Genomic DNA, 263,261 nt, shown 5'->3' with positions numbered 1-263,261 from the left:
ATGCCTATGTAGAAATGAATTATTTAACCCACTGGTTACACATACACAATTAGTGGTGCTCCCAGACATTTTGTAGACATGAACTACATAGATTAGCTGAGACAGAAAGACAAAAAAACTCTTTCTGGGATAGTCTTTGACAATAATATCAATAAACAATAAATACAAATTAACATTTAATATTATACCCATAAACATTACAATCCTAAGGGTATTGGTAGAAAGTATAAAAGAAAGAAACACATTGTCCCAAATAAGTACCTTTGTTAATATCATGTGCAAAAAATGCACTCAACTAGGTGAAAATATATCACTTAGTGTTAGTTGGTTTACCTTATTTCATATTAGTTTGCATATGTGGGTTCTAAATACGCACTAACATTCAGAATAAAATATGCACTATCACAGAGAGCTGTAGTGCCTTACTTTTTGTATAATCATGTACTCCTGATAGTCTGGTTCAGATGGCCATTCTGATCCCATATGTATTCTATTCTTGCCTACCTTTTACTATCTCTTCCCGGGAGAAGCCCGGGTAAGAGAAGCAGGAGGGTGGCAACGGGGGCGGGGCCTGACAATTCGCATCATTAAGCCCCGCCTCCTCACGGTAAAATTGCATGTAGAATCACGTCTTAAGCCCCACCCCCTACACAGAGACCCTCGATCGCCGCGGGAATTCTCATTCTGCTCACTTCACTAGGAAGTGGGCAGAATGTGGGAGAAATGCCTACCCTTCCGGGAGTGCGGGGGGTTACCCGAAAAATCAGGAGCCTCCCACAAAAACCGGGAGGGTAGGCATGTATGATGTATTCAGATACAATAGGTCAATATACTGTAGATAATCATCAAGTGCCAAGGGCATGAATATGGGGTTAGTAAATACACTCACCCTGCCAGGTCTCCTTAATCCACACACACACACACTCCCCCTACCAGCACTCATACATACACACACACACACACACACATACTCACTGTCACTAACCTATTAGCCACTAATATATACATACATACACACACTAACCCTGTTAGCACACACACACACACACTAACCCTTTTAACACACACAGACATACACACACTCCCCCTGCCAGCACTCATACACACACACTCACTGTCACTAACCTGTCAGCCACTCATACACACACACACTCCCACTGCCAGCACTCATACATACACACACACACACTCACTGTCACTAACCTGTCAGCCACTCATACATACATATATACATACATACATACACACACACACACACACACACACTCACACACACACACAATAATCCTGTTAGCACACACACACCATACTTGCCTTATTTTTTTTTCTCCCGGGGAGGAGAGGCAGGTGAGTTGCAACGTGGGCGGGACCTAATGGCTTGCGTCTTTAAGCACGCCCCTTTTGCAGTAAATTGTCATGATTGGCGCAAATTTAAATAGGGGCGGGGTGAAATTACGTGATTCATAAAGAAGCGCGTCATTAAGCCCCATCCCCTACACAAGGACCCACGATCGCAGCAGAAATTCTCCCCATTCTGCCCACTTTACTAGGAAGTGGGCAGAAAGCGGGAGAAATGCCTACTCTACCGCAGGAGCAGGGGGGTACCCGAAATATCGAGACTCTCCCGTGACTTTCAGGAGAGTAGGCGTGTATGACACACACACACATATATATTGACAGACACACACACACTAAACCTGTTAGCACTCATATACACATACACACTATGTAATCGTACAGTCGTTCCCCATCCCCTGTAGTGCCTACACTGAATGATTTGTCTTTAAGTGCAGGCACCCTCCCTCATTCCTGAACATGGCCAATCTGTAGTTATCGGCAGATTGACCGGCATGTTCAGGCAATGATTGATGTTGGAAACGACCAGTGGGAGCGCGCAGTGTATGAGTGTTGTCACTAACCTGTCAGCACTCATACACACACACTGTCACTAACCTCATACTTGCCAACTCTCCCTGATTGTCAGGGAGACTCCCTGAAATAGTAGCAATCTCCCTGACTCCCTGAAGAGTCTAGCAATCTCCCTCATTACCCCCATTATGAAGCTGTTATATAAAAACCCCCAATGGGATCATTAGTATTATTACCCTCCATAGGTTATAAGGCACAATGATCCCTATGGCTACATGCATTTTCTGAAAAGTATCAATGTGTTTTCATCAATAAGTAGATCTTACCAACTACTTTGGGGCTTATTTACATTTGGATGTAAGTCAGTATTATGACACGCAGTACACGCCTACTTTACCGCCGTGCTCATAGGTGTTGCTTACAATCTCCCTGAAATGCTTTTTCAACAGTAGGCAAGTCTGTCCCATAGACATTAACTAACACTACTCAAAGGTGCAGCAATCCATAACACGCAAAGATTTTATCTGTTTCATGCAGGTTAGACAAAATGAACAGTGATTGGTGTAGCAATAACAGCAGATAAATCTTATGAACAGCTCAAAACACCACTATGTACAAATACTAATACTGGATACACTTAATACCACTACTGAAGATATTAATCATTTTAATATAACAGTAATCCAGTTCAGAACTGATAAAATACAAATATTCAAAAGTACATATTTCACAATTACCCATTTAGTACAAAATATAATACTATAATGAAATGTCTGCACAGTGGGCCTGATTCACTACCGTATGCAACTGTGTTATTAATGAAGAAGTCTTAATAGGACGAAATGCATTGGGGTCTGTGGATACTTTGCTTACTTAGAATCTATCACATTTAGGGTTTTAAAATGCGAGTCAGGACCCTTAGACTGGGCTGATGAGCCATAGAGGAATAGTTGTGGTTGAATCAGGAGTGACCCATGTGGTAAATGCCTGGTGCCTTCAGAGAGATCAGTGACACTTGGAAGGCTCCCAGTTCAAGGTGACAGAGCAGCAAGTAATACAGGTAATCAGTAGCCTGTCTGGAAACTGCTAGCAGATGCTGCAAACCATTTACCAGTGCTGGGTGACTGGAGCCTACACCCTCAAAAAGGAATCGGAGTGAAAGCTGAAGCAGAGACTCAGCACGAACCCTAACACTTATGGATACCTAATTAAAACCTCTATGCAATCCTGTCTATACCTTCTAAAATCCTGCCTATACCTTCTAAAATTGTCGCTATTTAGCGTAATGAGTCGCATAGTAAATAAATACTTTCAGACTTTGAATGTGGTTCCAAAGCACAAAAAGTTATTATTCAATATAAAAACAGATGGTTACACACTGTGATCTAAAGACAATTAGGGCAAATAAATCATACAGACCCAACGTACAGTTGTTATATACGCATGCGCATTGGGGCCAGATACCGGCATCAGCATTAGAAACCTCCGTCAACAGCACAGCAAGAAGACTCAAGACTGGGGTCAGAGAGCGCACATATATACTCTTACAAGGATAGGCAATACAATAGACAAGTTTGACATGATTCCATTGGTTCTTCTTCCTGGTTCTTCTGTTACAGGATAGTTCATAGGTCAATTCGAATGGACACAAACAGCCTCTAACAACCCTTTGTGTCCTTTTTCCCACTGCATGCTAATCTAAGCTGCTAACATTACAGAGTACATTTTAATGTTTTAACTCTCTATAGTCCATAGTTTGCAGACGCATATTGCGATCTTCTCACCGATGATACCGGAAATCTGTGAAGACACAGTGGATCAGTACAACACCAAACACGGTCTGCTTACCATGTACTAAACCTTAGATATCAAATAACCTTTATTACACAACATTAATAATTACTGCATTAACCTTGGATATTACTCTTTAATGCTAGGGAACCTTTTATGTAAGTGTGCAGTGTGTAAGTATTGGGGAATTGGGAAAAGACGCTAGTTAGCATTGTGTGACTATGTGTTTTGTGGAGTACACCATGGTACGTGTTTTGCAGGGGTAATCATTTTATATGTTTTAATGACTGTCTGTATTTACATGGTGAGGACTTTTAACTTCTTTCTATTGCGTGGGAATTGCACGATGCTAAATAATAGCATCGCCGTATGTACTTATAATGGTGAGTTTCACTAAAATGGCGCTGGGCGGCCAGTCGCAAAATGGCGTCTCATTGCCATTCGCAAAATGGTGTCGCCCCAATCTAATTTTTAAACCGATCCTGTCTCAGCCAATTATCCGGCTTCGACATACTCAAAGGGATCAATTCATCATCATTTATTTTTCACAAAAACGTGAAAATTAACATTTTCACAGACTTTTGTAAAAAATAAGTGTCATTGCCATTCATCAAGTTCCGGAAAAGCATTTTTTTCAGAATTTGATGGTGGTACTGAACACCATCCTGAGATGGCGTTCAGCCCCCATGGCAGACTGTGAAGAGTACCTGTCAGCCACAGCAGAGGGATTTATTAAGATCCCTCTCTGCTGTGTCTGCACTGCAGAGCCCTGGAGCTGAGAGCCCCGGTGCACCGCAGCTGTGTTCAGCCCAGACTGCCTCCTGCTCCTACTCACCAGCAGAAGGCTCTGGTCAACGGCAGGGAAGGGTGCAGGGGGAAGAGAATGCTCCCATGCACACCTCCCTCGGTGGCAGGTGGAAGAGAGCGGCAGGGAGATTGTTACCATGCAGGCTCCTGGCGGCATCGGCAAGAGGGAACGGGGGGAGAGAAAGTACCTGTGCAGTGCAGGCTGCCACCAGTGGAAGCAGTGGGTAAGAGGGAGTGTGGTGAGAGAAAGCTCCCATGCAGGCTCCCGGAGGCAGCAGGAGAGAGGGAGTGGATCTCCCTTTGGCTCCCGGAGGTGGCATATTAGAGAGAGGGAGGGGGTAGGGAGAGGTGGCGTGGAGGGGGGGGACAACAGCTGGGATAGGATAGGGGATACTCAGGGAGACACATCAGCGTGGTTGGGGAATGGCGGGGGGCTCTGGCTGCAGGGAAATTTGGAGCAAATTCAAGCAGATTCACATTTTTTAGATAAAGTTCTTACATGTGATGGAGATGAAACATGGATATTCCAGTACAATCCTGAGACAAAATGCCAGTCCATACACTGGAAAACACCATCATCACCAGGAATGAACAAAGCATGTCAAAGCAACTCCAAATTCAAAGCCATGCTAACTGTTTTCTTTGACATCAAGGGTGTTATTTGGAAGACTGGGTACCAGGAGGCACAACAGTGAATCAATATTACTACAAAAATGTTCTAGCAACTTTTTGGGAAAGAATCAGAAGAAAGAGGCCAGAGTTGTGTAAAAATGATTTCATCCTCCATCAGGGCAAGGTACATGCCAAAAGTCGCTCACAGCGAGTACTTATTTGCAGTGTGATTGTCAGTCAGGGAGTGTTCAGGGGTGGTTATGGGGAGTGGCGGCTAAAAACACAGGCATGTCATGACCATTTCGGGGAGGTCACATACTGTGTCTGTAATTCCATACGCAAGAAATATGGTGTCCCAGTGTCTCAATTCATGCTGTGCGACCATAGGCTCACTCAGGACTGCTAACATCTAATGATTTGTGACCGATGCTGTGTCTTTGTATGCAGATGCATGGTTTGCAAAGATACTGGTGGGCATCTCAATACATATCCCGGCGGCTGCGACAATTGCATATTTTCACACAGGAGTTGCACAGGGGATTGCAGCTGCGGTGGCATTAGCGTACAACTCTGAATCAGGCCCTTAGTTCACAACCACCCCGGTGACACTCCCATGACATGCCCATAAAACGGACCATCTCCTTGCGTCTGCATAGCTACCTCCCTGTCACCTCCTAGTCATCGCTAAGGAATGCCCAATACATTATAGCATTGCAGTGTTTGGAGTACTGTTATAATAAGGCAAAATGACTAAAATTTTTATTTCCACCATTAAATTGTGTTTTCATGTCATTGATAAATGATAAATAGTCCCTAAAGTTACCAAAAATGTCAGAATAATTGAAATTCTCACATGCATAATGCAACCTCAGAGACAACTACATTGCTTTTAAGATTTATTTTATTGCATCGTTGTCTCTTTAACAATCCATGAATATTTCAAACTTAAATTAATTTAGTAATTATTGGTTGTTATTAGGTTAAATAAATGGAATGCATTGTGCAGAGCGTTTATTGTAATCTGCTAGTCTGAGCTGATCTGAGAGGCTAAATAATCTTTACAATACAAAGAGAAGATATTGTTAAGTAGCTATAAATTAGTTTAGCTAAATCGGCATGATTCATAGTTCTGCTTTCAGCATGATGATAATGCCCACATTGATTCAAGGCTACAAGATAATGGGATTTTTAGACTTTGCTTTAATGTGTGACATTGAAATTTTTTGGCATTTGTGAAGCCAAATGTTTTCATGTCTTTTGTTGCCACAATAGATAATACAGATGCAGAATCCCAGCCCCTTGAGAGCAGAATGCTGGCCATACACTAGCGTGATTTTGTGCCGATTGCACGATTTTAGACTAGAGGTGAGCGGGTTCGGATCTAAGAGATCCGAACCCACCCGAACTAAGGGGATCCGAGTCAGATCCGAGTCGACTTGGGTTTTCCCGCCTGACTCGGATCTGAAAACGATGCAAAACGTCATCATCCCGCTGTCGGATTCTCGCGGGTTTTGGATTCTATAAAGGTCCCGGATCGCCACCATTTTTCATTCTGGCTGTGGAGAGTGAAGAGAGAGGGAGCTTGGAGCTGTGCTGGGCTGTGCTGCTGTGCATAGGGCTGGCTACAGTGTTGCTTAATGTCCATAGGGACTGGCTGTTGTCCATATAGGGACTGGCTGGCTGTTGTTGTGACTGAGGTTGTCATGTCCATCCATAGGGGCTGGCTGTCTGTTGTCCATATATAGAGGCTGGCTGGCTGTTGTCCTGTCCAAAGGGGCTGACTCGCTGTAGTCCATAGGGGTTTGCTGGCTGTTGTCCATAGAGGCTAGCTGTTCTGCTGTGTTGTCCATGGGGTGCTCTGTCCATAAGGGGTGCTCTTCACCCACCCCCAGTGTGAAAATTGTATTTATTTTTTTTGTGTGTGTGTTAGCCACACCTGTCATCAACGTAGGCGCGCAGGGGTGCTGTGCTGTCTGTCAAGGGGCTGCTGCTGCCTTTTTCAGGGGTGCTCTTCACCCACCCCCAGTGTTAAAAAAAATAATAATAATTTTTTTGTGTGCGTGTTAGCCACACCTGTCATCAATGTAGGTGCGCAGGGGTGCTGTGCTGCTGTCTGTCAAGGGGCTGCTGCCTCTTTCAGGGGTGCTCTTCACCCCCAATGTGCAAAAAAAACCAAAAAATATTTTTTCTGTGCATGTTAGCCACATCTGTCATCAACATAGGTGCGCAGGGGTGATGTGCTGTCTGTCAAGGGGCTGCTGCTGCCTCTTTCAGGGGTGCTCTTCACCACCCCCAGTGTGAATAAAAACAAAAAAAACCCATTTTTTTTCTGTGCGTGTTAGCCACACTTGTCAGCAATGTAGGTGCGCAGGGGTGCTGTGCTGCTGTCTATCAAGGGGCTGCTGCCTCTTTCAGTGGTGCTCTTCACCCCCAGTGTGAAAAAAAAAACATTTTTTTCTGTGTGTGGTTGTGTGTGTTAGTCCCAACTTAGCTGCACTATAATTGCTTGTTGACACTGCTTTAAAACCACAGTGAGTATGGAAGACAGTCACATGCCCGGAGAGAAGGATCCACATACCAGTCTTGTTATTGCCGGCAGCAGTCATGATGACGATGCAAGGCCGTCAACATCATCTATGAAGGCCAATGTACCAGGTCTTAAGTCAGGCCAAAAAGTCAGGCTAAATCAACTTTTACCCTGTTAAAGCAAAGAAAATCTAAAGCAAAGTCAGCTTTAAATAAACAAAAAATTGGCAATATGACATTCACTACACGAAGTGGCAAAGTGGCAAGGAAGGATAAGGCCTTGGCCTAGTTTACTTATGACTGGTGGTTCAAGTTGTGATGATTTAAGCCCTTCTGCTTGTAGAAGAGGTACAAAAAAAAATTCAATTGTCTCCAAAAAATCACAGATCCCCGAGGAGAGTCCAAGTGTGTCTGCAGTTGCCATGTGTGAGCCTGACCTTTCTAATACTGTACTTGAAGAGGATCATACTTCCACCATTTGTGCGCCCTCTGCAAATGTGGGGATGAGCAGTACAAGTCAACATGCTGACGTAGAAATCGAGGATGCTTCTGTGGAATTGTACGAGGAGGTTAAGGAGGATATTTATGTAGTTGGTGATAACAACAAGGATGATGAGGAAGTTGATGATGATGAAGACGTTGATGCCGAGTATGTTTGTGCAAAAACTGTAAATCACAATCAGGCAACAGTTGTTGTCCATGGTGGGAAAAATCCCATTGTTGGCATACCTGGGCAAAGGACCAAAAAATCCACATCTCATGTGTGGAATAATTTCCACCCAAATCCAGACAACCTTTGCCAAGCCATTTGTAATCGTTGTCATGTAACAGTGAGTAGAGGTAAGGACCTTAACCATCTTGGAACCTCTTCCCTTTTACATTACTTGCAGCGCATTCATCATCAAACTGGAAAGGGTATTGAAACTTTGGGGACAAAAAAACAAACAACAATCAGTCCAGTGTCACCAAGCTGCTCCCTTCTATCTGGATCCAAGCGCCTGCAATATCCACCACCAACACCTGCATCATCATCAACATCCTCATTCGTGGTCGGAAGTAGTCCTGCATCCAATATCATAAGGACTGACTCCTCTCCTATCCGTTGTTCCTCAGAAGGATCCTTGAGTGTTACGCCTGCTGCTGCTGTTGCTATGAGTGGATCTTCATCCCATAAGGGGACCAGGAAGAAGCTACTTTTAGTAGTTCAACCAAACAATTGACTATCACACAATCCTTTGATTTGGCAAAAAAGTATGATGGCAAACACCCAGTTGCACAGCGGATTACTGACGCCATAACAGCTATGCTGATATTAGATGTGGGTCCAGTATCCACCATTAATGCAGTGGGTTTTACACAGTTAATGGAGGTTGTGTGTCCCCGCTACCATGTCCCTCCTAGATTCCACTTTTCTAGAATAGCAATTCCCAATCTGTACAAAGACATTAAAAAAAATCTTATTGATGTCCTCCAAAATGCCGTTGTGCCCACTGTCCACTTAACCACAGATATGTGGACAAATGGGACAGGGCAAACTAAAGATTTACATGAATGTGACAGCCCACTGGGTAGGTGTATTGCCTCCAACAGTGAAAACAGCAGCAGCAGCAGCTAACAAATGCCAGCTCATTCAGAGGCAGTCTACTCTGTGTATCACCGGTTTCAGTAAGATGCATACCGCTGAGAACCTCTTAGAGAAACTCAGGGAAATCATTGCAAAATGGCTTACCCCATTTGGACTCTTCTCGGGATTTGTGATTCCTGACAATGCCAGCAATATTGTGCGAGCATTATACAGTCAGGTGCATAAATATTGGGACATTGGCAGAATTTTCATATTTTGGCCTCTATTCACCAGCACATTGGCTTGGAAATGAAACAAACAAGATGTGCTTTAACAGCAGACTTTCAGATTTAATTTGAGGGTAATTACATCCAAATCAGGTGAACGGTGTTGGAATTACAATGGTTTCTATATGTGCCTCCCATTTTTAAGGGGCCAAAAGTAATGGGACTATCAACTCAAAAGCTATTTCATGGACAGGTGTGGGCTATTCCCTCATTATTTCATTATCAATTAAGCAGGTAAAAGGTCTGGAGTTGTTTCTAATTGTGAAATTTGCATTTGGAATCAGTTGCTGTCGACTTTCAATATGAGATCCAAAGAGCTGTCACTATCAGTGAAGCAAGCCATCATTAGGCTGAAAAATCAAAACAAACCCATCAGAGAGATAGCAAAAACATTAGGTGCGGCCAAATCAACTGTTTGGAACATTCTTAAAAAGAAAGAACGCACCAAAGAGCTCAGCAACACTAAAAGACCCGGAAGACCACGGAAAACAACTGTGGTGGATGACAGAAGAATTATTTCCCTGGTGAAGAAAAACCCCTTCACAACAGTTGGCCAAATCAAGAACACTCTCCAGGAGGTAGGTGTATATGTGTCAAAGTCAACAATCAAGAGAAGACTTCACAAGAGTTAATATAGAGGGTTCACCACAAGATGTAAACCATTGGTGAGCCACAGAAACAGGAAGACCAGATTAGAGTTTGCCAAACAACATCTAAAAAAGCCATTACAGTTCTGGAACAACATCCTATGGACAGATGAGACAAAGATCAACTTGTACCAGAGTGATGGGAAGAGAAGATTATGGAGAAGGAAAGGAACTGCTCATGATCCAAAACATACCACCTCATCAGTGAAGCATGGTGGTGGTAGTGTCATGGCGTGGCCATGTAAGGCTGCCAATGGAATTGGTTCCCTTGTATTTATTGATGATGTGACTGCTGACAAAAGCAGCAGAATGAATTCTGAAGTGTTTTGGGAAATATTATATGCTCATATTCAGTCAAATGCTTCAGAACTCATTGGACGGCGCTTCACAGTGCAGATGGACAATGACCCAAAGCATACTGCAAAAACAACCAAAGACTTTTTTAAGGCTAAAAAGTGGAATGTTATGCAATGGCCAGGTCAATCCCCTGACCTGAATCCGATTGAGCATGCATTTCGCTCTATGAAGACAAAACTGAAGGGAAAATGCCCCAAGAACAAGCAGGAACTGAAGACATTTGCAGCAGAGCCCTGGCAGAGCATCACCAGGGATGAAACCCAGCGTCTGGTGATGTCTATGCAGGCTGTAATTGCCTGCAAAGGATTTGCAACAAAGTATTAAAAAGTGAAAGTTAGATTTAGGATTGTTTAGTTTGTCCCATTACTTTTGGTCCCTTAAAAAGTGGGAGGCACATATAAAAACCATTGTAATTCCTACACCGTTCACCTGATTTGGATGTAATTACCCTCAAATTAAATCTGAAAGTCTGCAGTTAAAGCACATCTTGTTTGTTTCATTTCAAAGCCATTGTGGTGGTGAATAGAGGCCAAAATATGAAAATTCTGTCAATGTCCCAATATTTATGCACCTGACTGTATGTGGGGGAATTCGAACACATCCCATGTTTTGCTCACACAATAAATTTGGTGGTGCAACATTTTTTTTTAAAATGACAGGGGCGTGCAGGCAATGCTCTCGGTGGCCTGAAAGATTTCTGGACATTTTCGACATTCAGCAACTGCATGTCAAAGATTGCAGCGCCAGCAAGAACTGTTGACTTTGCCCTGCCATCAGCTGAAGCAAGAGGTAGTAACTAGGTGGAATTCTATCCCCTATATGCTTCAGTGGATGGAGGCGCAGAAAAAGGCCATCCAAGGCTACATTACGGCATATGACATAGGGAAAGGAGCAGGAATGCACCTTAGTCAAGCGAAATGGAGAATATTTTCCGTGTTGTGCAAGGTTCGCAAACCCTTTGAACTTGCCACACGTGAAGTTAGTTCAGACACTGCCAGCTTGAGTCAGGTCATTCCCCTAATCAGACTTTTGCAAAAGCAGCTGGAGAAGCTGAAGGAGGAGCTGAAACAGAGTGATTCCGCTAAGTATGTCGGACTTGTAGATCAAGCCCTTCATTCTCTTCGACAGGATCCAAGGGTCATCAATCTTGAAATCAGATCACTATATTTTGGCAATCATTCTTGATCCTAAGTTTAAGTCATACCTTGTGTCTTTCTTTCTGATGGACATAAATCTGAAAAGATGCAAAGAGCTGGTGGTGAAAATATTGTCAGCTCAAGCAGAACGTGACATGGCAACATCTCCTCCTTCAGTTTCTACAGCTGCCAGGAAAAAAAAAATTCCTAAGAGACCCCCTGCCTTGGTGATGCAGATCTGTCAGCAAAATGTAATGACATCTGATTGGGTCTGAAAGAACTACCTACAATGAGTGACATGTCTACCGTGACTTTGTCTGATACGGTCACCATTCATAGAATGGTGGATGACTATTTTAGGGATAGCATCCAAATAGGCTTGTCAGACAGTCTTTCACTACTGGCAGGAAAAAGAGGCAATTTGGAGTCCCCTAACACAAACTGGCTTTGCTGTACTTAAGTTGCCCACCCTCCAGTGTGTACTCTGAAAGAGTTTTCAGTGCAACCGGGAACCTTGTCAGTGATTGTCGTAGGTTACTTCCCCAAAATGTGGAAAAGATGATGTTCATCAAAATGAATTACAAATTCCACGACGAAGACCTTTACCAGCACTTAACTCCAAAAAATACAGAAGCATCTGTAATGGTGTATTCCGGTGGGGACAAATTCATATTGTGTGAAGAAGAGGGGGATGCACACACTAATGGGGATGATGATGATGACAACATCTAATAATCTAATGTATTGTAAAGCCAGTTTGTGTATGGGATCATTGCCACCAATGTCCACTGCGCATTGGCAGTTTGTATTGTGGGGGGGTTCAAACAAACCAATCATTTCAGGCACAAGTGGCAGTCCCTGTCACTGAAGTGATTGGTCTGTTAAACTGTGAATGTCCTGTTTCATATATACAACATAAGGGTGGGTTGGAGGGCCCAAGGACAATTCCATCTTGCACCTTTTTTCTTTCCATTATGTGCTGGTTGGGGCATTGCTGTCTGACATTTTAATGTTATGGTTTATGAATGTCCAGAAATTGTAATGGCCACAGACAGCATCTCCTGCATGCCCCTTTCATTTTTTTTAAAGAAAATTCTGAACCAATTGCTGCTTGTTGTGTCAACCCGACGGCACAAGTCGAACAACATGACATTCAGTCAAGGGTTCTCAGCCCTTAAGGCTGCTACATAGCCCAAAGGCCACCTGTCGTCACTCCTCACCAGCCCTCAAGGCTGTAATGGCCGCAACTTGCCAACAGTTCTATGTCTCAAGGCTGTTGCAGGACTAATCATAGCTCTGTATTCCACTACTACTCAGCCCAGAGGCTACATCAACAATTAACTATCAACTATCAATTCTTCAGCCAGGGGCTGCACCAATTATCAATTCTTCAGCCAGGGGCTGCACCAATTATCAATTCTTCATCCAGGGGCTGCACCAATTATCAATTCCTCAGCCAGGGGCTGCACCAATTATCAAGTATCAACTCTTCTTACTTCAGCCAGGAGCTGCGCCAACTATCAACTATCAATTCTTCAATCCACAAGGGGTAACCCAACCATCATCTTTGCACAGTCCTCAACTCTATTTATCACTCAGTTTTGAGCCAGTTAGCTGGATGCAACCTTTTGACCATTAACTAGATGAAAAAAATCAATATTGTGAGCTGTGAGGTAGTCAAAATTGACTGGAAACTAGTGGAAATAAATGTTATTGAGGTTAATAATACTGTAGGAACAAAAGACCCATGTTATGTGATTTTAGCTGTTTTATGATTTTTTAAGAAAAAATCCAGATCCAAAACCAAAACTGAAAAACAAAACACGGAGGTGAGGTTTTGGAAAACCAATCCAGATCCAAAACCAGAGGAGATCCAGATCCAAAACCAAAACACGGGGGTCAGCGCACATCTCTATTTTAGATGCCTTTTACGATGCATTGTGTGCAAATTGTGCAGTATTTAGGTATGAATACGATCCGATGCGCACTCCCGTGGCTCTTATATTGTATCTTAATATAAGACGTGCAGCCCATATTATCCATCGTAATCGTATGCAGATTGTGCCGTGTATTTGCGCATGCGATGCCTCGTGCATCCGACTGTCCGAGCAGCGTCATTTCAGTGACATTTTCCTGTACATGCCCAGGCTCCATTTACAGCGGCATCGTGAGCGGTGAGGAGCAGCAGACAGAGCTGTAGCTAGACTTTTTGGTGCCCTGTGCCAGAGAGAGCATTGGTGCCCCCCCATTTTTTAAATAAGTACGTAAGATAGTGGACCTGAAAAAGGGCCATGGCCTCATGGGGAAGGGCCAGGGAAGAGATAGGGGTACCCAGGAGATGCTGAGGATAAAAGAAGAGGAAGCTACAAGTGAGAATGATAATAAACAGGAAAATGTACAGGCCCAAACAGCACCCCCTGCCTTGCGGTGCTCTGTGCCATGGCGATTGGACAGCATTTTGGTATGTATATTTGCTGCCCACCAATGCCCACTGGCCACCAATGTTTGCCCAGCAATGTCCACTGGATAAAGCACTTTGTAAAGCCAGGCAATACAAAGCAATGTACAGTAGCTAGCAATGTGAAGTGTTCAGCAGGGTAAAAACCAAGCCTCATTAGTCACACAGCAAACATAAGTGCGCAGAGCTAAAATGGCTGCCATTTTTTATACCCCCTAGTGAAGCACAGCCCTCTATTTAAATTACGGCCAAATCACGACCTGTCGAATAGGGGCGAATGATTGTAAGTGAGATCGCATGTACATCGTGTGTCAAAAAGCACCAAATCATGCAGCTCGACCTGCCAGGGAGCTGCCAGGGCGTTCAAGGGAAATCGTATGCTGAATCGCATCTTATCCTGGTCGTACTACTGTAATACAGTGTGTTAGGGGGCCTATCCATTAACAGACATAGAAACGACAGCATGATTACGACATTGTAATCATGCTGTCGTTTCTATGTCTGTGATGTGCCTACACTGAACGTTCAGTCGTTCAGTCTAGGCACATCCATCATCCCCGTACACGCTGAACCTGACATGATCGTTATGATCATCAGGTTGACCAGCATGTACGGGCGATGATAGATGTCGGAAACGACCAGCGGGTATGTGCATCGCTGGTCGTTTCTGACCTAAATGTGCCCCATACATGCGCGATTTGCAAGCGATTGCATGATAACGACATCGCCTGCAAATATCGCTAAATGGATACTCCCCTTTACAGATGTACAGAGGTAAACATTTTAAGTAAATGCAACTATGTATTTGTAGAGCACAAATATAGTTTTATTTGCAATTAACTTGTTGCTTAATTATCATTTCATTAAAATAATTACACAATTTTTGGTGCAGGGTCTTTGAAATGTAGTTACTATAAAGGCATTTTTCTCATTTAGATTTTCATAGAACACAACTATCATCAGTGCAATGGTTTGCACTGTATAGGTTTTAATAACATCATCAAAAAATATAGAGTCCAATAATAAAGTTTCAGGAATCATGTGACTCAAATAGATCAGTATTCAATTCTAGAAATGCTATTTAGGATTATCATAAATACAATTCTAAAATAATAATAATAATAATAATAATAATAATAATAATGATAATAGTTATTACAGTGGTTCTCCAGGGAAACTCAAACTGTAAGTGCACTAACTGTAGCTAAAGTAATTGGGCATGTGTACCTGTTCTTTATACAGTAGTAATGGTCTGTTTCAGACTCACACTGTGAGATGGATAAGATGGATAAGTAACATCTTTCCTAATTTAAATCAAGAACTGTGAATGAGTAAGGGATCCCATGATAGCTAGTTTATTTTTCTGTAGATCACTTTTTGCAATCCAGTGCACACCACAGACATGTGCCAAATTATTTCGTAGCTGTTGGCAAATACACTGTTATTGAAATAGCATGAAAGGACATGGCTGTCTTTTTATTTTTTTCTGTTCACATTATCAAATAACTACTAGCCTTATAACACCCAAGTTTTTGGATTTCACTCAGTAACTCAAGTTTGGGCTATTGTGACTATTTTGAGGTCATTAAATGTATTTACCACTTAAGGGGGTTATCATTACCTGAGTCCTGCTTATTTTCATTGCATTGACTCTTCAACTCAAGTTGCGTACTACAGTCCATCCACTCTAAAGGTGCATACACACGTAAAGATTTTCTGTCCAACCATCCAAATAGTTGATTGGTTGGAAGGAAAATCTGGTAAGGTATGAAAGCAAATGACAATCAGCAATTTGCTGCCAAATGCCGGAAAATGGACAAAAACTGTTGTTTCAACAAATTGTTTGGATCAAACATTTAACAAACTTGTCTGACGACCATTTTCATCTGTTATGATCATCAGGTTGACCAGCATGCACGGGCGATGATAGATGTCGGAAACGACCAGCGGGTATGTGCATCGCTGGTCGTTTCTGACCTAAATGTGCCCCATACATGCGCGATTTGCAAGCGATTGCACGATAACGACATCGCCTGCAAATATCGCTAAATGGATACTCCCCTTTACAGATGTACAGAGGTAAACATTTTAAGTAAATGCAACTATGTATTTGTAGAGCACAAATATAGTTTTATTTGCAATTAACTTGTTGCTTAATTATCATTTCATTAAAATAATTACACAATTTTTGGTGCAGGGTCTTTGAAATGTAGTTACTATAAAGGCATTTTTCTCATTTAGATTTTCATAGAGCACAACTATCATCAGTGCAATGGTTTGCATTGTATAGGTTTTAATAACATCATCAAAAAATATAGAGTCCAATAATAAAGTTTCAGGAATCATGTGACTCAAATAGATCAGTATTCAATTCTAGAAATGCTATTTAGGATTATCATAAATACAATTCTAAAATAATAATAATAATAATAATAATAATAATAATAATAATAATAATAATGATGATAATAGTTATTACAGTGGTTCTCCAGGGAAACTCAAACTGTAAGTGCACTAACTGTAGCTAAAGTAATTGGGCATGTGTACCTGTTCTTTATACAGTAGTAATGGTCTGTTTCAGACTCACACTGTGAGATGGATAAGATGGATAAGTAACATCTTTCCTAATTTAAATCAAGAACTGTGAATGAGTAAGGGATCCCATGATAGCTAGTTTATTTTTCTGTAGATCACTTTTTGCAATCCAGTGCACACCACAGACATGTGCCAAATTATTTCGTAGCTGTTGGCAAATACACTGTTATTGAAATAGCATGAAAGGACATGGCTGTCTTTTTATTTTTTTCTGTTCACATTATCAAATAACTACTAGCCTTATAACACCCAAGTTTTTGGATTTCACTCAGTAACTCAAGTTTGGGCTATTGTGACTATTTTGAGGTCATTAAATGTATTTACCACTTAAGGGGGTTATCATTACCTGAGTCCTGCTTATTTTCATTGCATTGACTCTTCAACTCAAGTTGCGTACTACAGTCCATCCACTCTAAAGGTGCATACACACGTAAAGATTTTCTGTCCAACCATCCAAATAGTTGATTGGTTGGAAGGAAAATCTGGTAAGGTATTAAAGCAAATGACAATCAGCAATTTGCTGCCAAATGCCGGAAAATGGACAAAAACTGTTGTTTCAACAAATTGTTTGGATCAAACATTTAACAAACTTGTCTGACGACCATTTTCATCTGTTTTCTGGCATTTAGGAGCAAATTGCTGATCATCAGTTACTCCCATACGTTACCAGATTTTCATTCCAACCAATCAACTAGTTGGATGGTTGGACAGAAAATCTTTACGTGTGTATGCACCTTAAGCTCTATTGAAGATATTGGATGAATTGCGTATTCCTGTGTTATGAATTAATGGTGAGATGCAGGCAGCCCAAAGTGGGACAGGTTATATTAAAGGGATGTTGTCTCAAAGAGTAGAACCATAGTGATGAATGTGTCTATTAATCTTTTCTAAAGCTCTGTGTTAATCCTACTTGATTTTTCAGCAATTCTCAAAGGGATTGCTTCATTTAGTTAAAGCTGACAGCACACATGGATGGCCAGATTGGATCGAATGACTAGATTTTACACACTTAGTGGACACTCTATTAGATACACCTGTTCACCAACTCATTAATGCAAAACTCTATTCAGTCAATAATGCAGCAGTAACTCAATGCATAAAACCTTGCAGACATGGTCAAGAGGTTCAGTTGTTCTGACTCAATACCATAACAGGGAAGAAATGGGAAATAATGGCTAGTGCTTGTTGTGTTAGTTTGAGTATCTCAGACACTACTGATATCATGGAACAATCTCTAGAGTTTTGAGAATGATGCACAAAAACATCCAAACAAAAACAGTTCTGTGTGGAAACTCCATGTTAATTAGATAAATTAGAGGAGAATGTCTAGACTGGTTCAAGATGATAGGAAGGTGGCACTACCTCAAATAACCATACACATGGGCTACACCAAAGCTGGACAGATGCATATTGGAAATGTTGCCTGGTCTGACGAATCTCGATTTCTTCTACTTGCAGATATTAGGAATAAGTCTAGGTCCATGAACATGACAATGAATTCAATGTACTCCAATGGCTTCCACAGTCATCAGATCTCAATCCAATTTGTGATGTGGTGAAATGGGACAATCACAGCATGAGTGTGCAGCTGACTAATCTTCATCAACTGCATTATACTATATTGCCAATATGGATCAGAATCGCTAAGGGATGTTTCCAGCTGCATGTTGAATCCATGGCACAAATTCATGCTGTTCTATGGGCAAAGGGGGGTCCTACTCAAAATTAGAAAGTTACCTACCTAATAAAGTGTCTGCTGAGTATGTATAACTATATATACAGATTTTACTCATCTCTCATCCTCTCTGTGCTATATGTCGCAAGATAAATGGTGGCACTTAGACACTTTGCCACGGCTAGCGATTCACAACTTTTTTAATCTATTTATTTCTTCATTTTACATCTGTGTTGCATCATGGCGGAATCCAAGGTTGCCTGTAGTCTAATGGGCACTTATGATTAGTATTTTTGTCACAATGGAGTTGGAATACAGTTGCAGATTAAGGACAACACTGCATGGGGGGATGCATGGCAATGGCTCACCCGTATCAGTCCTGTTTTTTACCCTTTCCCTAGGTTAGCGTCCGAGTCGCAATCTGCTGCTGAATGCAATGCCAGCGGCAGTGTCCAGAGTACTTGTGCAAGCAGGGCCGGACTAGGACTAAAAACAGGCCCTGGCATTTAAATCACACAGGCCCACCTCAGCGTCAGCATCTGGCCCCAAGCGTAGAAACCTCCCCTTACTATTCCTGAATACTCTTACTTCTTAGTCTATGCTCTTACAAATATAATTAATAACACCATTAACAATTAACAACAAACAAGTGTACATTATTCTCCGTTAAAATACACACAACAGAGCTCATTATGCAGGGGATTCAAACATGTGCCACAGACAGATATTTGGTATTTGGTTGGTTCTATTAGGTAAAGCTGGCACTTCATTGTGTACAGTAGGTCACACACAAATAAAAGGGGAGGCATTTTCCCTCTTGACCAAGCCCTAGCTTAGCAGTTGTAGAGCATTAGATAGAATTCACTGTAGGAATTTTTTAGGACAGGGGCACTGAACACAGAGGAGGACACATCTGTGCCACCAAATCAGAGCCTTAACAACTATTTTGGTCCCCTGTGTTCCTCTACACATCGTAAAGTAGAGAGATCACGTGCCAAAGACACAGTCTTATTGGGAAGGGGCGTGACCACACAATAGTACAGCCAATTCAACCTTAGTCACATTTTACACCGCAAAATAGTGCCCCTTGTTCATGTTACACCACACAGTAGTAGTGCCTTATAACACATTATACTAGTGTTCACTCTAGGTCCGGTGTGAGGGGTAGCGAAAACTCGTTAGGCAACACTCACCACTTTCCCACGGCAGGGTCCTAGAGCCTTCGTTCCCATATTACCAGCTGGTCTACGATCTGGATCCTCTTCACCGATTAAGTATCAGGTTCAAACTAGGGGTGAGCGGGTTCGGATTTCTGAAATCCGAACCCGCCCGAGCCCCCCCGAACCGAGGCCGATCCGAGTCAGGCTCGACTTTTCCCGCCTGACTCGGATCTGAAATCGAGGCAAAACGTCATCATCCCGCCTTCCGGGTCTCGCGGGTTTTGGATCCTATATAAGGTACCCGCGTCTGCGCCATTTTCTCACTCGGCTGTGGAGAGTGAAGAGGGAGGGTGGGAGTTAGGGCTGGCTGGGCTGTGTAGTGTAGTGTAGTGCAGTGTAGTGTTGTGCTGTGCTGCTGTTGTCCATAGGGGCTGTGTCCACTCCTCCAAAGTCCATAGGGGCTGGCTGTGTTGTGCTGTGCTGCTGTTGTCCATAGGGGCTGTGCCCACTCCTCCAAAGTCCATAGGGGCTGGCTGGACTGTGTTGTGCAGTCAGTTGTCCATAGGGGCTGTGTCCACTCCAAAGTCCTGTGCAGAGTCCCAGTCCTAAAGGGGTGCTGTTGTGTTGTCCAGGGGTGCTCTGTCCATCAGGGGTGCTCCCCCCAAGTGCAAAAAAAAAAAAAATATTTTCTGTGTTTGTGAATTGTGTGCGCAGTAGCCGCACGTGCATCAACAAAGTAGTGCCAAGTGTGCGCCTGTGTCATAAGTAAAAGGCGGGCTGGCTTGACCGTTAAAGGGTGCTGTAACCCCCAAAGTACACTCCAAACAAAATAAAAAAATATTTTCTGTGTTTGTGAATTGTGTGCGCAGTAGCCGCACGTGCATCAACAAAGTAGTGCCAAGCGTGCGCCTGTGTCATAAGTAAAAGGCGGGCTGGCTTGACCGTTAAAGGGTGCTGTAACCCCCAAAGTACACTCCAAACAAAATCAAAAAATATTTTCTGTGTTTGTGAATTGTGTGCGCAGTAGCCGCACGTGCATCAACAAAGTAGTGCCAAGCGTGCGCCTGTGTCATAAGTAAAGGGCGGGCTGGCTTGACCATTAAAGGGTGCTGTAACCCCCAAAGTACACTCCAAACAAAATCAAAAAATATTTTCTGTGTTTGTGAATTGTGTGCGCAGTAGCCGCACGTGCATCAACAAAGTAGTGCCAAGCGTGCGCCTGTGTCGTAAGTAAAGGGCCGGCTGGCTTGACTGTTAAAGGGTGCTGTAACCCCCAAAGTACACTCCAAACAAAATAAAAAAATATTTTCTGTGTTTGTGAATTGTGTGCGCAGTAGCCGCACGTGCATCAACAAAGTAGTGCCAAGCGTGCGCCTGTGTCATAAGTAAAGGGCCAGCTGGCTTGATCGTTAAAGGGTGCTGTAACCCCCAAAGTACACTCCAAACAAAATAAAAAAATATTTTCTGTGTTTGTGAATTTTGTGCGCAGTAGCCGCACGTGCATCAACAAAGTAGTGACAAGCATGCGCCTGTGTCATAAGTAAAGGGCCGGCTGGCTTGACCGTTAAAGGGTGCTGTAACCCCCAAAGTACACTCCAAACAAAATAAAAAAATATTTTCTGTGTTTGTGAATTGTGTGCACTGTGGCTGCACGTGTATCAACAAAGGAGCAGCGCCAAGCGTGCGCCTGTGTCCCATAAGTAAAGAGCCGGCTGGCTCATTTCTTAAAGGGTGGTGTAACCCTCAAAGTGCACTACTCTCCAGCAAAAATAAAAAAATATTTTCTGTGTTTGTGTGCGCCTTAGCCGCACGTATATATCAAATCGATATAACATAAATGGAGGACTAAACTTTCTCCGATAAAAATAAAATAGGGAAAGATCAAGAACCACTTCCTCCTAGTGCTGAAGCTGCTGCCACTAGTCATGACATAGATGATAACATGCCATCAACGTCGTCTGCCAAGGCCGATGCCCAATGTCATAGTAGAGGCCACATACAATCCCAAATGACAAAGTTCAGGAAAATGACCTTAAAAAAAACATTTAAATCATCTGAAGAGAAACGTAAACTTGCCAATATGCCATTTATGACACGGAGTGGCAAGGAACGGCTAAGGTCTTTCCCTATGACTAGTGTGTGTCATACTAGTATGACTAGTATGTTCATGACTAGTGGTTCAGCTTCACATGATGATGGAAGCCCTCCTCCCGCTAAAAAAAATCAAACGAGTTAAGCTGGCAAAAGCACAGCAAAGAACTGTGCGTTCTAAGAAGATATCACAATCCCCAAGGAGAGTCCAAGTGTGGTGGCGGTTGCGATGCCTGACCTTCCCAGCACTGGACGGGAAGAGGTGGCTCTTTCCACCATTTGCAAGCCCCCTGCAAGTGCTGAAAGGAGCACCCACAGTCCACTTGCTGATATGCAAATTGAAGATGTCACTGTTGAAGTACAACAGGATGAGGATACTGGTGTAGCTGGCGCTGAGGAGGAAGTTGGCGAGGAGGATTCTGATGGTGATGTGGTTTGTTTAAATCAGGCTCCGGGGGAGACAGTTGTTGTCCGTGGGATGAAAAAGCCCATCACGGTCATGCCTGGGCAGAAGACCAAACATTCCACCTCTTTGGTCTGGCAATATTTCTATCCAAATCCGGACAACAACTGTCTTGCCATATGTACCATATGTAAAGGTGAAATAAGTAGGGGTAGGGACGTTAACCACCTAGGAACATCCTCCCTTATACGGCACCTGCAGCGCATTCATAAAAAGTTACTGTCAAGTTCAGAAACTTTGGCTAAGACCGTAAGCAGTCCAGGGACACCTAAATCCCGTTGTCCTGTTGTATCCAAGCGCCTGCAAACCACACCATCAACTCCCTCCTCGTCAATTTCCTCCTTAGTCAGGATCGGAAGTAGTCCTGCAGGCCATGTCACTGGCATGACTGACTCTCCTATCCGGGATTCCTCCGGAGGATCCTGCATTGCTACGCCTCCTGCTGCCGCTGCTGCTGTTGCTGCTGCTGGGAGTCGTTCATCATCCCAGAGAGGAAGTAGGAACACCACTACTTTTACTAAACAATTGACCCTCCAACAGTCCTTAGCGAGGAGGATGAAGTACGACAGCAGTCATCCTGAAGCAAAACGTATAACTGAGGCCTTGACTGCTATGTTGGTGTTAGACGTGCGTCCGGTATCCGCCATTAGTGCAGTGGGATTTAGACAATTGATGGAGGTAGTGTGTCCCCGGTTCCAAATCCCGTCTAGGTTCCACTTCACTAGGCAGGCGATACCGAGACTGTACAGAAACGTCAGAAAAAGTGTCCTCAGTATCCTGAAAAATGCCGTTGTACCCAATGTCCACAGACATGTGGACAAGTGGAATAGGGCAGACTAAGGACTATATGACTGTGACAGCCCACTGGGCAGATGTATCATCTTACGCAGCAACAGCAGCAGCGTCACCAGTAGCAGCATCTCAGAAACGCCAGCTCGTTCCAAGGCAGGCTACGCTGTGTATCACCGGTTTCAGTAAGAGGCACACCGCCGACAACCTCTTAGAGAAACTGAGGGAAATCATCACCCAGTGGCTTACCCCACTTAGACTCTCCTGGGGATTTGTGATATCTGACAACGCCACCAATATTGTGCGGGCATTACATCTGGGCAAATTCCAGCACGTCCCATGTTTTGCTCACACAATAAACTTGGTGTTGCAGAATTTTCTGAAAAGCGACAGGGGCGTGCAGGAGACGCTTTGGGTGGCCCGAAAAATTTCTGGCCACTTTCACCATTCAGCGACTGCGTGCCGAAGACTGGAGCGCCAGCAAACACTCTTGAACCTGCCCCGCCATCACCTGAAGCAAGAGGTTGTGACGCAGTGGAACTCAACCCTCTGCTTCAGAGGATGGAGGACCAGCAAAAGGCAATTCAAGCCTATGCATCCACCTATGACATAGGCAAAGGAGGGGGTATGCACCTGATTCAAGCGCAGTGGAGAATGATTTCCGTGTTGTGCAAGGTTCTCCAGCCCTTCGAACTTGCCACACGTGAAGTCAGTTCAGACACTGCCAGCTTGAGTCAGGTCATTCCCCTCATCAGGCTTTTGCAGAAGCAGCTGGAGAAAGTGAAGGAGGAGCTAAGACGGAGCGATTCCACTCGGCATGTGGATGAAGCCTTCATTCGCTTTGCCAGGATTCCAGGGTGGTCAATCTGTTGAAATCAGACCACTACATTTTGGCCACCATGCTCGATCCTAGGTTTAAAGCCTATGTGGTGTCTCTCTTTACGGCCGACACAAGCCTGCAGAGGTGCAAAGACCTGCTGGTGAAAACACTGTCAGCTGAAGCGGAACGTGACACGTCAACAGCTCCTTCTTCATTTTCTCCCGCAACTGGGGCTGCCAGGAAAAAACGTAGGTATCCTAAGCAACCCGCTGGAGGTGATGCAGGGCAGGCAGGACCAAGTTTGGACATCTGGTCCGGACTGAAGGACCTGGCAACAATTTCTGACATGTCTACTGTCACTACATTTGATACTGTCACCATTGACAGAATGGTGGAGGATTACATCGGTGCCAGCATCCAAGTAGGCATGTCAGACAGTCTATACCTGTACTGGCAGGAAAAAGAGGCAATTTGGAGGCCCCTGTACAAACTGGCTCTATTTTACCTGAGTTGCCCCCCCTCCAGTGTGTACTCCGAAAGAGTGTTTAGTGCAGCCGGGAACCTTGTCAGCGAAAGGCGTAGGAGGTTGCTTCCACAAAATGTGGAGAAGATGATGTTCATAAAAATGAATTATCAACTCTTCCAGGGAGACCAGCCTCCAGAACGTACAGAGGGACCTGTGGTGGTGGATTCCAGTGGGGACGAGTTAATACTCTGTGAGGATGAGGATGTACACAACACTGAAGAGGGTGAGGAATCGGTGGATTAGGAGGATGAGGACGACATCTTGCCTCCGTAGAGCCAGTTTGTGCAGGGACAGATTAATTGCCAGCTTGTTTTGTGGGGGCCCAAACGAACCAATCATTTCAGCCACAGTTGTGTGGCAGACCCTGGCGCTGAAATGATTGGTTTGTTAAAGTGTGCATGTCCTGTTTATACAACATACGGGAGGGTGGGAGGGCCCAAGGACAATTCCATCTTGCACCTCTTTTTTTTCTTTGCATTATGTACAGTTTGGGGTCTAGTTTTTCAAACTGTCATCCTGTCTGCCACTGCAGTATCACTCCTAGATGGGTCACGTGTTTGTGCCGCCCACTCGTGTCGCTTAGCATAGTCATCCAGCTACCTCGGTGCAACCTTTTGGACATAAAAACACTATTGTGAGGTGTGAGGTGTTCAGAATAGACTGGAAATGAGTGGAAATTAAGGTTATTGAGGTTAATAATAGCATAGGAGCAGAAAAACCAACACATTCTGTGATTTTAGCTGTTTTTATGCTTTTTTTAAAAAAAATACAGATCCAAAACACAAAACCCAGAACCCAAAACACGGAAGGGTGGTTTTGGCAAAACCAATCCAGATCCAAAACACAAAGAAAGATCCAGATCCAAAACCAAAACACGAAAAGTGGCCGGTGCACACCCCTAGTTCAAACCAGCCTGAAGCTGTAAGAAAATGGGGTATTCAATAACAATCCTCCTATGCTTGATGACACTATAACCGCTAGGGATGATCGCGACCTTCACTGGTTGGGTGAATGGTCATCATCGGCACGGGGCCTCAGCTACCCAGTTTTCACCTATACAGTGCTCACACACTCAGGTATAATTTGGATCTCCCACCATTGTGTGAGATCCCCTAACCGTTGCTCAAGGGAAGAACAGACAGAGGAAGAGAAAGTTTAGAATGTTTGGATCTCTCACCGCTGTAAGAGATCCCCTATCTGACGCTCAAGTGAAAGGCAGGCAGACACTGATACTCACACTAGACCTCTTGTCACCTTGACGAGTCGTCCGCCGCCCCTGAAAATCAAACAAAACAATCCCCCTTCCTTCATGGACAAATCATGCATACAATGCTATACCAACTGGGTTACCTGATCGTATGCCCGGAAGCATGAACCACTTCCAGAAACTTCCTCCACAAACTCTCCGCTATAATAACAAGAAGATTCAAGGCAACCAACAAATAAATATTTTCTTACACACTATATGAACTAGGCTTGGGAACAATACACATCTAGCGAAAACACTCTCGTTACAGCTGTCCCTCTCTTTCTTTTCCCAGCTGGCCGGCCCTGTCTGTGCCCTTCTAAGAAAACACCGCTGCCTTGATCCACTAGGCTGAATCTTCAGAGTTCCCACTACAGGGGTTCAGCACCGGGGCTGCACAACCCCTTGCACTGACTCCCAAGGGGGACTTACTCAATATCCTATGCCCAGTACTCAATCCCACCAAGCTGGGGCCAAGGCAGGTGATCCGAGTCTAATACTCGGATTACTTTATTCCACAAACCACCTACCAGCACTCGGTACCCAGTGGTCCAGACCTCAAGCGCCGGTCACTCTGCTGCGCTGGCCCACTGACTTGTGGATGATCGCTTCTGTTCTGGCCGGTTGCCAGAACACCTTTCAATTCAGGCCCACCTTCCTGCGGCCAATCCCTAGGGATCTAAGCCTAACGCCCAGACCGCTTTGATGCTGGGCCGCCTCTGGTGAGTCTAGTGGTCTAGGCCTAATGCCCAAACCACTTTATACAAAGGGCTGCCTCTGGGGGTCTTTTAGTGATCTGGGCCTAATGCCCAGACCACTTTATATGCAGGGCTGCCTCTGAAGGTCGTTTAGTGATCTGGGCCTAATGCCCAGACCACTTTATATGCAGGGCTGCCTCTGAGGGTCGTTTAGTGATCTGCGCCTAATGCCCAGACCACTTTATATGCAGGGCTGCCTCTGGAGGTCGTTTAGTGAACTGGGCCTAATGCCCAGATCACTTTATATGCAGGGCCACCTTTTTTGTTTACATGCCTTAGGCCTGGCTGGTGGCACGAGCCTGGTGCCCGCCTACTTGAGCCCAAACAACCTGGTGCCCAGGTCGCTGACAATGGAGGGCGAAGAATTCCCTATAGGGCCTAATGCCCCCTGCTATCCCCGGGGCCTTGTGCCCCTCCTATATGGCCACAGGCCTAGTGCCTGATTATATCCACGGGCCTTAAGCCCGACAACAGATGACCTGGGTTGATTTTAAATATAAGTAAAGGTGGCCCACGGCCGCCTACCCTGTCCGTTGGGAAAGCCTGCAGTGGGGAACTTCGATAAGCTCTTTAACTTCCCTCCACTGCAGAGCTCTCCGGTCCTCAGCTTCGGCTCTGCTGCTCGCCGCCCGCCGCCGTCTTCCTGCTCCAGCAACAGCGTTTCTGTCTTCTGGGGTTGAGCGCGGCGTCTTCCGGCACCTCTGGAACTCTTCCTCTCCACAGACATTCTTCCTGGCTTGCTCTCCGCCGACTGACTGACTCGCCCCGCTTAGCAGCACCTAATATATGGAGCCGTGAGGGGGGCTCGCCGTGTCAGAACTAGATTGGCTGTTCGCCCGCGATCCATTACTGGCCCGCAAGCGGCGCCAAATTCAAAATCCACGTCAGTGGTTGGACGAGCTTGAATCTTTTCAGATGCAAGCCTGTCCAGCCCTGTCTCCTGCCGCCGCACCGCGATGCCCGATCCGCCGACGCCCGCCGGTCCAGTGTACACTGGATTTCGGGCCAGAGCGGGCCCTGCACTGATGCCCCCGCTCACACCGACAGCAGGCAGGGTGCCGGACCTAGATATAGGGCACTTCCGCACCCGAAAAGGGGTTGTGACCAAAGAAAAGGCGGTGTGTCTTTATGACACGTCTCCTTTTCGTCACTCCTGGGGGCGTGCCTGGCACTTACGGACATGCCGGGCAGTCCCCAAGCGTTGTGGTCACGGTGACCGCTGCGCTGCCATTTTGATCACCCACGGGAAACAGAGAAGAGCGTTAATGCGATTGCAGCTGCGATTTCGCATGGAATACAGTTGCAAAAATATGCAGATAGTTCCAAAGCTTACATAAGCATAAAGACGCCCACCACTGCCTTCTCATCCGCTTACAATGCCGCTTACCTGTGTAAATATCACTAACATCGACGCACATCGAGCAGCCATCTTGCCCCTACAGCAGGTCTGACCAGCCGCAAACACTGCAGCTCCCCTGACATGCAGAGGGCTCTCATGCTGTGTATGTAATCGCAAGGGCTAATTTATGCATGCCCATGTAATGGCGTTTTAAACAGTAAGATGCGCCTGCGTTTTTCTGACCTCCCCCAAACGCTGACTACCTCTCACTCACTTTGCGAATCGGTTTTCTGTGCATGTAGAATCGCAAGACAATCATAGCGCATACGCAGTGTGGGTTATACGCATGCGCAATGGCAAACAATCGCTCAATCTGCGTAAAAAGCGCAGCTGCGTCTATCTCTGCATCAGGCCCATAGTATGTGTATGTGATGCATAATCTATATCAAATATATAGCAAGTCAGCTATACTTTTATCAGTTTGTACTTCTTGCATCTAAGGGTGCCTACAGACTTGGCGATGTGCTCACGATCCGACTTGGTTTCCAATTTCCCCTTGAACTCTCCCCAGCAGCTCCCCGGCAGTCGTGGTCACGATTTGGTGTTAAAAACTGTCCAATGTGACAAACGATCTATCGTGCGTCCTAACAATTCCACTGCATCGTGTCTGAGATTGCCAGATCTGCCCTACAGGAGACAGAACCTGCAGGCTGTCTCAGCGGGTGCCGCGCTGGAGGGCAGGGTGCTTTCTGACCCTCAGAAATAGGGCAGGGTGCGGCGCCCTGTTGAAACAGCCTAGCGGGAACGCTATTATACCACGCAGTAGTAGTGCCTTATAACACATTATGCTATACAGTACTAGTGACCTATAACACATTATACCATACAGCAGAAGTCCCCTTATAACACACTATGCCACTGCATCTCCAGATGCAGCAACAGATGACAGAAGCTGGCAGGATGCGGCTATTTACATGTACAAAGGCGCAACGGCTTTGCTACTGCGTACAACTCTAAATTAGACCCTGAGTATATGTTATACAGATTCATATACATTTCACATGCATTACCATTTGCGACTGGGATGTAACGGGACTCTCTGATGTAAGCAAAGTTCTGGGAGTCTATTGCAGTGTGCAGGAGGACATTTTTTTTTTTTTTTCTAGTCCAGACTAAAACCCCTTCATTTCATGCACCTGTGAAAGACTATTAAACTGATCTGAGCAACCACTATTTTATATAAAAGTTCTGGGACTTGGCACAGCTCCAGGCTATACAAATGCGTAAATATTCCTATTTGAAAGTGATCATTTGCACCAATTATAGGCTTTCACTATGGCTAATCCATACAATAAGACTACCTCAGACTAGCACCCATACCTAGGCACCCTATACATGGAAACACAAACTCATACAGGTAAATATCTGACTTTATATTAGTTTATTAGGAAGCATCGCATAGCCAAGGTTATAAGAATTTTTGAAAATGGTTCACACACTACAGGTAAAAGGTATATATATATTTTTTTTTTAATGAAGTGTTTTTTACTGATTTTCAGAAAAGAGAACAACAACAATTAAACAATCAAACATAAAACAAACATAAAACAAAAAAAAGGATGTACAAATAGCATATAGTTAATGTCACATTACAATAGACAAACAGACTGGCACATAACAGTTATATATAACAATTGTCTAGCATATATATATAGATTTTTCCCCGTTTTTTTTTTCCCCTTCCTTTCCCCGCACACACTAATAAGTGATTGTGTAGCATTATTTCCCCCATTGGTACTATTACATAATAGGCCTAGATGTAGAATTGGTGAAAGAGAGCCGGCGATGTGAGGTCTGAGTGTAATTAAGCCATTTGGCCCATATGTGGTCAAATTTAGATTCAGCGTTTCTAGCCAAATAGGTATATATTTCATGTGCAATTGTGGTAGAGACTAAGGATAACCAATCATAATACTCTGGCCCTGTGGAAGTCATCCAAGAGCGGGCAATGCAAACTTTGGGCAGCATACAAACATTCAGTACATACTGACGAGTGTGTCTATCGAGCAAATGTTCATCTATAATTCCAAGCGTACATACAATAGGAGTAAGAACAGCCCGCGGAACTCCTGTATAGGAGATTACCCTGAGTATTTTTTCCCAGAATTACATAATCTGAGGACAATCCAAGAGCAAAAGTTGGCCGACAGATTGAACAGATGATCAGGGGTTAAATAAACTCGGTGCAATAGGAATAGCTGGATTAGTTGGAAACGAATTGAGGTGGTAGCTAATCGTGGACATCCCAATGCATCCTGCCATGAATCGTCCTGTATTACACCCAGATTAACTTCCCATTTAGCTCTGAGAGCTGGCAGATCGTCAGGGTGGTGAGCCTGCATTACAAAGGAGTAGGCATGAGAGACAAAATGACGAGGTCCGCCTAGAGACAAGAATTTTTTGACAGGGGAATCTTGAATGTTTGGGGGAGCACCAGGGAATTAGGTCGCTAGCGCATGTCTAAGTTGCAGGTATCTGAAGAAATGTGACTGTGGGAGGCCAAATTCAAGTTGTAACTGACTAAAAGATTTAAGCACATCTGCAGTATACAGCTGCCCCAAGGAGACCACTCCCCACCTGCCCCAAATCCCCGTCTGCAATGCTAAAAGTTCAGGCAAGGCTCGAGGACACCATAAGGGAGTAGCCAGATCCAGGCCCTGAAGTTTTGAGACAGAGGGCCTGATTCAGAGCCGGACGCTATTTGCGGTCGCTCGTTCAGAAAAAGGGGCCGGCTATTTAAATTGAGCTCTCGCTCTTTGTGGTCTGTTGACGCCTCTATGTCTGAGCGAGCGAACGAAACATGCGCTCGCTATTTTGTAAAGACGCTCCCTGGCCGCTCGCATCCTACGTCATCTCCGCTATTTATTAGATTAATCGAGTACATCGAAAGGCGTCTGAACTGCTCGCAGTGCTTGTGGTTGGATTTTCCTACCGAAATCATGCGAACAGTTCAGGCTAAGAAACAACCAAGTGACGTGGTCGATGACGCTGCATTGTTAATTATGCACAACCTTAAAACACCCGTTTTGACCGTTTGGCACGCCTGCGTTCTGATCACCACTCCCAGTTTTCAAGCACCTTCCCCTGTTACCACCCACAAACACCTCATCCTGTCACTCAATTTAGCAGGCACTCACTATTTTGCGAACACACGATTTCCGACCGCACTGACTGGTTGGCACATGCGCATTACGAACCATACGCATGCGCAGATGTGCGAACATCGCTTGGAGCGAACGAGCGGCCGCTTACGAGCGGCTCTGAATCAGGCCCAGAGTCCCATATTCTGACAGCTTGCTCTGCTGTTTTGTCGGGCTGCCGCAGCCGGGAATCAAACTGCCGGTCATGCGGCAGCCAGCTATTCATACCGAATGCGTGTTAGATGTATTACCACTAAGTAGTGCCTGCAGAGGAGTATGGCCTGGAGTAACTTGGGAGATCATAACAGCATGTAAGGCCTGAGGGTCGGTGTCATTTATCCAATGCCACAAATGTGCCAGTTGGGATGCAAAATAATACTTGCGAAAGTGGGGAAGTGCCAGACCCCCTTGTGTACGAGGCTTAGTAAGCACATTCAATTTTATGCGAGCTCAGCGATCCGCCCAGACCAGAGAGGAGATGAAACTATTTATTTGATGGAAAGATTTTTGGGGAAGGAAAGCCAGAGAGTTATGGAATACATATACCAGTTTAGGTTGTAGCACCATTTTAATTAGGTTGACACGCCCAGTGAGTGAGAGCGGAAGTTTACTCCATGTCTTTGCCCGAGCCCGTAAATAGTCCACCTGTGGCACCATATTTAATGTCACAAAATCTCGGGGAGCATTGGATATCCAAATACCAAGATATTTAATGGTATTGACCTAATTCAGCGGGAGTGAAACACTCGGACTCACAGGGCATGGTCCTCTAAGGGGGAGAATACAAGATTTATCCCAATTTATTGTGTCCTGAGAAACTACCAAACCGAGTAATGTGGTCAAGAACATGAGGCATGAAGCTGGAATAGTCAGAAACAAAGAGCAACATATCATCAGCGTACAACGCCACTTTGTCTGTTCTGGCCCCCAGCTCCAGTCCCCTGATACCCCTATGTGTCTGAATGAGAGAAGCCAAAGGCTTAATTGCTATAGCAAAAAGGGCAGGAGACAAAGGGCATCCCTGTCTTGTTCCACGCGATAAAGGAAATGAAGAGGAGACAAAGCCATTAATTGACACCCTAGCTGTTGGGGCTGAATATAGGAGCTGAACCCATTTTATAAACCCAGGACCAATCCCAAAACAATGCATGGTCTCCCATAGGAAGGGCCACTCCACAGAATCGAAAGCTTTTGCTGCATCCAGCGAGACAACTGAGGAAGACTCCTACTCATGAGAGACCTGCAAATGAGTGAAAAGACGACGTAAAGTAAGGGCATAAACCTTGTCTGGTCTGTGTGGATAATAGATAAAATCACCCTACCTAATCGAATGGCCAATATTTTAGCTAAAATTTTAAAATCTGTAGGGAGAAGGGATATGGGTCGATAAGAATCTGAAAGCCTCTGATCCTTCCCCGGCTTAGGCAAGACTACAATAAGAGCCACTGACATAGATTGTGGGAGAGCAGTACCCTCATATAGCTGATTAAACAAGTCAAGGAGGCGTGGGACATAAAATTGATTGTGTTTCTTGTACAGCTCAATCGGAACTCCATCTAGCCCGGGTGCCTTACCACCAGGGAATGAACACACAGCCTCGTCTACCTCCTCCCAAGTCAGGAGAGAGTCCAAGTAATCCCTGTCCTCCGCCGTCAAAGTGGGCAATAATATACCAGCGAGATAGGATTGTACAACCTCTAATATGCAGATCAGTCTAAAAGTATACAAAGCCTTATAAAATTGTACAAAGACTGCAGCAATATCTGGGGTCTGTATCTGGGCCACCCCAGCAGAATCAAGAACTTCAACTACAGGGGACCTCTCTGCACGTGCCAGATTAGCAAGGTAACTTCCCGGCCTGTCAGCCAAGGCATAGTGGGAATGTGCTGCAAACAACAGCCTGTACTGAGTCTTAGCCAATAGTAGGTCACTCCATTCTTTCTGCGTGGCAAGCCAAGCAAGTCTGGATGAGTCCTGCCCATCAGACAGTTACACTGCTTCCAAAGCCCTGCAGGAGGATTCCAACACTTCCTCCTGGTGCTTGTAGGAAGATTTTAATTCAGACACACATCTAATCAGGGTACCCCTTAAGAAGGATTTAAAGAAATCTATTTTTCTGCCATTATGGGGGAACCCATATTTTCCACCTAGCCAGAACTCATCTATATTTAAAACATGGCACGCTGCGGGATTGTGTATTATTTATCAATTTTTGAATATTGAAGACTTAACTCCAATTACTAGATCGCAATTACAGGACAAATTTCCTTCCCTTTCTATTCCATTATTTCCATATTTACAGGCTGTCAGCTATGCGCAATCTTCCTTAAAGAGTCATAATTTTAAGTTAGATCAGCTATGCTCTCTCGATAGGATACTGTATTATAAGCCTAAAGACCCCCTCACTACTTCCACCATATATACATATTCCTGCCCTGAACTTGATTTGGAAACCAGTCGGTAAGTTTGTTGAAGTGGAAGGAGGTATTCCCTGATCTTACCATGGCAAACATGCTGATAGCATATGTGAGACTCAATAAACTTTTAGTTTCAACATCATATATGGAAATGCATATAAAAATACTGCACGGGGCATACTTCACACCAAAACTAAAATTTGTTATAGGGGAAGCGCAGGATACAAACTGCTACAAATGTAAAACCCCTGATGCAGATATTATGCATTGTTTGTGGTCTTGCTCTCAAGTCCAATCATTTTGGAAATCTCTCCAAACTTATATTAATACTATATTGAAAATAGAGTTTACGATAACTAAAGAATGCTTTTTTGGGGGTATATATCCAACATATATGGAGTGTAGATTAACAAAAGGTAATCGCATTATACTGATTACATTGGCAGCTGCCGCAAAAAAAAACATCCTGTCACACTGGATCTCGTCGGAACCTATCCCCATACATTAATTTCACACCAAATTTTCCTTTATATTTTTTATGGACTGGACCAAAACTTCTTTACAAAAAGAGAAAATGACAGAAAGGTTTTTTGATGTTTGGCTCCCATATGTCCTCACACTTTCTGATGTTATAAGGGATGCATTAAGCAAATGTTTCGGTTTAACAACCTGGTACAATCGGTAAGTATTGTCCACAGGTGTGCCATTCTAATAGATTTAAATGGGTATTATATGTTTTGTTCTGTATCTGATAGGATACAAGTATAGATATCTTTTTGTTAGTGTCTCACTGTTCTAAAATTTATGTTTTTTGCTATATTTAACATGTCTAGTTTACCTGACATTGTACTATTTGTGTAATATTTATATATTATATTATTTTGTCAATCTGTCAATAAAAATTTGTTAAAAAAAAAGAAGGATTTAAAGGCATCCCAAACTACCATAGTGGAAGCCGAGCCATGGTTATTAAAGAAGAATTCACCCCAGGTAGCCTCTAGTTCTGACCCCGCTCCCATACGAGTTAACCAAAAGGGGTTGAGCTTCCAGATGGAAAACCCGCGTTGACCAATCAGGTCCAACCCAAGTACTAATGGAGAGTGGTCTGGAATCACTCTTGCTTCGTATAAAACTAACTGAAGTTTAGGCAACAGATTGGGGGAGATCAGGGCAAGGTCAATCCTGGAGAACAAATGATAGCAACGTGAAAAACAGGAATATTGTTTCTCCGTAGGATGTCTCGTCCTCCAAGCATCCACCAAGCCCAGCTCTGCCACAAGGGCCCTGAAGCGGCCACTACTGGAGTAAGAGGAACCAGAGGCATCAATAACAGGATCCATTACGTTGTTAAAGTCCCCCACACAGATTACAGGTGTATCTGAAAATCTAGCCATAAATTCAGCTGCTTTTTTATAACCTCAGATGAGTACGGGGGTGGGATATATATAGCCAGTAGAAGAATGGGGGCAGCGTTTATTCGACATTGTAAAAAAACATACCGTCCCCAAGGGTCACTTTGCAGGGAAACTAACTCAAAACCAAGTGATCTGCGTATAAGGATTGAAACACCCCTAGATGATGAAGTGTGCGAGGTATGATAAGCCCAGCCAACCCACGGCTTTTTGAGTGACATTAACCTACCCCCCAGCAAATGTGTTTCAGTGAGGCACGCAATGTCAGAACAATATTGTCGGAGCTGCAGGAGAACTAAGGATCTTTTAATTTTATCGTTAAGCCCCCGGACATTTCATGAAACAATTCTCAGTGGAGTAGCCATCATCCCAGATTAACAACAGATAATAGCAACAATAGACAACGGATAACCCGCAAAATAGCATTAGAATATGCGAGACTGTCAAATAGATAAATTAAATATACAATGGTATATGCATAAAAAAAAAAAATTTTAAAAAAATTGTGATACAAAAAAAATTAACATGACATCACTATAGAAACATCCATTGAAAAACACAAAAAAACAAAAGAAAAACCCCAACCCTTATTACCTCCCCGTATACCTTACCCCAACTTTGACATACCTAAATCCCGAACTATAATTCCTAACAACTATCCCGATACAGCAACCCCCCTACAGAGTACAGAGCAAATAATTTCAATGACACCTAGACATGAAGGAGCTCTCCAGCCAATAATGCCCTCGGTGCCCCTGCAAGAAAAAAAAACATGCAACAGCAGGGGAAGGTGCACAAACCCAAACATAATACATACAGTAGAAAGGTGACATAAGCTTGTATAGCGCAATCAGAGTATAATGCAATAAACCGACAAATAAACAATAGTCGTTATTTGCAATCAGTAACAAATATGAATATAGTGATCGCGTAATGCTATCAGACTTATTTTCAACAAATAATTAATAACTTGGAGATCACAGCAAGCCATAAGCGCCCAGCCTATAAGAGAACAACAGTCAGTAACCAGAATTAAAGCATAGTTACGTGAGTTCAAGGTAAATTATGATCCAACTGAATTAATCTTCAGCCACCTGTCTGCGACCGGGCCTGGTGCGATCTAGCCATAGAGCAGCCTCTTTCGGAGACATAAAGAACTTTGTTTCCCCTTCAGCAATGACTCTTAGCTTGGATGGGAACAACATTGCATATGGGAGATTCAATTCACACAGGGGTCTCTTAATTGGCATAAATTGAGCTCTCTCCTTTTGCACATCAATAGAAAAATCAGGAAATACTGAGACCCGACAGCCATTCCTTTCCATAGGACCTTTGACACGAACTAGTCTGAGGACTGCGTCACGATCTTGATAATGTAAGAATTTGGCTATAAACGTGCAGGCAGGTGCTCTGGGTGGCGGTGCCCTAGTAGGAACGCGATGAGCCCTTTCCACCGCAAAGTGAGAAGTAAAAGCATCGCGACCAAAAACTTCCAGAAGCCATTTTTCTAGAAATTCTTCAGGATTATTCCCCTCCTCCTGTTTCGGCAATCCTACAAAGCGAACATTGTTGCGACGTAATCGCCCCTCCATATCTGACAACTTGCGTTGCACGGCCGACATTTGAGAATCCAATGTATTAACTCGTACTTTAAGTGGGGAGAACGAGTCTTCCAAGGTGGAAATGCGTGTCTCAGCCTCTCCAACCTTCTTGCGAACACGCTGTAAATCTTGATGAATAACAGTCAGATCAGACTGTATAGAGCCAATCTGGTCAGCTAAGCGCTTCTCACTGGTAGTTACAGCATCCAACACCTGCTGTAAGGTGATCTCCGGGGCCTGCGTAGCAGGAGGAGGTATAGTTAAAGGAGGTGATTGATCGGGCATTTCCACAGGATCTACGTTCTGTGGAGTATTAGACACAGAGTTACGAGAGAAGCGCTCCAGTTTAGCAGCTGCTGATGTATGGTTTGTTTTCCCCATAGCTGAAGGACAGCACAGACTAGTGATATAGAGAGCTACTGCAGATAGTCAATGGGTTAACTGAGAAGGGAAAATGGCCACTGCCAGGCACTCAGGATACAGCTTCACAGCCCCAGAGAACAGCACTGAGCAGCACAGAGCTTCACAGTCCCAGAGAACCAATAAGACCAGCGATGTGCAGCAAGGGGAAGGGTAGATCAGCACCGCTGCTCAGGAGATCCGAGGATGATGAGAGGGGTGTCAGGCACTCACTTGTAGCTGTTCCACAACCAGCCCCGGCAGGTTGCAGGATTCCCCTGTGGCAGATGCGGCCAGCAACAGTCTGAGGAAGCACCCGGTAATAGAAGGGCAGGAGGAGGGAGCACGTGTCCCACAGATAGCTCCGGCGGCTGCAGGGATCCCCAGCAGCAGACGCTGCAAGTATTAATGCCAGGGAGCTCAGCGGCAGGTAGGAAGCCGCAGCAGGAGACGGAGCCACGTGTAAGGGCAGGAGGACTCAGACTACAGAGCCGCGTGGATGGAGGAGGCGGGAGACAGCTCAAATTGTTCCTGTAGAGGCAGCACACCTTCCCCTACAAGCCAGGTATAGTGGGCACCGCTGGGCAGAGGTCAGGATGTTAGCAGCGGATATCGCGGCTGGAGAGCTCAGCAAAGTGCTAGCTACTCCATGTCCGTCTTGGCCACGCCCCCCCAAAAGGAGGATATTTTACACAGTGAAAATACACAAATATACCGTACAACAGTACTGATTACTTTTTAGCAAAACCTGGGATGTCTGTTGCAGCTTTGTATCCTTCTTGTAGATGCTTCTTTCCACAGGACTTGCAGCAGTGAAGGGCACATACTAGCTGGCTTTTACTGATAATCTTCACACAGTCTAGTGGAAGCAAAAAGCCGATTCCAGCTCTGACAATACATCTTCCAAGACCGAAAGTGCTATCTCAAGCTGAGTCTCTTAAACTGCCCTGTCTTCCAGTTTCCAAGGTGGCTTCCCCTTCCTGCCTTCCCCAATTAGCCCATCTCAATTTGCTAGATGTCATCCACTTTGTTACCCAGAGATCAGACTGGCAATTCTTATCTCCAGGGGATGGACCACTCCTCAGACATTGCTCCCTCTTCTTTTCTGGTCATGGTAATGTCTGGGCTGCCCAAGCTCATACAATAGACATTCTTGAATAAAATTGATGGCACGGTCAGATTGCCCCACAGGTGTACAGGGGAAGTTCTCAGTGGGCACCACTGCCTGAGGGCCCCACCCCATTCTCTAGGGGTCAGTAACTTAATGGAGCATGATCATGGATGAACTTGGGTGCTTGGTTTCTATGGAAACTACACCAAGATTAGTCGTACTTCTAATCAAAGTTGTGGTCCTGACAATATCCGGATGGTAGATAGACAGACAATAGATAGTCACCAGAAGGTAGACAGTAAATGGGTCGACAGGGTTAAAAAGTAGACAGGGAAATGGTCGACAGTGCATAAGGTCAATAGGGTTAAAAGGATGACATGGTGAAAAGGTTATCATGCAAATGATCTATGCAAAAAAAGGTTGACACATGGTTTTTCATGATTTTTAATGATTTTTTAGAGTTAGGTTGAGGGTTTGGGTTAGGCTGCAGAAGGGGACGGTTAAGATTAAGCACTAGCGGGAGGGCTAGAGTTAGGCACTAGAAGGGAGGGTAAGGGTTAGGATTAGGGTTAAAATAACAAAAAACATGTATAGACCTTTTCTGTGTCCACCATTTGCATATCGACCTTTTTACCCTGTCGACAATTTACCAGTCAACCTTTTAACCCTTTTTCCATATTAACCTATTGCCTGTCTACTTTCTGGTGTCTATCTATTGACTGCCTATCTGGATACTTTCTATCTATCAATCCGCACCCGGTCCTGACCACAACCCTGTCCCCTTCTTTATAAAAGGGCCCTGTTCTTTGCATGTCCTCTAATGGTTGGCCAAGCCCTCTGGTGGCTTGACACACCTCTTAAGCTTAGACCCCTACCACTGCATTCCCTGGTGAGCTCTTCATGCCCCAGTCCGAAACTGTCCCTTGGAGTGCTGGAGCTGCAGAGCATCATTCTTTGGATCGCTTGACAGGACCCATGCTGCTCTGGTGCTCTGCACCTGTTGGAAACAGACTGTGCCCGGCCAGGTATTGGAACTTGTAGTTTGCAGGCCCAGTATCAGTAACAATATAAGCATGGTTATTTTACACAGAAATCATACAAACTATCATAACATTTGTAGGGTGCATCATATACTTTCCTTAGGGGAACATACAAGAGGGGGACAGCCTGAGAAGAGTGAGACCCAGTGGGATAACCTTTAAGGATGGTGCTCGTGCTTGCCTCTACTGTTCCCTGGAGAGGAGATCTAAGTGGAACCAGGGACTAAAAAGTAGAATGAGACTATACTCTAGCCTAAGCAAAATAAGATGCAGTAATGAAGATGGTTGGGTAGCCCTTGCTACAGGTTCTATGGCATGTTATATAATGTGGTGAAAGAACTGTAGTAGGCCAGGCTTATAAAGAAACTAGCTGCAGTACCCGGCTCCGCTCGGGTGAAAGTCAGTGATCTGTTTCTCCCCAGGCAAAATGGCTCTATGCAATATTAAAAAAGAGCTAGCTACACATGCACTTTCTGCACATTTTAAGGAGGTACACCAATGTGATAGCACACATATTAGTAATTTTTATGCTCTTAAAAAAGTCACCTCTGGCGTGAGGGCGGATGATATTTCACAGAGACTAGCCCGCCAGGAGATGAGTTTTATTTTTAAAAACCTTATCCCATCTGGTCTTAATAAAGACTTCGAGGTCAAATGGTCAAATGTTTTTTATAAATTCTTCTCTGTTCCATTTTTTGGTGTTAATTGTATATTTTGTATTTTAAATATACACTTTGCCACTTTTTGTATCTCCAATTGGAGATCATATTTGTGATCCACAACAAAATGGCCACCATACAATCTCTATGGGGACCTCAACAAAATGGACGCTTCTGAAGTCCATCCTGGCTATTGCCAAGTGGAAATGTGAGGACTGGAACCTGGCGTATATGTAATGGCTGGTTTGATGACGGGACTTCAGAGCGGGAACGGAGGACCATGAGAATGAACGGAGGGACACCAAATGGACTGGAACATGGATGTTATGCTGTTAGGTTGTTAGTGGATAGATGGTCTATGTCTGGTATTAGGTATGATTTTAGGATTTGTAAAGCGGGTATATAACCCTGTCTATGGAGGTTTCTCAATTATGCCTTGAGAAAGATACATATTGGCAAGTATCAAAACGCATTGGCCATGTTTGGAGAAACCTTATTGGGGAATTAGTGTGGACCTCACGGACGGATGGATAGGTATACCTGGGACGCCTGGAATATTGTACTTATCCTGATTTCTGCTTGTTTATCTACTTAAGTCATCTGGTAGACCATACCATCTGGTGAGAGGCCATTTCCCCATATTTTTATTTTTTATTTTTGTTATATATTGTTTGTGGATGTCTAATAAATGCAGTATTAAGCTATGGGATCCCCCTCTGTTTGAATTTTTTCTATATACATTGGATGCAAGAAAGGGAGGAGCAGTAGAAGGCGATATAAACATCGGTGAATGAGATTACCATCTTCTCCCATACATGCCTCATTGTCTACTTATTTATGTAGACCACATCCTCTGGTAGTTAGAACTATAGAGAGTGTACGAATATTATACCATTTGTCATACTGGGTTACACTATTGTATCATTTTTTCTGAGCCCATGTTTAGATTTCCTATTGATGGAGTTGGGGATCACTGAAAAAGAACAATAAGACTTTGTGAAATTATTTCAGCACCGCAGGATCCAATTGGTGATATTACTTTGTTTGCACTCTGGTGATCTCTGCCACTTGGACACCAGCTCCCTTGTACTGAGCCGCTCCTCCTGCATAGGAACCACCTCTAGGGACTTGTACTGAGCCGGCCCCTCTGTTCTCTTTAGTGACTGCCCTCCGGTATTCTCCTCACTGAGGACAGAACTGCTGCCTCCCCAGATAACAGGGAGCTTCACCGATCACCACACATAATGGTTCCCTGAACAGCAGGTACACCAGCACTTTTGTGAATGGTCTCCTCAGGTGGCAGCTGCCCTCTTTACTGCAGGCTCCTCTCACTGCTTACAGCAAAAGCTCCTCTTCAGAGTATAGGGCTGAAAATAAATTAGATTTGCCAAAAGCAGTGCAGGGGACCCATCCCCACGAAGCCCCTCCCACGGCCGAACGTGATGATCCCAAAACCTGCCTGGAAAATTACCTACACAATGGTGAAAACGGCATAACAATTGGTTCAGTGGTTGCGGAGTTTATCGTAATCAAACAAATAAACATTCTCATTTATAAGATATATAGATAGAAGAAGACATAAGGGTCTCATTCAGACCCGGTCACAAGCACCAATGTGCTTGCAACTGGGTCGATAGTTAGCCCTGTGCATGCGCAGCGGCCGCACTGCGCGTGCGCAAGCCCCGGAGCGAGATAAACTCTCTCGCTCTGGAGCTCTCTACAAAAGGGGCAGCTGTCGATGTTGATCAACAGCTCGCCTCGTTTTGTAGGTGGGCCGGGGGGTGGTTTCCAAAATGGAGGCGTTCCTTAAGGAACACCTACCGTTTTGTGGGCGGCCGCACTAACATCATCAGCGATGTCAGTGGGGAGTTTCCTGCTCTTTCAGAGCAGGAAGCTCCCTGGGGCTTGCGGCTGCCGAGACCCAACCTTAGCGTCTCATCGCAAGCCCCGATGGTCGCGATGGTGTTCGCCATCGCGACCATCAACCTGGTCGGTCATTAAGCTGTGGGTGGTAACCCACAGCTTACCTAACAAACAGGAGGCCGCACTTCAAAAATGAAGCGGCCGCCCTCATTCAGAACGAGCGCTCGCTTCTTGTGAGCGCCTCTGAATGAGGGCCATAGATAGAAGTGTGATAAGCATGTGGGTAATTAACAATACTAGAGACAATGGGCCTGATTCAGATACAATACAGATGCGGGCCAATGGTACGCAGTGGCTGTTATAAAATCTGTGAAAGTTGCCGGAGGCATCGTTAGTAAAATAAAGCCCACTGCTAGCTTCTCTGATCCAATGCTGCATCTGAAGATGCAGCCATCAGAACAACTGCATGACCATTGGATATATGAGTAAACCTCAGGTTACTTAGGATGTCTGGGAAAATCATGCTGCTGGGGAGAGTGAAGCAACCACTGGCTTCCACCACGTCCAAAAAATTAGGTCAACATGCCCACGTTTTCTGGAATGCTCTGTGTCGCCACCACACCCAAACACCAGCAGCATGTCAATCATTCTGCGACTTTGAGGCTCTGCGACCAATTTCTCAGAAACGTCTGCACACGCAGTTTTACAAACATCAGAGATGTACGGAAATATTGAATTTACATACATCTCTGAATTAGGCCCAAAGTATGGGAATTGTGTATATATAAATATTTATTTAATATGCCATATCTTCTGTTAACAGTGGCCAGCTCTAAGTAATACTTAGGACAAAATAGAAACATAAGCATTTGGTAGCAAATTACCATAGTCATAGTCTAGAGGGAGACTATCAATGAAATAAGGGGTACATGTTATAATTATTATAAACTGTTTAACATTTATTTGTTTTAAAAACAGCTTACCATTTGTGTACATGGTTTCATAAATAGACATTGTGGACTTTTAATGTAAATCATAAAATGTTAGGGTTGTTAATTTATGATTTAGCAACAGACAGCCCAGATTTGAGTCCTGTCTATTTTACTGGAGTCTTAAGGCAAATTAAAAAAGTTGCCTCTTGACTCAGCTTTCCCCGCACTTATGAATATGGGTCTGGATCAGTGATAGATTTTACCAGTAAAATACGCCACCCCCAGTGAGCCAGTTGGAGATGGTGCACTGGCTTCACTGGCAGTGGCTTCCCATTGAAAGCACTAGATGCTGATCACTCAGGACAGGCAGTCCCAGTGGGAAATGTTTTCTGCCAGGCCATACTGCGATTAGCATAGAGAGCTTCCAACGTAAAGCCACTCCCCGTGCTTACCGTCAGCCCTACCCAGCTTATAGGACCTCATTCAGAGTCGGTCGAAGCGGCCGCACGGTCGTACACCACCGATGTTCGCCATACTGCGCATGCGTAAAGTTCGCAATGCGCGTACGCAAACTAGCCGCTACGATCAGAAATTTCTCTCTCCTTGAACACAGCCAGGTCGGTAGTCTGAGTGACAGATTGAGGCGTTTGTGGGTGGTAACAGGGGAAGGTGCTTGAAAACGGGGGAGTGGAGATCCGAACGCAGGCGTGCCTAATTATGCGAACAGCGTTTTATGGGAGTGCATACGGTTTATGGGAGTGCATAATTAACAAAGTAGCGTCATGGCACATGTGACATGGGAGGTTTTTACACTGACATGATCTTAGAGCTTAAGAGAGGGTATGGTCAACCTTAAGCTCTACGACCAGTTCCGATGGTTCCCGATGGTCTCGATTAATCCTTATATGCCCGGAGATGACGTGCAATGCGTACGAGGAGGGGGCATATTCTTTTGTATTCCGGCCGCTTCCTCCCCTTGGTCGGCAAGCTACCGATCTGAACTTAGGGACGCAACTTGCGAGGGAATCATTTGCATATCCGACCCCTTTTCCCGTACGACCGTGCGGCCGCTTCGACCGACTCTGAATGAGCTCCATAGTGCCTGCAGTCCTGCTTGCGGGTGCTTACATTCTAAAGGGGAGATGCCCACAGACAGGGGTGACACATATGGGGAGAGACAGTGAGGAAGAAGCATGGAGCAGCGGGTTAGGATGAGTGCTGGATGGCTTTGATGAAGTAGTGGGTCTTGAGAGCCTGTTTAAAGATTTGTTGAGAGGTGGAGAGTCTGATAAGGAGAGGGAGAGAGTTCCAGAAGTAGGGAGCAGCATGAGCAAAATCTTGGAGCCAGAAGTAGGAGTAAGTAATCAGTTGGCAGGAAAGGTGACGTGCATTTGTTGAGCAAAGTGGTCAGGCAGGCGTGTGAAGGGAGATGAGATGTGAAATGTAAATGGGAGAGGATTGGGTGAGGGCTTTGTGAGTATTCTGTAGCGGAGCAGGTGTAGGGCTTATAAGATCAGACAAGCAACAGCATTGAGGACAGATTGGAGAGGTGAGAGTCAGGCAGGCCAGAAATGAAGAGGTTACAGTGTCCAATCTGGAGATGACCAATGAGGGTCTTAGTAGCATCCAGGGTGAAAAAGGGTCTGATCCTGGAAATATTTTGAGATGGAAATGGCAGGACTGTGAGATGTACTGAATGTGTGGTTTGTGGTTTTTTTATTCTGGGTAACTCTCACTCACACATTTTCCTTACCTGCAACACACATTTCATACCTATAGGCTTGGAATACACCATCCCTCTTTTATATATTTTCACATTTATTTAATTTCTTGGAATGTATTTCTTGTTATCTGGCATCTCTAAGTGGCAGACAATTTGTAGTATTGTACCCTCAATCATATTTAGCAACCAACTACATTACTAAAGTTAATTGTGACGTGTGTGTGTGTCTCATTGGATTTTTGTGGTTGTAAGTGTATTGATTAAAAAATATATTATAAGATATATAAAATCATTTTGCCAGCTGTGAAATATTTGTGCACCCGTGCAATCTGGGTAATGTACTGTCTCTTTTGCTTTTCGGTTACTTTTTCTATAAGGCATGGACGAAACCTGAAGAGAACGTTCAGGGTGACAGTATATTGTAGAATCTTTATCCTCTGCCCAAAGGGGATATGAATGAATGGGAAAGTTTAACTAAAGTAAATGTCTCTACAGCACGATTGTCCAAGGCCACTAGCATTCCGATCCCAAATGCCATAGAGTTCATCAAACAATAAATGGTAACAATGCGGAAACGCTAACGGTAACAATATCGTTCAGTGACGTCACCCTCCCTCATCCCCGAACCTGCATAACCTGACGATATCTTCAGGTTGGACTGCAGGTCGTTGACGGCATACACACTGGCCGATATTGTGAATGATAACGATATCGTTATCGTTCAGTCGCTCATAATATCGGCTAGTGTGTACGCAGCTTTTATCTGCAACTGGTGCTACATGCACACGAAATAACAGCATCTATTAGATGGGTGACAGCTATAAGTATTGGTTTGTTGTAATATTACCATAAAACGGAGGACTTTTAACTCCAATCCTCAAATACCACCAACAGGTCATGTTTTGTGGATTTCTTTAATCATGCACAGGTGGGTTAATCTATTTTGCTAGGTAATTATCCAAATTGCTTCCAGAGACAGAAATCCTCAGAAAATGACCTGTTATGCTGGGCATACACTATACAATTATCTGTCAGATAACTGTTCAATCTGGCTGGTTGAAATGAAAACCTGGTAATGTATGGGAGCAAATGACAATCAACCATTTGCTCACAAACATTGGAAAACAGACAAAAATGGTATCTCAGACAAATTGGTTAAAACACATGAATTTAACCAATTTGAAAAATTGTTTTTTTGTCCGTTTTCCAGTATTTAAAACCATATGATTGACTGTCATTTGCTCCCATACATTACCCAGGTATTCATTCCAACCAGCCAGATTGGACAGATATCTGACAGATAATTGTATAGTGTATGCCCAGCATTAGTTCTACTTGAGGGTGGGGAATGCCCTATATCAGAGGTTCCCAAACTCAGGGCTCCCTAACAGTCCAGGTTTTAAGGTTATCTATGATTGACCACAGATGACTTAATTAGTACCTCAGTCAATTTGATTCAACCATCTGTGCTCAAACATGGATATCTCTAAAACCTGAACTGTTGGGGTTCCTTGTGGACCATATTTGGGAACCTCTGCCCTATATGGTATTATGTTATTTTCAGGCTTAGTTCCGAAACCAGAAGCGTGATATGTTCCACTATGGTACGCACGCAGTCACTGATTACTTGACTAAAATGTATTGTGTTCTTATTAGATTCTATTCTAAAGCCTTTATTTTTATTTTATATGTATATTTGTGGCACTTCAAATATGATTGTTATGAGTGTGGTTTGAATGGCGTATATTGTAAATGTAGCTGTAATATTTACTTGTTACAGCTGGACTTAATGATGCTATCATCAGATGGCCTTAAATAGTATTTGGTGGTAGAGATATTTATGCTATTGCTGCTACAAGAATGAAATCTTGATAAAGGTGATTACATTTTATCTCCTTTAGTCTGGTGAATGACTTAAATTTAGTTGTTTAATATCTGAAGAACACTTCAGCAAATGCTGATTATGTGTGTGCACTGCAATTTCATCTTGCCAAACCCCCTGCATCTCACAACAACCTACGCCATGTCACCACAGCCCCCTGCATCTCACCACAACCCCCTGCTTCTCACTCCTGCCCCCTGCATCTCACAAGTGTCACCACAACCCCCACTGCTGCTGCCCTGCAGCTGGCTGGGGCTCAGTCACTGGGATGTGCTGGGAAGGGCAGGAGGATCATGTCACTCCCCTGTTCTCGACTCCCCTTCTCCGTGGTTGCGCTGGGCAGGCACACTCTCCCGGTCGGCTCCATCTCTCTCTCCTCACTGACTGATGCTGGGAGGAGGCCACGCCTCTACCCAGTATCAGTCAATGAGGAGAGCCAGAGGCGAAGCCGACTGGGATGACGCGACCATGGAGGGGGGCCCGTGACCACGGAGCAGGCTACAGGTAAATCGAGGAGAGGGCAGTGAGGAGGGTGCAGGGGGGGTAGCGCGGGGCCGAAGACCGAGGCCTGGCACCATAGGTGCAGGGGGAGGGCCGGGCCCCATAGCAGTCGCACCCCCTGCACCTACGGTAGTTACGCCTATGACCGTAAGCATTATTAACAGCATGTCCCCAGTGCTAGGGCACCTGTGCATATTTCCGCAGCCTCCATTTGCAACCCCTCCCCAGCTGCGATGAGCTATATCCTCTTTGGACAAATAACCCTGTATTTCCTGGGCTTCCTTGCTGTGGTGCCACTGTCCAAGAACAGCACTGACTTCCATTGGAGGTGCCTCTTGTTCACTGAGGACGTGTGGCTGAGCGGGAACATCACTCTGGAGACAGAGCACTTCCCAGTGGAGGAGTGGTGACCAAAGTCCTCCTGCAGATCCAGAGTAGAGATGGACATCGGAATCTGATGGTTACTAACCATCAATGTTTTTTTGTTCCGATGGGAATGTTTTACCATTTGATGGTGGTGGTCGATGTTTGTTACCATCAAATGGAAATCATTTGATGGTGTTCTGATTACTTTTTAAAAAAAATTCCTGATAGCTATGCCTCCCCTGGATCCTTCCTGGCTACTGTGTCTGAATCAGGGGATCTTCATGGGTTTGTTGGAGGCTGTCTCTCACTCTCTGTCTCAGACATGACCCTGCTCAGTCCCTGACTTCCTCTCCTTTCTAGGCTGTTTCTAAGCAACAGGGCACATTGGTATCTCTGATTGGCTCCCACGGTCTCTTGCTGTTTCAGCACCTTGGCCAGCTCCTATACAGCAACTTGATGCAATATTTTTTTTCTGTGACTTTGCTTCACTAAAATCGTGACTGCTCGGCTCCCTTTTCTTACAGATGAATGGCTCATACACCAAAACCTTCCTCAATCAATGCTGTAGAGTAGTGAAAATGACATCAAACTCCGTCCAGTGGTTTAAGAGATTAGACCGAACAAACAGGCAGACCCTTAAACCGGGGACTTCATTTTATATATAGATGAGGTGTTGGTAATATTGTGTACCTTAAAGTGGTGCATGCCCATATAATAGGGATGAGAAGCACTAATAAGAGATAATGAAAAAAATAAAAAATACGATTCCAGACAAGGAGCCTTTATTGAAAACCCACACAATATTCAGGTTCATTATTAGGAAGCTGATTACTGTCACCTTTACCACCCAATTCTGTCAGCACAGCATCCCCAGCCTCTGTATAGTATATACAGTAATAGCGCCCAGAGGGAGGCGTGAAACGCAATGCGTTCCAGCGCTGCCGGAAACAGGAGCCGGAAGCAGCAAAGACACATAAACAAAGTCCTTTAGGAGCAGGTTACTCTGTAGTCATCGGTTCGTTCTAATCACAACATGGGGAACACCAGCAGCGAGCGGCCCGGTCCCCTGAAGGGGCGAAGGGACAGCAGCGGGGGCGCCACGAAAGGAGATGACAGGGCTAAGATACTGATGGACAGTCCGGAGGACGCGGATATGTACCCGGCCGAGGAGAACAAGGTGAGGCGGCTGTTTTTATGCCCAGCTGGGGCCGTGTCATGCTAGTGCTGCCAGGCCGCGGAGTGCACACACATTGCTGACAGCGCTGAGTCCTGGCTGCAGTGAGTGACTGGCACAGACACCTGAGCAGTGTGTTACTGCAAGAGTGCAAGGTCCTCTGCCTGAGCCCAGGAATCGTGTGTGCAGTCCTTTCTACACAGGGTTCTTTCGTGATATATTTAGCGCAGCGTGAGATATTGTTACAGCCAACATTACAGTTCAAGAAGGACCGTGATTGGGTTAAACATGTGTTTAGTATATTTGAAGCTTAATAGGAGTCAACTTTCTGTGTATAAAGCATGCTTTGTGGAGACAGTGATTGTTTTTTTTTTTCCAGACTTGTTTGTTTAATCAATCAGTATGCAGAAAATCCATTCATTATGTCAAAAGTGGAAAGGCAATGCCTGCCTACATACAGATGTGCCCTCATACGCTCGTCCTTATTGCGCCATATAGTGAGTCACCTGGTGCGGCTTAGAAGCTCTTCCAATGGGTAGCAATTGCTTACTTTCATACTTTTTCCAGAATGTTACATTGTAGCTGCATACATATTCTATTTAGGATTATTTTTTTTTGTTGCAAAGTAATAGATATAAAGTCACAGATTAAGCATAACTGTGTTTGGCAAGGGTCATTGGACCTGTCTTTTGCCTCTTTACTCAGATTAGCAAATGAGTTGTACACATTACACGCAATGTCAGTATTCAGGGTACCCCCGCATTGTACTTTTGTGGCTTCAGTGATGCAAAGAAGACCCATATTTTGTGAAAGTCTCTGGAAGGAGGTTTGCCTCGGCTAAGTCACAAAGCCTGTGGTGTGCCAAATGGGGCTATTTGAAACAATTGTAGGATAGGTGTATGTGGACTCATCTATAGAAATTTGCACACGTACTATTGCAGCCAATACCAGGCAGTTTGGCTGGGTCAGGGGCATTTAGAGAGAGGAGGGGGCCAGTGTGCAGTCTCCGACACGAACCCCCTCCTCTCCGCCCAGCAGCGCACTGAGCTGTGTGCGGCCAGCGTCGGTGTTATAGACTCAAGGCACTAGAGTGTGCCCAGAATCTATAGTGTATGCACAGGTCACTGGGAAAATGGCCACGGCGGCCATTTTCCCTGTACTGTGCATGCGCAAACAACGGGAAAATGGCCACCGCGGCCATTTTTCAGTCGTTTTACAGCACTGGACCCCCACGCTGACGTGGGACTTCGGAGAGGTAAGTAATATTATGGGTGCAGGGTGTGCGGTGCGGGGTCCCAGCACCCATTATAGATACATCCCTGGGCTGGGTACACATTAGGCGATATATCTTTACAATATGCCATTTTGAGGCATATTGGAATATTTTGTCCACATCGCATAGTGTGTAGCGTTCCCGCTATGCTGTTTTAGCGGGGCGCGGCGCCCTGCCCTCCTTCTGGAGGGCAAAAAGCACCCTGCCCTCCTTCTGGAGGGCAAAAAGCGCCCTGCCCTCACAGCCTGCGGGAGCCGTTCTCACCCGCGGGACGCAGTGTCCCGCGGGTGGAGAAACATGCGGTGACCCGGTCACCGCCGGAGAATAGACGCCGGGCGCATGCGCCCGGCATCTATTCTTCCTGTTTGCAGGTCTTGGGGGCTGCCCGGCGTGTCCGTAAGGGCCGGGCACGCCCCTAAGAGTGACAAAAAGGGGACGCGTCTTATAGACACGCCCCCTTTTCCGATGACCACGCCCCCTTCTCGGTCGCGCACGGGCATGCCCTCTCTAGCTTCGGCGCCCTGCCTCCCGCCGGAGCTAGAGGGAACACTAAGTGTGTATGCTCAATCGTGCGTTGTTTCATCTCCTGTTTACATCATGATATGTTGCACGTCAGATGGGAAGATGTCATGAACAATGTGGTGCACATTGTGTAGTGTGTATGCTCAACCGCATGACCACCAGTTATTTTGGTCCAATCTTTCCTCTGAAAACATCACCTGAGCTGCCAGTGATCTACATGATGATTGCATAGTGTGTACAGGAGAAGAGATTAATTGGATATAATGCTCCAACACGATATATTGTGTCGTCGTCCATAAGATTGCATAGTGTGTATGTTCTATATAAATACTGATTATCTTGAAGTTCCAAAAATGGAAACCTAGGAAATGCCATGATTTGTGGCAGCACAAAACTCCACTATATAACACTCATCTCTTAACCATACTGTACATTGGCAGACTCATGACCAGTGATCTTATGTATAAGGCTTAACTACTAATCGATTTGTGCTTTGCACTTTGATTCAAAGCCAGTTGTTTTTTTTTAAAGCTGTATTACCACCAAATGTAATATTTTCTAAGATTCTGCTTTCCCTAGCTTGAGTCCCAGTATAATTGAGTGAACGGATTACAAACCTCACTGTTCCTTCTCTGGTTTTGGACAGGGGCGGTAAGAAGAATGAAGCACTGGAAAAACTGGGATTAGGGGCAGGAGCACTTTAGTAAAACATTTTCAATAGATGGCAGTGCAGCTTTGAGTTGCATTTCATTACAGTTGGAGCACATTTTTCCCCCTCTCCTTACCTACTGTGGACATTTGAATGAAGGCTATAGACTGGACACTAGATAGTGGAAGGAGTTAGGACTTCCTAGCGCAGAGTAATGATGTAAGGCCTGTCAAAGTGTTAGACCCTTATAGAAAACAATCTTCCTCTATCTGACATTTCAACGTTAATACTGTGTCCTCGACATAGCCATTCATTGTTGGGGGAAAGCCTAGAAGTGGTGGGTGCTTGGATCAAGAGCATGTCAGATTTGGTGGTGGGGCAAAGGAAATAAAATAGAACTAAGTTATACCAAGCATGTTCAGAGACTAAACCATTGCTAAGTAAATGGTGGACTGAATTGGCCAGTTAGGAAACAGAATATTGATGTTAGATAATGACTAACTGTTGACTAGAGCCACCTATAGAATGGGATTTGTGAAAACCTTTGTAACTGATGTGATCGAAATATAGAATTGAACAAGACATGTTTGCTACATGTAGCACTAATGGATTAATATGACCACCACATAGGCAGTCAGGTGTTTTATGTTTTGAAGACCTCGCTTTCCATCAGACAGTAAAATCTGCCTATGGTCGCTCTTGCCTACCAAGAACAACTTGTAGAGAGAAGCTAGACATTGCTGCAGACACCAAATTGGTCATAGCATGGATTAGTTATTCTAAGTCATACATGCCAAATTCTTTTAATATTGTATACAGTGAAGTCTGCCTTTAACGCTCATTTGGATATTTGTCAGATATACTCTTCTTTATGAATTATTACCCATGTCTTTCTTGCAGGCTCCCATGGAGAAAGATGAATTTCTAGCATGGCAACATGATTTAGAAGTAAATGATAAAGCACCAACTCAAGCGCGACCAACTGTCTTTCGCTGGACTGGAGGCGGGAAAGAGATTTACTTATCTGGGTCATTTAATAATTGGGGGAAAATACCTCTTATTAGAAGGTACATTGCTAAACCTTTACTTTTCTGGAGATACATAATAAAACCATTCCCCTTTCATCCATTTCTAAAATCAGTATTCACACACCAAATCATGGACTTTGAAATATATACATTAGTATGTCATATATTATACATGAGTACATAAGTCTAGAATAGTTAGTTTAGTATTAGACAAAAGAATGACACTTAGTACGCTTATTTAAGTGCCGTTTCTATAGACAATGAGATGGTTTGGTGGATGAAGAAACCATCATAACCCTTATTAATCATTGGGACATTTACTAACAGCCTAAAAGCATGGCAGCTGTGCTCTTTCACAGTGAGGCCAGTCCAGTCATTGTGCCCTGTCTCTACTACTACAGAGTTAAAAATGTAATGTTATATTAAATACTGTACACTGTTACTAAATAGTGCACAGCTCTTCCAAATTATAGAGGGAAGTCCAGTGACGTTACTAGGATATCACCTCAATGGCAGGCAGGCTAACAAAAAAATATTGGGAGACTCGCATATATCTCTGCATTAGATATTCGCAAGCTGTTACATTCAGTCCATGATGTCTGAATCTGGCTTTTTTTGGCAACCCTCATTAATATATCCAGACATCCTGACTCTAATACCTTGCTTGCCATTTATTGTGACATCCAGTTTACATTAGATTTTTAAGTGCTTGTTATAGGGGGAGCCAACTGGTAAATAAAAATGAAAGGAAAAAAAAGAGCCATCCTTTTACTTGCATGTATCATTGTACTAAAAAATATACGTACTTTGTAAATCAATACATGTGTCCTTGTACAGCTATCCTTTTTGCACCATATGGCATGACTTACAAGCCTACCCACGGAAGGAGATTCCCACGCTTGAGTGCTTATTCCCAAATTTTGCATACGTAATCTGGGAAAAGACAGAAGTCCTGTACTGTAGGTCCTCTGTCTTTTTTGCCTTTTTCACTCTGATGTACTTTTTTTTTTTAATGTTGTGTTGTAAGTGGCTATTATTATACTAAGTACTTAGGATTGGTATAGCACACATATTTTAAGAAAAACACATTGCGCGGCTAAGTCGCAAAGTCTCTGGCCATTTGGCGTGATTTGAGGATAAGGTGTATGCAGTGCCAGATTACCAAATAGACAGTGTAGGCACCAGCCTATGGGCCCCGCGACAACTGATCAAAATAATATTGATTTGGTTTTGAAAGAAATTACAATCAAGCTTTCTTAATTTGTTTCCAAAAGATAGAAAAAAATTAATCAAGTCAAAGAAACGAAAACTTGACATTAAAGACTCTATAGAGAAAATACTGTATTAATGTAATGTACCCATTAACAACTTAAAGTACATAAATCATAGAGATCAGATTCGCAGTACAGTTTTTCTTAAAAGCTCATCTTCTGTCAGTTTGATTTTGGTGCAACCTACGTACGGTTTCTTAAAATTGTTGGTTGGTAAAATTAAAGACTTATTAGAAGATAATTTGCGAGGGAAGCCCGAGATTTCGTCTGCCTAGGGGCCTCCACAGGGATGAATCCGGCACTGTGTGTATGTGGATACATCTATACTTGTGGAAATTAGCTACTAAGTTTGGGGAAAGTGAATGGGTATGGCCCTTGTGTGAATGTAACCTTTTGAACCTTTCCAAAAAAATAAAATAAATAATAATTAAAATATATACAAAGCACAGCCATGGCCAAAAGTTTTGAGAATGACACAAGTATTGGTTTTCACAAACTTTGCTGCTTCAGTGTTTTTAGACCTTTTTGTCAGATGTTACTATGGTATACTGAAGTAAAATTACAAGCATTTCATAAGTGTCAAAGGCTTTTATTGACAATTACATTATGTTAATGCAAAGAGTCAATATTTGCAGTGTTCACCCTTTTTCAAGACCTCTGCAATTCGTCCTGGCATGCTGTCAATCAACTTCTGGGCCACACACTGACTGATGGCCGCCCATTCTTGCCTAATCAATGCTTGGAATTTGTCAGAATTCTGGGTTTTTGTTTGTCCACCCGCCTATTGAAGATTGACCACAAGTTCTCAATGGGATTAAGGTCTGGTGAGTGTCCTGGCCATGGACCAAAAATTTCGATGTTTTGTTCCCTGAGCCACTTAAGTTACTTATGGCAAGGTGCTCCATCATGCTGCAAAAGGCATTGTTAGTCACCAAACTGTTCTTGGATGGTTTGGAGAAGTTGCTCTTGGAGCATGTTTTGGTACCATTCTTTATTCATGGCTGTGTTCTTAGGCAAAATTGTGAGTGATCCCACTCCCTTGGCTGAGAAGCAACCCCACACATGAATGGTCTCAGGATGCTTTACTGTGATGGTATCGCTCACCTTTCCTTCTCCGGACAAGCGTTTTTCCAGATGCCCCAAACAATCTGGGAGCACTTATGAAATGCTTGTAATTTTACTTCAGTATACCATAGTAACATCTGACAAAAAGGTCTAAAAACACTGAAGCCGCAAACTTTGTGAAAACCAATACTTGTCATTCTCAAATCTTTTGGCCATGGCTGTACAATTTGTATGAGTAAAGAAGAAAAATTAAGTTATTCCCAGTATACCCAACACATCTTTGGACTGTATATGATATGTAATATTTGTTTATTCTTCTAGTCTCCTAAAACACATCTATTATATTACAGCCACAACAACTTTGTTGCAATATTAGATCTTCCAGAAGGTGAACATCAGTACAAATTTTTTGTAGATGGCCAGTGGACTCATGATTCTTCTGAGGTATTTTCAGTTTCCGTTCTGTTCTTGTTAATGGGTTGGTAAATTTGAAGTGTTACAGTATGAATTGTCAGTTATATGTATGGAGCATAAAGAATAGCTCTCCCCAAAAGTTAAACTGTAAAACAAATGAAACTTATATTGCAAACTCTATTTGTTGGTCCCACACCAAGCACTTACCACTGATTCTGTTTCACACAGGCTGAACAGGTGCCAGTGTTCCCTATGAACTTTCAATTCCGATATAGAGAGGAATTAAATTAGCCCCAATATTTTTTCAGGTGTGAAAAATGGGAGTTTTTTTGCATTTTTTTTTAAGTGCTATTCAGTTAGCCCCGTTTTATGAGCCCAAAAAGTATACATTTTCGGGCGAAAACATATAGAATCCATGATCACGGATCTATGTGTTTTCGCAGCCGTGAATCACAAAAATGGGGCTTATTAACAGGGATTTTTTTGCAACCCGTCTCTTGAAGATTGACTTCCGGCTTCGGGGCCCATTGATTTGCTCCTGGGGGATCAATTGACTGCGGCTAATTGAATCCCCCCCCCCCCCCCCATTAGGTGGAATATAGACCTCATCTGAGGTTCAAATTTATAAGCCTAAATCTATAACACTTATAAAATGTTTCCTTTGTGTACAGATGTTCATAATGACTACAACCTACAATTCTAACATTCTACTTCTTTCCTTGTCTAGCCAGTAGTAACCAGCCAGCTTGGCACTATAAACAATGTCATTAATGTGAAGAAAACAGATTTTGAAGTATTTGATGCCTTAATGGTTGATTCTCAGAAAGGCTCTGATGTGTCAGGTATGAATTATCCATCCATATATGATTTATATGTACTATACATAGACTTCTCTAATTGAGCTGCAAATGGATCCATATGCCCAGTTGCTCGCTATGATAGTAATGACAGTGCCCATTGTAGAGTGGATTGTCCTGCAAGCAATCTGTCAATCAGCCACATACCAGTCGCCTTGTAGTGCCTGTGTGCAAATTAATTGCATGTGAAATATTTACTACATTTCAAAAGAATAGACAGCCCATTTATTATTGTGTTTTCTATAGAGCAGGGTGTCTATTTTGCCTGCAATACTGAATATTTTCTGTAACCTGCACTATACATCTGTCCCCCACCTGCTCATCTGCCTCAGGCACAGGGTTTACAATTCATAGAGTAAGTGGACAGACCGTGCCTGTGGATGAAACCAGGGGCTTACAAAGTTAACACAAAAGCCTACATTGATTTATTAGTAGAGGTACAGTTAAGGTTTATTGACAACAAAATGACCCCATTTCCTTCATTTTTATCCAGTATATCACTTATACTGTCTAAGATTTGTACACACTGGTGTTCCCAAAGTCTCTTTAATGTGCTATGAAACGAATAGTCCAAAACGTAATGTGAGTACGTCTCTCACTCACATCCAAAAAGTGGTAGCACTTCTTTATGGGAGTTTTCATTAAGTCCTAATGGGGGAAGATTTAAGACCTAATTCTGTTTAAAAGCAAAGAGAAAGTACAGGATGTATTGTAAATTGGTAACCAGCACTATTTATTAGGGACTATGGAGTATATACAGTATGTATGAGGCTGTGGACTGCAGCCATTGGCGAGGCTGCCAGATGTTGTAAAGTAGCAGTCATTTAAAAGGCAAAATCAGGTTTATTTTGTCTTTTTAAATGACTGCTACTTAAAATCATCAGACAGCCTCGCACAGGACTCGCCAATGGCTGCAGTCCACAGCCTAATACATATACCCCTATGTGTATAACCATTACTGATGTGATTAAATCCAAGTAGCAGAGATCACTATAAAGTGTCATGTGCATTTTACTTTCTTGTATGAACAGAGTTGTCCAGCTCACCGCCTGGTCCATACCAACAAGAACCGTATAACTGTAAGCTAGAAGAACGTTTCAAATCTCCTCCTATCCTCCCACCACATCTACTTCAAGTAATCCTAAATAAAGACACTGGTATTTCAGTAAGTATATAGGCTAGTGACTTCATGTGTAATAAATGGGGATGGGATTTTCTTTTTGCGATGACTGGTTTGTAATTGTTACAAAATGAATTGCTTTAACCACTGGTGCGCTCAGCAGGGCCTTTCTCATAGGAGAGGGTATTTTGTTGCCTGGAAACAACCTACAATTTGGAGAGCATAGAAAAAAACTGTCCATAGTGCAGGTGATGGGTCATATTTCAGGACAATTAATATGACTATCTAGATATACAGCAGAGATATAGAGTATAATAAGCCAGGAAGAGAAGTGATAAAAATAGCAGGATAGCATGAACATATACGGAATTTAAAGACAGTCTATCATGAGTTACATTTTTTTTTTTATTAACTTAATTTCTGGCATGTACACTTTTTAATATACTGGAATGCAGTGTTATCTTATTTCATTGTTATCTGAGGTTGCCTATATACTTAGGGGTCTATTTACTAAGCAGTGTTAGTGTCAGCCAATCAGCTCCCAACTGTCATTTTTCAAACACAGCCTGTGAGATGACAGTTGGGAGCTGATTGGCTGACACACTGCTTAGTAAATAGATCCCTAAGTCATTATACAGCAACCCCTTCACAATACAGACAATACCAGCAAGACCTTTACTATCTATCTGCTTTGGCAAAGTTGCACTCATTTCTGGTAGACCCATGCGAGAGTGATGCTCCCAGTACTGAGCAGCATCTACAAATGTATACAATGCTCCCTTTTCAGAAACACCGGGACAATCTCAATACAAAATGTATTCATTTAATTGTACACTAGCTTCACTAACTTGTTTGGTATATGTTTTTCACAAATTAAGATTCACCAAAATGATAGGAAATATTTATTTTAGTCCTCTAAAGGTGTAAATAAGTTTTTAAGGCCTACATGAAAATTAGGTACAGTATATATTCAACAAGCATAAAAACTTGTTTTGTCTTGCAGTGTGATCCAGCTTTGCTCCCAGAACCAAATCATGTTATGTTAAATCACCTGTACGCCCTTTCCATTAAGGTAAATACATATTCGTGATTGAATTAATTTATCTTGTAAAAAAATAAAATTATTATATTGTATTTTTACTTCTTTTAGGATGGAGTGATGGTGTTAAGTGCTACTCATCGTTACAAGAAGAAATATGTAACCACATTGCTGTATAAACCAATATGAGCTGCATCCATAGACTGTACTCACTGATATTTACGCCTTTTCCACTTTTTTACGTATTAAATGCATTAAATATTTGCGAAATAAGCTATAGCTGTCAGTAGTGTATTGAGCATTATAACGGTTCACTATCTAAAAATCTACTATTGGCAGTGCAGCAGTTGCTGTAGTTTTTTATTGCACATTTACGTGGTGAAAGTAGGAATACAGATGCTTGGGTATTGTTTATGCACTTCCCAGCCTTCTACGTGCCCTGCTGCATTGGGCTTGGGACTGCAGTTCAGTAAAAGTTTAGCTTCCTGCAGCCTCTATTGTCTTACATAACTTAGTGGATCAGGGCTACATGAAGGTTCATAATGGACAAAAAAAAATAGACCTCTGCAGTGAGTACACTATTTATAGAGGACTGGTGCTACAAGTGGTACACTATTGAAGATTGATATGTATGGTTTATGGCTCATGCCAACCTACAAGTTTTTAATCATCTGATTATTTATTTTGTTTTCTGGTCATGTATCTTCTCATAAGAAAATTAATAATAAGTTCTGTAAGATGCATTTCAGAAAGGATGAACTTCCCATCTTTTCTGACCGAGTAACAGATATTCACCTATTACACAAAAGAACTCTATTACATAGGATAAATTGAATTATGCCTTAGATATGTGTAAGATCATGCATGAGTGCCCAGAGAGACTTCAAACGAACAGAAGGATGTGATTTTAATATTTCCTTTTCACTTGCCAACATCATAAACCTCATACAGTATCTTCCATACATGTGTTTTAATGTACAGTGTATTTATCTATACATACTTTTTTTTTTTTTTAAACAAAATGTGTATAAACATATAAAAAAAACAAAAACCATACTTAGATGTTTGCATTTTAATGTGTGGTATGTAATCTATGTGTGCACACAAATCAGCTACTCCATTCACTTACAAAGTACTATTTTTTGCCCTTGTCTGTTATATGTATACTTCACTGTGCTTCTACTATGTGCAACACCGGCTAAGCACCTTTTAGTAGCTGTAGACCAAATAATTGAGTAAAAATACAATGATCCACTGAAGGCACTGCCAATGTGGGTGTCAGCCTCCAAGCCCAGGCTTATAATAAATGAAACTGTGCTAAATGATAAAGAATTACTAAATAGTGCAGTTTGAGATTAAAAAAAGAGTAAATATGTTATCATAAGTTTTTAAATATAAAGCCATAATTCATCAGTTAAAATATGAAGATCACCATTCATAACCATAATAAGTAACAAATATTGGATGTTTTTTTTTTTAATGAACAACCGTATAGGTAAATACAATTGGACAATATCGAATAACCAAATGTAAACCACTGAAATGATAGGTGATAATCTTTTTTCCTTCAAAGCACAGTCATATTATAACTGATGAATTATTATATTTGAAAAGTTATGATATATTTACCCTGTTTTTACTTTTAAGCAGCACTATGTAGCATTTCTTTATTCATTTAGCGCTGTTTATGGGTTTTTGTTTTGCCTAAAGCTGCATACAGACTAAACTATATCCTCACTGAACTATATAGTTTAGTGTTTTCCTGACATTGAGCGCACACACACTGAACGATATCAGTCAGTGCTGGCACCTTCCCTTATCCCTGAACCTGCACCACCTGACTATCTCGTCAGGTTGGGCTGCAGGTTTAGGCGATGAACAGCGGGAGCGTGCGTTGACGGCATACACAGCGGGCAATATTGTGAATGATAACGTTCAATCGCTCATAATATCGGCTAGTGTGTACACGGCTTAAGTGTTAACACTGGCAGTAGAGGTCAAAAGCTTGGTTCTTACTACACATCGCTACAGGGATCCGTTGAAAATATGCTTTAAAAGTGGGAACAAAGCACAAGGTTGTTTTTCAATGCCTATATGTATAAGGCCTTATAGTTAATATCAAAGCTCATTGCTATCAAAGTATTACTATTACAAATGATTACTAGGAAAACTAGAATGATGGGTTTTTGTGTCTTTATATTGCCACAAAACTTCTTGTGACTTCTGATGGCAATATTAGCCCATGTTATATTAGGGTAACAAAGGTAACTATCTCTATGGTCTCCATTCTTAGGACATACCTCATGCATGGCAGAAATGAAAGATGCCAGTATATTTCAGTGTTGCTTATCTACTTACATTGACCTTTAGTTATAGCAGCCGGCACTTACACTGTCCAAAGTCCACCCTTCAACTAGCCTGAGCCCTGCACTACTTGTAGCTGAAAGATTACTTACAGTACATCCAGAAAGTATTCACAACGCTTCACGCTTTCCACATTTTATGTTACAGCCTTATTCCAATATGGAATAAATTCATTTTTTTCCTCAAAATTCTACACACAATACCCCATAATGACATCGTGTAAAGTTTTTTTTTAGATTTTTGCAAATTTAATAATAAAAAAAAAACCTAAGAAATCACATGTACATAAGTATTCACAGCCTTTGCTCAATACTTTGTTGATGCACCTTTGGCAGCACTTACAGCCTCAAGTCTTTTAATATGATGCCACAAGCTTGGCACACCTATCTTTGGGCAGTTTTGCCCCTTCCTCTTTGCAGCACCTCTCAAGCTCCATCAGGTTGGATGGGAAGTGTTGATGCACAGCCATTTTCAGATCTCTCCAGAGATGTTCAATTGGATTCAAGTCTGGGCTCTGGCTGGGCCACTCAAGGACATTCAGAGTTGTCCTGAAGCCACTCCTTTGATATCTCGGCTGTGTGCTTAGGGTCGTTGTCCTGCTGAAAGATGAACCGTCACCCCAGTCTGAGGTCAAGAGCGCTCTGGAGCAGGTTTTCATCCAGGATGTCTCTGTACATTGCTGCATTCATCTTTCCCTCTATCCTGACTAGTCTCCCAGTTTCTGCCGCATAAAAACATCCCCACAGCATGATACTGCCACCACCATGCTTCACTGTAGGGATGGTATTGGCCTGGTGATGAGCGGTGCCTGGTTTCCTCCAAACATTCACAGCAAAGAGTTTTTTTTTTTTTGTTTCTCATGGTCTGAGAGTCCTTCAGGTGCATTTTGGCAAACACAGAAAAAAAGAGATTTGCCCCCCAGCACACTGCAGCAAAAACAATACTTAAATCCTACATGATAATAGAGATTTAGAGGTATTAGTTATACACATTTGCAAATATATGAATAAGCGCCAGGCCAATCGTCAAGGCTCCTCTATACTGGCATCCCTAACATTAAGGGGGCTCACGTCCGAGAAGCAAGGCACCCCAAAAAAAATTCCACCCAAGAGCCAGCCCCAGGGCATCACACGAAAAAGGTGATAGTGAAGTATAAAGAAAAGATGTGTAAAGATAAATTAATAAGTGTCAATTAGAGTTTGGGAGTGGGGCCCCCGGGGGAGTTCTGACTGGGCCTTTCTCATGGCATCACCACTTAATTCACATAGAATACTTTTATCACTTCTCTATTTGTACATTATTTATGTCATTTTAATTCTTTATCATTTCATTAACACTTATTGATTTATCTTTACACATATTGTCTTTATACTTCACTATCACCTTTTTCATGTGATGCCCTGGGGATGGCCCTTGGCTGGAATTTTTTTTGGGGTGCCTTGCTTCTCAGACGTGAGCCCCCTTAATGTTAGGGACGCCAGTATAGAGGAGCCTTGATGATTGGCCTGGCGCTTATTCATATATTTGCAAATGTGTGTAACTAATACCTCTAAATCTCTATTATCATGTAGGATTTAAGTATTGTTATTGCTGCAGTGTGCTGGAGGGCAAATCTCTTTCTGTGTTCAGTGTAAACCCCGCCCTTTACAAGTACCTGTGTTATGCAATTAAGCTGATCTGAGCAACTACCATTTTTTTTTGCATTTTGGCAAATTCCAGGCGGGCTGCCATGTGCTTTTTTTTTTTTTTTTTTTTTTAACTAAGGAATGGCTTCCTTCTGGCCACTCTACCATACAGGCCTGATTGGTGGATTGCTGCAGAGATGGTTGTCCTTCTGGAAGGTTCTCCTCTCTTCACAGAGGAATGCTGCAGCTCTGACAGAGTGACCATGTGGTTCTTGGTCACCTCCCTGACTAGGGCCCTCCTCCCTCGATCGCTCAGTTTAGACGGCCAGCCAACTCTAGGAAGAGTCCTGGTGGTTCCGAACTTCTTCCATTTACAGAAGATGGAGGCCACTGTGCTCATTGGGACCTTCAAAACAGCAGATATTTTTCTGTGCCCTTCCCCAGATTTGTGCGTCGAGACAATCCAGTCTCGGAGGTCTACAGACAATTCCTTGGACTTCATGCTTGGTTTGTGCTCTGACATGCACTGTCAAAGTGTGGGACCTTATATAGACAGGTGTATGCCTTTCAAAATCATGTCCAATCAACTGAATTTACCACAGGTGGACTCCAATTAAGCTGCAGGAACATCTCAAGGATGATCAGTGGAAACGGGATGCACCTGAGATCAATTTTGAGCTTCATGCCAAAGGCTGTGAATACTTATGTACATGTGATTTCTTAGTGTTTTTTTTGTTTTTGTTTTTTTTTTTATTAAATTTGCAAAAATCTCAAAAAAACTTTTTACACATTCTCATTATGGGGTATTGTGTGCAGAATTTTGAGGACAAAAATTAATTTATTCCATTTTGGAATAAGGCTGTAACATAACAAAATGTGGAAAAAGTGAAGCGTTGTGAATATTTTCCGGATGCATTGTAAGTCTCACACAACCCAGCTGGGTGAGCGATTTCTTTTATGTCACTAATTCTCAATTTGACTTAAATAAAAATGTGCAAGAACATAATAGAAATAAAATCTAAAGTGTATTGTCAAATACTACTACTCATGGTATAAGGAATAATGCACCCCATCACTGTGAAATATTAGAAATTAGTTTCTCCTACATTCTACCTTAAGCCACTTGCTTTAATAAGGTCAAGAACAGACATAAGAGTTATGGAAAGTATAATCTAGAAACGGATAATAGTGCACAACATCTCTCTTCCTACAATTATGACTAAACGCACTGTTAAACAACTTGGGGTTGGCTATTTAAGTGTGTTTTAATAGATTTTAAGACTGGTGCTCCAAATTACGAAGAAAAACCTTATCGAAGAAACACAAAGTCCATAGCATTCTTGATAATAAATCCCATACTTGATTCTGGATAAAACAGGTGGTTTCATAAAGGTTAATAGTTATGTTGTTATAATCTTCTGCTGAGCCATTCCATGCTGTATTTGTAAACTCACATTCCCCAGAATAAATAGTGCTTTAATGGTTACCTACTGTGGTTGGTAGGAATGGCAATTAAAATACATAGTCACTTTTTACAGCTATTATTTGGCTGCAAACTGTTACTTTCAGTTTTTCATATTTTGCTAATCTCTATTCAGTGTAGATGTACACATATAGAAGTTCTAAAGTCATAAATCGTAAGATATTTATTTAATGGATACAATCACTAACTTTTTTCATTATTTGTTTACACATAAATTAACAATGTGTGGGTTTTTGGTATGTATATGGGCTACATGGCAGCTACTTTTGAGTCCCAGAAACTGAAAATTCATATGACTGGCTATTATTAGGGGTCTCCTGTACACACATTTGATTTTACTTTCCCATCTAGAACTTCTAACAGTTTTACATTAGCTCTATGAAACTGTGAGACAGTCAAAAATAAAATGTTTTCCGGGCTTAAATATTTTGCTTCAGTTGTAGTTGCACAAAAATAATGGGTTTCCCTTTTGCAGAGCAGTAGTTGCAAAAATATAGACTCTTCATTTATAATTCCCAGCAGCTTAGTCCTAACTGAATTTGTGTGTGTGTGCTCCTGTATTTATGTATTGTAACTGAAAGGATTAGGGCTTAAAATATTCAGCTCTATTGACTCACACACAGAAGACTTGAGAGAGTATTGTATAAAAGTTATTTGTTGAATAAAATTCAGGAATTAGTTGATCATAGAAAAGAGATAAAAGCCCATACATGTTCCTTAAGTACATAAGTGCTGATTATTGTGATCTATATAATATCAATTTATTTTATAAGAGAGGGCAATAGACTTTCCTCAATGTTCTACCAATGCAGGAGTAATTTTGGCCGGCTTGCGTTCAAATCTCCATCAACCCCCTATATGAGCTGAATGGGTATGAATGGTCAACACGTATTTTTTTTTTTTTTTTTTTTTGGAATGTGATCCTACCCCTCACCTTAAACATTTTGAAAAACCATTAAAAAAAAAAAAAAAAAAAAACATGTCGACCTTTTGTCGGCTATTTGGTGTCAACCCAATGACTATCGATCTTTTATCATGATACCGAGCCGAATTACAAAATACTCTTGGTACACTTTTTTTTTTTTTTTTTTTTTTTTGAAAGGAGGTTTCAAAGGGGAGGAGCATTTGACATGCCTTAGTAGATTTGTGTCAGTCCTGTTCATTCTCACTTTTTACAAAAGACATGTATTGCAGGAAATCATTCGGGATCCTAGAATACTTTTCTCCAATCCAAATGTTTCTGTAAGTTAGAAGTGCATTTATTTTGTTTTCTACAATGTTAGCAAAGAGCAGCAAAGCATATTTAAAAAACCCAAGCATTCCACACCTTACAAGCACCCCATTGCGCTCATACATAAGTAACTTGGAATAGTGCGCTCGCCTGCTTGTTTCCTCCACACAATTCACAAAAGGCAAATTTCAAAAATACACGGTTTACCTTAAAAAAGTAGAAACATATTCCATTTTATGAATATAAACTTTCTGGTAAAGTATGTACAATCCTCATATATAGTCAAGGAAGCATTTGTAGGGACATACATTTCCAGTATATTCTAACTGGGCATATTCACTTAGCATTACCCAACTAAACAGATTGGATGTGACATTTACGTAAATCAAGAGGCTTCCAAGATGAAACATCTTCCATGCAGTAATGCATAATAGAGGAACAGAAATATATACTTACACATATATGTACATATTCAAAGTCCAGTTTACCACATATACACAATGTATCAGAATTGGGGATTACAAACTTTCTCAATTGAAAAATGAGACTCCAATATAAGATCTCTATCAATGACACCTATAAAAGATTTAGCACCTTTTCAGACATATTACCCCTGGCACATTTGTGTGATGGTTTGTAAAGCAAAAATCTTGACTTCAAGTGAGGTAGCAGAAGCATTAGGAAGGAAGAAAGTAAGCAGAACATAGAAGGAATAATAACTCTTTAAATAAGTAGTTGTATAGTGAATTCTGTGAAAGCATTTGCATTACTGTGCCTTTACCATTGATGTTAAAAAAATGCAAAGCTCTATAAAAGCATCATGTGAAGCAGAACTCATACATTGTCTAAAATGTTCAATATACAAGAAATATTTGTCATTTAGTAAATATAACCAAAAGCTATACATTGGCTATATATCCTACAGAGGCATAATTGACCTAGTGCTGTAACAGAAATCAGAACATAGGGAAGAGCCTTCATAAACCACGGGGAACAAAAAACAAATGAAACATGATTAGTAGTATTACAGAAAATGCAATCTGAGGACGCAGAGCTGAAGTTAGTTTTTGATTTTTCACATAGCACAAAATAGTTCTGTAACTGATCTGCTACAAACAATATGGATATAAAAATCATCTGCCTGTATACCAGACATTTCCCCCATGTTGTCTTTGTTTGTCCTTAGATATGATGTCCAGATCACTTATACTGAAGACTGGTCCCAAACCTACAACATAACAAACAGAAACAAAGTTAAAAAAAAATAAAAAAAATCTCTATAAAGCCGGGTACATACCTATACAATCCCTGATATCGGGTGATCGAGCTGATGATTGTATAAGTGTGTACTCTGTACCGTTGCAGGAGCGTTAACTGATAAACGGCTAATAACGCTCCTACACCTGTTGGGATCGGGAGGTAGTATCTAATGTGATGTTTAATATTTGTCAGCCCGACCTCCTGATCCCATAAGAGCCCGTACACACTGAGCTATGTCTGCAGTGTGTATAATGCTGGTTTACATTTAAAGGTCATTTAGTGTGGGAGTACATCTCCAATATAGATTATTTCCATGCATTCTATGACATAATGGAGCAGACAAGTAAGCGATTATTATACCTTATTGACTTGTGAAAGCGGAGTTCTTACAGTTCCTGCAGGAACACGGCCTCTATTGCTGTCTTCAAATAATCTTCCAGGTGACCTCTCTCTTCTGGTACTTAGTAGCCTTCCTGGGGACTTCTCTCTTTCCAAAGGTCGCCCAGGAGACTTGTCTCTGCGCATCTCTGTCCTTCCTTCACGATAACGATGTGGTGTGCTGGGTTCCCGCACCAGGCCTTGCATTTCTCCTGGAACTGGGCTGGCTGCTATTCTCTTTGTTATGTGATCATTGTATGAAGGAGGGCCTCTCTTGTTGGGACTGTAGAGTAAAGCAAAAGAAAGTCAAATAATTCTCTGGATCTTCCTGCAAAGTATTTTGTCCCATCATATTGTGCGATATCATAATTAGGATATGTTGGCTGTGTACAGATCAGAACTTTATATTACATATTTTAAAGTCATTACTTCTTTTGAATAATTGACATCTCCACTGACAATGAATTCAACATTTTCCTAAACACTTTCAAAAAAGGTCAACATTTATCTATTGCCTACACCAGGGGTCAGGGAACTTTTTTTACCTTTTACCCCAAAATATATTTAGATACGCCGACGTTACCCCCTTGATTTGAAAGGAAGGAAATCATATAGTAGTGCCCCCATGTAATGCCCCTGTAGTGCCGCTTGTGCAAAAAAAACAACACCTTAATCCCCGCTCCTGCATCCGCCGCTGTCCTGTCCGCCCGGCTGCTCCTCGGAACTATGGGAGAGACGTCATGACATCTCTCCCATAGTGCGCATGGAGAGAGGCGGAAGCTGGAGTTCAGAAGAGAACTCCAGCCTCAACGCGGCGCTGCAGGGAAGGAGCCGGGCGACCGCTGGTAATAACATCTCTGCGGGCGTCCGGCTTAGAGCCTCCCTGCGGCACAGCCGGGCATGCATATGAATCAATCTATATTATAAATGATTCATATGCATGCCTGGCTGTCCGTCCATTACCCCCAGGAATTTCATTTTTACCCCATGTGGGGTAATTTACCCCTGTTCCCTGACCACTAGCCTACACACTGGGTATGTAGCCGTTTGCTTGTGCAGATAATCCAGCAGCCACAGTAATTAAAACATGTACACATTTTCAAACAAAATGTATACCTACCTGCGGGTTGTGGATGGGGCACGATGGAGATCATTTGCATTGTCTTTGACCAGATTGCCCTTGCAGCAAATTACTCTCAGTTTATCCTGGTAAACAGAAGCCAGATAAATGGCTCCAGAAGAGATTGCTGGTCCTAGGTACCGTGGGTTTGGAATATCTAAATGAGCCCTGGCAGGTGCACTGCAATAATAAAAACTGCATGAATTATACCAATACAGACTTTTATTACTATTGAGTCAGGTCTACTAGTTTGAAGAATAAAACCTACCCTAAAGCAGCACGTCCCTGAATCTCAATTACTTCCAAGGAATTAAAATGAGTCACAAACAGGTAAGGGTCTCTGTAAGCTATAAGAGAAAAACAATGAAAGAAAGTAGGCTATACATTATGATAAGTAATTCAATGCCATGTGAAATACGTTCCAATTTGTACTGTGTATCTAGTAATAAAGTGCAACCCACATGACAACTACACAAAGATGTGATCTTCATTAGCATAGAAACTGCTGAACAGTAATGTAAATGTTATATATGCACTTACCAAATGCAAGAGGCAGTCGGCTCCATTTCAGATCATCAGTACGACTCCGTCTTCCATATGAATCAACAAACACACCAAATTCTGCAAAACACAGATATAAACAATAGTCACTACACTAAATGCTAGTAAAAGAAAATTCTAAGACAAATAAATAAATGCGGTTACCATGAAAGCAGAGTAAATACTCCTCCCTCTGTCCTGTGCTGTTCACCTGCATTATAGCAATAGGAAAACTATTGGACGAGGAGGCAAATACAGCAGAAGCCAATGAATGGTCATTTTTATCCAGGAATTCTACAGAGAGAGAAAACATTTAGTACATTATTGCTAAAAAGAACTGGGAACATTTCATCATACAGCAAGTGTTCTCTGCATAACACCAAATACCATAACAACCAGAAGATACAGAACTGTCACTGATGATGAGCACCTGTCTACAGAACCAAGTTAGACACAGAACTGTCACTGATGATGAGCACCTCTGTCTACAGAACCAAGTTAGACACAGAACTGTCACTGATGATGAGCACCTCTGTCTACAGAACCAAGTTAGACACAGAACTGTCACTGATGATGAGCACCTCTGTCTACAGAACCAAGTTAGACACAGAACTGTCACTGATGATGAGCACCTCTGTCTACAGAACCAAGTTAGACACAGAACTGTCACTGATGATGAGCACCTCTGTCTACAGAACCAAGTTAGACACAGAACTGTCACTGATGATGAGCACCTCTGTCTACAGAACCAAGTAAATACTCAGATTAAATGAAATAATTTATGTTCTCTAGCAATGGGCCTGATTCAGAGCTGTACGCTAATGCCGCCACTGTGTTTGTGTACGTAGCTGTTGCAGCCGGTGGGAGATGTATTGTGATGTCTACCTACGGCTTTGCAAATCTAAGCATCTGCCTACAAAGACGCGGCATCAGTTGCGGATCATTCAATTGTCGCAGTCCTGAGTAAGCCTATGGTCCCGCAGAATGGCCGCAGGAGCCTAATTTCTGGCGTACGAGATTGCAGTAGCTGCATGTAACGCCCCTGAAACAGTTGCAACACTCCTCCCTGATTGTCAACACACTGAGTAAATAGTCGCTGCGAGCGACTACGGTAATGTACCTTGCCCCCTGCGCAGATTACTGATTTTTGTTCATCTGTGAAAACATCACCATATCGTACAACTCTGAATCAGGCCCAATATCTTGAAGCTTGACGTTATGAGATAGTGATATCTATTATCCTGCTGAGTAATTACATTAGTCAGAATTTGCTCACTGTAATCTGCTAAGTGCTAAGAGTTTTCTGTGCAGGTCTGTACCATAACCTTCACTGAGGTCTGTTATTAGTAGTGTATACTGTGGCAGTTTGCTTTCACTTCCTTCACTTGAATTCATATCAGGCTTCCACAGAAGTAGAGCAAGCCATTTCAGTTGTATAATGGTATTTGCTCTCAGCATGTAAAGAACAGTGCTACAAACATTATTACATCTCCCAGTCAAACAAAGTGGGTGGATTGAGCTTATCTGTATGTTACATTTTTAAATATTAACAATTAAACTAATATCCCACTAGAGGGTAGTGTTTATCTGTCCTTTACACATTTCCTCTGTTGTCCTATCTGGGGGACGCTGCAAGACTGGCTGAGGAGTAGGCACTAAGGGTACTAAGCCTTGGAGAGATATAAGTGGACAGTACCAACCACTTAGCTCCTGTCATTTTTCAAGCCTGTAAAGCAGGGATGGGGAACCTTATTTCTGGCAAGTGCCATTTGGGTATTTATAAAAAATCATTTGCGGGCCCGGTGCAGGCCACGCTTCCTCCAAGTGATGTCACACGGAGGGGGCGGCACCTCAATTACCTTTGATTACAGCAACGGGAGCTGTAAGGGCAGTGGTGTCACCGTCTGAAGCGTACTAAGGACTCTCCAGACGGTACTGCTGCATAGCATCTGGCTGCAGGGTGCCATTCTAGGCACACTGCTAGCCAGAAGAGGCTAGCAGAGAAAAGCTCCTAACTTTGATGATTTTTGAGTCCCGTCTGCGGTTGCCTTGGCAGGGCGAGACCAAATGATTTTGCAAGCCTTATACGGCTCACGGGCTGGACGTTCCCTACCCCTATGGTAAGTGACAGGTACTGGCTGATTATACTTTATCTCTGCGGCTTAGTACATAGACCCCTGTATACTGTAGTTAAATCTGTTGGAGCTGAAACTTCCCATCCCTATTGCTGCAGCAACACCCACATCCAGTTTCTCACCTTCTAAAGTGTATTGCTTCATCTCGATCTCATAGAATTTGTTTGTTCCTATGATGATGCTGTAGCCAGTAAAATAGATGCAGCTGCAGGGTTCAGAGGTCTCAATTTCCTATAAAACATGCATGAGTGTATTTGATGAAGACTGTTGAACAAAAATCAGGTAGAGGCATAACAAATGTTCACATACCTTCCTGATGCAAAACTTGTTCAGGCTGTCATTATAGCGTAATATCACAACTTTATTCAGCATGGCAGCACAAATGCACAATCCATTCTCAATCTACAAAACAATTATAGAAATATAAACATCAACATATCTCTAAATAAATAAGGTGACATTCACTCTTAATTCATATACAGCTAAATCACAATTATAACCATCTAACAATTGAAAATATTTTGTAGTCCTACACAGAATCCTAAAAATAATGGAACACACAAATTGGGACAAAAACATCTAGAAAAGGGCTTGACAAATCCCAGGGGCCAGGTCGCCATGGCTACCAGATTTTGCAGTGTGGGAGGAAGCAGATCCTCATCAGCTCTCGCGGAGATTCGTGCCTATAGTATTGCGGAGTTAATTTCATGCACAGGAGTGCATGTGCTGAGTGTCGTCTGCGGTGACTGCTCTGCCTGTGTCCGTCCTGGCCTGCGCTGACTCCTCCTGTCCGTCCCATCCTACGCCGACTCCTCCTGTCCTGCTCTGACCCATGTTGTCTGTCTCAGTCTACGCTGATCCTTCTGTATGTCCCGGCTGTCTACTGTCTCCCATCTCTGGCTGCATAGAGCTCCCCGGTAATAGGGTCTATGCGTGGCCAGGGATTGCGGAGTGGCTTCAGAGGGCTAGTGGTGTGACCACGAGATGAGGGGGGTACTTTCTGGCACCATTGTTTTATATGAAATGTGATCCATTATTACTGGAGGGTGGGGGGTGGAGCAGAGGAGCTGTGCAGAGCAGTGAGGGGGCCTCCATGTTTCTATATCCATTCAACTGTGACCATTTTGTGGAGTAGTATAGTGTGTATAACAGTTGCATAACACACAGAGCTGTGCTTCTCAATCACTCCAGTAATTTTTTTGGGGGGACGGTGGTCTGGCTCCTAGGTTTTAGAAAAATTTGCCAAGCCCTGATCTAGAAAAGTATGTTATTTTTAAAATGGTGTGTAAGGGTTGTGATTAGAAATGACAAATTGAGTTGTGATGAGAAAGTGAATGATTAAATGACTGAAAAAGTGGTATTATACATGCACTAAATCAAGGACAATGGGGTGAACAAAGTCACCTTTAGCACTTTCAAATAGTCACTATGGGGTCTAATTACTAAGCCAAGAGAGTGAAACCCCCTCCTCCCCCAATCCCTGCCCTCCCACACATTTTTTTAATTTAGTCATCTTTTAATGAGAGGTACATAAATAGGTAGAAGACTAGTGTCCCACAATGGATTCATCGAACATGATTCATAAATTTTAGCTCTCATCAGCTTAAAGGACACTGGACCATAGAGACCTCCAAGAGCTGCCCCTTCTGGTTTGTCTACGCATGAAACTGCTTTGCGCATTCAGCACCTTCTAGTCAAAAATGACATCTTTCAGCACAAAATTAATTCAACCTTTAAAATGTTGATCCTGCTGGTTACATTCATTGCACCAGAGCTCTTTGTGTCTCTTTGAAGCTTGCTCTATGCCAACAGAAGATGTTCCTAAACAAGAACATTTGCACCTTTTTTAATCCTAGAACACTGATTGGACAGGGACCATATACCCTGTTACCGACAATTAAGGATGGCAACCAACCAGCCCTGGTATCTTTCATCACAATTGTATAATTTCATACAGCAAAGGACGGCCCCATCAGAGGTTGTCTTTCCTCAGCCACCAGATGAGTGACCAGTGCATTCTTGGAAGACAAACTGATGTCTGGTGAAGTGATGCTGCAACTTGCTTCATATCAAGATGACCTGAAATGGCTTGGAATGGTTCCATGTCAAGATCATCAGAAACGCATGGCTTTGAATGTCAAAACCATCTTCCCAAGAACTTTCATGCATTGACAGGCTAGAACAAAAATGTTAGATACTATTGTTGATCTAAGTGTATTTTACTTCCATGGATACTATGAACTCGTCCCGTTCCATGTCATTAATAGTTCTACACAATTCTATCATTTACCTGTCAACCAAACATGAGTGTTGAGGGCCAAAAAGGGTTGAGAGGATCAGTTTGGTTTTGTGGCCAAAGTCAGGCTTGCTGTCGCAACTCCCAGGTGGGTAATGGATGCAAATACGTATTTGGGATTGGCGAGACCTATTACTGAGGCGCAGAGTCTAACGTGCCGGCGGTGTTCACAAGGGACCCCCGCAAGGAGATATGGACTTGGCTGCGTCCGACACGCAGGTCACGGCCCTCTGAGTAAGTTCCCCAATATAGGTGCTGGTGAGCTCTGGATGGAGCACGGTACGATGAATACGTTCAGCGTAGTCGAAAGCCGGGTCAGAACCAAGCGGATAAGACGGTACCAGGGAGCAGACTTATGCAGGTCACGGAGGATAGCCAAAGTCAAAGCCGGAATACCAATCGCAGTACCAGGGAGCAGACAAAATAGGGTCAAGGACAAAGCCAAGGTCAGGAACGAGCAATGAGATCATACACAGGAACGCTGGAGTAAGGTTTAGGAGCCTATACTCTGGCACAGGAATGCTCTCAGGGACTTCCTTTTATAGGCAGGGCTTGAATTTAGGCGCCTCCTGTGACGTCACTAGGGAAGTGTCTGGCCCTTTAAATCGAATTCAGGACGGCATGCGCACCTGCACCATGCCGCCGGGGGAAGCAAGATCATACAGCACCGGGAACTCCCCATCCACTGCCCTGCCACAGACCAGGGAAACGTGTGCTGGTGTCCGGCGCACTTTGACACTTGCATAGTAACCCGTCTCAATTTGTTCTACTGTCACTGCGATAAATCACACTTGGGGAGTAATGTGTAAATAGCTTCTAGAAAGACCAGGCACTTTCCTGGTCACATGAAGGCCCTTTAAATTAGACTTGAGGAGTAATGTGTGAAGAAATATCTTGGTTGTGTTCAGAGATGATATATGATGTAACACCCCTCACTCAGGAATTCCAAGTGGTGTTGAACCATTGTACTTTGTAGAGCAGTGACTGCACCAAATTCATAATTATGTGGGTATCAGGGACCCCATCAGGAAAATAATATGGGGTCCTAACTCACTTTTAAGCCATCAAAACTTTCCATGTGTCCCTTTAATACCATCAGTACCCCCCGCATGCCCCTTTTACGCACATGGACCACTCCATGCACCATTTTTATGCCATCACACCCTCCATTAGTACCACTAGGCAACCTAAAGTTACTTACTCTGACATAATGAATAAAAGAGGAGAAAAAGGCAGATGCAGATTATCAGGAAAAGTGAGCAATAAAATGGCAGACACCTAGCACCAGCAATTAATATGTTAAGAAAAACAAAGCAATGCCACCCTTTCTTTAGGAATACTGCCCTGCAGTTGAGGACACTCAAGACAGGAAGGTAGCAGGAGCTGCTGGCAAGCAGTCTATTTCTACTGCACTTCTGTCCATGTAATGAAGCCCAACATGGAAGAGAAACTTATGCTGCCTTGTAGTCTAAACATACCGGCATGTCATCAGTCACCACACTTGTAAGTACACCCGCCTTCTGGCCGAACCACGCCTAGTATCGGATGGCTTTTACATAGGTGCAGTCAGGTGGGGGCAGCCTAACAAGCCAGCACCAGTGTTGTCTAACCCATTCAGTCTGTAGGCCCACCCAGAGGACGACCACAGCTTGAGATACCCAATGCCACATGGTGCCGGGGCAATGTAGAGTCCTTGTTCAATACATGCGTGAGCAGAGAAGGGTCTTCCTGGAGGAAAAGTCCCACATCATGAGCTGGAGATGGCACAGAGTGTGGTGCCTACTCCTGTTGTCAGTCACCCATGGTATCAAGTAAAAATTAGAATAAGGTGTAATTACAACAATAAAACTGCTGAAACATTGCAGAGAAAGCAACCTGTGGGAATTCCAGAATAAACAACCTAAGTTCTCTCTATACCCTCATAGTCCAGTGTTCCCCATGAAGATGAAAGAGAAATATATTGATACCCTGAATTTATTGAACACATTTTCTTGCTGATTACAATGATATATCTTCCCCCAAATCCCTGTGGAAGCATAATTATCAGTCTTATTCAAAGAATGTACATGGAAATAAATTGCTATTGGCAAAGACTACTCACTCAAAGCACAAATGAGTACTCTCAGTGATCAACTTACTTTTCCTGCGGCAAACAGATGACATCCTTTAACAGCCTCAAACACTGTGAGAGATACCTCTGGTTGTGCTGGCAGATGTGATTGGGCCAGTGACTGCTTCACTTTCTTCACATCAATCAGACACAAAGCACGCTCCTCTCCTTAAAAAACATATAGAGACACTCCATTTTTGCATTACCAGGTTTGCATATATCATCCCTGAGGGTGAAATAAGGGACTTTCCCCAAGTACTAGTCTTCTCTGATTTCAAAAAGGATATGACTGTGTTGCCAGAGACACTTGATTTAAGGGTTGCGCAGCCATCCAATAAGAAACCCCATAAAAAAAGTCCCAACAACTTTGTAAGTGATTTAACCAAAGAGAATGAAGTTTAGCGATTCTGGTGTTTCCTCCCCAAAGTGGCCATGTGCTTTAATTTGTGTAAGCAGCAGAAAATAAGCTTAAGTATTCAACACTGCACTTTGCACCATATCAGCACAAACACAACTTCATGCTTAAATGTTCAGAGCAGCTACCAAAGCATGTATTATTGTACTGTGATTTGCGTACTGGGTAGATTACTCAATGTACACAAAAGTGATTGGACACTGACAGCAAATAGATCAACAAGATTTTATTGACGTCAGTACTTTCTTGGAAAACTGTCCACAAGTTCCTGGACAACAGCAGGCGATATGTTTTATCATTCCACCTTCATAGGCCTCCTTCAGCTTGGTTCGCAAGTCTGCATTCGCACACACCCGGTCGATGTTTGCGTTCTGCGCATGCGTATGCACCTCAGGCACGCAGAGCCACTCACAAATGATTGACAGCAAGTGCCGTTTGAGGGTGGATGATCGAAGGAACGCAGGCGTGCCTGTGCGTTACAGGGGCGTGTATAATTAAGCCCCAGCGACGGCATACACAGCCAGAGGTCTAGAAGGAGACAGGAAGCTTCGCAGTTTGTGAGTCAGTTCAAGCTCAACCACAACTGTATGTATGGGTCCGATGTTACCAATGTTTTTGCCGACTTCGCGGATGTTTGTAATGGGAATGGGCACCTTTATAAGCTGGTGGGCGTCTTGGTATAGTGCTGTGATCGCATTCATTTGCCTAATTTCGCAACGCATGGGTGCGTGCGATTGCAGACTTGCGATCCAAGCTGAATGAGGCCTTAAGTACAGTGACTAATTGTGACACTGAAGGTCGAGTCGGCCTAGAATGCACCCATCGCGCCAATTCCTCCTAGAGGCTCTCAATGGGGTTAAGATCTGGACTCTGAGCTGGTCAGATGTTTACGTAGAACTGCAAGTGCATGGGCCTCCCTACAAAGTGTTCTTGTCTAAACCACCACATTAGTGGCCATTTGGAACACGTATGCATTTCGCTTGCGTGAGGGCGCCCAATCACTTTTGTCTACATAGTGTAGTCTATACTGGTACCAACAAAATAGGATATCGGCTCTTGTAAGTATCATCCAAAAATACCTTTGCTTTAGGCGAGACATCGCATCCAATTATTCTGATACAAACTTATAAAGCAGATTGTCTCTACTAACTGGACTTATCAGTATTATTTGCTTCGGGCTCCCATGCGTTTCAGATTTCCATGGACCATACTTATTTTCTCATAATTCAAACTCCTAATGAACCCTAATAGAACTGCACTATATTTCCATAATTTTATGCGGTTCATAAATAAATCACTTCTTCAAAGGGAATGGGATATAATAGAGCAATAGAGAATCAGGGATGTGAAGTTTTTGTTAAGCATCAGCAACAAATTTGGGGAAACTACCCACTCCAGTCTTCAACAATAATTTATTTCAATAAAATGTTCTCATATAGGCTTTGAAAATACAATAAATATATATATTTCCCATTTAGCTATCTTTTAAGCCAGATACACTATTGAACATCATAAGATTGTAGACAGGTGTTTTACACTGCAAAGTACACATTTCAGTGTGTAGCAATCTGTTTTTCCTGATGACGTATAGAAAACACAACACGGAGAGTATCTGCATATAGTAAGTTACCTGCTATAAGTAGGAGTTTCTCCAGCTCTTTAACAATATGAACTTGAAACACTGCCCCCACTCCAGGGATGTGAGTGAGAGAATTCTTCAGCACATTGAGAGCATAAAGGCCTTCTTCTGCACCGACTAGGACAATCTGAGCACGAAGCAAAAAGATTTATAAACCAGCCACAATGACTGAACACTCCTCAACTCCATTATTTGCAGTGGTATAGCTTCTTAACTTCTATATAACCTTCACATTTGTTCCTTGTATATGCAAGTGAACCACAACAGCAGATTCTTGCATAACTACAAGATGGCAAAAGTATACAACAAAAACACCAAAGCAATACAGGGTCAATTTTTTTTTTTTTTTTGTAATTAACGTTACATATGTGCTTACCTGCTCTGTTAGCGGTATAGTGCAGTTTATGTCCAGGCGATCTTCCCCTTCCAATTTCAAAAGGGAATTTCCAAGCAATTTCTGTAGTAAAAAAAGGCTGAATTATGCAGAATGCTGCAATACATGTGTTTGCATTCTGAATGTAAATGACTTCATTAATGAATAAGTAAAAATCTTAAATTACATGCTGCTCACACATTCAAACTTTACCAATAGGGTATAACACAAAGTGACAGTGACACATAAGGAGAGTGAGTTGCAGCAGCAGCAGCCAGTGTCACAAGAGGTAACAAACACAACAGATTTTTGTCAAGACTAAATATCCGCATGATAATTACCTTTTCTACAAAACATGTCACCTCCAATATACTCATCCTGATGTCATAAAAAGAGCAACATACAGTTATATACTAAACTTAGACAATGGAGGTAGCAATATGATGCAATTACATAAATCTGTGCTGCTCATTGTTCTCACAAAATATCCACATATACCAAAGGCAAGAAAACAGAAATGCACGAGCACTAAAGAGATACATGAGTGCAGCCACCTGTGCAATATTGCTATACAATATAATATCTGGAGTAAACAGAAGGTTTTAGTGCGTGTATTAATGAAATTGTGAGCACCTGCTTACCATGTAAAGGTCATCTTACTCAGATGGGAACCTATATTATTTCTATATCAAGCAACTTACCTCACTCTCTGACATGTACCTACACCAGGGCTTGACAAATCCCAGGGGTCAGGTCGCCTTGGCGACTAGATTTTGCTGCCTGGCTCCCAGATTTTGCAGGGAGGGCAGAAGCAGATCCTCGTCAGCCCCAGCAGAGATTCATGTATGTAGTATTGCGGCGGTCATGTCATGCATGTGCTGAGTGTCGCCTGCGGTGACTGCTCTGCCTGTCCGTCCCATCCTGTGCTGACTCCTCCTCTCCATCCTGGCCTGCGGTGACTCCTGCTGTCTTTCTCAGTCTGCGCTGATCCTCCTGTATGTCCCGGCTGTCTGCTGTCTCCTAACTCCAGCTGTATAGAGCTCTCCGGTAAGAGGGTCTATGCATGGCCAGGGATTGCCGATCGGCTTCGGATAGTGGTGGGATCATGAGGGGGTTGGGGGGCTGGACGGTTTCAGAGGGGTGGTTTGCCAGCGGGTACCCCCTTAGTTGTGTGGCCATTAGGGTTGTTTGGCTGGGGGGGGGGGGGGTTTAGCTGCTCAGTAATGTGGCCGTAGGAGGGGTTTGCCTGGGGGTAGCCCTTTAGTAGTGTGGCTGTGGGGGTTGGTTGCCCGGTTGGTAAGTTGTAGTAATGTCTGGCACTATTGTTTTATGTGCAAATGAGGTCTGTTATTACTGGAAGGGGGGGTGGAGCAGGCCGAGCTGTGCAGTGTAGTGAGGTAGCCTCCATTTTACTATATCCATTTTGTAGACTGGTATAGTGTGTATAACAGTTACATAACACACAGAGTTGTGCTCCTCACACACTACTGTCATTTCTTTGGGGAGACGGTGGTCTGGCTCCTACACTTTCATCCTGGCTCTTAGATTTTAGATAAATTTGTCAAGCCCTGACCTACACAGTGTAGATAATGAGGGGAGAGCCTGCCAAAAAGTGCTTCTGAATTTGAGTTTTGTATGCTATAAGGTCAGTCACAACAGTGATGCACCCTTCCATATATATGATGAATTTGGGCATGCAGACCAAACCCACCCATCTATCCATACATGCTTTTTATGAGGGCAGTATTAAAGCTAACACCAAGCATCATTATTTGTTACTTGTAGGCAGATGCAAAAGTGAGAGACCCCAGAACTGAACTGTTAGTGTAGGTACACACGTGAATGTGGTTACCTAGTCACAGTAGATGGGCATCCATAATTTGTTCAAACATGCACTAAGAACCTCATGTTTATACCAGATATTATAAAATACTGTAGAAGAGCTCAGTATGTAAAATTTCCTTTTACGATTAGTATATCTTTAGTGCTTAACATATAGAACTGCATTTTTGTTTTGTAGTCTATGAAGTCAGTCACAGCAGTGATGCACCTTTCCATACAATGGATGACCAGATCCCTACAGTCTAACCTGTAGACTATACTGTATATACTTCTGATGTTGTAATGTGGAAACTATACAATTTGGGAGTCTGGAAGCTGAAGAGAAGACAACCTACATCATACCACAGAAACATGCTTTGATCTGCTGGGAGTCTATCTTCTCTCTTTTTTTGTATCCAGTGCCCTCTACGTCATCCCGATTAGAAGGTTATAGCACTGTGGGCACTCTACAGTTTCATTTGCTGCTTTTGTGTTAGTTATTCTTTACTAGTGTGTTAAAGCCAACTTAATACTGTGAATCTATATGAACCATCTTCTGGATTACAGCCAGTGATTTTTACAACTATTATCAAGACTTTCATCTACTTCGTAATAGCGGTGTGTCTGTTAATATGATAAAGCAATTTCTATTACTGGGGCGAAGTACGTCATTTGTTACATTTTAAAATTGAGCATTTAGCTGGTCTATCCAGAAAACATATATCATACACCATTAAACATATAGATGTCATGTGGGGTTGGGTATGAAATCCCGGCTGTCGGGATGCCGTAGATCAGAATACCGACAGCGGCATCCAGACTGCCAGAATCCCGACACCCATAAGGATGAACGGTAAGTCTCACCCTAACCCTCCCCGATGCCTAACCCTAACCTACCTCCCTTGTGCCTAAGCCTAACCTCCCCGCACCCTAAACCTAACACTCCCTCCCTGGTGCCTAAACTCCCCCTCCCCGATCCTAACTCTCCCTTCCCGATGCCTAACCCTCCCCCCTAGTGCCTTACCCTGCACCCTAACCGCCCACCTAACACCCCGATACTTACCTTCAGGATGCCGGCGGTCGGGATACTGGTGCCGGGATCCCGACCTGTCGGGATTTCGGCGTCGGTATTCAGACAGTCAGGATCCCGCCTACATCCCGCCTTTGTAGTACACAGTTACAGCTAATAGAAAGGCCAGATGAATAAAATAGGAAACATACAGTATTTCCTTGCAGTTTGCATCTCATTGTAAAAGTTGTTTCCTTCTCTATGCATTCCTGGCATGAGTGAATGGGTCAACAACATGGTCAGTTTCTATTACTACCAGAACTTCCTAACCTCTGCTACGTGTGTTCCCTGAGGAAATGTACGTATGCTTGAGGAAAAACTGAGAGCAAAGTGTAAAATTTGACCAACAAACAACATAAAACAAGAGAAAAACAACAATGTACAAAGATAATGCTTTGTTTTGAACAAGAAGCAAGTTTTGGATACTTCATGTACTTTGACTAAACAAGCAAAATGGCAGCTTTCATGCAAAAATTCAGAGATGTCTCTATGTAGTGTATGTTATGTCTATATGCATTTGTGGATGTTTCATACTACTAACATCTTCAATTTAAGTATATCATCATCTCTGAAATGGAAATATGTCCATGCTATATTTTTCTTATAAACAAATGTAAAACATGTCAGCGCCTATTTCATACACACCGTGGAGCAGACATTCTGTATGTTTACCAATATTTATGCACAAAATGGCTGCCTCCATTAGTGACAAATGGTAAAGTGCTGACATTTTCTCTCATATATAAATCTATACTGTTAGATAAACAGCAGAAAACTGGCTTTGGGGAAGGTCTGGATGTTTTAAGAAAGCATGTGAAGATTTTAACAAATCCTGGTACCTACAGCATCAGCTTCTGCTTTCTCTCTGGAAACTCTCCCACCAGCAACCACAGACTCCAAGGCATTGACCCAACGTTGTTTATCCGGAAAAGTGGGTGCTAACAAGTAGAGTGTACGCCCAGGCCAGCAAGTAGTATGTGGGTGAGACTCCACCTTCATCACATATGGCACATCTATTATAACAATAATACAGCATCAGAAGGAAGAAGACATAGGAACCTAACCTAAGGCTGGAATATGGCTAGATTTCTAGGTAAATAAGACATTATGCATATCATAGTTACAATATTTTTCCCAAAAATATTATAATTGTTCTAAAGCAAGCCACATGATACAATTTGATCATTGTATAATGCTAAAGAATCAGCATTTGTGTGGGTGCCAATCTGTCCAATGGGATTAAATAAATGCAAATACCTATTTTGATCAATAATCTGAATAAGTGGAAACTATTCATCTAAAAAGATCTGACTGAATCTGGTTGAAGTATGTGTATAGCAATCGTACAACTGAAATCTAATGATCCTACAACTATCCTACACGGTGCATGCACTGAAAAAGACTTTCAGCTGTCAGACCTAAATTGGAATGTGCGTGAGGCAAACATCCATTTCTCACCTACTATCTGATATAAAGTAATTTGATTTAAACAATCATACTAGTACTGTGTGGATATCAGTGAGATAGTACAGAGATGGAAAAGTTATGTTTTTAAATTACTAGCTTATGTTAAACACAATGTAATACAACCTTCCTTTAATATTAAAAAAAAGAACTTGAAAAGGGAATGACAGCATATTATAAATGTATGTTTCACCTGATTTTGCAGTATTTACAAGCTCGGTGGATCCCACAGCTCCGTGAATGGTTACATCGCCATCAGGAAGACAAAGCTCAAACTCCTCCGAAGGTCGCTGGTTCCCTGTGGACAATGATTCAAGTATACAATATAAGAGCACAACAGAATAAAAAACAGTGCTCTTTCTTTATTTTGTCATCAAAGAACACAAGCCAAAACTTGTGTGGTATAGACAAAATATCATTATAAAATAGTGACACGTTATGGAATGAAAACATTTGTATGTACTTTTGTTCAGGGAGTATACTTAATGGTAAGCGAAGGTGGCATGAGAAAGGGGAATGAAAAAACAAGGAGCACTCTAGAAGCAGACTATAAAAGTGATTGCAGTGCAGGTCAGTATAAGTAGTTCCATATATTGGCATCTAAAGAAGTGGAAGGAGTAGCATGCCAATTACTTACATAGTATTTGACCAAGAGTTCAATCACGAGAACCTGAATGAGATTTTAATAAAGGTGTACCAATTGCAGAGGTATAAAAATTAGCAGCCCTTCTCCAGATCTCTACAGGAAGGGACAGTACTCGGTGTTGAAAATTTGGAAAGCTGTCACAGTAACATAAAAAGGTCATAGTAAACATTGCATGTTAAAAAAGTAAGTAAAGTAAAGCACACCTTCTTTCACTTCCGAGTCAAAGATTAAGATCTTAGACCCCTCTAGCACAATGTATTTTCTGTCCCAGCCTTGTTGTCCACGTTTGTTGTTCCTAAAAAGTTGGGAAGAGAAGTATATAAATAGAAAAGGCTTATAAATTTAGTGTTTTACTGTTTGGTAAATATGTTTTCCCTAATCTACTCTGGCTTGTTTAGTCTATGATCAAACTATTTGTTGTATTTTCAGGTTCTCCTTTGCATGGTCTTTGTTAGCCTAATGCCGCATATCCACTTATAGACATACAAACGAGAGCACGATTACGACATTGTAATCGTGCTGTCGTTTCCATGTCTAGTGATGTGCCTAGTCTGAACGTTCACTCGTTCAGTCCAGGCACATCCATCATCCCCGTACATGCTGAATATGACAGGATCGTCAGTTCGACCAGCATGTACGGGCTATGATAGATGGCAAAAACAACCAGCGGGCACGTGCATCGCTGGTCATTTTTGTCATTTACATGCCCGATTTGCGGGCGATTGCATGATAACGATGCAGTTATCGTGCAATCGCCTGTCAAAACCGCCTAGTGGATACCTGCCTTAAGTGTCTATTCTGATTGGCTAGTATGCTGTATTGCAACTACCAATATCCAACATAAGAACTTACTTTAGGTCAGTAAACAAAACATACAGAAAAGGGAACTATAAAGACAAATTAGTCCATGTATGGCAATTTAATATGCATTATAATCATTAGTACAGATATAATGTATTACACAGTACTTTATATTAAGGTGATTACCACAATACAAAATACTTACAGTAACAGTAAGCTATAGAAGGCCTTGCCCCAGTGAGGTGTGGTGAACAATTAAGGTGGTGGAATAACAATTGTTGCTCTTGATGGGGGCAAGTGCATGTGTCTATTCAAGGCAGTAGAAGAAGATCTGTCTAGCAGTGGTATCAAATGGCAGGAATTTTTAAAGACCGAAAAGCAGAGTGTGTAAAAAGTGTTGAATTGCTCTGGTAGGGACATTACAATTTCACAAAACAGTAGAACAGTTCTGAGAAAACATGCACTGCTTAATTTCTGCTGTTTGACGGGAGACTATAATGAATAAGTAACGGAATGATAGTGATAAAGAGATAATTCATCTACGGTACACAAGTTTTAGGAGCATTATACATATGAAGAGGTATCTGTATAACCATAATTTATTCCATTTTTTGATTTGCTATAATTGAAAACTCTTCCCACAATCCAAAAATATACTGGTAGGTATATCCCGACAAAAATGAACCCTCGAGTGTATTCATGTGGTAGGGTATATAGATTGTAAGCTCCACTGGTGCAGTAACTGTTGGGAAAAGCTAAATATTCTCTGTAAAGCACGGTGGAATATGTATGCACTATACAAGTAACTGCCATTAACTATATCATAACGGAGTACACTACATCAGCAATGTGACTAGTTCCTAGCGTATTTATAGACTGAATACAGGCCACAGTAAGTGATAAGACTGCTTTTGGCACTTTGCAAGACAGTGCACCGTTCCATTATAAATGATGAAAGTCAAACATATTTAATACCTTGGGACCTTCATCCAGCCTTCCAGTCGCACGGAGCCACTCACTTCTTTCATCTGCATTCCTGGGGAATTCATTTTCTCTCTACAAAAGGCTTCAGTGAAATGTGTAGCATATTCTGCGGGGAGGCCACATGTAGCTGGGAGGCAGGAGGAACACTTTGGGTGACACATGACCTGACATTCTTATAGAAAAACAAACAGAAATGGATGTTAACAACTCTGCCCGGCAAGTAGCTATGTGTGTCTTCAAACCGAGACAGCTGGCCTTAACAAAGTAGCCTACGTTATGGTGATGTCAGATTGAAAAATGGTTCTTACCTAAACATTTCGCTCCTTGACGCCCAAAGTGTACGGTGTCCAAGCAGACAGCACATTTGGCTGCTCGCATAGTGAGACCGACATTAAATCTGTGAGGAATATTATGGTGCATTCGTTCTTTAAGGCGACGACTAAACTCTGTTTGAATAGAAAATAATTCATTTTCATCAGTGGAATACAGTATGCATAAAAGTACATTTATACATATTACCAATAGTACAAACGGAGAATGGATGGGCTTCATTATTATTATCCTTTATTTATATGGCGCCACAAGTGTTCCGCAGCGCCTTACAGAGTACATAAACTAATAAGTGAACAAGAAACGAGTACCTTACAGTACAATACAATGCAGGACAAGGACATGGTTTATATACATTGCTGCAATAGCGATTAAAACACTCACACTAGGCAGCAGGGAGTTATCAGTCATGTGTTAGGTGCCCTTGTGGGGAGTAAGGAGTAGAAGAAAATGTAAAGAGAAGCACATGAGGGAAGAGGTCCCTGCTCGTGAGAGCTTACATTCTAAAGGGAGGGGCAGACAGACAGGCGTGACACAGAAGGGGAAGATAGGGAGGAAAGAGCATGAGGTGGGTTAGGATGAGAGTTGGAAGGTCTTCATGAATAGTCACTGGCACAATGTAAAATAAATGACTTACCTTCAGGTGTAGATGATTCTTTTCTTCTACTTGACTGAGGGGCCAGCAAACTGACAGCATTCGGTTGATGTTCGGGAGACCTAACCAAAGCAGACATGATAATCTGCTGCCTTGCTGTACCAGGCGTAGATGGAAGAGGATGGTCGGACACCTTTAGGTGCGCAGCTGCAGAAGGTGAGAGGAAGTTCATAAAATCTACTACCATCAAATACCAACCCCCCATCAGAAAAACTAAATATATATTTTTACAAGCATATTGGCAAACACTTATAGCCATTGGATCACAAACAAAAGAATGAGAAAACTCTCCATAGAATTTAAACCATGAGGACCTGTGAGTTCTACCTTCTTCTCTAGCAGATCGGAGTTCTATCCTTGTCTTTTGTAGAGCTTCCTCTAGTTCTGCAGTCCGCACTCTCTCTTTTTCCAGAGCTACCTTTAGCTCATTGTACTGCAAGGGAATTTGTGATGCCTGCATGGGGTCATCTCTGCGCCTGCCAAATAGACCCTGCAATACAAATCCAACACAAGCAATTCTATTTGCAAAAATGTCTTAAACTGCAAAAAGCAATATACTCCCAGTGCAATAGAAAAATAAAACATATAATAAAAATATAGAATTCATTAAATTGTCTTAATTTTGATGAAAGAATATGCAAAGTAATAATACTAATAATTAATAGTTACCAGCTGCCTTTCCCTAACTACCAGAACTGGGAGCCCTGGCAAAGCTGCACAAGTTTCCCTCACTGCATTAACAAAGCAGGAGAATAATGCTCAATAATGCAATGCTGATTCCAGCTCTGGTGTTTTCTCCTTCACTTCCCCCATTTCAACGTAGGGAGAGGATGCAAGCAGCACAGTAAGGGGTAAGTACTCCAAAACTGCGATCCCTGCCATAGGACACTGTTAGCTTGTAAGAAACAAATTGTTTAAAGTGCATTATTACCTTTGTTTAAAGATATTTACCTTTTTCTTCTTTGATGGCTGATCCATTTTTGCTTGTAAGAAATCAATGAGTTTGGTTTGCTGGGAAATAGTTCCTTCCATCTTCACTTTGTCATGGGAATAGAGAACCTATCACAGCAGAAATTAGACGTGATCTTGCAGCGTGACAGCAGGATGATACAATTCTTTTATACTATGCAGTGATGCACTTAGTGTACCTGCATGTTCTCCAGCTGATACTCTAAATCACTCCTCTCTGTTTTCAGCAAATCTGCACGATCCAGAGCTTCCTGGAGTCCTTGAGTCAAACGGAAGATGTGATTCTTCTGAAGGTCCATTTGCTGCTGTAGCTTTGCCTGCTGCTCGCCACAAAACAGAACATTTAAGTGGACTGAAAATTCAGGGCCTCATATAGAGTTTGGAGGAAAACCAGCAAAAGGGAACAGATTTTACCAGGACAAACCATGTTGCGATGCAAGGGGTGCAAATGCTATTTTTGCTTTGCATCCAGAGAAAATGCTGCCTGCTTTTACGTGTAGCACACAAATAGCGGGCAGCTTCATACTTACACAGCAATTTAGAGTTTGCTAGGACACGCACACCTCCTATATCAATCCACAGAATTTAAATATGTGCCCCTGCATTGAATCATGGTGTAAAACTGCATCTTCTTGCTGGATTAACTTCTAACTCTAAATAAAGACATTAAAGGGCAATATCACACGTTAACAAAAACAAGAATGAACATGATGCTCTAATCACTAGTAAGAGAGTACCTGCCAAATCAAAATGTCATTTACATCTCACATTTGTTTCTTCCTATCTACCTAAAGCTTTCGGCACAAAAAAATAAATCCCTTCAAATGCAGAGATAGCTGTCTGGGGAGGAGCAGATTGGTTGGGTCTTTGGTGAAAATTGAACACTCAGCATAATAACACAAATGTGAAATAAATGATTTTGCCTTTGCTTTAAATATGGCAGCATTATTTCAACACAATGTATTTAATAAAACCTCTGCCTACCAGAAGAAAGAAACACGGCACAAATGAGTGGTCTCATCTACCTCTTCTAGCAGTCGCTGCTTCAGTTCTCGCTCTGTTTCCAGCTTCTGCTGCAAGCTGCGTGCGTTCATTTCCAGCATTGCGTGTTTCTTCTCCAGATCGTTTAGCTGCGAGATTTAAGAAATAGATGAGGGTTCAAGTTAAGTGCCCATGTCCACCATCAATGTCTTGTTACTCTCATTCTCTCTCTTATCAATGGTTAGGAATAGTGCACAGGAAACTACAAGCTTATACTTTATTGTTTGGCTTTCAGTCTCTTTGGTAATAAAATCTGTACATACTGGTGGACGCAAGCAAACACTTGGCCATTGATGTCACTGCAGGTAAAAAAGGGACATCCTTTCCTTTCCACTGCAAGTTGGCAGGATGTTTCCTTTTATGTTTGAGGGGAGGGGATGCTGTCATAATCCCGACTGCTGGGATTCCGGCGTTCAGAATGCCGATGCCGGAATCCTGACACTTATCAGAATACAGGCACTGGTATCCCGACCGCCAGGATCACGAAGGTAAGTACTGGGGGAGGGTTAGGGTTAGGCACTAGGGGGAAAGATTGGTTTAGGCTGAGGGAAGGATGGGGGTTAGGTTTATTCTGCGGGAAGGCAGGATTAGGTTTATGCACTAGGGGAGGTTAGTTTTAGGCTGCAGGGAGGGACGGTTAGGGGTAGGGTTAGGTTACTTTACCTGGAGGCATCAGCATTGTAACCTGGTTGGAATGCCAGCATCAGAATTCTAACCGCCGGGATCCCAAGCCCTAGCATCCCGAGGGGAGAGGTAATACTCCACTACACATCAAATTTTCCATAAGGTTTACAATTTGGTATATGCTGCATTTAACATCCATACCTCATCTATCAAGGACACAGGGCTGCTAATGCTCTGAGGAAACTGTTGTCCTTCCTGAAGCAGGAGGGAAGTAATGAAGAGCACAATGGGACCAATGCAGAGTTGGCAGCAAAGTGAGTGCAAATTTCTCAAAAGAAATGTGCAGAAACAGAGTATTTTTGCACATATACAGAGCCATCCACATCTCAGGATTGCATTGGCAGCATTACTACAAGTCATCATGATCAGCGTGCAACTCCACCTGTCCTGTAGTGGATGCAAAAGATATTTGTGAACTTTCTAATGTTATACTAACCTTATCTGACAGGCTTTCAGTCTTCAGTTTTTGATCTTTTAGTGCTTGTTGAAGGGCTAAAATCTCTGCTTTGTGTTCTTTAACTGCCAGTTCCACCATCTGTCGAGACTCAGTGCAGCGTTGGTCAGCGCGAACTCTGCAGTTAAAGGAAATTTAGAGAGTTGAAGGATTTAATGAAGAGTTTAATGAAGGCCAATGAAAGCATTCACCCCACAAGTTGGTGAAACACTATGTAAGAAAGCTTTTAAGAAAGCGACATACAGCTCAACATTTTAAAATGACTGTGCTGTCACTATCTCATGGATCTTGTAGCTTCGTAACAAAAGGCACATTGTAAACGAGGAAACTAAAACATACAATTGTTTAAACTTATGTTAAATACTCTTTCCTCAATCCAGTGGTGAACACTGTACTGGGGATATAGAGTTCTTGGGTGAAGAGTGCTCTTCGCTGCCTCCATCCATGTTAGACAGAGCCGGTGGTCTCTAGAACCTGGCACAGCTCTATCAGGAAGTGTGACCTCTGACATACGCTGCGCAGCTTCTCCACGTGTCTTTCTGCTTGGCGTCCATGTTAGAAGGAAGTGCCCTGAGACTCTCCCCAGTGTTTCAGCCAACCATGCTCCTACAAGTGTCCCAGACACCCTGTATAACCACTGCTTACTTAGCGGAGAACACCGCCATCAGGGTGTATGCTTTGTTTTCCCAGGTTGCATCCGATACCCAGTTATATTGTACCTGCCTTACACATGGGTCTACATCCACCAGTATTTATAACTGGAATAATGGAGCGCTTATCAAACTGCAATGCACTGATTCAATAATTCAAGTTTTAATAAGATTTATAAAACACTAATAAAGTACACATTAAAAATATTAATAAAAAGCACAATACAAATGGCGATTCCTAAATAATAAAATCATAACTACCAAAGTGACTTCACATTTAGATATATTTCTCTATATAGTCTAAACAACTCAGCAATTGGTCATTAAAGATATGCAATGTGTTAGCAAAGAAAATCAGTTTTTCATTCAGCATTAATAAAAGTTACTAGCAGTGGAGTTAAGCTGGCGCCACACTAGACCAACTTTCATCCAACCAGCCAACTAGTTGATTGGTTGGAAGAAAATCTGGTAATGTATGGGAGTAACTGATGATCAGCAATTTGTTCCTAAATGCCAGAAAACAGATGAAAATGGTCGTCAGACAAGTTTGTTAAATGTTTGATCTAAACAATTTGTTCAAACAACAGTTTTTAGTCCATTTTCCGGCGTTTGGGAGCAAATTGCTGATTGTCATTTGCTTTAACCCCTTACCAGATTTTCATTCCAACCAATCAACTAGTTGGATGGTTGGATATAAATTGGTCTAGTGTGTGGCCAGCTTTAGTATTCCTTCTTTAGGCACACTTAAGCAGACAAGGACATAAACCCTACTAATCAGTGGAAAAGGGTTCATCAGCTGGATCCTGTTTTAGTGGGAAGCAGTGAAAGTCATTTGCATATTAGCACAGTTATTTCCCAGCACAATGGTGGGATTATGTGTAATGCACACACTATCACACTATCTTATATCATCAGTATATATAATTAATCAGACAGTGTAGGTCAATAGCCACAGTCCATTTCTCACAATTATTGCAGAAGAAACTCTCTATATTATGCTGCCTTTGTTCAGGGAATCATAGTAATCTGTATTACTCACTTGAAACTGCTGGCAGATGCCAGTGACCAGTCAGATCAGGGTGAACGGTAGACAGTTGTTGGCTGTAGAGAAAGATGTTTACACTGAGCTGTTTACCAGCACACTCTGACCTTTCCTGTCAGTAGTTGCTATTAGCACTGATATTCAAGATGAGCCACAGAGAATCTTGATAATAACAGCTGCAGTGGGAGACAGGTAGGTAGATGGTAACTGCTGTCTATTTCTTTAGCTGGCACTGACTGCTTCCTTATGTGTAGTATTCAAATGCTGCAATCTGCATGCTGCTTCTGTGTCCCGAGGACTTCCGCATTTGTCACAGTGGGGGACTTTGCTTAACCGATTTCTCAGCTCTCTGGCTGTTTCCACAGAAGGCTGAGGAAACAGCCAGAGAGCCGAGAAACCGGTGTGAATTATTTTATCAGTGCATGGCAGTTTGATAAGCGCTCCATTATTCCAGTTATTTTATATTTTTGAGGGAAAGATCCTCTTTACTTGGTAGCAAGTGTTACTGCCACTACACGACTTCTTTATTGAGCTACACATAAGTGGTATCTATCAGCGCCTTTTAGATATTGTCACCTGTATTTATGCCTGGTTAAGCTATTCCACGTGTGGACTAATCGCCACCAGCACCATTTGATGTGCACTTAACACCTCGTACACCCATAGCCCAGTGTACTGCCTTGGCCGGAAATATATATATTCACAGCACTCAAGTTAATAGGTTACGGACCCAGTGTCCTACCCCCTGGTCACTCTTCTAACAAGAGTCACCATTACAACTATGGCACTTTAATGATCTGGAAGATGTTTTTGCTTCTCCCCCGTCTATATCCCATCATGCAGAGAACTTCGTTATTGTTCAAACCAAATCCAAAATGACAGAACCCAAGACAAAGAAACAGTACCACCACCACTGAAATAAACCTTGCTAAACTTAAAATGGAACCTAGAACGTAAATGCATGTGTGCCCACTGTCCCCCAATAGATTTAGGGGAAAGAATATAATGCAATATACTAGATTTATTTTAGTCATTCATCCAGCTGGGGACAGTGGTTCTTTTCTGGTTCACTTCCTACATATAAAACCACTCCTTGAGTTGCTCTACCTCTTTCTCATCCTCCCCTCTACTGCCACTATCTATTGGGGACCCACAAGGATCTGTTCTTGGCTCTGCTTTTCTTACCATCATCCCTTCTCTTAGGACACTAATTTGCTAATTTGTCCACCAGTAATCTAGGCTGAGAAAACACAAATCTATATAATTTCTCAGCTTCATTGGCTGAAAAGAACCATTTGGACAAAAAATAGGTTGGGATGGAACCCTTTCCCTCAGATTTGCCAGCATTAATGTGATTACCACATTAATGCTGGCAAAAGTCATTTCTGAAGGGCCTGACTTTTCTTTTCGGTCCATCGGAAAACTGGCAGTGAAGAAACATTGAGTGGATGTTCTGATGAGAGCTATGATATCCTCAATCCATGGTGCCCTTCACCACTGTATCTAGTGTGGAAATTAACCACTGATTCTGGTACAGAAGTGGACAGACTTCCACCTCAGAAGCTGCTGTTTGGGCTGAAAACCCTCCATGCGTACAAACTATGTGAGAAATTATTCACCAGCTTCTTCGTGGACCAGACCAATGTTAACTTCCCTGGGTGGCAAAGGACTGTTTCATGGCATCTAAGGACTTCATCTAACATCAATGCAAAATTATATAAATCGGGAACCTCATACTGTCTGCTCCAGGCGAGCAAAGTAAATGAAAAATATCTGCAATGAGAAAAAAAAATAATACAGGCTACCAAGACAGTCCAGCACCCTGTTCTATTAATTGCAGAATGAGGATAAAGAGGGAGGAGCTTAACAGATTTTTAAAGTGTCAAAGTCCTTATAAATGCACTATATTCCTATGGTACCCTCAATTGAATGATAAACATTTGAGTAACTCAACTTCCATTTGGTAGCCAACATTGATATATTCAGTGTTGTATTGTTCAACAAGTGCAAGTTGAAAGTAATGTTGCAATATAAGTAGTTACTTAAAAAACAGAACACATTTTTTATTCTTATATGTGCTCTATCGTAACTGACAATTCTAGATGTCAATTAGTCTTCATCTCCTAATAAACACCTAATACATTAAAACAAAAATTGAAAAACAAATGGGGGAGCAACAAACAAAATGTAAAACGCACACTAGAATACTACATTATTTAGACAATGTGATTGGACACTGACAGCAAATAGATCATAGATTTTCATGCCATCAGTACTTTGTAGGTCCACCACGTGCAGTGATTACTGCAGACACCCTTCTTGGCAACTGTCCACAAGTTCCTGGACAACAGCAGGCGGTATGTATTGCCATTCTGCCTTACAGTGACCAACTGTGACACTGAAGAAGGTAGAGTCGGCCTAGAACGCACCCGTCACTAAAATTCGTACCAGAGGTTCTTAGTGAGGTGAAGATCTGGACTCTGAGCTGGTCAGTCCATCCAGGTTACTGAATTTTCTGTATACCAGTCCAGCGTTGCCCTGGAAACATGACAGGTGGCATTGTCACCCTGATAAAAACAAATGATGTTTCCGTAGAACTGCAAGTGCATGGGCCACCCTACGAAGTACTCTTGTCGAAACCGCCACATTAGTGGCCATTTGGAACTCGTGTGCAATGGTCTGCATTTCGCTTGCGCTGCGGTGTCCAATCACTTTTGTCAGTATAGTGTATGAGTATTTTAAGTTATAAACATCTAAGAACTGAGTAGGGAATCGGGGAGTCTGGAAAATAATTTGAGCAAATGACATGCTAAATCACTGTTTCACAGACTTTAACCTAACAAATAAGCCAGAAAGCCTAAATATTTACTAAGTATCCCCATTACTTTGATAGGATAATGTATAACGCTATAGCCTACCATGTATATCATTAATAAATGAAACAGCCTGAGTGAAACCCTAAATTAAATATACAATTATTAAACCTGCACTACCACTTATTAAAATGTCACTGACCAGGGGGCTGTCAAATATAGCCATTTTTCTCATGGCTCTTGGTTTGTCATTTGTTCTCCCGTTGAAAATCCTCCTATATAGGTTTCAGTTAGTTCTTTTAGAGGAATAGAGAAGCCCTGGAAAAATGGCTAAATGGAACAGTCCCTGAGATTATAGGTGATGGGCCTGAAACATGATGTTACTCACTAGCAGAGCTGCTTTGACATACATACCATTCATGGGGAAGTATTTTTCTGTAGGCTGCTTTGTAAGCTGAAAACCCGGTTACATTATTTTCACATGATCTTTCAGAACAAATCCAGTGGTGCAATGCTCATGAGATAATAAAGAGCAATGTAACATTATACTCGTCATCATTCAGATCAAATGTTGTGACGCTATTTTCATGTGATGAGCATAGTGTCACCGGATTTCCTTTAAATGAGAACAAAGCATTTAGGGGTCTATTTACTAAGCAGTGTTAGGAGACAGAGTGAAAAGTGATAAGAAAGTGATAAGGTGCCAGCCAATCAGCTCCCAACTGTCATTTTTCAAACACAGCCTGTGAGATGACAGTTGGGAGCTGATTGGCTGGCACCTTATCACAGACTTATCACTTTGTCTCCTAACACTGCTTAGTAAATAGACTCCTAAGTCACTGGATTTGCTCTGAATAATGTGATCAATCAGTGCAAATCCAGTGACACCATGTTAATGTAGAGCAGAGCAAATGTGGTGACACTACTGAAAGCTGACTGCATCCGGCAGTTTGAATTATCCTGACAATAAATGTAACATGTTTAGCTGTATGTTCAGATATCTCTTTAATGGTTTAGTTAATGGAGTTTGCGTAGATGAAAGCTACTCTTTAATTATGTGGTATGCTTGGGAATCTAGGCCACATATGAATAGTATTTAAACCTCACCTGCCCTGTTTTTCAGTATCCAGAAGTCTTTGCACCTCTCGAAGTTTACATTCAAACTGCATCTTCTCATCCTCTAATGAACCTCTCCAGCTCTCCCACTGGCGTTCCTTCTCCAACAGCTCATCATTCAGTGCCTCCAAATCCATTACCTGCTCCTCCAACATTGTGCATGTGGTTTTTAGTGCTTCCATTGTCTGAAAACATTAGACCACAAATTCTAGTTAAGTGCAGCTTTTTCTGCAAATCACTTTAGTCCACAAACACTGTACAGGCCAGGTGTGTGCAACCTGTAGATCATTAAGCATATTTTATTTTTAAGCAGCTTGTTCCTTGTGCAATTATTTGCAAATCACAATTGTTTTTATGTTTTCTCACTGGACAATACCACTTCCATGGGGATGGAGAGGCTGGCTCAGGAGCTGGGCACATAGGAGTATAAACTTTACCAAACAGAAAGCCCTGCCCTCTATAGCCAATCAGTTGAATAATATGTCCCCAAGGAGTTAGATGCTCAGACACTTTGATATCTTAGGCTAAAGACATTTATTTTTCTTTAATTTATTGTTCATACTTTTACTATTCAGGACTGCTGTAGCTCATTAAGTACAGTGAGATGAGATCAGCCCAGATGGTTCCTCACACTTCTGTGATTTTCTTGGCGAAGGCTCCAAAGGGGACTTCTCCACACTATTTCCCCTGGTATTTAAAATAGTGTACACACACCAGAGCAGCAGGCAAATTCACGGACAATCCCCCACGCCTTAAAGAAATGTAGGAGAATTTTTTAAATGGCAGAGCCAGCTACTAAGAATGCCAGGATTGGGGTTGGTAGGCAGCAACCCATTCTCTAGGTCTGGAGGACAGTTGTGCACCTGCTTTATGGAGCCATATTTTGAACTGGATTTGGGAGTGAGGGGCATGCGCATTATTTTCCTTCTTGTTTTCTAATAAAAATAAAATATTATATTATATATACACACACACACACATACATACACACAAAAACACACATACATGCATTATGCAATGTGTATATATATTGATTTTATCAATTAACAAAATGCTAAGTGAATGAACAGAAGAGAAATCTAAATCAAATCAATATTTGGTGTAACCACCCTTCGCCGTCAAAACAGCATCATTTCTTCTAGGTACACTTGCACAGAGTTTTTGAAGGAACTTGGCAGGGAGGTTGCTCCAAACATCTTGGAGAACCAACCACAGATAATCTGTGGATGTAGGTTTGCTCAAATCCTTCTGTCTCTTCATGTAATCCCAGACAGACTTGATGATGTTGAGATCAGGGCTCTGTGGGGGCCATATCATCACTTCAAAGACTCCTAGTTCTTCTTTACGCTGAAGATAGTTCTTAATGACATTAGCTGTATGTTTGGGATCGCTGTCCTGCTGCAGAATAAATTTGGAGCCAATCAGATGCCTCCCTGATGGTATTGCATTATGGATAAGTACCCGCCTGTATTTCTCAGCATTGAGGACACCATTAATTCTGACCAAACTCCCAACTCCATTTGCTGAAATGCAGCCCCAAACTTATATTGAGAGTCGACAGCAACTGATTCCAAATGCAAATGTCACACCTAGAATCAACTCCAGACCTTTTACCTGCTTAATTGATAATGAAATAACAAGGGAATAGCCCACACCTGTCCATGAAATAGCTTTTGAGTTGATAGTCCCATTACTTTTGGACCCTTAAAAAGTGGGAGGCACATATAGAAACAGTTGTAATTCCTACACCGTTTATCTGATTTGGATGTAATTACCCTCAAATTAAATCTGAAAGTCTGCAGTTAAAGCACATCTTGCTTGTTTCATTTCAAAGCCATTGTGGTGGTGAATAGAGGCCAAAATATGAAAATTCTGTCAATGTCCCAATATTTATGCACCTGACTGTGTGTGTGTATATATATATATATATATATATATATATATACATACACACACACACACACCTTATGAAGTGGTGGACCACCATGACAACCACATTTATGATAATGCTGATCATACAAAGGAACAGCCTTTAAGGAGGAGAGTTGGTGAATGTTCACAGACTTTGAAAGATATGTTCTTGGACCACCGTGTACAGGATTATATGACATCGCCATTGGGTAGGTTTCCTACTTTTTTTATTACATATCTTGGAAGAACCCAGCTGTAAGAGCCAGTGTAAGCGAGATATCCATCCTATTTCTCACTTGACATCAGAAAGGTCTTGACCCAGATTGATCTGCGTTGGGCTAGGGCTTTAAAATATATCGAATATGTTGGCATGAGTGTTCTCTACCTTTGAGAGCTGTTTAGACTCTTGTTCGGCGCAGAGACATCTTAAGCACTGTTCGGAGATGGTTGTGATTCCAAACTGTCTTCTCGTGAAGTTGGTGAACTCACAGATTCATATTTTGAACGGATGTCACAATTAGATTGACTCACTTAGTAAAAAAAATAGCTTGACAACCTACTTATGGAGGGGTGTCCAGCTCTTAACATTTCTGACCCAGAACAATCGAAACAGTGTGGGTTTTTCCTAAAAAGAGGAAATAGTATTAATTCTCCTTGGGGAAGCCTGATCTAGCCCAGATAAGAAATCCCAAATTCTAAAGAGAATTCCTATAGTCTTTCCATTGCCTTCTGGTGAAACGGCTAGATGAGAGCTTCCATCTAAGATGGACACACCAGTGGTTCACTCATCCAAGTAAACAGCAATACTTATTCCAAATGCAAGCTCTCTCAAGGATGGCACAACCGCATGTACAGTAGTATTTTAAAATCTATTTATATGGCATTTTAAGACATTTTATCATCGACTTTGATCAGCAATTCCATTGAACAATGGATGGTACAGTTTAGTTGGATAGAACCTGACAAGGTTGGTTTCTAATTGGAACATGTCAGGGACACCCCAGGATACTTTAGCAAAGAAGTCCTACATGATACTTTTAATTAATCTGGGATTTCTGCCATAGCAGTAGTTTCAAAGTGTGCTTTTGGTTGAGGTCCTGTGGTGCTGATTTAGCATCCAATAATTCTTGAGTACTTGAGTTGTGAGGTGGGGCCTCCATAGCTCAGACTTGTTTTTCCAGCACATGCTACAGATGCTCAATTGGCTTGAGATCTGGGAAATATGGAGGCCAAGTTAACACCTTAAACTCTTTGTCATATTCCTTAAACTATTCCAGAATAATTTTTGCAGCACGGCAGAGGGTCACTATCCTGTTCAAAGAGGCCACTGCCATCAAGGAATCATGTTGCCATTAAGGGGTGTACTTGGTCTGCAGCAATGTTTAGGTAGAGGGTACGTGCCAAAGTGACATCCACATGAATGCCAGGACCCAAGGTTTCCCAGTATAATATTGCCCAAAGCATCACACAGCCTCCGCCAGCTCACCTGCTTCCCGTAGTGCATCCTGGTTCCATCTTTTCCCCAGGTAAACACACATGCAACCGGCCATTCACATGATGTAAAAGAAAATGTAAATCATTAGCCAATGCCATCTTCCATTTCTCCATGGTCCAGTTCTGACGCTCACGTGTCCATTGTAGGCGCTTTCGACGGTGGAGTCAGTATGGGTTCTCTGACTGGTTTATGGCTAGACAGCAATCTGCAATGCACTGTGTGTTATGACACCTTTCTATCATAGCCAGCATTAAATTTTTCAGAAATTTGTGCTACAGTAGCTCTTCTGTGGGATAGGAGCAGACGGGCTAGCCTTTGCTCCCTACGAGCATCAATGAGCCTTGGACGCTTATGACCCTGTTGCCGGTTCACCGGTTGTCCTTCCTTGGAATTCTTTTGGACAGGTACAACCACTGTATACCGGGAACACCCCCTGTAAGACCTGCTGTTTTGAAGATGCTCTGACCCAGTCGTCGAGCCATCACAATTTGGCCCTTGTCAAAATCCCTCAAATCCTTAAGTTTTCCCATTTTTTTTACTTCCAACATATCAACTTTAAGAACTGAGTGTGCACTTGCTGCCTAATATTACACGTGCCATTGTAACAAGATAATCAATGTTATTCACTTCACCTGTCAGTGGTTTTAGTTTTAGGGCTGATCTGTGTATGTTCAGGATAACTAAGTCAAGCCATAATAACTTTCCTTCCTGTGAACCCATTCAACAATAAAAATGGGCACAGATTTTGTTCACTTCCCGGCCAGACCTACAACATCTTCATCCAGAAGTCAAGCCTTTGTCTCACATGGTGGAAAAAAAGAGAGGTAGATAGGCATGTACTCAAAAGTGTCAGTGCTCCAAACCCACCCAGAAGAGTACACATAACAGAATTAAATCCCACCCAATATTTTCTTTAGGTATTCAGGGACCTATGGAATTTAGAGAGTGGTTACATCCTAAACCTCCATCCAAATTATTAATTTTCCTCCAGTATTCTCGAAAAAAGGGACAAAAGATTGTCTCAGATATACTATTCTTTCCCTCCTGTCATTAGGAGTGGTGATTCTTGTCCAACAGAGGACCTACTCCAAGACAAAAGGTCTCCAATTTCCTAAAGGTGTAGTATGCACCCTTCCACTCCTAGAGTTTTTACTAACAATTCTGTTATAAGTTGTCCAGGTTCAACCTACGCCATGCCACCCAGTCCATTAGGTTGCCAACTCAAGCTCAGCGGTCATTCCCTTTGAATCAGATAATGTGAACAAGAGCGGTGTCCTCTCTGAATGACAGCTTTCAGCATAGATGATCAGGGAGGAATTCAGTCCAGACGATGAAATTGAGGGAAAGTATGTTCTGCCAATTTCAGCAATATACATTACAGATGTTTTACAGATGAAAGGTGGATATAGACAATTCTGTCTGGAGAGTGGTCCCTTTACCATGAAGTTTTTTCATCCAGTTGACAAGTGGGGTCTTCTGAAGATCAACATGATGGCCTCTGCCTAAATCGCAAGAAACTTTAAGGCGTTCTTAGTGATCAGTCAAAGACTAATTTTCATTCATAGTCATGCTACCTTCATTACTACATCAAGGCCTTGCTCAGAATTGGTCAATAGGCTGCAAATCACAGTTGATTCGGCATTGAGGGAGTTATACTAAGGCCCGGTCTCCTAACTTGAATGAAGTGACTGTTGAACTAATGTTATTAAGATAAAGGATTTCTCATAATACGTAATCCAGACTATGCTCGAACCCAATAAAGTCAGTTGCTAAACTCTACACTAGAATATGAAGCTTAACAGGATAGTCTTGACAGTGAACAGAAGCTTGGTTCTCTTAATATCCGGATTTCTGCTCTGTTCATTTTCTTTCAGGAAAAAAAATGTCTTTGCTCCCAAAAATGCAGACAGTCTCATAGGGAGTGCTCCAGGTACAGCTGCCGTATGTTCCTCCTACAACATTACAGGATCCGAACTTAGGGCCTGATTCAGCAAGGATCGCAACTGCTAAAGCGTACTCAGATGGTCGATTGTTGTGTACTGTCAGGGAGAAATAAAAAGGTGTGGGAGCGCTAAATGATTTGAAGCTGCAGCACAGAACGTATAAACATCAATAAAATTAAACACACATTTATTAATATAAATCTTTGTATAATATGTATAAAACCTGGGAGAGATCTCTAGGTAGAGAGCACATGTATACAAAAAATGAATAAAGTCTTATTAAGTCTTAAGAGAGAACAAATAAAAGATAAAATATCCGATGTCCATAGGAAAAAAAAAAAATAATAATATAAATAAAAATCGGATGGTAGATAAGTCCACAGAGAGTCCTGGTGATTGGTATGAATTATAGATGTAGATGAAACACCTTATGGTAAAAACCTTTTAGTGGATAATGTTAGCTTACCCGCTGTACCCGCGAAGTAGCTTGAATGCCTGTGTAGCAGACCGATCAGAGGGGGTAGATTCACTTGTGGATCCTGGCCGGGAAATAGAGATGTTAGTGCGCAGGCAGGACGGCTACCAGTGTGAACAGTAGTTTGATGCTGCCGATGTAGCGGCTGTAAAAACCGGCCCACTGTTGTTGAAATGGGCAGTGGCTTGCTCAGAGGCAGTGTCCGCCAGAGAGCCTGACAGGGAGCTCACTTGCAGGGAATAAGCGTTGCCGTGCCTGATTATTGCATGTGAGCGCCACCTCCGGAGGTGGCCTCTCAGTCTGCTGGACGCTCAGTGGGTCTGAGTCTTGTAGTAAATGGGAACACCTAACGCGTTTCTCGGCTCTAACAACTGGCCGTTTCCTCAGAGGTTAAAGTTCCCATTGACTGCAGTTAGTTTTATAGTTGGAGGTGATGTTGATTAGTTAGAGGTGTGATCCTCATTAGTTTGATTGAAAGTAGTAGCAGGTGGTAGTTACTTATCCGTAAAAGTCCTCCATTTGTAGGTTTTATAAGACTCAATAGTGATCTCAGCTATATAAAAAATATGGCACATAGTCCTATGTATAAGCGCACATATATAGCTGTTGTGTACTGTGCATGCATCGTAGTGCACGTGCGCGAATGCCTCACTGCAATCGGGACTGAGAATGCAGTGAGTACGCAGACCCATCGCAGAATGATTGACAGGAAGTACCGTTTGGGGGTGGTGATGGAGAAACTCAGGCGTGCCAGTGCATTTGAACACCATTGCAGGGGCAGGCATAAATTAGCCACTGCGATGGCATACGCATCTTGAGCTCTCACTGCTTGCAGGAAAGTTAGCAATTTAGTGGTAGAGTCAGACCTGCCTTAAATGTGCAAGTGGCTCCGAAGTACTTCAATGTTACCAATGTTTTCGCTGGATTGCAAGGTATTACGGGTGTGAGAGAGGGGAAGTGAGCATCTGCATGTTGTCCGTGCGAGTGCTTTGCGTTTGCAATTATTAGCATACTATCATAGCAGAACTGCGTGCGCGATTGCAGCCGCGATCGCATCAGCGATACTTGATGAATCATGCCCTTAGTTCTTTTGGCACCGAGAATTCCATTATCTGAGCCTTTGCACTTCTTAAACCAGAACCTTGCAGAACACCTGTTTTTCTATTCCAGGATGACAGGGCTGATTTGAATACAAGATACATTTTTTAGCCAAAGCGTGGTGTCACACTTTCACATAAACTTAGGCTATTGCTATAACTTCTCTGAAACAGTCTAGAGTCTCAGTGGCTCAGAACTTCATATTTAGATGTGACTAGATAATTGAATGACCACTTGAATAGAACTTCAGGGTTTTGGAAAGCAGATGTTCTTGAATTTTTTGTCCTGTATAAAAACATAGCATGGCTAGTTGGACTAGAGTTGATCTTCACCAAGCCTACATAAGCTCAGGAAACCGGTTCCAGAAAATAACTGCTCACTTACCAGACAAGAGAGAACTTCCTGGGCAGTGTGTTAGGAATGTAGTCACAATTTAGACAGTCAAAACTTAGACAAAAAAAGGTTGACACCATAATGTCGACCGTCATAATGTCAACATGCTCAACATGTCGACAGCCAAAAGGTCAATATGGACATAATGTAGACACACAAGATGTCAACAGGTCAAAACTGAAAAAAAAATGTCAACAGTAAAAATATAGACACAAGTTAAAATATAGATAAATCATAAGATCGACAACCAAAATGTTGACCAGTTAAAATATTGACAGTCATAATGTCAACAGTCAAAATGGTGACATAGATAAAATAATAACTAGTGGTGACCAGGTGCTATGGCTGTTTTGTTTTTTGTTTTTTTTATCTTAATTGAATAAATTAAACATGGTTTTCATGTTCCTGCAACCTTGCAACATTATTTAAAGCCACAGGCTGATACTGCTGTTGGCATGCTAATTGCAATCAGATTGTTGATATTAGCATAGCAACAACCAGATTGCAATTAGCATGCCAAGAACAGCATCCACAGCTACCCAATGGAGAATAGTCTAGATTTCTCCTCTCTCAGACATAGGGGGAGATTATCAAACCTTCTAAAGAGGAACCAAATTCTAGTTAACATTTTATACAATGTATTAGATAAGTTATAGCTATAATCTGATTAGTTGCTGTGAGGATACGGGGTTCTCTCAATCACCCAGACACCAAGCAGATAAAACCAACGTGATGGTTTATATTTCCACTGCACACAGCAACAGATAATATGTATGGACAAGCGGTAAATACAGTGAACAGGCAATAAACAGGTAGCAGTCCAGACAGAGGCAGTCCCAGTAGAGTATAACGTCCCAGTACAATTCCACAAAATAGCTAGAGACCCTCAGTCCCCACAGTAGAAACTATCACTGATCACACTTGCAGTGAATAGCGCATAAGTCCACTCGATCGCTTCCAGGACCCCACACGTAGAAACTATCAGAGATCACACACCAGTGATAGTCCCTGGGTCCAGCCTGGCGTTTCCAGGATCCCATACAGTAGAAGCTAATCACAGAACACACAGCAATGAATAGCGTATAGGTCCTTGCAGAATTTCCGAAGTATAAGTCCACAGAACTGGTGATGCGTTCCACTAGCACCTTGGCAGAGCGAGGCCTCTTAGCCAAAGTCAGCGACTAACATGTGGAGCTGCCTTCTGTGACCTCTTTTGAAATCTTCCAATTTCCCACGATATTGTGACCACCCAGGGGGGGGTTGCACCATTTGCTGATTGGTGCGAGTCCCTTATGCTGTCACTTTCTCCTACCTCCTCCGGGTATTACTTCCCTGACGAACACCTGCTGGGTTGGCTCAGTGGAGTCTACCAGGCTCCCGTGAAGCACAAAAGCAGGCCAATGCAAGGAGTAGTAAATCCTGAGCGTCCCCTGGGGAGGTGGGAATTAACTTAGAGGGTCTTTTGTTCTGGGAGGTGTCACCTTGCTCTAGTGGTTATGAATAACACAGACATATGGACCAGGCTAACATCAAGGCTTATCCAGTATTAAAAAACAAGAGATATGGTAAGAACTTACCTTTGTTATCTCTGTTTCTACGAAGTCCATAGGGTCCACAGGGTTGACCTTGGGGTATAGGTTGGGAACCAAATCCGGGCACCACGCAGTTAAAGCTTTTAGCTCCCAGGATGCACTGGGTCCACTCTCCCTATAACCCCACCCCCAAGCCAGAGGCACCTCAGTTTGTAAGTAGCCAAAGGCCGGAGGAGGAGAGAAAAAGAGAGAGAAAACTGGAACACTCAATAACCATACTCACCGAAATGGGAGACGGAAAACCGGTGACCAGCCACACAGCCCATATGAAGCCAGGTGCGTCAGGGCGGGCGCCCTGTGGACCCTATGGACTTCGTAGAAACAGAGATAACAAAGGTAAGTTCTTACCATATCTCTTGTTTTCTACTTCAGGGTCCATAGGGGGTCCACAGGGTTGACCTTGGGGATGTCCCAAAGCAGTTCAACCAAGGGTGGGGACGCTCCTGTGCTGAGAGGAGAATCCGTCGCCAAAAAGGAAGCATCCTGAGAGGCAAAGGAAACCAATGCCTAGAACCTTAAAAAGGTGTGGACAGAAGACCACGTGGCCACCTAGTAAGGTAAAACAGCCGAGGCGCCACAGCGAGCCGCACACATGGCCCGAGAAAAAACAAGCATCAACAACAGGAAGGCCTACCCATGGGTAGGCCCCTGAGGAAGACCTACGAGGCCATCCAGCCAACATTTGGTTATAGGCCGGCCATCCTTTCCTGTGAAAACCAGAAATCTCAGACCACCAATAAGGAGTCCGATTTCCGTAAGGAACCTGAACGGATCACAAAAATCCAAAGAGGCCAGACCACAGTCAATGAGGCCACACCAGCCGAGAGGACTGGGGACAGAATGGCCGTACCATAAGTTCCAGAATAATATGGAACCTGAAAACCACTAAGAAGCAACACAGGGCGAGAGCAACTCCCACCCTGACATGATGCCCTCCAGAAGAGGGAGCCACATGAGAACGCTCCCAATTCAGACACTCTCCTGGTTGATATAAACACCCTGAGAGAAAGAGAGAGCCTAAGCAATAGACCATGTAATGGCTATCACAACCAGCGGTTCCATTGACTGTCCCCGGAGGTAACGAAGAACCACTACTTACTCCCCAGGAGTCCCTAGGGAGGACAAATGGAGGCATAATCAAGAAAACACTCCAAAGGATGAACTGGATACCAGAGTGGAGCAATTCCATATCTTAACCATACTGACAGTGTAGAGATCCGCACTGTCAGGAAGACCAGGCCAAGTGTGAAACCCAAGCCAGCCGGAAGGAATGCCAGAATATCTGGAAATCCTGGACACCGGAGGATTGTATCGACAGGTACAATACCATAAGATTTATGGCTGCCACAGTTTGTGGTAGGTCCCAGCAAAAGCTGATCCATGTGCTCTAATCATTCCAACGATGACAAAGCCAGGGAAGCCGTAAGACCACTGTAAGGACACAGTCAAAGACAAACGACCCAGGTCCAAGGCAAAACCAAAGACCCTGAGACAACAGGTCCGGGCAGTGAAGCATCAGGGATGGAGTATCGATGTAGAGACTCCGAAGATCCAAGTACCCCTGACATCTGGGGCAATCAGGAGCCACCAGCAGGAAAGCATCTCCGTCTCGATTGAAAACACTTCCAAAGACCTTGAGGAAGAAGGGAGACCGGAGAACACAGGTACACAAAGTGGAAGGACCACTTCACCGACAAAGAGTCGCTGAAGGTTGCTTCAGAATCCCCAAAGCTGAACTGTAACACCATAGTGTGATAAAGTCAGAAGGCCATGAGGGTCACCTCAGGGGGGCCCCCCCTGCTCACCAGGAGATGAAACCTCTCTTGGGGAAGAGACTAGTCCCCGGGATGCACGTCGTGACGGCTGAGGACTCCCGCTTCCCAATGGAGAGCTCCTGAAATGAACGCTGCCGAGATGGTCGGGAGGAGACCCTCGGACTATGTCCGAATATGTGACATACCTGTCATTGCCACCCAACGAACAGTGTTGCTAAAAAGGAAGCCACTGTCCTGACCCTGTCGGACTGAACCTTTTCAGGTTCACCGGGAAACAAGAGTTATGCCAGAGTAAGTTAATTGACAGGGTGGAATCGACAGACGTCCAACTGCACTGAAAAGGATTCGATCCAGACACTGTCCATAGCAAAGAAAACCCTGGACGAGATGGCCATAGCCACCCGGACAGGGACCGACTTGCCTCCGGAGAGAGCATCATCGTTTGAACAGTTATCCGACAGAAAAAACTCATTCCATCTGGAGATGAGCCAATTATGGAAAGGCCTGGAATGGAACTGAGCCCATTCCACCATGCATCCCAGAGTGTAAAGACATCTGTCGACTGCGCAGACAACCATGTACTCCTAATGGAAGAGAGGAGATTCCGTCTTACGCCAGAAGAATTCTCAGATTCTGAGAATCCAGCAGGGATCCTAGATGAAGAATACCCAGAGAGGGATGCAGGGAGGAGTTTTTCCCCGTTGATTAAACGTCTGCACCCTGAAGAAGCCACAGTCATCCTGACCTGGCCGTAAAGTACCCCGGTGATCCCGCTAAGAGCAGGAGGCCGTCCAGGTACAGGAGCATTGGGATATACTGAACAGAAGAACTGTCAGAAAATCCAAAACGCTGGTAAACCCCTGTGGGGCTGAGGACAGTCCCAACAGGCAGAGCCCGAAAAATTGTAAGTGTTGCTGTGATACAGCAAACCTCAGCCCATGCTGAGGAAAGGTCTCTGTAAGTACCCGTAGGCACGCGTCCTGTATATCCAGTGATACCATAAAGTCCCCAGGTTCCAAACATCGTATGAAGGAGCATAGGGATTTCCTCCTGAGCCCAGGTAGCTTTAGGAACTGGTTCAGGGAATTGAGACAGAGAATAGGCCAAAGAGGACCATTCAGCCACCGCACCAGAAAGAAAGCAGAACAACCAGTCCCTCACTGAGATAGTGGGGATGGCCTAATTAGCTCCGCTTACCGCAACAACTGCATAGCTTTCTGGATCTGTAAGGCCCTTGTAAAGAGGGCGTACCCTCCTACCCACGTAGCCGCGGCAACTTGACACTAATACCGGGCGAACTGAGAAAATCGGTATCTCCCAGTTGTAGGCCTGTCCCGTCAGGCTGAAGAGATATCCGTAGGTTCAGAAGCAGGATCGGCTGGCAGTCCAGGCCTGCTCGGTACTGGATATGTCGGCCCTTGTAGATGCCGACAGTCTACGAAGAAACAGACCTTTAGGCTGACCCAGAGGACAAAAAAGACTTAACAGACTTAGTCTGAGGCCTTGTAGTGGGCATAGCTGAAAGCGGTAAACTTGTCGTTAGTAATACTGCCAATGTTACTACAATCTTGTCAAGGTCAGGACCAAACAATATCAACCCTAAAGATGGTATCTGCACCTCTGCATTCCCAGAGCGCAGCCATAAGGTATTACGGAGGATACAGTCGCAGCCGGAACTCTGAAAGTTAGGAGACTGGTATCCAATATAGGCATTTCCACCTATGACAACAGCATATATTACGTGAGCGACCAAATACATTTGAACCCCCGACGTGTTGGAGGGGAAAAAACGTTACAAATGCATCAACCCAATATGCAATAGTATTAACCAACCATGCTATAGCCATGGTAGGATGGATAACAACTCCTGAAAGCAAGTATACTGATTTCAGGCAGAGTTACCACCTACGGATCCGAAGAATCCGACCACGCAGGAATGGGAGGCGTAGTAACGTCTGTAATCAGACGAGTAACACGCCCATCCCCCCCAGGAGGGGCTCGTGATGACCCTCAGGGAATTTGGGACAGGAGGCCAAACACTGTTGTAACACCTCCTATCTGGCAACAGCCAGAGTCCCGCTATGCGATCCACCCGCTAGTCAGCAACAGGGAACCCGAAGGCACGCAATACTGAGGGTGTATGATACAGGTGCAGGTCAACATTCACTCTAACCAGAATGGACCTGTTACCAGCCCTAAAGCAGGGATAATAATACCTGAAATAGGCTTCCCCCCGTGTAAGAGGGAAAGAGCCCCGAACAGTACCCAGTTCACGGCAGAGCCAACTGGGAAGTAACCACAGGGCGTCAACCACGCCAATTAGCGTTTCGTAGAAAACGACATCCACCCAGGGTGGCTGTTGTGGTAATCCCTGCAAGGGGAATGACAGACTATTGTGGCACCAGGGGGAATTCATATACTGCGAAAAACCCCTGCAGGGAGCGGTAGTCTGTGTCACAGGGGAAGAGAGCAAGAAGCTGCGAGATACCCTGAGATGAAAAGGGCAGTATGGTGAAGTAACCCCAAGTGAGGTACAACAATGGGGCCCGCCCGGCGATCCGCAATTGAGAGGATCCCGAGAAAACAAACCGCCCAAGGGGGTCGTGAAAGAGGCCGGCACCAGATGACGCCACATACAGAACCCTTTATGAGTCAAATCCTCCGCACTAACACCTGCAGCACATGACTTGCAGGATAGTAAAAATGGGTGCAGTATAACGCTCTATCTCCTGGTCAGACATATCTGACCAATCTTGGCGGAAATATTAAGCAGCGCTATACTGGTCCTGACTGATGCCAAAAATTAGCTGCAGGGACCCATTTTCAGCGTATGCAACACACAGTTCCATCTAAAATATGGCAACGTGCAGCACGCAACAGTATGTGACAAACCACACAAATATTAACAAGTATATAAATGTGAGGTCTCAGAACCACCCTAAGTACAGCTGTATTAGGGCAGATAAAGAAAAGGGATAGATATACACTGACAGGTGAGAGAATAAAGTACAGTCAGCACTAGCATAAGTCACATACAATGCAGATATATACATATATACATAAACATGTCATATAATATACTGCACTATTACACTGCATTCAACTGCCCAGATTCAGTGTCTGGGAAGGCTACAGTGCTGTGTACACTGACCTGATGGTGAGGTACGCAGGGGGACTGGACTCACTGCCATCTCCAGAGATTTCTGCTGCACCACAGAGATAAAATGGCCGCTGGAGACCTCAGAAGAAGCGTGGCCCGCGGAGGAAGCAGCTCAGCGACGCCAGACTATGGATACTGAAAGGCGCGCTGAGCTGAGGGGAGGAGCCGCTGTAACAGGGAAGGCTGCCTCCCCTGGCCGGCTATTAACCCCCGGGACGCCGGCTCCCTGCACCGATCGTTAAGTCCCTGGTGGTCTAGTGGACACACGGGGTATGGGGGGCCCGCCGCCACTGCCGGCGCCTCCGGTCTGTCCCCTGAGACCGGAGGCACAGGACTGCATTTGAAATGCGCGGATCACCGCAAGCGGTGATCCGCGACCTTACCTGCTCCCCGTGGATCCGGCAGCAGTCCTGGGCGCCCACAGAGTCCGGCTAGTACAGACTCTGGGGTCCCGCTGAGATCCCCAGATCTGTACTGGCGTCTCAGCGCCAGCGGGGTGACGGAGCGGCAGCTTAGACGTCCTATGGACAGTCCGACGCTGCCGCTCTGAAGAGTCCAAAGTCCATGGAAAAAACTTTGTCCCTAAAAAAATAAAATAAGCTTAGGGGCTGCTAATCAGCTCCCCCTGCGCTAACGGTGACCCGACTCCGGCCGGGCACCAACTTAAACTAAGGTGCCTCTGGCTTGGGGGTGGGGTTATAGGGAGAGTGGACCCAGTGCATCCTGGGAGCTAAAAGCTTTAACTGCGTGGTGCCCGGATTTGGTTCCCAACCTATACCCCAAGGTCAACCCTGTGGACCCCCTATGGACCCTGAAGTAGAAATTACAATTACTTACATTATTACAGTACATAATATACCCCTGCTACTGCAAAAGTATAAGTCATGTGAATGATAACATACACTAGGAGACGGGAAGAGGAACACAAAAGGACTAAAAAGTAAATTGATCTCTGCAAGGACTGAGATGCTGCCAGGACATTTGTAACACACGTCATGTCCTCACAGTTGCTATGGGTAACACTTCCATTTTTATAAACCTCTCCGTAATGTTGTTCATAGATACTCAGCTGAGTAGATACTACTGCTGTTGTACAAAAGAATTATGCATGAATAGGCTACTGCCTGTAGACAACAAATAAATAATATGGGTTATATCGGCTTTCAGGCTGCATATCAAGAAGTCAATTTATTTTTCAGATTACAATGAAAAGGCATTACTTGGAGCCTCAGACTCTAAACAGTTTTCCAGATCTCTTAGCTGGTGTATAGGTGTATTCACTATTTTTAAAAGAACCACAGGTGGTCTTAGAAAACATGAACTGTTATTGATCCATGATGACCAGGTTTTTCTAACAGCTCATGCTTTGAGGATTTCGGTCTGTGGAAGCAGGTGGGATAATTACTGATCCAGCAAAATAGTTTAGCTCACCTGTGCATTATTAAAGAAATCCACAAAACATGACTAAGGTGCCTATACATCAGCGTCTGTTTGTTGCGTTCCGGCGATGCGATGGGAAATGCCGGAATTTCAGGGTGGAAACGCAGACCTCCCACCATCGATGTTCTGCGATCCGTCGCCGGATAGCAGACATTTCACATGTTAAATGTCCGCGATTTGACAATTGAGATCAGTTTTTGATTGCGACCGTCAAATCGCCGAAATCCAACATGTTGGATTTCTGCGATCCTACGACGCCGGGTTGCAGAATCACGGCAATCCGTCGCTAATGTAAGAGGCCCATTATGCTGGGCATACACTATACAATTATCTGTCAGATATCTGTCCAATCTGGCTGGTTGGAATGAAAACCTGGTAATTTATGGGAGCAAATGACAGTTGTTCGTATGGTCTTAAACACTGGAAAACGGACAAAAAACAATTGTTCAAATTGGTCAAAATTCATGTGTTTTAACCAATTTGTCTGAACGACCATTTTTGACTGTTTTCCAGTGTTTGTGAGCAAATGGTCGATTGTCATTTACTCCCATACATTACCAGGTTTTCATTCCAACCAGCCGGATTGGACAGATGTCTGACAGATAATTGTATAGTGCAGTGATTCCCAACCTCGGTCATCAAGGCACACTAACAGTCCTGGTTTTAGTGATATCCATGCTTAAGCACAGATGGTTAAATCAAAATAACTAAGGTACTAAGTAAGTCACCTGTGCTCAACTATGACTATCCTTAAAACCTGGACTGTTAAGCTGGCCACACATCTAAAGATTATCTGTCCAACCAGCCAACTAGTTGATTGGTTGGAATGAAAATCTGGTAAGGAATGAAAGCAAATGACAATCAGCAATTTGCTCCCAAACGCTGGAAAATGGACCAAAACTGTTGTTTGAACAAATTGTTTAGATCAAACATTTAACAAACTTGTCTGACGACCATTTTCATCTGTTTTCAGGCATTTAGGAGCCAATTGCTGATCATCATTTACTCCCATACATTAGCAGATTTTCATTCCAACCAATCAACAAGTTGGCTGGTTGGATGTAAGTTAGTCTAGTGTGTGGCCAGCTTTAGTGTGCCTTGAGGACAGTGGTTGGGAACCCCTGGTATAGTGTATGCCCAGCATTATTGGTGTCATTTGAGGACTGGAGTTGAGAACCCCTGCTCTAAAATATCTAATAACCTTTCACTACCAGGTAGAATGCCAAGTATGGGCTGTAAATTATGTAAATAGCTCTTAAACTATGCTTGTGTTCATTTCTTTCTCAACAGAAAGTAAAATAAATATATTTAATTAAATAAAAATGGAGTGATTTTTTTATTTGACTCGTGGGGGACAATAGGTGAAGAAAGCTTGTGGTTAAAGATGTGTGTCAAAGGATCTGGTCATATATAGGTGGCATTATAAAAACTATAGCGTTCCTGTTAGGCTGTTTCAGCGGTGCGCCGCGCCCTGCCCTATTTCTAAAGGGCAGAAAGCACCCTGCCCTCTGGCATCCCGCTGAAACAGCCTGCAGGTTCTGTCCCCTCTCGCAGGCCACAGTGTCCCGCGGGTGGGGAAAATAGCGGTGCAGCGGTCACCGCCGGTGAATGGATGCGGGCACAGTGACCGCAGCGCTTGGGGGCTGCCCTGCATGTCCGCAAGTGCCAGGAACTTCCCCAATAGCCTCAGCGCGCGCAGAAGTTCCCTTTCACTAGGTCCTGGCGCTGGACCTAGAGTGAACACTAAACTATCTACAAATATTATTATGAAATATCTAAGTTAAAGCTTCAGAAGATTTTTGGCATATCAAATAATTGAGAAAAGTTGTGATTTTGTGGGAAATAACATTTCTACACACAGATGACATCCCTTTAGTAATCCTAGTGGTGGTGCACAATGCATCCAGCCAACAGTAGTCACTTGCACAGTAAAATGGCTGATAAACAGAACAATAGTCTGCCCTCAGTTACACAGCATATGCAAATAGATTAACATACCATTCCAATTTTGTCAAGGTATGGGAACTTTTACATATGTATTTGGCAAAGTTATTGCAAATCATTTACGGCAACTTGCATTGTGTGGCTTAGTATCCTTAAATCCATACTTTCATTTCCCTGCTACTGTTAAAATATTAGTGGGAGTATTTTTCATCCAGGATTGTATGCAGCGTGCTCACACATCAAAATATAAAATCAGATGAAAATCAGACAGTAAATTAAATAAACTAAAGTCAGTGGGATAATCCACATCATTTCAGCACATATCATGCTGCAGTTTTGGTTGACTTATTCAGCAGAATTATCCCATGGAAACAGAAGTCAAACAAACAAAAAAGAAAAAATAATAATAATTTGCACAAATACATACTTCAAAAAACACTGTGCTTTTACCACATTATTCATATATGGAAATATAATGTACAGTATGACTAGCGCAATGAAGGAGCAGCTCTTAGATTTAACAAAATAAGTAAATCCCTACCTGCTTCTGACTAGTAAGCTGCATCTCCCGCTCTGTGATTTCTCTCCTTAGATGATCCACTTCACTTCTTAGTTGTATAATTTCATCTGTGGCTCCTGAAACCTCATTTAGCTGATTGGACAGATAGAAGTTTTGATTGTTTAGTTCTGCATTTTCTTCACTCATGCGGTTTAGCTGATCTTCCAAGTCTGTAAGAACCTGAGACATGGACAAAGCGTTACATACTGTATCCATGCATATTTATTAATATTCCTATTTATATATTATTTAAATCAACACACATATTATGAAGTAGTCACTTGATTGTCTTGGTGTAACAGTTTTATAATAATTTTACAATAGTTTCAACCCTATCATACACTAGAAACAGAAGCATGAAATAGTAAATCGCCTATTTGATTAATACAGAACTAGCATAAATCATGATGAATGTGAATAAAAGCAATAGTGTCATTATCTCGCACGTATATTTTATTCTGCGAGGCTAACATGTAAGGATGCTTTGTTTATCAGATTTGTAAACACTTTGGGGTTTATGTACTAATAATCATGGTACTGCCGAGATTATTATGTACCTAACTCGCCATTGATATTTAAATTTTTATTAAAAATATTCCGGCTATGTACTACGGGGAACTTGCAGGGACAGCGCACAGCGTCAGCTTCTGGGCCCAGCCAGGGGCTACGAGAGAGAGTTCAGATCTCTCTCCTGCCCCTGGAGCCCCCATCTAAAGATGGTGTAAACTACCGGGGCTAAACTCCAAAAAGCTTCACTTTGTGGAGTTTAGTACATAGGGGTCAGATCATAGTCCCCATTGATCTGCAGGGTTAATTAGCACTTTGCCAGAGATTTCTGTGAAATCTCCTGCATTGTACCATAAGTACATAGGAACAATACATAAAATTATGCAGAAACGTAAAAAACGGTTTGACACATAGGCCCCTTTCTGTGTTGATATTTTTGCTAAATTGTAACCTAAAACAATTTAAGAGAAGTGAAAAAGGGGGTGGGTCAGGTGCGCTATCTGAATGTGCAGGGTAGGGGTGTGTGTGCGTGTGTGTGGTGTTTGTGTGGAAATAAGGGCTGACAAAGTGGCAAGGAGCCAAAACGCTTATTGCAGAGGCACAATGCTGCTCCGGATTGGTCCCAGCTGCGGGGGGGTGGTAATGGGTGGCTGGCTCGGGGGGAAGGTTGGTGGACCCTTTCAGGTCCGGCACGTCTTCCCTGCTGGACCTTTGGTCTACAGTCTTGGTAGCCGTTAGTGGTGTGTGGGTCAGGCGTGTGAAATGCTGTGGCGGCGTCCCGCTCAGTGTGGCATGCGTGCAATTTACCTACCGGTAGGTTGCCAGTGGGTTTGGCGCTGCAGGTGGGGTGTGGAACGTGGTTCTGTACAAGAGTCTCGTCCTGGCTGAGGTGTGTTGGGTAGTGTTCACAGCATGGATGGGACGGGATGCTGGATGGTGTGTGTGTGTGGGGGGTGGGGGGGGGGCGGTTTGGTTGCGTGTCGGTTATGGGATGGGGATGCTCCTGGTCTTGTGCTCGGGCAAAACAACCTGCTGAAACAGAGTGTCGAACATAAGGCCCAAAAACACCAACTTCTGTTTTGGAACCAATTGGATTTGGTTAGATTGAAAACCTAAAACCGTCAAGTTCCAGAGTTGTCATGACAACCTGCAAGTGATCCTTCAAGAGTTCCTCTGAAGGTGCCTTTATTAGCAAGTCGTCTAAATAGGGAATTATCCTAATTCCCTATTAATGCAGAAAAGCTACCATAGGTGCCATAAGTTTTGTAAACACCCTTGGTGCGGAGGAAAGCCTGAAGGGCATAGCCCGAAACTGAAAGTGCAAGGGGCCTACTGCAAACAACAGCAGTTCGTGGTCTCGTTCCCAAATAGGTACATGAAGATACGCATCCTTTATATCTATGGACGCAAGAAATTCTTTTACTTCCATAGAGGCAATTACTGAACGTAATGACTCCATCCTGAACCTTCTCACCCTTACGTGCAGGTTGAGACTTTTTAAATTCAAAATGGGGCGAAAAGAACCATCTGGCTTTTTTTTACCAGAAACAGATTTAAAGAAAAACCTAGCCCCTGATTACGTATCGAAACAGGGATCACTACCCCTGAATCTAAAAGAGAGAATTGCCCCCCTTAATGCCCCTCTTCTGAGCTTATCCCGAGGAAGAGGGGTTACAAAAAAACGATGTGGACGGGGTCCCTACAGATCCAATATGTAACCTCTGGAGAGGACTCCTCTGACCCAAAGGTCTGTGGTTGACTGAAAACAGGCCTCCTTGAAAGAGAGAAGACGGCTGCCTATGCCAATGGGCTGGAAATCCTCCTGACTCAGAGTCATTGGAAGGATCTGTCACCCCTACGGGTACCCGGGCGACGGGAGCCCATGGCCATAAGCCCTCTGAACTGACCCGCTCTCTGACCTCCTGTCGTACCTATGGTGGGCAGAGGCCAGAAATTACCAGAGTACCGAAAGGGCCGAAAACCTAGAGCGGGAAGAACTGGAAGAAACTGGCTTTTTCCACCAGTCGCCTGAGTGATAATTCGTTTCAGCTCTGGATCAAACAGAGATTGACCTGTAAAGGGAACTCTCTCCAAAAATTTATAGGAATCGCTATCTGATCGCCAAGAACGTAACAATGTTCTTCTGGTTGAAACAGATAAGGTTGATATACCTGCCAAAAGAGAAATAGTGTCTAAAGACGCATGAGTCACATAAATTGAAGTCTGTTTCAGGTTGTCCACCAGGGTAAGGATATCTGCACCTGACTGAATAGCTTCTGCTCCGTTTTTCATGACCAGGCTTTTATGGCCTTGGTAGCCCAGGCCCTGCCAACACCGGATGCAGGGTAGTACCTGTTAAAGAAAACAAAGATTTGAGCAGATACTCACATTTACGGTCCGTAGCATCCTTCAGTGTGGCTGCAGTAGCCATTGGAAGAACCATAGTCCACTGCTAGAGGTACCTCCCATGGAGCCGTATCTTTCTCAGCAAAAGGATAAGTAAAATTAAATTCTGCTGCAATTTTAACACATTTATCTGGCTTAGCCCAGGTTTCTCCAGCACATCAGAAAAACGCATAAAAGAAGGAAAATTCAAAACATGTTTTTTTCTTCTCTTAAATAACGCTGCAGAAGCCGCTTCATCATAAGGCTCCTCGTCTTCAATTTTCAAAGTCTTGAGAATGGCCTGGATAAGCTCAGCAACACTCAAACTATCGGGAGAACTGTCTTCCCAATTAGAATGGTCTATCCATTCCTGGTCTAATACCTCCCCATCCTCAGCAGAAGATCCTTTTTCTGAATCCTCCCCTTTCTCCAAGAATTGCAGTGTCTGGGCAGGCTGTCGCTTATAAGCACTCGCACCAGCTGAGCCTCTAAAGAAGAACAGACCCTGGAAAGTCTATCCATCTGAATAGATATCTCTCTATTCACTGGGCTACTAGCTAACTCAGGGGAAGGAAACTGATATTGTGGAACCTGCTGAATAGGTATAGAGGATGATGCACTAACATTAGCCTGGCCACAAACCTCTCGTAGCTCCTTAGCCAGATCTGCAATGGATTGAGCCATAACCTTTGCCCATACCGGTAACACCTCCTCTGACGGAGTGTCCATAGATGAGCATAGCACGTGCACCTCAACCTCACAGTCTGCACACAGGTCTCCCTACATCCTACTCCCCTGAGGGAGCTTGGCTAATCTAATGAAACAAAGAAACCTAAACAAACAGAAAAAACTAACTACTCTACTTTAGCAATTTTAAAAGGCAAAAAGAAAAACAATTTAACTCTTTAGTTTGTACTATATCACACTCCCCAGCCTCCAGACTCCTGAGCAGCAGCAAGGAGCAGCAGGTGTGTCATTTTTTCAATCAGTCCTCCAGGAAACAGCAGGATATCACCTGACCTGGAAGGACCTCCCACAGGCTTTCTGGGAGTGTGGGCAAGAAGTCATCCACCATTACCAGATGGTGCCTCTATAATCCAGTTAAGCACGTTTTTAATTTTTTTTAAACTACAGCACCTAGGATTCTCCAGGCCTTTACAGTGCCTCCTGTGCCCCCTTTAGGGAAAACCGGGGCTCACAAAGAGCGAACCAGACCCTGCCCGTGCACTTAGTTTGAAGTCTAGCTGCCCAGCATTACTCTCCAAGTAAACTGTGGCAGTCGGTCACAGCTGCAGCCTCCAGGAAAACGGCTCCTATGGGGGACTTTATTTATATCCCAGGATCCCAGCACACCCATGGGTGCCTGGTGACCCTCTTCCGGGGTCTGGAGCGGGATGAGCAGGGGGTGAGCAGATACTGGCTACCGGTACTGCTCCTAATTTCCACTCCTCTAGCCTTCATCCCATATAGGGATTCAGGCTCTAAGATTCCTTTAGGGTAAAAAATGTTAGGCTGCAAACAAACAACGCTCTATACTACTTTGTGCCTGCTCCTGCTGGCACTAAAAAAAATAACTGGCGAGCAAGAGAAAGGGGAGGGTATATAAGGGAGGGGGAGTTTCAGTCAGTCAATTATTTTTAGGGCCTACTCCTCAGCCCCTCCCTCATATCCCAGCGTTAGTGCCTCCCGGATTGGACGAAAGAGAAAACTTTCAAGTAACATGGTCAGCTCACCTATGGGACTGCAAGCCCTGTCTGAAGAGGATACTGCAAAAACTGGGAACTGCCCATGTTGCAATGGATTACACCAAAATTGGGTGGCGGAGGGATGGTATATAAAGAAAAAAGTAATTTACATTTTTCAGCCCTGACTCAAAGGGGTACAACATAACTGTTTATATCCTCCTACTTCTGGAGACATGTGCTTCTCAGATGGAACCATATGTTTCAGATTCAGCACAATAATAATACAAGCTTTCTCTACATTTATTGACTTGTGTATATCAATAGTAAAGGCTTTGAGTCCTCCACAAGTTCAATTATGTGGATATAGCACAAATTCCAGTTTTAAAATATCTGAAGAACATGTGAAGGGAATTCTGGACTTATTTAAACTTATATGATTATATATTTTTTTTAAATTCTGAAACGGCAAGTGCAGGATTTCTGTATGCGAGTTGAAAAAAACGGCATCTTGCATTGTATTTTCAGAAGCACATTAGTCACAACATGGGAATAATTACCTTTTATAACCAATGTGTATCGGTTCCAAATCAAATCTTCTTCAATATAGAGGATTCTGGCAAAGCCAAAATACTATAAAGGTGCATACACACGTAACGATTTTGTAACCAACGATTTTCTGTCAGATTTTGAAGTGTAATGAACGATTTTTACAACGATGAACGAAAAATGTTCCTTCCCTTAATGAAAATCGTTATGTTGGACAGTCTGAAATGGACGATGAACGATAACTACAAACGGGAGCGCGCTTGAACGATTTTCGTTCATCGTTATAACTCAGAAACTGAACGATTTTTTGAACGATAACGACGCCGTTAACGACAAATTGTTCAAAAAATCGTTACGTGTGTATGCACCATTACTTGAGATAAAGCAGAGCTAAAAGTTATGGTAGACTTACCTTGATAACTCTTTTTCTTCGAGGTCCACAGGGATACCATGGGGTAATGTGGTTGGAGAGATCCAGGCACCAAACCGTTAAAGCTTTTAGCTCCCAGGATGCCTTGGGTCCTCCTCCATATATACCCTACCCCTAGCCACAGGCCTTCAGTTGCGTAACCAAGCCTCAAAGCAGGAGCAGGAAAGAGGAGAAGGAAGAGCAATCGTACACCAGAAACACTCTTACACAAAATGAGGGAATCCGTGACTGAAAGAAAAATAAACCAATGAAGCCAGGTGCGTCAGGGTGGGTGCACTGTGGACCCTATGGACCTTGAAGAAAGAGTTATCAAGGGAAGTCTACCATAACTCTTATTTTCTTCTTCAGGGTCCATAGGGATCCACAAGGATACCATGGGGGATGTCCTAAAGCAGTTCCCCTAGGGTGCGAGATGCTCCTGAGCAGAAAGGAGAACTCGTCGCTCAAAAGCATCCTGAGAGGCAAAAGTATCAAAGGCATAAAATCTAAGTAAAGTGTGGACAGAAGACCACGTGGTTGTCTTGCACAATTGCTCAGCAGAGGTGCCAGGACTAAATGCCCACGATGGCCTTACAGGCCGAGTAGAATGTGCTGTCACCGTGTTTGGGACAGGGAGATAAGTCTCTTGTATACACCTGAGAGATAGTCATACGTAACCATCGAGCCAAAGGTTTGCTTGTTAGCTGGCCAACCTCGTTTGTCAAAACCATATAATATGAAAAGAGCATCTGTTTTTCTAACAGAGTTTGTACGTCCCACATAGATACGGAGAGCACATACTGTACTACATCCAGTAGGGCCTGAAAAGCTGGAACTACAATTTCTTCATTCACAGGAAAACTACCTTAGGAAGGTAACCCTCCCACTACCTTAGGAAGGTAACCCTCCCTTGTAGGAAGAACAGCTCTATCCTTTTGAAAAATCTAAAATGGGGAGCGACAAGAGAGTGCTACCAAATCAGAGACACTGCGTGCAGAAGAGATAGCGTTGAGAAAAAGTGTCTTCACTGTTAACCATTTCAAGTCTACAGAGTCCAGAGGTTCAAACGGGGAAGCCTGTAGCCCCTGGAGAACCAAAGACAAATTCCACGGTGCTACCGGTGGGACACAATGAGGCTGAACTCGCAGAACTCCCTGAAACAAAATTCTAATATTTGGCAAAGAAGCAATCTTTCTTTGGAATCAGACTGAGTGCAGAAACCTGTACTCTCAACGTAGCCAGGCGGAGACCATGGTCCAATCCAGCCTGGAGAAAAGCCAGAACCCGGGAAACCCTAAACACTTTAGGGTCATACTTCCTGTGGGAACACCATTGACCAGAGGAGTTCCAAACTCTGTAATAGATGCGGGAAGATGAAGCCTTTCGTGCTCTAATCATCATTTGAATCACAGAGCTGGAAATTAATTTATGTTAAGAGCAAAAGTTAAGAGCCACGCCTTCAAAGCCAGACGAGGTAAGTCCGGATGTCGGCAGGGACCCTTCATTAGCAGATCCTGCCATAGAGGCAGAGGATATATACCGTCTATGGACAGATTCTGTATGTAAGTGATCCAATGAAGTCTGGGCCAAGCTGGAGCCACCAGTATTACTGTTCCACCTTACTGCTTGAATTTCCTGAGAACTCTTGGGAGGAGGGAAATTGGATGAAAGAGATACGCCGGCTTGAAGTCCCATCTTACTGCCAGTGCATCCACAAATGCTGCCGATTGGTCTCTGAACCTGGACCCATACCTGGGGAACTTGTGGTTGTGACATGATGCCATGAGATCTATTTCTGGTAGGCCCCATTTGTTCACCAAGAGCTGAAACACTCCTGTATGTCCTGACGACTAAAGAAGTCTGCTTCCCACTTGAGAACTCCCGGGATGAATATTGCCAAGATGGCCGGAAGATGACGTTCTGCCCAAATCAGAATCCTTTTCACTTCCTTCATTGCTGCAAGACTTTGCATCCCTCCTTGATGATTGAAATAGGCTACTGTAGTCTCGTTGTCGGACTGGATCTGGACCGGCTTACACTGGAGCAGGTCCTGTGCCATGATCAGTGCTCTGTATATTGCTCGCAGTTCCAGAATGTCTATTGGCAGATGCCTTTCCAGATTTGTCCATCTTCCCTGAAAAGTGTGATGACCTGTCACTGCCCCCGATCCGCGAAGGATGGCGTCCGCGGTGAGAAGCACCCAATTTGGAATCCAGAATGGGCGCCCTTTTTCCAGATGGTCTTTTTTCAGCCACCACAGGAGGGAGAGACGAACCTCTGGAGTAAGAAAGAGCCTCTGGGATCGTATTAGATGATACTATCCGTTCCATCGGGAGATGGAATGGAACTGAGCATACCCCACCATGTTGAAGGTGGATACCATTGATCCCAGGACCTGCATTGCAGACAGAATGGATACCATTCGTTTGCATAACAGCTTGCATATCTGCAATGATAGGGCTGTAATCTTGTCCACTGACAGAAACAGCCTTTGTGCCTGAGAATCCAGAAATGCTCTCAGATGTACCATCTGCTGTGTTGGAAGAAGAGTTGATTTTTTTCAATTGAAGATCCAGCCGTGCCTTTGTAGGCAGGCTATTGTCGATTGACATGGTGTTGTAAAACAATTGTAGTTTGTGCCAATATCAGAAGGTCATCCAAATATGGTAGTATTCTGATACCCTGACGCCTTAGGTAAGCCATCATGACTGCCATAATTTTGATAAAACCCCGAGGGTCCGTCGACAGACGAAAAGGCAGTGCCTGAAATTAGTAATGTTGCTGCAGAATAGCAAACCGTAGAAATCTTTGGTGGGATGACGTAATGGGAACATGTAGATACGCATGCTGAATGTTCAGGGAATCCATAAAATCCCCAGGCTCCATTGCCAAAATAATTGACAGGTGAGTTTCCATACGAAACTTGGGAACATGGATAAACCTGTTGAGGGTTTTGAGGTTCAGAATAGGGCGATAAGCCCCATTTGGTTTCTGAACCAAAACAGATTGGAAGAATAACCACTCCCCTGTTGTGACACAGGGACCGGGATTATTACCCCTGCCTGCAGTAGAGATTGAATAGCCTCCTGAAGGGCAAAGGCCTTGACCGCATCTGAGGGGGGGATCTGTGCAATAAAACTTCTGGGGAGGATGCCTCCTGAAAGTAAGGGCATACCCCTGAGAGACCACTTTTCGGACTCAGGCATCTGTTGTTGTTTGACACCAGTAATCCGCAAATTGAAGAAGTCGGCCTCGAACCCTGGCATCCCCCAGGAGGAGGCCCGCCCCGTCAAGCCGAAAGGTTTGTCACCCTGTTTAGAAACTGGACATTTTGTCAGCCCAGACCTCCTGTTTGTCGCCTTGTTAGAACTAGCTGATTTGGAGAAAGAGTATTCCTTTGCACTTCCCTGAGGTCGAAAGGGCTGAAAGAAAAACTGCTTAGACTTTACTGTAAGCGTGCTACTACTGATGCTTTGGAAGCTAAAATTCCAGCATCCACTGCAGCTCTTCCCAAATAGGAAGCTGCTTCCCGTATATGGGAGATATATATCATCTGTTCTCTGGTAGCCTCTGGTAGAGAATCTTCCAATGCCCCCATCCATTCTTCAACAGCTCTAGCTACCCAGGCTCCAGCCATAGCTGAAGAGTTAACTGCTCCAGAAGCTGAAAATATTGTCTCAAGACATGATTCAATCTTTCTGTCTGTAGCATCCTTCAGAGAGGATGCCGATGAAATGGGCAATGTAGTATTTTTAACTAAGTGCAATACATGAGCATCCACAGTAGGAGGAACCTCCCACTTAGTACATGCAGAAGCTGGGAAAGGATACAACGATGTCAATCTTTTATTAACATAAAATAGTTTATCCGGGAAACCCTAATGCCTCCTCTGTAAGCTCAGTGAGCTGCTCAGATATAGGAAACTCAGTTTTGACCCCCTTTCGGTGCTGATTAAACAATGGAGCCTTCTTATTAGGGGCTGGTTCATCATCCTGAATATCTAGGACTAATTTAACCACCTTCACCAAAGAAGGAACATCCACTGTGGATGGAAGGTCCTCCTCTCCCGAGCTAGACTCTGGAGAAGAGCACTGCGCATCATCTTTCCTCGGATGATGCGTCTGAATCCATAAACTGAGCAGATCGTTTGCGTTTAGGCGCCTTAGTAATAACCTTCTTGTTTTCAACATTTGACGGTCCCATACTCTGACTAGAGTGGCCGTAAACATTCCTCCAAGGAGGATGCATAGGAGGTACAAACATAGCATGCTGTGGACACCCCATAGAAGAAGGTATTGTAGGAGCAGCCATGCAATCCACAAATTGCTTCATTACCTGAGACAAAGAGGATACCAAGATGGTTCTTGTATATTGGGGCTGATGTGGCTGTAACAGGCAACACACAAACCATCCTTAATAAGGTCCTGTGAGGACAAACTTGTCATATAAGATTTGCATGAAATCAGCACAGGAGCCTCTGCGTCCTGTTTACCTTTATCTCTTGACATTTTCAAAGTAAAGGAAACAATACAAATGCAATGCGACAGCCTTCACAAATTCAATTTAGATGTGAAGTACCCAGAGGGAAAAAAAACCCACCCCAGCGGAAAGGAGAGAAAACACAGTGATAGTTATAACTACTCAAACACATGGCATGGTAGGATATAGAGCACTGTATACCTTAACCACAGGAGAGATATACATGGAGACTGACCCAAACCCTCCTTGGACAAACAGTAGCGCACTGATAGTGGGCTGTGAGCGTCTCATATACACGTGGAGGGTAGGCGGAGCGACCAAAACGTGCAAAACCTTATGGAAGGATTGTGTCTGGGTCGGGGGAGGAGCTTCCGGGGGAGCGCCTACCGCCCCCTAAGCTGCATCAACCAACCAGGTACGCTGGCCTCATGGCAGCAGATATTCGTCTGCTGCCGATCCCCGGCGTCAGACTATAAGGCCCCCGGTGGTCTAGTGAGGATGCGGACAATTACGGGCCCTGACTGCAGCGGCTTCTGGTGAGTCTCTGACACCAGAAGCAAGGACTGCCGCGCGCAATACCCGTAAGTGAGGAATCGCCTTACCTGACATCTCTGTGCGTCCGGTTGCAGTCCAGGTCCCAGCGTTGCTGCTAGCAAGCTAAGCCGAGACCCGCCGGGTTTTGGCCCGGCGGAGGTAGATGGAGTCACATTATCTGCCTCTTAATACAGATGCTGACTACTGCTGACTCAAACATAAGAAATAAAATAAAAGCTTAGGACTGCCTGAGCAGTCCCCTGTTACTAAAAGGTGCATCTTGATCCTGCCAAACCAAACGAAAAACTGAAGGCCTGTGGCTAGGGGTGGAGTATATATGGAGGAGGACCCGAGGCATCCTGGGAGCTGAAAGCTTAATTGTTTGGTGCCTGGATCTCTCCAACCACATTACCCTATGGTATCATGCCACTATCTTGTCTGTATGTATGTTTATAACATGGACAGCTACTTCTCGTAGTTCCTCTCAGCACTGTGCCATGTAGTAACAATTGCCGATCAGTATTCTGACTGCATTTCTATTTGGACTTTCTGTATGTCTTTATTGTGAAAAAAAAAAGTGTTAATAACTTACTGTACAACTATCCCGCAAGGTATCAAATTTGCGTTGGATCTCATCTCTGTGTGACTGAAAAGTGAAAAAAAAAATTAGCATTAATTTCTAGGCAAGGATGTCCATTTCTTATCATTACAAATAGCCCATCAGAATTATACCCTTAATGCTTGGATTTCCTCCTCTGCCTCTGCAGTGGTGTCCTCCAGCTCAGTTTTTGCTTGGTGCAGCTGGCTTTCTATAACAGAACGAGCCGACTGTAAAGAGGCAATCTGGGATTCCCTTTCCTGTAGCGTCAGCTGCAGCTCAGTTAATTGCGTCTTCAGCTCCAGCTTCTGCTCCTCATGCTCCAGACTTATCTAAAATTGTGAACACATCAGTATCATCAGAAGAGCACTGATTGTATATAGCTGGTAAGAGATATTCTAAATGTTCTTGTCATTGCAAACAAAGAAAAGCGTGCAAACAAATTCCAACCTGCTGGCGATGTTCTTTATCCCATCTTACCAATCTAATATTGCCCATTATTATATATTAATGGAAGTGTTACCCGGTTAGGGGCAGACCGAGTGAAGCTTACAATCTGTATTCCCTAACACAACTATGCACACTAGGGTAAATTTTTGTAAGGAGCAAATTAACCTACCAGTATACAGTATTTTTGAGTGTGGGAGCAAACCGGAGTACCCAGAAGAAACCCACGCAAGCACGGGGAGAATACACAAACTCCACGCAGTTAGGATCATAGTGGGTAAACTTTGGTGTCTAAGGCAATGAGAGGAATACTTTTCTCCTCCATTTTCTCAAGCAATATTGATGGTTAAAATATGAGTGTTAGCTTATTGTCTAAGTACCCAAATGTTTTGTTCCGGAAAAAGTCATGAACCAGATAATCATCTAATTAGAAATAGCTTTTAACCGCTTTACTCTGGTAAATTAAATCCTACTTTGTCTATATTTACCTCTCGCAGTCTCGTCTCCAGTTCTAGAAGCCGGTTCTTGTCAGTGTGCTCTTGGTTATTAATCCGCTCCAGCTGTTCTTCCAGCTTCTGATTCTGGGCCTCTATCTTCCCAGCTTGAGTCTCCAAGTAGAATTTTTGTTGCCGAAGTTCTGAAATCATCTCCTCCTGGGCCTTCCTAGAACCATAAACCCAATAAAGTATTTGTAAAATGTAATATGGTTGGAGTTCATACCAGAGACAGTTAAAAACTTATTTTTGTCCCTAGGAGCAAATTGATCACATCAGATACCCACATGTTCCTTTGAGTAAAAAGACTGCTATTCGCTGCCAGTTTATTCGCTTCAGACAGTTCTGCTAATCTTTGCTCCAAAGACTTGATCTTGGACTCCAAAGCATTGATCATCTGAAAGATTTATAAAGAATCATACATATTTTCCCTTCAGCTATTAGGTCAGTGGTCTCTTGGAAACAATCTTTTAACTGTAAAGTCGCAATATTTTCTTCATACTTGGGTCAGTATTTTTGTTTTACCCTAATAAGCCAACAACTCTTTGCATAGGACTTACTGCCTTCTGTTCACTTAGTAAGGTGTTTTTCTCAGAAATTTCATCTACATTTTTTAATCGTAGAAGCTCAACAGATTGCTTCTCTGCTGTGTCCTTCTTAATTTGTGCTTCGAGACTCTAAGGAGCAAAATAACATGTTAGCATTCTAAAATCTAAAAAGAATACCTATGAAAATCAGGCACCATTAAGATTAAAGAGCAATTCATATGTTCACAGTTTAAGACAGTGATCACTACTTCAAGTACAATGCTCAGTTAGGTATAAGAATTTTTTTCATAGGTTCAAGGAATTAATTTCTAAAGTAGAGTTGTGTACAGTATGACTCAAAGCAATTCATTTTTAAGGGAGAAGTTACCAGGGACAGATGAAAACCATCAGTGAAGGACGCCAATGCGACCAAGTCAACTTTCAACAGACAGGTGATTTATGCGATTTAGGAATAGGGTGGCCAGCCAAATCTCAGATGTCATTTTAAGACATATATAGTATCAGAGAAGCTGATCAAGGCAGGTGTAATAAGGCATAGTATGCCTATTTGCAAAGTAGGGTTAAAAGGAAAATATTTTTAGAAATTTGGCTATAAGTGAGGGCATCGCTTAGAATACATTGATCATACATGGAACTCTGGGGCTCAGTAAAAATCATGCCTGGAAAAAGCAGAGCAATTTAATGTATGTATTATGATGACAATTAATTAAGCCTATGAGAGAAAAACATCCATCGATGGAACCTTACAACACTACTATGTGCCTTAAGCCATAGCAGGGCATATAAATATTGACTAGGGAATAAATGATTAATAAATACCCGGACTTTCTCTTCATATGCTTGCTCATTTTGCTTCAGATGAACATCTAAATGCTGTGCTCCCATTTGGGCCTCCCGATATTTTTCTTCAAGTTCCTAAACACAAAAGCAAATGAACACAAACAGGACTAAATCAAGTACAAAATAATATTTTAGCCTTATAAAGAACTCTGGTCCAGTTTTAATCCACAGCCCATACATGAAGTTCCTTTCTAAAGTACAGGCATTACAGGCATACAAAAATAGATCTGAAGTTATTTATTAAGAACAAGGGATCAGTGAATAAAATTGAAATAGGCTGCATGTCTAATAATTGCTTTAACTCAGGTGATTTAAGGCCCACAAATGCAGTTAAGAGAAAATAACTTTCCCTTTCAGATTGGATCACTTATCTTACCATTATTTTTTCAGCCATTTGTTGAATTTGCTGAGATTTAGTCTGAATATCTTCTTTTAACTTATTTTCTCTGCGCTCTACATTCTCCAGCCTCCTTACTTGGTTTTCCAAGGAATGCCGTCTCTCCTGAAAAATAATTACAAGCTTTTAAATATAGGATAATACAAACAACTGCTAACAGCAGGCATTCAAATATTCATGTGTACTCAGTCACACAGAACCTGCTAAAGATTCTGATGTTCAATTCCACTATCACTCGATAAAAAAAATGACAAGGGGCACAAATAAGTGCATTTCTACATGCAAATTAGACAATTATTAAAATAATATCAATAAGTATTCAGAGGAATCATTGGGGATATTACCAACCCTAAAAGACATCACCATAGTAGAACCTATACACATCTGTGCATCTTACATTCTATAAAATGATAGGATATAGAAAAAAAAAAACAGCATATCACTCAGTACATATATTTAAGAATATAAATAAGTCCTGTTTGCATATCTGTGTGGGTTTGGGTTGTGCAGAAACTACATAATTTATAGGCACAGTGTCCTTAACAGGAAATATGTGGGTGGGAAACACTGCAGACAAATTATAGGCATTATAAACATCCCACATCCTGGGGACAGGAATCTCTCTCTGAGGTAAAAATAAAAAAGTGAGAAACGGGCAAAAAGTAAAGTTTCAATAGGCTAATTTCACGTTACAGTGATATATTAGAGCACTGCTCCCCCAACTTTTTTTTTTTTTTTATTGATTTTCTTTTAAACCCGCACAATGTAGGGTCTGTTGTATGCTAGCATTACTTCACAGTATTGAGAGTAAAAATATTGCCTCACTTTCGATACCTAAACCTGTTTTGACACTCTTCATCTGCTTTAAATAAAACACTAAGGGGTAAATTTACTAAGCTGAGAATTTGGGAGAGTTTGCAAACTCTGGAGAGTTTGGGCATCTTATTCCCACTCTCAAATTTACTAATGTCAAACTCGGGAGAGAGATCTTCTTTGCTACGGGAAAATACTGGAGAGTTAGAAAACTCTCTTCAATTCACCATCGGCCAAACTGGAGAACCTTTTCACTGGTGAAGGTAGGATTCTGGAATTTACCAAGCAGAGAGTTTGTAAACTATCATGAGATGGGAAAACTCTCCTGTAAAAACTCGTGAAATAAATTCACATGCCTGATCTGCGAATTTGTCAGAAACATACACAGATCACTGTGATCCATGTATGTTTCTACCTGTAAATTGTGAAAAAAAAAGGTTAAAAGTGAAAAAAAATATGACAGGGCCCCCCTCCTAAAGCGTAACCAGCCCTGGACTTGCCAACCAGTCCTGGTTCTTAAAATTACAGGGAAAAAAATGTGTAGGGTTCCACGGTAATTTAAGAACCAGCACCAGGGACAGAGCTTGCTTTAAATATAGGGATAAAAAAAATTGGCGTGAGGTTACCCCTAAATTTAAAACCAACTCTGGGCCCTTTCTAGCAGGGGCCCTTTCTGCCCCCAGCCGCAGAATCAGTCCTGACCACTAGTCAGCCCAGGCCAGGGATCCCTGGGGAGTTGGGGACCCCCCCAATAAAAGGGTCCCCCTCTCCAGGGCACCCCTGGCCTAGGCTGTTAGCCTGGGGCTATCCCCGCCACCCCTGGGCGGTGGGTGGCGGATTGATAGTGTAGGTGTAGTGTGTAGAGTAATTCACATTGTCTTTACATTGGAACTAGGAGGTCCCAGCAAGCCTCCCCTGCATGCTGGTACTTGCAGAACCACAAGTACCAGAATGTGGGGCATTAAGGGCCCACTGGTACGTGTAATTCACCTGTAAAGAAATGTGTAAAAAATAAACACAATAAGTGAAAATAAAGATTTATTACATCCATACACACTCACACATACTTACCTGCTGCCAGATGTTCACGTCCCCTTCTCAACGTAAAGTATCCATTGGAAGTACCTTAAAAAAAAAAATACTCACCTTTTGTCCCACGATGTTCTCCGCAGTAATCCTAATAGGGCCCCGGACACACTGTAACAACATGCTACAGCATGTTATTACAGTAATGCTAATGACAGCTCTGGGCTTGAGCTATCATTAGTGTCCGGGCCGCCAGCCAATCAGCGACGGCTTCCATTAGCAGCCGCTCATTGGCTGGGACCCACATGGAGGAGCCGCTCATTGAGCTGACTAGCGGTCAGGACTGATGCTGCGGCTGGGGGGCCAGGTGAAAGGGCTCCCCTGGCTGTGGCATCAGCTCCCCGCTAGAAAAGGCCCAGAGCTGGTTTAAATTATAGGTGGTACCTCACGTCAAATTTTTGAACCCTATATTCAAAACCAGGTCTGGCCCTGTTGCCCGGTGCTGGTTCTTAAATTACGGTGGAACCCTACACGTTTTATTCCCCGTAATTTAAAGAACCAGGACTGGCTGGCAAGCCCGGGGCTGGTTACGCATTAAGGGGAGGGGGGCACCTATGTCATTTTTTTTTTTTTTACTTTGAGCCCGTTTTTATACAAGCTAGAACACAAGCAGCTTACACATATCTCATTGATATGTACAGGCTGCTTGCTCGGGAGAGTTTTGCAGAGAGGAGACACTGCGATCTCGGGTGAGTCATCTCCTGCAAAACCTGCTACTCGGGGGAGAAATCTCCTGCAAAACCTGCTACTCTGGAGAGAAATCTCGTTCTGCTTCACCATCGGCCATCTCACTCTCAGCTAAACTCACTTCTTTGTAAATTTGCGAGTCTCAGGAGCTTCAAATAACCAGAGTTTCGGTGAAACTAATCAAGTTGACAAAAAAGCAAACTCTCCCAGACTCGATTCTTAGTAAATTTACCCCCAAGTTTAGCAAATGACAGTAGCATTGCCCACAAGGGTCCCTGCTAGAGGGTATAGAAGTTTTAGAGCAACTAATCGTTAGCACAAAAACTTTTTGTACCTAGTGGGCCATTTATCAAAAATAAGACTTATGGCAGACTTACTGTACCTTTGTTAACTCTTTTTCTTCAATGTCCATAGGGTCTACAGGGATACCATGGGGAAATGTGGTTGGAGTGATCCAGGCACCAAACAGTTTAGCTTTCATCTCCCAGGATGCCTCAGGTCCTCCTCCACATATAACCCGCACCAGGCCACAGGCACTCAGTTTTGTAAACAAGCCCAAGGCAGGAGAAGGAAAGAGGAGAAGGACGGACAATGTACACAAGAAACACTCTCACAAAAGAAGAGGGAATCCGTGACAGAAAGAAAAATTACCCAATGCAGCCAGGTGTGTCAGGATGGGCGCCCTGTGGACCCTATGGACCTCGAAGAAAAAGCGATAACAAAGCTAAGTCTACCAAAACTCTTATTTTCTTCTTCAGGGTCTATAGGGAGTCCACAGGGATACCATGGGGATGTCCTAAAGCAGTTCCCTTAAGGATGGCGACGCTCAAGAGCAGAGAATCCGCCACCCAAAGTAAGCATCCTAAGAGGAAAAAGTGTCTACGGTGTAGAACCTAAAAAAGGTGTGGACAGAAGACCACGTGGCTGCCTTGCACAATTGTTCAGTAGAGGCATCACGAATTAATGCCCACGATGGTCCCACAGACCGAGTAGAATGTGCTGTCGCCGTATTTGGAACAGTGAGATCAGCCTGCGTGTAAGCTTGAGAGATAGTCATTCACAGCAATCGAGCCAGAGTTCGTTTGTTAGCTGGCCAGCCTCGTTTGTGAAAACCATACAACACAAAAAGTGCGTCTGATTTTCTAAAAGAGTTTGTACGATCCACATATATATGGAGAGCACGAACCACATCCAGGGAGGCTTCACCTACAGAAAGGTCTGAAGACTGGAAAGCTGGAACCACAATCTCTTCATTCACATGAAAACGAGACACTACCTTAGAAAAGTAACCCGCCCGTTTACGGAAGACAGCTCTATCCTAGTAAAAAATCAAAAAGAGGTAGCGACAATAGAGCGCTGCCAAATCAGAGATAGCGAGGAGAAAAAGTGTCTTCGCTGTCAACCACTTCAAATCTACCGAGTCCAGATGTTGAAATGGGGAGCCTGTAGCCCCTTGAGAACCAAAGACAAATCCCACAGTGCCACCGGTGGGACAAAGGGTGGCTGAACTCGGAGAACACCCTGAAAAAAAAAAAGTCTAACATCCAGCAAAGCAATCCTTTGCTGGGACAAAACTGACAGCGCAGAAACCTGTACTCTCAAGGTGGCAAGGCGGAGACCGAGGTCTAACCCAGCCTGGAGATGAGCAAGTACCCGGAAAACCCTAAAAACCTTAGGGTCATACTTTCTATGGGAACACCATTGCCTAAAGGAGTGGCAACCTCTGTAATAGTTGTGGGAAGAGGAAGGCTTTCATGCCCTAAGCATCGTCTGAATCACAGAGCTGGAGAAACCTTTGGCTCTTAAGATGGTAGACTCAAGAACCATGCCGTCAAAGACAGAAGAGGTAAGTCCGGATGAAGGCAGGAATCCTGCATCAACAGATCCGGCCATAGAGGAAGAGGAAACGGAGTGTCTATGGATAGATTCCGTATGTCTGTGAACCAATGGCGCCTGGGCCAAGCAGGAGCTACTAGTATTACTTTGCCACCTTCCTGCTTAAATTTCCTGAAGACCCTTAGGATGAGGGAAATTGGAGGAAAGAGGAACGCCAGCTTAAAGTCCCATCTCACTGCTAGTGCGTCCACGAAGGTGGCTGAGGGATCTCTGGTCCTGGACCCGTATCTGGGGACCTTGTGGTTGTGACCATGATGTCTACATCTGGTAGGCCCCATTTGTTCACTAGAAGTTGAAAAACCCTCGGGTGGAGAGCCCACTCTCCGGCGTGTATATCCCGACAGCTTAGGAAGTCTGCTTACCAGTTGAGGACTCCTGGGATGAATATTGCCGGATCAGCTGGAAGATAACGTTCTGTCCAGATCAGAATGTTTGCCCCTTCCCTCATGGCTGCCTGACTTTGCGTGCCTCTCTGATGATTTAGATAGGCTACTGTGGTCACGTCATCGGACAGGATCTGGACCGGCCTGCCTCGGAGTAGGTCCTGTGCCACGATGAGCACTTTGTATACTGCACAAAGGGATGATGACCTGTCACCGCCCCCATCCGCGAAGACTGGCATCTGTGGTGAGGAGTACTCAATTTGGAATCCAGAATGGGCGACCCTTCTCCAGATGAGCCTTTTGTAGCCACCACGAGAAAGCTGAACCTCCGGAGTGAGAAGGATCCTCTGGGACTGTATTAGATGATACTGCCCATTCCACCGGGAGAGAATCAGTTGTTGCAGAGGCCTGGAGTGGAACTGAGCATATTCCACCATGTCGAAGGTAGATACCATTGACCCCAGAACCTGCATCGCTAATGGAATGGATACCCTGCGCTTGCGGAGCAATTTGTGCACTCGCAATAACAGGTGTCCCCTGGCAGAAACATCCTTTGTGCCGGAGAATGCAGAAGCCCCTAGATGTACCATGCTGCTATATTGGAGTAAGGGAGGATTTCTTCCAATTGATGATCCAGCCGTGCGTCTGTAGGAAGGCAATGGTCAGTTGGAGATGGTGTTCTAAAACAGCTGCAGACTGTGCCAATACCTGGAGGTCGTATGGCAATATTCTGACTTCCTGACGCCTGAGGTAGGCCGTTATAACCACCATTATGTTGGTGAAGACACGAGGATAGACCAAAAAGCAGTGCCTGAAATAGGGAATGTTGTTGCAGGAAAGCAAACCATAGAAATTGTTGGTGGGATGGCGTAATAGGCACATGCAGATACGCATCCTGAATGTTCAGGGGAGCCATAAAATCCCCAGGTTCCATTGCCAAAATAATTGACCGAAGAGTCTCCATACCGAACTTGGGAACACGGATAAACTTGTTGAAGGTTTTCAGATATAGAATAGGGCGACGAGACACATTTGGTTTCTGAGCCAAAAACAGATTGGAATAATAACCCCTTCCTTGTTGAACCACAGGAACTGGGATTATCACCCCTGTCCGCAGTAGGGAGTAAATAGCCTCCTGGAGGGCCAAGGCCCTCCAGGAGGCTATTGGGGCTATCTGATGGGGTTGTTGTACAAAAAACTTCTGGGGTGGATGCCTCTGGAAGGTGAGAGCATACCCCTGAGAGACCACTTCTCGGACCCAGGCGTCTGTTGTTGTTTGAAGCCAGTAGTCCGCAAAGGACTAGGAGGAGGCCCGTCTCCACAAGTGGAGGGTTTGTCATCCGGCTTGGAAGCTGGTCATCTGGCCAGCCAGGACCTTTTAGTTTGCTGCTTGGTGGTCCTGCGAGAATTAGACGGTCTGGAGAAAGGCTGTCCTTTTGCTCTTCCCTGAGGACGAAAGGACTGAAAAGAGGACTGCCTAGACTTTGATGTAGCTGTTGATGGCCTGCAGATTTTGAGGCTGCCAGAGTAGCCACTATCTTATCCAATTCCGCTGCAAAAAGTATGTTTCCATAAAAAGGCAGGGATTTCAGAGCCTTCTTGGATCCTGCATCTACTTTCCAGGCCCTTTTAAAGAGCTCTACGAGCAACAACCGAAGCTGCCGATGCTTTAGAAGCCAGGAGTCCAGCATCTAATGCAGCTTCTCCCAAATAGAAGGCCACTTCCCGTATAGGGAGATATATGTCAGCTGTTCTCGAGTAGCATTTGTTAGAGTATCTTCCAATGCCCCCGTCCATTTTGCAACAACCTTGGATACCCAGGCCGCAGCCATAGCCGGCCGAGTAACAGCTCCAGACAATAAAAACACTGATTTAAGAAATGTTTAAAGTTTTCTATCTGTAGTATCTTTAAGAGAAGACGCGGACGGTATAGGCAACGTAGCACTCCTGACTAAGTGTGTCACATGAGCATCCACAGTAGGAGAGACTTCCCACTTAGTACATTCAGTAGGTGGAAAAGGATACAAAGATGCTAATCTTTTTGCAACATGGAACAGTTTATCCGGAGTACTCCATCCTTCTCCCATAGGTCCAGTAAGCTGCTCAGACTTAGGAAACTCAGCTTTTACCACCCTCTGGTGTTTAAACACTGGAGCACTAGGTTTAGGAGCTTGCTCATCATCCTCTATATTTGGGATTGATTTGACCACCCCACCAAAGAAGGGACATCCACTGTAGAAGGATGGTCCTCCTCTACCGAGTTAGACCCTGGAGAAGAACTCGTCGCATCATCTGACTCCTCCGATGATGCATCTGAATCTACATGCCGGGCAGACTGACAAAATTATATTGTTCGCTTAGGTGCTTTAATGGCTACTGGTCTGTTCGCCTGCAACATTTGTTGAAATGCAGCAGCTGACTGAGCTGCAGCAGCTGCTAGTCTGAGTTGACTTGAGTGGGAATAAACAGCAATCCAGGAAGGATGTATAGAGGGGGCAAACATAGCAGACTGGAACTGCTGTGGGTATCCCATTATGGGAGGCAGTGTGGGAGCAGCCAAATGGTCCACTAGCTGCATCATAACCTGAGACAAGGAGGACACCCAAGATGGCTCCTGTACAGGTGCTGGTAGACTGGACTGGTGAGGTGGTTCTTTATAACAAATAGCACACAAACTATCCTGTATAAAGTCTTAAGGGGACAAGCCCGCCAAACAACATTTACATGACACCAGCACCGTGGCCTCAGTTTCCTGTTCCCCTTATTCTTAGACATAATAAATAAGTGCAAATGTGACTGCCTTCACAAGCAACAATAAATGTGAAGTACAATTTGAGAAACACAAAAAAAAATGTATTCCCCACACACCTGTTGCAAAAAGGTTGAGGAGAAATAGTAGTGATAGTTATACCTGACAGTACAGAAAGTAAAGGCAGTAACAACACAGCAGAGCTAGCAAAAGTCACATGCAATGCATATACAATATACTTGCAATGGACCCTGAATCAACTTCTCAAAACACAAGGTTTGCCAGGATTTTGAGCACAGTATAACCTGGCCTCTGGGGAGAGGTATACAGGGAGACTAGACCCAAAGCCTTCTGAGACCAGCAGCTACAGCAGAGCACTAATAGTATTGGCTGGGCATCTCATATAAAGGAGGGTAGGAGGAGCAACCCAGACGCGTGAAAACCTCAGCTGGATCGGTGTCTGGGCTGGGGGAGGGGCTGCCAGGGAGAGCCTACCTTCCCTATGCTGTGTTAACCCCTTATAACATGGCCGCCGCCACTGTCCCAGACGCCAAAACTGACTTGCCCCGGTTGTCTAGTGAGGGACGCCCTACTACAGCAATCTCTGGCAGGTCTCCAACTGCCGGAGGTACGGACTGCCACAAGCAGGGAACCACCTTACCTGAGTCCCCTTGCTTCCGGCTGCAGTCCTGGGTCCCAGCATCGCCGCTAACCAAGCTCCGCTGGTGCCCACCAAAATCACCAGTCCGGTTACTGGTGTTGCGGCGCCGGTAGGGGTAGGTGGAGCAGCAGCAAAGGCATTAGCTACTTGCTCTGAAGTAAAAAGAAATAAAATAAAACATGAAATAAAAAGCTTGGGACTGCCTGAGCAGTCTCCCTGTTACAGGGGTGTCTGAATCCTGGCGCACCAAACAAAAAACTGAATGCCTGTGGCCAGGGTATATGTGGAGGAGGACCTAAGGCATCTTGGGAGTTGGATCACTCCAACCACATTTCCCCATGGTATCCCTGTGGACTCTCTATGGACCCTGAAGAAGAAAATACGATTTTACCCACGTAAAATCTCTTCCTTGGAGTCCATCTGGAGGATGCCATTACTTTTGGGTTATGCGTAGTGAAGTGTGGAGTTGGACACTAGCTTAATTGAAACTGGCTCCCACCCCCCTATATAATCACTCCCCTTCCACCGTAAGCTCAGTCTATGTTTAACAAAGCCGGAGAAAGACCCACGGAAAGAACTGATAAACCAGACACCAACAGGTATCTAGTATGAAACCAAACGAGAGGGATTGCTGCATCCCCCAGATGGACTCCACGGAAGAGATTTTACGGTGAGTAAAAATCGTATTTCCTTTATCATCTATCTGGGGGATGCCATTACTTCTCGGACATACCGAATCATGCCAATTAAGGAGGGGGAGCATTGGAACCGATCGCTCTAAGAATTTTTCGCCCAACACTGGCATCCCTTGGGCCAGATGTATAAAAGCGGTAAAAGTGTGTACAGAAGTAGCTGATTTGCACATCTGCTCAACCGAGGCACCATGCCATACAGCCCAAGAGGCTCCAACAGCACGAGTCGAGTGAGTACGTATTGAGGCCGGAACCACCACATTCGAGGACAAATATGCCTGCCTAATAGCAGAAGTGACCCATCTAGCGATCAACCCTTTTGAGGCAGGCCAGCCTCTTTTTGGTGCATCAATCAACACCAACAGAGAGTCTGTACGCCTCAAAGACGCAGTATGGTCCAAGTAAATGCGTAACGCACATACCACATCCAACAGTGCTAAGGAAGAAGCTTCACTAGTCACTGAATTCTGGCGAAAAGCTGGAAGGACAATACCTTGGTTCATGTGGAAAGCCGATACCACCTTTGGAAGAAAGGAAGGTTTAGTGCGTAACACTACCCTATCCTCATGAAAAATAAGAACCGGTGCTTTACAAGAAAGAGCCGCTAATTCAGATACCCTTCTGGCTGAGGCAATGGCCAAAAAGAAAACAACCTTCAAAGTGAGATATCGCAATTCTACATATTCCAAAGGCTCGAATGGTGCATTTTGGAGTGCCTCCAAAACATAATAAAATCCCAAGGAGGAACCGGTTGGAGATAAGGAGGCTGTATGCGAAGAACCCTCTGCAAGAATGTCTGAACTTCTGGAATGGTGGCCAATTTCCTTTGAAACGGGATATCTCTCTCAATCTCTCTCTTTATATATATATATATATATATATATATATATAATCTGGGAAGTAACTGGTTTGCGAGCCTGTATCATGGTTTTCACCACAAACTCTGAAAACCCTTTGGCCCTCAAAATATTGGATTCAAGAACCATACCGTCAAAGCCAAGCGAGTCAAATCTGGGTGACGGCATGGACCCTGAACTAACAGATCTGGACACAGGGGCAGACGATATGGAACGTCTGCCAACACGTTCCGAAGAACTGAGTACCTAGGACAGTGCGGCCAGTCTGAAGCCACCGGAATGACCGGCCGTGCCACTAATCGAATACGTTACCTTTGGTAACATTACCAGCGGAGAAAAGATGTATCCCAGCTGGAACACCCAAGGTGCTGTCAAGGCATCCACCAGAGATGCCTGAGGATCCTGGGAACGAGATCAATACCTTGGAAGTTTCTTGTTGAGACGAGAAGCCATTAGATCTACGTCTGGCGATCCCCATCTGGCAACTATTTCTGCAAACACCTCCTGGTGTAATTCCCATTACCCTGGATGCACACTGTCAACTTAAGAAGTCTGCTTCCCAGTTGTCCACCACTGGAATGTAAACTGCTGAAATAGGTGGCACCCAATTCTCTGCCCAATGAAGGATGTGAGAAACCTCCCTCATTGCTAGCCAGGTGTGTGCATCACCCTGATTGTTTATGTAAGCAACTGCTGTGGGATTGATTGGATTCGAACTGGTAAATTCTTTAGATAGCATTGAGCCTGAATCAATACATATCGAATTGCCCTTAATTCCAGTATATTGATGGAAAGAGTGGCTTCCTGGACAGACCAAAGACCCTGTGATTGTCTGTCTAGAACCACCGCCCCTGTAAGACTGGCATCTGTGGTGACAATGGTCCACTCTTTTACTGACAATTGGCAACCTATGTTCAGATTTAGCCACCACCGGAGAGACTTCCGGGTCTGCCGAGATAATCTGAACATCTGCCTGTTTAATCGAGGGTATGATTTTATCCATCGATGAAGCAATTGGTTTTGTAGAGGTCGGGCGTGAAAATCTGATGAAAGGAACAGCTTCGAATGAAACCACCATTTTTCCAAGTATCTGCATAGCTCTGAGATATGAGATATCTGTAAAATGGTCCTTATTCTGGATTGCAGATCCTGAATCTTTGTCTGCGGAAAAAACACTGTGACACTGAGTGTCGAAGAGAAGACCCAGAAATACTGCCCTCTGGGATGGAATTAAATTTAACTTGGGAAAATTTATGATCCAGCCTAATCTCTGGAGTATGACTAAGGTAATCTGAAGATGTTGTTGCAATAGGGCCATTGAAGGTGCCTTTAGCAACAAATCATCCAGATAAGCCAACACGTTTATTCCCCCACTCCTGAGTAGGAAGATCATGTGTGCCATAACCTTTGTAAAAACTCTGGGAGTGGTGGCCAAACCGAATGGTAGAGCCTGAAACTGAAAATGCTGATGCCCTACTGCAAATTGCAGAAGATGCTGATGACCTCTCTATATAGGAATATGTAGGTAGGCATCCTTGATATCTATGTAGGCTAGAAATTCCTTTATCTCCATAGAACAAATGACTGATCTTATTGACTCAATCTTGTATTTTTCCAAGTGGAGCTAAGCATTTAACCCCCTGAGGTTGAGAATGAGACGAAATTATCCATCTTGTTTGTCTACCAAGATAGGACTGGAGTAGAACCCCAGACCTTGCTGTAGCACCGGGACCAGAATAATTACTCTGGAATCGGAAAGCGCAGATATTGCTTGCATAAGAGCCACCTTTCGGCAACATCCACAGGGAGAGGGGTGGAAGAGATTATTTTTGGAACAGGACCCTCCAAATCCAGCATGTAAACCCTGGTGACCATTCGACTCAAAAATCCGGATTGGATTGAATCCAATTTTCCAGGAATCTGAGAAAGCGACCTCCCACCAGAGCATGAGTTCCAGACCCATGACAGTCATGTGGTTTGACCTGTTGGCTTAGCAGCAGGTCGACAGATGCCGGTGACAGAACGTCCCCTAAAGGTTCCTCTTCAGGAACCCCTAGGTGCACCCCGGAAGACCTGAAAGTTTCCTCTGCCTTGAGTCCGAAAGCATCGAAACCTAGGAGTTTTTACTTTTAGAGTAGTTACAGGAAGATACAGACTTTTTCCTCCTGTGACCTAAGAAATAATTTTGGTTAATTCTGGGCCAAATAAAGCACCTCCTTCAAAAGGCAATGCCTCTAAAGCATGCTTGGATTCTACATCTGCCTTCCATGATTTAAGCCATAGCGAACGCCTGGCAGAAATGGCCAAAGCAGAACTATGAGACTACCTGAATAGTATCTATTAAAGCTTCACCTATATAGGTTAGAGCTTCCAAAATCTGATCAATTATGGAACTATCTTCAGACATATCCCCTGATTGAAAACCAGTAATCATTTGATTCAACCAGGGATTGATAGCCTTTATCACCCAGGCGCTGGCCAACACTGGACGCAGCGATACTCTTGACAAAGTGAATAAAGATATAAGTACAGCCTCACTCTTCCTATCCATAGGATCTTTATTAGTTACAGACTGTGTTGTGGGATTAACAGTGTTCCTAACCAACCTAGCAATAGGTGGAGTTTCCCAAAGCTTGGTATCCCGAAAAAGGATAAAGGCACTTACATATTTTCGGAATATGAAATTTTTAATCAGGCTTTAATATTTCCTCAAAATGTGAAAATTCTGGGAAAACAGATACATTTTTCTGAACTAGTCTCTGGAGTAGCTGTTTCCTGTATATGCAAAGTCTCCCCAGCCACATTTATTAACAAAGACACTCCTGAATAAGACGGAGAAACCTCCTCCCAGTTAGAGGTGTCTTCCCAGTAAGAATCCAATTCCCCTTCTTTCTGGGAAGAGGTAGCTGCAACCTCTTCACTAGGAAAATCCACAGAGGAACGGCCTGACCGTCTCTTAGTGGCTATAGCCCCTGCTGCCAATTTATTCAGGGACATTGCCATCCGAGTGAGACATCGTCCCATATTCTGGGCCCATCTAGGCTCTACCGAGGTATCAAATAAAGGAGGAGCTTGAGCACAGGGTAGCCTATATTTTGCCTGAGAGTGACGTAATTCACCTATGGCCTCAGCCATAAACTTGGCCCAATCAGGCATCACCGACTGTTCAGCCGAACATCACAGTAATGAATCCACCTGTGAACAACCAGCAGAGTGACCCTGGGTCTGCACCGTTTGGCAATTTTTTATCACATTTTATACAAGTATAAATAGTGACTGATCCTTGTTTCTTGGCCCCTTTGTCTGGCTTATCTATACTTAGAAAGAAAGACAAGACAAACTAACCAATGCAAAAAGCTACCTAGTCCTTATAAAAAAGTGTAGCACTGATTGATAGTATAAAGACCAATAAGAGGTTAATTAAGACTTCAATTCACCCATCTGTTGACTGCAAAAAAGTCCAAACTCTTTGCATAACCAAAGTAAAACTATCTTATATACCCCAGTATGTTACTGCCTAAATTCCTGAGAACAGTGCAGTAAAACATAAATGCTATATTATATGTATATTAGCCCAGAAATAACTAGGTTAACACACAAGTCAAATCCTAGTAACTGCTTAATACTAGCTATCCTGCATGCTGAACTCCTCCACACAGACGGTGTGGACGCTGTTGGATTAACAGATGTACTGATCAGCTGCTACAGAAGTACGAGAGGGAGACGTGGCTTGGCACAGCGTCCTGCTTCAATCAGGACACCTGTTTACACTAATCGCCTCCAGCTTTCATCGGAGACTACCGTGGCCCGCACTGATGACGTCACACGCGGTGCACCACAACGTGCAGCACGGAGCATCCTGGAACCCATCAAGCCCTTCTCTCTACAAAAGGCAGCAATATGTTGCTACTCTGTAATTTCCTCCAGCATGCTGTAGGAAACTGAAAGCGGCGTGGTTCTGAAGCCCTGATGAGGTGTGAGACATGGCGGCTCTACAGTGAGTATTTACCCAACCCCAGCCAATCTGCTCACAAGGAGTGTGCTGGGAAGCAGTACACATAGGCAACCAGGTATTTTATAAAATATGTAAAAGCTTACCTTCTCTTTGCCCGCGGCCCCCTCAGATGTGTGTCTGGCATGGAGAGAGACCCAGAGACTATGTAGTTTGGTGACTCTCACAGGTTCCGTCTTTAGAGTGGGAAACAGGATTCACACAAACCTCTATCTAGCTAACTCCCACTCTGTTAGTGCTTGCTTGCTTGCTACCTGTTGCCAGGAACTAAAGGGCCCGATTCAGACCCGCTCGCTAGGCTGCGTTCGTATGTAGCTGCCGATGTTTTGCAATGTGCGCATGCATCGCAGTGCGCAAACTAGTCCATGCGATTGGGAAGCGTTCGCTCGCTGCGCATAGCCAGCTCGCTAGAATGAGTGACAGGACAAGCCGTTTACGGGAGGTGACAGGGGATGGTCGATGAAAACGGAAATGTGGTGGTGCGAACGCAGGCGTGTCTGAGCGTCTTAACACTGTTTTAGAGGCGTGCATAATTAAGACGCAGCGTCATAGTACACATCACATAGTTGAATTACACACTGAATCACTCGCAGTGCTTGCGGCAGGGTATGGTCAACCACAAGTGCTGCGTTTGCTTCCGATGGTACTCGATGTTACCGATTGCTCATACACTTCCTGGAGATGACACGGGAAAGTGGGCGTCTTATGACAGGCTGGTGTGCGTCTAAATATACACAGAGATCGCACGCCAAGACCCAGTGGGCGTGCTAGTGCCCTGCCGTGCGATCGCGGTATTTGCATACTTTGGCTGCACGCGAACGCATCTAGCGAGCGGGTCTGAATCCCAAATCAAACATTAAATTAAAGAAATGAAACCTAACTAAAAAGCTAGGACCTATCTTAGCCAGTGCCTTACTCCAAAGGCACTAAAAACAAGACTGTGCTTTGGGTGGAAGGGGTGGGGGTGGGAACCAGTTTCAATTAAGCTAGTGTTCGACTCCACACCTCACTACGCATAATCAAGAAGTAATGGCATCCCGCAGGTGGATGATAACAAGAGATATGGTAAGAACTTACCTTTGTTATCTCTGTTTCTACGAAGTCCATAGGGTCCACAGGGTTGACCTTGGGGTATAGCTGGATCTGGATCCATGGGCACCACGCAGTTAAAGCTTTAGCTGCTCCCAGGATGCACTTGGGTCCGTCCTCCTCTATACCCCGCCCCCGGCCACAGCACCTCAGTTGGTAAGCAGCCAAGGCCGGAGGAGGAGACTAAACAGAGAGAAGGAAGACTGGAACACACAAGAAACTATACTCACAGAAATGGGAGACGGAAAACCGGTGACCAGCCACACAGCCCATTTGAAGCCAGGTGCGTCAGGGCGGGCGCCCTGTGGACCCTATGGACTTCGTAGAAACAGAGATAACAAAGGTAAGTTCTTACCATATCTCTTGTTTTCTACTTCAGGGTCCATAGGGGGTCCACAGGGTTGACCTTGGGGATGTCCCAAAGCAGTACAACTAAGGGCGGGGACGCTCCTGTGCTGAAAGGAGTACCCGGCGCCCAAAGGATGCATCCTGAGAGGCAAAGGTGTCAAACGCATAGAACCTCAAAAACGTTTGAATTGAAGACCAAGTGGCCGCCTTACACAGCTGAACAGCAGAAGCGCCACGTCTAGCAGCCCAAGAGGGACCCACAGAACGAGTGGAATGAGCCGTAACAGAGGCTGGCACAGGTAATCCCTCCTGTGCATAAGCCTCACAAATAACGGAACGAAGCCAACAGGCTAACGTTTGTTTGTTGGCAGGCCAACCCCTCTTGTGAAAACCAAAGAGGATAAACAAGGAATCAGACTTCCTAACCGAAGCCGTCCAGTCTACATAAATTCTAAGCGCCCGGACCACATCTAAGGAAGTCTCACCAGCTGAAAGATCAGGGGACTGAAAAGCTGGCACAACAAGTTCCTGATTAATATGGAACTTCGAGACCACTTTGGGCAAAAACTCAGGACGAGTGCGGAGCACCGCTCTGTCCTGGTGAAAAATCAGGAAAGGAGGGCGACAGGAAAGCGCCCCCAATTCAGACACCCTCCTGGCCGAAGCAATTGCCAGGAGAAAAACCGTCTTAAAATGTCAGCCACTTGAGCTCCACCGCCTCAAGAGGCTCAAACGGAGGACCCTGCAGGACCCGTAGCACCACCGCCAAGTCCCAAGGAGCCACAGGAGGCACAAAGGGAGGCTGGATCCTGAGAACACCCTGGAAAAAGGTGTGAACGTCTGGTAGTATTGCAATCCGCCGTTGAAACCACACGGACAAGGCGGACACATGAACCTTCAGAGATGCAAGGCGTAAGCCGAGATCCAATCCTGACTGAAGAAATTCCAAGATCCTAGAAACTCGGAACACCTGAGGATCATAATGTCTGGACTCACACCACTGAAAGTAAGTGTGCCACACTCTGTGATAAATCCGTACTGAAGCAGGCTTGCGTGCCCTGAGCATGGTACCAATAACCGAACTGGAGAAGCCCCGAGACCTCAAGACGGCTGTCTCAAGAGCCACGCCGTCAAAGACAGCCGACCCAGATCCGGGTAAAGGCAGGGCCCCTGAGACAACAGGTCCCGACGCTGAGGAAGAAGGTACGGAGCGTCGATGGAGAGGCTCCTGAGATCGGAGTACCAAGGACGTCTGGGCGACGCCGGAGCTACCAGCACGAGCATGCCGCCGTCCTGCTTGAATTTCCGCAGAACCCGAGGAAGCAGGGATATCGGAGGAAACAGATACGCCAGGTGAAACGTCCATTTCACCGACAGCGCGTCCACCAGACTTGCACCTGCGTCTCTTGTCCTTGACCCGTAAACGGGCAACTTGTGATTGTGACGGGAGGCCATCAAGTCCAGCTCCGGCAGTCCCCACCTGTCCACGAGTAGCTGAAACACCTCTGGGTGAAGCGACCATTCCCCGGGATGCACGTCGTGACGGCTGAGGAAGTCCGCCTCCCAATTGAGGACTCCGGGGATGAAGAACGCCGAGATCGCTGGAATGTGACCCTCCGCCCAAGTCAGGATACGAGACACCTCCGACATCGCTGCCTGACTGCGAGTTCCGCCTTGGTGATTGATATACGCCACCGTGGTGGCGTTGTCGGACTGCACCTGTACCGCCCTTCCGTGAAGAGCGGGGCCGGACGACTGCAGGGCCCTGTATACTGCCCGCAGTTCCAGGATGTTGATGGGGAGAAGTGCTTCTTCCGCTGACCAACGACCCTGAAGCGACAAAGAGCCGGTCACTGCCCCCCAACCCCGGAGACTGGCATCCGTCGTGAGCAGGACCCAGTCCGGGATCCAAAATGGGCGCCCCTCGACCAGATGAGCTGTCTGAAGCCACCAAGCCAAAGATAGCCGAACGTCCGGAGACAACACCAGCACCTGAGAGCGGATCCGGTGAGGTAACCCGTTCCATTCTGATAGAATCAGCCCCTGCAGGGGCCGGGCCCAGAACTCTCATAGCCGAATGGACCGACAGGCGGCAACGGCTCAGGCAACTGCGTATCCGCAGCTGTAGGGAGGCGACCTTCTCCGGAGTCAGGAAGATCCTTTGCTGACGCGAATCCAGCAGGGCTCCCAAATGAACCACCCGCTGTGATGGAATCAGGGAGGACTTTTTCCAATTTATCAACCACCCGTGTGCTTGCAGGCAAGCGATCGTCAGGTGGAGATGTTGAAGCAGTACCTCCGGAGAGCTCGCCAGCAACAGGAGGTCGTCCAGGTATACATTCTGGTTCCGAAGATGTGCGGCCATGACCGCCATAATCTTCGTGAACACCCTCGGTGCCGTGGAGAGACCAAAGGGTAGCGCCCGGAACTGACAGTGGTGTTGAAGGATAGCGAACCTCAGATACCGCTGGTGTGAAGATGCTATCGGAACATGGAGGTAGGCGTCCTGGATGTCCAGGGACACCATGTAATCCCCCGGTTCCATCGCCAGAATGATGGAACGTAACGTTTCCATCCTGAACTTGGGAACCCTGAGGAATTTGTTCAGAGACTTCAAGTTGAGGATAGGGCGATGAGAACCATTGGGTTTCTGCACCAGAAACAGAGACGAATAATACCCCGTCCCTCGTTGTGATAGAGGAACGGGAACAATGACCCCTGCTTTCAGCAAGGACTCTATAGCCTCCTGAACCTGTAACGCCTTGGTCTTGTCCTGAGAAGGACTTGTGCAGAAAAACTGGTGGGGTGGTCTGTGCCGAAAAGACAGGGCGTACCCCTGGGAGACCACTTCTCGAACCCAGGCATCCGTGGTGGTATTGTGCCAGCACTGGGCAAATAGAAGAAGTCGGCCTCCCACTCTGAGGTCCCCCAGAGGGAGGCCCGTCCCATCAGGCCGCAGGTTTATCTTCCTGCTTGGAAGAAGGGCGCCGAGCACTCCAGGCTTGCTTCTTGGGTTTAGAGGCCGTCTTACTCGCAGACTGTCTCGGGAAGGACTGACCTTTCGCCTTACCCTGAACCCGAAAGGAACGAAAAGCCGAACTCCGAACCTTAGCAGGCAGTGCCGCCGAAGGGAGGAAGGCCGACTTGGATTTAGCCAGGGTGTCCACTATTTTGTCCAAGTCCGGACCAAATAGTAATTCCCCATTGAAAGGTAAGGCCTCCAGACCTTTCTTTGAATCAGAGTCCGCTCTCCAGGACCGCAACCATAAGGATCGGCGGGCAGACACCGCTGCAGCCGATACCCTCGAGGTCAGCAGACTAGCATCTAAAGAAGCTTCTCCAATGTAAGAAGCAGCGTCCCTCATTTGTCCCAACAACGCCCGCTGGACATCCGGAGCGTCGTCCGGGAAGGTATCTTCCAATGCATTGGCCCACCCCTCAATGGCCTTGGCCACCCAGGAGATGGCCATGGACGGTCGGGCCACCGCCCCGGAGAGGGAGTAAATAGACTTTAAGCAAGTCTCAACTTTCCTGTCCGTGGGATCCTTCAGCGAGGATATCGACGGTAATGGTAAGGTGGCGCCCCGAGTTAAATGGGTGACATGGGAATCCACCGCCGGTGGAGTTTCCCATTTTTTACAATGTGCCTCAGGGAAGGGGTAATTAGAAGCCAACCGCTTCTGAGGAAGGAATCTCTTACTGGGCGCCTGCCAAGCTACCGCCACATGATCCGTCAACTGATCCGACAGGGGAAACACCGCAGAAGCCACCTTAGTTTTTTTGAAACTAGGAAACTTCGACTTAGGAACCGGTGCCTCATCCTCTATAAGAAGAATAGCTCGCACCGCCCTAACTAGTGCTCGCACATTAATGGACGACTTGGTATCCATTTCCTGGACCGAGGCGTCCGAGTCAGTGTCATCAGGGACCTCCCCATCATCTGAGGAACCCTCTGAGTCCGATACCTGAGCAGCCCGTGTCATGAGTGGGCGTTTTGAAATCCTAGAAGGCATGTCAGTCTGCAACATTGACTGAAAAGCCGAGGAAGCGGCCACCAAATTTTGCACGGAGTTGGAGAGCACATCCACCCAGGGTGGAGGAGTCACCATAGGGGCCTGAAAAGGTACCACAGGCTGCTGCGGCACAGGGGAAGCCTGTATATACATAGGCAACCCCGCATAGGGACCCACCGACTGAGACCCAGGAGGACTCCGCAATAACTGCGGGACACCCGGGGAATGGGGGATGGTCGGCTGGGGCAACGACCTAGTAGGGAGAGCAGTCGGGACCGACAGACGGTCCGCAATAGACACCAGCACTTGAGAAAACATCGCCCACGGTGGTTCCTGCGCCAGAGAAGGTCTGGATGGGCCAGGAGCCACCTGGCATCGACTACACAGGCCATCCTGTGACAAATCCTCCCTATCTACTCCTGCAGAACAGCGTCCGCAGGAGGCCAACACCGGAGCCACTGAGCGCTCAACCTCCTCGTCTGACATGACAGAATATATTATATATCTGGCACCAGGGTAGAAGTAAAACGCACTCACCGGTGTGCTGAACAACAGCCCACAATATGGCACTGAGTAGCACACAACTGTATGTGACGGACCTCACAAATACGTGATCTATATAAGTGAGGTCAGTAGAAACGCCCCTCCCCCACACACCTGTAGGGCTTGTAGGAGAAGTAAAGGGATAGGTATAAGCTGACAGTAAGTAGAAAATAAGCACAGACAGGCAGCACTAGCAAAAGTCACATACCATGCAGGAAGATATACTCACTGCACCTTTACACTACAATCAACCTGCCCAAATTCAGTGTCTGGGAGGGCTATAGTGCTGTGTACGCTGTCCTTAATCAGGGGAGAGGTACACAGGGGGACCGGTCCGCGTGCTCCCTGAAGATCTGCGCTGCCACTGTGAGAAAATGGCCGCTGGAGACCTCAGAGGAGGAGTGGCCGAGGAATCTGCAGCTCAGCGACGCCAGACTCCGTGCTGAAAGGCGCGCTGAGCTGAGGGGAGGAGCCGCTGACAGGGAAGGCTTCCTCCCCTGGCTAGCATATTAACCCCAGGGCTTGCCGGCATCCCGCTTGCCATATATCCCTGGTGGTCTAGTGGTCCCACGGGTTATTCCTCTTCAGAGGGGGAGCCCGCCGCCACCGCTAGCGGCCCCCGGTCTGTCCCCTAGGACCGGGGGCAAAGGACTGCATCTGCAGGCAAAACCCGTGAGCCGCCGCTAATCGGCGACTCGCGGCTTACCTTGTCCCCGGCGACTCCGGCAGCAGTCCAGGGAGGGACGCAGAGTCCGGCTAGTACGGACTCTGGCCTCCCGCCGCGATCCCAGTGCAGTACTGGCGTCGCGGCGCCAGCGGGGAAGGAGAGCGGCAGCGTGGGCGTCTGCATAGACAGCCCGTCGCTGCCACACTAGAGCCTCTGTTGTAAAATAAAAATCTAACAGGCTCTTTTTTTTTTTTTTTTTTTTTTAAATAAAAATAGAAAGCTTTCGGGGGCTGCTACTGCAGCCCCCCTGCGCAGGTGACCCGACTCCGGCCGGGCACCAACTCAAACTGAGGTGCTGTGGCCGGGGGCGGGGTATAGAGGAGGACGGACCCAAGTGCATCCTGGGAGCAGCTAAAGCTTTAACTGCGTGGTGCCCATGGATCCAGATCCAGCTATACCCCAAGGTCAACCCTGTGGACCCTGAAGTAGAAAAAAGGAATTTGTAACTATATAACATGTTAATTTTCTTTGTCTTATGTCTGTATACTAGGGAAAAAATAAAAAGGGAATAAAAAAAAATATATGTAAATAAACAAAAGAACACAGAAAACTGCGCGCGGCTGGCTACAAAAGCTCTGTTACAGAGTTATGGGGCCCATACATCTGTGAGGGATTGCCCCAATTTCTAATTCTGCTGACACTAGGGAAATCCAACATGTTGGACAATCTCGATTACCCAATTCCTACCTGAAAATTGTCAGAATTGGCGAGTCAGGATTTTTTAACATGTTGAATTTCCCTGATTCCCCAACAGATCTGCATCAGGTATTCACGGCACTGATGTATGGCCTGCATTACTTACTGTATATACCACTATCCAAAACTGTCACCCATTGTGTTCAGAGAAAGCACATGGCAGTGTGACAGCTGTCTGTCAGGCGTTATTTGATATTGTTATATGCAAATTATGAGCTACCTATGTAAGAAGATTGACAGTGCTTATGTGTGTTTTTTAGTGCTCCCAATATTTAGCTACTAGCTATATTTAATTATGTTGTGTACAGCAACACAGTGTAATGGGCTGAATCCTTATTATTCACTGGAAAATCCTTACATTTCTATGTTTCAATATCTGTTCAAGGTTTTTCTGTATTGCTTGAGAACAACCCAATGGTTAAGCCATATCAGTAATGTCATAGGAATTTCATAGGGGATACGGTCAGAATACCAACAGTTGGGATGCCGGCGCTCATAATGGGTTTAAGCTTATTATAAGCTTATAATTAGGGGTTGGCACTAGGGGGATGGTTAGGTTAAGGGTGCAGGGAATGGGAGGTTCGGTTTAGGCACTAGGGGAGGAGGTTAGGTTTAGGCAGCAGGGAGGGAGGTTTAGGGGTAGGGAGAGGGGGAGGGTTAGGATACTGACCGACAGGTGTTGGTATCCTAACCCTGTCAGGATGCCGGCATCGTGTTTCTAACCGCCAGGATCCCCAGCACCGGCATCCCGTAGCCAATCCTTTCATACCACATTATGGCCACACCTCAGCTTCAAACAATTTCTTCTTTATTCCATCATTTGAGTCCTCACGATTCTTAAGTCTCTCCAACTCTTTTTCTGCTCTTTCTTTAGCTTGTCGAATATTCTGGAGCAATTCAGTGGCTTCAGAACTGGCCTTCACTGCCTATATATGATATAAAAAGAAAATTAATGGAAAATATTGAAAATATTGAAACCAAATAAATAAAACTGGGTATTTTAAACTTTTGTTAAGTGCTTTTTTCATGTCATAAATTGGGCAACCGAGGGTATTGGCCCTGCTTCAGAAAGATGAACATTAGTTCCGATTTAAACCAAAGCCTAAATCTAGCTTTAAGGTGCAATTTTGCACCTTAGCAAAAAGATGTTGCTTCAATTTAAAATTAACAAATAGCTCAATAGTTGGCCATGTTCTAGCTTATTTCTAAACTGCAGTGAAAAAAACAAAGCTGCTCAGCAATCCTGTACTACATGCAAAAGCAGGTTGTATATTTTCTGCATGCACAAAAATGGATAGCATGGTTTGTCCAGGTGCAAATTTTCCCACTTTAGCTTGTTGTGCTCCTAACTCTAAACAAGGCCCTAAATGACAACAAATGACAACAGATGACACTTCGTCCTGCTGACCACATTCTATAGATGTGATGTGAGCTAACCAATACATTCTAAATCAGTATTTGTAGAAGTAAAAGGAGGCTGGAAAAGAACCACTAAGCGTTGAGACAAAGTTAATGCTCAGACCCAAGTCAACTTCCAAATGCAAGAAATTCAAAAGGAATGGAAGACCAAAAAACTCTTGGTACACAGTAATCACTTTCGCACTATGAAATGTGGGGCAGTCAAACATTTTAGTAGATCTACGTAGAAACTTTGTTCCATTGTCCTGATGGGGTGGATGAATTGTTTCCATCAAGACTGCAGATTCAAGATTGACAGACTGACTAAACCATATACAAATCCCTCCTGAGGCTATGGGTTTGATTCAGAGCAAATGGAGGACAAAATGGTGGGACTATCTTCTACCTTTATCCCTATACCCACTGCTCCCCCCCTTCCCCTCCCCCCAAACTTACTCTCTACTATAATAATGAGGATTTGGCCATCCAGAACACTATGGGGTGATATTTACTAAAGTGAGAGTTTTTAGAAGTGGAGATGTTGCCCATAGCAACCAATCAGATTCTACTTAACAGTTAACTAGCACCTTCTAGAAGATAATAGCTAGAATCCGATTGGGACATCCCAGGAGACCAAAGGGGCTGTCACATTCAAACCTATAAACATTTGCAACCGATGATAAACATAGCCCTAGTAAAGGGGGGACATTCTATAGAAAGGAGGATTAGTGATCCTGACAGTTTCAAGAAAGAGGTTAGTGCTAGAATGGAGATCTATTGGTCAATTATTTCCAAATTATACAAGGAGGTTATTCTAACTGCTTGTCTAGTTAAGTCATGAGGAGTCAGCATTGTAAAGTAGCCAAATCTAAGGAACATTCCACCCAGTTCCTCTTATAGAGATGTGCCAGACGAGGGAACAATAATGTCAGAGGGATTGGATCTTTATTAATCCATTGTGACAAATGTTTTTAGCTGCTGCTGCAACTGCCAAAAGCTGCATATTACCCCTTGAGCAGGATCTAGGAAACAAAGAGGGTCGAAGATTCCACAATGCTCACTCTACATCCAGAGTAAAGGAGATACCAAGGTCATGAGTTATAAAGGTTGGAAAAAACAACCATAATTCCTGGACAATACCGATGTCCCCATTTTTAAGACTGTTAAGATGGACTCATGAGGAGAGAATGAACATGGACGTGGTGGCAAAGGAAAACTACTCCTCATCCCAGGATATTGGCAATTGCAGTGACTACCTATCAACATGAAACTGAGAAGGCAGATATAGCAATATGATGCTGTCAAATTAAAATCTTGAGCTACCAGACTGAGAAGTGTGGAATTGCACATAAACCTCTGTTTCAAGGTTTAAAATTATTGTCTCTATCATGCTCATACAGCATGGGATGGAAGTACATGATTTGATCAGAAAAAAGGTATATTACAGTAGCTTCTGCAAACAGCAACATTTATCATGAGGAAGGAGTACTTTTTAAGGAGGCTTAGGAAAACCACTGGGGTTGTTGGTGTCAGCAATGATTTGCCCAGGTTTATGGTCCAACACTGGAACCCCAGGAGCTGGTCAATAAGCTGATGAAATAAAGGCTAACTGATTCAGGCCTTCATTAGGATATTGGGCATGATTCAGACCTGCTCGCTAGATGTGGCTGCTTGCTCCCAGCGTATGGAAATTCATCTAAGTGACGTCAAGGCAGCCGCTCGCAAGGCAAGGCATAAGCACGCCCACTATGTCTTGGCGAGCGATCACTTTGTGTTTACAGATGCCCACCAGCCTGTCTTTAGCGCCCACTAGCGTACGTCATCTCCAGGAAGTATATACAGCCATCGGTACATCAGATCTGACCGCAGCGCTTGCGGGTGACTGTACCCTACCGCAAGCACTTCAGTGTATTATTCAACCAGGTGACGTGTACTATGACGCTGCCTGTTAATTATGCACGCCCCAGAAACGGCATGAAAACACACTGGCACGCCTGCGTCCGCAACTCCACTCCCCCGTTACTACTGACCTGTCCCTGTTACCACCCACATACGGCCTCTCCTGTCCACATACAGAATAACCATGGCCACTCCAGATAATGTGATAATGCAAAAGCAGATCTGATAATTGGGAACCTCTTCAAGTATTGTCTGCTGTCTAAGATTTGAGCCAGATGACACTGCATGCAAGCTATGCATTGATCAATGATCTGCCCACTAGTTTAGCACAATCCATTCTCAATGTAGGAGGCACTCTGCGCCATTTTCCAAATCCCTCAGTAGTTCTTCTCAAATTAATGTCTATATAGCCATGCAAGCGTCTCTTAAAATGATCACCTAACCTGTTGACTGAAGAGTGCTCATAGAACACTGCATCTAAAAGAAGAAATGTGGTCCATCAACACGTCATCAAATCTAGAGATACAAACCTGGAAATGATTCCCAGTGGTGGCTGACACGGGAGACAAAGGGCAGATTGTGCCCTCCTCCCATCCATAGAAAACTAAAAGTGCATGGTGATGGGGGCATGGCCTGAGCAGGCATGGAGTAAGAACTGTGTCTTAGAGCTCCCCAGTCTGATTACCCTGTTAAGTGCTCCTGCAGCCACCTGTAGTCCTGTGCGCTCTCCTACCTGCCTTTGCTGTCTGTTTGGCCTGGTGTTCTAGTGGAGCCCCACCTGCTCTCGGCTGGCTGGATTTGGCCCCTGTGGGTCCAGCGCTACCTCTTGGCCTCCGCCATTACTGAAGTCTTGGTCTGCTGGACAACTCCTCTCCTGTGCAGGCTGCCCCGGGGTGCAGCGCTGGTGCTGCTCCCATGTCAGCTCCTCTTCAGCAGAGCCGCGGCTTGGCTCTGGTCCTTATGGCTTTGTGTGTGAAATGGGACTCCTTTTCCTTCTCCCGTCATCTTGCAGCCGGTTGGCCTCTCCTGTTTCAGCACTCGCTTGGAGCCTGGACTGCCTGCTCCTGGCCATAAAGATACCTGGTGTTAGGGCACTCTTCCTCCCTGGTGCTGTGCTATATTTACAGAAGGGGGACCCTGCTGGCAGTTTGGAATATGCTTGCTACAGATCCTGAGCATATGTATATATAAATTTTGGCTACCTACCTCCCTCTTAGTACTGTGCTCTGCTGTAATTGCTATATTGCTGTTGTGGTGGCCAGTCTTCTCTGCTGGTACTTACCTGGCAAGGGATCTGCCCTCCTGCTCAGTCTCTCTACTAAATAGAAGCATCCCATTCCCCCTTTCTCCATTCTCTGTGGTGCTGGATTATCGGCTGGAGCTGTCCGGTTATGTTTCTGCTGCAAGTACTTATCTGTTTTAGTCCTCGGTGTTGGTGATTCTTCCATTTCTGGACTTGGATCTGTTACTTTAGTACTTACCTGTTGAATCAGAGACCAGAGGCTTCGGTGGCAGCAAGGCTTTAGAAGCTTACCGCTCTTTTCCCTTGTCAGACTTTGGTCTGGTTCCTGCAGAAACTCAGTCACCCTCATTGCCTTTGCAACCCTCTGTCTCCCTTTCTAAGACCCCTGCTGTCACAATGGAGAAGTTTTTACAAGCTATTACCGACGCAGAAAACCATGTGATGGATCGTGTGGCAAAGGTGCATATTGACCTGTCCTTTATTCGTCAAGACATGCAAAAAATGAGAGACCGGATGATGAGACTGAGAACTATATTTCAACTTTGGAGGATAATAGTGCTCCTGTTTCTGGCCGACTGTCCTCCTTAGGGTCTTAGATGACAGCTTGCCAGCATAAGATTACAAAGGGCACTGCTCCTGAGCAATTCCTGGAGTCCTGGTTAATTACTACCTTTGGCTGTGACGCACTTACCTCTCATTTTGCTTTTGAACGTGCTTATTGAACACCAACTAGGGCCCTTTCTCCGGGTGCTCCACCGAGGACATTCATTGCTCTGCTACGTCTTGCCAGGACCAATGGTCCCCTGGAATTCAATGGTCAGTAGGTGGCGGCTTTCCAGGACTTTTCTTCTGATGTCCAAAAATCTCAATAGACCCTCAGAGTGATAAGAATTGTCTTTACATGTTTTAGGACTGCTACTTTTCCCAGATTGGTTGATACATGGACAATTTATTATTGTATTCCTTACTGTTTAAATTTTTTTTCTTTTTTTCTTGTTCTAAACTGTATATTTTGTCTTTATGTCTGGGTTTAATGCTCATACTTTTGGTGTCTGACTTAATTTTATTAGTCAGTTTGTTGGGGTTACTTTTATTCTGTGTTTTTTTAAGACTACAGGTGGCCTGTTACTATGGGCTGGCTGGGAGCATCATGACCCTAGGGTGCACAGGAGTAGCCCCCTCCCCCAACTTAGCTTTTCTTTACCTCAGTGTACTATGTGGTTCAGTGGTTCGGTTAAATTAAAGGGTATTGGTTAGTTGCTAGGGATAAGGTGCACCCATTTTAGGTTTGTTATGCAGTGTAGGTGGTGTTGGGAATTGTTTATTACTTTTTCACTAGACTGTTTGTCTTTGTTATTTTTATTATTACTCTTTCATAATTACTCTTAAATTGTTATTATGGGTGCCCATAATTAAGCTATTCAATTATTGCTCCAATCAGGCGCGAGTGCCACGGTTTTCACGCCCAAGTGCACTGGGTTTTAGCAGCGTAAAGTGGCTAAACCCATCTAAAATACTGTGCAGGATGCCAATTCGTAGATTTCTGCTCACCACCACAGGACAGCGCAAGCAGAAATCTGAGTGCCCGATCAGAGTAGCAATTGAATAGATGCGACGGGCGCTCATCACTAATGGCCACCCAAAAAACAATTGAATTCCCACCTTAGTTTGCTTCTATTAGTGAAGGGAGCTCTTCTTTACCCCTGTATTTATGCTACTCTTTCTTCTTTGCTGAATGTTTTCTCTTGGAATGTACAGGGTGTGAATGAAGACATTAAGCATTCTATGGTAATGAGACAGGTCAAAGCCCAATCCCCTGGTACTGTCTGTTTATTGAAGTCCCATATGATGGGAAGTAGGGGTCTTTCCCTCAGGAAACTTTGGGTGGGTTGGACCTTTCACTCCAACTCTAGGGGTGTTTCGTCTGTCATAAGGTTCAAATAGACCCCCTGGGATGCTTTGTTTTCCTGTACGGCACGGTACATACCTCCCTTTTCATCTTGTTGGCTGTATATATCCCCCTTCCCTTTAGCTCTTATGTGCTCTCTAAGTACTGTGCATTTTTCACTGAGTTTCATAACGTACCAGTTATTTGTATAAGAGCCTTTAATGCAGTGTTTGATGAGGTTTTAGATAGATGGAGAGAAGATTTGAGTCCGGAGAGAGATGGGCCCTTTTCATTCTCTCGCTCGATTTCTGAAAAAGATTTAGTGGATATCTGGCTAAACACCCTAATATTCATTGTGAATTCTGTTTTTCTTTGTCCAATCATACCTTTTCCATTAAAGACATTCTATTTGTTTCCCCTTCTCTACTCCCTGCAGTTGACACGGTGGACTATTTGTCTTGAGGAGTCTACCCTCTGTTGTTGGCGCTGAATTTAAATTTCCTTAGAAGTGCCTCTTTTTTTGAGGTTTAATCCTTTCTTACTGATGCAGATGGCAGCAGCATGCAAACTCCTTGGGACGAGGAAGGTATTTTTTGCTACAAATCCTGTGGGTTCCTCTGCCCCTCTAGTTTGGGACAGTTTTAAGGCTTTCTTCCGGGCTACCTTGATCTCTCAGGTGGTGCAGCTTAATATTTTCCAATGGCAGCGGGAGCTGGGAGATATTGAGCCCTTGAGAAATGACATCATTAGCAGGCATCTGGCTGGTAGGGTTGATAAGGCATGGTGTGATTTCTTACTTGACAAATCAAAGTGCAGTCTTCTTTTTTTGGCTCATGATTATTATTTTCAAGCCGATATAATTGGTAGATTTATGGCTTACATGGCAAAGGTTGATGTTCATCCTATCATTGTGTGTAGACTGATGGATTCGACTGGGACTGTTCATACTGATACCTCGTTCATTGCTGCAGTGTTTCCTGACCACTATTTTGATGTATATAAATCTAGGGTTCAATAGTCTATGGCAGAACTAACCTCCAATCTCGACCAAATTTGTGCTTCCGTCACTGTCAAATTTCAGCTGATTGTACCTAGACTTGCCATCGCTCCTGAGGAAGTTGAGGATGCTATTAAGTCTCTCCCTGTTTGTAAGATGCCAGGGGTTGGTGGGCTCCCAATAGTACTGTAGAAAAGTCATCTTGGTTTCTTTGTCCCCAAATTGTCAAACAATTTTTGGGCTCTACGGGAAGTAAGATCTCTCCTCTCCTCCATGGTAGAGGCACTGTGATCCACAGTGATATACAAGCCTGATAAGGATCCGGCCTATCCAGACTCTTAATGCTCTACCTCATTACTTTCAGCTGATGTCAAAATCCTAGCAAAATGTCTAGCTTTCTGGCTTATTGAAGTGAATGGTTTTGTTACGGGTTCATTTACACTTGGTAGAGAGGCCAGACGTGTCAGTTATTCCCTTTATTATTTGCCATTGCCATAGAGCCTTTGGCTTATGCAATCAAAGCTTTCTCTGACGTCTCCGGACTTCTGATCTCAAGTCGTGAATAGCAAATAGCTTTATATGCAGATTACATGTTTTTGGCTCACATGGAGCGCTCCTTGCCTGCTCTACTGTCAATGTTAAATCTATTGGACCTTTTTTCTGTTATTAGGAATAATTGATCTGTAGCTTTCTCCTTGCTTCCCACAGTTTCTAGACCGCCCTCCCATGATTTACCTCTATGTTGATGTATGCAGCTTAAGTACTTGAGTATTCAGATTACTCATTCTCTGTCTGAATATGTGACTTTGAATCTGCAACCTCAGATTGAGTATTTGAAGGTTAAGTCTCGTGGCTGGCAGCAGCTTTCCCTCTCAGTCATGGGCTGAGTGAACTTGGTTACTCAGCCCAAGATCCTGTATGTCTATCAACTCACTTACTCTTTTTTTTTTTTTTTTTTAAGTGTGTTTTATTGATTCAAAAGCAACTTTAACAAAGAATCAATACGATGTAGAGCGTCATATATAGATAAAGACACAGATACAGATAAGAAGCATGAATGTATCCAACGATTACAACATGAAAAACAAATGACAAGACATTTAAATCATCCAAATATAAGTCTACAATAAACAATATACACATATATATATATATATATATATATATAACTAAATGAAGAAAATAAAAATCACAGAAAAATAAAAACATAACAAATGAAAAAGGAAAAAGTAAAGAAAAAACATAAATTTAACAGTGCCATGCAGACTAGGAAAACCCAAACATTTATATAAAAGAGGGTCGTTATCGATTAGGCGTAACAAATACCACGAGGTGGATGAAAAACACTGGATGAGCAACTGTTGAGTCTGCAACGGGAGTGTAACTGCAGTAAATAGCTTTCCCAGACGTCAAAATATGTAGACACGTTAGAATCTTTAGCGAGAGAAGCCTCCACCCAATCCACTCTAAACAAATAAAATAATGTTTCCTTTAACAGAGAGAAAGGAGGCATCGCCGGCTGAATCCATACCTGCAATATGGTCTTTTTAGCACTCAAAGCAAGTAGGAGTTTTCGACTCCCAGGAGACACTCGCTGACCTGAAGGTAGGATTCCCAGTATAGCTCATTCAGGAGTGAAGGTAACAAAATTGACCAAATGCTCCAAAGCAAACCTACGAATCCGGAGCCAAAAGGCTCTAACCAGAGCGCAAGACCATAGATAATGGTACAACTCTGCATTATCTTCCCCACAGCGAGGACATCTATGGGAATGGGAAGAACCCATTTAAAACAAACCCAGTTGGGACTAATATATGTCTTATGGAAGACAATTAAAAATAATTCCCTATAAGAGCTCATGGGAAGGTGATGACAGCTATCATCAAGGGACCTGAGCAATTGGTCAGTTGTTAAACTCTGGAAGTGTTGTAGCCACTGAGGCAGGCCTGACAGAAGTTTGGTATAATCTAAATTATCGCCTAGAAAAGCATAGTGAAGGGAAATAGCTTTATATCTAGGGGTGGGGAAGGACAAAAAATAAAATTACTCTTTTCTACTATCCGTTATATGACGTCCTTCATTTGGGGACATAAGCGAGCCCGTATTGCCTCAAAAACATTGTTCCGGCCTTAGGGGAGGAAGGTTTAAATACAAGCTCTTAGACCAAATGGGTAATTTAAAAAAAAAAAATCATGTTATCCAAATCTTTTCAACTCTGGGTTGGTGTAAAATCTTTTAGGTGTGCACCAAGCTTTACTTCTCACAATAATTGGCAAATTTCATTTGATGCTTTATTGTACTTACTTTTGTAAGCTTCTCCTGCAACTCTTGAATCTTGTTCTGCTGCTCAGCATTGATCTGGCACAAACAGAAGGTAATGTGTTGTTAATCTACACATTACTAATTTTTTGGTGTAGGATACACATCTGCACTTCGTATGCGCAAAAGAATCTGTATATATCCGTATCTAGAGTTTTACATATCTCAATGTTTTTGCTTCTTATGCCTGGGCAGAAAGAACAGAGATGGGAAAGTGTGACAACCATCACTTCATTAATGTTGCAGCTACTGTATGTTCTAATCAACTCATGGGCACCCATTTGCACTACTTATTTGTCATTTTCATTTTGGCTACCGCAGGAAAGAGTACTCCCATTGGATTTTAAGGGGTAAACAATGGATGTGCAGGTGGTTGTATATCATTAGATTTTAGACGGTAATTTAAAATTCTATTTACATTCTCTTGTGTACATGACACTATATATATATATATACATATACACACACACACACACACACACACAATTAAGAATGCTTTGCTGCACACGTCTTTTTCTGTGTATGCATAGTAGTATGAATCATAAAAAATAGACTTGAGCGGTTTATTTTGGCTCGGATAAGCAAGAGATGAACATTTCTCAAATGAGAAGCATCACTATCCAACACAGAGGAGGAAGCTATTTTGAGTTAAAAAATAATTGTTTCTTATTGCAAATTAAAAATAAACACTTATCTTTCTTATGCTGGGTACACACTAGACGATCGGCGGATCAGACTGACATATCGGGCACATCGTCTAATGTGTACCTGCTATTTCGCCGACGATAAACGCGCTCCCAGCGCGTTGTCAGCTACATCCTCCGTCAGCCCTACATGCAGGGCTGATGAGAGATGTCCTTAGCGAGGACCATGCTGCTGAATGCAGCATAGCCTCCGCCGTCGCTGCCTGCATCGGCAAGTGTGTATGCACTTGCCAATGCCGGCTCCCCCGCCGGGTCCCGTCGCTGAAGATGTCGGGCTGGGTACACATCGTCTAGTGTGTACCCAGCCTTAGAAGAGACATTTTTAAAACAATAGCATTCTTTAAACTGGAAATATCAAGATAATATAGTGTCCAAATGCAGAAATACAGAAAAATTCTAAATAAATACCTTTTCAAGTTTAGAATGCAGCTCCCCAACTTCAGCTTTACCGTGATCTTTAGCCTACAGAAGACAAGACAAACTGTAAGTGTTACAGGTAGACACCTTGCTTGACAGGTTGGGTTACTGAAGCTCCTATCAAACAGGCACTGCAATCACCCCCTCTTTCAAAGTCAATGACCAGTCAAGAGATGTAACACATGACCCTAACCATGATACTGACGCCTATCATAATCCCGGCACCGAGGAAGCCATCCCGAACGAAGGTAAATCCGGGGCGCCCTTAGCGTTAGCCGCAGTGGGGGCATGGTTAGGATTAGGGAGTCTAGCAGGGTTAGGATTAGGTTTTTAGGGCAAATTAGGGTTAGGCAGCCCTAGGGGGGAGGGTTTTGGTTGGGCACCCCAGGGAGAGATTAGGGTTAGGTACCCCCTGGGAGGGTTAGGTTTAGGGAGCGGTAAGGGGGGGTTAGGGTTAGGCACCCCCAGGGATAGGTTAGGCACGAGGAGGGGGGGGGATAGGGTTAGGCACCACTAAGGGAGAGTTAAGGGGGGGACAGGGGAGGTTGTGGTACTTACCTGCCTCTGTTGGGATCTAGATCCTGTCGGTATTTGAACTGGCGGATCTGAACTGGTGTTTAGCCGCCGGCATTTCAATCCCATTTCAGGCACAACCACTAGGTCTTCATTGGCAGAATACCAGGACTGTTGCAACTGTTATCTGCACTTACCCCCTCTCTATCCTCAGCACTGCCTGCCATTACTCCCCTCTACCCCCAGATCTATGCCAAATTCTCCCTGCCTTTAACCCCAGCTCTACCCCAACTGCTGCTTGCCTTTACCACTCTCTACACCACCTTCTACCTGCCTTCAGCACTGTCCCAACTGCTGCCTGCTCTCATAATATATGATGGTACCCAGAAACAGTGGAGTAGGACCCCACTTTTTTAAAGTGAGGGGTCCCTGGGACCCACAATTTTTTTTCGGTCAGCATGACCACTGATGATGATGAATAGGCGTTACTGCTTAGAGGAACTAGCACAATTAGTAAGAGAGTAATATTTAACAAAGTGTGGGGTATATAACAAAACTAAAATATTTGATAATCATAATAGAGATTTGTTACTTTTTGAAGCCTCTGTTGAGATTCTGTTGCTTTTCGTTTAAATTCTTCTGCAGCTATTCGTGACTCCCTTAGCTCCACTTCATATAGGTCACTACGCCTGCGAGCAGCAGAGAGGTCTTCTTCTAACTGGTGCATCATCAGCTTCATCTCTTCTAGTTGGGCTTGAAATTCCTTAGGAGAAAGAAGCAACAAGGATTGAAATTCTTCAGATGCTGCTTGAATACATCTTCCAATTAGCTCAGAAAGCCAAATGCTATGTTTCTCCATTCAAAAAGAAAAGACTGCTAATTGTATATTGTACAGTGATGTGGGTAAATTAAATGTATTTTATATAAGTTTTTATTTTTAATACACAAGAAATGTAAAGTTGCACTTTAGAAAGTAAAAGTTAGAGTAGGAGTCACAAATTGAGCTGCATTAGGATACCCGGGAGGCTTTCGAACTAATTAACACAGAGGACATATCATACCTGCTCCTTGATATCCTGAAGCTTTCTGCTCTGTTCTCGGATGTCATGCAGGAGCTGCAGAGCCTTGTCATCCTCCTGGGAAACCTCCATTCGAGCCTGCTCCAGGCTTCGCTTTAAACTCTGTAACATTGAATATTTTAAAAGTACCAAACACTTGATTACACTTATTGGGAAGTAGCAACCATGAATAGATCATTTGTTATTTCCAAATTAAATCACATGGAAAGATCATTTAGAAATTCAATCAATTACTTATATGTAGAGCAGTGATACCTATTACTGTAAATATTTGGGCATCACTGCTCTACATATGTCTGAAGCAACATGGTTGAAATAAAAAAAAAAAAATTATATATATATAAAACATTTTTTTAAATTATTATTATTCATTTATTCTGGCTTATAGGTCATACCACCCCTGTTCTCAAATTTATAAGTGTAAGCCTGTGTGTGTTCCTGACATACTGTACATTGGTGAGTTGGTGAGGTATTCCACTGACAGAAAAGGGGAGTATGGCAACACAAGAAATAGGTCTAATGGTGCGTACACACGGTACGATCAGTCAGTGATAACGATATCGCTGACGGATCGTCCTGCACCTTCCCATTGTGCTGGATGATCGATATCGATCATCCAGCACACCACCAACCCACAAACGACGGCGAACGACCGGCAATAGTAACCTGGTCAATATCGACCAGGTTGGCCTGCATGCATGGGCAATGGACGATATCGTTATTGTCCATACGGGCCCGTGCATCGCAGGTCGTTGGTGCTTTGGAAGGGACCAAAAAATGCACTATATATGAACGATAATGATATTATCGATATCATGCATTTTAATCGTCCCGTGTCTACGCATCGTTACTTATGCACAGGGCTAATGTATATTTATTAGCAATAACAAATTTCCAGTTAGTTCTTTTTCCTAATTTGATCAAAACTGTATTGTTTTCAGAACAAGGTACAAACACGGTTTGTGCTGATCTTTTTTTGTCAACTACACCCTCCTGCCCAACACAAAAATAATTACCTTTAGCGGCATAAAGCGCAAAAAACTGTAATAACATAGGTAGGTATATAGTATACCTCAGAATTTGTCAGTAGCTGCAAAGTAGGGGGCTGGAACCACCTATTATAAACTGTAAACAATAAGCCTAAGGAGGGATAAGCAGTTCTTAAATAGACAATATGATAAATTATAAACATACAGCTGTCGATGCTAGAAAATATGTTTAATGTAATACTAAGGTTCCAAAACTCTGCCCTCAAGGTACTCTAATGGTCCAGGTTTTAAGGATAACTATGCTTGAGCACAGGTGACTTAATAAGTACCTCTGGGCCTGATTCAGCTTGGATCGCTATTACGATCGCAACTGCAATTACACACAGTTCAACTGCGATAGCGTGCCAATTCATTGCGATCGCTATGCCACTGCTGCACTACATAAGGACGCCCACTTTACCTTACACATATCCGTAATGTGTAGCAAGACTGTGAAAACATAAGTACAATGAGTACCATTGCAGCCTTACACACACTTACACAAGCCCTAACCTTACTCAGAAATGTCTAACTTCCACGCACGCTATGAGGCCTCAGGCTGCGCATGGCATCGCAGTGGATAATTTATGCACGCCCCTGTAACAGCAGTGATGGCGAAATACGCACTATAGCGCGTTTTTACACGATACAGGAAGTGAGGACCCGGACGCGATTCCCTCTCTTGTGTGCTAGTCGCAGAGCAGCCAATCACTGTCGGCGGTGATTAGTTGGGAAGATGCTGCCGATGGCACCTTATCCAATCACTGTCGGCAGCATTCACCAATCACTGCCGGCGGCGTCTCATGATCCAATCGCCGCCAGTGCGTTCCACCCGATGTCCACGCTGCTCCCTGTGTATGGACGTCGGATCATGCTACCTCCTAACTAACCCCGGAGTAGTGGATAGATCCCCTTCAGTAGAAAGGATCTTTGATGTCATTCTTCGCCCGTCTGACTGCTGTGTAGGCAGTATCACTTTTACTGGCAGCAGGTAAATGGTACTTATATTTATTATAGTATAGGAGGAAATACAGCTGTAGCACCCACTAGTGCCCTGTTTGATTATATGGGGAGACTGACTTGTGTCCTATTATAAGAACAGTGGAGCAAACTATTGTACCCCTTCTGCTCTCCTGTGTAGTCTCCTCTCCCACCCTGTGCCCCTCTCCCCTTCTGCTCTCCTGTTTACTCTGTCCTCCCACCCATTTCCCTTTCCCCATTTCTGTACTCCTCCTACTCTCTAGCGCCACTGTGCCCCCTGTTCCCCTCTCCCTATATCTTTACCCCTTCTGCTCTCCTATGTGCTCTCCCCTCCCACGTTTGTACCCTTCTGCTCTCCCGTGTACTCTGCCCTCCCACCTCTGTGCCACCTGTTCCCCTCTCCCCATGTTTGTACCCCTTCTGCTCTCATGTGCCCCCTCTTACCCTCTCTTCATGTCTATACCCCTTCTGCTACCCTATGTGCTATCCCCTCCCACCCGTTTCCTTCTCCCCAAGTATTGCTCAGTGCAAAACATGCACTATATTGCGTTTTTATGCGCTACAGGTAGTGATGCATAAATTGTGATAAGACCCACAAACTGTGGAGAAGAATTTTTTAAAGTGAGGGATCCCTGGGACCCCCTTTTTTTTCGTTCAGTGCAATCACTGACGCAGAATGCAACAATTTGCAGATTGTGTGCGTATTAGCAAGTGCAATCCAAGCTGAATTAGGCCCTCAGTCTTTTGATTTAACCATCTGCGCTCAACCATGGATATCCTTAAAACCTGGATCGTTAGGGTGCCTTAAGGACTGAGTTTGGGAACCTCTGATATAATAAGAAACATCATCATTTACATAAAAAATATATATGGCCTTAGACAAATATTATACATGCAATCCAGTAAGAGCAAAAATAAAACACATAAAATACTCTGTCATCTGTAATATCAGAGTGCACTCAGTTATCATTAATATCTGATTCCCACTTGTTGCAATATGAAAAATACGTCAATTAGTGATTTCCAAAATAGAGAAATTTAAAACGGTCTGCTTGGTTCATGTAGCAGCTCTCAATTCTTAATATTCTGAAGTAGATTGAATTGTAATTGATAGTGTAGTTGCTGTTTTGGAGCTGCTGAGGAAGAAACACGTTGAAGTTTTCATCAGTCTTGCGCATTCACTTTCCCTCGCTAACTGTCCTGCTACTGGCAGCTCAAATTTATGACACTTCTTCCCACGAGATGTATCCTCTACCAAATAAGCAGGTTCTCATTCCACAACAGAGCAACCATTGATCAGGGAGCCTCTGGCCAACTTGCCATCTTCCTCTACAGGATTAGAGAATGTTGAACACCCAAATGGGTGTCCATTATGCTATTACTAAGCTCCCATTCCCACATTGAATGGGCAGAGCACAGACTCATGGGTACACCCTAAATCTCCTGTCCTAAAGGACATCTTACGGAACTCCATGAATAACTGTTTATTTTCTACCATCAAGTTTCCTACATTTAACAGTACCAGTCACAGAATTATATTTTCAAAAAACGCCCAGGATACACTGCGAGGCACCTTTGCACTCACCAAACAAATTTAATTCAAACTACTTACAACTATTAAGAAGAATTGAGAGCTGCCACACGGACTAAGCAAACAATTTTTGATTTCCCTATTTTGGAAATCGCTATTGGACACACTATTCATATTGCAACAAGTGGGAATCAGATATTAAATAGAACAGAGTGGACTCTAATATTACAGATGCCAGAGTATTGCACGTGTTTAATTTAATTGTTTTGTTCTTATTAGATTGCATGGATAATATTGGTCTAAGACCAACATTATACATGATACTGAACTGGAGGAGTGCCTGGGAAATGAGGAATGTTGAGTCATAGACTGAGGTACAGGCTTTAATGCGATCACCGATATTTATATAATATTATACGTTTTTATTTTCAAGTTGGAGGCAGAACATTTCTAATAACTCCATCCAAAATTATCTTGGACGCCGACTCCGGTTATGCAAAAAATACAGTGTCAGTAGTCTGTATCCATAACAGCTAATTTTTTACACCAATTTAAAGACCTGAGGACACCCACCCGTTCAGATCAGATCCCTTCCCATTTGGCCTTTCCCACAAGAGACATTTGAAGAACCATCAGAAAGTCCCATGTATCAATTCAAAAATTCCATAAGGAAGGGTTTACTGTAGTGACATTTTTTTCTGGTATAGATTTTCTACCAACGAAATATTGAAGACTTGGTCATCAGAAAAAAAAAATTGTGGTATAGAAACAGTTCACGCACTTGAATGTATGTAAATGTCCCATGCGTTACACAGAGACTCACCCTGTTACCAATTGCAGACTAGCATGAACACACTGCAGCAATCATAGCGCATAACCTGGCCTTACTCCTCTTGTTGTATGCAACTGCAATGGGCTTAGGGACAGATTTAATAAAGCTTGGAGAGAGATAGAAGTGGAGATAAATAGCACCAACCAATCAGCTCCTAACTGTCACTTTACAGGCTGTGTTTGAAAAATGACAGGAGCGGATTGGTTGGTGCTTATTATCTCCAATTTTATCTCTCTCCAAGCTTTATTAAATCTCCCCCTGAGTCACCTATTCCTTTTGGTTACTATTTGAGTCCTGAGTGTGTTACCTAAACATACATGCTCACTTCATAACTGATTGAGACAGGGATGAGTCTGCTATGTGGTATGAATTCAGTGATTTTTAATCACTTCCACAATCTGACAGGCTAGTAGGCCAAATAGAACATATGCTAGTATGTATTCTCTTGGTTAGATTAAATCTTTATCTGGAGTATTAGCTATAGGATCTAGGGTTCTTGGGCACCTATGATTTGACGTCATATCCTGAAGACAAGCAAATTTAAGTTTATGCAAAGTCTAACACCCAAATGAGTACTAAAAGGGATGCTACTTTTGTCTTTAACAAAAGACAGTCTGCAAATTTCAAACAAAAAATTAAATTGTTGTTGCTGTTGCAGGGGATGGCTACGGGATGCCGGCGGTCAAAATCCCAACGCCGCCACCCCGACAGGGTTAGGATACAAACACCTGTCGGTAGGTATCCTAACGCTGCCCCTCTCCCTACCCTAACTCTAATCCTCCCTCTCCAGTGCCTGAACCTAACCTCCCCCTCCCTGCACCCTAAACCTAACCCTCCCCCCCAGTGCCTAACCCTCCCTCTATTACCTAACCCTAACCCACCTCGCTACTTACCTTCGGGATGCCGGTGTCAGGATTCTGCCAGTGTGAGGATTCTGGCGCTGGTATTCTAAGTGCTGACACCCCCTGTGCCGGGATACTGAATGTATCCCCTTTTGCAGTCTGTAAAAAAGTTCAGCTAAAATGGCAAAAAAATTGTCCATAGACAGCTACAGCAACGTAATAAAGAGAAATCTCACTAAGTTTATAATCAACATTTTGCACCTTGTATTCCAGTTTGAATCAATTGGGATGATTCAGGCTCAGGCGCTATTGCTATGGTCGCTGCTAACATGGTAGCAGCTCTGATAGCACTATTATGGTAATGTAGCAGGAGGCATCACACCACCTGCATGCATTACTGGTCCATGGACGTAGAAATTGATCACCTGCGTAATCCTCAGCCGGCTGAGTGACCATGGAGTCAGACGGAGATCCTGGCCTCTTCCCTTTCACCACCAACTGTGGCGACACGCGGAGGCCATCGCTGCCCCTTCCCTGAAATGGCAGCAAACTGTAATCACTGACAGTCTGCTGCCGCTCTGTGCGCAGACCCATACTCAATATGCGCACTCACAATAGGAGATGTGTGCTCATCTCTGAATCAGCCATAATTTCTCAAAGTACATCCATTTTTACTAAAGCTTTCAGTTTTGTGGCAAATGACAACAAGCTGTGGAAATGAGGGCCTCATTTACGAACGAGTTTTATCACCAAAACAAGTGACAAATTTCACTGTGTAGGATATTTGGTGCTCCAGCCAATCCGCTCCCAACTGTCATCTATTAGAAAAATGACAGTTGGAAGCTGATTGGCTGGAGCACAATTTATCATACACAGTGACATTTATCACTCGTTTGGTGATAAAACTACTTAGTAAATGGGGGCTTGAATGCTTTTTTGCTTTGAATATTACGCCATAGAACTATTTATTAGTACCTACAACCGATGCATTTTCCTCTCAGCTTAAACAAGTTCAATAATACTGTTGAATTGAGCTAGATAAATAACTCTCCAGACAAAAAGGTCTTCAGTTATTTGTTTTTCTTTACGTTTAGAATTACTCCATCACGTGTTTAATTGATTGTGTAAAATCTGAAAACATAGATAGTTCTACCTCTCCTCAAGAGTTAACTTGTAATTGAGTTAATAAGTTGACATACACAACCATATAGATCAATGGGCACACTAAGCTGCAGAAAGCACAGGCTAAAAGAAAGTAGTCAATTCCTTTCAACATTTTCTACGCTATCCCCTTAAACGAAAAAAAAAAAAAGGACCTTAAAGTGTCCATTTAGCTGTCATGCAAGTTAAAATGTATGCTAGTGATGTAAAAATTAATGCAGTTTCAATTAAGTAGTATGTTTTTGTTTTTAGAAAAGCAAACAAAAATATAAAATATAAGCTTTCAATACTTAAGTAAATTCTTTTTTTCATAGTCCATTGTGAGACACTTGATTACTGGTGGAGAGGGTGCAGCTCAGTACTTTCCTTACATAGCAAAGGAGAGAACATTGTTTTCTAGCTAGAACCATAATTCTAACAAGGGTAAACGTGAAGAAGCAGCACCAAACAACAAAGCATAATGGTAAGTATCCAGTGTCCCTAGTGGACTATAAGAATAGGATTTAATACCTAAATTTAGCGAAAGATCCATTGGGGACACTGGATGACGATGGAGTCACAAAGCAGTTCCTACACTTAGAAGTTGCAGGTGCTGGTTGGTATTGCTGGACATCAGAGTAAGAAATCTCCATAAATTTGTGAAAGTGTGTATCAAAAAAAAGATGGTCGTCCAATATAGCTGCTCAATAGAGGCCCTGGGCCACCCAAGGGAATCAACACCAATATATTAGAAAGCACCCTCTCAGTATCAAGGACAGGTCCTCTTGCCCCCAATGAAAACCTTCAAAACTACTACTAGTATTTCTTGAGATGAAGGTCAACCACTTAAGTGGACACTGGAAGGAATAAAGGCCACTCAGTCCCTGGACTAAAGGACATAGATCTGCAATGCCCTGGTTGGTTCTAAGAACAGACATGCCTTAATGGAAGAGGAATGGAGACCTACAGTACAAGTTCCCAGCTTTGAAGCTTTCCTAGCTGTGCAGATAACTAAAGGTCCTCCCCTCAGGAAAACTATATTTACATCCAAAGTATCGAATGCAGGATGCTGTAAGTTTAAGATCCCAAAGAGCTATCACTGGGAATGTATGGAGGCTGCAAATACATCACTCCCAGAAGAAGGTCTGCACATCAGGGAAAGAAGCCAGTTTCCTATGAAAGAAACCTGAGCAGAGGTTAAACACCTTCTTTCAGACCTTCCAAACAGTAATAACTGGATCAACTGTAAGTAAGAGGTAAATCCTTGTTGCTTCACATCAAGATGCAGACCTTCCAAACTTTTTGGAAATTCTCTGATAAAACATACTTCCAAGGCTTGAGCATGATCGGATATACACTGCCAGCTAAACCAGAAGCTCATAAAATCATAGGGTACAAGCCACTGTCACTGTGGAGGCAGTTACAGGGAATACCCCCAGGAACAGGCAGTGGGAGCAGCTGCCGCGTCTGTATGAGTACCCATGAAAGACTGCACTTCTGTCTCACAAATAAAGCATATAATAAAGGTTTAAAAAAAACAAATAACTGGCAGCCATAGAAGACAGGACCAGCTTCGGCAGGCATTTCTACAAACTGAACTCACAGAAAGCCATTGGGGCATAAAGATGGAAGAGATTCAGCTTTCAAAGTTATATATAAAGCAACCAAGCTCCTGTTCTGCACCTTCTATACTCATGTTAATCCAGTATCCCACATTGGATGTTTAGAGAAATAAGGTTTACAGGTGAAAGCATTGAATAAAAAAATGTTTTGTAGAAGTAAAGTTTTACTAATTTTACTGCTGTTGTGTTTAAAACGAATTCCCGAGTGGTTAAAGTCACAGCACATTGTGGGGGCGAGTCAAATGTTTTTTAGGTCGTGATAATTAATGAGCGCTCAGTTTGCTATTCAATTGTTCTGGGCGCTCATTAATTATCACCCTCTTCGCCGCCTATGAGACGATGTTTAACCATGTAAAACGGCTAAACCAGTCTAAAATTCTCGTTTGGGCGCGCTAACTGCGGTTAGCACGCCCTAACCAGGAGGTTTCACACACATTTCTGCTCGCACCCTCCTGAGTGCGTGCAGAAATGCTGTCGCCGGCGGCTATCGCACCCTGTTAGAGCAACAAATTAATTGCTCTATCGGGTATCTTAAACAAAAAGCCGCTGGCAGAACACTTGAATCGCCCCCTCTGAGTGGTGTTTCTCTGTGTCTGCCATGTGAATAACATGCAAAATTTGAAAGAAAAAATATGGCATGCTACTCCTCTTAGAGGATCTCAATAGCGCCAAGCATATCGAGCCGTATGGCGTATAGGCGCAAGGTGTATGAGGGCACATCTGTATCTACTTTTTTAAACAATGTTTTACATATAATTTGTTTTAACGTTTGAAAACTTTGATAGATATTTTCTAAATTACTTTTTGAATCCAATAATATCATTATACAATCTATTCTATTTAACAAAATCTAAAAATTATGTAGACCTACATTTAAGTCACTGTTATACACTTCTTATGGAATATGGTATAATTCTTAGGAAAATCCCTTTATTCCTTCTAGACTGTATTTTAGCTAATTAATAACTCAGTTGGTGCTGAACCTGCTAGCACAGAACGAGTTACAACCCAAGGCTCTGTGAGCCCAACTACACAAGAGAGAATACAGAAACAGTGCCAGTCAGCCACACAACTGAAATAACCAACTGAAAAGATTAAAAGTATATCATAGATTATGAGGCTGCACCTTATAAGTCCTTAAATAATTATGATACATTAAAAAATTTTAACAAATATATTTAGCAAAGGAGCAAGCTTGGTTGAATTACTTCTAACATTCTTACTGGTTGTAAGGACGTAAAAAAGTGTATAAAAATCACTTAGTAATTAGAATACAAGGTATAAGATAACAAAATTTGAATACACATTTAAATATATAGACAATAATAAAAATCAATATAATAATTAGTATTAGAAGATTTAAAAAAAAACACCTACTGCAGGTGTGTAAGAAGCGTAACACAAGTTGTGTAATTCATATACTATATATCTGTCAATACTGGAGACTTTTGGAGCCCATGTGAAAATGAAGTCAGCTTTGTGCTAGTCTTTTGTTTATCATATATTACATATTTTTATTATTGTCTGAATATATTTTTTACGTGTGTATTAAAAATCCAGTTTTTATTGACCGGTAAGGATATACCCATCTGCGCTCCTCTGCCGATAAATATATTTGTATTTATTTAAAGACAAATGAAGTTGCACAAATAGACTGAGGAAGTAATTAACAGGTAACATATAGTACTGCATAATTTATAATAGAGGGTGATTTCTTTAAGGAGCACAGTCTGTTAACCAATTATAGTCACCATTTAAAAAAATAAATGGTAAACCTTGCTTAAAAAAATAAAAAAATGCAATGTGGGTCAGATTCAGCGTTGCTTTGTGTGTATGGAACTAAATATAAATATACGTTCCTTATGCGATAGCGCTGCCACTATCCATACGTTTGGTTTCATAGTAGTCATCATTATCAGCGCTTACTTACACCAGCCCAATCCTGAAAACAGAAGGATTTCCATGTACGCACAACTCTGCTTAGCTCGGAATTCTGTCTGCACTGCCTCACCGACTCAGCAGACGTATGAATACATCACTACCACCCAGTTACTAGTAGAGGACCAACTCTGACCTGACCGGGACATGTGCAGTGTGAAAACATGCAAGATTTGTCCAGATTTATGTGCAACACTGCATCAGCTCCAGCATGGTTAAAAGGTATTCACAATTGAGAGTAGAAACATAGAATTTGATGGCAGATAAGAACCATCCAGTCGCCCATTTGGGTTAGATTATTAGGGTTTAAAGTTAGGGTATTAGAGTTAGAGCTTATGGTATTAGGGTTAGGCTAGGGTATTGGGTTAGAGGCTTGGTTATGGAGTAGGCTGATCTATCTAGATTCAACCGCTAATAGTTTGTTATAAATTGACACCCTGTAAACTGCACTGCACATGGTAACTGGTAAGAGAGATTGAATGGGGACCATTTCTAATGTAAAGTGAGATTGCATGCTCACGCTGCATTCTGTGATGTAGGTTGCCAGGTCTTGTTCCAGGAGAGATCTCTGTGTTTCAGATGCTTTTAATTCAACTTCTTTTTGGCTGAGAACAGCCTCCACCTCAGACACCCGACGATGTAGTCGAGTCATTTCTTGCTCCATCTGCAACATATACAAAATGAAAGATTTAAACAGCTCATTGATGGCAAATCTGTGTCTAAATAGAAGACCTATGTACTGCCACAACTAGTGAACGAATTTGTCACAGCGAGCTCACTTCTTCTATTGGTGGGCTCATAAAGTCATCCACAGGCTGGCTGCTCCCATTTACATACAGTCCAAGGAAAATGCCCACAGCACGCAGCTGGCCAGTAAGAGAGTCATGTTCACCTGCTTACGTCCCTTCAGTATTATCCCAAATCCAGCTCCGATGAGAAGATGGTTTGCCTCATCATCACATAAATTGTGAATAAACCATTTGAGTCCTTCAGAAGGTGTCAAGTATGGGGGGATAATCGGATTCCAACCAGTCTCTTTGCCCAAGATCATAGGTTGCATACAAAGTACAAAAATGTATTTATATGCAAAACAAACAAAGGTCTATATTTTTTTAGAAAACGACCTAAGCATCAGATTATCATTTCCATTGATGAAGGGTGCTGTCCTCCACTCGCAAACAAGAAGTTTCCTACACTTGGCTAAAGCTGGGAAATCCAGTGTAGCTAGTTGAGACCATTGAGAATAAAATGACTGTCAAGCTCTGAGAACATCTGTAAGGCGGAGGAGTTTCGCTGGGACAGTGCTCTACGCCCCAAAAGATAAAAGTAAGCTCTTGATCCCCAGGAAGGCAAGTACATTTCTGCTGCAAACAGGGAGGCCAATTGTTGATTTAAATACCTTGTGGCATTTGTCCTGTGTTTCCTGCAGCTCTTTGCTCTTGTGAAATAGCTTCTTCTCCATGGAGATTGTCTTGGCTGGAGAGTCCAGACCAGACACAATAGACCTGAACAAGAGACAATACAAAAATGTTAAACAACTTACAACACAACCAGCTGCTCACTTTATTTAGTCCTCAATGCAATTTAGATCTGTCAAATATGCTCATATCAGTCCAGATTTCCAACTATTGACTACTTGCTGTACTTTCATCCTTATCAATATCACTTCCTGCTTGCCTTCAGCTAGTACACTTCCCATAAGCCAACGGCTTGTCTTGGTTCCATCTCAATCCCTTACCAAACACACCTCAGCCATACGTCTGCCAAAAACACAAAAAGTGATAAACACACAGTCATCGCCAGCGTCATCCTCTACCCATTACTCATTTCTTATGTTGCATAAATCTCAGTCACCATGACATCAGAGAATCTCTTCTTTTATACGAGACAACATTAATTTATAAGAAAATCTACAACAAAATTATATCAATTTGTCATAATCTGCGTGATTCATATAAAGAAACATTATTCAGCTGTAGGCTTGAGATAAAATGTTTGGCACAATCACAAAAAAATATCTTTGATATGAACAAAGTGTTCATAAATTACATTAACAGTCATAAATGCTCATGTACTTCCTGTTTTTTGCAAAGCCAATGTCAATATATAGGAACATTTGCAAAGTGAATACGGAGGCAATACTACTAGGTCTTGTATACCACATGTAAAAGTATTGCCAAATCAAAAATTCCTTGATTTTTTAAATTATTAAACTACAGTGAGCCATCTACAAAGCAAGCAAGATATTTTAAGAAATTACATTAGCAATTAAACATAGCACAAGTAGATTAAATTTCCTTTAAAAGGTAGTGACATTGATATTTTATACTTCTATTCGACAAAATGTTAAAACACCTAACAAGGAAATAGATCTGCAAACTGTATCTAAAATTCAAAACAAATACCAATATTTACTCCTCAGATAAGGCAATATTGATTATTTCCATAGGAGAGAATAAAAGCATATATGTCTTGGTAAACATAAAAAATATACAACATATATAGCATACAAATGATTTTATTTAACCATATATAAGCACACTGAGTGTAAACAAGCAAAAGTTTTAAAAACAGCGCAAACTTGAACAGATCATATATAAGATATTGCCATATTACCAGACCTATACCAGTTAAATCTAGTTCTGCAAGTCTTTTTTGAATATTGGGTCAGGGGAGAAAAAAAATCCTAACCATGCATCTATTAGACGTGTCTCAAAATAGAAGGGCAATTTAGAATAATGCTCACGAATACATAAACAGTGATTGCATAACACGCTAGGTTATTAAACTGCTGCTACTCTTTACACAATGTAGATGTGACACACTTGCACTGTTGCAGGAACTATGCAGATACATTTGCTTGTATAGAATATCAAACACTCAACAGAAAATCATGATGTTCCTTCATCGTCCAAGGTGTTACAACCTCAATAATTACATCATCAGTAATAGGACTCAAGTGAATTTAATGTAATCTGACCACATATTCCAGACATGTTTACCAGGGTCAGACTTTGAAACATGGGATCCACCCTTCATATATAAAGTTTGTAGATATCATTACCTTTTTAGTAATGAAATAAACAGTTTATGTATAATAGAAAAACAAATGAATAGTTTTTTACTGAATCTCTTCGGCAATGAGTGTGATACAGCAGTCTCCTTAAAAAGAGCAAGCAGGTCACAATCCACAATTGATTTAGGGGGGTCTTCAGATACGTTCAACATTCAACTATTGACAAATTGATTTATGCAATTCCCTGTTCATTTTTTCCTTTGATTTTTAAGTGGCTAGTATTGACTTTTATTATAGACTATCAAAATCTGATTACATCCAGCTTGTGTTAAAGCAAAGCAAGGTAGTTTCTTAATAGCTTATATACTCCACATATATTGGTGAATTATCAGATATGTAAGTGAAGGACTGCGAAAGCCTTCTCCTGTTCAGCTGAAATGCTACATGAGATAAAAGGGAAGAATCCAGCTAGATGTATACGTATTAATATCAGCAGGAGCAGTGTGATGCAGATAGCATACAAACAGCACTGCAGGCCAGAGAAACCTGCATTCTTCAGCCAAGACAGGACAGTCACACATTCATTTTACTTACTCAGATTTGGCGAATGCGCCGAGAGCCTTTATGTATGAAAACCCCACAAACGGTAGACCTTCGCCAGAGAAACCTGCAGCGTTCAAGTGGCCCGAAGAGGGTAAAACCCGTAAATTCTTCTCCGGTTCATCAAAATTTGAGGTGTCATCGTCAGACTTTAAGGTAGGAACGAAAGGAGGAGGAGCTGGTCAGAATGAGAGAAATGAGGATTATAACCCAGGAACCTGCTTCATTAGCTGCACCAGCACTGCAGCTTGTGCTCTCTCAGGAACTGGCAGACTGAGTCACTGCTATGAAATCTATTACAGCAACAAGATATTAACCCCTTCATCCCCTCCAAGCAGGAGCATCCCCTTTCCAAGATTACTAGAGTTCCTGGATTATTTCACCTGCATACACAACGAGCAGCCATTAACGACAGTTACCCTCCAAACTGAGCACATCATGTGCTTAGAATGATGTGTGCCTCGCTGTCTCATTAGAATAAGCCATCAGGCTGATGTGAAGAGAATATCTGTGTACCAGGCAATGTAAAATATTCAGAACGATCTGCAGGTATACAAATGCATAGAGATTACCGAAACCATCCTGCTTTACAGCGGTCTGAAATTCAATGTCAGCTTGAGCCATCTATTTGAGGGCCATGTTAATACAAAAAAACATGTTGCCCTTTTCCAGAGTCCATCAAACAGCTCCGGAGATAGCAGCAATCAGAGGAGGTATTGTGATATTGAAGATCCTCCTGGTTCTAATACTGTTACCATGGATCCAGAATAAATCTCCTCTGGGCCAATAGGATATGGGAAAAGGAAAATATCCCACTATACATACACTGGCGAAGGCTAGATGACAGTCTATTCCAAATCAAGCAGTAAAAATAAAAACATATGTGCAATTAGTGTGGCACAGCTCCCATGAACAACACAATGCAAACTGCCAGCATGATACTAATATCACAGCAAATAGAATCTGCCTAAATAATGCAATTATGAGTGAACAATTTAATACTGATGGAATATATTTATAGACACTTCACATGGCTGCCCAGAATGTAGCCTGGGAGAAATAGCCTTGTTTGCTGCATTTCTGGGGTCACTTAGGCCGTGGAATGCAGCATCTCATTTCTGCACAGTGAGCAGGAACAATAAGTCAGAAGCAGCTCCGGCAGCCTCAAGCAGGTCAATTTAAATTTCAATGAGGACACTGGTTGCAAAGCAGTATTCACTACAGCCATCCACACAATTCAATAATCACACACACTAAGGAAACACATCTGAAAAGATTTTGAAATTAACCACTTCAGGCAGAGAAATAAAAGAAACCCTGAAAATTGTTTTCTATTTTAATGTGTGTGAGTCTACCTTCCAATGAGAAATGGGCATACACACAATTATATATTTATATACACCTACACACTGAAGATGGCCTTGTTATTTTCAGATGTCACACAAAACAACAACATGTGACAAACCTGTGGAAGAGCGCATATTAACCACTGCATGTGTATATAGTCATGTGGACTGACATCATAATGAATATTGAACATAGTTTGTGAAAAATGTACATTATTTTTCCATGCACATCTAACATGTATGACTAGACCCCAAGAGCACAGTCATTACAAGGACATTGCACAATACAAAAGTTTTAGCACCATGCCCAGGGAGACAGGCATTTTGTGGTATTCGTAAGAAAGGAGCCTATTGAGTCACTAGAAATCAGAGCCAATACATGGCCATTATTCAAGAAATACTAGTTATGCTGGGCACACATTGGCAGATAAAATGCCTGTCAGACTGGCAGGCATTAAATCTGGCAGCCCGACACCCAGCAGATGTCATGGGCATATACGGAGATATTTCACAGTGTATGGCATCCGATATCTGAAGGAACAGGGGAAATGTCTGTTGGTGCTTTCACTGCCTGATGTGGCCAACTTCTAAATTACAAAATATTGCATCGGACGGACATGCTGGACAATCTGCAGTGACGTGCGTTGAGGTAAATGGCTGGGGAGGCACTGGTTAGTTTCAGAGCCAGATTCACAGTAACATATGAACCTGAGGGTTCATGTGGGCATTATACAAAAGTTGAAGAAATATATAGTGCTGTAAGTTTGGTGTGTCTTGATCAAGGATGTGCAGAAAAGGTAGGCAGGGGAGGCAGTGCCTCACCTGTCATACACTTTTTACTCCAGAGTTTTAATTAAAATAATACAAGATATTTACAATATTTTCTTTACAGCTTTCTTATCATTTTTATAAGGATAAACACAAATGGGAGTGAAACGTTGACCTAGACTAAATACCAATAAAAGCGCAGAGATCCTGATAGGTAAAGTATGCTACTGCAGCTATATTCCACAGGTCGGCTGCTTGGACCTCCTAACAGAAGGAAGATGCAAGAATATGCTTTGGGCACCCCCTATGCAGTGCCCCCAGTAGTGGTCCCCCTATGTAATGCCCCTAATAATAGTCCCCCTATGCAGGGCCCCCAGTAGTAGCACCCCCCTATACAGTGCCCTAGTAACACCCCCCCTTATACAGTGCCCTAGTAACACCCCCCCTTATACAGTGCCCCAGTAGCGGCCATCCCCCTGTGCAGTGCCCCCAGCAGCGGCCACTCCCCTGTGCAGTGCCCCCAGTAGTGGTCCCCATATACAGTGTCCCCAGTAGTGGTCCCCCTATGTCGTGCCCCTTTAATCTGTGCCCCCAGAAGTGGTCCCCCTTATACATTGCCCCCAGTAGCTGTATCCCCAGTAGTAGTTCCCCCAGTGCAGTGACCCCAGTAGTAGTTCCCACTATGCATTGCCCCTAGTAGCGGCCCCACCCTGTACAGTGCCCCCCCATACAGTGTCCCCAGTAGCGGCCACCCCCACCTATGCAGTGCCCCCACAGTAGCGGCCACCCAACCTATGCAGTGCCCCCACAGTGTCCCCAGTAGCAGCCACCCCCCATGCAGTGCCCCGTAAAAAGAAAAAACGCAACTTACCTGATCCACGCTCCAGCCGACGACCGCTGCTGTTCGCTCCTCCAGGCCCGCTTTGAACTATGGGAGAGAAGTCATTACGTCTCTCCCATTACCTGCTGTGGGGTGACCCGGAAGGTGGAGCTCTTGAGTGAGCTCCAGCTGGCTCACTCCGTGGACGACGCAGCAGCCAATGAGAGTCTGTCTGGCATCGGCTGCTATAACAAACATACAGCCGCCGGCGGTGGCTGTGTGTTTGTTACTCTGTAATGTGGACCACGCTCGCGGTCTGCACTACAGGGCCCGGGGGTTGCTGAGAATCTTGTCGCCAGGCAGCCAAATCTGGTCGCCATGTCGAGCCCTTTAGTATTGGATAGTATTACTCTCAAACGAACATATAATATATATTGTAAAATCTTGCATATTTTACTTCTACTAGTTCACCAATAAAAAAGTATACATGAACAAAAAAAATTTACACCTTATAAAACATCATAAGTCCAAGTACAGATAATTGTATATGTCCCAATGACCTCAATCCAAATCTCATCCTATAAGAGACAAATCGCCAGTAAAATAACTAAAATGTGACTCACAATGTAACAATTGGTAGCTGAAAGGTTAACTACACTCAAGAGATCTATTTATGCATACATATGTGGTCTGGACCCCTTACTGACTATGAGAACCCCCCAACACAAAAACTTTAGGAAGCATAAAATACAAAATTTTAAATTGGAGAATGCAGCTATAACGAAATAAAACAACCCTCCAGAAGTGATCTGGATAAATAAAAGCATATAAGTATTAGCCTAATGTTCATACACCACATACAGTCAGGTGCATAAATATTGGGACATTGACAGAATTTTCATATTTTGGCCTCTATTCACCACCACCATGGCTTTGAAATGAAACAAACAAGATCTCCTTTAACAGCAGACTTTCAGATTTAATTTGAGGGTAATTACATCCAAATCAGGTGAACGGTGTAGGAATTACAACGGTTTCTATATGTGCCTCCTACTTTTTAAGGGGCCAAAAGTAATGGGACTATCAACTCAAAAGCTATTTCATGGACAGGTGTGGGCCATTCCCTCGTTATTTCATTATCAATTAAGCAGGTAAAAGGTCTGGAGTTGATTCTAGGTGTGACATTTGCTTTGGAATCAGTTGCTATGGACTCTCAATATAAGATCCAAAGAGCTGTCACTATCAGTGAAGCAAGCCATTATTAGGCTGAAAAATCAAAACAAACCCATCAGAGAGATAGCAAAAACATTAGGTGTGGCCAAATCAACTGTTTGGAACATTCTTAAAAAGAAAGAACACACCGGAGAGCTCAGCAACGCCAAAAGACCCGGAAGACCACGGAAAACAACTGTGGTGGATGACAGAAGAATTATTTCCCTGGTGAAGAAAAATCCCTTCGCAACAGTTAGCCAAATCAAGAACACTCCCCAGGAAGTAGGTGTATATGTGTCAAAGTCAACAATCAAGAGAAGACTTCACAAGAGTGAATATAGAGGGTTCACCACAAGATGTAAACCATTGGTGAGCCACAAAAACAGTAAGACTAGATTAGAGTTTGCCAAACAACATCTAAAAAAGCCATTAAAGTTCTGGAAAAACATCCTATGGACAGATGACACAAAGATCAACTTGTACCAGAGTGATAGGAATAGAAGAGTATGGAGAAGGAAAGGAACTGCTCATGATCCAAAACATACCAACTCATCAGTGAAGCATGGTGGTGGTAGTGTCATGGCATGGGCATGTATGGCTGTCAATGGAACTGGTTCCTTTTATTTATTGATGATGTGACTGCTGAGAAAAGCAGCAGAATGAATTCTGAAGTGTTTCGGGCAATAATTATATGCTCATATTCAGTCAAATCCTTCAGAACTCATTGGACGGCGCTTCACAGTGCAGATGGACAATGACCCAAAGCATACTGCAAAAGCAACCAAAGAGTTTTTTAAGGCTAAAAAGTGGAATGTTATGCAATGGCCAAGTCAATAACCTGACCTGAATCCGATTGAGCATGCATTTCACTTGATGAAGACAAAACTGAAGGGAAAATGCCCCAAGAACAAGCAGGAACTGAAGACATTTGCAGTAGAGGCCTGGCAGAGCATCACCAGGGATGAAACCCAGCGTCTGGTGATGTCTATGCGTGCCAGACTTCAGGCTGTAATTGCCTGCAAAGGATTTGCAACAAAGTATTAAAAAGTGAAAGTTAGATTTAGGATTGTTTAGTTTGTCCCATTACTTTTGGCCCCTTAAAAAGTGGGAGGCACATATAGAAACCGATGTAATTCCTACACTGTTCACCTGATTTGATGTAATTTACCCTCAAATTAAATCTGAAAGTCTGCAGTTAAAGCACATCTTGTTTGTTTCATTTCAAAGCCATTGTGGTGGTGAACAGAGGCCAAAATATGAAAATTCTGTCAATGTCCCAATATTTATGCACCTGACTGTATAACTCTGCTCAGCCAGCGAAGTCCATTAGTATTATTTTTTATAGGGCTCAAAGAATACTTGACGTAGGAAAAAAAAAACACCTCCTTAAAAATTGGTATACGAGTTACCGGTATGAAGATGATATTTCTGAGTCCAGTCTCTAAAGGACTTAACTTATCCTCGAAGCAGGTGTCCCGAGTACAATATATCACCTGCCCAGCCCTGCTCAGCTAAAGAACTTATTGGTTCATATTATGGCTCAAATATGTTATTGCTCTCTACCCGTCAGGGACACCCTCCTAAATCCACTTCAAAAATCATACTACAGATGGATTCCGTTCCGACCAGGAACCGGTAATTAGGGAGGGCTGTCGCAAGTTACTTTATGTAAGCAGTCAGCAGAGGATGCTAATGGGACAGCAGCTGCAATTTCACACAGAACGCAGCTGCGAAAATATGCTAATAACTGCCAAAGTTCAGCCGGCTTAAACAAACCCACTGCTGCTTTCTCATATCCATCCAATGTCACTCTTCTACGTAAATATTGGTACCATCGAAGCACTTCAGCCAGTCGCGCAGCCATTACAACAAGTCTGACCAGCCGCAAACACTGCAAATCTCATGCTGAAAGTCTCATGAGCTCTCATGCTGCATATGTAATAGCAGTGGCTAATTTATGCACACCCATGAAACGGCGTTCAAACTGACAGACACGCCTGCGTTTTTCCACCACCACACCCAAACGCTGACAGCCTGTCACTCATTTTGCCATGGATTCCTCATTTCCTCTCAGTGTCTGTTATTGCAACACAATTGCTGTACACACGCAGTGCGGATTATACGCATGCGCGATTTCAAATTGCTCGATCTGTGTCTGTATACTGTATATGTATGTGTCCTGACAAAATTTTCAAATAAAATGAAACGTTGCCAGATTCATGTACACCTGCAGTAATTAGGCGGTTATCACCTTTAGCTACATAAAGCTTGAAGTCCTGTGTGTGCCACAGATATATTTCACACATTGTTCATTTATGGCCAGCGGCACCCAGGCATGAGTACCGGAATCTGGTCGATATGTATGTGAATGTGTATATGTATATACAAGGTGCTAAGTGTGAAATTTGCTGTAGCCAGCTCTGTTTGACACTAGCATTAAACATCTGTATGTATGAAAGCAGATAACGTCACAAAAATCACTTTTCTCTACAATTGTATGGTGACGGAAATCATGCAGATGTTGCTAAAATAAAAAGTGCACTTTAGTGGCTTATAGTTTTAACATAAAACATTCTCCATTTAAGGATGGGTCGTTACTTATGGGCCAGTCCTCTGGACTTGCCCCCCAGGCTAAAAGTTGCCCCCGCCCATACTACCATCTTAAATGCACTTGTGTTACAGAAATACTTACTTTCTTAGAAATCCATCAGTAATGCATGATAGGTTGGATACAGGGATCGCACTTACGCACTATAGCACGTATTTTACACACTATAGACAACAAGGGACTCAGCTTTGTTAAACGAGATTGACATACAGGAGCTGCAGTCAGTAGAAGCTGGCTATGTGTGCACTGCAACCAATAGAAGCTGGCTGCGTGTAATGAGTTTGAAGCGTCTCCACTCACTGCCCACCCTCTTCTCGTAGTGACAGCATCATAATTGCTGTCTTCCTGATGAGCGCCCGAGGCCTAATGCGCCCGAGCCACGGACGACATGCTGCCCTTCAGACCACCCGATTTATGAAGGAATGGAGGCCACATTCCCCTCCTGCCACAAGTCGTGAGAAGCAGGGAAACAGATCCCACCCACATGCCATTTCCGGAGGATGCCAGCCCCAATGCAATAGAACCCTGGCACCCTAGACACTGCTCCAGCTGCACCCCCGCCAACCACTAGGCCCACAAACCGACCAGTTCCTTACCAGTTGCAGCCCTTACTATTGGATCAATGTCTGATTTTGCCATACACCTGTTGCCAAATCTTTTTCTTTTTTGAGTCCACTGAGAGACACTTTGGACTCTGGGGTGTAGTGGATCTAGGAAAGAAGGCACTTCAAATTAGAAAGTCCCATCCCTCATTTTACCCTTCTGCTACAAGGGAGGTTTCACTCCTCCCTGAACTCACATTAGGACACAGTGTTACAGTTTGACAGGGGTACCACCAGGTCAATTTCCCCACCCACTGAGCTGTAGCTCAGTGTAAACCCCACCCTTTACAAGCACCTGTGCAATGTCATTAAGTTGATGTGAGCGACCACCATACTTTTTGTTTGCAGTTCTGTGAAGCATGAAAGGAGCCAGCATTGGGAGGATGTGTTGGTCTGAATAGTGCCATTAGGAGGTTTCTGGGGTACCTTCTAGGTGAGTCTGCTCTCAGCTTATACATGTACTGTTATTATGCAGTACATTAATTTGTAATTATATGACCCAGAGTGGGTGCTACTATTAGGTAGCAACAATTATTTTGGGGTGAGCGTTTGGGCGTGGGGCCCCCAAGGTTGCTCTGGCTGGGCCTTTTTTCAGGGCATCACCACTTAATTCACATAGATATTTTTTTATCACTTTTCTATTTGTGTGTCTATTATTTATGTCATTTTAACCCCTTACCATTAACACTTATTGATTGATCTTTACACAACTATACTTTACACTTCACTTTCACCCTTTTTTCCATTATTCGTGTGATGCCCTGGGGATGGTCCTTGGCTGGATTCTTTTGGGGTTCCCTGCGTCTCGGACGTGAACCCCATAATGTTAGGGACGCTGGTATAGAGGAGCCTTGACGTTTGGCCCAGCGCTTATTCATATATTTGCAAATGTATGTAAACCAATACCTCTGAATTTCTATTATCATGTAGGATTCAAGTATTTTTGTTTTTGCTGCAGTGCGCTGGAGGGAAAATCCCCTTTTTTTTTTTCTGTAGCTCAGTGTAAACCCCACCCTTTACGAGCACCTGTGCAATGTCATTAAGTTGATGTGAGCGACCACCATACTTTTTGTTTTTAATTTAAGTACTGCTACAGATTAAGTCTCCATAAATATACAGCCTCAGTTAGATTATTTTAAGGCTTGGTCCAATGTTTGGCAGAAGTTTCCCCTACCCGCTACAGGTAGGGTAAACCTGGTGAATATGGTTAAAAACCAAAATTATTATATGTTTTGCAACCATCTCCGGTTTACCTTCCTGTTTACTTATTTTCATCAACTGTATAGACCAATCTATGACCTCCTTTATCTGGGGGAATAAGCGTTACATTCAAAGTTTTATGTAGGCCCCGGGGTGGCTGCTCAGCTGGTACACCTTTATTATCACTGTGTAAAGGGTCAATATAAAAGTCTGTTTGTAGTTACTTTGATAATAACTACTAAAAGTATCAACTGGGACATGGTTTCCTTTTTAGCTACTGTGGACAATTGTTTTAATACAAACAGAGGTTTATATGGACCTTTTACTGCAGTGAATAGTGTTATTTTTAAGATTTTTTAGAGGTTTATGTATATTGTGCTTTTATGTTGTTAACTAATTAATTACATGTCTAATTGAAGATAGATCTATTTTTTGGATCCAGCGCAGTTTGTTATCCTTTTTATGCCACCGCCTTGGCATTATTTGACAATTTTTATGGCATCCTCATACTACTAAGACATAAAATACTGCCTTTAGTTCCAGGACTTTGATAGAAATTCACGACTTCTCTGGGGTCCAAACACCCTGCAAACAAGTCTGAAGTGTAACCACTCCCCAACTCAGAAAACTGGTGTTCTTTGTCACCAGTGTCCAATGTTGAAAAGCTGCCCTTGTGTGAGGTTCTCTCCTTTCAAGCGCCAAAAGGAGTGGTTGACTTACTTGTGAGGACATACTAATGAACTAACTGGATAGACAATGATGAGAGTTGAGTGAAACTGAAAAAACTGGGTCACCACCTTTCCCAGGACACTCATGCAAACATGAACAGATGTTTGTGTGTCAACAAGCACTTCACCAAACACTGTAATGAGGATCTTGTACTCTGGCAAAAACACCTGCTGCTGCCGGTGTCAAACAGAAGCCCCAGGGAAATCATACTTTGTCTCTGGGAGGACCTGTGGTGACAAACTATCTGGGAGTGGAAACCATGAGATCTAGGACATATCTCCTACTCGTAATAACCCTCTCCTAGGTGTCTGCAATGGAATGGAGCCACTGCTTTCAGAGGCAAGCAGTAGCAGATTGGCTCCCAAGAGTTTCTAGGTGGAATTGATGCCTGTCGTGCTGACTGCTTCCCAAATTTCTTGTAAACTATGTAAGAGCAGAAAGCCCTACTTATCACAGATTTGTGTTCGAGCCTCAGGAGGGGGTGACAAGAAATCTGTGTTAAGTGCAGCCTGCAGGCTCATCGCGGACTGCAATTGAATAGCAGTACTACAAATCCTTGGTAATTACTGTGGGGACAGATTAAACACAGGAAACCTAGGGTCTCATTCAGACCCGCTCGCGAGCGCAGGACGCTCGCAAGCGGGTCGATGGTACCCAAATGCGCGCGACGGAGGCTGCTCCATCGTGCGCATGCGCGAGACCCGGCGAGCGACGGGGGAGCAGTCGCTCGGGGTCTCGCACCAAAGGGGGCATGCTGTCGATGGTGAGTGACAGCACGCCCCCTTTGGTGGGCGTGGCTGCCCAGACGGAGGCGTTCCAATGGGAACGCCTACCGTCTGGGTCCGGCCCCACTGACATCACTAGTGATGATAGAGCCAAAATCACTCCAGGGCTTGCGGCAGCGAGACCCTACCGCAGGTTCTCGTCGCAAGCCCGATGGTCGCGATGGTCTTGACCATCATCATGGATGCTCGCATAAGCTGTGGGTGGTAACCCACAGCTATGCGAGCGTCCAGAAGGACGCACCAAAAAAAAAAAAAAAAAACGCCCTGATTCAGAGCGGGCGCTCGTTCAGAGCACCCCTAGGGTGGGAGGGGGGGTTAAGGTTAGGCACGAAGGGGGGGACTTAGGTTTAGGAACTACCTGGGAGGATTAGAGTGCTGGGTGGGGAGGGTTAGGTTACAAGAAGGGAGGGTTAGGGTGAGAAGGGGGGAGGGTAAGTATTCCTACCCGACCCCTGTCAGGATACCACCATCGGGATGCCACTGCATTTTGACAGGAGGGATCCCGACAGCCGGCATTACATACCCATTCCCACACACCTTTCCATGTCTGTCTCCCTTTTTCTCCCATCTCTCCTATCCCATATTGCTCTCCCCATGCCTCCTCTACTCATCATCTTCTCTTAACATGAATTCTATCTCTTCTACCATTTACCCCCCACCCTCCAACTTTTCTCCCTTATTGCTCTTTTCTGATTGGAAATATCAGTCCAAACACAACATAATGGGGGGAATTCAATTCACCGCAAACTGAATAGCGCCGGGAGGGAGCTCCTGGAGCTATTCAATTCAGCACGCTGTTATGTCGGAGAATGCTGGTCCTCGCAACTTAACATGGGTGTTTAGGCGCGAGAACCAGCATTCTCTGACTAAAGTGGCGGGCGCACGGCTGTTCGCGCTGGCCGAAGCAGGAAAACAGCTGCACGCCCGGCACTTCTGTTGGATTTCTCCTTGCATCCCCATGGGGGTGTGAGAAGAAATTCTTAGCCCGCCCAAACACTGCGTGAAATTGAATAGCTTTGGGAGCTCCCTCCCGCAGCTATTCAACATCGCATTGAATTGAATTCCCCCCAATGTGGATGTTATTGTTCTGGACCATCTCCCATTACAGATCACATTTAAAAATGTTTGGCGGGTGGCCGAATATGTTGCGATGGGAGAGCCATCTGTAAATATGTTACGGTACAGTGAGAGCTGTGTTGGAGGAAGGAAGCAGCAGGCATCTCCCTGCAAGATTGGGCTTATGGGTGAGCTGTTAGGGGAGATTGGATCTAGTGGTGGCAGTGAGGGGGCGGGGCCTCCCTGCTGCTCTCAGTATTAAGTTGCTAGACACACATACAGCACTGTATAATTGATGTGGCAAGCGAGTGGATCCAGGGAAGAGGGCATAGAAATTTTGCCATAGGACCCCCATTGCAGTGTCTCTGCTCACTGATGCTTGTGAAGAGAGTCGTTTGAGAGGAGGAAAGCGGCTGTTAAGTCTGACAGGGGCCCACAGCGCTGATAATCCACTGCAGCAACTGCTTCCTAGTCACAGGCTGAAGTGTGCCCCGTGACTTATGCTGGGCATACACGTACACATAAAATGCCTGTCAGACCGACAAGTATTTTATGTGACAGCCTGATATCGTGGACATACACATTGAGATAACTCACAGTGTATGGGCCACAATATCTACGCTCATCCACAGGGGAGGAGACATTTCTCCATTACGTCCCTGTGAAGGAACAGGGGAAATGTCCGTCAGTCAGCCGCGACAGTGCATACACTGTGCAATGCGAACGAACGATATTTTCAGATTGGTCGCCCGCATACACTGTACAATTATCTGGCCGATCCGCCACTATCGGACGCATAGGCCAGATAATTGTATAGTACAGAGTGGTTCCCAAACTGGGTGCCTTGGGATACTTCCAAGGGAGCCTCGGGTTGGTGGTCCAGAATCAAAATAAAAATATTTATGGTCAATGTGATAGGGAAAAACCAGTGCTGATGGCCGCCAATCACAAAATATGTGGACAAACAGAGAACAACCCTGTCCACCACAACATAACCAAGTCTAAAAGTAACAGGTAAACACAAAATATTTAAATTAATAATTTTCACAAAACATCTCAATAAGAAACTTTTCACCTAGGTGTGCATGGAAAAAATGCTGATACTCTAGTGTGCGGTGATTCAAGAAAGTTTGGGAACCACTGGTATAGTGTATGCCCAGCATAAGAAGCACTTTGCAGTAGGGATCTTCAGCGCTGCAGACCCCTGTCAGACTTATCAGAACCGTCCCACCTCTCATCCAGTACTCACTCCAGCAAAAGTGGGTGCAGGAGAGAGACGGGCACCATAGGCGCTACGGGTCCCATAGCAACAACACCCCCTGCACCCACGGTAGCTACACTCCTGGATGACTGCCTATCAATAGCAGTAGGGATTCTTTCACTTCTACATGTGGATCCCAGTGATGAGGTTACCAAGGTTTCCCTTAGGAGTATGGTACACGTTACTTTACCACTCTTTTTATAAAAAAACATTGTGCTTGATGATTTTGCAATCATTACAGGCAACTTCCAACTTTTAGGGTGCATACACACCAGGACGATATCGGCACGATTTGGCGTATCGGTGCGACAAATAGTGTATATCGCCTAGTGCAGAGGTTCCCAATCACAGTCATCAAGGCTCCCCAAAAGTTCAAGTTTTAGAGATATCCATGGTTGAGCACAGGTGATTTAATTAGTACCAAAGTCAATTTCATGTAACCACCTGTGCTTAACCATGGATATCTCTAAAACCTGAACTGTTGGGGAGCCTTGAGGACCGCGTTTGGGAACCTCTGGCCTAGTGTGTATATGCAATTGTGTGCTCCCGCTGGTTGCATGCGTTATTGTGTGATTGGCTATGCTGCACAGTCAATCACACGATATCGCATGTGGTGCAATACATATTAATGAAAGATGGAACAAGTAATCGTTCCGTCATTCATTAAATTGTGCAGTGTGTACCGGCAATCATGCAATGTCCAGTGTGAAGACAAATAGCCCTGAACATCAGCACGATTGCCAGTCGTTTAGGTGTGTACCCAGCCTAACACTGGAAACTGATTCCAATGCTGGGAGGATCATACGAGAACTGCCTGCCAATGTATAGGATGTAGGTCTATAACCAAATGCTGAAGGAAAATAATTGGGCTATTATTCTGCAAACCATTAACATTCTTTCAAATTGCTAAATCAAAACCGGACAAATCTTTTGAAAGCTAGGATCCAAGCCTTAACTTTTAAAAGACTAAAATGTCTAAGAAAAAAAATTGAGATTCTGAATATTAACTTATTTTTTAAAAAAGCTCAAATAACCTGCATAGTATATGCAGCTAGCCAACTACTGTCCCAACACCATTACCCCCAGTAACCTCCCCACAGTATTGCAGCCAGCGCACCCACTCCCAGCCACACAATTTAGCAGCCGTCTATGATCATACAATTTCCAGTATAAACAGCTGTGCCCTAAGCTCATGGGGACACCATTTTACACGGAAGCAACAGACATTGGTGGGACTCAAGTAAACATACATGGCACCAGTAGGTAGCTTATTCACATTACTGTATATTTCAACAGTGCTGCTATAATCCATGCAATCGCTGGCAGAGATAAGCTTTTCTTAACCGCTAGCAGAGATTGTGAGCAGCTGCAGGTTACGTGTCAGCACCAGTAGATAGCTTTGCCTTCATGCCTCCAGCTCAACATCTAGGAAGAACATTGGAGTTGCCATGGCAACTGGTATTTGTCCAGCACAAATTGAATGATGAAAAACTAGAAATATACCCACAACAAACTTCTGAATACAGTACCTCTCAGATATGCAGTTTACCTATACTAAAAGGGCCACTAAACCCTAATATATAAAAATTTCATACATGCGACATTGTTAAGTCTCAACTAATATCCAACTGCAGCTTGTTTTAAAGTAAAGGTTAATGGAGTATTTAAACTCCTCCTCCATCATAAACAGATTTATACATATGTTCCTTACTCTGCCAACTTAACTTCACACTTATTGCAAGTAATTATGCTACTAACATACACAGGTGCGCAATTATTCCCTAAACAGACATTTCAAAATGTGTCAGTAAAAAGTATCTTACAGATAACATGCTAAACATATGTACAATAAAAATTTATATACAGTACGGTAATCACTTGTATCAACACTCATGATTTTATATATATATATTAATCCCAACTAGTGGATTTATTTGCCTCTACATTAAAGGTGCGTATACACTAGACCACAGGTTCTCAAACTCGGTCCTCAGGACCCCACACAGTGCATGTTTTCCAGGTCTCCTCACAGAATCGCAAGTGAAATAATTAGCTCCACCTGTTAATCTTTTAAAATGTGTCAGCCAGTAATGAATGCACCTGTGCACCTGCTGGGGGACCTGGAAAACGTGACCTGTGTGGGGTCCTGAGGACAGAGTTTGAGAACCACTACTCTAGACAATGTGCTCACGATGAGATATCATGAGAGATTTCCCTTGAACACTCCCCAGCACACTAAAAAGTGTCCAATCTGACCAACGATCTATCGTGCATCCTTAACGATTTCCAGTGTGTTGTGTATGAGATTGGCAGATCTTGCCTGACGTAGGCAATATTTGAAGATGCGATGTACGACCTGCGGGTACGCGCATCGGCATCGTGAGTGGACACTCACGACTTGGACATATTTTACACAATTTGTCGTTCTGATGCGTCGAAATCAGGCGAATCATGCAAAATATCGTCTAGTGTGTACGGACCTTCAGAGTTGAATTAAACATCTTTTTTTCTTTTACTTTTCCTCTCGTTAACATTTTAGAAAATAAGGTTCTACATTTACTCACTATTTCGAATATTGTCCCATTCAATGTCGGCAAAAAACGGATGACAGCATAAATTTTCATATTTCATTCTTTCCTTCTGTCCACATAGCAAACTTTGGATCAGATCAAGAAAATGCTTGCTGATTTTTGGTTCATCTGGAAACTTTAGGAATCGCTGAGAAATAAATTTAAATAAAGCAGAAAAACACACTTGATAAAAAGTAACATACTATACACTAGTCTACATTTTCAGGGGGGAAAAAATTAAATGTAGTAACCTGAAAGTTCATGATGTTATTAAAGGTTTTTATTGTTGTCCCTTCTGTGAATGGAGATTTTCCATAAAACATTTCATAAGCAATGATGCCGATAGACCACCAATCACATTCTGGACCATAGTTGCCTTTTCCATCCCCATTCATCATCATGAGAACTTCCGGTGCCATATAATCTTGTGTACCTACAGGGAGCCGAGCATCCGCCTGAAATTAAAAGGGTGATGTGCTACAGTGCTGCAGAATCTGGAAATCATGTAAATACATTTGGATGAAGGAAGGAATCTACCACACTTACAACTTTATTCGCGCTCAGTCTTGCTGCTGATCCAAAATCCACTAGCTTAATGTGACCAGTGCGATCAATGAGAATATTCTCAGGTTTAACATCTCTGTGGAAACATTACAGCTAAGGTTTAGCAATCTACCATAATGGCAATACCAAAAAAACTAGAAAGAAATCAAGGATAACTAAAAAACAAGAGATATGGTAAGAACTTACCTTTGATATCTCTGTTTCTACGAAGTCCATAGGGTCCACAGGGTTGACCTTGGGGTATAGGTTGGGAACCAAATCCGGGCACCACGCAGTTAAAGCTTTCAGCTCCCAGGATGCACTTGGGTCCACTCTCCCTATAACCCCACCCCCAGCCAGAGGCACCTCAGTTTGTAAGTAGCCAAAGGCTGGAGGAGGAGAGAAAAAGAGAGAGAAAACTGGAACACTCAATAACCATACTCACAGAAATGGGAGACGGAAAACCGGTGACCAGCCACACAGCCCATATGAAGCCAGGTGCGTCAGGGCGGGCGCCCTGTGGACCCTATGGACTTCGTAGAAACAGAGATAACAAAGGTAAGTTCTTACCATATCTCTTGTTTTCTACTTCAGGGTCCATAGGGGGTCCACAGGGTTGACCTTGGGGATGTCCCAAAGCAGTTCAACCAAGGGTGGGGACGCTCCTGTGCTGAGAGGAGAATCCGTCGCCAAAAAGGAAGCATCCTGAGAGGCAAAGGAAACCAATGCCTAGAACCTTAAAAAAAAAAAAGGTGTGGACAGAAGACCACGTGGCCACCTAGTAAGGCAACACAGCCAAGGCGCCACAGCGAGCCGCCCACGAGGGTTAAATGGCCCGAGAAAAAACAAGCATCAACAACAGAAAGGCCTACCCAAGGGAGGCCCCTGAAGAAGACATACGAGGCCATCCAGCCAACATCTGGCTATAGGCCGGTCATCCTTTCCTGTTAAAACCAGAAATCTCAGACCACCAATAAGGAGTCCGATTTCCGTAAGGAACCTGAACGGATCACATAAATCCACAGAGGCCGGACCACAGTCAATGAGGCCACACCAGCCGAGAGGACTGGGGACTGAATGGCCGTACCATAAGTTCCAGAATAATATGGAACCTAAAAATCACTAAGAAGAAACACAGGGTGAGAGCAACTCACACCCTGACATGATGCCCTCCAGAAGAGGGAGCCACATGAGAACGCTCCCAATTCCGACACTCACCCGGGTGATAAACACCCTGAGAGAAAGAGAGAGCCTAAGCAATAAACCATGTAATGGCTATCACAACCAGCGGTTCCATAGACCGTCCCCAGAGGGAACGAAGAACCACTACTAACTCCCAAGAAGTCCCTAGGGAGGACAAATGGAGGAATAATACAGAAAACACTCCAAAGGATGAACTGGATACCAGAGCGGAGCAATTCCATATCTTAATCATACTGACAGTGTAGAGATCCGCACTGACAGGAAGGCCAGGCCGAGGGTGCAACCCAAGCCAGCCGGAAGGAATGCCAGAATATCAGGAAATCCTGGACACCGGAGGATTGTATCGACAGGTACAATACCATAAAAATTATGGCTGCCACAGTTAGTGGTAGGTCCTAGCAAAAGCTGATCCATGTGCTCTAATCATTCCAACGATTACAAAGCCAGGGAAGCCGTAAGACCACTGTAAGGGACGCAGTCAAAGACAAGCGACCCAGGTCCAAGGCAAAACCAAGGACCCTGAGATAACAGGTCCGGGCAGTGAAGCAGCAGGAATGGAGTATCGATGGAGAGACTCCGAAAATCCAAGTACCCCTGACATCTGGGGCAATCAGGAGCCACCAGCAGGAAAGCATCTCCGTCTCGATTGAAACACTTCCCACGAGAAAGAAGGGAGACCGGAGAATACAGGTACTCAAATTGGAAGGACCACTTCACCGACAAAGAGTCACTGAAGGTTGCTTCAGAATCCCCAGAGTTGAACTGTAACACCATAGTGTGATAAAGTCAGAAGGCCAGGAGGGTCACCTCAGGGGGGCACCCCCTGCTCATCAGGAGATGAAAACCTCTCTTGGGGAAGAGACTAGTCCCCGGGATGCACTTCGTGACGGCTGAGGGCTTGATATGAACGCTGCCGAGATGGTCGGGAGGAGACCCTTGGACCATGTCCGAATGTGTGACATACCTGTCATTGCCACCCAACGAACAGTGTTGCTAAAAAGGAAGCCACTGCCCTGACCCTGCTGGACTGAACTTTTTCAGGTTCACCGGGAAACAAGAGTTACGCCAGAGTGAAGGCCCAAGACAGGTTAAAGTTCCAACAAGTTAATTGACAGGGTGGAATCGACAGACGTCCAACTGCACTGAAATGGATGCGAACCAGACACTGTCCGTAGCCAAGAATACCCTGGACGAGATGACCATAGCCACCCGGAAAGGGACCGACTTGCCTCCGGAGAGAGCATCATCGTTTGAACAGTGATCCGACAGAAAAAACTCGTTCCATCTGGAGATAAGCCAATTATGGAAAGACCTGGAATGGAACTGAGCCCATTCCACCCTTCCAAAGGCAGACACTGAATAGTGGACCATGCATCCCAGAGTGTAAAGACATATGTCGACTGCGTAGACATCCATGTACTCCTAATGGAAGAGTGGAGATGCCGTCTTACGCCAGAAGAATTCTCAGATTCTGAGAATCCAGCAGGGCTCCTAGGTGAAGAATACCCAGAGAGAGATGCAGGGAGGACTTTTTCCCCGTTGATTAAACGTCTGCACCCTGAAGAAGCCACGGTCATCCTGACCTGGCTGTAGAGAACCCCGGCGATCCTGCTAAGAGCAGGAGGCCGTCCAGGTACAGGAGCATTGGGATATACTGATCAGGAGAACTGTCAGAAAATCCAAAACGCTGGTAAACCCCTGTGGGGCTGAGGACAGTCCCCACAGGCAGAGCCCGAAAAATTGTAAGTGCTGTGATACACAGCAAACCTCAGTCCATGCTGAGGCAAGGTCTCTGTAAGTACCCGCAGGCACGCGTCCTGTGTATCTAGTTATACCATAAAGTCCCCAGGTTCCAAACATAGTATGATGGAGCCTAGGGATTGCCTCCTGAGCCCAGGTAGCCTTAGGAACTGGTTCAGGAAAGTGAGACAGAGAATAGGCCAAAGAGGACCATTCAGCCACCGCACCAGAAAGAAAGCAGAACAACCAGTCCCTCGCTGAGAAAGTGGGGATGGCCTAATGAGCTCCGCTTACCGCAACAACTGTATAGCTTTCTGGATATGTAAGGCCCTGTTCGGGTCTGGATAAGGGCCTGCGTACCATCACCTAGAAAGAGTCCGCCTGAGCAAAAAGAGGGCGTACCCTCCTACCCACGTAGCCGCGGCAACTTGACACTAGTACCGGGCGAACTGAGAAAATCGCCATCTCCCAGTGGTAGGCCTGTCTCGTCAGGCTGAAGAGATATCCGTAGGTTCAGAAGCAGGATCGGCTGGCAGTCCAGGCCTGCTCGGTACTGGATATGTCGGCCCTCGTAGAGGCCGACAGTCTATGAAGAAACAGACCTTTAGGCTGACCCAGAGGACAAAAAGACTTAACAGACTTAGTCTGAGGCCTTGTAGTGGGCATAGCTGAAGGCGGTAAACTTGTCGTTAGTAATACTGCCAAAGTTTCTACAATCCTGTCAAGGTCAGGACCAAACAAGATCTACCCTATACATGGTATCTGCACCTCTGCATTCCCAGAGCGCAGCCATAGGGTATTACGGAGGATACAGTCGCAGCCGGAACTCTGAAAGTTAGGAGACTGATATCCAATATAGGCATTTCCACCTATGACAACTGCATATATTACGTGAGCGACCAAATACATTTGAACCCCAGACGTGTTGGAGGGGAAAAAACATTACAAATGCATCAGCTCAGTATGCAATAGTATTAACCAACCATGCTATAACCATGGTAGGATGGGTAACAAGCCCTGAAAGCGAGTATACTGACTTCAGGCAGAGTTACCCCCTACGGATCCGAAGAATCCGACCACGCAGGAATGGGAGGCGTCAACGTCTGAAATCAGACGAGTAACACGCCCATCCACCCCAGGAGGGACTCGTGAGGACCCTCAGGGAATTTGGGACAGGAGGCCAAACACTGTTGCAATACCTCGTATCTGGCAACAGCCAGAGTCCCGCCATGCGATCCACCCGCTAGTCAGCAACAGGGAACCCGAAGGCACGTAAGGCTGAGGGTGTATGATACAAGTGCAGGTCAACATTCACTCTAACCAGAATGGACCTGCTACCAGCCCCAAAGCAGGGATAATAATACCTGAAATAGGCTTCCCCACATGTAAGAGGGAAAGAGCCCAAAACAGTATCCAGTTCACTGCAGAGCCAACTGGGAAGTAACCACAGGGCGTCAACCACGCCACTTTGCGTTTCGTAGAAAACGACATCCACCCAGGGTGGCTGTGGGAATCCCTGCAAGGGGAATGACAGACTGTTGTGGCACCAGGGGGAATTCAAATTCTGCGAAAAACCCCTGCAGGGAGCGGTAGTCTGTGTCACAGGGGAAGAGTGCAAGAAACTGCGAGATACCCTGAGATGAAAAGGGCAGTATGGTGAAGTAACCCCAAGTGAGGTACAACAATGGGGCCCACCCGGCGATCCGCAATTGAGAGGATCCCGAAAAAACAAACCGCCCAAGGGGGTCGTGAAAGGGGCCGGCACCAGATGACGCCACACACAGAACCCTTTATGAAACAAATCCTCCGCACTAACACCTGCAGCACATGACTTGCAGGATAGCAAAAATGGGTGCCGTATAACGCTCTATCTCCTGGTCAAACATATCTGACCAATCTTGGTGGAAATATCAAGTAGCGTTATACTGGTCCTGACTGATGCCAAAATTAGCGGCAGGGACCCATTTTCAGCGTATGCAACACACAGTTCCAACGAAAATGTGGCAACGTGCAGCACGCAACAGTATGTGACAAACCTCACAAATAGTATATAAATGTGAGGTCTCAGAACCACCCTAAGTACAGCTGTATTAGGGCAGATAAAGAAAAGGGATAGATATACACTGACAGGTGAGAGAATTAAATACAGACAGTCAGCACTAGCATAAGTCACATACCATGCAGATATATACATATATACATAAACATGTCATATAATATACTGCACTATTACACTGCATTCAACTTACCCAGATTCAGTGTCTGGGAAGGCTACAGCGCTGTGTACACTGACCTGATGGTGAGGTACGCAGGGGGACTGGACTCACTGCCATCTCCAGAGATTTCTGCTGCACCACAAGAAAATGGCCACTGGAGACCTCAGAAGAAGCGTGGCCCGCGGAGGAATCAGCTCAGCGACGCCAGACTATACATACTGAAAGGCGCGCTGAGCTGAGGGGAGGAGCCGCTGTAACAGGGAAAGCTTCCTCCCCTGGCCGGCTATTAACCTCCCGGGACGCCGGCTCCCAGCGCCAATCAGTAAGTCCCTGGTGGTCTAGTGGACACACGGGTATGGGGCGGCCCGCCGCCACCCGCCGGCGCCTCCGGTCTGTCCCCAGAGACCGGAGGCACAGGACTGCATATTAAATGCGCGGATCACCGTAAGCGGTGATCCGCGACCTTACCTGCTCCCCGTGGATCCGGCAGCAGTCCTGGGCGCCCGCAGAGTCCGGCTAGTACAGACTCTGGGGTCCCGCTGAGATCCCCAGATCTGTACTGGCGTCTCAGCGCCGGCGGGGTGACGGAGCGGCAGCTTAGACGTCCTATGGACAGTCCGACGCTGCCGCTCTAAAAGTCCAAAGTAAAAATAAAAAACTCTGTTCTTTCAAAAAAAAAAAATATATATATATATATATATAAAGCTTAGGGGCTGTTAATCAGCTCCCCACTGCACTAAACGGTGACCCGACTCCGGCCGGGCACCAACTTAAACTGAGGTGCCTCTGGCTGGGGGTGGGGTTATAGGGAGAGTGGACCCAAGTGCATCCTGGGAGCTGAAAGCTTTAACTGCGTGGTGCCCGGATTTGGTTCCCAACCTATACCCAAAGGTCAACCCTGTGGACCCCCTATGGACCCTGAAGTAGAAACAATGTTAAAAAATAAGCACTCTTATTATTGTAAATCAAGAGACCAAGAGCCTGATTCAGCAGCGTAAGCAATTGCAATTACGTACGCAGATCGTATGCAATCACACTGCGATTACGGACGCACCGAAGAATCCATCACAGAGTGAGTGACAGGCTGTGAGCATTTGTGAGTGGTGAAGGGGGAGTGGTTGGAAAAAATGCAGGCGTGTGTGCGTTGGAACACAGTTTCATTCACATGCATAAATTAGCCACTGTGATTGCATACGCTACTCGAGTACTCACTGCGTGCGATGAGACTTGCAGTTTCTGAGGCTGGTCAGACCTTGTGTAAATGCTGCGTGACGGGCTGATGTGCGTCAATGGTACCGATAAGTATGCTGGAGTGTGAGGTTGGACGAATATGAGAAAGCAGCAGTAGGCATCTTTATGCTGGCTGAGCTATGGCAGGCAAAAGCATATTTTCGCTGCTGTGTTCCGTATGATATCGCAGCTGCGTACGCAATGCCGATCCTTACTGAATCAGGCCCCAGGTCTAGTGTAATATTGTAAATATAGCAATATAAAATGTGAGTATAAAGTTTAACCGACTCTGAGAGAAATGAGTTCTGGCTTATTATCGAACTGTGTGCAGGCAAAAAAAGAGGATTATTTATGGGTAGAACCCTTGGGGTATATTTACTAAAATGAAAATTCATAGAAGTGGAGTTGTTGCCCACAGCAACCAATAAGATTCTAGCTATTATCTTCTAGAAGGTGCTAGATATTGATAAGTACAATCTGATTGGTTGCTATAGGCAACAACTCCACTTCCAAAAACCTGCACTTTAGTAAATATACCCCCTATCCTCACTGGGTAAAGACATGGTTAACTTAATCTTTCACACCCACTAAGAAGTACAGTATATTAGGTAGCTCCTCCCTTCAATGTGTGTCTTTCAGTATTTTACTATCAAAATTGGTATTAGAAACATTCAGAGCTTAATAGCTGACAAAAGTATGAATTGATGACCATGCTGCTGCCTTGAAAAGTTCTTTGGCCGATGCCTGAGCCTTCTGTGCCCACAACATTGATACAGCTCTAATGACATCAGGCACCTAGACAAATATGAGGAGTTCTCCAGCTAGAGAGAGTCTGCTTAGTGGGGACTTGACCCTTTCTAACTCCTGTAGGAAGGACAAAAAGATCTCTGCCTTTCTTAACAGGTAGATGGTATTTTAACTTACAATATCCAAAAGTATGTCATTTCTTTTTTTCTCTCATTTTTGTACCGCGGATAAAAGGCTTGTAGTTCAATTTGCTGGTTAATAAGAATTGGGAAAATACTTTGGAAGGGAACGCTGGATTGTTCCTCAAATCCACTCTACCGGAAATATGTTAAGAAAAGGTTATTTTGCCCATTAAGCCTGCCCTATTTTCTTAGATGTCGTTACTACAATAAATACATCTCCTCCAACGGTGCAAAAGGGAAGGGCAATAGGGCTTCTAGACCCAAATTCAAGTCCCAAAGGGCTATGAAGGATTTTTTTTGAGGACGGTTACTTTTAACCACCTGTAACAATTTAATAATTCCTCTGCAGCCAGTCATTTATTTATTTTTTCTTAAGATGTACACTTAATGATGAGACTTGAACATTCAGTGTCAGGGCCAATGCTTTGGATGATCCCTCATTCAGGAATTCAAGTACCTGCAAAACTGATGTCTTTTCCACATTGAATTTATCTCCATCCCAGGATATACACTTGTTCCAAATTCAATCATAAGCCTTAGAAGAGACCCGTTTTCTTGCTTGTAGCAAGATGTTTATTATTTTTCCTGATAAACATTTATTTTTCAATAAAACCGCTCAATCTCCACGCTGTTAAATTTAAGCTGGGTACACACTGAGCGATGTGTACCCAGCCGATGTGTTGGTCCGACAGGCCAACATATCGGATCCTGGGTGCACATCAGAATGAAGTAATGACCGACAATTCGTTCTGTCCTTCATTATACAGCATGGTGCCGCATGCGATATAGTCAGGTTTGATGTACAGCATATCAAACCTGACAATGTCGCATACGACCGCGGGAGTGCGCATATCGTGTATACACACATTGCTCCAGTGTGTACCCGGCATTGGACTTGACAGGTGTAGATAGAGCACTGGTCCTTGATGAAAAAGATCTGGACATGCCAGCATTCCAAGAGCAAACACGAACCACATAAGTCTTGGCCAATATGGTAGAAGCAATGTCACTTCTGCCTTTTCTCTTCTGATTTTGTGCAGAATTGGCATTATCAGTGGAAAAGGGAGTCAGACATATCCCAGGTGGAAAACCTGTTGTTAGGGAGAGGGCATCTACTTTCTGAGTTCTGGAAAATTTATGATGGTAGAAGAAAAGAGGTCGTTTGGAATTTTGTTTTTTCGCCATTAAATCTACATTTGGGCATTTAAATGTTCTTATTAACAGCTGGAAGACCTCTTGGTTGAGTTCCCACTCGCCCAGCAAAATCTGCTAGTCAGTATTTTTCTACTGAGAGCTGAAAGTGAGTACAAGTGATTCTCTCCCCAGTTCATTAGCTTTTCTACTTCTAACATCATTCAGTGCCTTTCTCCAAGTGCCCACTGCCAGTATGGGTACTCTAATATCATGTTGTCAGAAAACACTCTGAGGTGTTTGGCTTATAGTTTCAATTGGAAATGCAATTTTGCTTTCCAGGCTGCCCGCATTGCTAACAGTTTTGAAGACAATATTTTCTCTTGTGGACTCCAAAACGTGCTGCACTTAAATTGACCATGTGTTGAGGACACAAAACAAAACGATCTGTTTTTTTAAGTCTGGATTGTGACACCAATGGAGAAACAAATTGGTGGATTTCTGCAATCAAATCCATCAGGATATCCCACTGTGGATTTCTAATTGTCCATTTTGCCCATGGGACTACACCCCAATAAACAAAGGCCTGTCCTGAGAGGAATTCTGAGCTCCACTTGTATTAAGGTTGACATTGGGCCTGATTCAGACCCACACACAAATGCAGATGTCGCAGAATGAGCAATTGTTAGCCATTGCAAAAGCCGCACTGTTATTGTCTTCTAGAAGGTGCTAGTTAAATGTTAAGTAGAATCTGATTGGTTGCTATGAGCAACATCACTTCTAAAACTCACTTCAGTAAATTTACCCCATGGTCTCATTGTCCCTGCTTACATAAATCTCTGCTATTTGCATTAAATATTTCATGTAAATACAAAATATATTACAAGACTAAATGGGAGAGGCAGTCTATGAGAAAAGCATGCTCTTATATATACTTCTTTTTGGAAGTGATCTCCAAATAAAAGGCTACTTGGGAGTCAAGTTAAAATATATATATATATATATATATATATATATATATATATATATATATATATATATATATATAATTTATTTATTTTTATTTATTTTTTTATTTTCCAAAGGAAGCACTCACCAGTGCAGCACTAGTAAGGTAAGACAGTTCTTTGAGCTGTGGCTGTACAATGTTCATGTATTTGATGGTTGCTATCGTTGACATGTGATGCTGGCTTGAAAAAGGTCTGGACTTGACCGAAGCGTCGCTATGCAATCTAACTTTTTTGCTGTTGGAATAAATCATCTTTTTTGCTACATCTAACTGGTGAGTGCTTCCTTTGGAACAATATTTTTGCCTGCTATCTGGGAAACGGACTGGTGTGGCTGGAATGCACCGCTATGCTGGAGACTTATGTTGATGTGAGTGCAGGACTAAGGGACACTATTAAACCTGGGTGCACTGCATAAGGGACCAGCCTGGGGGCACTGCATAAGGGACACTATTAAACCTGGGGGCACTGCAGAAGGGACACTATTAAACCTGGGGGCACTGCATAAGGGACCAGTCTGGGGGCACTACATAGGGACACTACTTCAGCCAGGGGGCAATGCATAAGGGCAAAGTTAAACTACAGGGAACAATGCAGAAAGGGGAAAACTACAGGGGGCACTGTATAATGGGCAATTTTGACTGAGAGCCAGTGGGGAAGCAGCCTGAGACCTGTTGGGCTGGATTGGTAAGGGAGACACCCCTTTTCCCGGCTCGCGCATAATTGCGACGGCCCAGACCCGGCTACTTTTGGATGCCACCTGGCTGGAAAAAATTTATGGGGAGAACACTGTAAAGTGATTATCCCTTTTATTTTGCATTTGCTTTTGTAGGTCTGTTTAGTAACCTATTTATTATTAAATTATGTAAGCACTGTATTTTCACATTTTCATGTACATGTTGTCCTGCGCTAAGGTAAGCCTGGTAACCCACAAAAGTAATCCCCATGGGAAGTATAGAAGTATAAAAACGTATTTCTTCCAGTACAATTTCCGAGAGCAAATAGAGCCTTCTTCCACTAGACACTTAGCTCAGTCGAAGCCCAGGATTACAATGTCTTAATCCAGATGGAACCTTGGGCTGTATGGAAGGATTGGCCCGAACAGCAACACCGCTTCGCTTCACACCAGATTATGTAGAGCTTTCCAATCCTGTGGTATCTCTGTGGTAAAACATGCTTCTGAGTATTGAGCATGGTCAAAGCTCAAAGGATCATGGCTTTAACAACCACAGTGCTAGAGCCAGCCGAGGTAAACTATTGTAAAGGGGCCCTGACTTAACAGAATTGATCTTGGAGCGAGGCACCATTCTGGGCTCTTTGCTATGCTTACAATGTTTGCATACCAAGACCTCCTTGGCCAGTGCAGTACAACCAGAAACACCTGAACAACCTTCCCACCCCTTTTACCTTCTTTTTTTTTGTTAGTAGAATCTCTGTCAGATAGAACAGATTAATCAGATGGAAGCTTCAAGGAATAAACATGACTTTTCTTTAAAACACCTGCTTATCCCTTGTCCTGGAGCATAGGAGCTTCACGTTGTGGATTTACCAGGATGTTATTATGTTGTCATCCAGACGCTCCACCGCTCCAGGATGGGGTTAAGGGTCTGTCTGGTGTGAAAATCTGCCTCCCAGTTTTCAATCCCTAGGATAAAAACTTCTGTGATTATTTCAAGGTTAAACTTCACCCAACACAAGCGTCTGCTGATCTCGTTCACAGCCATGGTTCTCTTTTAGCTCCCACCTGTGATTTATGTAAATAAAAGCACTATCCAACTAATAATGGCCCTTCTTTGCAAAAACTGACACCCTCTGATTAGAAAGTTGAAAACCGCCCTGAGTTCCAGTACATTTATTGGCAGCTTTGACTATCCCGGGGTCCAAAGATCATGGTACCAGTGCTGAGCAATGAAGGGCCCCTTAGCCTTAAAGGCTGGCATCCATTGTCACCACTGTGAAGTCTGTGATGGCAAATAGACGACCCCTGTTGTGTTTGTCGCCTCTCAGCCACCAACAAAGAAATAGACGCACCATTGAAGACAACCTAAAAGTCTGCCTGGTCAAGTGATGGTGAAACACTTTCCATTTTCAAATTAGCTAGATCTGGAACCTCTGCAAATTGCACAGCCTTAAAAGTGGAAAGCAATTTTCCTAGGACTTTCACGCAAAGGTGAAAATAAATATGTCTGGAAGTTAACATGAACTTTACAAAACCCTATAGAAAGAGGATTTTGTTCTCTGGTAAGGACCACCTTTGCTAATGGCTGTTGAACAGAAACTCAGCAAGATCATCCTCTAGAAAAAGGTCAGGCTGGTTTTCTTGCAATTGATGATCCAACCATTAGAGTCTAATGGTGTATACACACGGGACGATCATCAACGATAACGATATCGTTGAACGATCTCCCGGGTGTGCTGGATGATCAATAATCCAGCACACCACCAAAATGGCCAACGACCTGCGATCAACGATCACGGGTCCCTATAGTAACCTGGTCGATATCGACCAGGTTGGCCTGCATGCATGGGCGATGGACGATATCGTTAGCGGCCATACGTGCCCGCGCATCGCAGGTCATTGTTGGGTTGGAGGCACCGAAAAATGCACAATATGAATGATAACGATATGTTCGATATCGTTATCGTTCATTTTAATCGTACCGTGTGTACGCACCATTAGGCAGTGGTTCCCAAACTGGGTGCTGTGGGACAATTGCAGGGGTGCCATGGATTGGTGGTCCAGGCCCAAATAAATTAATTGTTATCAAGGTAATAAGCAAAACCACTGCTGGTGGCTGCCAACCAAAACCTATGTTGTATTTTTTGTTTTTTAAATAATATTTTATTCAATAGATGAAATACAATATGCAATTAATCCTATGCAGAGGTCCCTAATAAGGAAAAATAAAATAAACCACAACAAATGCAATAAAATAACAAAAAATAAATAAGATAACATCTCGAATGAGAAATATTTGTTGCAAAAACTGGTTTCATCAAAAAAATTTATTATAACAATAGAAACGAAAAGAATATAAAAATAAAAAAAAAAGATGTGTGGAGTGGCAATTTACGTTAAAGGGGAGACAGCTTGAAAAGAAAAAATGGGGGAGTGAAGGGAAGGGTTGTGACCCAACTGGACTCTTCTGTAGTAAAATATACACTTGAAGATCCAGATGTGTGTGTAGGCATAGATATAATAGAACAATCATATAGAATATTTGTGATCAGATGGTATAGAAACACTGGAGGCATCTGAAAATTTGAAGTCAAGGATCATATGTTTCAATAAAACTTTTGGAAGAGTTACGTAAAATAATCGTCATGTAGTCCATGGAATATATATGCCACACTTTGGCTACAATTTCTCTTAAAGTAGGGACCTCAGTTTTTTTCTAAGCTGCTGCAATGCTACATGTGTCTGCTAAAATTATATGCCGAATAAGTTTATGTTGGTGACGAGTGGCATCTGGGATACATAATGGCAATAGAAAATACTTAGGGTTGAAGGGAATGTTTTAACCGACCTCAACCACAACCAATGTTGACATACAGAAGCTCAACCCTATCCACCACCAAACTGATCCTAAGGACGACAGGCAAGTACAATTTTCCTAATGTAATAATTTTTTTCTGAATTTCTCAATAAGAAACTTCTGGCCTAGAGGTGCCATAAAAAAAAAAAAAGTGCTGATACTCTAGAGCAGTGTTGGCTAACCTTGACACTCCAGCTGTTCTGGAACTACATAACCCAGCATGCACTGCTACAGTTTTGCTATTAGGGCATGCTAAAACTATGGCAGGGCATGCTGGGATATATAGTTCCACAACAGCTGGAGTGTCAAGGTTAGCCAACACTGCTCTAGAGCTCCGTGATTCAAGAAAGTTTGGGAGCCAATGATCTAAGGTCTACGAGCAGCAGAAAACTGACCCCTTTGGAAGTCTGACTCCTTATCTTATAATAAGTACAAAAGGAATGAAACCTAGGGCTCTCTGGTCTAGGTCAGAGGTTACCAAACGCGGTCCTCAAGGCACCCCAACAGTTCAGGTTTTAGAGATATCCATGGTTGAGCAAAAGTGGTTAAATCAAACTGACTGAGGTACTAATTAAGTCACCTGTGGTCAAGCAGTGATATCCTTAAAACCTGGACGGTTATGGTGCCTTAAGGACAGAGTTTGGGAACCTCTGTATTAACAGATAGAACGTAATGCTTTCTCCCAGAGGCCTGGGAAATAATTATATACAGTTTGGTTAGAACAGAACCTCCCCAGGGTATGCAAAAGATTACAGAGTATTCTTCGGCTCTGTGTATGCCTCCAAAGTCAGGGGGCACAGCATACAGATGTGTCCTCCGTCAATATTGCTGCGCACGCGTTATACAGCCCTTCTAGTCGCACCTAGTGCCGTGTGAGTTTTCTCATGCCTAGCATGTTTTCCTGCATCTTTTTTGCTGCAAATGCGTCTTATTCACAATGTGATATGAATAAGATGCACACGCAGACTTTGCTGATTAATATATGTGGCATGTGTATGTTCTGTGTGGTTTTACTGTTACTTTAGAAAAGATGTGCTGCATTCATTTCTACCTGACACATTCTAAAAGTACTACAGGTCTGAAAAACATGAATTGTTAGGGGTCCTTAGGACAGATTTTGCGTAACACTCCCATAAGGTACAGTAACAGTGTTTGAAATCAGAAAAGAGGTACAGTAGTTATATATATGCGAGCTATGGGGGCATCAACCTTAGGCAGAGATTTCCATTTCACTGTATTTTTACTTGGGAGGCCATAAGGGGACTGAAATATGTGGTAGAACTGAAATCAATGATCAGTCTTAAGCTGGGAACACACTGGAGCGATATCGGTCTTGTATATAGTTTCTGGCCAAATCGGAATGACATAACGGACGGATCATTCAGTGTGTACAGCCAATATGCACGGTCCCGTGATCTTTAGCAATATCTTCCAGTCGACCGTGCTGCATGCCCAACCAGACGATACTGCATGCGGCGGCATGCAAGGTAATGAAGGATGGAACGAGGGGTTGTTCCATCCTTCATTACATCATTCTGATGTGTACCACTGATACAATATGTCGTCCCCCATATCGTCTGGGTACACATAGTCTAGTATGTACGCGGCATTAGACCATGCCTTAATTAGAATGTCTTCCAACTGAGCAGAAGAGGGAAAAGAAACTGTCTTGCTTCTTGGATTCTTCAATTTCCTCAACTTCTAAAGGTATATTTACTAGAGCGCGGGTTTTTAGAAGTGGAGTTGTTGTCCATAGCAAACAGATTCTAGCTATTATCTTCTAGAAGGTGCTAGGATTGGTTGCTATGGGCAACATCTCCACTTCTAAAAACCTGCACTTTTGTAAATATACTCCCTAGTGTCTCTATGACATTCCACACTAAATCAACCAACCACTCTCAGTTGAAATTCCGGACAGGACAGGAGGAAACCATAGGTCCAGAGACTTTCACATCATCACCTTGCTCTTGTAAAGAAAACTCAGCCGGGGAGAACCCTTGTAAGCTGCCACTTCTGTGGTCTAGACAAGGCAGATGTCAAAATCCTCTCCAAGGAAGAGGATACCCTGAAAGGTCTTGTACTGACTATTGTAAAGGAAGATCCCAAAGGGCCGTGTTAGAGTGACTCAGGAGAGACGATAACAGAAGAGGGATTATCCTAATTTGGCTCCCTAGGGTGTATGGTGAGCTGTGAGAAATATACAAAAGCATAGGCCAGAAACAGCCCAGGATGGTTCTGTCATCTCAGTGGGTGTGTCCACAGGAAAGCATGGCTTCTGGTCCATTGCCATATATGCCACACAGAGGGCATCCAACTTGGACAACGTACAAGGCAATTTAGAGGGACATCTGGAACAGGCAAAAATTATTGTCGCTATCTGTCCTCCAGGCTTCACCCTGAACAATTATACAACCCAGTAGGATGTGGAGCTACATAAGATACATGTCAAAAAAAGGAAGAGCCCACAGAAAAACCAGCACCCTAAAGCACCACACCACTTCTTTCCTGCAGATACAATATCAAGACAGAGAGGAGAAGAGCTTCTGCTGCAGTGTCTGTACTGGTGGACTTGTCTGACTAGAAAACCACACCAAAGAAAAATTTCTGACAGGATGACATCACCCACAGGGCCTATCAATGATGGATTGCTGGTCATCTTAGAAACTGTGCCCAGCAAAGGGCTGCTATGTCAGGTTGACAGAATGACGTCAGAATCCAGCATAAAAACTAAGGTTATACAGTAGTTTATTCATGAGGCAAAGCTGTCAAACTTTGGTAAAACACAGTTGTCAACCACGAACACACCACAATAGTAAAATCACTTCCCAATGTCAGCCACATTGTTATGTTTTCCTCATGTGATCCGTTGACTAGGATCCAAAATTGTATGCAGTATTTGTTAAAAAAAAAAAGAAGAAGCAATTGATGAGAAACATGTTGTACCACTAACTATACCAGCCATCACCCAAAAACTAAATTCAAAAGAAGTACTTACTACTGCAACCACATGTGCTTTGACGGTAACCTAAGAATTCGATCTACCAGAGTGCCCACTATTGTAAGTCTCATGTAACAAAATCACCAGAATGATTAGATGCCCATACACGTGTGATATAGCATGCGAGGTGTCCAAGCTGACATCTAAAGTGCAGTGTAATAATAAAGCTCTGTAGTATTTGTGGGCTACATGTAAAAGCAGCCAGTATTTACCCTACATGCAAAAAAAAAATGTGTGTATTTACACCCCTAGCATTGCAAAATGGTTTGTCCATGTACACAGTTAAGTGCTAATTCTCACTATTCCCAAAGCTGAGTCAGGCACAGAGCGGGCTCCCGTGGGGCCGTACATCGCACCTTCAGATCTTACTGCAGGTTCATTTGATCTGGGTATGCGATGTACGATTCCATGCAGCGCTATGCGGGTGGGGGAGGGGGTGCCGGCATATCGGGCAGACGGACACCCAATCGCACCGTGTGTGGGGGACTGCCCGATATGTCGGCCTCCGGATCCCGCCACGTCGCAAGGTGCATATCGCACCGTGTATGGGCAGCTATTGAAACTATTTTTATTGGGTTTTTTTTCCAATAGAAATAGGGAACATGGATATTTTGCTAAAAGCCTTTGATACTTCATAATTCCCCTTTTTCTCAAAATGCATATATTATACTTTAGATTGTACGCTATTTTTAGGGTACAATGTGTCTTTAAAAAAAACTTGTGAATTCATGCCATATTTAAGCATGAATACTCTATTAACACATCTGCAGTCACATAAAACGAAGATAGCAACAGGGGAAAAATTATATACTCAGAAGTGGTAACCATGGAAAGTAGATTAAAAAGAGGAAAAAAATGTTAACCGATAATATATGAGCCAATTATTAATTTGTACTGCTACTTAAAATGCATTAACCACTTGCTGTTTTTTGCAGTTAGGCAAAGGTTGGTGATAAACAGTATACTGATGAAACTCTCTATATACCAGTCAAAAGTTTTAGAACACCCCAATTTTTCCAGTTCTTATTGAAATTTAGGCAGTTTAATGTATCAGTGTATTCAGAGTTTAAAGCATGGAATAAATAATTGGAGATAAAATAAATAAATAAATACGACTTTTATGGTGAGTAAAAATCGAATTTCCTTTTTCATCCATCTGGGGGATGCCATTAACTCTGGGATCTACCAAAGCAAGCTAGTTTAAAGGGGGAGCATCGAAACAGGCCGCTCAAATAATTTTTCGCCCCCAACACTGGCGTCCCTCGCTCCAAAAGTATGGAAGCAGTAACATTTTGTAAAAGTGTTTACGGATGACCAGGTAGCTGCTCTGCACAGCTGCTCAATCGAGGCACCATGCCACACAGCCCAAGAAGCCCCAACAGCACGAGTCAAGTGGGCCCAAAGGAAAGCCGAAACAGTCACACTTGAATACAAATATGCCTGCCGTATGACTAAAGAGGCCCATCTAGCGATGGATACATTCAAAGCGGGCCAGCCTCTTTAGTGCATCAATCAATTCCTATAAAGAATCCGTACACCTCAAAGACGCAGTGCGCTCAAAATAAATGCGTTACGCACGTACCACATCCAACAGTGCGAAGGAAGAAGCTTCACTAGTCACTGAAGCCTGGCGAAAGGCTGGCAGGAGGATATCCTGGTTTAGTGTGTAACACCACCCTATCCTCATGAAAAATGAGAAGCAGAGATTTACAAGAAAGAGTCGCTAAATCATATACTCTTCTGGCTGAGGCAATGGCCAAAAGGAAAACAACCTTCAAAAGTGAGGTATCGCAATTCTACAGATTTCAATGGCTCAAAAGGAGCCTTCTGAAGAACCTCCAAAACTAAATTCAAGCCCCAAGAAGAAACCAGCAGGACATAAGTAGGCTGTGTGCGAAGAACCTACTGCAAGAAGGTTTTAACTTCAGGAATGGTGGCCAATTTCTTCTGAAACAGGATCGACAGGGCCGAAATTTGTCCTTTAAGGGGACCCTTAACCAATCCAAAGACAAAAGACGAAACACTGGGAACCATTCAAGTTAAACTTGTAGCGTTCACACCAATATATATCTTCCATATCGGATGATAAATCTGGGAAGTGTCTGGTTTGCGAGCCTGTATCATGGTTTCACAACAGATTCTGAAAACGCTTTGGCCCTCAAGATGTTGGATTCAATAACCATGTCATCAAAGCCAAGCGAGGCAAATCGGGGTGATGGCATGGACACTGAAGTAACAGATCTGGACGCATGGGCAGACGATATGGAACATCTGCCAACATGTTCCGAAGACTGCGTACCAATGACCAGTCTGGAGCCAACAGAATGATCAGCCATGCCACTGAACATATCCACTGAATTACCCTTGGCAACAGTACTAGAGGAGGAAAGATGTAGCCCAGCCGGAATACCCAAAGTGCTGTCATAACATCCACCAGAGATGCCTGAGGTTCCCAGGACCAAGATGAGTATCTTGGAAGTTTTCTGTTGAGACGGGAAGCCATCAGATCTATGTCTGGAGACCCCCATCTGGAAATTATTTGCACAAACACCTTCTGGTGCACTTCCCATTCTCCTGGATGCACACTGTGGTGACGTAGGAAGTCCGCCTCCCAGTTGTCCACTACCTGGAATGTAAACTGCCGAAATAGCTGGAATCCAACTTTCTGCTCCCTCATTGCTCGGGCAGCTGCGTGTGTCACCCTGCTTGTTTATATAGGCAACTGGTGTGGCATTGTCTTATTGGACTCGCACTAGTAGGCTCCTTAGATGAGATTGAACCTGAACCGATGCATACCGAATTGCCCTTAATTCCAGTATGTTGATGGAAAGAGAAGCTTTCAGAAAGGACCAAAGACCCCGTAGGTGCATGTCTAGAACAACCGCCCCCCAGTCTGTTAGGCTGGCATCTGTGGTGACAATGATCCAATTTATTATTGACAACAGATAACCCCTGTTCAGATTTGCATCCTGCAGCCAACATAGTAGTGCCTGATGGGTCTGCAGAGATAATCTGAACATGTCTGTTTAATCGAGGGTCTGACTTTACACATCAATGAAGCAATTGATTTTGCAGTGGATGGGCATGGCATCTGGCAAAAGGAACGGCTTTGAACGAAGCCACCATTTTTCCCAGTAACTGCATAGCCCTGAGAACTGAGATATGAGGCATCTGTAAAGTGATCCTTATTCTGGATTGAACATCCTTAATCTTTGAAACACTCTGTGACATTGTGTGTCAAAGAGAAGACCCAAAAATACCATCCTCTGAGATGGATTTAAATATGATTTGGGAAAATTGATGATCCAGCGGCATCTCTGGAGCATGCCTATGGTAATCTGAAGTTGTTGTTGCAATAGGGCTATTGAAGGTGCCCATAGCAAGAAATCATCCAGATATAACAACACATATTGAGTAGGGAGATCATATGTGCCATTACCTTTGTAAAGACTCTGGGAGTGGTGGTCGAACCGAACTGCAGAGCCTGGAACTGAAAATGCAGATGCTCCACTGCAAAACCGCATAAGATGTTGATGACCCCTCCATATAGGAAGGTAGGCATCCTTGATATCTATGGAGGCCAGAAATTCCCCTTCCACCATGGAACAAATGACTGACCTTCGGTCAGCTAAAGAACTAGCTTCAGACAAATTCTCTGATTGAAATCCAGCAATCATCTGGGTCAGAAATTGATAGCCTTATCACCCAGGCGTTGGCCAGAACAGGGCACAGCGAGACTCCTGACAAAGGGAATATAGACTTAAGTACAGCCTCATTCTTCCTATCCAGATGATCTTTAGGTGTTACAAACTGTGTTGTGGGATTATTCCTGACCAACCTAGCAATAGGAGCATGCACCATGGGTGGAATTTCCCAAAGCTTGGTCTCCTCTTCCGAAAAAGGATAAAGATATTAAATTATTTGGGGAATATGGAATCAGGTTTTAACCAAGCTTCTTTTAAAATTTCTTCAAAATGTGAAAACTCGGGGAAAACAGATACATGTGTCTTCTTACGTTTAAAGAAAGAACCTGAACTAGTCACTGGAATAGCTGTTTCCTGTAGATTCAAGGTCTCCCGGACCATATCTACCAGCACAGAAACCCCTGAACAAGCATGGGAGTCACCCTCCCAGTTTGAGGCATCTTCCCAGTCATAATCCAATTCCCCTTCTTCCTGGGAAGATGCGGCTGAAGCCTCATCTCCAGGAAAATCCATTGAGGACTGACCTGAACGTCTCTTAGTGGCTGTGGCCCCTGCTAATGTAACCATTTTAATTTAGGGACGATGCCATCTCAGCAAGACATCGTCTCATATCCTGGGCTCATCTGGGCTCTATCGAGGGATCAGTCAAACTAGGAATTTAAGCACAGGGTACCATATAATTTGCCTGAGTGTGACGTAATTCACCTATGGCCTCAGCCATAGACCTAGCCCAATCAGGCATCACCGACTGTTCAGACTAATTTCCTGGTAATGTATCTCCCTGTGAACAAGCAGCACAGAGTGACCCTGGTTCTGGACAACCTTTAAGTAGCTTTTTATCACATTTTGTACAAGTATAAAAAGTGACTGATCCCTGTTTTTTTGGAACCCTTGTCTGGCTTCTCAATATTGAGAGAGAAAGACAATTCTAACCAATACAGATAGCTACCTAAATTCCTTTGGAAAAAGTGTAGCACTGTCTGCATAGAAAAGAACAAAAGAAAGGGTTATTTTTTTTTTTGTTTTTTTTACCTAGTATAACAACTCCTGTTACTGAAATGACAGCAAAAAGAAAAGAGGATTAATAAGACTCTAAATCACCTATCTGTTTAAATGCAAAATAACCGGACTCCCTGAAGTTCACATTCACTTGCAAAAAAAACAAACAAAAGGCAAACAAAGAATCTTCAGTACAAAACAATGTGTGTTACTGCCTAAATTCCTAAGAAATAGTGCAGTAAAGACGCTTTTATACACATAACAATGTTATAAGACTAACATACAGTATATCACCAGGTTAATACCCAAAGAAATATTCCTAGTTTACTGCATATCTGATAAAAGACAGCCTCCCCCCTGTAGTTTGCAGTGAGTCTCAACCAAGCAGAACTCCAGCAGCACTCAAATACCCAACAAAATAGTGTTTGGGGCGTGTCTATGAAGCCCCGGAAGCCTGCTGTCACTCAAAATGCATGGCGTTCTGCTTCATTCAGGATGCCTGACATCATCATAGGCGTTTCCTAGCCACCGGTGTCTCCCTCCGGAGATCCACAGGCTTGCCTGCACAGTGGCTCACAGCATCATGGGAGCGCCAAAAGGCAGCAGCATGCTGTGTACTGTAATCCTATACAGCTGCAGCCACGTGAGTAGTAACATGCCCAGCTGCTCTGCTAAAGTGGCATGCCAGGAAGCAGTAAATGCAGCAAACAAGGATTTTACATGTAAAATGTATCCAGCTTACCTTTATGCCAGCTGCCCCCTCAGATGTGTGTCTGGTATGGAGAGAGTCCCAGGGACTATGTACTTTGGTGACTATCCCAGAGGCCGTCTTTAGAGAAGGATACAGGATACACACAAACCTCTATTATACCTAACTCCCATTCTGCTAGTGCTTGTCGTCTGTTGCCAGGAACTAAGCAACCAAACCAACCAGAAAAATAAATAAATTAAACCCAACTAAAAAAGCTAGGACCTAGCTAGTGCCTTACTCCAAGGCACTAAAAATAAGACTGAGGTTCTAGTGGAAGGGGAAGGGTTATATAGGGGGTAAGAGCCAGTCTTAATTACTTAGTGCCCTACTCCACAGCTCACTATACATAACCCAGAGGTAATGGTATCCCCCAGATGGATGAAAGAGGAAATAATTTTAACAAAATTGAATCTAAATTTTTGACTCATCAAGGTAGCCACCTTTTGCAGATATAACTGCTGAATACTGTCGAAGTCAGATAATTGGATATGATCGCTTGCAATTATTATCTGACGATTTAGTCGTCTATGGTCTGATGACGAATTGCTTGGACGCTACTCTGCATCAGCGCAATTCCGATACGCACAAATATATATTTATATTAGTACAAGGTTTAGTCAGAGTGTGGAAAACAGGTTTAATGTGTATGTCTGTGGGTGTTTGCATGTTTTGAGAAACTCTGCATACTGAAACAATATGCCTGTAACAAATAATTAAAATGTAACACAGATAGTGATATGATCAGAGAAGGGTTCTAAATGCAAAGTTGGGAATCATTGTCAGGAACCTGCAGATCGTTAACAATTGTATACCTTTTTGTTCAGTGCGGTTTTGGTTCATAGGAACTGACACCTATACTCTAAGTGGAGAGGGGCCTGTCGCAAGCTACCAGACAAGGTGGCAACAGCAAACAGCTGGGGGTCTCCCCCTGCTTAGAAATAAACCTTTATTTACAACTTAGAATTTGGTTAAGGCAATGTCTAAATATTAAAATATGTCAAATGCATAATATATATATATTAATCCATCACAAATACACTGAATTACATAACACACACAGACTTACATGCATACACATACGCACGCACCTTTAAGTGCGCAGGCACCCACACATACGTGCAACGCAAACTAGCGAAACTACACAATATTCTCACACTTACAATAACTTATAAAAAGGTTCCTTCACATTAAACATAATATTAGAGGTTTTAGTAGCATATAATTATGTTGTGAAATGTATGTATATGATATTTAAGGTACAGAAGCTAGCAGACATGTCATGTTTGGTACCATTCTAAATCCCTGTTTATTTGTAGATCTTTGGTTCTATCGGCAAGGAAATCGCAGTATGCGTTTGCAAGATATGAATTATAGGTTAGAATGTATCTCTGTATGTAGGTGTCTTTTTTATTAGTTCTTCGGAGGGAAACCTACACAAAGAAGCAGTTGGAAAGCTGATCCATACCTCTGATGACACCATATGAACTAACCAATGAATGGAGTGACCTGAAGCAAGAACCAATGAGCATCTGTTATTCTGTGCCTTTGTTGTCTCTGAAACCTGTACCGAATATAGGCTTGTGAGCTGGGGCAGTAGTCAGTAATTTTCTCCATATCCTTGGATGATGGTGACCGCAGATTCAGGATTGAAATACTGCATACTGGGCCAGTGCGCACGGGTATGTATCGGTTTGCACCTTTGTATTTACTTGCTTTTTGCGCTAATTGTGTTAGATCTAAGCGTGTAACTTTCTTTTTATTGCAATATAACTTTGGAACCACAATTGGATTGGAAAGCAATTATGTCTTATGCAGCTTGTAGCGCTAAATAGCGACATTTTGGGTATATAGATTTAGGGGCATCAATAATACCTTTTCTCAAAGGTAGTTCTGACATAGTGGCATGTTTTAAGTCATTATATTGCTGTAGGATGAACCCTTAAACAAATAGGCATAGACCAGAATATTGCATGGTGCTGCAAAACGCTGTGATAGCCCTTTTGGTTCAAGCTGTCAATAACTTTGTGCAAGTCACCATCTCAGGCTACAGCAAAAGATCTCCAAACCAATACACTTTCTCCTCCATGTCTGACAGTTGGTGTCAAAGGGGTTAATTTACTAATCGACGGCTTGTAATAGCCATCGCTTCCCAATGTGTTGAAATTTAAAAGGGCAATGCTTTTAATTGCAAAACATGGGGTGCTTTGCTGTTAAAACACACTACCCTTTTAAATGTTGGGCTTAAACACACCAGGAACTCCACACACTCAGGAACCGTCCGTACAAACACACTGCTTGATGAACCAAAGATTTAACATTTTGATTCATAAGTCCATAAGACCTTTTTCCATTCTTCAGTAGTCCACTGGTGGTACTTCATAGCCCAGGCAAGCCTCTTTTCATTGCTGCAGCTGTAGGTTTTTAAACTATAACTTCTCCCTGGAAAAAGGCCTTTTATTTGTAACTGAATTATACAGTATTTTTCAGTTTTGACTTAACTTTTGTTTTTTCCCCAACCTCTAGCAGTGTACTGCTTACCCTAGTATCATTCATTGGCCGACTCCCATCTGCAACTTTATGGAAATGCCACTACAAAACTCCTTCCCTTGTGTACATCCGTGCTGCCTAATGTGCAAGGACTGAGATGCCCATTTTCAGTTTCCGTACATGCAATAATACGGATTGGTGCATCCTTAGCTGCTGCCATCATTCGCATCATCGAAACTTGCACCAGGACAACAGCAGGTGCAGCTTCTCCATCTGTCTATGGTCTCCTATGTCTACGCCTGTGCGTGCAGCCGCTATCACAGACAAACCTGCGACACTCCCATAACACGCTCATTAAACGTGCCATTTTGCGTACATTTCTATCCACCTCCCAGTCACCGCCTACGAAAGCCCATCATTATTTCAAATTTCCAATACCGCAATTCTCGATCGTAACACCGCCTTATGTGTAACACATACACCATACAAGGTTAAAAATTTTGCACATATGCACTTGAAAAAAAAAAAAACACAACAATGCGAGCATTGGCATTGCGTGTGGCTTTGAATCAGGTCCAGAACATCCCCTCCCCTATATTATGTTGGGATGGGTACGGGATTCCGGCGGGCAGAATCCCGACGCCGGCATCCCGACAAGGTTAGGATACCGACACCTGCCGGTAAGTATCTTAACCCTCCCCCTCCTCTAACCCTAACCCTCCTCCCTGGTGCCTGAACCTAACCTCCACCTCTAGTGCCTAAACCTAACCTCCCGCTCCCTAAACCTCCCCCTAGTGCAGAAGCTTCTAAACGCAGTCCTCAATGCTCCCCAACAGTTCAGGTTTTAGAGATATCCATGGTTTAGCACAGGTGGTTAAATCAAATTGACTGAGGTACTAATAAGTCACCTGTGCTCAACCATTTATATCTCTAAAACCTGAACTGTTGGGGAGCCTTGAGGACCATATTTGTGAACCTCTGCCCTAGTGCCTAACCCACCCCCTAACCCCCCTTTGGGATTCCAGCGGTCGGGATGCCGGTACCAGGATTGTGACAGGTGTCAAGATTCCGGTGCCAGCATTCTGACCTTCGGAATCCCCGCTGTCGGGATATTGACGGCATCCCGTTAAGTTTGTATGTATCCTGTCTTTGGGAACTGCCATCAATAAAATGAGGTACTATCCAACTGACAGATCAAAGTTCACCAGAGACAAAAGAGCACCTGACACTTACACACAAAGCAGACATGCATTGTGTGAGCTGAGCCAGTGTTCATGAGAATGCAGCCTATCACTTCACTAGGCATCAGTGATATTACTGATTAATGTCATGCCAAATTAATGAGGCCAGATTATTATTCTCAAGGCATTGGTTCCATTGCTGTATCCAAGCCCACAATGACAGCCACTACTATAAGGCTACAGCTAGACTTTAACTTTTTGTGTTTTTATACAACATTCTACAATATCTAACCTCTAGTTACTGTTCCCTTCCCCATCATCAAGCAGAAAAATCCTCGTTAAAATGCAAATTCACATTAGATTCCACATTTTATGAATTTATGTTTACTTCATGGGGAATAGTTAGTGCTCTATAAACTACAATCTTGTATTTCATGTAAACAGTAGGATTATATTAGAATGCCCACTTCTAAGGTACATATAGTGTTAACTAATTAGATATATAGAAGATACAGAGCGCATCAAGTTTAACTGTTGATTACTGTACATGTTATCAAACCTTCTAAATAGGGCAGGTGTAAAAGTTGTCCAATCACCAACTAATCAGCTTATTGACTGATAAATTATAGTTAAAAGGTGATTAGTTACTAGGGGCAACATCTCCACTTGTCCTCTTCAGTTGATACATCTCCCCACAAAATAATTTAAATGTTTAACTCTCAATTAAAGATTGAAGGAAAAAAAAATTCATAGTCCTAGATTTAAGAAAGCATCTCTAGAGCAGGTCTTCCAACTCAATTATAGAGGGCTTCAGCACAGTTAAATTCAATTTGACAATAGATGGAAATAAAATAAAATGTACCATTTAGCCTTACCTGTGTACATAGCCCAATTGATGAACACTACGAATTGCAAGTACTATTTCTGCCAGGTAAAACTGGGCCATACTTTCATCAAATTGTTCATCATAACGATTTAATAAAGACAGCAGGTCGCCTCCTGGCTGGTACTGCATAACCTGCGGAATGTCCCCACAGTTATCCACATGATTTGGAGAAGTATTTACTACACAAAATAAGATTTCACAAATGGGGTGGAAGGTTATGTGCAGTCCAATTAATGTAATTATTTTTTACATGTCAGGATTAAATTAATGCCTTTCTGTATAATACTAACTGAACATAACACCACCATGGTGAGTTTGGTTTCTCATTTTAATGTAATACATTCTTTTAATAATAATTGTGTTAATATAACAATTCCACAAAAATATATATTAACCGATTTTCACTTATACACACAAAAGTACCTAAGCGCCAACCAATCAGAGACACAAAAATTCAAATATCGGTGCAGCAGCAAATATGGAGGTAATTGCTATTTTCACTTATGTAACTATGGGGCCTATTCATCAACACTAAAATAACGTTTTTAAGGACATTTTCCTTAAATAACGTTATTTTGCTATTCATGTAGCCACTTAGCACAGGAGATATCACAGATATCTCCTTGCTAAGTTCCCCTGCGTTAATTTCCACACTCCCCATACATTAGTATGGGGATGTGGAAATTGTGGTATTCATCAAATTCCGAAAATTATCAATTTTCGGAATTTGATGCAGTTACTATTCGCCACTGTGAGGTGGCGAATAGCAGGTGAAACTTACCTGTATCCGGGTGCAGGTCCCACGACGAGTCCCTCCGGCGCTCTGCTCCGTCCTCAGGCTGGTCGGACATGTGTGCTCCCCAGCAGAGCACAAGAAAGTTTAGACAAAAAAAAATTTTTTTTTTATTCTCTAATCAGTCATGTGGTCTGCTGGGAAACTACATGATAGACCAGCAGGACGGAGCCGGAGGCTGCTGCGCGGACAGGTTAGTCGGGGGGGGGGGGGGGGGTGGCGGTTAGAAGGTGAGCGGAGGGGGTGGGGGGGTACACAAACTTAACGCATCTGTAGGCAGTGCTGCGCATGCGCTGGTTTTACAGATGTAGCAGTGCATGCGCAGCACTGTTTCCAGATGCAATAAGGTAGTGTAGGCAGGGAAAAGTATCTATTTCCCGAAAAGCTGTCATCGCAAAAATGACAGCTTTTCGGAATAGATACTTATGGAGAGGTGGAATGATGAATTCCACCTATAATTAGGTAGAACTCCATGCGAGTTCTAAAGCTAATTATCTCCAGAGAATTTTTAGGTTTAATGAATAGGCCCCTATAAAAGAAAAACTATAAATAATTTTAGGGTCACTGTCACAATGGGGAGAATTCCATTAGCCCCAGGGTTTACCCTGCAGATAATTGATTGAATCAGGCAGCGCAATTAGCTGCGCAAAGCCTGCGTGCTAATTACAAGAGGCAGGATCTTTCTCCATAGCCTCCGGAGCTGCAGGGAAAATCCAAGTTAAAAATGCAGATTCAGCATTTTAATGTACGGGGTAACCCATTAGATTTTATGAATTTATGTTTATTCCCCGCGTGGTGTAATCAATTAGCTGCACAGTATATCCCACAGTTAATTTAATTCCCCCTATAGATAACGTTACCCACCAGGGAATATCAGGACCATATGTGACTTCCAATCCTTTTCTCTAACTCCCAGTACTGATTTATCATAACAGATTTAATGCAGAATTCAACAATAAGGAAAGATTATGTATGATAAACCTAACTAAAAGCCTTGGACAACATGTGCTATTTCTATTACTGTATCTGCCACTTTCTTTGTATTTGAAATACTACTTACCAGATAAAGATGTTCCCTGTCCTGGAAGGCATACTGTAGAGTGGGTATCCAAGGACTGTTATGACTACTTAATATACTTCGTTCTTCTTCAAAAAAGGAAACCTATATAGTAGACAGTAAATTACTGTAGTCTTTAGAAGTGATTTTGAATTTTATTTCTACAAATACACAATCTTGTGCAAAACTCTTGGCACCCCAGCCTAAGTTTCACCTTTGAGCATTCAGACCTCCATAACTTCAAGCAAAACACACTGGTCAGAAGAACCTGTACGGCTGAGTGAAAGCAGTAAACATATACACAAGACAGACAGCACTCTTTAAAGTGATCAGACACAGATTTAACACTTATATTACAAGCACTGTTGGCTGATATACAATATGCAATAAGGGCCTGATTAGGAGGTGTATATAGCCGCTAATGCAACAACCGATTCTGACCTTACTGCGACGGCGCTAATCTCTCTCGGTGCGTCTCTGTGGACACACCATCAGTCACACCATGGAAGCTTGCACCAGCCCTATGGCAGGTGCCATTTCTCTGTCTGAACATGGCGCCATGTGTCAGCGCTATCATGTCTGCCTAACTACCCACAGTTACATCCCAGGAACGGCCACTGAAATCATCGGTATTTGCGTCCAACTTTGTTCTACGTCTCCTGGCGGTAACCATCAGAACACATGCACAGTAATTCCAAATTCAGCCAACTGCGTAAATATTGGCATTGCATGCAGCTAGCGTGCACCTAATCAATCACCCAATAAGAGAAGCAAATTTAAAAAGAAAAAAAAGAGTTATAAACACTTTTATACATGCTATAATCGGAGTATGTATTTTTAAAGATCTCATCTCTGCTGTTCAATTGTGCCATGAATCCCGACTTCCAGCTTAATAAGGTGAGTCAGAGCAGCTTTTTTTGTTATCCACCTTCATCTCATGCTTATCCATATATACAAAGTGTGCAGGAGGGTGGAGAGAGAACAACCTGGAACCAATTAAATCAGAATGTTCACAGCAGCAGTATATTTCAGGAGAAGAGTGTGCTGATCTTGTGCGGGCTGTGACTTCTCCACTCATGTTATTATCTCAGTGATGACATTGTAATTGTGACTTGGTCAGTGTTATGATATGAGGAGAAGAAAAATAAAAGCAAATCAGAAAGATGCAGGATCTCTAACAGCACAGAGTAGTAAGGCTGGGGACACACATCTATACAATCATCTGCCCGATCACCCGACGTGTGTAGTACAGGATTTGCGATAGCCGATGACCAGCTTATGACGCTCCTTCAACGGTCGGGATCGTGAAGTCGAAATTTATGGCCTGTTTAATATTTGTTGGCCCGACTTACTGATCCCATAGAAGCATGTAAACACTGAGCTATAGGCCTGATACAGATTTGGGAATAGCGTTAGATATAGCAAGTATCTGTGCACCTAGACAAACCATGCTGCAATGCAAGGGGAGCAAATGCATACATTTTATTTAAATGTGGGGTAAATACTGGCTGCTTTTGTATGTAGCCCACAAATGCTGGACAGCATTATTTTAACACTGCAATTTAGATGTCAGTTTGGACACACCCCTCCCAAATCTAAATCTCTCTGCACGTTACATCTGTCCATGGTGTTACCTAGATGCAGAATCACTTGCTTTTTCTTACTCTATCGCCGGAATGGGTATGAAATACCGCCGGCCGCATGGTCAGCGGCAGCCCGACAAGAGCAGAGTTAGAAGCAGCGGAAGCCCGACAGCGCTGGAAATCCTGATCGTGGATAGGTAAGTATCTACTAACCTAACCCCCCTAACCCTAACCCTCCTTAGGGGTGCCTAACCCTAACTTCCCCCCCAAGTGCCTAACCCTAATCCCTCCTCTAAGTGCCTAACCCTAACCACCCCCTTCCCCGCTGCCTAAACCTAAGTCCCCCGGGGGGGTGCCTAACCCTAACCTTCCCCCCCCTAGCCTAACCCTAACCCTCCCGGGGGGTGCCTAACCCTAAGTCCCCCCCGGGAGCCCTAAACCTAACCCTCCCCCCCCGCGGCTGTCCGCTCGCGGCGCCCAGCATCACTACGATCGGGATGCCGGGCGCCGGTCTCCCGGCGTCGGGGAAATGCGGGCGTCTACATCTAGACGCTCGGCATTTCACCCTTGCCGGGATATGACAGTCGGGAAGCTGGCTGCCGGTATTTAGGCAGTCAGCTTCCCGATTGCTTCCCCTATCCCCAACTCCGAATCAGGCCCTATGTCTGCACGGGCCTCGCAGACAGCTGACAGCGGGTCACGCTGGGGACACAGCACTGAGCTGATCGGGAGTGTATACCCGATTAGCAGAGTGATCGAATAGGTGTGTACCCAGCTTTATCCAAGCATCCAATCCAATTGTTTATTAGAAGAGCACACCTTCCAATTATTTTATATCAATTATTTTTTAGTTTCCATCTTTGTAGTCTGGTGATAAAATATGCAGGGTAACATTTTGTGAATGCTTACATGCAATGGCAGATCAAAGCCCCCCATGTAATTGTCTACACATGGAACTCTTCTGTAAGATCCTCAGATAACTGCTGCATCTATTTCTATCACAGTGCTGTAGGGGTAGACTGTCACTTGGTGAGTATGGTTTACAGAAATTCAGGCAGTAAGCATCAAGTCTAATGCAGGGGCCAAAATCACCAGTATGGCCCTATACAAAGTGTACAGCATATTTATGAGTGCTTGAAGCCCATTCATTTCAGATCGTTTAACATCTATGGAGTATAAAAGAGTAAGCACAGAACTATGGCAACTACACCATTCTGTTTACTGTAACAAAGAACAAGTACTTGCCTCAGCATGTACTATGCCACTTTAAGACATGCAACAAATGACCATACATTTTATAAAATTATGTCACACAATGATAACCCTAGCAACATTTTTGGTCCAGTTAATTACAGCACACAAGATAATTTCAATAAACCAAAGCAATTCCTTATGTACCTGCTGCTGTGCTAGAAGTGCTTTCTTCTTCATCACTTTCATAGCAAAGATGTCCCCAGTAAGCTTCTCTTTAACAACATTTACGTCGGCAAAGTGACCTCGTCCAACCAGACTCTTCACTTCAAAATCCTTCACACTGGGCTGTAGCTCGCGTAGCTCAGCAATAGTATCAGAATCTAGAGAGAAATATTTTACAGGGCCATGATGCTCTCTATTGTACAATCTGAAGAATATTATTGATAGTCAAAGTTAACTGAACTGTAATACATGCTACTGCAAATAGCATTCTTGTTAATTCTGTGATACAGCAACGATTTGTTAAGTCTCCCCCATTTTTATAATATAATGAGGTCCTAAAGAGATTCCAAAAATAAAAGTTATGGTAGACTTACCACTGATAACTAATTTTCTTTGAAGTCCATAGGGTCCACAGGGATACCGTGGGGATAATGTGGTTGGAGTGATCCAGGCACCAAACTGTTAAGCTTTCAGCTCCCAGGATGCCTCTGGTCCTCCTCCACATATACCCCGCCCCCAGGCATTCAGTTCTGTAAACAAGCCCTAGGCAGGAGAAGGAAAAACAATCGTACACCAGATACACAGAAAATGAGGGAATCCGTGACCAAAAGAAAAATTACCCAATGAAGCCAGGTGCGTCAGGGTGGGTGCCCTGTGGACTTAGAAGAAAAAGAGTTATCAATGGTAAGTCTACCATAACTCTTATTTTCTTCTTCAGGGTCCATAGGGATCCACAGGGATACCATGGGAATGTTGTAAAGCAGTTCCCCTAAGGGTGGGGGACGCTCCTGAGCAGAAGGGAGAACTCATCGCCCAAAGGAAGCACCCTGAGAGGCAAAAGTATCAAAGGTGTAAAACCTAAGAAAAGTGTGGACAGAAGACCACGTGGCTGCCTTGCACAAATGTTCAGCAGAGGCAACATGACTAAACACCCACGATGGACCCACAGACCGGGTAGAATGTGCTGTCACCGTGTTTGGGAAAGGGAGATCAGCCTGTGTGTACACCTGAGAGATAGCCATACGTAACTATCGTGCCAGAGTCTATTTATTAGCTGGCCATTCTCGTTTGTGAAAACCATATAGCACAAAAAAAGCATCTGATTTTCTAACAGAGTTTGTACGCTCCACATACGGAGCGCACGAACCACATCCAGGGAGGCTTCACCTTCAGAAAGGTCTGGAGACTGAAAAGCTGGAACCACAATCTGTTCATTCACATGAGGACGGATAACACTCTTAGGAAGGTAACCCTCCCTTGTAGGGAGAACAGCTCTATTCTGGTGAAAAATCAAAAATGGGAGCGACAATAGAGCACTGCCAAATCAGAGACTCTGCGTGCAGAAGAGATAGCAAGGAGAAAAGAGTGTCTTTGCTGTCAGCCATTTCAAATCTACAGAGTCCAGAGGTTCAAATGGGGGAGCTTGAAGCCCTTTGAGAACCAAAGACAAATCCCACAGTGCTACCGGTAGTACAAAAGGTTGGTGAACTCGAAGGACCCCCTGAAAAAAAATTGTAATATCTGACAGAAAAGCAATCCATCTCCCAGACTGATAGTGCAGAAACCTGCACTCTCAGGGTGGCCAGGCGGAGACCAAGGTCTAACCCAGCCTGGAGAAAAGTAAGTACCCGGGAAACCCAGAAAATCTTAGGGTCATACTTTCTGTGGGAAAACCATTTACCAAAAGACTGCCAAACTCTGTAATAGATGCAGGTAGAGGAAAGTTTTCGTGCCCTAAGCATCGTTTGCATAACAGAGCTGGAGAAACCTTTGGCTCTTAAGATGGAAGACTCAAGAGCCGCGCCATCAGGGACAGACGGGGTAAGTCCGGATGTAGGCAGGGACCCTGTGCTAACAGATCTGCCTATAGAAACGGAATGCCTATGGATAGATTCCTTATGTTGGTGAACCAACGACGTCTGGGCCAAGCAAGAGCCATTAGTATTATTGTTCCGCCTTCCTGCTTGAATTTCCTGAAGACCCTTGGGAGGAGGGAAATTGGAGGAAAGAGATACGCCAGTTTGAAGTCCCATCTTACTGCCAGTGCGTCCACTAAGGTGGCTGAGGGGTCTCTGGTCCTGTACTCGTACCTGGGGACCTTGTGGTTGTGACCTGATGCCATGAGGTCTGTGTCTGGTAGCCCAATTTGTTCACTAGGAGTTGAAAAACTCGCCGGGTGGAGAGCCCACTCTCCGGTGTGTATGTCCTGAAAACGTAGGAATTCTGCTTCCCATTGAGGACTCTCGGGATGAATATTGCAAAGATAGCAGGAAGATGATGTTCTGCCCAAACCAGAATGTTTGTCACTTCCCTCATGGCTGCATGACTCCGCATGCCTCCCTGATGATTGAGATAGACTGGTCACGTTGTCGGACTGGATCTGGACCAGCCTGCCCTGGTGCAGGTCCTGTGCCATGATCAGTGCTTTGTATACTGCTCAAAGCTCCAGAATGTTTATGGGCAGCTGACTTTCCTGATTTGTCCATCTTCCTTGAAAGGTGTGATGACCTGCCACTGCCCCCCATCCACGAAGACTGGCATCCGTGCTGAGAAGCACCCAATTTTGAATCAAGTATGGCCGACCTTTGTCCAGATGATCCTTTTGTAGCCACCACAAGAGAGAGCGACAAACCTCCGGAGTTAGAAGAATCCTCTGGGACCTTATTAGATGATACTGTCCATTCCACCAGGAGAGAATCAATTGTTGCAGAGGCCTGGAATGGAACTGAGCATATTCCACCATGTCGAAGGTGGATACCATTGACCCCAGGACCTGCATCGCTGATAGGATGGATACCCTTTGATTGTGTAGCATTTAGCGAATTCATAATGATAGGGCCGAAATCTTGTCCTCTGGCAGAAGCACCCTTTGTGCCTGAGAATCCAGAAATGCCCCCAGATGTACCATCGCTTGTGTTGGAGAAAGAGAGGATTTCTTCCAATTGATGATCCAGCCGTGCGCTCTGTAGACAGGCCATCTTCAGTTTAAGATGGTGTTGTAGAACAGCTGGAGACTGCCAAAATCAGAAGGTCGTCCAGATATGGTAGTATTCTGACTCCCTGATGATTGAGGTAGGCCATCATAACCGCAATTATATTGGTGAAGACCCGAGGGGCTATTGATAGACCAAACAGCAGTGCCTGAAATTGGTAATGTTGTTGCAGGACAGCAAACAGTAGAAATTGTTGGTGGGAATGCCTAATAGACACATGCAGATACGCATCCTAAATGTCCAGGGAAGCCATAAAATACCCAGGTTCCATTGCCAAAATAATTGACCGAAGAGTCTCCATACGGAACTTGGGTACATGGATGAACGTGTTGAGAGTTTTCAGATTTAGAATAGGGCGATGAGACCCATTCGGATTCTGCACCAAAAATAGATTGGAATAATAACCCCTTCCTTGTTGACCCACAGGAACCAGGATTATCAGCCTAGCCCTCAGCAGAGAGCAAATGGCCTCCTGGAGGGCCAAGGCCTTGATAGAATTTGATGGGCAAGGTGTGCAAAAATTTTTTGGGGGGAGGACGCCTCCGGAAAGTGAAGGTATACCCGTGAGAGACCACTTCTCTGACCCAGGCGTCTGTTGTTGTTTGATGCCAGTAGTCCGCAAACTGGAGAAGTCGGCCCCCCACCCTGGGATCCCCCAGGAGGAGGCCCATCCCATCAGGCAGAGGGTTTGTCATCCGGCTTAGCTGGACGTCTGGCCGGCCAGGACCTCTTAGTTTGCCGCTTGGTTGTCCTGAGAACTAGATGGCCTGGAGGACGATCGTCCTTTTGCTCGTTCCTGAGGAAGAAAGGACCGAAAAGAAGACTGCGTAGACTTCAACGTAGCTGTTGATGGCAGACCTGCAGATTTTTAAGCTGCCAGAGTAGATATTATCTTATCTAATTCTGCTCCAAAAAATTATTCCCCCAAAAAAAGGTAAGGATTCCAGAACCTTCTTTGACCCTGTATCTGCTTTCCAGGACCTTAACCAAAGGACTCTACGAGCCACAACTGAGGCTGCCGATGCCTTAGAAGCTAGGAGCCCAGCATCTATTGCAGCGTCTCCCAAATAGGAGGCCGCTTCCCGTATGTGGGAGATATACGTCTGCTGTTCTCTGGTAGCATTTGTAAGAGTCTCTTCCAATGCCCTCGTCCATTCTTCAACAACCTTGGCTACCCAAGCCATAGCTATAGCTGATCAAGTAACAGCGCCTGATGATGAAAATACTGCTTTAAGACATGTTTCAATTTTTCTATCTGTAGAATCTTTAAGAGAAGATGCTGACAGAATAGTGACTACCTGTCTGTTTGCAACAGCCGACTGAGCCATACTCTGACTTGAGTGGGCATAAACATCCACTCAGGAAGGATGTAAAGGAGGGGCAAACATAGCATGCTGTGGGTATCCCATTAAAGGAGGCAGTGTGGGAGTAGCCAAACGATCTACTATATGCTTACTCAACTGAGACAAGGAGGACACCCACGATGGCTCCTGTACAGGGGCTGATAGACTGGACTGGTGAGGTGGTTCTTTATAACATAAAGCACACAAACCATCCATCATAAAGTCCTGAGGGGACAACCCCGTCAAACAGGATTTACATGAAACCAGCACAGGGGCCTCCACCTCCTGTTTCCCTTTACTTTTTGACATATCAATTATAAAGGTAACAATGCAATGTAACGTGACAGCCTTCACAAATAACAAGTAAATGTGAAGTACAAAGAAGAACCCCCACACACCTGCAACAGAGGGATGAGGGGAAAAAACAGTGATAGTTATAACTGACAGTCAGAAAATATAGGCAGTAACAACACAGCAGCTAGCAAACAGTCACATACAATGCATATGTAATTAAGTTGCCCTAGACCCTGTACCAAATACTCAAACACGAGGCTTGGTAGGATATAGAGTACCATATACCTGACCCGGGGGAGAGGTATACAGGGAGACTGACCCAAAACCTCCTGAGACCAAACTGCTTCAGCAGGGCACCAATAGTGGACTGTGAGCGTCTCATATGCACAAGGTGGGTATTAGGAGCGACACAGACGCGGGAAAACCTTTGATGGATTTGCTTCTGGGTTAGGGGAGGAGCTGCCGATGGAGAGCCTACCTCCCCTAAGCTGCATCAACCGGCCTGGTACGCTGGCCTCATGGCAGCAAAAGAGTCTGCTGCCGATCCCCGGCGTCAGACGATAAGGCCCCGGTGGTCTAGTGAGGGAGCGGACGCCCCGGGCCCTCACTACAGCGGCTTCTGGTGCGACTGCCACCTTACCTGACATCTCCGTGCATCCAGTTGCAGTCCGGGCCCCAGCATCGCTTCTAGCAAGCTCTGCCGTGACCCGCTAAAATCACCAGAGACATTACTGTTGTTGCGGCCCGGCGGAGGTAGACGGAGTTGCAGTGCATGAGTCTTAATACAGACGCTCAAGTACTGCTAACTCAAAAACATAGAAATAAAATAAAACATAAAATAAAAGTTTGGGACTGACTGAGCAGTCCCTGTTACAAAGGTGCTTCTGAATCCAAACAAACAACTGATTGCCTGTGGCCGGGGGCGTGGTATATGTGGAGGAGGACCAGAGACATCCTGAGAGCTGAAAGCTTAACTGTTTGTTGCCTGGATCACTCAAACCACATTAACCACATGGTATCCCTGTGGATCCCTATGGACCCTGAATAAAATAACATTTGCATAATACTATATATGGCAACATGTCGTACTGGCTCCACATAAAGATTATTTTCAAATTAATTAAAAATATAGCATATACTTTCAACACACACAAAACAAATAAGACATTTCATTTTACTTGTAGCTGAATGAAACTTACATTTTTTGACAAAGTTAGATACATATTTAATCTTCATTAAAGCAGGGTTGGTGCATTCTTCAAACAGAACCAATAGGGAATCTAGAAGTCCTTCCCTGCTTAATGGCAACAGTAGCTGGCATGATGACTTTCCCTGGGAATGAGATATATCTGGATAAAAACATGTGAAATGTAAGCACTATAACCTGATAATCTACATAGCATAATCCTCTGTCGTGCTACAGTATGTACTTCATCAGCAGTATCAGCTTTCAGTGTCACATCTGCTTCTTCATCTAGTAAATTTCATTCATGTGGTCATCAGCCAACTACAGTGTATCAGCCTGCTAGAATCCGTAAAATAGAGTTCTTCAATAGGCCATGTACACACACACACACACACACACACACACACACACACACACACACACACACACACACACACATATATTGTGGGTCAATTTCATTCAAACTCTGATGAAGAAGCCTAGCATCTGCTCCAGTTGTTCACATTATCCTATTTAGATAGCTCCAATATATTTCATATCACTGTACAAATGGGGGATTTAAAACAGTCTGCTTTTGTATTAAATAGGATTGAGGTTTTGAATCCCACGTCAGGAACCACCCACTTTGAATTATATAATGTTACTGCGACAGATGCATGCAACAGAGCAGGTTTGAGAAACCCCTGATATACATAAACACCAGAACACTACTAAACAGTGTATAGTTTCTGCCTTTTTGTAAAACTGATCCTCCCCTTCTCATCAAAACACAGCTTATTTGGTCCCAGGGACAAGGGGGCTCACTAACATTGCATTTAAGTGCAAAATTTGCACTAACCCATAGAAACCAGATTAGACACTGGTTTTCAACATATACTAGACACATAAAAGCTAGTAGTAAATGAGCCCTATCATGGTTCTCATCCCACCTTTAAAGATTCTCTTTCAAGGTTGCATTGGAAGGTTCTACTCCCTCTCCTCTTCTTCTAGAATTGTGGTAAAGCAGGGACCTACTGTATTGCCTCTCCACCCTTCTGCTCTCAGTGTATGTGAATAACGTATCAGCAGCTTTGATCTTATGACACCCTACAGATGTGCCCTTGTTAATCTTTGCTGTGGCCGTGCTAAAAGCCTCTCTTGGCACGCCAGTTCCGTGTGACTGTTAGCACCAGCAGCCTTTTTTGTGTCTATTTTTGTTGAAATGCGTTTAAGTCACAATGCAATGTGACTAGGACGCACCAGCAGACTGTGCTGATTAATTAAATGTGACCCTTGTATATCTGTGTGCGACTGAGTCTCTCAATTTGTATATGAAGTGCTACATTGTAGCGGCCGCAGTTTTTTTAATTCCAAGTTACATTGTGGTTCACATACAGACTCAGGTGCACACAGATATACAAATGTCACATATCACATTAATCAGCAGTCTGCTGGCGCGTCCTAGTCACATCATATTGCGACTTAGACGCATTTTCTGAAAAACAAGACGCCCGACGCTAGCAGAGTAGCACAGCACCTGGCAGCTCACTCATGCCAGGCAAGTTGCAAAGCATGGCGTATTCAGACTAGATGTATGTGGACATTTTTAACATTTATCTAGCACACTCTAGAAGATAATAGCTAGAATCTGATTGGTTTCTATGGGCAACATCTCCACTTCTAAAAACCAACACTTTAGTAAATATACCCCTAGGAGTGCAAGTCTACTGAGAGGAAGATTAGTTAGGAAACTATTGCAATAGTCAATGCAGGAGATAATGAGTGCATGAATTAAAGTAGTGTTCATTCTAGGAACGGCGCCATGCAGGGCATGGCCACGAGAAAAGGGTTTTAAGTCGCATCCCCTTTTCAATTACTCTTGAGGTAGTGCCCGGCACTTACGGACATGCCGGGCTGCCCCCAAGCGCTCCCGGATCTGTGCACCGCTATTTTCCTGCAGGCTATTTTAGCGGGCATTCTGCCCTTTAGAAATCGGGCAGGATGCAGCGCTCGCTATAAAGTTTTTGCAGTGTCTTATGCGAGATATGTGCATAGTCTGGATATATTTCTTAGATGTACGTAAGAGTATATGAATACAGACTGAATGTGGGGGAGGACAGTTCTTAGGCAAGTATAACACCTAGACAGCAAGCTTTAGGTTTAGTATTATTGTCGTGTTTATAACAGAAATATTTCAGATCGACAACGTCTGTTGGCTTGTGGGAATTTTATTAGCTTTTCCTTTAAAAGAATGAGTTTGAGTTGGCGAAATGACATCAAAGTCGAAATGGGAAAAAGGCATTCAGTGACGCTGGACAACACAGATGGTGAGAGCCGAAGAGGATGGGTAAATTTGGGCATCATCGATTGCCAGTTTCCGCTAGGATTCAATTCATTATGGTGGACCTCACTTCTAAGATTTTCAACAATGCTGCTCTTGTTCCCATATTTATTCCAATTAAAGCGCTGAGATCTATAAAGGGTATGCAGTCATCAAGTTGCCATTCATATCGTTGAAAGTTATGTCATCGCCATGGATAAAATGTCGACACTTGGAAAATGTGGACATATGAAATTACATTAGTGTTGAGGATAGACTTCCCGCCCAAGCATTCTGATCATGTCAACATTTCATCAGTGTCGACATGATGACCATGTCAACATGGTGAAAGTCTACATAATATACAGGACCTCTATCATGTACATCTGCCCTTATTTCCACCACCCATTCTTGCATCTATCGTACTCTACAATGCTCTCCCTCACAATCAGAATCTACTGTGCTTTAAGTGGTCACACAAACAAACCACTCCATGAAAGAGTATTCTCTCTAGACTGTTTTAGCAAGGCACCGTGCACTGCCCAATTTCAGACCAGTAAATTCTGCCAGTATAATTCTGCCAGAGCCCTGCTGAAACAGCCTGCCAGGCACCGTCCACAACCACATGCACACAGCATCTATTCACAGTGAGTGGAGAGCTTGGGGGTGGCCCAGAATGTCCATAACTGCTGGACACACCACCAAGTGTGATGAAAAGGGGGCGCATCATAAGGACATTCCCCCTTTACGAGCACATGTGCTAGTGCCCTGTTTACGAACCAGCGCCCTGCCCCACGCCGAACCTAGAGTGATCACTATTATCCCACGTGATGGCTACATTGCTATCTCACCTGTTGAGCACTCCACGGTCTAAGTAACTCTTTCATTTCACTGCCCTACTTTATTTACTTCCTCATGTAGATCATTCAAAGTAATTCGCTCAACTAAGTAATTAATTGCCCCACACACACACACACACACACACAGGGCATGAGTCAGACGTGCTTGCAGTGTCGATGCTGCACGCAAGTGGACGATGTATTCAGTCTTCGCATGAGTCCGAGTCGCACTGTGCATGTGTCCCAATGGTTACCGCTCCAAGACACAGACTGAGATTGCACACAGAGAGATGCAATGTCAGTGGGCATTTCAGGGAGAAAACGGGGCTGACTAGCAAGATGCGGGAGTGACATGGTCAGCAACTGGGTCAAAAGACGCAGTCGTACTGACACCGGTGGCCATTTTCAGATGGCGATTCTGTGCCTTAATGGGGCTGGTGCAATCTCCAATGATGTGACCGATGGTGTCTCTTAATACGCAGTGACGGAGCAGCACTACAGCCAGTGGGCAACTGCATAGGAAGAACATCGGCCACATCATTAGCATAAAGACGCAGTATCGGCTGCAACTGCGCAAAACTCTGAATGAGTTTTCAGTTATATGGGATAGACTGTAGAGCACTTGACAACCCATTACTCTGGCTGGCCATTAATGCCTGTGTCTCACTTTCCTAGTGAGCAGGGTTATACCTTTCACCTCAAACCACATTACAGGGATGTTGTCAAGGTAGGTTTATTATACTAGTAACAGTGTTGTGTAATATGTGTGTGCTTTATAGCTGAAGAATAATACATTTGAACTTAATGAATTAAAAGTTAAATGTGTACCAAGATCCTCAGTATAGGATCTATCAGATCTAAAAGTTTGCTATATGCTGGAATCACTTTTAAAAGCTAGTATTTATGTTTTTTAATTTATACGGTGCATTTGACCAGGCTTGTTGAAACCCTTTATTTTATCAAATGGTCTAATGCAGTGGTTCTCAAACTCGGTCCTCAGGACCCCACACAGGTCATGTTTTCCAGGTCACGTTTTCCAGGTCACCTAGCAGGTGTACTCATTACTCACTGACACATTTTAAAAGATCCACAGGTGGAGCCAATTATTTCACTTGGGATTCTGTTAGGAGACCTGGAAAACATGCACTGTTGAGGGTCCTGAGGAAAGAGTTTGAGAACCTGGTGGTCTAATGCTTGTCCCTGTGCAACCTGCTTATTTGCCATTATCAGTGTTCACAGTAGAAAAAAAAAAGACAAAGACTGTGCTGATCCTGTGGGAGACGATGTCCTGTTAATCAGAATAACTATGTAATAGTGAGGACAGTCCTGCATATGATAGGGGCAATGTCATAATGTGAGAAGGGGAACATAGGCAACCATAAACAGAATGAGCAGGTCATCCCATATAGTACAGAATAGCAGACACTGCTGCAAGAACACCAAATGTACTTTTATATGAAACTGTTCATACAAACAACTTGTTTATTTTATTTTTTTCTCCACTAATATTTTCATGTTTTATTTGTAAATTGATAAAGAATTTTTATTGTGTATGTTTCAATTTCACAGAAATGACAATGTAACATTAATAAGCCCAAAGACATTAGCAAATTCCCATTTAAGACAGACTATGGGGATATTCAAGTAGTCTCGATAATTCCTTTTTATGCATAAAAATACTTATTGTGTGAACATTTTTTACAAAAATTTAAAAAAATATATACTCAAATGCATTTTTATGCACACCCAATTTAAGTAGAATGTTTATTTTGCTGAAAAACACTTGTTTTCTATAATTTATTCACTGTTTTACAAAAATGCTTATGAGCCAATTGACACAATTTAGGAACCCCCAATACTTTTATTATGGCCACTAACAGATGTCTATACTGTTACCCAATATAAAAGTGTGCCTTTTCTCTGGCTGCAGACAAATTTCCCTATTTTTACCTAGACTTTTCACAAGTAAAACCTGCAAGAATTATCGCACGAATGGCACAGGACAACTTTGCTAATTGAATTGTACGAAAAACGGGAGCGCGCATACATGCAAAAAATGACAAACAGGCGAATGGTTTGATAAATCATGCAAAAAAGTTTACACATTATCGCAGCTAATTGAATTCTCCGGGACTAATTAACAACTCCAAAAGGTCTAATAACCTAAATATTTGGTTTGAAGAGTATTAGTCAAATTGATTTTCTATTACATTGTAATCCAGGGCTGCATCCTCTACCACTTTTCAGATTTTTAACAGCTGACATAACATCAGAGGCTGAGAAAAAAAAACACACTAGAATACCATGTAAAACTTGTAATAAGTACAAGTCAATTACAGATCATGGCAACTCATTGTAACATTCATTAAATTATTTACACAAGAAATTAATATTGCTCCATCCACCAAACTAAAAAGCCAGCAGCAAATTCCAGTTTGACATCAAGTTATGCTATAAAAAAAAACAGAAGACTGTGCAGAGATCAGATAAGGCTGGCACCTGCAAAAAGTTGTTAAGTCGCGTGGTCCTACTGGTAATAGGCTCTGAAGATAAAGTGTCTGCTCCACCGCGGGTTCCAACCTTGAACTTCAACATTTCTGAAATTACAAATGTTTACTATATTACATATGGTTGGTCCAAGACCTCATATCACATCCCTTGACAGTGGTCCAGAGAACAGGGACACCCAAGACAGAGATACTGATGGGTAGCTCCATAGCAATGGGTGGCCCCAGCTCTAGCACCTCTCTAGGCCACAACACTTGATCACAGCATATTTGCATATACGTAAGCAATTGTAAAAAGAGATTAGTGCATTGTAGGGAAATGTAGAGCACTAAACTCCAAAAGTTCTAAAATAACCATTAACAATGAATGAATTCTATGTTTAATAGTCATACATAAGAGCTCAGTTATACAGTACCACCTTTAGCACAACAGGAACCTACACTAAGCACACACTGCAAAAAGTAGCTGATCCTCTGAGACAGATGAGCACCTCCGTCCCAAACCTTGACAGTCCCAAACCTTGACAGCACCCAGCCTCCCGCACCCCAGCTGCTCATAGCACATCACTGCACCACAGCTTATCAATGCATATATATTCATTGCATGGGCGCCCATAACAACAATAGCATTAATGACTCACCGAACACCTCTCCTTACCGCCATTAAATTCAAACACAATATGAGCTGCGTGAGATCACTTCCGGAACGGCCCAGGGAACGGTGTCCCACACTTCCTCTAACATAACTCTCCTATAATAGATAGAACGGGCAGACTGCATGGTCCCTGCGACTTTGCTTAGTCTAGATGACCGGGCTCGTCTAACAACCACAGCTTTTTATGTCCCCATGTAAACATTTCTGACACGTTTTTCCCAAAAGTAAAATGTCCGCTGCAGCTTCTTTCAGTGTCACTGAAAGAAGACTGAGTTGTGTTCCTAGTACCCTCTAGTGGTGCTTTTGTATAGTTGTCAACAGTCGCTAGATTGAAACAGCCAGAGAAATGTGTTCATGGAATATATTTGTCCCTGGCAAAGAGGTTACTTTTCAATACTAACCAAATGTACAATGCGATTTAGATTAGTCTTTATATTGGATACAGTTTGTATCTGTTTTATTCTGTAGCCTCTGGAGAATGATTGTAGTGGAAACGAATTACATTGTAACCATGTTCAGTGAATATGAGACTGCATAACACATGAGATACAAATATATATGCACAAAGTATCCCTGGGATTTTTAAACAGTGAAATTGCTCCTTGGCCCAATTATCACAGACAATATTTTGACTGTGGATTTTTTTTTAACCATCTGAATTATGGCTTCTATTGCCTTAAAGATATTTCCTTTACCACTTGGGTAAAAAAAAAAAAAAACTCTTACATGTTACCCTGAGAGCTCAGTAACACATATGCTGTGGGGCAATGCAGAACCCTTACTGGACTTTTTGGTGCCCTGTGCCAGAGAGAGCATTGGCGCCCCCACCCCCCTTTTTAAATTGGGACATAAGATAAAGCACCAGAAAAAGGGCCATGGCTTCATGGTGAAGTGCCAGGGAAGCGATAGGGATACTCCTGGGGCAGGAGATGCTGGGGATAAAATAGGAGGAAGCTACAAGTAAGAATGATAATAGACAGGAAAATTGAGAGGCCCAAACAGCGCCCCCCTGCCCTGCAGTGCCCTGTGCCATGGCACAGGTCGCACTACCCTAGTTACGGCCCTGGTGCAATAGTTAAGAATGTATGAAAATGAACACTTACACATGTACCATGGTGATGTGCCTTTATTATATTTTCCCATTTCCCTTTAGCTTCTCACACATTGGGCCTGATTCAGAGTCACACACAATGCCAATATTTGCACACATGGTCGATGTTTTTTTAACTAGGCATGCGTCTAAGTATCTAAAAAGTCGCACAGCACATGCGTCACACAGTGTGCGTACAGAGTCACAGTTGCGATTGAGACACACTGTCTCAGAAATGTATTGGAAATGTATTGGGCATTCCTGGACGGTAACTGGGAGGAGGCTATTCAGATACACGGAGATGGGCGTGTTATGGGAGTGTCGCGGTTGTGTCGCTGAACTGGTTGAGAACTCAGACGCTTAAATGGCTTATTTGGAGGCCATACTCTAACAGAGATCCTGCACCTATCACGGGGCAGGTGCAAGTTTCGATGGTGATAGTATAAAAGCACACCATGTGAGATTGTTGTGTCTAAAGATGCACAAAAGGGGGGGGTCCCAGACGTTGCATATTCAGACGCACTACTGTACACCAGGGGAAGAGCTTATACAAGCATTAGCATAAAGTGAAATAAAGTAACAGGAAAGGGGAAGAGGAAGGAACTTTTTGCACAGGTAACAGTATCACCATAATATCAAGTTTAAATTGAAGGATATTATGGATAGTTATCAATCAGAGCTTGCAAAAAAGGGGGGCTATCTCCATAGTATTCTCATAAACATATGTCTGTAGGTATGTAGGAGTTGTGGTGGTGCTACTCAGAGTAAAAGGATACAGAACACAAAAAGGGAAAAGTTCCAAGGACCAAATCCAAGACTCTATAGTGGAGCACTCTTATAGCTATTCAGCAGAAATAAAATATAACTTTTAATGAATATTTACTGTAAAATTGGACTTACATAACAAACAAAAACTAAACATTATAGAAAGAAAGAGTGTGAGGGAGAAAAGTTATTATCCCTGTGAGGACGGCGAAATATAAATAAGACAATACAACACACATTCACAAAAAATACACAATACTAGACAGTATTGGTGCGACAAAGACAGTGTGAAAAATACACCCAGGTCATTTAAGTGTCCAAGGATTTGTAATCAAATGTTTATATAATTAAAGAGATACAATCATATCATTGGGACAAGCTTTACCTGTAATGAAAAGATCTCTAAAAGTATTGGTAATAGACATCAAATCCTGTAAATGGATCAAATAATAAAAAGATATACCGTATAGTACAGAAAGAAGAAAACTGAGGGGTATGAAAAAACCTGATCTATCACAGAGTTCTGCTGCTTGCCATTAAGCTGTAGCAGAGAATGGGAAGTGAGAGACCCGTGTGTCACAGTAACCCCACAAAATTAAAGTAAGGTCACGACCCTGTAGCAGGCATTCATTTCAATCCCCTACTTGTCATGCTAATTTAGCATTGGACAAATAAGGGTGGAAGTTACTGGGCTGCAGGTGGGAGGTGAAAAGAATACGAGGTTAAGGTATACCTTTGGTTATTATTAACCTTAAACAGCCACAGAGAAAGGTTAAATTACAGTGGCATTTATACCATATAGTACAGAAAGACAAAGGTACCCGTCAAGAACCCGTTCCGTCAGCGAGTTCTGCTGCTTCCCATCTTGCAATAAGCAGAGGCTGGGAAGTGAGAGACTCGTGCTTCACAGTAGCCCCAACAAAAATATAGTCAATATCAAACCCCTTTAACAGACATTCGTTTCTACCCCTTTATTGTCTTGCTAATTAGCATAGGACAAAAAGAGAAGGGGGAAATTACTCGGATACAGGTGGGGAGAGATAGAAATGTACAGAGAAAGGTATACCCTTTGCTGATACAAGTATATAATCATATGAAAAAGTTCTAAATCTCTTTGTACATGTTAAATAAAATATCTTATCTGTTGTAAATGAATAAAGTGGCAGCTTGCCAGCAATTTATATAATGCAACATACTTAATAGCTCAATTACAAGTCAAACAGAAAAATAATTAAATTACCTTTGAAAATATACATTCAGTTGTTATAATGTAACAATGTTAGATCCCAGGGACTAAGGACCTCATTCAGAGTCGGTCGTTGCGGCCGCATGGTCGTACGCCACCGATGTTCGCTAAACTGCGCATGCGTAAAGTTCGCAATGCGCGTGCGCAAGCTAGCTGCTACGATCAGAAATTTCTCTCTCCTTGAACACAGCCAGGTCGGTAGTTTGAGTGACAGAATGAGGCGTTTGTGGGTGGTAACAGGGGAAGGTGCTTGAAAACGGGGAGGTGGAGATCCGAACGCAGGCGTGCCTAATTATGCGAACGGCGTTTTATGGGAGTGCATAATTAACAAAGTAGTGTCATGGCACACGTGACATGGGTGGTTTGTACACTGACCTGATCGTAGTGCTTAAGAGAGGGTATGGTCAACCTTAAGCTCTACGACCAGTTCCGATGGTTACTGATGGTCTCGATTAATCCATATATGGTCGGAGATGACGTGTAATGCGTACGAGAAGGTGGCGTTTTTCTTGTCTTACGGCCGCATCCTCCCCTTGGTCGGCCAGCTAACGATCCGATCTTAAGGACGCAACTTGCGAGTGCATCATTTGCATATCCGCCCCCTTTTCCTTTTCGACCGTGCGGCCGCAACGACCGACTCTGAATGAGGTCCTATATCTGGAATGTAAGAGCCATAGACAATATGAGGGGTATTCAATATGAAACGTAAACTTCGCTGTCGATAAAGTATCAGGCGCACGCCCGCTTATCCCCGTATTCAATATGAAACCTACGAAAACGGGAGCCTGCGAAGTGGGATTTGCGTTAAATTATGAAATTTTCCTTAAAAAAATTGTAGGACCCCCTAAAGCTGTAAAAACATGGGGGATCACTATGGGTACCCCCGTTTTTAGCCTGCAAATGAAAGTCGGGGATTTAAATAGCTGCGGCAGGTGTTTTTTCCCGACATTGAAGAAGTGATGCAGAAGAGCACTTAGGGGGTTTTTTATCGTTTTTTTAAGTGGTCCCATCAAATTTGGGGTACATGAAAATGGGTAGCATATTTTTATGTCCCTAAAGTAATTTTTTAAAAATTCTGCAACTGTGCACCTGCCGCTATTAATCTATTCTAGAATACACCTGCCGCATATTTGCAGAATAGCCCTGAACCTATTTCCCTATTGTTAAACAATTTTTTCCCTTTTTTTTTTTCACCCCAATTTTTAAATTCATTTTTTGGGGTGTGCCTATTTTTTTATTTTTTTTTGACACAGTTATTTTTAAAATGTCATTCCCAGGCTTAAAAAAAATAGCCTGAACCCTAAACCCCAATTCTGCACTTATTTTCGCCACCTATTCAGTGGTGAAAAGTTATCCCCGTTTTTTTTCAAAGAGTTTTCGAACCTGCGAAAAGTCTTTGAAATTGAATACAGTGTAAAACTGAAACATGTGATAATGACGTCATAGGTGCAATATTAACGCAAAAAAAGGACTTATCGCTCCATATTGAATTCCCCTATAAATTTAGAAAAATAAATAGTTTCCAAAATAATTATATGGGATAATTCTGAATCTAAAGGTATATATTTATATATCTTGTATATTATGAGAAATCTAACGTGGTAGCTTCTCAGCAAATTGTGTCATGCAGCGTTCTTAGTAAAATGCTCATAAATCGGCAGAAACCCTGAAAATATAGTATAAAATTCACATTGAAATTATAGACTTTGTTAATGTAATCTGGCAATGTTGAATCACAGGGACTGCATCTAAAATATAAGAACCATATACGCTACATACAAGAAAGGTCTCCAAATAAAGTTGAGTAATTAAATCCAAAAACGACCTGGGTGTAGGGGTGTCCTACACTGTGCACATGCAGGGCACCCTAGGGACCGACACGCGTTTCGCCTACATGGCTTGTTCACGGAAGAGTCAGCTACAAATGAATTCAAAATTACCACTCGTTATTTAGAGTTAGTGGACCAATACGAAAGCTGCAAGAGAAGACTGGCATGCATATCAGCTAGTCTCCAACGGGCTCAGTTACGAGCAAACTAGCCCAATCAGATAGCAGAGGCGGAGTAAAAACGGAGGCTCGTACAGCTGTATTAACAGCTTGCAATGAGCGGCTAATCCTACACTCAGGAAAAGAATGTGAATGACATCATCTTCTAGCCGGCTGCATATTATGCTCAATGGAGCACATACTCATTTAATCTATATAAGATGTCAATATGAGGTGTATGAATACAGGGTAATAGGGAGGAAAGGGAGGGGGAGTAGGGAAGGAGGAAAGAAGGATAGAGATATCAGGATGCAATAGAAACATAATAATAATTGAAAATCAGAGTGAATGTCTGTATTAACAGTTATATGTTTAAAAAATAGCAATGAAGCTTCTTAATGAGACAATATACTCAGAAATAATTATATTTGCAGGTTGAAAAATATCTAGGACAGGTGAACTCAGAGTGTGAGAAACCGTATTGTGGCAACCAAAATTGCCACAGTGCTGTAGCGCATCATATCACATAATAAGGATTCAGCCCAAGTCCATATGACACATTAAAGGTCGATCTTATCCGTCAAATGATATAAATCAAACCAATGATATTCATATGTTGGTCTCATAGGTTCCACAGCTAAATAGCAATGTGGCTGTACGCCTAAGTAGCAAACTACAGCCAGACCACTTAATTACATATAACTCTAAAGAAATGACAATAAATTGTAAAGGAGACAAGAAATGAAAGATAATAAATAAGTAATAAAAATAACTAATTAATATATAGAAATCAAGCATGTTCTGTTCTTTAAATAAATCAAATCAATAATGGATAGAAATAATATTAATATACAGAAAAAATTATGATCAGAGCCAAAATCACTCCCACTGACATCACTAGTGATGTCAGTGGGGCCGGCTTCAGACGGTAGGCGTTCCCTTGGGAACGCCTCCGTCTGGCAGGCACGCCCCCGACAGCACGCCCACCAAAGGGGGCGTGCTGTCAGTCAACATCGACAGCACGCCCCCTTTGATGAGACACTCCGAGCGAAGGAAAGTCCTTCGCTCGTTGGGTTTTGCGCATGCGCACGACGAAGCTCCCTCCGTCGTGCACATGCGCAGTGCGGACCATCGACCCACTTGCGAGCGGACAGCCGCTCACGAGTGGGTCTGAATGAGGGCCTTGGTTCTTATATTTTAGATGCAGTCCCTGTGATTCAACATTGCCAGATTACATTAACAAAGTCTATAATTTCAATGTGAATTTTATACTATATTTTCAGGGTTTCTGCTGATTTATGAGCATTTTACTAAGAACGCTGCATGACACAATTTGCTGACAAGCTACCACATTAGATTTCTCATAATATACAAGATATATAAATATATACCTGTAGATTCAGAATTATCCCATATAATTATTTTGGAAACTATTTATTTTCCTACATATAGTGTCTATGGCTCTTATATTCCAGATATAGGGCCTCATTCAAAGGCGGTCGTAGGATGCAAGCGGTCGCTCAGAAACAGGGCGGCCGCTTGCATCCTGAACGGCCGCCTCCATGTCGGTCGTTAGGCTGTGGGTTAACACCCACAGCTCTAACGACCGCTAAGGGAGATGGTCGCGATGGTCAAGACCATCGCGACCATCGGGGCTTACGACGAGACCCTAGGGTAGGGTCTCGTCAACCTTAAGCCCCAGGGAGCTTCCAGCTCTGTTTGAGCAGGAAGCTCCCCACTGACATCACTGATGATGTCAGTGGGAACGCCCACAAAACGGCAAGCATTCCGAAAGGAACGCCTCAGTTTGGCCGGGCACGCCCCCTGCCCGCCCAGCAAACGGAGCAAGCTGTCAATCAACATCGACAGCTCGCTCCGTCTGCTCCGTCTTGCGCATGCGCGAGCCCCCAGTAACGACGGATCACCCGTCGTTAGCGGGGGCTCGCGCATGCGCACGACGGAGCAGTCTCCGTTGTGCGCATGCCCTGTGGACCAACATCGAGTCGGTTGCAAGCGCTCAGCGCTCGCGACCGACTCTGAATAAGGTCCATAGTCCCTGGGATCTAACATTGTTACATTATAACAACTGAATGTATATTTTCAAAGATAATTTAATTATTTTTCTGTTTGACTTGTAATTGAGCTATTAAGTACGTTGCATGATATAAATTGCTGGCAAGCTGCCACTTTATTTATTTACAACAGATAAGATATTTTATTTAACATGTACAAAGAGATTTAGAACTGTTTCATATGATTATATACTTGTATCAGCAAAGGGTATACCTTTCTCTGTACATTCCTATCTCTCCCCACCTGTAGCCGAGTAATTTCCCCCTTCTCTTTTTGTCCTATGCTAATTAGCAAGACAATAAAGGGGTAGAAACAAATGTCTGTTAAAGGGGTTTGATATTGACTATATTTTTCTTGGGGGTACTGTGAAGCACGAGTCTCTCACTTCCCAGCCTCTGCTTATTTTAAGATGGGTAGTAGCAGAACTCACTGATGGAACGGGTTCTTGACACCCCATACCTTTGTCTTTCTGTACTACATGGTATAAATGCCACTGTAATTTAACCTTTCTCTGTGGCTGTTTAAGGTTAATAATAACCAAAGGTATACCTTAACCTCGTATTCTTTTCACCTCCCGCCTGCAGCCCAGTAACTTCCCCCCTTATTTGTCCAATGTTAATTTAGCATGACAAGTAGGGGATTGAAAAGAATGCCTGCTACAGGGTCGTGACCTTACTTTAATTTCGTGGGGTTACTGTGACACACGGGTCTCTCACTTCCCATTCTCTGCTACAGCATAATGGCAAGCAGCAGAACTCTATGATAGATCAGGTTTTCTCATACCCCTCAATTTTCTTCTTTCTGTACTATACGGTATATCTTTTTATTATTTGATCCATTTACAGGATTTGATGTCTATTACCAATACTTTTAGAGATCTTTTCATTACAGGTAAAGCTTGTCCCAATGATATGATTGTATCTCTTTAATTATATAAACATTTGATTACAAATCCTTGGACACTTAAATGACCTGGGTGTATTTTTTACACTGTCTTTGTCGCACCAATACTGTCTAGTATTGTGGATTTTTTGTGTATGTGTGTTGTATTGTCTTATTTATATTTCGCCATCCTCACAGGGATAATAACTTTTCTCCCTCACACTCTTTCTTTCTATAATGTTTAGTGTTTGTTTGTTATGTAAGTCCAATTTTACAGTAAATATTCATTAAAAGTTATATTTTATTTATGCGCTGAAGAGTGCTCCACTATAGTCTTGGTTTTAGTCCTTGGACCTTTTCCCTTTTTGTGTTCATTAGCATAAAGTCACAATCACAATTACGACAAAAGATGCTAAAGAGATTATAGCAGCATGCAACTGATTCAGCCCCATATTTAAAGATACAGGGGGAGATGTAGCAAGTCTTGGGGGGAGAGTTATTAAATCTTGGAGAGAAATAAAGTGCTATCCAATCAATTTTTGTGGCACAGCCTGTAAAATAACAGTTATAAGCTGATTGGTTGGTACTCTGGTGTAGATGTATCAAATCTTGGGGGGAGATAAAGTTGGGAAAGATAAAGTACCAACCAATCAGCTCCTAACTGTCATTTTACAGACTGTGTTTGAAAAATGACAGAAGCTGATTGGGTAGTACTTTATCTCTCTACTTTATCTCTCTCCAAGGTTTGATGTCTCTCCAGTTCAGGTTGGTATCATGTTTGTTTTCACTTTTTACATGGTGTGTGTTTTCTACCTTGTCTACACTTTGCCAGGTTAATGGTTGTGCACGCACTCCACTAAGCCTGGCATGAGATTTATCTTTAAAGGTCCTACTCAATGTACATTCTGTGCTCCTTGCTCCATGTTTTAGGGCCCCCTCCAATCTGAAAATGGCTCAGATTAAATTGTGTCACTGCTGACATGTCTGAAACCCTTAGGGCTTCAGTGTGGCTCTTTGCTTCTGAGACATCATTAGCAGTGCCGGTGCTAGGTGTCTTTGCGTCCAGCACCATTCCGTGTTTCCCCTCCGCCCGGTCCTTCCATGTGTCCTCCCCCCTTACCTTATAATAATACCTGCTACAGATGGGTCAAGGACAGGGATTATCTCCGGCCGGACCCCTGTGCGGCCGCACTGACAGAACGTGTCAGGAGCCGGCCCTGATCATTAGAAACACCTTTGGTGCCTCTGCTCTGTACCTACTGGTTAGAGCTAAAGTGGTGTGCTTAGCTTTCACTTTGACATATGAAATGTCGAACATTTCAACATTACTGTTAGTGTTAGGTTTGGGGGTTAGGGTTAGAATTAGCTAATTACCTCTGGTGTTAAGGAATCAGCAGTCCTGGAGTGTCTGCAAAGTGTTAAGCCGTGGAAGGTGCCTGGCCCAGATGGGATTCAAGTAAAGGTTCTTAAGCTCGCCATACACGCTACAATTATCGGGACGATCCTGATAATTGTAGCGTGTGTGTGGGCTACCGATGGTTAAAAATTGCTCGATTGTCCAGCATGCCCATCCGATGCGATATTTAAGAGGTAAACTGTTGGTTGCATCGGGCAGTGTGTGCCCAGCCTCGGCCGACAGACAGACATTTCCTGTGCTCCTTCCCATGGAAGGAACAGGGAAATGTCTCCACCCCCGGGGGCGGAGCGCAGATGTCGGGGCTAATACACTGTGAGTAATCTCACAGTGTATGGCGCAGACATCTGCGGCTGGCAGGCTGCCAGATAAAATGTGCCAGATAAAATGTCTGTTGGTCTGACAGGCATTTTATCTGCACGTGTATGCCCAGCTTGGGTGGAAATTTTACGCTTATATTTAATCTATATCTCGCTCGCCGTTAGGAAAGAGCTTTAAGCAACTATTGTTCCTGTCCCAAAGAGTGGTACCCTAAAGTGCTTCAATTATTACCGTCATATCACCCTGACATGACTGGTCATGAAATGCTTTGAGCACTTGTTATTGAGACATATTAAGGGGGGTTTTCAATTAGCCGCGGGGTTTACTCCACGACTAATTGCCGGCCAAATCCCCATGGCACGGGCAAAGGCTATCCAATTAAATAGCCATTTCCCCACTCTGAAAAATTTGGACTCATGCGCGGAAACACACTGATTCTGCGTAAAATGCGGAATCATTGGGTTTTTTCCCCACGTGCGAGCCCGATTTGTTTTTTTTCCGTGGACTTTACCTCACAGCTCCATGTTGGGAGAAGTTCTGCTAAATACAGGTGCTCCACAGGGGTGCATTCTCAGTCACTATTATATTCGTTATTTACCCATGACTGCATGTCAACGTTGCAATCCATTAAGATTATTAAATCTGCATATGACAATGCTATTGTTTGGCTGATAAGTAATGAGGGGATGTAGTTATGTGACCGGTGATAAGTAATGAGGGGATGTAGTTATGTGACCGGTGGCCTCAATGCCGATGCTTTAATCCCAACAAGGGAGTTAAAATAGGCATCGAAATACCAACGCCTTTCTTAATCCCGTCGCCAAAATCCAGGAGGACACGTGCCTGAACGAAGGTAAGACAAGGTGCCCTTAGTGTTAGCCACGCGTGGGGTTAGGTTTAGGTAAATTAGTGGGGTTAGCGTTTTGGTGGGGTGGTTAGGGTTAGGCACCCCTACGGGGGAGGGATAGGGTCGGGCACCACGGGGGTGGGGGTTAGGGTTAGGCACTAAGGGGGGAGGGTTAGGTTGAGGCATGAAGGGGGGAAACTTAGGTTTAGGCACTAGCAGGGAGGGTTACGGTGCGGGGTGGAGAGGGTTAGGGTTAGGCTACATAAAGGGAGGGTTAGGGAGAGAAGGTCGGAGGGTAAGTATACCTACCCGGCCTCTGTCGGGATACCGACCATTGGGATGCTGCTGTCAGTATTGTGACAGCCGGCATTACATACCCATTCCGTAACAAGGATGAGGGTGAGGTTACTGAGTGAGTTGTTGGAGTAAGAGTAATTGTTTCCAAGATCTCTTTAAGAAGAGAGTGTTAAAAAGAACCAGGGGTATTTTGTTGGACCCTAGTCACTCTCATCATATGTTATTTGATGGCTTAGGATTGTGAGATTACTTACAAAGCGACTATATAATAGTTTCTTTCCTACAGCTGTTTGCTTGCTTAACTGTCAAAATGTACTATTTTGAATCTATGGAGAAGGTATACAGCTTGTTTTACTGTCCCGGTGTTATGCTCAGGGGAGGATTGGCCATTACTTTTTGCGGAAATAATCCCGGTGGGCCGAATTGGTTGTGGGGCCGCTTTTCAATTGTGACCCCGTCCCCCGACTCGCGTCACCCGGCCAGTGTACAATCTGTGTTTTACACAGGCAGCCCGGCTGCCTGTGTGCTTGGCCATGGCTGAGCCTCTCTAACTTAGAAGAGAGGCCAGCCTATTAATGCCCCACCCACCCAGCTTGCTGACGGCGTCATCGAGGTACGAGGGGTGAGGAAGTGGTGCGGGTCCGCGGGTGACTGACAGCGGTGGTTGGCGCGGCCGTAGGGGCTAAGTTGCGGGGCTGCTCAGGGCAGTCTGTCATCCCGATTGTCTCCTCTCCACTTTCCCCTCCCCAGGCTGTGAAGAAGTTTAACTTTCTTGTCATAGCCGGAAGGCTCTTAAGTTAACTTCACAGTCTGGGGAGGAACCATAGTGGAGAGAAGACATTCGGCTGGCTGCAGTAGTCTGTCAGTGCCTGGAGGTAGCAGTCGTAGGCTAGCTATCAGAGGTCAGGGCTGGGTGTTTATTTAAAAATATTTAAAATCAAATTTCTAATTCATGATGAGATGAGGGCAATGGGGCTGGGAGATGGATTCTGGAGAGAGGGATGTCTGGGGTGGGGGCCCTGGGGAGAAATGATTAATGATGACCTGAGGGGGGGATTCTGTACTTAGAGAATAGATATGATCTTTCTGTGGTGGGAGGGGGTTCTGCCGAACTAGGGAGAGATGATGTGTCTGTGGAGTTGTGTTATTTTGTGTCTGCTGGGGACTCTGCTGTGAGGGGGCTGTCATATGAGGGGACTGTGCTGTGAGAGGGTCTGTGCTATGCAGGTGATCTTGCTGTGAGGTACTGTGCTGAGGAGGACTGGTGTGAAGGGCTGTGATGAGGAGGCTGAGCTGTGGAGGACTGTACTATGAGGGTGACTGTAGTGAGGGGGGCTTTGATGAGGAGGGCTGTGTTATGAGGGGCTGAGTTCTGAGGAGCAGTGCTATGAAGGGGGCTGTAATGTGGGCGACTGTGTTGAGGACTGTGGTGTGTAGGGCTGTGATGAGGGGGCTGAGCTGTGGAGCACTGCGCTATGAGGGGGACTGTGATGAGGGGGCTGTGCTGAAGGGGACTGTGAGGAGTGCTGTGAGGGGAGAGGATTTTGCTGTGCTGTGGGAGGATGTTGTGATGTGGGGAGAGGGTTGACACTGGGGGCACAGAGGAGATGGTGCTGGGGCAAAAAGGAGATGGCTGTAGGGGCAAAGAGGAGCTGGAGCTGGACAGTGGGATGTTTTGGAGAGACCCAGGTTAATGGTATTGGAGAGTGACAGGGGGATGGTGCTGGCGAGATACAGGGGGATGGTATTGGCGGGAACCTCTGTTGCATGTTGATGACATTGGCTTTATTCCTACGCTAACAGGCGGTTTCTGGACCATGTGATCTCCTGCATGAATAGTAAAACCCGACAACTGCCATACACTGCCTGTCCAGGGAGGATCAATTTCTTCAGTGGTTCCTAGTTGCAGAGAAATCATATAGGTAAGAAAACACTTATTCACATGCTGTGAGGGACTGGGGGCATATCCATCAGTTCCCGAAGCAGTGGGCATGCCCCCAGCATGATGAAAACAAGGAGGGTAGCTTGCGGGCGTAGCATTTCACACACGGCCACACCCCCAGCTGCAAGGCCACACCCATTTTTTCAGGCGCGCACATGGGGCCACTTTAAATTCCCAATCCGCCCCTGGTTATGCTTGATATTTTGTTGCCAATTCCTTTTTGTTTAGTTGATGACAATAAAGATGTATTGTAGTGAATGTCAACATCATGAATTTTGACATGGTGAACGATGACATAAAAAAATAAATTGCAGCAACTGCTCCTCTACTGGGCTATCAGGAATGAGGGTCCTGCCAACTCACAAGTGCTTTGGCTGCACTATACGGGGACTAGACCAGCGCCATAATGCCACTGGATGTGCTACAAACTGCAGGAGTAAGTTATAAATCTGATTTTAAATATTAGGCATCATGTTTACTTTAGGGATGGACATTGGAAGCTGATGGTTAGCAACCATCGATGTTCCTGATCTGATTAAAGTACTTTTTCCATCAAATTACGGGCATTCGATGGTTGCCATCAATTGGATGCAGCTTTCCGTTGCCCATCCAATGGTTGGCTGTTATTTTTCAGCTGTGGACACCTGCGCATGGACAAAGCTCTGACTGCTACTGCGCATACACACAGTATAACCATCAATAGTTATACCATTGAATGGTTTCAATGTGATTGGTAATAGCCATTGCTTCGCATGATTTGATGTCAAAAGCCCGGAAACCATTTGATGCCAGGCTTCTGGTGTCCATCCCTTAGTTTACATAACTACATACTGTGACAGGGACAGCACAAATCTGACATGGTTATAGAACTGCAGGATGTGAGACCCAGGCCAGGTATTTTGGGTGTTCAAGTCTGAGCAGCAAGAGGCATGATTGCCGACACCTGTCAGTTTGTTTTAAATAGGTTTCAGACACAGGAGACAGGGCACCTGATGGTGAATTAGTTGCCCAGGTGATAGGCCAGGGGGTGACTACTGTTAGGAGACCTGGATCTGCTGTTTGGACACTGCTGTTTGTGTGACTTTCTGTGACCTGTGCTATAACCTGTGACTTGCTTTTAACCTGCTGACATTCTGCTAAGAACTGCCTGTCTTGGAAAGCTGTGGAGAAATAAACCTGTCATTTGGAACTTTTACACCGGTGTATGTGATCCTTGTCACAATACATGGTTCACTGTGCTTGTAGCATAAATCATGTTAATGGGCACCTTATTTAATAACCCAAGCCCTGCTGCCCATGCGGGGAGGATTGAGGGGGTCCGAACACAGGGGCCTTTTTCCTTGGCCCATTAGTCCATGGCACTTCCAAGGAGCACTGATGGAGCTAGTCTTAACCTCTTCAGGGACACATTTTTAAATAATAGCGATATATAATTTTTTTTTTTAATACATTTTATTGAACAGATCATAAATAACAAGTTAACAAAATGTTTTATTATATAAGCGGTGAAAAGCCGGAAAATGAACTGGCCACATATGTGCACATTGTTCTTTGGTGGTTGTTGAGTATGAAACGATCCCATACATCCTGGACACACTGAATTTTCGCAAATGTAGCGAGCGCGTCTTATACAGTTTTTGTCGTGGCATCGTGGAGGATTTTTAAGATTTTTTTTTTTTTATAATGTCTAGCTCCTTCCAATTTTATTTCAGGTACAACCATCTGCCAACTTTTTGCTTTTTTTGTAGATGTTTCCACCTTAGATTTAGAAAGCCTTCCCCTTCCTTTGATTTTTCACCTATTTGAATTAATGTTGCTGCAATTCCCGCTTTGAATTCTAGTAAACTCATGTTTAATTTTTTTGCCATTTTTGAACTCAATTCTATGGTAACATTTTTGATTGAATGAGGATAGTGAGCAATCATCCTATCGCACATATCTACTCCCCCCCATCACTTGTACTGGCTGACAGAAAACTGCCTTGCTACTTGGGCATACTCCTTCCATTTTCTGTCCCATCTGGAGATGAAGCCTTGCGGTTCTATTCCTGCATATGTACAGATTATCCCATAGCTGGCCATGCTGCAGGGTTATTGCGCATGCGTAAACAGGGTTTTTTGGTGCATGTGCAAATCCTATCAATACTTTTTCCATCAAATTTTTTTATTGCAATGGTTAGTTACCATTGCATCAAAAGTTTCGATGTCGGAAGCCCAGCCATCATTTGATGGTGGGCTTCCGATGTCCATCCCTAGCAAAAATCTGGAAGAAGTGGAGACTCGTGGCACGGAGGATACACAAAAAGGTGCTTATACAAATAAATATACTTATACAGTAGGTACAAGAAAGAACATTCCTTGGTTTAGGAGTGTGCTTCATATAAGTCCTTAGTTTGTTCTGGACGTAAAACAGTCTTTTCCCTGGAGCAAAAGAAAGAAACATAGGTTGCTTCAATAAAAAGTGAAGTGACACTAATGTATGAGGCTATTGTTGTAATAAAGATGGAGAAAGTGTGTTCCACACAGGGAATATAACTCGCATCAATAACAGGGCATACCCCACTCACAAGAAAAACACTATGGCCCTGATTCAGAGCCGGACGCTCTGACCAGAGCGCTCGCTCTGAATCAGGGCCCACCTCCATTAATATGGAGCGTCCTCCTGGACGCTCGTATAGCTGTGGGTCACCACCCACAGGATATACGAGCGTGCAGGATGATGGTCGCGATGGTCTTGACCATCGCGACCATCGAAACTGCGAGCAAAAGCCTGCGGTTGAGTTTTTCAACCGCAAGGCCAGGAGTGATTTTGGCTCTATCAGAGCCAAAATCACTCCCACTGACATCACTAGTGATGTCAGTGGGGCCGGCTTCAGACGGTAGGCGTTCCCTTGGGAACGCCTCCGTCTGGCAGGCACGCCCCCGGCACGCCCACCAAAGGGGGCGTGCTGTCAGTCAATATCGACAGCACGCCCCCTTTGATGAGACACTCCGAGCGAAGGAAAGTCCTTCGCTCGTCGCGTCTCGCGCATGCGCACGACGGAGCTCCCTCCGTCGTGCGCATGCGCAGTGCGGCCATCGACCCACTTGCGAGCGGACAGCCGCTCGCGTGTGGGTCTGAATGAGGGCCCATGTTTGTCCTGTAAAGGAATCTTTAGGAGCTGTCCGTCACCCAGTGTATGTAGAATAGGGTGCTGCGTACCGTTTACTCACTAAATAGTGAATCATAGAAATAGTGTTTAGAATGCAGATACACCCGCCAATGCACAGAGGGCCTGATTCAGACCCGGACGCTAAGCCGTGAGCGCACGCTATGGGCGATTGTAGCCCGTCTGCGCATGCGTATACGGCAATATGCACATGCAGCAGCTCCGATGGCTCTCGATTTTACTAATATTACAAACACTTCCTGGAGATGACGTGTACTGCCAAGGAAAAAGGGGCGTCTTTAGACCGGCGTGTGTTCGCTCTGCCGTCGCTCTGTAAGACATAGAGGGCGTCCTTAAGTCTTGCTGTGCCATCGCGAAATTTGCATACCCTGCCCCTGATAGCTGCGAAAGTGCGCTGCTTTGCGTCCGGGTCTGAATCGCCCCCAGAGAACATAGGCATGCTGCATATAATTTAGTCAGCAGTAGCTGCTTGTGCTAGCTATTCGCATCATTGTGCGAATTAGACACATTTGAAGGTAAAAAGATGCACGAAAAGACGCTCAGCGATAATGAGTCATGCCACGGCACGGCGCGACTAGCAGATCTGTTTAACACGCCACGGGGCTATATGTATGTGTTGTGGACCCATCTGTAGCTCTGCAAACATTTGAAAACTGCCTATAGAAAGTCAAACCAAAGACTGTGTGTGAGTCACAAAGAATTAATTAACATTTTCACTGGGAGAGTGAGCCAGAAAGGTGTGGCTATGAGGGCCACTGCACAGCATTAGAATTCAACTCTCCCTATGCCTATTGTTCAATCTTTAGAGAAGTTTGTGCTGACTAGATTGGTCCATTTCTTCTAAGTAATCTAGGAGTCTATATACTAAGCCTTGGATGGAGATAAAGTGAACCGAAGTAAAGTCCCAACCGATCAGTTCCTAACTGCCATGTCACAACCTGTGTTTGAAAAATGACAGGAGCTAATTGGTTAGGACATTATCTCCATTCACTTTATCTCCATCCAAAGTTTAGTACATAGACTCCTTAGGCTTGTCATATTTCTTATAAGTGAGTTGTTCTGTTTTTATTCCGTTTCATTTCTTGAAATTATTTTGCATATTAATCCGTCAGCCATTTTTAGAATCATTTTTTGTATCTGATGCTTTGGAGTAGTTTTGTACTCAGATTAAACCCCTTAATCTTAGTGTGTTTGTTCTTTCCAAGTACCGCTACACCTGTAAGATTGCTAAGGGCTATGCTACATACATATACATGTGTGACCTTATTGTTTGAAAATGAATAATTGTGTAAAGTAGAATCTAAGGCAGGGGTGAGCAATAAGCGGCCCTCCAGATACTGTTGAACTACACATCCCAGCATGCCTTGCTACAGGTTTAGCATGGTCAAATAAAAAACTGTGGCAGGGCATGCTGGGATGTGTAGTTCTACAACAGCTGGGGGCTGCTTATTGCCCACCCCTAATCTAAGGGCTAGATCTTCTAATCCCTTGATGGTGGCAGTTGAATGGTGGAATTCACTGTAAATGCTGACGGCTGCGCAAATTTTGGGTGAAAAAAAAATTTTTCTCAGGAAATTACTGTTCCACATAAATTAGGGGTACGTTAAGATGAGTGCAAGTATATTTTATTGTTGGAAAAACTAAATTTTAAAAACTGTTAAAAACACCTCCTGCTGTGACCGCGTGCAATGTTTAAAACACTAGACGTATCCATACCCCTCTGAAAAATCAGACCCAATATGTTAAAACTATTTTCAACGTTTTTTTTTCACACAAAATTTGCGTGGTGGGTTTTTTACCAAAGTATGCAATTTACAAATTCTTTTTAGGGTAAATTATCATTAGGGGGGTGTCCTAAGGGTTCTGAAAGAAATCCTCAAATTTTTAGCCAAAAATAGGGATTTTGCATTTTTTTCTCCTGGTCTGGGATGGAGAAAACTTTTCTCCAGTTTATTTTTCTCCATTTTCGTCTGTTTGCCGTTTTCACCTTTTTTTGGCGAAAATTTCACAATTTTTTTTGTTGAAAAAAGTCAGTTTTCATCGATGGCAAAAAGGCCTGCAGTTTTTGCCGCTAATTGACTACGGCCGCTAATGTTATTGTTAAATAGAAAAGCAACACCCACTTTGTGAGAGTTCATCAGGTGAGGCCGAGGTTGCAAATGGATATAAACATAAAGCACTTCATACTACAAAACAGTGATAGGGTGAAAATAGCATGCGCCCCTTAACGGCAGCTCAATACCAACTCGAGAAGGACACCAAACCTCATAAACATACAAATACAAAATGAAGTGGTTCACAAGCGCTGTTTAGGATCGGATTTATGTATAGGTCCCTCGATTTCCTCTGTGAATGGTTTCCTATATACTTCAAAAGATCAGAGAGAAGCAGTGATTTATTAACATATGCGGTTCCTTTTTCTTAATAATCTGTATCTCCAGACTCAGCCCAAATCAATGGGATATGGACATCAAAAGGTATCTTTACTTTTCTCTATGTGTACTCAATGTACCATATTACCCCCAATGGTAAATAACTCACTGATTATTAAGCTGCTACATACACATAAAAGGTTTCTTTTTCCATCTGGATACACTGGTCACTAATAAGTACTTTTCAACTATTTTGTTGTTTACATTCAGCAAATCCGATCCACATGTAATAAAACGGGATAGATTAGTATAATAAGATAGGAAGCAGGTACATATAACGTGGACATGGTACATACATATTAATATGGTTAAACCTTCTTAATAAAAATATAAAAAATAAATTGTATCAAAGAGTGTCAGACATGAAATCAAAGGAGTAGCTAGTACTATAGCAACAAACATATTTTAAAAAGACTCATACTTTTATAAAAAGTTAAAAACCATTTGGTCTCAAATTCTACATTAAGCCCCTTGGGTACAAGAGCTCTTAGTTCGTATATGGTCCTCATTTCTGTAGTTGATAATTTAAAAAATCACTTTAAAAAATCACCACCAGTGCAATATTGAGAATCTTGTAAGTTTTTGTGGAATTAGAAGTATTACCTCTAGTTGGAGAAGGGACGATATGGATGAAAAATTAGCAACTACAGAAATGAGGACCATATACGAACTAAGAACTCTTGTACCCAAGGGGCTTAATTTAGAATTCGAGACCAAATGTTTTTTTTATAAAAGTATGAGTCTTTTTAAATTATGTTTGTTGCTATAGGACTATCTACCCCTTTGATTTCATGTCTGACACTCTTTGATATCATTTATTTTTAATATTTTTATTAAGAAGGTTTGACCATATTAATATGTATGTACCATGTCCACGCTATATGTACCTGTTTCCTATCTATAATCCATCCCGTTTTATTACGTGGATTGGATTTGCAGAATGTAAACAACGGCTCGTGCATTCCATAACATCTCCCGGGCACTTCCGGTTTGCGTGTCACCTACCGGAAGTGACTGAAATCTACTCTTCCGGATGACGGAGATCGAGGGAACCAGCGTTCTTCTTTGTGACAACGGCGGTTTCCTTGCCAACCAGCTAGGTGCCCTTTTCCGCCAATAGATGAAAAGATAATAACCGGAATTATGGGAGAGTGTCCTCGATTGGAGGATGGGACTATAAGGACAGTTTTAATTCAATAACGGACTGGATTTGGATTGTGATCCTTGATTTAGATATGTGTACTTTGCTATTGTGGAACCTGATCCTGATTACACGTCATATATTTACTTTTGCCAATTTATATGTTTTTTATTATTTTATATGTATGTACTGGATGTTAATGTAAATTATGGATTTAAATATAAAGCATAAACACCATTGGAGGTATCAATATGTTTTATAGATCAGGACCTTTCTCCAATCATACCTTTTACTAGGCACGGTTTTTGATTGGTTGAGTAGTCACATGGTATTTTTAGGGTATAAAAAGCTCGAATGGTTTGTTCACCTCCACACCCTGAGGAAGAATAACATATTCCAAAAAGCGTTGGTGAGCTGGAGGATCCCTCTTGGTTTGGAATCTAGTCGTCTCTCAATTTGGCTGAATCTCCATCTTATGAACAGTTCCATGTCCCATTCCTATGTCCAGGATATGAGTGGTGAGAGGAATGTGTTCTCAGTCATAGTGGAGTAGAGGAGAACAAACCATAAGTTTTATGGGGGATGTTATATTGTTTTATATTTTTATATATGTTTTTTATATGTAAATAAATATTTTTGGAATACCAAGGAATTCCTTCCCATTTGAAAACGATTCAGTCCTGGTTTTCTCTGGAAAATAGTTGAAAGTACTTATTAGTGACAGTGTATCCAGATGGAAAAAGAAACCTTTTCTGTGCATGTAGCAGCTTAATAATCGGTGAGTTATTTACCATTGGGGGTACTATGGTACATTGAGTACACATAGAGAAAAGTAAAGATACCTTTTGATGTCCATATCCCATTGATTTGCGGTGAGTCTGGAGATACAGACAGATTATTAAGAAAAAGGAACTGCATATATTAATAAATCACTGCTTCTCTCTGATCTTTTGAAGTATATAGGAAACCTACAACAGAGGAAATCGAGGGTTCTATACATAAATCCGATCCTAAACAGCGATTGTGAACCACTCCATTTTGTATTTATAAAGCACTGCGTAGTTGTAGAAATAAAACCTTTCTTATTGTATTTTTCATTTAGTTCCATTTTAATAATTGTAAATAAATAAATAATAATAATAATAATATATATATATAGAGTCATAAACCGCGATAAAATTAAGCGGGGTCTCCGCTACTCACTACTCCGTGCACTTCGCCTGCCTTTTTAACAGGCTTGCAGCCTCCTGCAGGTCGGCGGTTCAGCCTGGGGTCCTGTGTGCAGCATCCGCACGATACTGAGCCTTCTCTGAAACGCCGGTGGCCAGCGTTCTCCATGTGTACAAGAGACAGGGAGCCGCCATTTTCCCCAGGATCAGCTGATCGGAACACTGACAATCCAGAGCTGACACTGTGTCAGCTGACTGCTGCATCCAACCCCTGCTGGTCAGTGGGGATAAAATGAGCAGCCCAGGAAGTCTCAAGTTGCCAGTGCCACTGTATTCACAGCCCTTGCTGCGTGAGGAGAGAGTGCTCCTGTGTTATTCCTCAGAGTGATTCCTGTACTATCTTTACCTAGCACCTCTGGCTCCATCAGCTCTGCCGATACCCACAGTCTATCAGTTCCAGTTGATGCTCACAGTCCATCGGTCCCAGTCAATACTCATAGTGCCTTGGTTCTTACCAGTAACCACAGCTCATCAGCTCTTACCAGTAACCACAGCTCATCAGTTCTTACCAGTAACCACAGCTCATCAATTCTTACCAGAAATCACAGGTCATCAATTCTTACCAATAACCGCAGCTCATCGGTTCTTATCAAATAACCACAGTTCATCAGACCATACCGATAGTCACCACATTTCGGTTCTCCCCAATAGCTACAACTCATCGTCTTTTACCGATAAACATAACTCATCAGTTCTTTCAGATAAGTAGAACTTATCGGTCCTTATGATAATCTTAAATCATCAGTTCTTTTGAAAAACTACAACTCATCAATTCTCACCTATAACCACAGACCATCAGTTACTACCGATAACCACAGACCATCGGTTCCTAGCGATAACCACAGACCATCGGTTCCTACAGATAACCAAAGATCCACAGCTCCTGTCCATTTCCCTAGTTCCAGTGCTAGTACTAAATGACCCAGCCAGGGGGCCGCGACCTGTCCATCAGATGCTGCAAAGTCCATATCTCCTTGCGAGAGTCCCTGGTGAACACTGTCGGCGCCGTGGTTTAGACTCTGCGCCTGTGGTCTGGGTCTCTGCCAATACTCGTTTCAGTACCCAGTCCCACACATGAGCAGGAGTCACATCCGCCCAGCAACCTTTATTACAGAATCCACAGAGTCCCTGTCAAGTCCAGAACTTTGTCCGGATTCACAAAAAATTCTATCTGGCCAGATGGATTCGGTAACAGGTCATGTCAACAGTGCGGATGTCCTGCAGGGTATTGCTAACCGCCTGGAAAATTTGTAAACATCACAAAGACCGCTGGCTCAATGCTTTCAGGATATGCTTCAAGCTTCACTTCCTCGTCAGGAACAAGTGAATCCTGCTGCAATGTCTTTTTCTATGTCTATGCCAGCTGCCCAGGTTCAACCCTCTAATAAAATTGATGGTACCCCGAAGTTATGCATGGGTTTTTTGAATCAGTGTGACGTCCACTTTGCGCTCCAACCTACCAGCTTCCAGAGTGACAAGAGAACCAGGTTGCATATATTGTCTCCCTTCTATCAAGTTCAGCCCTTGATTGGGAGAGATCCGACCCACTGCTCTCATTTTACCCTGAGTTCATTGCCACCTGTAGGAAGATCTTTGATGAGCCGGGAAGAACTTCATCCACGGCCTTAGAGCTTATGCGTCTATGCCAAGGTAACCGCTCAGTTGCATAGTATGTGATCCAGTTCCAGATTCTAGCATCTGTGCTCCAGTGGAATGAGGAGGTTCTCACTACTGCATTCTGGATTGGCCTCTCTGATCTGTTAAAGGATGGATGACCTGGTTGCTAAGGATCTTCCGTCCAAGTTAGGAGACCTGATCTCGCTCTGTAACAAGGTGGATCTTCGGTACCGAGAGCGACAAGCCGACAAAAATAAGGGAGAACGTCAGAGTTTCAGTTCTGTTTCTGGTACGGGTTCTTCATCAACTACCCCTGTAGATGAACTCATGCAATCAATCGATCCAAGTTGACCCCTGAGGTACATCTGAGAAGACGTAGGGGAAATATATGTCTATACGGTGAAGAGGCAGGTCATCTCATGGCTGCTTGTTCCTGTCGTCTGGGAAACTCCTGGTCCTAATCAGTCCTGGAGAAGCTAGATTAGGAGTGATGTCTCACACTCCATCCTGTCCTGACCCAGTCATGACTGTTAATCTACAAATTTTGGATAAGTCTTTGAATTGTCTTGCCCTCCTGGACACTGGAGCCGCAGGAAATGTTATTACTTCCAGTTTTGTTCAAAGGCACCAGATTCCTGTTATACCTCTGCCACAACCTGTGTTGCTTTCTCCGGTCAATGGAAGTCATATTCCAAATGCCTCCAGCTCTCATCAGACTGCACCTCTCAAGCTTGGAGTTGGGGCTCTTCATTCTGAAGAAATTAAGTTTTTGGTTATTCCTCAGGCCACACATAACATAGCTCTATTTTTTCCATGGTTGCGTAAGCATGGTCCACAGTTAAATTGGACTTCTATGGAATTCACATCCTGGGCATCTTGTTTAAAGGAAGTATTTCCTGTGCATGCCTCTGAATCCCTTGACTTATTGAAGATACCTCCATCCTACTCTATTTTCTGATGTGTTCAGTAAACATCATAAATGGGACTTTCCCACAGATATGATCCCGGGAAAGAATCCTCCCTGTGCTAGGTCTTATCCTCTGTCGGTTCCTGAAACTGAGGCAATGTCAGAGTACATCAAAGAGAACCTGGAGAAAGGCTTTATTCTGCCTTCCACCTCACCAGCAGGAGCCGGAATTTTTTTTGTCAAAAAAAAGGACGGAGGCCTTCGACCCTGCATAGATTACAGAGGTCTCAATGACATCACCATTAAGACTAGGTATCCATTACCTTTAATTTCTGAATTATTTGATATGGTCATGGGAGCTTCAGTATTCAGTAAACTTGATTTGAGAGGGGCCTACAATTTAATCCGCATTCGTTCCAGCGATGAATGGAAAACGGCATTCAACACCAGAGATGACCACTATGAATATTTGGTTATGCCGTTCGGCCTGAGTAATGCTACAGCTGTGTTCTAGCATTTCATAAATGAAATATTCCAGGATTTGCTGTACCAATCTGCAGTGATCTATCTTGACGACATTTACATTTTTTTCTCAGCATTTGGATGATCATCGCCAACAGGTGAAGGAGGTGTTGCAAAGACTGAGAGAGAATCCACTTTTTTGCAAATTGGAGAAATGTATTTTTGAGGTACCCTCTATAGCCTTTTTGGGGTACAACTTTTCAGTCACTAGACTTCAGATGGACCCACAAAAAAATCAAGCAATCACCAATTGGACTCAACCAACTATGTTAAGGGCAGTTCAGCACTTTCTTGGCTTCGCCACTGCTCTTACTAGAAAGAATGCTGACCCATCTCACTGATCCCCGGAGACTTGTTCTGCCTTTCAGGCCCTGAAACAAGCCTTTCCTTCTGCTCCAGCCTTAAGACAATCTGACGACACTCAACTCTTTTTCCTTGAAGTAGATGCCTCGTCCAAGAGTGTAGGAGCCGTACTCCTACAAAGATTAGAGGAGAACAAGATGTACTCTTGTGGTTACTTCTCTAGAAAATTCCTACCGGCGGAGAAGAAATACCCCATTGGTGAGCAAGAATTGCTGACAATCAAGCTTGCACTAGAGGACAGCCGTTACCTTCTAGAGGGAGCAACTCATCCTATAATCACATACACCGACCACAAGAATCTGCTTTACCTGAAAAATGCCCAATGTCCCAAGGCAGTCTCGTTGGGCGATGTTCTCCACCCAATTAAACTTCAAGTTGGTTTTTCAACCTGGTTCACAGAATGGCAGAGCTGACGCTCTATCTAGATCTTTTTGTTCTGAATCCGAAGAATCTGGGAAACATCTGATACTCAGTCCTGTAGTGTTTGCAGCTACCAAGCTTACTCCTCCAGTGGGGAAAACTTTTGTGTCTCCTAAACTCTGGAAAAAATTACTCCATTGGGCCCATGCCTCATGATTCTCAGGAAACGCTGGTTCACAGAAAACCCTGGAATTTCTACAGAGGCTGTACTGGTGACCTTCTATGAAAGCTGACATTTTTTACTTTGTTAGTTCTTGTCTTAAGTGTGCTCAGCACAAAACTCCTCGACTGACTCCTGCCAGACCCCTTCAAACTTTGACCATTCCTAAGCAACCCTGGACCCATATTTCTATAGATTGTATTACTGATCTTCCATCCTCCAGTGGTCACAATACTGTCTGGGTTGTCGTTGACCTTTTTTTGAAGATGGCTCATTTCATTCCGCTCAAGGGATTACCCTCCACTCCCACTCTTGCCCAATTGTTCATTTCCCAAATATTCAGGCTCCATGGAGTTCCCCAAGAAATTATTTCTGATCATGGGGTACAGTTCGTGGCAAAGTTTTGGAGAGCATTATGTTCAGCATTTCAAGTGGATTTGAAATTCTCCACTGCTTATCATCCGCAAACAACTGGGTAGACGGAAAGGGTCAACCAAGATCTGGAGACCTTTTGCACATCTACCTTGCCTTATCTCAATAAAACTGGTTGGAACTTCTTCCCTGGGCAGCATTTGCACACAAAAACCTATATCATTCTTCTTCTGGAACCACTCAATTTTTTAAAAATTTACGGATTGCATCCTCGAGTTCCATAATTTACTTGTTGTTGATGTGCCAGCTGTAGATTCATCAGTACAATACTTTTCTAGTATCTGAAAAAATACACATACAGCAATGGAAAAAGCATCAGTTTGCTACAAGAAGTTCGCCCACCAAAAAGACAAGTTGTTCCTAAACATAAAGTTGGAGATCGGGTCTGGATGTCCACTCAGAAACTCAAACTTTGGGTGCCATCCATGAAATGGGCACCAAGTTTCATTGGTCCTTTTCCTATTGAAGGGATAATCAATCCAGTAGAATATAAATTAAAGCTTTGGCCTTCTTTCCGGATACCTAACTCCTTTCATATCTCCCTGCTGAAGCCCCTGATCCTAAACCACTTTCAAGCGATCCTCCCGAAATCTCCGAAGATCGTCTCAATGTGGCATGGAATTTGAAGTAGAAATAATTGAGGACTCGCGTTGCCGCTATAGACGTCTTCAGTATTTATTTGATTGGAAGGGCTACAGACCTGAGGAGAGGTCCTGGGTCGATGCTTCAGAGGTTCAGGCACCAGATCTGGTTCGTAAATTTCATGTACAGAACCCATCCAAGCCCAAATGGTGTCCGGAGTCCACTCCAAAAAGGAGGGGTATTGTCACAACCCGTGGTCGGATCAAGTGGGGTCTTCGCTACTCTCCACTCCGTGCATTTCGCCTCTGTCTTTTTAACAGAGCTGAGGCCTCCTGCAGGCTGATGGTTCAGCTTGTGTGCCGATGGTGTGGCAATAGCCGGTGATTGATAATAAATAGTAAAGCTGTGGCTTTTGGAAGCCAATGGTGCGGCAAATGTGCCGATGATGGCGCAGATGAGCTGATGGTGCGGCTTGTTTGCCGATGGTGCAGCAATAGCCGTTGGTAGACAGTCAATGGTAATGCTGTGGCTTTGGGAGCCAATGGTGTGGCAAATGTGCCGATGATGTGGGAAATGTGCTGATGGTGCAGCTTGTGTGCCGATGGTGCGGCAATAGCCATTGGTAGACAATGGTTAGAGGAGTAGGTAGTCAGTGCTGCAGCTTAGATAGCCGATGGCAGCACGGTGGTATAGGTGCGGCTTGGAAGCCGTAGAAGAAGCTGGAGAACCGGAGACAGCACAGAAGCTGTTGGTGCAGCAAATGTGCCGAAGGTAGAGGAGTAGGTAGTCAGTGCTGCGGCTTGGAGAGCCGATAGCAGCACGGTAGTATAGGTGTGGATAAGAAGCCGTAGAGAGCCAGAGACAGCACAGAAGCCACTTCGGGAAGGACACGAGGAGGAGCAGAACACTGACCATGCAGCCAAGCAGATGGAACTCACAGATACGCTATAGTCGGTGAGGCGGCAAAAGTCTAGTGAGTACAAATAGGAGGAACCACCAATCACGCTGTACTGTGGAGGATACGTCTCTTCCTAAGGCTTGCCGATCGCCTAGTAACAGGAGAAACTAGAGTAACCCCATCCTGGCTGGGTAAACTGCTCAAAGGAGACAAGTTGTGACCGCGACTTGTAACACATGACCAAAAGTTTTGAGAATTAGTTTGCTGCTTTGTTTTTCTTGACACCAGGACAGTAAAGCATCCTGGGACCATTCATGTGTGGGGTTGCTTCTCAGCTAATGGAGTGGGATCACTCACAATTTTACCTAAGAACACAGCCATGAATAAAGTATGGTACCAAAACATCCTCCAAGAGCAACTTCTCCCAACCATCCAAGAACAGTTTGGTGATGAACAATGCCTTTTCCAGCATGATTGAGCACCTTTCCATAAGGCAAAAGTGATAAGTAAGTGGCTTGGGGAACAAAAGCATCGAAAGTTTGTGTCCATAGCCAGGAAACTCCCCGACCTCCCATTGATAACTTGTGGTCAATCCTCAAGAGGCGGGTGGACAAACAAAAACCCACAAATTCTGACGACTCCAAGCATTGAATAGGCAAGAATGGGCGGCCATCAGTCAGTGTGTGGCCCAGAAGTTGATTGACAGCATGTCAGGGCGAATTGCAGAGGTCTTGAAAAAGAAGGGTCAACACTGAAAATATTGACTTTGCATAAACTTAATGTTATTGTCAATAAAAGCCTTTGACACTTATGAAATGCTTGTCATTTTACTTCAGTATATCATAGTAACATCTGACAAAAAGTTCTAAAAACATTGAAACCGCAAATTTTGTGAAAAACCAATACTTACGTCATTCTCAAAACTCTTGCCCACGGCTGTATATATATATATATATATATATATATATATATATATATATCAATATCAGTGGAGGTTATCGCCTAGGGTGCTGCAGCCTGAGGGCGTGGCCGCATTCACCCCGCCGGCAAATCTGATGGGGCCTGCCCCCTCTTATCCATCACGGGCCATGGCATCACCCCTCCCACTGTTTCCTGCAGCCAGGTGTCCGGGACTCAAACTCGGGAGACCCTGTTTCCCAGCAACCCTCCCAAAATGCTGACGTCATTGCGCATGGCATTCTAGGAGCGGCTGTGGAAGATTGAATATGGAGACCTTTGAGCTGCAGAAGGAGGAGAGATCCGCCTGCCTTCAGAGGGACCCGCCGCCTGGTAAGACTGGCTCCTGCTTGCCTCTACGGTAGACGGAGCACTCTCCCCCTGCAAATGGCGCAAAACCCCCAGTTCAGTGGCGTATCTATAATGGGTGCAGGGTGTGCGGGGCACACGGGCCCCCGGGTCCAGTGGGGCCCTGCACCGCACACCTATATATTACCTATATAATTTAAAACTCACCTGTCCGTGGTCCCACGTCGGGTGTCAGCGCTGCACAGAACACCAAAAAATGGCCGCCGTGGCCATTTTTCAGGCGTTCTGCGCATGCGCAGTAGACTCTGGGCACACTCTGGTGCCCAGAGTCTACTGCTTCTGCGGTGGCTGGCCAGCCACGTCAGTCGGCTGCCGGCCGTCGGGGAGAGAGGAGGGGGCCCTGCACGGAGAATGCACATGGGCCCCCTCCTCTCTTAAGATGGAATCGGTATGATTTACCGCCGGACGCATGTCCGGTGGTTGGAATCCCGACACCAGCATCCCAGCAGCAGTGGAAATCCTGATCGTCCTAAGGTAAGTATTAGCTAACCTAATTCTACCCCCTAATAAATACGAATTACCGCCGGACTCAAATCCCAACAGCGATAGGCCGTCACGACTGAAAATCGCGATCGTCCCCAGGTAAGTATCAACTAACCTAACCCCCCCTAACCCTCCTTAGGGGTGCCTAACCCTAACCTTCCCCCCAGTGCCTAACCCTAATCCTCCCTCTAAGTGCCTAAACCTAACCCCCCCTTCCCTGCCGCCTGAACCTGGCACCAGGGGGGTGCCTAACCCTAAGTCCCCCCTGGGGGTGCCTAACCCTAACCCTCCCTCCCCCTAGCCTAACCCTAACCTCCCGGGTGTATGCCTATCCCTAAGTCCCCCATGGGAGCCCTAAACCTAACCTTCCCCCCCCCCGCTGCTGTTCGCAGCGGCGCCCGGCATCATTTCGATCGGGATGCCCGGCGCCGGTCTCCCGGCATTGATAAAATGACAGGCGTCTAGAATTAGACGCCTGTCATTTAACCCTCGCCTGGAAAAAGCAGTCGGGAAGCCGGCTGTCGGGCTAACGTCCGCCGGCTTTCCGATTGCATACCCTACCCCCTAACCCTAACCCTCACTTAGTACCTAACCCTAATCCCCCCTCTAAGTGCCTAAACCTAACCCCCCCTTCCCCGCTGCCTAAACCTAAGTCCCCCGGGGCAGTGCCTAACCCTAACCTCCCGTCGAGGGTGCCTAACCCTAACCCCCCCTTCTCCTAGCCTACACCTAACCTCCTGGGGGGTGCCTAACCCTAAGTCCCCCCTGGGAACCCTAAACCTAACCCTCCCCCCCGCGGCACCCGGCGTCCCTTTGAACGGGATGCCGGGTGTTGGGCTCCCGGCGTATGTCTAATGACAGGCGTCGGCATATCGACGCCTGTCTTTAGACCCTTGCCGGGATATGACAGTCGGGAAGCTGGCTGTCGGGATTAGGGACCTCATTCAGAGCCGCTCACAAAATGCGAGCGCTCGCTCAGTATGAGGGTGGCCGCATCTCTAAAATGAGCCGGCCTCCTGGCCGCTTGCTAAGCTGTGGGTGACCACCCACAGCTTTAGCGAGTGGCCAGGTTGATGGTCGCGATGGTCAAGACCATCGTGACCATCGTGGCTTACGACGAGACCCTTGTGGTAGAGTCTCGTCTGCCGCAAGCCCCAGATAGAGCCGGACATCACTGGTGATGTCAGTGGGGCCGCCCACAAACGGCAGGCGTTCGTTTGGGAACACCTCCGTTTGTGAAGCAACCCCCCCGCCACGCCTACAAAACGGGGCGAGCTGTCGATCACCATCGACAGCCACCCCTTTTGTAGTGAGCCCCGGAGCAAGAGAATTTCTCTTTCACTCCGGGGCTTGCGCAGAGCCCAACATCGACCCGCTTGCGAGCGCTCAAGCGCTTGTGAGCGGGTCTGAATGAGATCCTAGGTCCGCCGGCTTCCCGACTGCATACCCTTAAGACGCCCCTGCCCCAGTTCCTGCTCGTTCCTGCTGAAAAATAGCACTGTACATAACTATCTCCATAATTATATTTTATATATTTGGTATATAGATTTGTGCTGCAAAAAAAATGGAGGTACTGATGTCCCTGGAACTTACTGTAGGGATAGTTACCCACAAAGGCCCATATTCAATTTGAAGCGAAAAGTCCATTTCGGTGAAAAAGTATCGCGGGTGACGTCATTTTGCCAGGTGGAAATTTTTCGCCATATTCAATTTCAAAGACTTTTCGCCTAGGTGGAAACTGGAAAGTCTATGCAATGGACCCAGTGAAAAAGTTTCGCCTATGAACAGCAGGCGGAAAAAAGTGCAGAATTGGGGTTTTGGGGGGCAACATTGCGGGAACCCATGTGCAGCCTTAAGTCAGTCCCCCAAGGTAAACTGTGTCAAATAATTATTAAAAAAACACTTTAGAACACCCCAAAAAAGTACTTTCATTTTGGTGACGAAAAAGTTCAGCGTTGGAGGACAAACATTAAAACTAGCGAAATAGACTCAGGGGGTCCCCCAAGTAGGCCCCAGGTGTTTTTTACTTCGCTGGTGCTTAAGGCAGATTTTTTTTTCACGATTTTTTAAACTTTACTTTAGCAACTTTAAAATATGATACCCCACCATTTTCAGGTACCCAAAATTTGCTGGGACTAGTTATTTTAACCCCAAAAAATGTCTAAATGCTATTCTTCACCCCTTATGCAAATACGCAAAACAGCACCTATTGAGACCATCTAAATACCCCAAATACCTTCAGCAGGTCAATTCGGGGGTATCCATACTGAACCCTCATGTCAGTGCATCTTTTGGGGGGTGTCAGGCTGATTACCCCATTTTGGAGAGGACTTTCCGCCTGCTCAAGTTTCGCCGAGTACCGTTTTCGCGTACCTTCAAATTGAATACGGAGAATCACTGGGATGCGCGCAAAAAGTTTACGCGCCCAAAACACGCGATATAAGCAAAAAGTCCAGCAGGCGAAAAAGTATCGCAGGTGCGAATCTAATTGAATACGTGCCTAAGTTATTCAATGCTAAATAAAATATACTTGCAGTGGAAAACACAGGATTTCTAGAGGGGGGGTTTCCAAATGCTTGATTTTAGAGTGAGTGTGGCCAGTCCATGAAGAGGGCATAATAAGCACTTATCCCGCTTTAATATGCGTCATACAAAGTGTATTGTGTGTCATAATTTCAGCATATACAGGACCAGCGATCACAGTAAGCCATTAGATGCAGGGCACCATTCCAGAATATAGGAGCAAGTCTGGTAGTCTGAGGGAGCAGCAGAAGAACCTAGCAATGCCCTGGACATATATGTACATATTGGTCTCCTTATGCACTAGATAGTGCATAAGGAGACCATATTATACAGTATTAATAATTAACCATATTGATGGTCTATAGCAGTGCACCCCTAATAGTGCATGTTTTCCACATCTCCAAGTTGGTGCAAATGTGTTTTTTTTCCTGGCTGACACATGTTAAAAGATCCACAGGTGAACATTCAGCACTAGTATAATTCTATTAAATTACTATTTCTATTGTGTTGATGGTGGGGGTTTGGAAGGGGGGCCCCCCAGGCAACTGGAAACTCCCCTGGTGTTTGCCTATGACATTTATGCATATAACGTCTACAGCCTTACACCAATGAGGGACACACAGAGACATGCACAAATATTTAACAGAGCTTGGAAAACCATACAGAAACCACGGGGCTGAAGTTGGCTTCTTATTCGGCCAGCTTCTTATTCACTTCTTATTCGTTTTCCAGCTTCTTATTCAGAAAATGTTATATTAAAACATATAAATAAAGTTAGATCACTAAGTTAACACTATGAAAACATAAAACTGTGTCCTTTACACAAATTTCAATTGTATTTTAAATGCCACATTAAGGTTTTGGGCAAAAATAGGGCAGTAAAGTGGACACAGGCATCAGATTTTGTCATTTTGAATAAGAAGCTGTAGTTGTGCAAGGGTTAACTAGTCTCGGTCAACAAATTTTACACTTGGAACCCACAGAGGGTAGTCACATACATATGACCCACTTGCCATTGCATTGACCAACACAGATTTTGGCATGAATAGGGCAGTAAAGGGGGCACAGGCACCAGATTTTGTCATTTTGAATAAGAAGCTGTAGTTATGCAAGGGTTAACTAGCCTCGGTCAACAAGTTTTACACTTGGAACCCACAAAGGGTGGTCACATACATATGACCCACTTGCCATTTGCCTTGACCAACAAGGATTTTGGCATGAATAGGGCAGTAAAGTGGGCACAGGCACCAGATGTTGTCATTTTGAATAAGAAGCTGTAGATGTGCAAGGGTTAACTAGTCTCGGTCAACAAATTTTACACTTGGAACCCACAGAAGGTGGTCAGGAACATATGACCCACTTGCCATTTGCCTTGACTAACAAGGATTTTGGCATGAATAGGGCAGTAAAGCGGGCACAGGCACCAGATTGTGTCATTTTGAAAAAGAAGCTGTAGTTGTGCAGGGGTTCACTAGCCTCGGTCAACAAATTTTACACTTGGAACCCAAAGAGGGTGGTCAGGCCCATATGACCCACTTGCCATTGGCTTTGTCCAACAAGGTTTTGGGCATGAATAGGGCAGTAAATCAGGCACAGGCACCAGATTTTCTCATTTTGAATAAGAAGCTGTAGTTGTGCAGGGGTTAACTAGCCTCGGTCAACAAATTTTACAACTTGGAACCCACAGTGAGTGGTCACATACACGTGACCCACTTGCCATTTGCCTTGACCAATAAGGATTTTGCCATGAATAGGTGAATAGGGCAGTAAAGCGGGCACAGGCACCAGATTTTGTCATTTTGAATAAGAAGCTGTAGTTGTGCAGGGGTTAACTAGCCTCAGTCAACAAATTTTACACTTGAAACCCACAGAAGGTGGTCAGGTACATGTGACCCACTTGCCAATTGCTTTGACCAACAAGGTTTTGGGCATGAATAGGACAGTAAAGCGGGCACAGGCACCAGATTTTGTCATTTCGAATAAGAAGCTGTAGTTGTGCAGGGGTTCACTAGCCTCGGTCAACAAATTTTACACTTGGAACCCAAAGAGGGTGGTCAGGCCCATATGACCCACTTGCCATTGGCTTTGTCCAACAAGGTTTTGGGCATGAATAGGGCAGTAAATCAGGCACAGGCACCAGATTTTCTCATTTTGAATAAGAAGCTGTAGTTGTGCAGGGGTTAACTAGCCTCGGTCAACAAATTTTACAACTTGGAACCCACAGTGAGTGGTCACATACACGTGACCCACTTGCCATTTGCCTTGACCAATAAGGATTTTGCCATGAATAGGTGA

The 263,261-nt window shown here is 43.7% G+C and overlaps 2 protein-coding genes across 5 annotated transcripts; one reads left to right on the top strand and one right to left on the bottom strand.

Moving 5' to 3' along the window:
* Window positions 1–47,566: 47,566 nt before the first annotated feature.
* PRKAB1 (protein kinase AMP-activated non-catalytic subunit beta 1) lies at window positions 47,567–57,307 on the top strand. The gene is made up of 7 exons (XM_088465339.1): window positions 47,567–47,799; window positions 51,141–51,307; window positions 53,955–54,048; window positions 54,746–54,860; window positions 55,907–56,040; window positions 56,999–57,067; window positions 57,146–57,307. The coding sequence occupies exons 1-7, from the start codon at window positions 47,656–47,658 to the stop codon at window positions 57,221–57,223; spliced, it is 801 nt and encodes a 266-aa protein (XP_088321465.1). The 5' UTR covers window positions 47,567–47,655; the 3' UTR covers window positions 57,224–57,307.
* A 6,632-nt stretch (window positions 57,308–63,939) lies between these two features.
* Window positions 63,940–229,965, bottom strand: CIT (citron rho-interacting serine/threonine kinase). 4 transcript variants are annotated; one of them, XM_088465302.1, is made up of 48 exons: window positions 229,885–229,965; window positions 229,236–229,333; window positions 223,612–223,744; window positions 217,765–217,940; window positions 214,787–214,888; window positions 212,923–213,065; window positions 186,939–187,032; window positions 186,644–186,847; window positions 186,387–186,540; window positions 171,430–171,613; window positions 169,219–169,324; window positions 168,340–168,483; window positions 157,888–158,007; window positions 157,419–157,589; window positions 156,305–156,358; window positions 155,178–155,231; window positions 146,234–146,374; window positions 124,176–124,301; window positions 123,779–123,874; window positions 122,972–123,088; window positions 122,699–122,808; window positions 122,406–122,580; window positions 121,605–121,802; window positions 121,465–121,518; window positions 110,310–110,507; window positions 92,534–92,727; window positions 86,904–87,039; window positions 85,768–85,872; window positions 84,922–85,062; window positions 84,725–84,832; window positions 84,101–84,263; window positions 83,756–83,920; window positions 83,097–83,234; window positions 82,780–82,960; window positions 81,207–81,298; window positions 80,551–80,655; window positions 79,737–79,906; window positions 76,007–76,087; window positions 75,622–75,757; window positions 73,605–73,744; window positions 69,480–69,572; window positions 69,293–69,401; window positions 67,201–67,329; window positions 67,036–67,116; window positions 66,764–66,842; window positions 66,496–66,675; window positions 65,358–65,658; window positions 63,940–64,965 (listed from the first exon to the last, which is right to left on the bottom strand). In XM_088465302.1, exons 2-48 carry the CDS (start codon window positions 229,329–229,331, stop codon window positions 64,942–64,944), a joined length of 6,201 nt encoding a protein of 2,066 aa, XP_088321428.1. In that variant the 5' UTR covers window positions 229,332–229,333; window positions 229,885–229,965; the 3' UTR covers window positions 63,940–64,941. The 4 variants fall into 4 exon arrangements, with proteins under 4 accessions (XP_088321428.1, XP_088321449.1, XP_088321438.1 ...); XM_088465323.1 differs by having other exon boundaries at window positions 82,780–82,915; XM_088465312.1 differs by lacking the exon at window positions 229,885–229,965 and adding an exon at window positions 229,685–229,786.
* Between the last annotated feature and the right edge of the window lie 33,296 nt (window positions 229,966–263,261).

Source organism: Taudactylus pleione, unplaced genomic scaffold (assembly GCF_031769625.1).
Source record: "Taudactylus pleione unplaced genomic scaffold, aTauple2 ptg000062l, whole genome shotgun sequence".
NCBI classification, from domain to species: Eukaryota; Metazoa; Chordata; class Amphibia; order Anura; family Myobatrachidae; genus Taudactylus; species Taudactylus pleione.
Note: the sequence above shows the minus strand (reverse complement) of the source record. Positions and strands in the feature narration are given on the sequence as shown.

Coding starts and splice junctions, on each gene's coding strand:
- PRKAB1 (XM_088465339.1), top strand. CDS start 47,656: ATGGGGAACACCAGCAGCGAGCGGCCCGGTCCCCTGAAGGGGCGAAGG. Junction 47,800..51,140: donor ACCCGGCCGAGGAGAACAAG/GTGAGGCGGCTG, acceptor TCTTTCTTGCAG/GCTCCCATGGAGAAAGATGA. Junction 57,068..57,145: donor TGTACGCCCTTTCCATTAAG/GTAAATACATAT, acceptor TACTTCTTTTAG/GATGGAGTGATGGTGTTAAG.
- CIT (XM_088465302.1), bottom strand. CDS start 229,331: ATGTTGAAGTTCAAGGTTGGAACCCGCGGTGGAGCAGACACTTTATCT. Junction 187,033..212,922: donor CAATTGGGCTATGTACACAG/GTAAGGCTAAAT, acceptor ATGTTTCCACAG/AGATGTTAAACCTGAGAATA. Junction 158,008..168,339: donor CCTACATCACAGAATGCAGC/GTGAGCATGCAA, acceptor TCAATGTTACAG/AGTTTAAAGCGAAGCCTGGA.